The 276,226-nt window shown below is 36.6% G+C and overlaps 1 long non-coding RNA gene across 6 annotated transcripts; it reads right to left on the bottom strand.

Moving 5' to 3' along the window:
- Nucleotides 1-96,596: 96,596 nt before the first annotated feature.
- LOC138850624 (uncharacterized) lies at nucleotides 96,597-263,240 on the bottom strand. 6 transcript variants are annotated; one of them, XR_016237237.1, is made up of 6 exons: nucleotides 263,107-263,240; nucleotides 262,264-262,866; nucleotides 261,626-261,713; nucleotides 261,258-261,446; nucleotides 258,692-258,789; nucleotides 96,597-97,412 (listed from the first exon to the last, which is right to left on the bottom strand). It is a non-coding gene; the product is annotated as an uncharacterized LOC138850624 (long non-coding RNA). The 6 variants fall into 6 exon arrangements; XR_016237236.1 differs by lacking the exon at nucleotides 96,597-97,412 and adding an exon at nucleotides 256,974-257,248; XR_016237235.1 differs by lacking the exon at nucleotides 96,597-97,412 and adding an exon at nucleotides 257,257-258,453.
- Between the last annotated feature and the right edge of the window lie 12,986 nt (nucleotides 263,241-276,226).

Genomic DNA, 276,226 nt, shown 5'->3' with positions numbered 1-276,226 from the left:
TACTTATTTTTAAAATATATATATATATATGTATATATGTGTGTGTGTGTATGTATTAGGTTATTGTAAACTATAATCACACACTGTACAGAATACCAGAACTTGTTCTTTCTAATTGTATTTTAGTACCTGTTATCCATCCTCCTATTCTCCTCCCTCCCTGCCTTCCAGCACTAATAATCCCTATTCTACTGTCAGATCAAAGAGTAGTCTTTTCAGGATATCTTACTTTAAGAATTTTATGTCCACATGTAAAAAATGAATTTTGATCATTATCTTCTATTCATGTGTAAAATTTGTCAAAATATATCATAGAACTAAATGTACAGTCTAAATCCATAAAATTTCAAGAAGAAACTGTAGGAGAAAAATTTGAACTGATTTTTGCAAATATTTCTTAGATACAACCAAAGTGCATTGTAGGAAAAGATGACAAATTATAGTTCATCAATAATTAAAAATATCACTACTTCAAAAGTCACTATTAAAGAAAATGCAAACATAAGCTATGACTGAGAAAATATGTCTGAATGATGCATCTGATAAAGGATTAATTTCCAGAAAAGAGTATAAAGAACTCTTAACATTCAGCAGTAAGGAAACAACCAAATATAGATGAGCAAAAGGTTTGAGCGGACCTTTCATCAAAGATATACAGATGACAAACTCATGAGGAGGCTGTTCAACATCATTAATCATTAGGGAAATGCAAATGAAATGAACAATGAGAAAGTACTGCATACTTGTTTAAATAGGTAAAATTTAAACAGCCCAAAGAAATGTAGGTGAGGATATGGAAGAGCTATATCTCTCATAATATAATAATATATGCTCCTAAATGTAATATAATATATAATATAATAATATAGCTCCTAAATGTAAAATACTACCATTGCTTTGGAAAACAGTTTGGCAATTTCTTAAAAAAAGAAACCTTCACCTATAAATTAATCCAGTTATTCCAAACCTAGGTAATCATCCCAGGGAACTGACAGCTAAAATCCACGTGAAAATAAATATTCTAGTTTTATTTGTAATAGCAAAAAACTATCAATGACCTAAATTTCCATGAAGAGGAAGCTTTATTACTGTTAAATATTCTGGAATGGAATATGACTCAGTAAGAAAGTAATAAATGATGGGTATGAGGACATGGGTGAGTTTAAAATTAATTACACTATGTGAAAATGGCTTTTAAAAGGTTATAAACTGTAGATTTCCATTTTCAAAAATTTTAGAAAATACAAACAAATTTGTGTCTCCCAAAAGCACATCAGGGAAGTGATGAAATGAAAAGATTCCATAGGTCCACGGAGACTTCGGGAGCTCGTGGAGATTGTGTTAAAGCTTTTACAGGTATATATTTATTTCAGAACATCAAATTGTGTGCCTTTATTTGTGCTATTTATTAGTATTAAGTATGTGGAAATAAAAATGTTAAATTTAAACGATAATGTCAAATATTCTAATTGCTGCATAGCTATATTTGCTTTAGTTTAATAAATTTCACTTCTTCCATTAGTTCTCTAAACAAGATGTTAAACTAATGCTAAGTACAGCTGTACTGTGCTTAGAATAGTCACTTCTAGATTAATTTTCAAAGAAAAAAAGTCACACTAAATTTCATACATTTAAATATTCTTAAATATAGATTTAGCTTAGTTTTTTTAAATTGGTAATTTTCCAGTTTTTTTTTTTTTTTTTAAGATTTATCATACTATTTGAAAGGCAGAGTTAACACGGAGAGAGAGGGAGAGACAGAGAGAGGGGGGGATCTTCCATATGGCAGCAACGGTTGGGAGTGGGCCAAACTGAAGCTAGCAGCCAGGAGACAGAAGATTCTTCTGGGTCTCCCATGTGGGTGCAAGGTTCCAAAAACTTGGGCCATTTTCTGCTGCTTAACCACTCATTAGCATGGAGCTGGATTGGAAGAGAAGCAGGCAGTACTCAAATCAGTGCCAATATATAGGATGCAGGCCCTTCAAGCGGTGGCTTTACCCTCTATGCCACAGTGCCACCCATCCAGGTTTCTGCTTTGTAATTTTATTTCATCCTCAACAGCTTTCTGCATCTTAGCTATATGGACTCTTCCACCCATAGCTTTATTGTGAAATAGTTCAAAAGTTGGATTCATCCATTTTGTGCTTTTTTCTAAAGCTATCATTGTGTGTGCTAACAATACACAGTTTCTTCAACTATGCCCAAAGCTCCTGGATTGCAGAATTTGTGGTTTATGCATTACTTATCTTTTTTTTTTAACTTTTATTTAATGAATATAAATTTCCAAAGTACGGCTTATGGATTACAATGGCTTCCCCCCCATAACGTCCCTCCCACCCGCAACCCTCCCCTTTCCCACTCCCTCTCCCCTTCCATTCACATGAGGATTCATTTTCAATTCTCTTTATATACAGAAGATCAGTTTAGCATACATTAAGTAAAGATTTCAACAGTTTGCTCCCACACAGAAACATAAAGTGAAAAATAATTGATGATTTTTTAAATGATGATGAAATCAGATCAGACCTATTGTCATGTTTAATCCCAGTGAGAGTCAAGTTGGGAATTGATAATTTCTTCTTCTTCTTTTTTTTTTTTTTTTTTTTTTGTAACAGAAGATCAGTTTAGTATACATTAAGTAAAGATTTCAACAGTTTGCACCCCCATAGAAACACAAAGTGAAATATACTGTTTGAGTACTCATTATAGCATTAAGCCTCAATGTACAGCACATTAAGGACAGAGATCCTACATGAGGAGTAAGTGCACAGTGACTCCTGTTGTTGACTTTACAAATTGACACTCCTGTCTATGGCATCAGTAATCTCCCCATGCTCCAGTCATGAGTTTCCAAGGCTATGGAAGCCCCTTGAGTTCTCCGACTCTTATCTTGTTCAGACAAGGTCATAGTCAAAGTGGAGGTTCTCTCCTCCCTTCAGAGAAAGGTACCTCCTTCTTTGAAGACCTGTTCTTTCCACTGGGATCTCACTCACAGAGATCTTTCATTACATTACTTAGCTTTAACATTGTCCTACTAGTTAATCAGAATTTATTTGTTGTCAGTGAATAAATTTTTTTGACTTGATACCCATTGCTCTCAAATTCACAAAACTCTTTTATGACACAGTAATGCATACATTACAATAACACCCACTTAGAATATAGAATTCAAATTAAAACAAATTTTCTAAATACGATCTGAATAGAGCAACAATGATAAAAATATCCATTTTTCCAAGATTCCAAGATCTGGGTAGATGTAAAATAGTTACTTAGTGTGAAACTTTATTGGTCTCAATACATGTTGTGTTTGCTTTGTTATGTTATGACATCATCCTATTACCTTTTAATACTCTGATTAAACAAGAGTTCAGGATATAGGAAAACATCACCAACATGAGGTTTCAAATTATTGGTATATAGGAACCTTTGTTGTGATATAGTGGGTAAAGCCACTGCCTGAGATGAAGGCATCCCATGTGGGCACAGGTTCCAGTCCCAGCTGCTTCTCTTCTGATCCAGCTCCCTGCTAATGTAGCTGGAAGAGCAGTAGAACAATGTCCAGGTATTTGGCCCCCTGCACCCACATGGGAGACCTTGTTCCTGACTTCGGCCTGGAACCAGCCCTGGCTGTTGTGGCCATTTACAGGATTGGACCAGTAGATGGAAGATCTCTCTCTCTTTCTCTCTCTCTCTCTCTCTGTCTTCCACTCTCTCTGTAAATATGCTTATGTCCTATGTTGGAGTCCCTGAGTTAGGATTCCAGCTCCTAATTCCTGCTTCCTGTCAGTGTGCACCCAGGGAGGTAGTAGACAATGGCTCAAGTAGTTGGATCTTTGCCAACATATGGAAGACCTGGATTGAGCTCCTGCCTCCTGACTCTGGTCCTAGCCCATGCCAGCCTTTTAGGGGACTGAACCACAGGATATTTGGAGACATCTTGGGGGATGAACCCCAGGATAGAAGTTAGATAGATAGATATGTGTCTGTTCTTGCTTTCTTTGTATCTCTGCCTCTCAAAAAAAAATTAAGTTCTTATAGAATTTTTTAACCACATTTGATATTAACTAAGTAATATGGACAATAAAAGTATCACCAACAAGAAGACAGTTCGTTCTTAATACAAGTTGTGGCATATCATGCATCTCCGAAGTTCTCAGCTCTTGTGGATGTAGCTTTCTTGGTTATGTGCAATAACCTCTGAAGCAGTGGCATAAAAATGAGAAGCTTGGGGGTGAAAGGCAAAAAGGGTGGAGCAGTTGAACCATGCACTACTGTTATTCTCAGTTGGGGAGTAACATGGACTCCCATGTAAATTTCCCAGTGTCTTCCTTTAATGGATAGCACCTTTGAACTGCTGGCTAAAACAGCTGTAAGAAAGATGAAAGCTTCCTCTTATTTAGGTTTATAGTGACAATCTGGAGCCTTAGAGACTGAGATTCCAAGGAGTGGCTGTGACCACATTTCTCTTTGAGGATCTGTCTTCTTTTTCTTTTCTTTTCTTTTCTTTTTTTTATTTAGACATTTCAGATACAATATTTTGTTGTAAGCCACAAGCCCATGGCAGTGGATAGGAAGATGAGAAAATGTATGAAAATTGGCCAGTGCTGTGGCTCAATAGGCTAATCCTCCACCTAGCGGCGCCGGCACACCGGGTTCTAGTCCCGGTCGGGGTGCCGGATTCTGTCCCGGTTGCCCCTCTTCCAGGCCAGCTCTCTGCTGTGGCCCAGGAGTGCAGTGGAGGATGGCCCAAGCGCTTGGGCCCTGCACCCCATGGGAGACGAGGAGAAGCACCTGGCTCCTGGCTTCAGATCAGCATGGTGAGCCGGCAGCGGTGGCCACTGGAGGGTGAGCCAACTGCAAAGGGAGACCTTTCTCTCTGTCTCTCTCTCTCACTGTCCACTCTGCCTGTCAAAAAAAAAAAAAAAAAAAAAAGTATGAAAATGGAAGTGAGTGAAAAGGAAAGGATTGCTATCTTGGTGGAACTGTGCTTTAAATCCTATTTGTAAAGGCAGATTCTATTGATGAAGTAATGAATGAAGGCAGAATGATTTGAAATATTGAAATACAACAAACTAAGACTTATTAGAGAAAGATAAAGCGATTCAGCCAGAAATATAGTACTATAACCCCAACACTGAATAAAACCTGGGTCAATGGTGGGTAGAAAGATGGTCATAAAGAGGGGTGCAGTTTGTAGACATGCTCAAAGACCAGCAAGGAACCTAGTGATACTAGAAAATTCAGGGAAATGCTTCAGAAATGAAGAGATAATATATTAGGAAACATTAGAAATTGCTTGCCTCTAATATTGTCCTTTCTGTTTCCACCAAATGACAGATGCAGTAAATAGCCAAGCTAAAAACAGCAGATTTACATAACAATGTGAGAGAGAAGAGTCCATTATAAAAGCGAAGGAATACACTGTATTTCCTGAATTGAATACAAACTATATGTCCTATATTTAAAAGCAATCAGCAGTTCACTAGAAAAATGTACCATTATCACTTCTCTACTAATTCAAAATTTAATTTGTTTCACTCAAAAGACAAAACAGGGAGGTAAAACAAAATGTATTGTATTAAAGAGCTCCAATCTTGCTTAATATTGCCTTAATTCAATATTTAATTTATAAAACAATTTCTATAAGGAGTCTATTATTAGGTGTGTAATGTTTTTATATGTATTAAATCATATATTAAATAATAATATATATTTTTTTTTAGTGAAAATACAAGATGTGGGCAAGGTTGAGTTCCTTTTTGCAGGTTGTAGAAGATAGGACTCCTTGCACCTGCAGGTTGTTGGAAGAATTGAGTTCCTTGTGATAACAGGACTGAGTTCCCAATTTGCTTGCTAGATGTCAGATTAAGGCCTTTATTGTCTTCGAAAGGCCACCTGCGATCTACAGCTTGTGGACTGATTGCTTCTTAAAAGACAGCAAAAGTGAGGTGAGTGCCTCTCATGATTCAGATTGTTCCTTCTCTTGTTTCTTTGTTCGCATCTCTCAGATTCACTCTTCTACTCTTTTTTTTTTTTAAGGACCCATCTTCTTATGCTGTACTCTGATTCAAATAAAATTTAAATCTTAGAGCTAACTGGTTAATAATGTTAATTCTATCTGCCATCTTATTCCCCATATATGCATATGCATATTATCAGATATGTAAGATATATATTACTTGATAAGGATCAAATGTGATTCTATTAGCAAATATATTGAGCCTGTGTTAGTAACTCTATAAAATGGGGCTACCATCCACCCTCCTTTGTACTGGAAAGAGGGACCAAATATTCCTATTTTACTGAACACTGGAAAAAGATCAAGCCACAGCATATGCCAGTATTGGGACTTCCCATAAGGTGAGTAATTTGAATGAACTGTAAATGTAAGTGTAAATGAAGTGTAAATGCTGTCTTTTTTCTGAATAACTTTAAACAGCTGGCAAAGGGATATTGTGTCCCAGTGGAAATTTTAATTTTATACTCTCCAGAGTATGGTTTTAACATGATTCAACATGATTACAGACATCATTGTGTTTTTTTTCTCAACTCTTAAATTTTTTCACAATATTTAATTTACCAATTTTTCCCCCTAAAACAATTTTTACTCCCAAATAAAACAAGGAATAATGAATCTAACATTTAAATATTGAAATTATCGTCTTTTCATTATTAAACCTATTCTCAAAAGGAAATACAGATCACTAATGGAATTTTTGGTATTTCTATATTTATTTTATTTTACTTTTTATAATTCAAGTTTGAAAGCCTTCAAGCTTCCCTCCTCAAGGAAACCTAAAAATGTGGACAGAGTGGCTGACCTCAGCTGATTGTTAAGTTCAAATCTGAAACATCATATCTGATCCATAAATTCTCAGCAAAAATATATTTAGTTATCACTTGTTTTTGTCAGACAACTTGCAATTTAAAAAACAATTTTTAAGCTTGGGATATGTCAGTGTTTCTAGAACACCAATCAGAATCCGACCCTCCAGTGCTTCTTTTCTTGTTCACATGAATGTGAACAGTGTTTGTCTCTTTTCCTCATCCATTTTGTTATTATATATTTGGTTTTCTGAGTTTGAATGCTATTTCCTGAATAGTTTGAGGCATGATCACATTTTATGAAACTTAGCCTATAGCATAGAGAAATGTTTGATATTTGCATTCCTCTGTGAAATGAAAAATGGTGTGATGACTGTTGTAATTTAATTCAGAGTGATGCACAATGTGTATTTAAGTAAACATTTTGGAAATAACACAAATGGAGACATAATATAATGTCACAGTATGATGGATGTCTTCTAATCCAATTAAATTTGATTTTTAAGACTTGACAAAGTGAACACTTGCTCATAATTTAGGTAGAAGTATTAAACATTAAGTATGATGATCTCAGGCAATTTTGGGAAGAGATAGTTTTTCAGATCTTCACAAACCACTTATTAAGATAAATGATCATGTCATTTCTTATATTTATGAAAGCATATGACATTCCTGATATAAAATAAACCAAATCCAACGGAATTTGTTTTGGATTATTAGAAATAATGTCATATACAAGTTTTAGGAATAAAAAATAAAAGTTTAAAAAGAATCCTAATATGATTTCAGATTATTATAAAGATTTTTTCAATGACAATCTCTTAATACCATTTATTGCTCTTTTTAAGCATTGTTATTTATGAGCTGTGATTCAATTAAGCAATTGTGATGAATTAGCTGTGGCATGATCAATTTAGGATTTTAATAAAAAGAGAATTAGAGCATGTTGTAGTGACATCTATAGAATTACAAATTAGATGGGAGTGATACCATAGCCAATGGGAAAGTATTCAGAAGTCCAATTCATAGCTTTTCGAAGTAGAGTTCAGCATTTCACTTCATTTTTCCCATCCTCCAACATCAGAGATTTGTTACCTTCATTCACACAGCCTTTTGTCTTCTGCTTTGAATCATTTCAACCCTAAATTTTCCAGGAAATAATATAATTGCTAGGTCATTGGACTAGCAGAATTGACCTTGTTACAGTTGGTTAATTTATTTCTCAGGATAGATTAAATACTCTTGTAATATTATTATGTAGTTGATTCCAACGGACATTTTTTTTTCATATTTCAGTATGTCTGAAATTAGGATGTATTTACAAGCAAGTGAATGCCATGATATAGCTGTCATTATTTGCACATCATATCTCAAAACTTACAGGATTAGTAGCTTGGAAGGAAATTATAGCACTATTATGAGAGTCCTCCCTCTTTCAATAAAAAATATGATGACATATAGAAAAGCAAAACCAAGGAACTCCGTGTAGAAAGTGCTTTAAGGGAGCCAATGCTGTGGAGCAGTGGGTTAAAGCCCTGGCCTGCAGCAGGCATCCTATATGGCCTCCAGTTCCGATCCAGGATTCAGCTCTCTGCTCCTGTGCCTGAGAAAGCAGAAGAAGATGGCCCAAGTCCTTCAGCCCCTGAACCCACACTGGGGACCCAGAGGGATTTCCTAGCCCCTGGCTTCAGCTCTGCTCAGATCAAGCCATCCTGACCATTTTGGGAGTGGATGGAAGATCTCTCTCTCTCTCTCTATCTCTACCTGTCTCTCTATCTTTCAAATAAATAAAATAAATCTTTAATAAAAAAAGAAAAGTGGTTTAGGAATAAATGATTTTGAATATGAAAGAATTTTAGGATTATCTTAACCAGTTTAGTTTGCATACTTTCCTTTAACTATATTCACAGCTTTGACACATGATTAAAATCTATGATTTCATGAGTACTTTCGAAATAATAAAATAAAAATTATAACTTGCAAGAAAGTGTTATAATTCAATTGTCAATGCCTTTTTAAAAGTAGATAACATGATTTGAAATTTAATGATTATGATAGTTTGGTCAGAACATTTAAGGGGTGATCCATACTGTTTCTAATATAAAGAAAAATGTTATTTACTTATATAAAAATTTAGCATTTTTATAGAATTAACAAATACATTATCATGCTTTATTTCCTCTGTATTTGTTCTTCATAAATGAAGAAATTTGGGTATCTATTTACAAGGCAATTTATAAATGTATTTGAAATGGAAATTTTTGTTTTGTTTTATTTTTTTGACAGGCAGAGTTAGACAGTGAGAGAGAGAGACAGAGAGAAAGGTCTTCCTTCCATTGGTTCACCCCCCCCAAATGGTTGTTACGGCCAGCGCTCTGCGCCGATCTGAAGCCAGGAGCCAGGTGCTTCCTCCTGGTCTCCTATGTGGGTGCAGGGCCCAAGCACCTGGGCCATCCTCCACTGCCTCTCCGGCCCCAGAGGAGAGCTGGACTGGAAGAGGAGCAACCGGGACAAAACTGGGATCCCAACCGGGACTAGAACATGGAGTACCGGCACCGCAGGCGGAGGATTAGCCTAGTGAGCCACAGCACCAGCTTGAAATTGAAATTTAACTACAAAATAATCTTGAATTTTGGAGCCTCTTTCTATAACAAGAACTAGAGTGTAGAGAGATAAAGATTGATGAGACAAAGGTAGGACGCATTTTAACTTCAACTCTGCTTGTCTGTTCATTTATTCCATGCCATCATCAGACATGCTGTGGCACAACAATTTTAAAATTCTGGCTTTAATGGAGAAAAAGTTATAAGGGGGTAAAAACTACTTTACCTCAACAGAAACACTACTTTTCAAAAAATATATATTTATTTATTTTGAAAATTAGAGTTACACAGAGAGAGGGAGACACACACACACAGAAAGAGAGAGACATAATCTTCCCTCCACTGGCTCACTCCCTAAATGGCCATTACAGTCTATGCCGGACCAGGCTGAAGCCATGAACCAGGAGCTCCATCGAGGTCTCCCACATAGGTGGCAGAGGTTGAAGGATGTGGACCATCTTCTGCAGCTTTTCCAAGCACATTAGCAGGGATTGGAGCAAGAACAGAATAGCCAGGATTCACAGTGGTGCTTTGGTATGGGATGACAGTGTTGTAAGCAGTGGCTTAACCACACTGGGCCACAATGCCAGCCTCTAAATTGTATTTCTTAACCGCTTGCCCTAGCACAAAAATCAAATGTTTCTTTTCATTACATTTTAAAAATCTTATAACCTGGTCATTTTTGCATTATAAAATATTAACAGAAATACTTAAGAAGGAAAGAGGGGAACTCACAGTCTTAAATAAGAACCTACACTGAAATCCAAAAGGAAGATTTGTATCTCAATCATTTACATATTGTACATCTTCTTTTCTTCTCTTATTGTCCATCACCAATAGCTGTAAGGTTGGAGACTACTTTCATACTATGCTAACAGTAGCTTATTATCAATTACAATATAAGAATATGCTAAATCTGTTGGAGTTTTGTTGTTTGTTTATTTGTTTACAAGTCTGCAGAAACCAATTTTTTTTTTTTGCTTCCAGATTGTAGATGGTTGCCAAAATTAAAGACAATGAGTGAACATTAGCCATTGGAATAATAGAAAATTAATTTTTCAAGAAACATCAGCATATGTGTCACAAAAGTGCATTTGCTTCCAAGCAGAGTAGAGTGCAAGAAAAAGTCTTGATAAATTGAGTCTAAGAACAAGGCTTATTCAGCACAATAGCTTAAAGAGACACAGTCCCGCCTACAGCACTCAGAAGGAAAGCACTTAAAGTTACTTGAAGCATACACGTACAATTTATAATTTCATAGCAGAAATTATATGCAGGGAATTCGATAGCAATTTAGCTGTGTGTAGACAGCACATCGCCTTGTGCTACCATGGATGGACGTGTGGAGACAGCACAGTAAGTGGAAAGCCTGTAGCTCCTGTTAATAGCAACACAAGGTGACCTCAAAAAGTTAGTGGAAAATGGATTACAGAATAAATTTACAGTGATGAAAAAATTCTTCAATCTGTACATGATATTTTTTCATGATATACATTTCCATGAACTTTTTAAAAACAATTTTTATTCATTAATTTCAATTTTTTTCACTAATATAAACTATTTTATATAATTTTCCATTAAATTTTTGAAATGTTCTCATAGTTTTACTAATTTTCAATTTCAGTGAATTTAATTTAGGATTTATATTCTTGAAAGATACATTAATTACTTTCTATATGCAAGGTGCTAAGATTCACATTTCTTTTAAAAACATTCTGGTTTTGTAAATTATACTATTTTATGATTTTTTCTTAGATCACCATGGTCAGACAATTTTTGAGTAGGAAAAACTTCTCTAAGAGTAATGTCTTTCTCTTAACTTCTCAGAAGGTAAACTTACAGAAGAAAATTTCACTCCGAATATAATTACAAATCGATATACATAGAGTGGACTACCAGAGTTACGCTCTTCGCTTCAAATGGGAACTGATCAGATCAGGAATTCAAAGGAAACAGGGACAGCTCAGTCAGTAAATGTCCTCAAAATGTTGATGATCGTATTTCTGGTGCTCTTAATTGCTCAATTTTAAACAGCCTTCAGCATTTAACTAGGACACTTGGAACTGGGAGTAGGCCTTGAAAAACCATTTTGCTGTAGGCTCAGAAGTACCCAGGAATAGGGACAGCAGAGAGACATGTGTTGAATATTTATTGGCATGGCTAAAATTCCGTTTCTTAAATACCTACTCTCTTAAATATCTACTCTCATTCTCTGTATTATGCTTACTTTCTAGTAATAGACGTATTTAGAGTCTGTTGCATCAAAGCCTTGCGTTTCAAATTGAAAGTATAGACAAAAAAAAAAAAAAAAACAACAACAGAACTTAGATAGCTTTCGTCCAACATTTTGTATTGTACATCTGTTCTTATACTTACTTTCTCAATATCCTGAGAACTCCCTTTGTAAATGAAGATTATCAGTTACCTGACTTCAGTATCTCCCAGTGTCATGCTGTACTCTTTTCCCACTTCATTCACTCATATTTTGCTGCAACAAATATTAGAAACTACTGTCAGGCACCAAGTTCATAATTTAGAATGTAAATATGAATAAACATATCCACTAGTCTTGAAGAGGAGTTTCATAGACTGCTGATTACAATATAATGTATTTAGAATAGTGACCTCAATATACATAAAAATAAAACAAATGTACTAAAGAAGTTTAACAAGAGTGGTCTGGAAAGTCAGGTAAGGTTTTTTTGGAAAAGGCTACCACAGAATCTCTTCTGAATGATAATGGTTTTCCAAGGTAAAGGAGAGAAGACGTTACTTGAACAGGCACAGAGATTGTACAGCATCACGTGGGGGACTATATGCACTTACAAAGGTGGACGTAAGTGGTGGTGGAACTCAGATGAAGTGCCTGATCTCACTCTTCAACTCAATATCCAGCCGAGGTTTCCAATGGGCAAAACCCAATCAGTGGTCAAGGGCTATGGACCCCTGTCCAGGGTCAACAGTACATAATGGATCCTGAGGTGAAACTGGAAATAAATGGCTGAATCCACCTCTTTGTCCTATAGCTTCTACTCTTGTCATTCTTCCTCATGTCATACAAGCAAAAGTGAACAACATCCTGTCATCTATAGTAGAAGACAGGCCCATCATGGTATCGATTCAGTTGCAATTCCATGTAAAATATCAACCAAGATTTCTGGTTTTTTTTGTAGAAAGGAAAACTTTGATGAGAGAAGAAATACTTAAATAACATATACTTCATTGGTGTGGTCCTCATCTCTAGCTGGCTACAAGGCAAGCCCCACTAGGTGTCACATCTGCCTTTGGCCTTCCCCAGTTTTATATTTATTTGATTCTCCATCAGTATCTCAAGTAGACAGGGCTCTTTACTGGCGGAATGACTCAATTCTGAACTCCTGCATAATCGAACTACTAAATCCCACCATAGTGAGAAGCACTCTGTTGAGTTCTGTAAATTCATTGTGTAGAAGTGAAATCACTTTCACTATATAATTGAGCTCAGTCTTCCTAACAATAGGATGAACCTTTCCTCTATCTGCTTCTTAGCAGCCTGTAATATCCAAAATGGTAGTGGTGGTAATGGTGCAGTCTGAGCTTCCAATGTAATCAAACAGTGCTTTCTAACATAAGCATTAAGACCATATGCACAATATTATTGGATGGAAGCATAACCAGTGTATCTTAGTTTGCTGCTACTGTCATAATAGAATTTTATAAACTGTGCAGCTTCAAGAACACTAATTTATTTTCTTCCAGTTATGAATGCCAAAAGTCCAATATCAGGATGCCAGCATAGTTGAGCTCCAGTGAGGGCTTTCTTCCCAGTTGGAAAATAGCTTCTTTCTTTTAAACCATTTTTATTTTTAAAAAATTGACAGTAACAAAATTTGTACATAGTGGAGCTGGTGTTGTGGCTGCAGCAGCTGGTGCTGAGCCAGGCTAAAGCCAGAAGCCAGGAATACCATAATGTCTCCCATACAGACAACAGGAACTTAACCACTTAAGCCATCGTCATTTGTTGTTCACCAGGTACATTAGGAAGGAGCTGAATTGGAAGCAGAGCAACCAAGGTATCTAAGTAGCACGCTGATATGGGATGGCAGCATAACAAGCAGCAACATAACCTTCTGTGCGACAACATCAGCCCCACCATGTTTTTTGAACTACAATGAGATCATCTATTTTACTTACTTTATATATGAGCGAGATAATGTAATTTTTGTCATTCTTTACTTGGTTTATTTCACTTGGCATAATGACCATCCATGTTGTTACAAGGAACAGAATTTCATCCATTTTATCATGAAGTAATGTCCCATTGTGTGTATGTATCACATTTTCTTTATCTGTTCATCAGTTAATGGACATTTAAATTGTTTCCATCTCCTGGCTATTCTGAATAATGCGCAGTAAATAAGAAAGTGGAGATGTCTCTTCAACAAAGGGATTTCACTTCCATTTCTCTTGGATATATTCCCAGAAGTGGGATTGCTGGATGATAAGATAGTTGTATTTTTTGGAGGAACCCCATATTGTTTTCCACAGGATTATACCAATTAACGTTCTTAACCCCTTGGCAGATACTTGCCTTGTAAAAATTTCTCCTGTTCCGTTCGTTGTCTCTTTCCTTTGCTGTACAAAGACCCTTCAGTTTTATGAAAACTCATTTGTCTATTTCTTCTTTTAGGCCTGTGTCTTTATGTTCTGATCTAGATATATTTCCATGTACTAAGTGATTTCGCAATGTTTTCTTCTAGTATTCTCAAAGTTTCAGATGTCAAGTTTAAGTATTTAATCCATTTTGAACTGGTTCTTTTAAATGGTGAAAAATAAGAGTCTAGTTTATTATTATTCTGAATGTGCATTTCCAATTTCACTAACACCAATTGTTAAAAGCTTTTATCAATAAATGTTCTTACCAACTTTGTCAAATCAGTTGACTCTTTATGTTTATTATTAATGTCTCTATTCTATTTCATTGGTCCATGGTTCTGTTATAATGCCAATTCCATGCTGTTTTAATTACTGCAACTATGCAATATATTTTACGGTCAAGTGATACAATGCCTTCTGCTTTGATGGGTTTTTTGTTTTTGTTTTGTTGTTGTTGTTGTTGTTGTTTTTTGACTCAAGACACTTTGGTGACTTGTGGTCTTCTACAGTTCCCTGAAAACTTTAGTACTATTTATATAAGTTCTGTGAAAAAGGTTATTGATATTTTGAAAGGGATTTGTTAAATCTATAAATCACTTTGGGGAGTATGCAATTTTAACAATATTGAATTTTCTAATTTATGAACATGGGATGTCTTTTCAGTTCTTTATGTTCTCTTAAATTTTTTTCAATACTCATTTATAGATTCCATTGTTGATATCTTTTACATCATCATGCAAATTTATTCCCATTCATTTTTGTAGATATTGGATATATAGTGCTGTCCTGATTTCTTTTTTATATGATTCACTAATGCTATGTCACAACACCAGTTAAGTTCATACATTGATTTTGTATCCTACAAGCTTATTGAATTTTTTACAAGTTTTAACAGCATTTTGGTGGCATCTTGAGTTTTCAATATCAAAGCACATGTCAACTCTGATGATATTTAGATAAGGTCATAGTCAAAGTGAAAGTTCTCCCCTCCCTTCAGAGAAAGGTTCCTTCTTTTTGATGACCTGTTTTTCCACTGAGATCTCACTCACAGAGATCTTTCATTTAGGTTTTTTTGTTTGTTTGTTTGTTTGTTTGTTTTTTTGCCAGAGTGTCTTGGCTTTCCATGCCTGAAATACTCTCATGGGCTTTTCAGCCAGATCCAAATGCCTTTAGGGCTGATTCTGAGGCCAGAGTGCTGTTTAGGACATCTGCCATTCTATGAGTTTGCTGTGTATCCCGCTTCCCATGTTGGATCGTTCTCTCCCTTTTTGATTCTATCAGTTAGTGTTTGCAGACACTAGTTTTGTTTATGTGATCCCTTTGACTCTTAGTCCTATTATTACAATCAATTGTGAAAAGAAATTGATCACTTGGACTAGTGAGATGGCATTGGTACATGCCACCTTGATGGGATTGAATTGGAATCCCCTGGCACGTTTCTAACTCTACAATATGGGGCAAGTCCGATTGAGCATGTCCCAAATTGCACATCTCCTCCCTCTCTTATTCCCACTCTTATATTTAACAGGGATCATGTTTCAGTTTAGTTTCAACACTTAAGAATAATTGTGTATTAATTACAGAGTTCAACCAATAGTATTAAGTAGAACAAAAAATACTAAAAGGGATAAAGTATTAAGTTGTTCATCAACAGTCAGGGAAAGGGCTGATCAAGTAACCATTTCTTATAGTGTCCATTTTACTTCAACAGGTTTCCTTTTTGGTGCTCGGTTAGTTGTCCCTGACCAGGGAGAACATATGATATTTGTCCCTCTGGGACTGGCTTGTTTCACTCAGCATGATGTTTTCCAGATTCCTCCATTTTATTGCAAATGACAGGATTTCATTGTTTTTTACTGCTGTATAGTATTCTGTAGAGTACGTATCTCATAATTTCTTCATCCAGTCTACTGTTGATAGGCATTTAGGTTGATTCCAGGTCTTAGCTATTGTGAATTTGGCTGCAATAAACACTAGGGTGCAGACCGTGTTTTTGTTTGCCAATTTAAATTCCTCTGGGTAAATTCCAAGGAGTGAGATGGCTGGGTTGAACGGTAGTGCTATATTCAGGTTTCTGAGGGATCTCTAAACTGTTTTCCAGTTTGCATTCCCACCAAGAGTGGGTTAGTGTCCCTTTTTCCCCACATCCTCATCAGCATCTGTTGTTGGTAGATTTCTGTATGTGAGCCATTCTAACCAGGGTGAGGTGAAATCTCATTGTGGTTTTGATTTGCATTTACCTGATTGCTAGTGATCTTGAACATTTTTTCATGTACCATTTGGATTTTCTCTTTTGAAAAATGTCTACTGAAGTCCTATTGATGTAGGTGTCTTGCTTCACGCTTCTGTACATGGAAATCCAGTTTTCCCAGCACCATTTATTGAATACACTGTCCTTACTCCAGGAATTGGCTTTAGATCCTTGATCAAATATAAGTTGGCTGTAGATGTTTGGGTTGATTTCTGGTGTTTCTATTCTGTTCCATTGGTCTATCCATCTGTTTCTGTACCAGTACCATGCTGTTTTGATTATATCTGCCCTGTAGTATGTCCTGAAATCTGGTATTGTGATGCCTCCAGCTTTGTTTTTGTGGTACTAGATTGCTTTAGCTATTCGAGGTCTCCTGTGTCTCCATATGAATTTCAGCATCATTTTTTCTATATCTGAGAAGAATGTCTTTGGTATTTTGATTGGTATTGCATTGAATCTGTAAATTGCTTTTGGGAGAATGGACGTTTTGATGATGTTGATTCTTCCAATCCATGAGCATGGATGATTTTTCCATTTTTTTGGTATCCTCTTCTATTTCTTTCTTTAAGATTTTGTAATTCTCATCGTAGAGATCTTTAACATCCTTGGATAAGTTTATTCCAGGGTATTGAATTATTTTTGTGGCTATTGTGAATGGGATTGATCTTAGCAGTTCTTTCTCAGACACGGCATTGTGGCAGAGTCGGTGAACTCAAAAGGCCTCCATAGCCTAGGCAACTCACTAGCCTAGGGTGATTACTGATGCCATAAACAAGAGTGTCATTTTTTTAAGTCAACAACAGGAGTCACTGTGCACTTACTCTGTCCTTAATGTGCTCTACATTGTGATTTAATGCTATAATTAATATTCAAACAGTATTTTACACTTTGTGTTTCTGTGTGGGAGCAAACTGTTGAAAGCTTTACTTAATATATGCTTAATTGATCTTCTGTATATAAAGAGAATTGAAAATGAATCTTGATGTGAATGGAAGGGCAGAGGAGCAGGAGAGGGGAGGGTTGCAGGTGGGAGGGAAGTTATGGGGGAGAAAAAGCCATTGTAATCCGTAAGATGTACTTTGGAAATTTATATTCATTAAATAAATGTTTATATATATATATATATATATATGTAAAAAAACAAAGCACATGTCATCTGCAAACAATGGCAATTTGAATTTTGAATTTCCAAAGTGTTTGCCCTTTTTTTGTTCTCTTGCCTAACTGCTCTAGCTAGAACCACCAGTACTTTATTGATTAAAAATGATGAAAGTAGATATCCTTGCTATGTATCAGATCTTAAAGACAAGGGCCTTTAACTTTTTTACATTCAATAATCTGTTAGCTGTTGGCTTATTACATATGGCTTTTATTATGTTGAGGTGTATCTAATTTGGCTAGTGTTTTTGTCATGAAGGGAATTTGAATTTTATCAAATGTCTTTTCTGAATCTGTTGAGATCATCCTATGATTTTTGTCCTTCATCCTTTTAATGTGTACCACATTCATTAATTTCCATGCTTTGAAGCATTATTGAATTCCTGGGATGACCAATATTTTTTCATGAAGACTGATCTTTTTAACGAGCTATTTGATTGAGTTTGCTAGTATTTTGTTGTGAATTTATTCATCTATGTTCATCAAGGATATTGAATTTTAACTTTATTTACTTTGTGTCATTTCTGCTTTTATTATCAAATAATAGGGTCCTCAAAAGTGAATTAGGAAGAATTGTCTTCACCCCTATATTTGAACTAATTTAAAAAGGATTGGTATTGATTCTTTTTTAAATGCTTGGTAGAATTTAGCAATGAAGCCTTCTGATTGGCCATGAGTTTTACTTTGGTGAGATTTTTTATTAGTGATTCAAATTTGCTACTCATAATTGCTCTTTTAGGTATTCTGTTTATTCACGATGCAACCTGGTAGTGTGTATGTATCCAAGAATTTTTCCACTTTTCCTGGATTATTGAATTTATTATTTATTTGCTCATAGTAATCTCTAACAATATTTTATAACTGTACTCTCAGGGACAGTGTTTCAATTTTCCTATGTAAAAGCATATACTTGAAAATTATTTTTTTTCTTGAGAGGTTTAGATAAGGGTTTAACAATTCTATTTATCTTTTCAAAAACAGCTCTTCATTTAATTGATTTTCTTACTTTTTGTCATTTATCTATGCACTTTGTTTTTTTTTTTTTAATTTTACTTAAGTTATCCAAGTTTCATGTATCCATATATTCAGATTTAGGAATGTAGTGACACATCCCCCACTACCCTTCCTCCCACCCATGCTCCAAACCCTCCTCCCCCTCTGTCTCCCATTCTCACTCTTAAATTTTACAAAGATCTATTTTCAGTATACTTAATTATCTTATAGTTAAACATACTGTAAGTAAAATAGTTCAACAAATAATATGAAGAGAAAAAAAACACTGTTACTCAATGGAAAAAACAAGGGCTATAAGTAATCAATGATTCTCAAAATGTGCATTGCATTCCAATATATTACATTTCAGGTACTCTATTAATTACCTTGAATCACATAAATCATATAGATATCTGTCTTTTTGGACTGCCTTATTTCACTAAGTATAAGGGTTTCCAATTACATCCATCTTGTTTCAAAAGACAGGATATTTTTTCATTTTTTTTTAGAATCAAGTAGTATTCCATAGTGTATAGATAACATAATTTCTTTATCCAGTCAACAGTTGAAGGACATCTGGGTTGATTCCATATTTTAGCTATTGTGAATTTTGCTGCAATGAACATTGTGGTGCAGATAACTCTTTCACCTGATGATTTCTTTTGGGTAAATTCCCGTGAGTGGGATGGCTGGATCATATGGTAGGACTATATTCAGATTTCTGAGGTATCTCCATACTGTCTTCCACAGTGGCTGCACCAGTTAATACTCTCACCAACAGTGGACCAGGGTACCATTTTACCTATATCCTTGTCAGAATTTGTCATTGATTTCTGAAGGAGAGCCATTCTAACTGGGATGAGGTGATATCTCATTGTGGTTTTGATTTTTATTTCGCTGATGGCTAGTGATCCTAAGTCCTTTACCCACTGCTTAACTGGATTGTTTGTTTGTTATTGAATTTCTTGAGCTCTTTATAGATTCTGGATGTTAAGCTTTTATCAGTGTACAGTTTGCAGATATTTTCTCCTATTTTTTAAAAACTTTTATTTAGTAAATATAAATTTCCAAAGTACAACTTTTGGATTATGGCAGCTCTTGCCCCATAACCACCCTTCCACCCACAACCATCCCTCTCCCACTCTCTCTCCCATCTCATTCTTCATCAAGATTTATTTTCAATTATCTTTATACACAGAAGATCAATTTAATATATACTAAGTAAATATTTCAACAGTTTGCAACCACACAGAAACACAAAGTGAAAAATACTGTTTGAGTACTAGTCATAGCATTAATTTATATAGTACAACACATTAAGGACAGAGATCCTACATGGGGAGTGAGTGCACAGTGACTCCTGTTGTTGACTTAACAATTGACACTCTTGTTTATGGCATCAGTAATCACCCAAGGCTCTTGTCACGAGATGCCAAGGCTATGGAAGCCTCTTGAGTTCTCCAACTCCGATCTTATTTAGACAAGGCCATAGTCAAAGTGGAAGTTCTCTCCTCCCTACAGAGAAAGGTACCTCCTTCTTTGGTGGCCTTTTGTTTCTGCTGGGATCTCACTCACAGAGATCTTTCATTTAGGTGTTTTTTTTTTTTTTTTTTTTTTTTTTTTTTTTTTTTTTTTTTTTTTTGCCAGAGTGTCTTGGCTTTCCATCCCTAAAATACTCTCATGGGCTTTTTAGCCAGAACCAAATGCCTTAAGGGCTGATTCTGAGGCCTGAGTGCTGTTTAGGACATCTTCCATTCTTTGAGTCTGCTGTGTATCCCACTTCCCATGTTGGATCATTCTCTCCTTTTCAATTTAAGTTGCCTTTTCACTTTCCTGAGTTTTTCTTTTTAAGTGCAGAAGCTTTTCATTTTGATATAGTCCCATTTGTCAATTTAAACTTTGATTGCCTGTGCTTCTGGGGCCTTTTTCAAGGAACGTTTTCCTGTGCTAATGCCTTGCAGAGTTTTCCCAATGTTCTCTAATAATTTGATGGTCTCAGGTTGTAGATTTAGATATTTGATCCATTTTGAGTGGATTTTTCTGTAAAGTTTAAGGTGTAAGTCTACTTTCACACTTCTGCATGTGGAGATCTAGTTTCCCTAGCACCATTTGCTAAAGAGACTGTCCTTGCTCCAGGGATTGATTTTAGCTTCTTTGTCAAAGAAAAGTTGGTTGTAGATACATGGATTGATTTCTGGAATTTCTATTCTGTTCCATTGGACTACACATTTGTTTTTGTGACAATATCTGGCTGTGTTGATTATAACTTCCCTGTATGTCTTGAAATCTGGTTTGTGATGCCTCCAGCTTTGTTTTGTTGTATAATATTGCTTTAGCTATTTGAGGTCTCTTGTGTTTCCATATGAATTTTAGCATCAATTTTTAGATCTGCAAAGTATGTCATTGGTATTTTGATCAAGATTGCATTGAATCTGTAAATTTCATTTTGTAGAATGACATTTTGAATATGTTTATTCTTCCAATCCATGAACATGGAAGTTTTTTTTTTTCATTTTTTAATGTCTACTTCTATTTCTGTCTTCAGTGTTTTATAATTTTCATTATAGAGATCTTTGATATCCTTGGTTCAATTTATTCCAAGATATTTAATTATTTTTGTAGCTATTACGAATTGGACTGATTAAAATTTCTTCCTCATTGTCTGTGTATAAAAAGGTTATTAATTTTTCCATGTTGATTTTATATCCTGCCACTTTACCAAACTTTTTTATGAATTCCAATAATCTCTCAGTGGAGTCTTTTAGATCTCCTATATATAAAATCATGTCATCTGCTTATATGTATAGTTTCATTTCCTCTCCAATTTGTATCCCTTTGACTTACTTTACCTTGTCTAATGCCTTTGGCTAAAAATTCCAAAACTATTTTAAATAGCAGTGGTGAGCATCCTTGTTGGGTTCCAGATCTTAACCTGAATGCTTCTAGCGTTTTCCCTATTCAATAGGATGTTGATCATGGGTTTGTTATAAATTACTTTGATTGTGCTGAGGAATGTTTCTTCTGTACTCAATTGGCTTAAGGTTATAATCATGAAAGTATGTTGTAGTTTACCAAATGCTGTTTCTGCATCTATTAAGATAGCCATATGGTTCTTGTTCTTCAGTTTGTCAATCTGATGTATCACATTGATTAATTTGCAAATGTTGAACCATCTCTGCATACCACTTGGTTTGGGTGGATGATCTTTCTGATGTGTTGTTGGATTCAATTAGCTAATATTTGTTTGAGGATTTTTGCATCTATGTTCATCAGGGATATTGGTCTGTGCTTCTCTTTCTCAGTTGTATCTTTTCTAGCTTAGAAAGACTTTGTAAAAGGAGATTGGGAAGATTCCCTCCGATTCCATTGTTTTGAATAGTTTGAGAAGAATTAGGATTGTTCTTCTTTAAATGTCTGGTAGAATTCAGCAGTGAAGTCATCTGGTCCTGGGCTTTTCATTATTGGGAGGATCTTTATTACTGATTCAACTTCTGTCTTTGTTATCAGTTTGTTTAAGTTTTCTATGTCTTCATGACTCAATTTTGGTAGACTGTATGTGTCTAGGAATCTACCCATTTCTTCCAGGTTTCCCAATTTGTTGGCATACAACTCTTTGTAATAATTTCTGATGATTCACTTTATTTCTGCAGTATCAAAATTGTTACATTTTCTTTTTCCTCTCTGATTTTATTGATTTGGGTATTCTCCCTCTTTTTCTTTTGGTTAGTAGTGCCAATGATGTATCAATTTTGTTTTTTTCAAAAATGCAGCTCTTCATTTCACTGATTTTTTGCATTGTTTTTGAGTTTTAATTTTCTCCATTCCTTCTCTAATTTTTATTATTTCTTTCCTTCTACTAATTTGATATTTGGTTTATTGCTGCTTTTCTAGGTCCTTGAGATGTACTGATAGCTCATTTATTTGGTACTTTTCCAATTTCTTCATGTAAGTACTGATTGCTATAAACTTCCCTCTCAACACTGCATTTATTGTATCTCATAATTTTTATATAATGTATTGTCATCCAAATTTGTTTCCAGATTTTTTTTTTTTTATTTTCCCATTGATTTCTTTTATGACACAATGTTCATTCAGGATCATGTTGTTCAATCTCCATGTGTTTGCATTTGTTCTAGAGATTCCTCTGTTGTTGTTTTTCAGCTTTATTTTAGTGTGGTCAGAAAAGAAGCATGCTATAATTTTTATTTCTTTGAATTTGCTGAGACTTGCTTTATGGCCTAGTGTATGATCTATCCTAGAGGAAGTTCCAGACACTGATGAGAAAACGTGTATTCTGCAACTGTGGGGTGAAAAGTTCTGTAGGTATTCATTAGGTCCATTTGGTCTGTAAAGTGGATTAATCCTGTTGTTTCCTTGCTCATTTTCTGTCTGATTTATCTGTCCATTGGTGAAAGAGAGGTATTGAAGCTCTTGTATTGAAATCTATGTCTCCCTTTAAATCAATTAACACTTTTTAAATAGCCAGACACTCTGTGATTGGTTACATATACATTTATTATAGTCACATATTCCTGTTGAATTGACCCCTTAATCATACAGAGTGCCCTCTGTAATTTCTTTTAGAAGTTTTTTTTGTTAAAAAAATTTATTTTGTCTGATATTATGATGACAACACTAGCTCCTTTTTGGTTTCTGTTATCATGGAATATCTTTTTCCATCCCTTCATCTTCATTTTACCTGTATATTTGTGGGTAGATGTGTTTCTTATAGGCAGCAAATAGATGGATTTTGTTTTTTAATCCATTCAATGAGTCTGTATCTGTTATCCGGACAGTTGAGGCCATTTACATTCAAGGTGACTAATGGTAAGTAGCAACTTTTCCCTGCCATTTTCCACAAATATTCCTATGTTTACTTTGGATTTCTTTTCTAATTCTACTGGAGTATTTTCTGCCTTCTCATTCTTTCATAATGATGGCTATCTTTTTGTGTGGCACATCCTAACATATCTTTTGTAAGATTGGATGAGTGGTGACAAATTCTTCAATTTCTGTTTGTTATGAAAGGTCTTCATTTCACCTTCATTCATAAATGAGAGCTTTGCAGGGCATAGTATTTTGGGTTGACAGGTTTTTTGTTTGTTTGTTTTTTGGTTTTTGGTTTTTGGTTTTTTTTTGCCTTGGACTATATCTCATTATTCCCTTCTAGCCCATAGGGATTCTGGTGAGAAGTCATTTGTGAATCTAATTGGAGAACCTCTGAAAGTGATCTGGTGTTTCTCTTGTGCACACTTTAGAATCTTTCTTTATATTTTACTGTGGAAAGCTTGACTAAAATGGGTCCTGCTGAAGATCTTTTCTGGTCACCTCTGTTAGGAGTTCTATGTGATTTCTCTCATTAAATGTCCCTTTTTTCCCCCAAATTGAGGATGTTTTATGTAATTATTTCACTAAATAGGCCTTCTAGTCCATTCTCTCTTTCCACACCTTCAGGAACTTGAAGATCTGTATGTTGGGTCATGTGGTTGTATCCCATAAATCTCCAACACTATTTTTTACTTTTTAAGTTTTCTAATTTCTTCTTTTTTTTCCTCTGACTGTTAAGATTTCCAAAGAATTGTTTTCTAGTTCATATATTCTTTCTTCTGCCTCCTTAAGTCTGCTGTTATGGCTTTCTGCCACTTTTTAAATTTGATATAATGAATTTTTCATATCTAATATTTCACTTTGATTTTTCATTAAACAATTTCTTGCGAAAAACTTTCATTCATGTCATGTATAGTTTTCTGTAGTTTTTGGATTTACTTCTGATTGCTTTTGAGTAATTTTATAATTAATCTTTTAAGTTCCATTTCCAACATTTCCTCAATCTCCTCATCTTTGCTTTCTAGTATTTAAATGTTGTTGTGTTCTTTTGGAGAGGTCATGGTATCTTCCTTATTTTTGTTTCTTGAATTTCTGCATTTGTTTTTAGGCATTTGTGGAGTTGATTTTTTTTTTCTTCTGACAGCTTTTATCTTTGAGGTATGCCTATAATGCATAGTGGAACATCTGCACTTTCAATGAATACCAAGAGGTGTTTGGTGGGTGTGGCCAGGATGCTGCGTTCAGTTCTCCAGGGTGGGGGAAGTATCCGGGGTAACACCCAAGTTAGGCATGGTAGATTTCAATACCCAGCTACACCCTGCACCTTTTAATGTAACCACCAAGTCCCCATGGTCTCAGCACACACACTCCCACATTCTCTGGGTCTAAGCTATTTTTCTTATCTGGATCACAAACACTAGAACCATGGGCCAAATGTTGCTCCCTACTTGCCACAGCCACCAGTACTGACAAGAAGGTGTCCTGTCTCAGCCAGTTGCTGTGTGCATGCACCAAGTCTTTCTCAACTGTCACCAAAATTCAAAATGGCACCCACCCTTTCTTACTAGGGTAGCAGGAGCTGTGGTGGGGAAGTTGAGGGGAGAGAAACATGGACCCTCCATTTCCATTGGGTCTGAGGACAACCGCTAGCAATTTGTATCCCTTAGGGCTCCAGTCTAGACTCACACCATGCTCTCCCCCTGGCTATATCACCATAGGTTGGTGCAATCCAGTCTCAATTCCATCTCCCAACTGCTGTCTGGTCCAACTCTTGACTGCCTCAGTTGTGTTCATGTTCTTGCTGCATGTCTACACCCTCCACACAAGTCCACAGTGTTCCTTTTCCTCTTGTAGGATTTCCAGTGCTGTTTTCTCTCCAATTCTCTCCTGAGCGTATACTTTCTGAACTTTTTTTTTTTTTTTTTTACTGTTTATCTCTAGCCTAGCATAATATCCACTATCTTGGAATCTTTTGCACTTATTTTTACTGCTCCCTTCTCTCAATTTTGATTTAATTTGCTCTGGTTTCTTGAGGTACAGTGATGAGTTGATCTGATAAAGGCTTTTTGATACAGTCATTGATTAATATTAAAACCCTTATTAGTACTGTTTTTCCAGTTTTATTATGTTGTGTTTCCATTTTCATTCATTTCAAGAAAGAAAATTTTTTTTGTTTTGTTTTGTTTTTGTTTTTGTTTTTTTTTTTTTTTTCTTTCAAACTTTTATTTAATGAATATAAATTTCCAAAGTACAGCTTATGGTTTACAATGGCTTCCCCCCCATAACGTCCCTTCCACCTGCAACCCTCCCCTTTCCCACTCCCTCTCCCCTTCCATTCACATCAAGATTCATTTTCGATTCTCTTTATATACAGAAGATCAGGTTAGCATACATTAAGTAAAGATTTCAACAGTTTGCTCCCACACAGAAACATAAAGTGAAAAATACTGTTTGAGTACTAGTTATAGCATTAAATCTCAATGTACACACACTAAGGACAAAGATCCTACATGAGGAGTAAGTGCACAGTGACTCCTGTTGTTGACTTAACAAATTGACACCCTTGTTTATGGCCTCAGTAATCACCCTAGGCTCTTGTCATGAGCTGCCAAGGCTATGGAAGCCCCCTGAGTTCACGAACTCTGGTCATATTTAGACAAGGCCATGGTCAAAGTGGAAGTTCTCTTCTCCCTTCAGAGAAAGGTACCTCCTTCTTTGATGACCCATTCTTTCCACTGGGATCTCACTCGCAGAGATCTTTCATTTAGTTTTTTTTTTTTTTTTTTTTCCCCAGAGTGTCTTGGCTTTCCATGCCTGAAATACTCTCATGGGCTTTTCAGCCGGATCCGAATGCCTTTAGGGCTGATTCTGAGGCCAGAGTGCTGTTTAGGACATCTGCCATTCTATGGGTCTGCTGTTTATCTCACTTCCCATGTTGGATTGTTCTCTCCCTTTTTTATTCTATCAGCTAGTATTTGCAGACACTAGTCTTGTTTATGTGATCCCTTTGGTTCTTAGTCCTATCATTATGATCAATTTTGAACAGAAATTGATCACTGGGACTAGTGAGATGGCATTGGTACATGCCACCTTGATGGGATTGAATTGGAATCCCCTGGTATGTTTCTAACTCTACAGTTTGAGGTAAGTCAGCTTGAGCATGTCCCAAATTGCACATCTCTTCCCTCTCTTATTCCCACTCTTACATTTAACAGCGATCATTTTTCAGTTAAGTTTCAGCACTTAAGAAGAATTGTGTATTGATTACAGTATTCAACCAAAAGTATTAAGTAGAACAAACAGAAAAAATACTAAGAGGGATAACATATCAAGTTGTTCATCAACAGTCAGGGTGAGGGCTGATCAAGTCACCGTTTCTCATAGTGTTCATTTCACTTTAACAGGTTTCCTTTTTGGTGCTCAGTTAGTTGTCACCTATCAAGGAGAACAAGTGGTATTTGTCCCTTTGGGATTGGCTTATTAATTTTTAATTTCTTCCTTGACTTATTTCTTGATCCATTGGTTATTTAAGAGTAAGTTTGAGAATTTCCATGTTTGTATAATTTTCAAAATTTTTCCTGTTGATTTCTACTGTTACCATGTAGTAGCATGGAAAGATTCTCATTGTGATTTCTATTCTTTTAAATTTGTGGAGACATGCTGTGTGACCTACCTTTTCATCTATCCTGGAAAATGTTCCATGTACTGTTGAGAAGGAAGTATATTTAATACCTGTTGGATGGAAAGTTCTATATATGTCTATCAGATGTAATTGATGTAGGACACAAGTTACGTTGGTTGATTTTTTGTTGATTTTCTATGTAGAAGTTGCATATATCTCTGAAAATGGAGTATTAATTTCCTGTACCATTATTGTATTGGATTCTCTCTCTCCCTTTGGGTATACTAATATTTACTATATGTTTTGGGTGCTGCAATATTTTGTGCATTTATTTTTATGTGTTATTTCCTTTTGCTGGATTGAACCCTCTGTCATTAGATATTGATTTTATACATTTCATTTTATAGCTTTTGATTTAGGATCTACTTTGTCATATATAAATATGGCTATTCCTGCTTCTTTTGGGGGTTCCATTCATATAAAAAGTATTGTTTCATCATTCAAGTTTCTGTCTATGTGTGTTTTTAGAGGGGAAGTGATTTTCTTATAAGCACCATATAATTGGGTCCTCTTTTTTAATCCCTTCAGCCATCCTGTATCTTTTAACTAGAGAATTTAGTCCATTGACATTTAATGCAATTATTAATGCATAAATTCCTAACACTTAATATTTGGTGCTTGTTTTATATTTTTCTTTTAGTTCCTATTTTTGTCCCTCTACTTACAATCGTCATTTATGGTTAAATGATTCTCTTTTGTGGTGTTGTTTTCTAGGAGAATAGTTTTATATCATGGCTCAGCATTGATCTGTGCTACTGAATCCTAGGCGGTAGTCAATGGTCTTATTCATATCAGCCATTGTAACAACTCTTTATTGCTCAATTACTACATTGCCACTATCTTTGCCACTTTGTATATGGACCTTTTGAACATTTCTGGGACAACAGGGTAGAGGAAAGCTGATTGGCTTCCAAAGAAAGAGTCGTGATATCAAAGAGATTAGACATTCATTGAGGATATTCCCCTGGAAATATCTTCATGTTGTACCCATTCATAAAGTCCCATTCCCACACCCATCATTCAAACTTCTCTGCCACCTTTCTTCCAGTCCAGTTCCTTCTAGCAAAACTGTTTTAGTTTATTTGCACAATAAAACACCATAAACTTGGTAGCTTTTAAGTGGTTTTTATTTCTTACAATCTTAAACCTGGGAAGCCCAAGATCAATGCACCAGGAAATTTGGTGTCTAGTGAGGACTTGTTTTCTGATTCATAGATGATACCTTCTAGTTTTGTCCCCACATGGTGGGTGGAGCAAGGCAGTTCTCTAGACCAGGAAAGCAATCACTATACTTTTGGCTTAGACTAAGACATCATTTGTACTTTGACTGCTATAAGCCTCAATCTTCCATGTGTTTCAAATCTCTTGGTGTTTATATCATTGATATCAGTGTGGAGCCAATGCCTGCCGAAACAAAGGCTGACTTTTACTACTCTTCCTGTTCACAGCCATTTTTATAACTTGTTCTAGATTTCTCTAGATAAAAAATATGTTGCGTAGTTTACCTGTGGCTGCACTGAAAAATGTTTCCTAAAACAGACCTGATTTCCACCATAAATAAGGAGTTTGAATTCTGCAAAATGTATAAATTCAAAACTTGTGTAAGAGAACCTAAATTCTATTTTGCAACTTGAATCAGCTTTTCTATCCACTTGATCAAGACTGTCCATTTTTGATGTTTCAAACAGAATCTTAATAGGTTCCTGAAATGTTTTATTCCTGGAGAACTTGTGGTCAGCTAGTTATGTAGTACTGTTCAGGATGGTATTTTCAGTTGTGACCTCTCTGAATTGTATTAGGATAATTGTACCTGTCTTTGTGCTAATATGTACGTATCTGTATTACTCTAGAATCTCAGAATTCTACTTCTTCCATGGAAATTTGGAGACCAAATTCAATGCCAGTATCAGCATATTTTCAATCATGTCTAACTTACCAAATGGTGGCCACTATAGAATCTCTAAGAAGGCTTAAAGAAATGTGTAGTATCTGAGTTCAAGTGATGGAATGGTTAAGCAGGTTGAACATAATATATTCATTCCAATATTCTCTGAGCCTTAGGCACCTTTCCTGTTCAGTATGCCCTACAAATTCCAGCATCTCAATTTCATTGACTATAGGTCTGCCTTCAATTCACCATCTAAGCATACTATTAATGTTCACTTCCAGTGCTTAAATCAACACAAATCCTGAATGCTGAGTGAGTGCATTCATTTCAATAAATTCAATCCATACCAGTATTATATTTCATGCTCCTTGGCCTAACAACCTTAGACTCCCACTCATTCATGCTCTCCAGACTCCTACTGATACAAATTGGAAAGATTCTTCAACTCTTTCAGCAGACAGGCTATTTCCTTCCAGATCAAATTGTCAATTCCTTTGAACTACACTGGTATCTTGATTTTGTATAGGCCTGAAGGACATAAAGGCCTAGTGGGAGTGGGTATTAGAGTCACTGGAATTCCATTGAGTGACACCAGTTTATGTAGAAAGGAAATGTATCCATTAATGAAATTTTAGATGTGTTTTGGAATTCAGCTTCTCAGCTTTATCTATCTTTTCTCTAATGTGCCCATTCCCTGCCTCAGACTCCAATTCCTTCCCAACCTTTCCTATTCTTAACTTAAAGATCTTATACAGTTATACACTTAATTGGTTTTGAAATTCTACTGCGGTTATAATAAGGCCTGGACTTGATCCTATATCTGTAAGTAGTAATAAAAAAGTTTCCATCTAAATACTGCAATTGGTATCTGGGATAATCAGTTTTTCACTTTCTCTTTGCTATCTAGGACCCTCAGAGGAGGTTCACCATGTCATAAATGTAACATCCATTATTGTCATAGTTACCAAATGCCATAAACATTTGATCATAAAGCCTGTTTTCCATCAGCACGTCCTCATTTGTCTTTGCTGGTGATCATTTTTTTGGAACTGAAATGCCAACACTTGTCCATTAACATCCCCACCCTAGCAATACAGTTATGCATGTTCTAAAATATGTAAACAACCAAATCCTAGAATCTTAATTTTAAGGTTTCTTTCTTGGGGCTATTCCTGGTACCAATTATTCTTTTAGTCAGAAAACAGATGGCACACCCTAATGAGATAATTAAGAAAAGCTTAATGTGGGCACCGTTTTTGGTTTAAGTAAACCAACAAGGGAACCATGAAGCAGCCCAGGGCTACCAGGCAGTGGTAAATTGTTACCATCTTTAAGTTGAAAGTGGCAAGAAAAAAAGTACAATTTTTAGATTTTGGATAGAGCTGTAGTTGTAGAAAGAAGTTACCCACTATAAACATAACCTGTGCCAACTTGCAGTCTGGCACAAGTCAGCTGGGGCATGAAAGTTCTAAACTCTCTTTTCCCATTTACAGGAAACACCTGTAGCTGGTGTTTCCGTTCTGCCGAAAAAAAAAATGTATGTTACAAGAACATAGTCCACAACTTTTCTGTTACCCTTGATGAGTATTTTGCAATTCTCTCTTTTTCCTTGTGTGTGTTTTTTTTTTTTTTTTTTTTTTTTTGACAGGCAGAGTGGACAGTGAAAGAGAGAGACAGAGAGAAAGGTCTTCCTTTGCCGTTGGTTCACCCTCCAATGGCAACGGCAGGAGCCAGGAGCCAGGTGCTTTTCCTGGTTTCCCATGGGGTGCAGGGCCCAAGCACTTGGGCCATCCTCCACTGCACTCCCTGGCCACAGCAGAGGGCTGGCCTGGAAGAGGGGCAACCGGGACAGAATCCGGCGCCCCGACCGGGACTAGAACCCGGTGTGCCGGTGCCGCTAGGCGGAGGATTAGCCTAGTGAGCCGCGGTGCCGGCTTTCCTTGTGTTCTACATTCATTCTCCTCTTTTTCTTCTCAAAGCCAATGATCATTGATTTCAGTAACAAAACCAAAATTTACAAAAATGTATGTTCACGGTGCCCCAAGACCATATAGACATTTTAGCAACACCTGTGCCCACACCATATGCCTCCATTTCTGTTGCCTGCAGATCAATTTCCACGTTTTTCTAATATGTAACTCCTACACTACAGTCATTCACCTTCTCAAGTGTATCTCTTCAGCTGTTGTCCCACATTTCATCCTCATCAACAATGTTTCTTTTTTCACTGGTATTATCAACAGCTCGTTGACATTGTTGTTTTTTATCATAAAGGCTCTTTATTCAACTCCCTGCTGCTTTGTGGTACTGACACATTTCTAATTTTATAGGAGAATCCCATGTAATTTTAATGCTATCACCAGAAACTCCTACTAATATGCTTTAACCCATTCAAGTCTGATTTCACTATGAAGTTATTATTGGTAATTTATTATTGGTTCACTTTATTAAATACAATGGTTAATCTCAATCATTTTGTCCCACCAGCAAGAGTTGACATAATTGTCTTTCACTCCTTCAGCATTTAACTTGGATACCAGGATATTGTGCAGTTTGTTTCTCAACTTTCTTAGTGCTCACTACTTAATATCCTTTGCCGCTTTCTAATCTGCTCCTCAATATCTTAATATTCAGTTGCCCCAAGTTCAGTATTTGTTTATCTTCTCTGTTTATAATCATCTCATTACTCATATACTCTAATGGATTTAAGTAACATCTATATGTTAATGACTTTCAAAATAAAAACAATTCACACCTAACTCTAAATTCCAAACAAATGTACCCAAGTACAATCATAAAAACTCTACATTGATGTGTTGTACCTTAACTAAACTTTTCATCAAATCTGCTGTACTCATGATCTTAATGGCAACTTTGAAATTTTTCAGATGAAGGAAAACAAGAGTCATCATCACCATGGTTTCATACCCTTGACAAAAGTACTCTTGGTCCTCTTTTTAAAATATACATGGAATTCCATTGTTTCATCAGTTATAGCCACCTGTTCTAAGTTGCCATCATCCCTCTCCTGAGCTATTGCAAAGTACTCCTTGACTTTATCCTTGCCTCCCTCATATCTTTTCTCAACAGACCATCTAGGACATTCTACCAGAAAAAAAAATAACAAGAACTTACAAAGGGAACCCTCTTACTGGGTCCCATATTCATTGAGAGTAAAGTGAAAGTCCCTATAATTTCTTAGAAGGCCTTATATTCAAGTGTATTCCCATTACCATCTGACTCAGTCCAAGTCTACTCTCCACCTCATCCAATCCTCTATATCAAACTGCTTTTTTATTTCTCTTGTGACATACCAAACATGATTCTACCTTCAGACAATTACTTTAATTTATTTTCTCTTTCTGGAATGTTACTTCTCTGGATACTATTTTGATATCTCTCGTATCTCATTCAAGTCCTATCTTAAATCTCTTCTTTAAAGGACATTTAGCCTAACCCTCTATTTAATACCCCAGCCTTTTCTATTCCTCACTTGTATCAACCTTGACTTACATTATTCTGTTTTTTCTTTGTGTTCCATAGCACTTCTCATCTTCTATAATACTATGTATATTACTTATTATCCTTTAATGCATCCATTTACTCATGATATTTATTATTTATTATGAACCTCTCCTTCTACAATAAAGTTCCTTGAAGATAGAAATTTGTGTGGCATGTTCAGTAGTGTATCAAGGCATCTGACGCATTGTAGGTACTCCAGAAGTATTTAATGAATAGATGGATGAATAACTACTTTGTCAGAACAAAACCTATAGCAGTACTAATGTTAATAACGGTAAATAGCAACACTAGACATAGGATCTAGGGATGATTTTTCTCCCTCCTTCATGCAATAACATATATCATCTGTCTGGTAGATTGCATCTGCTTAAAACAGCACAAAACAGGGACAACAAAAGTTGGACAAATTCATTTGTCTCTTAAGATATTGTGATTAAATTTCCAGCCTCAAGTCTCATTTTATGTAGAAACACAAACACATACACATACACACACACACACATACACACACACAGGGAGAGGGAGAGGGATAGGGAGAGGGAAAGGACCTAGGAAAGAGCTGGATAGGAAGTGGAGCAGCCCAGAGTCAAAACAGCACCCATTTGGGATGCCAACACTGCAGGCGGTGGCTTCACCCCCTAAGCCACAGCTCTGGCCCCATTGCCACACTTCTGAGATACCCACAACTATCCAGAATTCTCATACTCGAATATTTTCCCTTTTCTGTTTTCATCAAACATTTTATTCTCTAGACAGAGTAAGAACTAGTTTAAGATACTATTAAAATCCCTTTGTCCAGAGGGCTGGTGATGTGGCATGCTAGTCTAAGTCTCTGCCTGCAGCACTAGCATGCCATATGGGTACCAGTTCCTGTCCTGGTTACTCCTCTTCCAGTCCACCTCCCTGTGAAGGCCTGGGAAAGCAGTGGAAGACAACTGAAGTGCTTGAGCCCCTGTACCACGTGGGAGACCTGAAAAAAGTTCCTGGCTCCTGGCTTCAAATCAGCTCAGCATTTACCATTGCAACCATTTGGGGAGTGAACCAGCAGAGATAAGTCTTCTCTCTGTCTGTGACTCTACTTATCAAATAAATAAATATATAATCTTAAAAAAAATTCTTTGTCCATTTTCTACTGACTTGCTTTGCCTTCCATCTTTCCCATTAGATATTTTGACTTAACGGATAAATTAAATATTTTAATGTATCCTGGTTAGGTAAAAGTATTAAACAAAAGAAAATGAGATTACAAAAATTATAAATTCAATCACTCCACTCAATTAATGTGAACTTCCTCCCTTTTCCTGGGAATGAGATAAGGATGCCTGCTCTCATCATGTCTTTCAAATCTTTGCTCATTCTGTATAATGCAATCAATATAAGGCAAGTGGGGCAAGGAAAAGTAACTGCATAAAAGTTAAAAAGTCGATACAGCACTTGCATGACCTGAAGATATCAGGTTTCCGTGGGAAATTCAGAAAAATCTACAGATAATTTTTCTAATTAGCATACCAAGTGGTAAAGTATAAAGCCAAAACACAATAAATTGCACTTATGTATATCAGTGACACAGGGAATACTAATTCTAAAATATGTTAATTATAGAAGCAGTAAAATATATTAAATACTTAAATAAGTATAACAAAAATGTGTAATAACTTTAGAGTAAAAACTAAAACAGATTATGAGGAAAGTTAGATATTAAAAATGCAAATATTGAGTTAGAAATCCAGTGTCAGATATCAATTCTCCTTAATAGATTAAAGCAGTTCTAATGAAAAATACCAGCAAATCTGTGTGTGTGTATGTGTGTAAATGGGCAAAGAAGTTATGAAGTTCACATGGCAATAAAAATGATAAATACAGGCAATGTAATCTTGAAGAAGACAAATATAGGTGAAAATTTTATTCTACTTATCAAAATCTAATATAAAGCTACAGGAACTTAGAGATTGAGATTTTGATGCACCGTTAGACTAGATTACCATTGGAATACATCCAAGAACTAGATCCACAAATAAATGCCCCTCTGATTTATGAAAAAGGTGACAGTACAGTTCTCTGAGGAATGGATGATCTTTTAAATAAATGGTGCAGAGTTCATTAGATGGCTGAGATTTTAAAAAATGTATCTCGATTCTTAACTTATGCTTTACAAAATATCAATTAAAGATTGATAGCAGATCTAACTGTAAAGAGAATCCATAAAGCTTTTTGGGAGACAAATAGAATAATTTATAAGGTGAATAGGTGAAGATTACTTAAATAGGACACAAAAAGTGCTAATCTGTAAAAAATGGTAACTTAGGTGATGCTGAGCTTAAGAACTTCTGTTGATTAGAAGTCACCTTCAATAGCATAGGAAGAAGTACATAGACTTCACATAAGAATATATATCCCCTATATTTAACTGGAAAGGATTATTTCCCAGATAATATCAAATTCTTCAGTAAGTCCACAAGAAAAACATAGCTTCCAATAAAGATAGGTAGAAAATTGGACAAACGTTTTACAAAAAAGTCTATTTAAATTACCAAGAAATACATATAAAGATGTTCATCATCATTATGTATCAGGAAAATGTAAATTAAAATAATAATGTGATACCATGAAACATATACTAGAATTGTTAAAGTATAATGAAGGAAGAAGTTAAGTGTTAGCAAGGACATGGAGTTACTTAAATTCTTATAAACTACTGGTGGATGTACAAATTGGTAAAATGACTTCAGAAAAGATAGCAAATCTACCAAAGATAAAAATATACGTACCTCATAACCTAGCAATTCAATCCATAGGTTTATATCTACACAATGCGCATTTCTCTGCCAAAGATATGTATCAGAATATTCATAGCAGCACTTATAATCCCCAACAAATGGCGATTACATAAATGCCAATCACTGGATAAAGTGTGTCATATTCACACAATGGAATGCCATCCTACAATAATGAGAATAGATGATTTTCAACTACACAGCAAAACATGAATAAATCTAACAAGTTAAGCAGAAGAAATCTGAAGAAAGGAATACATAGTGGAAGATTCTATTTATATAAAATACAAAACCATATAAGACAAATGTATGTGCTAGAAGTCAGGGTAGGGGGTTACTTGCACAGTCATAGTGAGTAGATGGTAAAAAAATGGGGCTTCTGTGGCATTGGACGCTCTGGGGAATTGTGTTCTTTTTTTGTTTGTTTTATCTCAGAACTGATTAAACCAGGGTACTTAGTTGCAAAAATTCATCAAGTTGTCTTCTTGTGATTTGTGATGCTTTCTAGATGTTTATTAAACTTCAGTAAAACTACTTTTAAAAGACTACAGAAGGATAGGTTGTATTTTTTATCGCAGTGTCCATAGTTTTCATTGTGTGCCATATCTTTCTTTTATGCTGCTTTATATTTTTCTTCTTGAATAATGAGGTTTTGCTTTTATTAATAAACAAAATTCCAATCCAAGCTGTGCCTCATTATACACATCGTGTATCATATAACATAACAGAGGCAGAACAGCTATTTAATTTCTGATATTTCCATTTCTAAAATAAAATCCAGAAGATTCAATTTAAATATTTTTACCATAATCACCTATGGCAAGAAAGCAGATCCAACACGGGTGCTCCAAATCAATCCTTGCACCAATTTTTCAGCACAATCAGAATGTATAATCTTTCATTTTTATGATAAATGCATTAATTTTTCTAATTTTCCAGCCTCTTAAAAATCTTCTTAAATATTTAAAGCAAAGATCCATCTTTAAAAATTCTATGCATATTTCTCTAATGGAAATTCTATGCTGAGTTTCTCATAACACTCAAGTGGGCCCTCTTCTTTGTTAAAAAAAGGGAAAATGTATTCAAAATGCAGACATCATCTAAACATATATACTGCATTACAAATATTTAGATTAGGATTTTCATATAATTTTTATTTAAAATTTTCAGCAACTCTTGCTTTCATGGGCTACAAATGTTGAATATTTGCTATATAAATCCCTATTTTTTATATTTTTAAAGAAATTATTGTCTTACTGCTTAACCTGGGAACTACATTTTGTTTGAAAGAGAATCACTGGGAGGCCGGCGCCTCGGCTCACTAGGCTAATCCTCCGCCTTGCAGCGCCGGCACATGGGTTCTAGTCCCGGTCGGGGCGCCAGATTCTGTCCCGGTTGCTCCTCTTCCAGGCCAGCTCTCTGCTGTGGCCAGGGAGTGCAGTGGAGGATGGCCCAAGTCCTTGGGCCCTGCACCCCATGGGAGACCAGGAGAAGCACCTGGCTCCTGCCATTGGATCAGCGTGGTGCGCCGGCCTCAGTGCGCCAGCCTCAGCGGCCATTAGAGGGTGAACCAATGGCAAAGGAAGACCTTTCTCTCTGTCTCTCTCTCTCACTGTCTACTTTGCCTGTTAAAAAAAAAAAAAAAGTAAAGAAAAAAAGAAAGAGAATCACTGGATCACCTCTGTTATATGAAGCACAACATTATTTTCTGAATTTGTAAGTATGTCAAGTATTTTCTACACTTTACATTATATTTCATACAACCCATCACATTTGTAAACATATAAAGCAAAATAACATCATCCTCCCAACTGGCATGTTTCCATCGCTTCATCCATATTTCAACTTTAGATATTACTTACACTTACAAAGCTCATTAAATTGCCAACATTGTCTTTGACTTGGGTGTAGAAAGATAACAAAAGCATTCTTTCCGCTTTAGCACATATTTTATAAGATGGTTAATTTTTAAGGTCATGAATTTGATTGAACCCATCAGATAGTTGAGGGTATATGACAATCAAATAATCCTGGACTTGGAAGGCAAGTACTCTCAAGGAAAAACTGGATAGGAGCATTCTTTGTCTGTAGCAAATGCCAAATGCCAGGGAAGCTAATAAGAAGGATTCAGCTGAATTTTTTAATAAAGGCCTAATGCTGCATGTGATAATTCTTGTGTGAATTAAAACTTGAGTTGCTTCAGACATAAGAGGAATTCATATTCATGCCCATTTGACTTCAGACATAAGAGGAATTCATATTCATGCCCATTTGAAGCATTTCACATACTTTACTGTGTACTCACAAGGAAGACAAGTTACTGGACAAGAGTTTGTGATAGAAGCTTAAGGAGAACAATAACAACTGTGGAAAAGACATAAATCTTCACCAGGATCTTTTTCTCTTATACCTCCCAAGGAGCAAAAGCCTAAAGCTTCCACAAGAAAGGTAGCAAAAATTGTTCCTCTCTTGACATTGGTAAAAATGCATCACAGCTCAGGGAAGATAACCAGAGAAAAGTACTCTTCTCTGTGAGTAAAGGCCAGAACACATTCTGAGCATAGGACACAAGAATGCCTGCACTGCCCGGTAAGGGGAAGGACCACTGAGAAGTCTCCATCTCTGCGAGCTGGGCACATAGCCCTTGCTGAGCACTGAAGCTGAACTGGGAGAATGGAGGTGTCCCCTCAGTCTACGACATCTACCAACCCAGCAAGTCACAAATTGAGTAACAGCTGTAATACTGGGAAGATGTCAAGGAAGAAGTCTCCTCCAGAGTTTGGGTGTAATGGGAAGACCTAAAATGCAACAATATTGGGAAATTCCTTTTAAAAATCACATATGAGGCAACCCTGACTAACCTGATTCAAATTCTGACATTAAAGATGTTTTTAAAAAGAAGGCATGTGTGCATTTTAGGTATAAATATTATTTGCCTCCACTCTCAGTCTACATTAAATGTTTGAATTCCATCTAAAAGTTATAAAACTTAGAAAGAAGCAAGAAAAGCAGAACATGCTCCAGAAACAAAGCAATCCATAGAATGAGATTCAGATGTCACAGAACTATTGGAACTATCAGATGTGGAATTTTAAATGTATATAATTAATTAATTGAGACTGTTGTGGAAACAGCAGGTGATCAGGCAGTAAAATATAGGAAAGAACACAGCGAAATGCTAGTGATGAAGCAGTGAAAGAGATGAAGAATGCTTCTAATGGTCTTGTCAGTAATAATAATAGCAATAATAAAGGCAAAAATATATCTCATTTTAGTCATCTTGTAATTGCTCTGATGCCTGACTGCTTAAAGGTAAAATTATAGCAATGTATCATGTTTTTATTCAATGTACCACGTGTATGTATATACAACAAAAAACTAACATGAAGTTTTTTTGATGTTTATTTATTTATTGAAAAGGCAGAGTGACAGTGAGTGAGGGAGAGAGAGAGATGGCGGAGACACAGAAAGAGAAAGATGGAAATTCCTTCGCTGATTCACTCCCCGAAATGGCCATAACAGCCCGGCTAGGCCAATCCATAGCCAGGAGCCAGGAATTCCTTCCTAGTATCCCATGGGGTTGTAGGAGTCCAAATATTTGGGCTATCTTCTCCTGCCTTCCTAAGTGCATTGGCAGGAAACTGGATCAGAAATAGAGCAGCTGGGGCTCAAACTAGCATTCTAACCAGGGATGCTGTTGTCACAAGTGGGGGCTGTTAACCCCCTGTGCCATGATGCCAGGCCCTATGTGTAGAAGTAACATTTGTGACAAATCAGAACAAAGGATAGAAGAAAAGAACTATGAAGGTGTCATTGCAAGATATTTTGACTATACATAGTGTAGCACAATGCATGTATTATTTGTTGTAATTCATTAATAAACATACAAATTAAGAAATCTGAGAAAAATAATAAAAAATTTTAAAAGATGATGTTTAAGAATATTTGTGGGCCGGCGCCATGGCTCACTAAGCTAATCCTCCACCTTGTGACGCTGGCACACCCGGTTCTAGTCCCGGTTGGGGCGCCGGATTCTGTCCCGGTTGCCCCTCTTCCAGGCCAGCTCTCTGCTGTGGCCAGGGAGTGCAGTGGAGGATGGCCCAAGTCTTTGGGCCCTGCACCCCATGGGAGACCAGGAGAAGCACCTGGCTCCTGGCTTCAGATCAGTGCGGTGAGCCTGCAGCAGCGCACCGGCCGCGACGGCCATTGGAGGGTGAACCAACGGCAAAGGAAGACCTTTCTCTCTGTCTCTCTCTCTCACTGTCCACTCTGCCTGTTAAAAAAAAAAAAAAGAAAATTTGTGGAAAACTATATTTAAAATGCTAATTTTATTCTATGTAAAAAAAATTTGAAATTCATGCAAAGGCTTTTCATAGTGTGCATTTCCCATTAAATTTCTGAAGATTCTTCATGGCAGCCAAGGAGGTATAAAATGGATTCACACAAAATATTTAATGCTAAAAATTAAATAAGGTGAAAACCATATGTGACCATTAGACAACATTCAAAAAATAGATCTTAATCCAGTCATATTAACAGTGGTAAACATACGAGGTCCAAACTGACATTGGTTTTAGAAGTTGTCCAAATAAATAACAATATATAGCAAGGCATTAATAAAAGATGCCTAAAAATAGGGTTAATACAAAATATGTAAGACAGACATTAATGCATTCAGGAGAGGAGAAGAAAAAGTAAACCATACAAACACAAAATTAAAACTAGATTGGTTACATTGATATCACTCTATACAGATTTCAGAGTAAGGAATACTGCAACTGATTGACAGAGAAACTGGGTAAAGATAAATTTGGTAACAGCCCTAAAGATAGCCTTAACAACAAGATCTCAAATCATATAAAGTAAAACTGATAGAACTTAAGGAGGAATAGTCAAATCTATATTTATCATTGGAAATTTTATCATACTTATCTCAGCAAATGAGAAAACAAGTAGATGCATGTAATCATGAGTGAAACAGAACTGAAAAGGTATAAATTATTTAACCTAATTAGGATTTACAGAACGCTCCAGCAATGCAGAAAATGGATACATTCCTTCAATTATATATGGAATTTTCATCAAGCTATGTTATACCTGGGATCATAGCACATGCTTTAACAAATTTGACAAAATTATATTATATAGCACATATCCTTAGATCATAACAGAATTTAACTAGAAATCAATATAAGAATTATATATGCAAAATCTACAATAATCCATGTTTGGAGAGAATCATAGAATTAAAATCAGAAAATATTTCAAATTGAATGACATTTATTAAACAATATGTGACAAAATTTGGACAGTACTATGGAAGTGTTAAGAGGAACATTTATACATGCTTATATTCAAAAATAAATTATGTAAATAAATTAAGCAATAAATTAGAAAAATGAATAGTTGAAACTAAAGCATTCAGAAAGAAACAAATAGCAACAATCATAAATGAGTGAAATTAAGAACAGAAAAACAATAAATAAAATTAACTAAATAAAAAGCTGGTTGTTTGTGAAGATTAATAAGGCTTCTAAAGCTGTAACTAGACTGAACCAAATTAAAAAGTGTGTGTGGGGTAAAGAGTAGAAGTAAAGAGAAAAGCTACAAATTCCAGAAAGGAAAGAGAGAACTTCTCTTTGTTACAGATCTTACAAAAATGAAAAGAATCATGGAATTCTACAATAATTTCATACCAATAAGTTTGATGGTGTAGCTGAAATAGACAAAGTCTTTGAAAGTCACAAACTGTTAAAGCTCACTTACAAAGGAACAGACAGCCTAAATATATATTTCTGTTAGTATGTTGATATCTATTAAAGAAATTGTATTCACAGTTTAAAACACTATGAAAATGAAAACCTCACATTCAGATAGCTTTGCAGATGGATTCCACAAAACATTTAAGGACAAAATAATTCCAATTGCTCTCAAAATATTCAAGAACATAAAAGGGGAGTAAATGCTCATTTTATGGCCCTGAGTTAACCTTGATAAGAAACCAAAGACATTGAAGAAAAAAGATTCCAAATACAATGACATAGGATGACAATCTCTCAACAAAATACGAATAAATTTAACTCAATACTACATCAAGAGAATATGACAACATGACTAAATAGGGTTACATCACTGATGCAAAGCTCATTTAATGTAGCAAAGTAATAAGTTTAATTCATCATATTAACAGACTTAAGAAGAAAAGGGAATAATCATTTCAATATATGGAATATAAAAGAAGTACTTGAGAAATTTCAGCAACTATTCATGATTTTTTAAATATTTCGGTAAACTAGGAAGAGAAGCAACTTTCCTAAGTAAATGTAAAAATCAAAATACCTACAGCTAATATTATATTTAATATTGAGTGACCTAAGATCAGAAACAAAACAAAGATGTTTACCATTCTGATTTTACATCATATCAGAGATTATATCAGATTCAAGAAAGCAATAAAATGAAAAAAATTGCATAGCAATTGGAAAGATTACTTATACAAAAAATTCAAAGGAATCTACAAAAGAAAGTAAACCAAAAATGGCAGAGCTAATGGTGAGAGAAGGAAGGTTACATCATACAAAGGCAATATAAAAATATACATTTCAATATGAAGGGAATAAACAATTAAGAATTAAAACTTACAAGTATAATTTACAATAGAAACACAATGCAGGAAATACTTATGCATAAAACTAAATAAAAACTAAAACCCAGGAGGAATTAATTGTGAATCTGGGTTAGGATAAAATTTCTGGGCATAAGACCAAAGGAACAAATCAAAAGAAAAAAATGATAAATTATCCTTCGTGAAAATTAAGAACATTTATTCTTTACAAAATATTATTAAATGAATTAAAAGAGGCAGACCAGGAGAAAATATGCTCAAAGCACTTATAAAATGAAGCACATAAAATTTCGAAAATGAATCTTGATGTGAATGGAAGGGGAGAGGGAGTGGGAAAGGGGAGGGTTGTGGGTGGGAGGGACGGTATTGGGGGGAAGCCATTGTAATCCATAAGTCGTACTTTGGAAATTTATATTCATTAAATAAAAGTTAAAAAAAAATTTCCAGAATTTACTAAGAAAATTATCGACCAAAGAATTGATAAATGTTTAAATAACGAATTGAGGGGCCGGCACTGTGGAGTAGTGGGTAAAGCCACTATCTGCAGTGTTAGCATCCCATATGGGTGACAGTAGGAGTTCTGGCTGCTCCACTTCCAATCCAGCTCTCTGCTATGGCCTGGGAAAGCAGTGGAAGATGGCCCACGTCCTTGGGTCCCTGCACCCACGTGGGAGACCAGGAAGAAGCTCCTGGCTCCTGGCTTCTAATTGGCACAGCTCCAGCCATTGCGGCCAATTGGGGAGTGAAGTGAACCAGCAGATCTCTCTCTCTCTCTCTCTCTCTCTCTCTCTCTGCTTCTCCTTCTCTCTCTGTGTAACTCTTTGAAATAAATAAATCTTTATAAAAAAATTGAATACATCCACAAAAAAGGACTAATTGGCATGTGAAAAGATTTTCAACATCAGTAGCCACCATGGAAATGAAAATTAATGTTATACTTAGATACCACAACAGATCTATTTGACAATACCAAGAGCTGGAAAAGAGGCAGAGCAATTGAAATCCTCACACACTGCTTATATGAAATGACAAATTTTACACCACTTTGGAAACTGCTTGATTTTTTTATTAAATTAAAATAGGTTTACCATTCAATTTAATAATGCTACTCTGAAGTGTCTACCCTAGAAAAATGAAAACCTATATTCTCCACAGATCCTTTACATGCATTTTAAAAAGATTTGATTTATTTATTTATTTGAAAGGTAGAGTTACAGACATAGGGAGGAAGAGACAGAGAGAAAGGTCTTCCATCCACTGGTTCACTCTTCAAATGGGTACAATGGTTGAAGTTGGGCCAATCTGAAGCCAGGATATGTGAATACTTAGAGTAGCATTATTTATAATTATCCCAAGCTGTAAGCAATCCAAATGCCCTACAACAGAGAAATGCATGAATAAATCATAGCACATGAAATAGATTCCCATTTGGCAATACAGAGGAAGAAATTATTAGTATATCCAAGTAGCACAGCTAATTGATTCTAAAGTACATTACACAACAAAAAAGAAATCAGAATAAAAATGCTACATACTAAATAATTTTATAATAACACCCAGAAAAGCCTACATTGTAGAAACAGACACTAGAAATGTATTACCAAGGCTGATGCTGTGGTATAGTGGGTAAAGCCACTGCCTGCAAGAGCCAGCATGCCATATGGGCACTGGTTCAAGTACCAGCTTGACTGGTTCAAGTCCCAGCTCCACTTCTGAAGCAGCTTTCTGCTAATGGTTTGGGAAAGCAATGGAAGATGGCCCAAGTGCTTCGAACCTTGCGCCCATGCTGGATATCCCAAGGAAGTTCCTGGCTCCTTACTTCAGCCTGGCTCAGTTCTCACCATTGCAGCCATTTGGGAAGGGGCTGGTGGGTGAAGAATATCTCTTTCGCGCGCGCGCGCACGCGCGTTCTCACTCACTCTCGCTCTTTCTCTCTCCCTCTCTTTTTCTCACTCTCTTCCTCTCTCCGTCTATCTCTCTGACTCTCTTTCTCTGTAACTCTTTCAAATAAATGAATAAATCTTTTTAAAAGATGTATTACTAGTTCTTAAGGGTAAGAACAGAGGGTTGATTACAGAAAGACCAGAGAAAATGTTTGGGTATTATGGAAATGTTCTGTGTCTTTATTTTCCTGATGGTTACACAACTATTTACAGTGTCAAAACTTGCATAACTGGGCCAGCGCCTCAGCTCACTAGGCTAATCCTCCGCCTTGCCTCGCCGGCACACCGGGTTCTAGTCCTGGTCGGGGCGCCCGATTCTGTCCCGGTTGCCCCTCTTCCAGGCCAGCTCTCTGCTGTGGCCAGGGAGTGCAGTGGAGGATGGCCCAGGTGCTTGGGCCCTGCACCCCATGGGAGACCAGGAAAAGCACCTGGCTCCTGGCTCCTGCCATCGGATCAACGCAGTGCGCCGGCCGCAGCGCGCTGGCCGCGGCGGCCATTGGAGGGTGAACCAATGGCAAAGGGAGACCTTTCTCTCTGTCTCTCTCTCTCTCACTGTCCACTCTGCCTGTCAAAAAATAAAAAAATAAAAAAATTAGCATAACTGAACACTACCTGGGTCATATTTCTGTATCAAAATCGGAAATAAAGGCTTTATTCAGCAAGGCATTCCCTGTGTTGTCTAAGTTATTTGTCTTCAAAAATTAGGTCAATTGAATTAAAATATTAGCAATTTGATGATACTAAATCAAATCTTGAATACTCTTGATTTATGTATATGCTAAGCAAGGTGATTAATTTCTAAGTAAAAAGCTTGCTGGTGTTTCAATATAATGTGTTAAATGAAGTCAGTATGCATAAAAATAAGAGAGTGTTCACTAAAGAGTAAAAGCTTCAAGAATATATTATGTAGTTGGCGTATCTTGTATGTCCAAATATGTTTCCTTATCACTTATTAATATTCATGGAGTTGCTTTGCAGGAGTGATAGCAAGACCACTATTTTCAGCTTGATTAACACATCTACCTTTTCAGTGACACTATGACAATTAAATGTGCTTTAAAATCCCATGGATGTAGCCTTTTGAAAAAATTATGATAAACATACTGAAATTTTGCACACCTATGTGCATTTATCTGACCAAAGTTTAGATATGTTGTTAATGATAACATAGAAACAAGATGAGAAGTGTCTCTTTTGTGCAAGAACAAATTTTATAAATAAAAGCTTTTAAGTTTTAATGACATAATAAATTGCAGATTATTACCATAGCTATGGAAGATAAGAAAATAAGAACATAAAAATGTGTAATAGTAAGATACAACTGAACCTTTAAGCAATGACTATTTCCAGATCTCTCAAAGAGGTATAGAAAAGATAGAAGTCGTTAAATACAAGCTTTCATTATTAAAAACCACTGGGAGCTGTTGGAAGAAGACACATACATCTTATTTAATAGCCTTTTGGGAGTTAACACATTTATAATAAGATTATATACATCTCCTTTTTGGTGTCTCTACCTGATTCATCACTACACAGCTTGCTGTGCTTTAGCTATTTTTTTCATCAGCTATAGATAACACTTTGGTTGTTACCAATTCACCAGATAATTGGTCTTTCTGCTTTAATTGATTTGTAATACATGTCATTTAAAAATTAAAGGACAAAAGACTTAATTTCCTAATGACAGAAATGTACGGTTTTTAAAGGTTGAGTGGATAGGGTTTTGATGAGACAAATGTGCTATTAACATCCTTTAAACAATCCATTAGTTGCTAATGATTTTAGGGACATCTGATGCATGTATCTGATACATTCCTTCAATTATATATGGAATTTTCATCAAGCTATGTTATACCTGGGATCATAGCACATGCTTTAACAAATTTGACAAAATTATATTATATAGCACATATCCTTAGATCATAACAGAATTTAACTAGAAATCAATATAAGAATTATATATGCAAAATCTACAATAATCCATGTTTGGAGAGAATCATAGAATTAAAATCAGAAAATATTTCAAATTGAATGACATTTATTAAACAATATGTGACAAAATTTGGACAGTACTATGGAAGTGTTAAGAGGAACATTTATACATGCTTATATTCAAAAATAAATTATGTAAATAAATTAAGCAATAAATTAGAAAAATGAATAGTTGAAACTAAAGCATTCAGAAAGAAACAAATAGCAACAATCATAAATGAGTGAAATTAAGAACAGAAAAACAATAAATAAAATTAACTAAATAAAAAGCTGGTTGTTTGTGAAGATTAATAAGGCTTCTAAAGCTGTAACTAGACTGAACCAAATTAAAAAGTGTGTGTGGGGTAAAGAGTAGAAGTAAAGAGAAAAGCTACAAATTCCAGAAAGGAAAGAGAGAACTTCTCTTTGTTACAGATCTTACAAAAATGAAAAGAATCATGGAATTCTACAATAATTTCATACCAATAAGTTTGATGGTGTAGCTGAAATAGACAAAGTCTTTGAAAGTCACAAACTGTTAAAGCTCACTTACAAAGGAACAGACAGCCTAAATATATATTTCTGTTAGTATGTTGATATCTATTAAAGAAATTGTATTCACAGTTTAAAACACTATGAAAATGAAAACCTCACATTCAGATAGCTTTGCAGATGGATTCCACAAAACATTTAAGGACAAAATAATTCCAATTGCTCTCAAAATATTCAAGAACATAAAAGGGGAGTAAATGCTCATTTTATGGCCCTGAGTTAACCTTGATAAGAAACCAAAGACATTGAAGAAAAAAGATTCCAAATACAATGACATAGGATGACAATCTCTCAACAAAATACGAATAAATTTAACTCAATACTACATCAAGAGAATATGACAACATGACTAAATAGGGTTACATCACTGATGCAAAGCTCATTTAATGTAGCAAAGTAATAAGTTTAATTCATCATATTAACAGACTTAAGAAGAAAAGGGAATAATCATTTCAATATATGGAATATAAAAGAAGTACTTGAGAAATTTCAGCAACTATTCATGATTTTTTAAATATTTCGGTAAACTAGGAAGAGAAGCAACTTTCCTAAGTAAATGTAAAAATCAAAATACCTACAGCTAATATTATATTTAATATTGAGTGACCTAAGATCAGAAACAAAACAAAGATGTTTACCATTCTGATTTTACATCATATCAGAGATTATATCAGATTCAAGAAAGCAATAAAATGAAAAAAATTGCATAGCAATTGGAAAGATTACTTATACAAAAAATTCAAAGGAATCTACAAAAGAAAGTAAACCAAAAATGGCAGAGCTAATGGTGAGAGAAGGAAGGTTACATCATACAAAGGCAATATAAAAATATACATTTCAATATGAAGGGAATAAACAATTAAGAATTAAAACTTACAAGTATAATTTACAATAGAAACACAATGCAGGAAATACTTATGCATAAAACTAAATAAAAACTAAAACCCAGGAGGAATTAATTGTGAATCTGGGTTAGGATAAAATTTCTGGGCATAAGACCAAAGGAACAAATCAAAAGAAAAAAATGATAAATTATCCTTCGTGAAAATTAAGAACATTTATTCTTTACAAAATATTATTAAATGAATTAAAAGAGGCAGACCAGGAGAAAATATGCTCAAAGCACTTATAAAATGAAGCACATAAAATTTCGAAAATGAATCTTGATGTGAATGGAAGGGGAGAGGGAGTGGGAAAGGGGAGGGTTGTGGGTGGGAGGGACGGTATTGGGGGGAAGCCATTGTAATCCATAAGTCGTACTTTGGAAATTTATATTCATTAAATAAAAGTTAAAAAAAAATTTCCAGAATTTACTAAGAAAATTATCGACCAAAGAATTGATAAATGTTTAAATAACGAATTGAGGGGCCGGCACTGTGGAGTAGTGGGTAAAGCCACTATCTGCAGTGTTAGCATCCCATATGGGTGACAGTAGGAGTTCTGGCTGCTCCACTTCCAATCCAGCTCTCTGCTATGGCCTGGGAAAGCAGTGGAAGATGGCCCACGTCCTTGGGTCCCTGCACCCACGTGGGAGACCAGGAAGAAGCTCCTGGCTCCTGGCTTCTAATTGGCACAGCTCCAGCCATTGCGGCCAATTGGGGAGTGAAGTGAACCAGCAGATCTCTCTCTCTCTCTCTCTCTCTCTCTCTCTCTGCTTCTCCTTCTCTCTCTGTGTAACTCTTTGAAATAAATAAATCTTTATAAAAAAATTGAATACATCCACAAAAAAGGACTAATTGGCATGTGAAAAGATTTTCAACATCAGTAGCCACCATGGAAATGAAAATTAATGTTATACTTAGATACCACAACAGATCTATTTGACAATACCAAGAGCTGGAAAAGAGGCAGAGCAATTGAAATCCTCACACACTGCTTATATGAAATGACAAATTTTACACCACTTTGGAAACTGCTTGATTTTTTTATTAAATTAAAATAGGTTTACCATTCAATTTAATAATGCTACTCTGAAGTGTCTACCCTAGAAAAATGAAAACCTATATTCTCCACAGATCCTTTACATGCATTTTAAAAAGATTTGATTTATTTATTTATTTGAAAGGTAGAGTTACAGACATAGGGAGGAAGAGACAGAGAGAAAGGTCTTCCATCCACTGGTTCACTCTTCAAATGGGTACAATGGTTGAAGTTGGGCCAATCTGAAGCCAGGATATGTGAATACTTAGAGTAGCATTATTTATAATTATCCCAAGCTGTAAGCAATCCAAATGCCCTACAACAGAGAAATGCATGAATAAATCATAGCACATGAAATAGATTCCCATTTGGCAATACAGAGGAAGAAATTATTAGTATATCCAAGTAGCACAGCTAATTGATTCTAAAGTACATTACACAACAAAAAAGAAATCAGAATAAAAATGCTACATACTAAATAATTTTATAATAACACCCAGAAAAGCCTACATTGTAGAAACAGACACTAGAAATGTATTACCAAGGCTGATGCTGTGGTATAGTGGGTAAAGCCACTGCCTGCAAGAGCCAGCATGCCATATGGGCACTGGTTCAAGTACCAGCTTGACTGGTTCAAGTCCCAGCTCCACTTCTGAAGCAGCTTTCTGCTAATGGTTTGGGAAAGCAATGGAAGATGGCCCAAGTGCTTCGAACCTTGCGCCCATGCTGGATATCCCAAGGAAGTTCCTGGCTCCTTACTTCAGCCTGGCTCAGTTCTCACCATTGCAGCCATTTGGGAAGGGGCTGGTGGGTGAAGAATATCTCTTTCGCGCGCGCGCGCACGCGCGTTCTCACTCACTCTCGCTCTTTCTCTCTCCCTCTCTTTTTCTCACTCTCTTCCTCTCTCCGTCTATCTCTCTGACTCTCTTTCTCTGTAACTCTTTCAAATAAATGAATAAATCTTTTTAAAAGATGTATTACTAGTTCTTAAGGGTAAGAACAGAGGGTTGATTACAGAAAGACCAGAGAAAATGTTTGGGTATTATGGAAATGTTCTGTGTCTTTATTTTCCTGATGGTTACACAACTATTTACAGTGTCAAAACTTGCATAACTGGGCCAGCGCCTCAGCTCACTAGGCTAATCCTCCGCCTTGCCTCGCCGGCACACCGGGTTCTAGTCCTGGTCGGGGCGCCCGATTCTGTCCCGGTTGCCCCTCTTCCAGGCCAGCTCTCTGCTGTGGCCAGGGAGTGCAGTGGAGGATGGCCCAGGTGCTTGGGCCCTGCACCCCATGGGAGACCAGGAAAAGCACCTGGCTCCTGGCTCCTGCCATCGGATCAACGCAGTGCGCCGGCCGCAGCGCGCTGGCCGCGGCGGCCATTGGAGGGTGAACCAATGGCAAAGGGAGACCTTTCTCTCTGTCTCTCTCTCTCTCACTGTCCACTCTGCCTGTCAAAAAATAAAAAAATAAAAAAATTAGCATAACTGAACACTACCTGGGTCATATTTCTGTATCAAAATCGGAAATAAAGGCTTTATTCAGCAAGGCATTCCCTGTGTTGTCTAAGTTATTTGTCTTCAAAAATTAGGTCAATTGAATTAAAATATTAGCAATTTGATGATACTAAATCAAATCTTGAATACTCTTGATTTATGTATATGCTAAGCAAGGTGATTAATTTCTAAGTAAAAAGCTTGCTGGTGTTTCAATATAATGTGTTAAATGAAGTCAGTATGCATAAAAATAAGAGAGTGTTCACTAAAGAGTAAAAGCTTCAAGAATATATTATGTAGTTGGCGTATCTTGTATGTCCAAATATGTTTCCTTATCACTTATTAATATTCATGGAGTTGCTTTGCAGGAGTGATAGCAAGACCACTATTTTCAGCTTGATTAACACATCTACCTTTTCAGTGACACTATGACAATTAAATGTGCTTTAAAATCCCATGGATGTAGCCTTTTGAAAAAATTATGATAAACATACTGAAATTTTGCACACCTATGTGCATTTATCTGACCAAAGTTTAGATATGTTGTTAATGATAACATAGAAACAAGATGAGAAGTGTCTCTTTTGTGCAAGAACAAATTTTATAAATAAAAGCTTTTAAGTTTTAATGACATAATAAATTGCAGATTATTACCATAGCTATGGAAGATAAGAAAATAAGAACATAAAAATGTGTAATAGTAAGATACAACTGAACCTTTAAGCAATGACTATTTCCAGATCTCTCAAAGAGGTATAGAAAAGATAGAAGTCGTTAAATACAAGCTTTCATTATTAAAAACCACTGGGAGCTGTTGGAAGAAGACACATACATCTTATTTAATAGCCTTTTGGGAGTTAACACATTTATAATAAGATTATATACATCTCCTTTTTGGTGTCTCTACCTGATTCATCACTACACAGCTTGCTGTGCTTTAGCTATTTTTTTCATCAGCTATAGATAACACTTTGGTTGTTACCAATTCACCAGATAATTGGTCTTTCTGCTTTAATTGATTTGTAATACATGTCATTTAAAAATTAAAGGACAAAAGACTTAATTTCCTAATGACAGAAATGTACGGTTTTTAAAGGTTGAGTGGATAGGGTTTTGATGAGACAAATGTGCTATTAACATCCTTTAAACAATCCATTAGTTGCTAATGATTTTAGGGACATCTGTTGATGACACTGAAGTTGATCAATTTTTGGTGCAACTTCACTGTTGGGAAATTCAGCCACCAAATCATTTAGAGATTTAAGTCAGGTTAGGGCTTGCTTTTCTACTATCATTATAAAACATGGTTCCTGATTTTTGCTCACCGGTCTCTATATAAGAACAAAAAAATATAAGGCAAGGAGAAAGTCTGTAATTTTTATTTAAAGTTAAGTCTTAGGGATGACAGGCTAGTTGTTAAGACTATTTTTGGAGAACCTGCATCCTATTTTGAAATGCCTAGATTCACATCTTAGGTCCATTGCCAATTCACATCTCAAGTTAATGTACACACTTGAAGGAGGCAAGTGATGCTTCAAGTGGTTGGCTTCCTGCCACTCAAAAGCTAGTTCGTGGTTCCCAGCTTCAGCATGGTCCAGTCCCAGCTATTGTGGGCACTTGGGGAGTGAACCAGCAGCTGGGAGGTCTTTCTCTCTGTCTCTCAAATAAATACAATGAAGCTTTGAATTTGCTAAGTTTAACACAAAGGACAAATTAATTTTGCAAAAGATACATGTAAATTTCCATCATGTATAACATTAAGCTAATATACATAAATGTTAAAATAGAAAAGTTCATTCTTCCAAACCTAAACATATGGCTGAAAATAATACAGGTATAATTTTTTGTCTTAATGATATTTTAATTTGGATTCTGAGTTCCTATTCCACAATGCTGGAGACAATCCTGTCTTGGGTGTTTTTAAGGTACTCATCCTCCAGTTCAGGCAAAGCACTTGCAAACATATTGGGGAAGCCCCTCTTCATCTAGCATTTGTTCTCCACATTGTCCACAATTCATCTTTGTCGTTATCCCAGTCAGCATATCACTTGAGGTCTGAAAGTAATATGCTTGTCATACCACACTTCCTGGGGCTTTTCCCCCTGAAATCGTGCTTTGTTCCTGACAGCTTGTCAGAAAGGGAAATTGTGGAGTGAGACCGACCTGGGCTTGAGCCTTCACGCTGCAACTGATTATCAGTGAGACTTTGGGTAAGCAGTTTAAACTTTCTGAGCCGTGATATTTTTCTTCTTAATGGCCATTAAAAAAATTTTTAGACTTACGCATTTGAAAGACAGAGTTACAGAGAGGCAGAGGCAGAAAGAGAGAGGGAGAGAGAGAGAGTCTTCCATCTGATGGTTCATTCCTCAATGGCCACAATGGCCAGAGCTACTTCCTAGTCTCCCAGATGGCTACAGGGGCCCAGACACTTGGGTCATCTTCTACTGCTTTCCCAGGCCATAGCAGAGAGCTGGATCATAAGTAGAGCAGCTGGGACTCAAACAGGCGCCCATAAGGGATGCTGGCACTTGCAGGCAGCAGCTCTACCCGCTACACCACAACACCAGCCCCCATATAGGCATTTAAAAACTACCAGAGTCAGCAGCTGTGGCACTTCTATAAGATAATGTATGCAAATGCCAAGCATGTTTTACTGAATTTTAGCCACTTGGTAGTTGCATATATATTTATTAACAAAGAAAAAATTTTACTGGACTTCAGTCATGTTCCCCAAGCCCTCTCCTCAACTGCATTTTAGTATCAAAGATTGGTGTCTGTCCTTGTCTTGCCTACTCTGCAAGTTTTAGAAGAGCCCTGCTATATTAGTGCATAGAGAATCCTCTCTTAATATCTAACTCCCTTTAATATCTGAATGAATTCCTCATCTAGCACTCTTGATATCTGATCCACCTGGCCTACCTTAAGTACTATCCCTATCTCTCTACTCAACAGTTTTCCATCTCCTACCACCATCCGAAACCTGCTCCTTGGCTATAAATTCCCACTTGTTCCTGTTGTATTTGGAATGGAGCCCAAGTTTATACTACACCTTTCTTCTAGTGCATTAATTCCTGAACAAAATCTGTTTCTACTGCATTGAGTACCATCCAGCTATTGTTTTCCTTAACATTATCAGTGTTAGCTCTTCCTGGAAGACACTGACATAAATCATTATAAAAAATTAAAATTAAAAATACAAAGCAAATGACAAAAGTTTATTTTATAATGAGTAATTTAATTCATCTTGAGTCTTTCTACAGTATCTTTACATTACATCTATAGTGTTAATGAGAAATTGTAATGGGGTAAAGGAACCAGAGATACTGTTCCTTTTACAAGGATTTTATGATTTAAACAAAACAAATATACATTGAAAATGTGTGTGTATTTTAATGGTTTTTTTTATTTTTAAAAATTTTTTTTATTTTTTTTATTTTTTTTAACTTTTATTTAATGAATACAAATTTCCAAAGTACGACTTATGGATTACAATGGCTTCCCCCCCATAACGTCCTTCCCACCCACAACCCTCCCCTTTCCCATTCCCTCTCCCCTTCCATTCACATCAAGATTCATTTTCGATTATCTTAATATACAGAAGATCAGCTTAGTATACATTAAGTATGGATTTCAACAGTTTGCTCCCACACAGAAACATAAAGTGAAAAATAATAGATGATTTTTTTTAAACTTTTATTTAATGCATATAAATTTCCAAAGTACGACTTATGGATTACAATGGCTTTCCCCCCATACCGTCCCTCCCACCCACAACCCTCCCCTTTCCCACTCCCTCTCCCCTTCCATTCACATCAAGATTCATTTTCGATTATCTTAATATACAGAAGATCAGCTTAGTATACATTAAGTAAGGATTTCAACAGTTTGCTCCCACACAGAAACATAAAGTGAAAAATAATAGATGATTTTTTAAAATGATGATGAAATCAGAGCAGACCTATTGTCATGTTTAATCCCAGTGAGAGTCAAGTTGGGAATTGATAATTTCTTTTTTTTTTTTTTTTTTTTTTTTTACAGAGGATCCGTTTAGTATGCATTAAGTAAGGATTTCAACAGTTTGCACCCCCATAGAAACACAAAGTGAAGTATATTGTTTGAGTACTCGTTATAGCATTAAATCTCAATGTACAGCACATTAAGGATAGAGATCCTACATGAGGAGTAAGTGCACAGTGACTCCTGTTGTTGACTTTACCAATTGACACTCCTGTCTATGGCATCAGTAATCTCCCTATGCTCCAGTCATGAGTTTCCAAGGCTATGGAAGCCCTCTGAGTTCTCCAATTCTTATCTTGTTTAGACAAGGTCATAGTCAAAGTGGAGGTTCTCTTCTCCCTTCAGAGAAAGGTACCTCCTTCTTTGATGGCCTGTTCTTTCCACTGGGATCTCACTCGCAGAGATCTTTTGCCAGAGTGTCTTGGCTTTCCATGCCTGAAATACTCTCATGAGCTTTTCAGCCAGCTCCGAATGCCTTTAGGGCTGATTCTGAGGCCAGAGTGCTATTTAGGACATCTGCCATTCTATGAGTCTGCTGAGTATCTCACTTCCCATGTTGGATCACTCTCCCCTTTATTTACTCCATCGGTTAGCGTTAGCAGGTACTAGACTTGTCTATGTGCTCCCTTTGACTCCCAGTCCCTCCACCATGACCAACTGTGAACTGAAACTGATCACCTGGAACAGTGAGATGGCATTGGTACATGCCACCTCGATGGGATTGAATTGGAATCCCCTGGTATGCTTCCAACTCCACCACTTGGGGCAAGTCAGCCTGAGCATGTCCCAAATTATACATCTCTTCCCTCTCCCATTCCCACCACCATGTTCAACAGGGATCACATTTCAGTTAATTTTCAACACTTAAGAATAACTGTGCATCAATTACAGATCTAAACCAGTCATATTAAGTAGAACAGATAAAAAAAACTACTAAGAGGGATAATGTATTTAGTTGTTCATTAACAGTCAGGGCTATGCTGATCAAGCCACCATTTCCCATAGTGTCCACCTCACTCCAACAGGTTTCCCTCTTGGTGTTCAGTCAGTCGTCACCGATCAGGGAGAACATATGGTATTTGTCCCTTTGGGACTGGCTTATTTCACTCAGCATGATGTGTTCCAGATTCCTCCATTTTGTTGCAAATGACTGGATTTCGTTGTTTCTTACTGCGGTATAGTATTCTAAAGAGTACATATCCCATAATTTCTTTATCCAGTCTATCGTTGATGGGCATTTGGGTTGGTTCCAGGTCTTAGCTATTGTGAATTGAGCTGCAATAAACATTAGGGTGCAGACCTCTTTTTTGTTTGCCAATTTAAATTCCTTGGGGTAAATTCCAAGGAGTGGGATGGCTGGGTCGAACGGTAGGGTTATCTTCAGGTTTCTGAGGAATCTCCAGACTGACTTCCATAGTGGCTTGACCAGTTTGCATTCCCACCAACAGTAAGTTAGTGTCCCTTTTTCCCCACATCCTCGCCAGCATCTGTTGTTGGTAGATTTCTGAATGTGAGCCATTCTAACCGGGGTGAGGTGAAACCTCATTGTGGTTTTGATTTGCATTTCCCTGATTGCTAATGACCTTGAACATTTTTTCATGTGCCTGTTGGCCATTTGGATTTCCTCTTTTGAAAAATGTCTATTGAGGTCCTTGGCCCATCTCTTAAGTGGGTTTTTGGTTTTGTTTTTGTGGAGTTTCTTGATCTCTTTGTAGATTATGGTTATTAACCCTTTGTCTGTTGCATAGTTTGCAAATATTTTTTTCCCATTCTGTCGGTTGTCTTTTCACTCTCCTGACTGTTTCTTTTGCAGTACAGAAACTTCTCAATTTGATGCAATCCCAATAGTTGATTTTGGCTTTGACTGCCTGTGCCTCCCGGGTCTTTTCCAGAAATTCTTTGCCTGTGCCAATATCTTGAAGGGTTTCTCCAATGTTCTCTAGTAACTTGATGGTGTCAGGTCGTAGATTTAGGTCTTTAATCCATGTGGAGTGGATTTTTGTGTAAGGTGTAAGGTAGGGGTCTTGCTTCATGATTCTGCACGTGGAAATCCAATTTTCCCAGCACCATTTATTGAATAGACTGTCCTTGCTCCAGGAATTAGTTTTAGATCCTTGATCAAATATAAGTTGGCTGTAGATGTTTGGGTTGATTTCTGGTGTTTCAATTCTGTTCCATTGGTCTATCCATCTGTTTCTGTACCAGTACCATGCTGTTTTAATTACAACTGCCCTGTAGTATGTCCTGAAATCTGGTATTGTGATGCCTCCGGCTTTGTTTTTGTTGTACAAGATTGCTTTAGCTATTCGAGGTCTCTTGTGCCTCCATATAAATTTCAGCACCAATTTTTCCAGATCTGAGAAGAAGGTCTTCGGTATCTTGATTGGTATTGCATTGAATCTGTAAATTGCTTTTGGGAGAATGGACATTTTGATGATATTGATTCTTCCAATCCATGAGCATGGAAGATTTTTCCATTTCTTGGTATCCTCTTCTATTTCTTTCTTTAAGGTTTTGTAATTTTCATCGTAGAGATCGTTAACGTCTTTGGTTAAGTTTATTCCAAGGTATTTGATTGTTTTTGTAGCTATTGTGAATGGGATTGATCTTAGAAGTTCTTCCTCAGCCATGGCATTGTCTGTGTATACAAAGGCTGTTGATTTTTGTGCATTGATTTTATACCCTGCTACTTTGCCAAACTCTTCTATGAGTTCCAATAGTCTCTTAGTAGAGTTCTTTGGGTCCCCTAAATACAGAATCATGTCATCTGCAAAGAGGGATAGTTTGAGCTCTTCCTTCCCAATTTGTATCCCTTTAATTTCTTTTTCTTGCCTAATAGCTCTGGCTAGAACCTCCAGAACTATATTGAATAGCAGTGGTGAGAGTGGGCATCCCTGTCTGGTTCCAGATCTCAGTGGAAATGCTTCCAACTTTTCCCCATTCAATAGGATGTTGGCTGTGGGTTTTTCATAGATTGCTTTGATTGTATTGAGGAATGTTCCTTCCAAACCCAGTTTGCTTAGAGTTTTCATCATGAACGGGTGTTGTATTTTATCAAATGCTTTCTCGGCATCTATTGAGATAATCATATGGTTTTTCTTCTGCAGTCTGTTAATGTGGTGTATCACATTGATTGTCTTGCGCACATTAAACCATCCCTGCATACCAGGGATAAATCCCACTTGGTCTGGGTGGATGATCTTTCTGATGTGTTGTTGCATTCTATTGGCAAGAATTTTATTGAGGATTTTTGCATCTATGTTCATCAGGGATATTGGTCTGTAATTCTCTTTCAGTGCTGCATCTTTTTCCGGCTTAGGAATTAAGGTGATGCTGGCTTCATAGAAAGAATTTGGGAGGACTCCCTCTTCTTCGATTGTTCTGAATAGTTTGAGAAGAATTGGAGTTAGTTCTTCTTTAAATGTCTGGTAGAATTCAGCAGTGAATCCATCTGGTCCTGGGCTTTTCTTTGTTGGGAGGGCCTTTATTACTGTTTCAATTTCTGTCTCAGTTATGGGTCTGTTTAGGTTTTCGATGTCTTCCTGGTTCAATTTAGGCAGGTTGCATGTGTCCAGGAATCTATCCATTTCTGATAGGTTTCCCTGTTTGCTGGCATACAAGTCCTTGTAGTAATTTCTGATGATTCTTTTTATTTCTGTGGTGTCTGTTGTTACATTTCCTTTTTCATCTCTGATTTTATTGATTTGGGTCTTTTCTCTTCTTTTTTTAGTTAGTTGGGCCAATGGGGTGTCAATTTTGTTTATTTTTTCAAAAAACCAGCTCTTCGTTTGGCTGATTTTTTGTAATGTTTTTCTTGATTCAATCCTGTTGATTTCTTCTCTGATTTTAATTATTTCTCTTCTCCTACTAGATTTGGGTCTGATTTGCTGTAGGTTTTCTAGATCCTTGAGGTGAATTGAAAGTTCATCTATTTGGTGTCTTTCCAATTTCTTGATGTAGGCACCTATTGATATAAACTTTCCTCTTAACACTGCTTTTGCTGTGTCCCATAAGTTTTGGTATGTTGTGCTGTTATCCTCATTTACTTCCAGAAAGTTTTTGATTTCTCTTTTGATTTCTTCTATGACCCATTGTTCATTCAGGAGCATGTTGTTCAATCTCCATGTGTTTGCGTATGCTCTAGGGATTCCTGAGTTGGTAATTTCCAACTTCATTCCTTTATGGTCTGAGAAGCTGCATGGTATGATTCTAATTCTTTTGAATTTGCTGAGACTCGCTTTATGGCCTAGTATGTGGTCAATCCTAGAGAAGCTTCCATGTACTGCTGAGAAGAATGTAAAATCTTTAGCTGTAGGATTGAAAGTTCTGTATATATCTGTTAGATCCATTTGGGCTATAGTGTCGTTTAAATCTACTGTATCCTTGTTGATCTTCTGACCGGATGATCTGTCTATTTCTGAGAGTGGAGTATTGAAGTCCCCCAGTACTACTGTATTGGGGTCTAAGTCTCCCTTTAAGTCCGTTAATAAATCTTTTAGATAAACTGGTGCCCTGTAGTTAGGTGCATATACATTGATAATTGTTATATCTTCCTGTTGAATTGATCCCTTAATCATGATATAGTGTCCCTCTTTGTCTCTCTTAACAGTTTTTGTGGTAAAGTTTATGTTGTCCGATATTAAGATTGCTACGCCCGCTCTTTTTTCATTTCTGTTGGCATGGTATATCTTTTTCCAGCCTTTCACTTTCAGTCTGTATGGATCTTTGTTGGAAAGATGTGTTTCTTGTAAGCAGCAAATAGATGGGTTTTGTTCCTTAACCCAATCAGCCAATCGGTGTCTTTTAACTGGACAGTTCAAGCCATTCACGTTCAAAGTGACTAATGATAAGTGGTAACTTTGCCCTGCCATTTGCCAAAGATAAGTTCTAATATATGCTTTGAATTCCCTGTGATCTTTTGCTGTGAGGTTTCCTTCCTTGGTTTCCTTCCTTTACCTTCTTTCATATTGATGACCGTGTTTCTGTGTTTCTGTGTGTAACACATCTTTAATCATCTTTTGCAGGGCTGGACGAGTGGCAACAAATTCTTTCAATTTCTGTTTGCAATGAAAAGTCTTTATTTCACCTTCATTCACAAATGATAGCTTTGCAGGATATAATATTCTGGGCTGGCAGTTGTTCTCTCTTAGTACCTGGGCTATATCTCGCCATTCCCTCCTAGCTTTTAGAGTTTCTGATGAGAAGTCAGCTGTGAGTCTGATTGGAGATCCTCTGAGAGTAATCTGACGTTTCTCTCTTGCACATTTTAGGATCTTTTCTTTATGTTTCACTGTGGAGAGTTTAATTACAACGTGTCGTGGTGAGGATCTCTTTTGGTCGTGTTTATTAGGGGTTCTGTGGGCTTCCTGTACTAGGTTGTCTCTGTCCTTCTCCAAACCTGGGAAATTTTCTGCTAATATCTCACTAAAAAGGCCTTCTAATCCTTTCTCCCTCTCCATGCCTTCAGGAACTCCTAGAACCCGAATGTTGGGTTTTTTAATAGTATCCTGAAGATTTCCGACAATATGTTTCAGATTTCTAATTTCCTCTTCTTTTCTTTGGTCTGACTGTATCCTTTCCTGTTCTCTGTCTTCTAAGTCCGATATTCTCTCTTCTGCTTCACCCATTCTGTTTGTAAGGCTCTCTATTGTGTTTTTCATTTGATCTATTGAATTCTTCACTTCAGTCACTATCCCAGTTTCCTGTTGTACTAGTTATTTCGTTTCATTTTGATTCCTCCTTAATATTTCATTTTCACGAGAGAGATTTTCTATCTTGTCCATTAAGGATTTGTGTAGTTCAAGAATTTGTTTTTGAGAACTTCTTAATGTTCTTATCAATTTTTTGAGATCTGCTTCTTGCATTTCTTCTATGTCATCATCTTCATAATCTTGAATTGGGGTGTCTTTTTCATTTGAGGGCGTCATGGTGACTTCCTTGTTTTTATTACCTCGGTTTTTGCGTTTGTTATTTGGCATATTGGAGATATTTGGTTTCTTCACTGTGGTGCTTTTTCTTGTTATACTATGACTCTAGATTAAGTGGACTATCTGTTTTTGATGGAGCCTTAGGGCTTGAGATGGGTGTGGCCTGAGAGCTCTGTTTGGTGTGCCAAAGGTGACACTCCCAGGTTAGGCGTGGTAAATCTCTCTCTCTCTCTCTTTTTTTTTTTTTTGTTTCAAAAGGGAAGTTATTCTGCACAGCTGAACGAAGTTGGAGGTAGTTAGCAGGCAAATGATATACCCACAGGAGCCAGAGATCGGAAGCTCTTTCCCAAGATCCCCACAGGGAATCTGTTCGGCCCTCAGAGTGGGCTCAAATTCTCCTTCAGCCTCCCACTGGGTTGCCAAAGTTACGGAATTGTAGCGTCTCTGGAGAGTGCTCACGTGAATTCCGTGAGTTCTCTCCCCCACCGTCTCTTTTTTCACAGTCTCAGTTCAGTAGCACCACAAATTTACTAGCTCCTAATCTCCTGTTAATTTGCCCCGCCCAGAGTCAGGTTTTTCTGCTAGGCTCAGGGCCGGTGCAGACCTGAGGTCGCTCTGCTTATGACGTATGTCCAAGATGGCGCCTGCTCTTTGTCTTGCTCGCCCTTGAGAGGTGAGTGGAGAGAGAGAAACCCGTGTCCGTACTAGTCACCCTTTTTTCTCTCTCTCTCTCTCTTCCAGTTAGCCTTGTGAACTTCCCCCCCCGGGGGTCGTTCCCTCTAGTCTCCTCTCTCCGCTTGCCTGCCGGTGTCTCGGGCTATTGAGGTTCGGCTCACCTCGCGTTCCAGCGCTGGTGTGTTGAGTCTGCCGCTGATGTCCCGAACTGTGGGCTCCCACGCTCTCCACGCAGGTCCGCTGTGAGTCACGCGTTCCGGAAGAGTTTCTTCTGCTGTTTCCTCCCCTACTCTTCCTTGAACCTGCAGTATCTCCACTTTTATTAAACTATCTCTCCCCAGACTATCAGTGTGCTCCCTTCCTATTCCGACATCTTGCCCTGAAAAAAATCAGATGATTTTTTTTTTAAATGATGATGAAATCAGAGCAGACCTATTGTCATGTTTAATCCCAGTGAGAGTCAAGTTGGGAATTGATAATTTCTTTTTTTTTTTTACAGAGGATCAGTTTAGTATGCATTAAGTAAGGATTTCAACAGTTTGCACCCCCATAGAAACACAAAGTGAAATATATTGTTTGAGTACTCGTTATAGCATTAAATCTCAATGTACAGCACATTAAGGATAGAGATCCTACATGAGGAGTAAGTGCACAGTGACTCCTGTTGTTGACTTTACCAATTGACACTCCTGTCTATGGCATCAGTAATCTCCCTATGCTCCAGTCATGAGTTTCCAAGGCTATGGAAGCCCTCTGAGTTCTCCGACTCTTATCTTGTTTAGACAAGGTCATAGTCAAAGTGGAGGTTCTCTCCTCCCTTCAGAGAAAGGTACCTCCTTCTTTGATGACCTGTTCTTTCCACTGGGATCTCACTCGCAGAGATCTTTTGCCAGAGTGTCTTGGCTTTCCATGCCTGAAATACTCACATGAGCTTTTCAGCCAGCTCCGAATGCCTTTAGGTTTAATGGTTTTTTGAGATGATTATGGGACATTCTTGTTAGAATGCCAAGCATAAAGCTCAAAATGGTAACAATGTGACAGATTAAAGCTCATACATAAAAACAATAATTGAAATACCTAGAGAAAGCAAAGTCACCCTTTTCTGTATGGCTTAGTGAACATCCACAAAACAGATTTCAGAAGGACAAAATGAATTACCAAAGTAGATAATAAGTGATTACACGTGTAGCAGGACATAGAAAGTAAAAGGGATAAGAACGGAGTTCAGAGGCAGGCATCTAGTCTAGAGTTAAGACATCCATGTTCCTTATTCAAGTGCCTGGGTTTGATTTCTGGCACCTGCTCCTAATTCTAGCTTCCTGCTAATGCAGACCCAGAAAAGGAGTGGTGATGACTCAACTAATTGTTCCTGGCACCAATATGGGAGACCTGCATTGAATTCTGGGCTCATAGCTTTGACCCTGGTTCAGCCTACACTACTGTAGGCATTTGGGGAGTGAACTGGATGATGGGCTGGCTACCCCATCCCCCTCTCTCTTTCTCAACTTCTCAGATATTCATTTACTGTTTAATTTAGTACCCTATTCATCATAGAAGCTGATTGAGTTGCTTGGAGAGCAGAGGTTCCCGTTCCCTCAGCATTATTAGAAAGCCTCAGGCAGAGAAACAGGTTTTATTTTTACTGAAAAGTGGATCACATCCCTGTTTCTGTCAGACTAACGGTAACACTGTGACAGTAATGGGATACTAGCAGTAGTGTGACTGCTCCACCGGGGAAAACGCTTTGTAGGAAAAGTGGGATGAGCATAGAAGTTTAAGCGGGACCATTCTCTTTCAGATGCTCAAATCCTTGACTCCTCGATTCAGAGAAAAGATTCTCAGAAGCTGTCCTATCAGAAAGAAGAGCAGATATGATATCCACAGAAAGAAGTGACAAACTGAGTTTGACAGGCCTTTCTGTGTCTCAATGCCCATCACAGGAGAAGGAAGCTTCTCCCTCAACCAGCTGATACAGCCTTGTGCTGAAGCTTTGTGGGAGACTGTACCAGGATATCTGATCACTTCCTGAAAGAAGCCCTAGACAAAAAGTCAGACAATGCTTCTAAATTTGTCCTAAATGTGGTAGATTAAATGGACACTCAACAGGCTCCTTAGAGAAGTTATTATGGAAATTAAAATGCTCTTTTAAAATCAGATAAGTCCGTACTAGGGCTGTGTTCCATCCCCTATGCCATCTTGCTTCTCTATGTTAAAAAAATGCTTATGGATAATGTTCATTGCAGTGGGAATATCCAAAGCAATGAATGGCTTTTAGAGTTGATTAAATGCTAAAGTGAAGCTTTTTGATAACCATGAGAGCTGACTATTGTAAGTGTACTCCAGTGTCATGAATATTACTGCTAATACATGATAAGATTTTTAAAAGGACATAATAAAGTGTAATAAAGAATAGATCACTTCCTTCCCTTTTGAGGTTTAGAAAGCTATCTGCTTTTCCTTTGGTCTTTACAATGATGGCAAAAGGGAAGCCCTTTTAAAGTGAGTGAGTTGGCCAGGGAGGTTATATAATGAGATTAATAGCTTAAAGGACCAGACCATGAAACAGGCTATGATGAGGTTAAAGATATTTTAATATCAAAAAGTGCTTTGAAGAGAATACAATTTAACATTTTTTTGAGATTGTCAGAAAGTTTTGTTGCTTACTGCGAATGGGTGCCTCCTCCTGTACATTGCTTAGCTGGGAAGATTATGAGAGAAGCACTGTATTGTACTGACAGTATATTAAAATAAAAATGCAATAATTAGGAAGTGGCATTAACTATGATGAAAGGAACTGTTGTAATGTTAATCAGTGTATCCAACTATATTTTAGATATTTGGCTCTTAAAAACTGAAATTTATTTATTGAAATGTTAATATTATATGCTTAAATAAATGTGATTGAAGGATAGTTGCTTCATAATGGTTATGAGTTCTTTTATTAAAATTTGGCATGTTATTATATAATCTAAAATAAGCTGTATCTTTTTCATCTAATGTGAATGATATAGATAATTCTGTCATATGTATATTAGTAATATTGATAATCATAATCTATGATTACTGAATATTGTCCAACCATTGTGTATCATTCTACTGACATCATTCTATTCAAATCTTGCAACAATGCAATAAGATTCAATGGTAGTGAATGACTCAAACCTATTTCTCTCAAACTTAAAAGTTCAAGGTACATATAAACAACATTTAGTTGGAACTCATTCATCTCCAAAAGGTTGCAGTACTAACTCTTAAGCTTTTGGTGGTCTAACGTCTACTGTCCTTCTTTACTGAGATGCTTCTCTAGTGGTAATGACTGGGCATCTGGCTCTTTGCTTTTATTGTTGAAGGTGACAGACACAGGCAGAGATCCCTGATACCTCCCCTCCAGGAGCTCAGCAGAAAGTTCTCCAGCCCACAGTTTTGGAAGCTGACTTGTCCAAACCAGGACAAGAAAACACCCTTTGAAGTACTCAACAGCATCTGTGGGAGACACCCAACAGTTAGCAGGGCATTTGCTGAGCTTCCTGCTCTCTGAGTCTTCTCCCTCTCACATTCTCCTTGATTCCTGCTCACCCTCCAAGCCTTGTCTCTGAGAGTCCTTATTGTTCTCTCATTAAATTCTCTCCTGCTAAGGTAATCTAACAGCAATCCCAAATAAAAGCAAACATAAACACTTCCTTATTTCACCCAAGGTAAAACTCTTGATAATATTATGTTTTATTATTCTTATATGGACAAAAAATGACAGCAAGAACTGTTTCTGACAATAACAATGATATTAAAAATAATACGCTAAATCTATTGAAGATTCACTTAAATATCACAATTTTGTAAAACTCTGGAGTCTAATAATCCATTTTTTTAGAAGTGGAGAAATTGTCATGGGAAATGTATATCTTGATTTAGGTTTCAGAGAAATTAAAATAATACTTTAGGTTCCTCTTTTCCTACATCATAACTAAGAACTGAAACTTTCAGAGAACTGGAAACCTTCACAGACAAGGGAAGAGAAAAATGATGTAGCAGAAAAGGCAAAGTGTGGCATATTTATAAAGTAACAAAAGAAACAGTTTTTCTGGAATATAAGTCATGCATAGGATCTTGGAGTGTCAGAAGGATGAGCAAACTTGATATAGACTGAAGAAAATAGAGCATTACAATGTAGACATGAAAGTTACCCAACATTTTCTTTAAATATTTATTTATTTATTTGAAATGCAGAGTTACAGGGCAAAGTGGGAGAGGGTGGGAGAGACAGAGAGAGAACATTTCCATCCACTGATTCACTCCCCAAGTGACCACAATGGCTAGAGCTGGGCACTTACAAAGCCAGGAGCTAGGAGCTTCTTCCAGGTCTCCCAAGTGGGTTCCGGGGGCCCAAGCACTTGGGCCATCTTTTGTTGCTTTCCCAGACACATCACCAAGGAGCTGGATGGGAAGTGGAACAGCCAGGTCTTGAACCAGCACCCATATGAAATGCTAGCATCACAAGCAGTGGCTTTACTCACCATACCCCAGTGTCAGCTCCTATCCAACTCAAAAAAGATTGCTACAAAGAACATATTCTTACTGGAAGAGATCTAGAAAACCATGACATCAACAAAGTAGCTTCTAATCACCCAACAAATTACCAGTCCCTAAATTTTTTATTTGAACTTTAATTTCTCCTTTCTTAGAATCCTTTATTGTGAGGATATTTCTACATGATCACTTTAGATAAAACCTATGCAAGAAAGATCTCCTGCATACACCACTTAGCTCCTCATCAAGCATTCTAGCAAAATCTTCCCTAGATTCAGTATGTATAATAATCACACGTCTGGCTGCTTAAAACAACAATACTTTAAAACTTCTTTTGTCTACATCAGCAATCAGCAAGTGTCACTGACTTTGTCATCTGAGACACAGGCAGATATTTCCACTGCTTGTCTCAACTCCTTCCAACCCACAAGGCCTCTTTGCAGAATCTGCTGCAACAGCCTTTGTACTGAATTAATCTCATAGTTTTATCTTAACAGATAAAACTTGCCCACAAAACTGCAAAATAGATAGTCCTATGATCATGTGAATTCAGTCCCCTGTTTATAACCCCTCAACAGCAGTGGGCATTTGGCACAGTGGTTAAAACCCTTCTTGGGAAGCCTATCCATAGCAGAGTGCCTGAGTTGGAGCCCTGGCTCCACTGCAGATTTCAGCTTCCTGCTAGTGTACCCGCTGAGAGGCACCAGATAATGGTAATTGAGTCCTTGCTATCCATGTGGGAGATCTGGACTGAGTTTCTGCCTCCTAGTTTCAGCCTGGTGCAATCCTGGGTGTCACGGGTCTTTGGGGAGTGAAACCAGAAATGGGAGATATATATCTCTCTCTGACACCTCTCAAATAAATGAAATAAAGAAATAATTCGAAAACCCCTCCAACTTCTTAATCTATGTAGAATAAAATGCAACCTTCTCAGGAGATTCAAGAACACTTTGATGTGGCTTCCATAATCCTTGCCTATGTCATCCCAGACCATGGCTTCTGGTCTATTCTGCTCTTGCCACATTGGCTGTCAGTCATTTCCTGGAAGTTGCCAAACTCAGTCTCCTTTTAGGATTTTTCTCCTTGAACGATGAATGGATGGCATAATAATTCACAGCTGTGTTTCAAAATCATCTCCTCCGAGGCATCTACCCTCACCTTCTAGCAGAGCCGCAGTTCACAAGTATATCAACACAACTAAATCCTTTCACAGTACATATCCCTATCTGATATTTTGGTTGTATTGTTTGCTTCTCTGTATCATCTTTCAGGATATAAGTTTCAATTAGAACAGTCCCTTGGTTTATACTGTTTACCTTTGTACCCCTGTACCTTGTACATTTCCTGACACATGACTGGTGCTCAGCGGATATCTGTCAAGTTAATGAATAAATGCAGGGAAGGAAAATAACTAATATTTATTAAGTGCCAGCAATAGTCAAGCAAGTAGCTAAATAACACTGAGTAGTAAAGTGCAAGACATTTTCTATTCCCATGTTGTCAGAGACTATCTATTTAATGGCTCTTGATTGATATTTTATCACTTAATATTTAGAATTTTTGCCCAAAGCCTGAAATTCAAATATTTCCCGAAAATCAGAAAGTTCTTTCTTTTCAGATATAAATCAATTCTATATAGTAAGTAGGGCATAAGTTATCCATTTAGCAGAGGAAAATATCATTCTCCCCTGTCACCAACAAACTGGGTATTTTGCAGACAAAGCAAAACACCTTTGTCAAAGGAGCACGTGGCTTCCTAGTGGAAGACAATGTGTTGTGTTCCTACATGGGATCTGGAAGGATTTGGTTTGGACCCTTCCTTTACTGATAATTTAGTAGGCTGGCTTGAGGAAGTGTTAGATAAAGGTCAAAAGCCAAGGGTTTTGATTTCTGACTCCTGGCCTTAGGACACATTTCTGAATCAACACTGACCCAAACATGACAGCTGGTAGGCAACACCCTAACGTTACTTTGCGGAGGTGATGTCTTGATTTACGCTCCGTACCTTCTTTAGTCTCTTTTTCTGGCCTTCAGCTTTTTTCTGTTTGCACTCAAATTGTTTATATTCTTATTTTATTAGTTGTGCCCATTAAAACGTTTAGTTGCTTCATCTGATTCACTGTATATTAAAACTTCTTAGCCTGCTTGGTCTTTTCCAAGTAACTTTTTCTTCCATCCATCATTGCTTTCTTTCTTTTTAATTTTTCACATGTCGTTTACCTGGCTTTCTCCCTAAAATTTTACCAATTAATATTTGTTTTACTTTTAATTTTAACTCTTTTACAATCTCTTGTTCTTAGTATGTAACTTTTTTAACAAAATTTATATTACTTTTATTCTTTTAAATATGTCCTATGTAAGTGATATTTTGACATATTTTCCTAGCTTGTATCTATGTATTTAAATTGGATATCTCTTAATTACTCTTAAATATATTTAACTGTGAACAGAAGTCACACATATGCCACTCAACTAAAGAGATTGCCTGCTCTGAATAAGGTCAGTCAGTCATTTATTACTTTTTCTTTAACCTTTTATGGGCCTTGCTGGCCCCTGTGAAACTGAATCTCCATTTATAAAACTGAATATGTGACTCTAAATTGTCAGGTTGGATAGTAATAAGCCAGAATTTTACCAAGTAGTCCATTGCCAGTATTAATACTAATGTCGGGGCTGGCGCTGTGTTTCACTTGGTTAATCCTCCACCTGTGGTGCCAGCATCCCATACGGGCGCCAGGTTCTAGTCCTGGTTGCTCCTCTTCCAGTCTAGCTCTCTGCTGTGGCCCAGGAGGGCAGTGGAGGATGGCTTGGGCCTCTGTACCCGCATGGTAGACCAGGAAGAAGCACCTGGCTCCTGGCTTTGGATCGGTGCAGCGTGCCGGCCGTAGTGGCCATTTTGGGGGTGAACCAATGGAGGGAAGACCTTTCTCTCTGTCTCTCTCCCTCACTGTCTATAACTCTACCTCTCAAATTAAAAAAAAAATCTTAAAAAAATACTAATGTCTTGGAATAAAGTACTGCATTCATATTGTTTTTTCAACTTTTAATTATTTGTATTTATCTTATTATTTGTTTGAAAGGCAGAAACACACTCAGAGAGAGAGAGAGAGAAAGAGAGTGAAAAGGTGAGAGACAGATAGACTGACTGATAGAGATCTTCTATCCACTGGTTCACTCTCTATATGGCCACAATAGCCTAGGCTATCAAGGCCAAATCCAAGAGCACAAAACCCAATACAGGTATGCCACAACAGAGGTATTTGAAATGTAACTCTCCACACTGAGTTGAATAAGGAGACTTCAGAATGGTTGTGGAAAAACGGTATTAACAGATAAGTTTATTTAGGTAAAAAATAAAAAAAAACCAATTAGAACACCAAGTCCAGTTTTTTCATAATACTCATTTTCCTTTTTTATGATTTATTTTAATTAATTTTATTTGTTTGAAAGTAAACACAATGACCTCCCATCCAGTGGTTCACTCCCCAAATGCCAAGCAGAGTACCTTAGAAATCAGAAGCCAGAAACTCAATCCAGACCTCCCACCTGGATGGTTGGGACTCAACTATTTGAGCCATGACCTCCTGCCTCCCAGTATTACATTAGTAGGAATCTGAAATAGAGAGATGAATAGAACCATAGATACTGCAATAGGACATACGAATGTCTCAAGCAGCTTCGTAATCTCTGCAACAGATGCCCATTCCTACTTCATGATTTATTTCTTTTTAAAAGGAAAGCATGTGATTTTTCGGAGGATTTCCTATTCTCAACATTAATGCTTTGGAATATATGATTGCTGTCAAATGTCAAACATTTCTGTTGGGATTATAGTATATTAAGCAATGAACATGACTTTCTTCCTTGACTTAGGGTATTAGCCTGACTCTTCACTTAGGTAGTGTGGTAGAGTAACTTTCTCAGATTTGGAGAACAATGATATCACTCAAGTGGCAACTACAGCACCTGCATTACTTTGAGATATTTTGAAATTTGACTGAAGTTGTCTTCTCCACTGAAAAAGGGATATATCATTATATAACATCTATTTTAGAGTATCAAACAGTACTTTGAATAGTTTATTAAAAATGAAACTAAAAATAAATATATTTTGGTGCTAAAAATTAAAACCCATGCATGGTTTATTTATATTATGCATTTTTATCTTTTAAAAATCAATTGTTTATTTCTTTTTTATTAATTGCATCTATTTTTAAGGTTTAACAATCTTTACCATTTTGCCATAATCACTATATGTAGATATTAGATACGGCCATTTTCTTGAAAATATGGATATCCATCTCTCTGCTTTGGCCTGGGAAAGCAGTATAACACAGCCCAAGTGCTTGGGCCCCTGAACCCATGTGGGAGACCAGGAAGAAACTCCTGGCTCCTGACTTTGGATCAGTGCAGCTCCAGCCATTGTGGCCAATTGGGGAGGAACCATAGGATGGAAGACCCCTCTCTCTCTCTATCTCTCTGCCTCTCCTCTCTCTGTGTAACTCTGCCTTTCAAATAAATAAATAAATCTTTAAAAAATTATGGATATCAGTGTCTGATAATATGAGATGCATGACAATGGTCATAAAGTGAGGAAAGAAGGGTATATTATATATTTCAGTGAAAACAATATTTATAATGTTTACTGTGAACTACTTGAAGACTCTAGTGATATTGTTAAATGCATAGTCCATATTTTAAGGATCAAGCTCTCAGGCTGAAAAGAAGGCAGGAAAGGGAGTCTTTAGCTATGTTGTCCAGGCTGCTTTGTAACAACTACACCCCAAGTCACTTTCATTTAATTCCTTCACTTTAGTTTCTTTTTTTAACTTTTATTTAATAAATATAAATTTCCAAAGTACAACTTTTGGATTATAGTGGCTTTTTCTCCCCATAACCACCCTTCCACCCGCAAACATCCCATCTCCCACTCTCTCTCCCATCTCATTTTTCATCAAGATTCATTTTCAATTATCTTTAAACACGGAAGATCAATTTAGTATATACTAAGTAAAGATTTCAACAGACTGCACCCACACAGAAACACAAAGTATAAAGTACTGCTTGAGTATTAGTTATACCATTAATTCACATAGTATAACACATTAAGGACAGAGATCCTACATGGGGAGTAAGTGCACAGTGACACCTGTTGTTGATTTAACAATTGACACTCTTATTTATGACGTCAGTAATCACCCAAGGCTCTTGTCATGAGCTGCCAAGCATATGGAGGCCTCTTGAGTTCCCCAGCTCTGATCATATTTAGACAAGGCCATAGTCAAAGTGGAAGTTCTCTCCTCCCTTCAGAGAAAGGTACCTCCTTTTCTGATGGCCCGTTCTTTCCACTGGGATCTCATTCACAGAGATCTTTCTTTAGGTCATTTATTTTATTTTATTATTATTTTTTTGCCAGAGTGTCTTGGTTTTCCATGCCAGAAATACTCTCATGGGCTTTTTAGCCAGATCCGAAAGGTATTATATCCCTGGCAATCCTGCTGCAGATTTTTAGTTATACCTAACATTATCAGTATCAGCACTGCTACCTTGAATTTCTATCACAAAGGTGCAATTTCCTCTTGACATAGGCTAGGTTTGATATAGATCAGCACAATGTTTATTTCTTTATTCTTAGAACCTGGGCCTCCTAACAGTGCCTCATACAGGAAATATGTTCAACTAAAAACTTTTGATGGATAAACAAATAATATCTTGGAGCAGGTGTCAAGACTAGGGATTAAAACCCCATGTCCCATATTGTAGAACCTTCATTAACTATCTGGCCCTGACACCTGACACCTGACACCAGACACCAGAACCTGGCTTTCTGCTAATGCAATCTCTGGGAGGCAGCAGTGATGCCTCAAGCAATTGGGCTCTTGCAACTCAGGTGGGAGACCAGGTTTGCATTCTTGCCTCATGACTTTAGCCACGCCCAGCCCCAGTGAGTGAGTGCTTGAGGAGTAAACCAGAGAATATGAGCTCTCTCTGTCTCTTTTTCTCTCCATCCTCTGCCCCATAAATAAAACAAAGAAATAAATAAGAACTGCTTATTTAAGTAGAATGTGTTTCTTCATTTCTTCACTTGGCTCTGTAATATGATGGAGACAGTATACAGTAATTGTTATTCTTTCTTTGAATATGGAAACTGAATATATAGCCCAAACTTATAACTCTCTGGTCTTTACCTAATCATGAAGTATCTGGAATAATTAATTCAGGAAAATCAACAACAGAATCAGAAATGGCCTAATGGAAACCCCATTGAATGGCCATCTGCCCAAAAAGAGTCACTAAGTATATAACTACTGTATGACAGTTTAAATTACTCCTCTGTAGGTGGAACATAGTTCTCCACTCATGAGGTTGGGACTGGCTATACAAATGAACTTAGCCAATGAAATTCTCTGGATGTGGCATAAGAATATGAATTACATTTAAATAGTTTTGTTTAGTACTTATGTTTAGTGCCTATCTTAGCTGCTATGCCGTTTATATGGGTCTCCGCAAAAGCAAATGTGGACCAGTGTTGTGGTGCAGTAGGTTAAAGCCCCAACCTGTAGCACCAGCATCCCATATGGCCACAGGATCAAGTTCTGGCTGTTCGTTTTCTGATCCAGCTCTCTGTTAATGAACCTGGGAAAGCTGTGGAAGATGGCCCATGTGCTTGTAACCCTGCACATATGGATGACCCAGGAGAAACTCTGTGTCTCTACCTCTCTGTGTAACTCTGTCTTTAAAATAAATAAAATAAATCTTAAAAATGAAAAAGGAATAAACAGATATGAAAGGGACCTATACAACCTGAGTTCAAGTCCAGCCAATACAGAGCCTGAACTGGAATCCTGTCCATATCAGCTCAAACATTGTCACCCTGCAAACTTAAGGCAATGAAAATACATTTTTGTTACAAAGCACTGTGATTTGGGGTAACTAATTATGTATTAGATTGAGATGATAGGTTTTTGATACAGAATTTGGAGATTAATTCACTAAATATCAAAAGAATTAGTAAATAAATTTATTTAGAATCATGACATAATGTTGGAAGATATTTGTCTGTCAATATGAAAGTACTGTCTATCAAGGCAACAAAATGTAATTTGTAGACATAAGCTAACAAGTATTATTGTACATGCATCATATTATCACGAACTCTTATTTTTAGCATAATAACTAAAGCAAATGGTGACCAAACTCTCCATTTGCGTTCTGCCTTCTAAAGGATTGTGTCTGATCTGATATTCATGTCTGGTTTTTCTCATAATGCAATATCTTGATGTTCTAAATCTTCATATAGCAAAAACTCATGAAATATTTCGGTTCTATTTATGCTTTATTTATATCTCAAAGACATCAGCCCAAAGTAGGGTGAACTCAGCACAGTATTCAAAATAAAATGCATGTGGTTAAGTATTTATCAATGCCTTTGCGATCAAATAAGTCAATGAGAAGAGCTTTAAGCAAACATGTATTAAAACCAGAAGGAACCCGTTGCAACTACAGTTAAAGCTCTGATTTTCATTTCCCAGAATTTATTTTACTTATGCGTTGATGAACTTAAGCTCCCATCACCTGACTTGGGCCTGGCCCACCCCAGATGTTGTGGCCATCTGGAAATGAACCAGTGAATGGAAGATCTCTCTCTCTCTTTCAAATAAATAATAAATAAATAAATAAATAAATAAATAAAGACTTTATGATTTAATGGGCTACAGAGGGGCCAGCGCTGTGGCACAGCAGGTTAAGGCTCCTGCCTGCAGTGCCAGCATCCCATATGGGCCCTGAGTCGAGTCCTGGTTGCTCCACTTCTGATCCAGCTTCCTGCTAAGGTGCCTGGGAATGCCATGGAGGATGGTCCAGGTCCGTGGGCCCCTGTACCCGTGTGGAAGACTCCTGGATCCTGGCTCTTGGCTTCAGATCAGCTCAGCTCTGGCCATTGCAGCCATTTGGGAAGTGAACCAGCAGATGGAAGATCTTTCTGTTTCTACCTCTCTCTGTAACTCTTTCAGATAAATAAAATAAATCTTTTTTAAATTTTTTTTTTTAATTTAACAAGTAGCCTTATAGACAGTGAGAGAGGAAGACAAAGAGAAAGGTCTTCTTTCCATTGGTTCACTTCCGAAATGGCCACCACTGCTGGCATTTCGATGATCTGAAGCCAGGAGCCAGGTGCTTCTTCCTGGTCTCCCATGCGGGTGCAGGGCCCAAGCACTTGGGCCATCCTCCACTGCCCTCCCTGACCACAGCAGAGAGCTGGACTGGAAGAGGAGCAACCGGGACTAGAACCCGGGCGCCCTTATGGGATGCCAGCACCGCAGGTGCAGGATTAACCAAGTGAGCCACAGTGCCAGCCCCAATAAAATTAATCTTTTTTTTTTTTTTTAAATAGACTATAGAATATAGCTAGCATGATATTTGGTGTCATGGGAGTCTTTTTTTTTTTTTTTTTTTTTTAAGATTTCTTAAAGAAGGCAACAGCTAGGAGCTTCGTCTAGGTCTCCCACGTGGGTGCAGGGTCACAAGAACTTGGGCCATTTTCCACTGCTTTCCCAGGCATCAGCAGGGAGCTGGATCAAAAGTGGAGCTACCTGGACCCGCTATACCACAATACAGGCCACTTGGGAGACTGAGTTTAAAGACCCAATCTCATGGGCCCAGCACTGGTAAGCCACCATTTGCAGCTCCAGCATCCCATATGGGCACTGCTTTGAGTCTTGGGTGCTCTTCTTCCAATCCAGCCCTCTGCTTATATGCTTGGAAAAGCAGCAGCAGAGGATGGCCCAAGTGCTTCCGCCCCTGTACACGTGTCGGAGACCTGGAAGAAGCTCTTGGCCCCTGGCTTTCATCTGGCCCAGCCCAGGCCGTTCTGGCCATTTAGTGGAGTGAAACAATGGATGATAGACTCTCTCTCTCTCGCCCTCTTTCTCTTGCTCTCTGCCCCTCTGTAACTCTGTTTTTCAAATAAATAAATAAATATTAAGAAAAAAGCAGTGCTTTAGCTATATACTAACTAGATAAACCTGAATATTTCTGGTAATGCCATTTTTTTAATTTGTACAATGGTGAATATTATGTCCACTTAGAGTATTGTGAATGCCAAATTTAAAAAATCATATTAATACCAAATGGTAACACAAGTCATGATTCAAAAATTGTACTATGATGTCGATATTTTTCTCAATGACTAAACTTGTTCCTAATTTCTAAAAACTACTGGCCATTTGTGGGTTTATTTTAGCAGCTTCTTTGGTGCTGCTTCTTTCCTCCTATTGGTATCTTCATTAGGAAAAATGTCCTTGGTGTGCGATTTTTTTGTGGTTTAGAAGGCTGTGTGGATAAAAGGGAAATGCCATGGGGGAGGAGCTGAAGGTCCTCTGTTAAAGATTAGTTCTCACCATATTTTGCTTTCGTGTGCTGCTCTTTCTATTGCCTTCCCAGCAGCAGTCTATGACAACTTCATGAGGGGAGCTGAGCTCTGAGCTCATAGTTACATAACCCAGTGCACTTAATGAAACCTTGGAAAAATTACAGCAGCACTGTAGCATAGATGGCAGACAGAAGCCCACCTGTTGAGCTATCTCCTAGTCCAAGAGCAGGACCTTTTAGTGTGTTTTGACAGATCAATTTGAGGCCACTTGTAAATCAGTTCTTCCAATTCAAGGCAAAAAAAAAAAAAAAAAATGACCATGATGCTTAAGGATTTGAAAGAAGACAGAACATGACTTCATTTCTTTTTCCTTTCCAATAGGAAATATGATATATAAGCAATCATGCTATCATAAGGTAGAAGCAGTAGTTTGTACTTTCCAGTATCTTTGAAGACTCTTGTTTAAAACCATTGGAGGAGTTTTCTTACACATAGCAGAAAAAGTAAAAAGAAATCAATGAACTGTAATAGCCCATAGATAAACTTTTGTCTTTGTAAAAATTCCTTTAAAGTAAAATAATTGCAATCTAAATGTGTGGATGCAGTGTTGATGAAAACATCTACTTAGTTTAACATGTAGTGTAGTCTTTCCCGACCTTGAATTGTTTGTTGTAGAGTTGTAGACTTTGGAAATTCGACATTAGTTGAACTGTGCTAACAATATTTAGTGTTTTTTTTTTAATCCAGAAATATATCAGAACTACAAGAGTTGTATGACAAAAAGATGAAGAAAACATCTTCCACTACAAAATATTAAAAAAAAATTAAGTTTTCAGTTTAAAGTCAGATGTTCTTGTAGGTCAAATGAAACCCATGTTGGGTACACTTTCTCTTAGAGAAAACTGAACTTTGTGAGCAGATCTAATATATCTTTACGAAGCATAGCTTACCCATATACAGTTATTAAATATGTAAATTTCTTCATAAATCTTAAGGACATCACTTGTCAGGATGTTTGCAGTAGACTGTGGATTTTCAGTTTTTGTTCCCTTTAATAGCTTAGAAAAGAAGATATGAACTATGAGAATTGTTAAAGCAACAAAAAATATCCCTGTGTTTTCTTTTGAGGGGTAAGGTAATTTGTTAAGAAACCTCCTTGACAGGATGATGGAACATACCTCTTTTGTTTTTTTCCCACTGCGTACAGCCATGAGAATCAGACGAAAACTAGACTTACTGTAACACATTGACTGACAATTAGATTTTAAAACCCCAGGAAATAGGATCTCATAACGGTACCTAATGGGATTCTGAAACGAAGTCTACTGCTCTCAGGTATCATCAGGTAGTGAAATTAAAAGAAAAGCACAGAAACTCAATTATTGCTAGAATTGGCTCATTAAGTTGGTTGCTGTCACAACTAGAAGATTATTTAACTCCACAGTAATGTTGCATATTTTTAGTTTCTTGTACTCTTAGAGAATAGTATGCCTATAAAATTAATAAATATGCATCAAATTTTGACATGCTTTGCATGTGAAAATCTTTTGAATTTTATTTTCTATATGTTCTTCTCACAAAGAAGGGTGCTTTTATGAAAATATCAAGCCAATGGAATTTGATACAGTAGTAAATATCTGAAATTGATGACTTAATAAGTGCAATGCTATTAGTAGTACTTAATATTTTTAAGTATTTCTATAATGCTCCATTTTTCTGAATCATAACAAATCGCCTCGAATAAGACAACACTCAGATAAGGATGAAACAGTATTGAAAATAATTGTTAAGTGAAACTTACATATTCAATAATAACAACAATGCAAAGGCAAATAATGAATATCATGGCTTATTTTGCAATTAAATATAATGCTATGACAGCAAAATATATTGTTTGACTTTGGTAGTTTGATTAAAATTTTCCTTACAGCATTCAGTCCTGAATCTTCTCACAGACCATTATTAACAATGTTCAAAAAATTAATTAGAGGAATAAAAATTGTATTATTGGTGATATGACTCTGCCACTAGAGATAAAAACTTAGCAACTCATTATTCTAAAATCATTTCAAATGCTTTTTAAATAAAAGTATCCTCATTAATCATAATATCTTCATAATTTGCATATGTTTTCTTTTGGATCTTGCAAAATAGAATGCAAAAGAAAACACTAGAGGCATGAAAGACCACAGGTAAACATAAATGGCTATGAGCTTACACACTGTCAGTGTAGAATTTCAACCCTCATATCTGTCTATGCTTGGTTTGTTTCTCAGAAATAGATGAAATAGTTAAATTTCTCTTAATTGTAAAGGAAGCTACTTTGAGGAAACTCCCTCAAAAGTTGCCCTCATTCTCTTTCACAGAAGCACACAGATGTAAATAGAGAGGGTTAAAAAAAAAACTCAGTGGATTTAGGAGAATCAAGTTGCACCCATGACACATGCCCTAACTTTAAAATATAGATCATTTGAGCCTATTTAATTTCAAGTTATTATTAATTCTTTATTCAAGAGACCAAAAAATTAATGAGCTTTTGTTGAATTCTGGGAAGCAGAGAATTCAAAAGGAAATGTTTTTCCAGATGTGATGATAGGAAATCATAAGATTGAGACAATTTGATTTTATTATAAAATATCAGAGATACTAAGCATAAAAAGGATTTATAAAATATACAAATATACCAAAATATTACAATTTATATGAACAAGAATTCTGTAATTTTCAAGTATGAGTTGGTTATAGTACATTAAATTAAAAAAATGTTAAGCAAGTTAGCATTCAGAAACATTGGTTTTTTTTCAAGCAGAATAAAAGCATAACAAAGTACATAGCACAAAACAAAGGGATTAACACTAAAATGTAATGTGAGGTTTTGCTTGTTCTATGATCATAATGATGACAAGAAACAAAAGTACTTTATGAGAATTAATTTAAGAGCAACTTAAGAGTATGAGAAAAAGAGAGAAATAAATTTCATGAAAAAGCTGCAAACTGGATATCAAAACTCTTGACTTCAACTTGGAATATGAATATACTAAATAAAAGCAGTAAAATGTGATGATTATGTGCAAGGTCTTGGAAGTCAGACACGTCTGAATTTGAGCCTTGCCTATGATACTTACAGTCTAAGTGTTCACTTGAAACCACATTTTCCTCACTTGTAAATTGAAGTTAACAATAGCACTTGCTTCACATGGCTGTTTTAACGTCAAAATTAGTGCATTTTAAGTGCTTAGCACAATGCCTGATTCATATTACATGTTTATGATAGCAGCTGTTATTTATAAACCACAGGCACACATTACGTGAAAGAATACTATGGCTGCCAGTCCACAATGGGAAGCTGCCCTAACATCTACCCTAAGGTGCCCAGCTGATACTGGGTAAAGGCTGAAATTACAGAGACCTACTCACACAGGCATCAGACCTTGAACCCTGGAGGAGAAGTGTGTTCTGACATAAAGGAACTTTTACCCTTCCAAATTGATGCATTGTATGTGCCTGAGTAGCATTCTTCTAATTTACACAAAAGTTTCATATTTTATTAATCTTAATTATCAGTTATTCTTCGCATTTGTAGTACTGATTACAAGAGTTTCTAATTTTTTAGATAGCCCTACAACATAAGTCAAAGGAATTACCTCATTTTCTGATTTGCGACTTTGTTTAGATTTCCATGTACTGCTTTTTTTAAACTCATTCCCATAGTTTAGACTTTAGTTTTCCATTATGTTAGTTTTTGTGGTTCTCAAACACTTAACTGACCATTTCAATCTTTTATAGAACTGACTGAAATTAATTTTTATTAGCTCTTTTTTTTCTCACCCTTTATGATTACTATCATATCTGGATTAATCATGGTTTAATGCACAGAGTAGGAAGTAATCAGTTTTAGGAAATTTGGAACTTTTTATTCAACAAACATTTTTTTCAAAGTCAAGAATGTTTATTATTTGCACCAAGAGTGGCAGAGCATCTGATATTTTACTCTACTTGAAGGTTATAAACTTAGTCTGCCAGAGTTTTACCAATGCTGGCCAAGGACAGAAGATTGACAGCAATGGCAGCAAAAAGGGTAAGGGCATTTTGTTTCCTAAGCCCCAATTCTAAGGCAGAGTTGCAAAGAGACACTGGTGGTTAAGTACAAATGTAGTAGAATTTATTAGGAGAAGAATACTATGCATAGGGATTGATATGATTTCTGCAAATAAATTCAAGGTATTCATATATCAGTACAGGAAAAGGAATATTCAACACAATTTTCCTTAAGTTCCAAAGTGAATACCCAGAAATTCTAAGCCAACTCAGCTCTTCTCATCTTACATTTATGATCTGTGTCCTCTGTATAGTCAAAAAAATGGATTTTGCATGATTTGTCTGTGTTTGCCACAGACATCTCCTTGGTTATTCTGATGTACAAGAATCACCTTCAGACAACTTTAATGCTGCTAAAAAGCCACTTTTTATAAAACTAAAAGTAAGATGGTATATTTGAAATGAACAAAAATAAAAGTAATAAATTTTCAGTTACTCTCCAAAGTGAAAAGATAAGCAAAAATATGAAAAATGAGATAATTAAAGATTAAAGATATCTAAAATACATAGAATAAAAGTCAAACAACAAAGAGAAAAATAGATTCCCTAATAATAAATTTAGAAATAAAATATTGATGCTATGGCACAATTGACATTGAATTTTTTCTTCAAAAAATGAAGAAATTTAAACAATTAAGAGATAATGAAAATGAAAAAAAAGGAATTGTCCCTTTCCTCAGCAAGTAGGAGAAAATGAAAATTATCCATAAGCAGACTTTCAATCATTGAATTCATGAGACTGGAATTTTGAGAATGCTTAAAGAATCACTACATTTTTTTTTTTTTTGACGGATAGAGTTAGACAGTGAGAGAGAGAGAAAGAAAGGTCTTCCTTCCGTTGTTTCAACCCCCAAATGGCTTCTATGAATCACTACCTTTTCAATAATAATGAAGAAATTAATAGACATTTAAGATTGGCAAGGCTGGCCGGCGCCACGGCTCAATAGGCTAATCCTCCGCCTTGCGGCGCCGGCACACCAGGTTCTAGTCCCAGTCGGGGCCCCGGATTCTGTCCCAGTTGCCCCTCTTCCAGGCCAGCTCTCTGCTGTGGCCAGGGAGTGCAGTGGAGGATGGCCCAAGTGACTGGGCCCTGTACCCCATGGGAGACCAGGATAAGTACCTGGCTCCTGCCATCGGATCAGCATGGTGCGCCGGCCGCAGCATGCTGGCAGCGGCAGCCATTAGAGGGTGAACCAACGGCAAAAGGAAGACCTTTCTCTCTGTCTCTCTCTCTCTCACTGTCCACTCTGCCTGTCAAAAAAATTTAAAAAAATTAAAAAAAAAAGATTGGCAAGGCTAAATGTATGAAAACACTCAAAAGGAAGATTATGTTGTTTTTTTTTTTTTCTAGATTTTATGTATTTATTTGAGAAGTAGAGGTTTTTTTTTTAAGTTTTATTTAATAAATATAAATTTCCAAAGTACAGCTTTTGGATTACCGTGGCTTTCCCCCTCCAATAACTTCCCTCCCACCTGCAACCCTCCCATCTCCCGCTCCCTCTCCTATTCCATTCACATCAAGATTCATTTTCAATTTTCTGTTTATACAGAATATCAACTTAGTATATATTAAGTAAAGATTTCAACAGTTTGCTCCCACACAGAAACACAAACTGTAAAGTACTGTTTGAGTTCTAGTTATAGCATTAACTCACATTGTACAACACATTAAGAACAGAGAGCCTACATGAGGAGTAAGTAAGTGCACAGTGACTCCTGTTGTTGACTTAACAAATCGACACTCTTGTTTATGGTGTCAGTAATCATCCTAGGCTCTTGTCATGAGTTGCCAAGGCTATGGAAGCCTTTTGAGTTCACCGATTCCAATCTTATTTAGACAAGGCCATAGTCAAAGTGGAAGTTCTCTCTTCCTTTCAGAGAAAGGTACCTCCTTCTTTGATGGCCCATTCTTTCCACTGGGATCTCACTTGCAGAGATCTTTCATTTAGTTTTTTTTTTTTTTTTTTCCAGAGTGTCTTGGTTTTCCATGGCTTAAATACTCTCATGGGCTTTTTAGCCAGATCCGAATGCCTTAAGGGCTGATTCTGAGGCCAGAGTGCTATTTGGGACAGCTGCCATTCTATGAATCTGCTGTATATCCCGCTTCCCATGTTGGATGGTTCTCTCCCTTTTTGATTCTATCAGTTAGTATTTGCAGACACTAGTCTTGTTTATGTGATCCCTTTGACACTTAATCCTATCATTATGATCAATTATGAACTGAAACTGATCTCTTTGACTAGTGAGATGTCATTGATACATGCCATGTTGATGGGATTGAATTGGAATCCCCTGGCACGTTTCTAACTCTATGGTTTGGGGCAAGTCAGATTGAGCATGTCCCAAACTGTACATCTCCTCCCTCTCTTATTCCCACTCATATATTTAACAGGGATCACTTTCAGTTAAATTTAAATACCTAAGAATAATTGTGTGTTAATTCATGAGTTCAACCAATAGTATTAAGTAGAACAACAACAAAAAAATACTAAAAGAGATAAAACATTAAGTTGTTCATCGACAGTCAGGACAGGGAAAGCAGTAGTAGATGGCCCAAGTTCTTGGGCCCCTGCATCCGTGGGGGAGACCTGGAAGAAACTCCTGGCTCCTGACACATCTCCAGAAGTTGCAGCCAACTGGGGAGTGAACCAGCGAATGGAAGACTGTTTCTGCCTCTCCTTCTCTCTCTGTATAAATCTTTCAAATAAATTAATTAATCTGAAAAAAAGGATAACACTACCTGGCAAAGATTAAAAAAAAGGAACATATTTTGGAGAAAGTGGCCACACAGCCTGGATTCTGAAATAGACAAAAGTAAAAGTAGAGGCCACCATTATGGCATGGTGTAAAGCTGCTGCTGGAGATGCCAGCATCCCATATGGGCTCTAGGTCTTGTCCCAGTGGTTCCATTTCTGATCCAGCTCCCTGCTAACACACCTGGGAAAAGTAGAGGAAGATGACCCAAGTTCTTGTGCCCCTGCACCTACGTGGGAGGCCTGAAGTAAGCTCCTGGCTCCTGGCTTTGGCCTGACCCACCTCCAGGCATTGCGGCCATTTAAGAGTATATCACTGGGTGGAAGATCTGTCTCTCTGTCTCTCCCTCTCTCTCTATAATTCTGCCTTTCAAATAAATAAAGTCAAAACACATAAAACTAAGTCATTTTTAATAAAAATAACTAAAAACTGGGAAACAATACAAAGCACCTTAAATTATAGATAAATTGATTCTTAAATATTTATATACTGATTAAACATGATATTACAAAAATGATTTTTAAAGGAGAAAGGAAAAGGAGGCTATTAAAAGTCGATTTTGATTTATATCCATGGAAAAGTAGTAGGTATTAGGTCTCCTTAAAGAATCAAATTCTCATGAAGGATGTGTAAACATTTCAAAGATTGGATAAAGTGCACAATCAAAGACAAATATTTTAAATGATAGAAGTTACTAATGTTTGCATGAAGAAAGTGATGTCCACAAGGATGAACATTTGACAGAAAGCATGTGACTAAAACATGACTGAGCCTGTGTACCTGCGGTGTTGGAGCTGACTTGCACTACCAGGATAAGGTCAACTGCTAAGTATGAGATAAGCTGAGGTCCAGAGTTTAAATAGTGGTATTTGCATATTCACCATCATGGGAGCCCTTACAACATGGAAATCAGCAAATCATACAAAACCATGACACTTGTTTCTCTTGATTTGCAGCGATATACTGCAATATTAAGAAACAAGAAAATTCAGGCTAAACGAATTGAATCCTTTTTCTTCTATCCTCTCTATTTGAAAATAAGTCGTAAAATTGGAAATGACAAACTGTATTTTGTTAAATAATAGATAATATTTTAAGATAAAACTTTATCTAGCTGGAATTTTAAAATTTTTAAATATGCTATTTTCTTGGTTACATAAGCAATGCATTTCATTGTAGTGAATATGAAGAATTAAGCTCAACATATAAAAACATCTACAAACCTGTATTCAAGGAATAAACAACATTAATATTTTAAGGTATTATATTCTAGTCATCCTACTTGCATCTTGCTTATTGTAAACATTTCATTTTAGCTGCATAGCACTATATTATAATTTTAATAATTCCTCTATCTTTTGCTATTTAAAATATTTCTTGTACTTAACCGCAGTTATTTACATATGCAACTCCAATGAGCTTATTTGAATATTGATCACAGCATCCTTGCTTATTTCTATAAGATAGATTTGCACAAGATGGATTGATGAGAGCAGGGGAATACATCATTATTCAGGTTCTTCATACATTACACCAATGTGGCACAGAAAGTTGGTTGGACTGTTTTCTTCCCTCATCAGTATACAGTGCATGAATGTTCAACTCTCTGCACCTGCCTCACATGAGCTTATTATTATTTTTGGATACAGGGTAAAGAGCATTTGTAAATGTTTCTTAGTTCTGGGGCCAGCAACACTCTACCATTGAAATTTGTCTGTGCCTGGGAGTAATACATCATGCACCCAGGTCCTGAATTTTCTGAAGTCCTTTAGAATATAAGAAATTGTAAATTTCCTCCAGGCATCCCAAGAAGCTAAATTTTTTTTCTCTTCAATTACATTCAGATTTTCAGTTCAATTCATTTCTAGATGAGGCAGCTGTCCAGCCTGAGCATCACCGTTAGCCGGAATATCACCATGAACTTAACCAATCATTGACAGCAGGTACAGCAGTGTTGATAACTTTTATAAGCATTTGAGGGGGTGGTCATGTTTACTGATCAGCACAGACATTTCCTACTTCCTACCTTTTGCTCTCATGTGCAAGGTGAGGTTTCACCAGAATCCAGTACTTGCTGAACACTTGGTGCCTGGTATGTTGTTTTAATTTGTACTTCTTATTGTTAAAAGTAAGGTTCAACATAATAATTTAATTACTGGCCATTTGTGTTTACTCTTTGGGGAGTTGCTCATTAACGTCTTTTTTTCTGTTTTGCTTCCTGGGGAAATAGAAAAAATTAAGTATCTTCCTTCCGTGATATATAATTAGTTGCCAAGTGGTGTAAACTTTCCTTTTTTAATTGTCTCTACTCTTTCCCTACTGTTACTTGCCCCGTGTGTCTCAGACTGCAAACTACTCACACTGCTTCAGGCTTGCTTTTCATTGCTACAAGAGATTTTCTGAAATACTTTAGAAAATAAAAATCACATTATTCTTCTGTTTTAAACTCTGTGTTAGCTTCTTCTGACTTTCAAACTGCATTCTGGCTTCTATTTTTTCCTAGACCCATCCATGTATTCTATTACAAAATTCTTTAACTCTATTTAGTTCTGAAATGAGCCAGAATTTCTCTTCAACATTGACCCTTTATTTATTTTATCATTTTATTTTTACAAGCAAAAGTAGAGATAGATAGGTAGGTAGGTAGGTAGGTAGATAGAAGATAGATAGATAGATAGATAGATAACAGATTGATAGTTCTGGCTCTTGATTTGCTTGTTCACTGCCAAATACCTGCAATAGGCAGGGCTGGACCAGGCCAAAGACAGGAGTCAGGAGCTCCATTCATGTCTCCCACATGGGTGATAGGAACCCAAGTACTTGAATTGTCATTTGCTGCCTCCTAGGGTGTACATTATCAGGAATCTGGATAGGAAGCAGGGATGTAACATGTAACTTGAATATATATAGTTCAATATGGGATTGGGCTTCCCAAGCGGTGTCTTAACTGCTGTGTCACAATGTCTGCCCCTGTTTCTTTTTATAAGCCATGGAACCAAAGACAATAATATAGTGAAAATTGACAGACGAAAGCAAATAAAATAATTTCCAAGTTCAATTTATGATCGATCCTTATTTGTTCATATTGGCTTATACTGATTCTTTCATAAACTAAGCCTTTATGTATTTTTCTGTCATTCTGTACTTATATAATTGACTTTAGGATCCCTTTGCATAGTATTTCAGTTCACATTATAAAATACAGTCTGAAAAAAGCAAAAAGAACTTGGTACAAGTAATCAAGAACTAATAACCTAGTAAAACGCAAAGGGTGGCCGGCGCTGTGGCTCACTAGGCTAATCCTCCACCTTGAGGCGCTGGCATACCGGGTTCTAGTCCCGGTCGGGGCGCCGGATTCTGTCCCGGTTGCCCCTCTTCCAGGCCAGCTCTCTGCTGTGGCCCGGGAGTGCAGTGGAGGATGGCCCAAGTCCTTGGGCCCTGCACCCGCATGGGAGACCAGGAAAAGCACCTGGCTCCTGGCTTCAGATCAGCGCGATGCGCGAGCCGCGGCGGCCATTGGAGGGTGAACCAACAGCAAAAGGAAGACCTTTCTCTCTGTCTCTCTCTCTCACTGTCCACTCTGCCTGTCAAAAAAAAAAAAAAAAAAAAAAAAAAAAAAAAAAAACAAAAACACTCAAAGGGTAAGGTGCTAAATTACTCTTTATAAATAAGAAGGTAATCTCCTAAAACAGTTCTCACCCATGGTACTTGACCAAACAGAGGTTGAGAGCAAGTGTTTAGAAAGTATTATAATAATTTGACATTTATATAATATCTAATTCAATATGTAGTTTTGTTAGGTGAACATATAAAAAAAAAGATAGGCCATGTTAAAAGTAAAATATAGCCTACCATGATTTGGTTTTGGATCCTGAATATGACATCACTTTAATGTGTATTACCAACTTTCTGAAAATATCTTCCAAATATTCATCAACCTCATTAATGAAAAGTGGTCACCCAGACAAGTCAAATAATAACCATGGTAAATCACTAAATATCTTTTCCTTTGAAATTATTTCATTATCAGCATCTTACGGATATTTTGTTTAACTACTTACTCTGTGTAATTAAGTCTCCTTCCTTCCCCAGGTTTCCCACTAAACATATTATAAAAGAAAGTAAAATACTGAGCTGAAATTATATTTCCAGCTATACTAGGCACTCCAAATGGCTCAGTGTTCTCATCCTCTATCTCTTACATAATAAAATGTACCAGTATTTTGCTTGACTTGATGTTTTCTTTTTTATATATTATTATTTGAGCATTTCCATACCATTCTTTAAATAATTTATTTCAGATTATTTGCAATCTCTATTTTCTTCAAACTCAGTGTATTTATAAAAGGTCCATTCACATTAAGATTCACACTAAGTTTTAACAAAATTTTTCTGTATTTTGTTTTTTTATTGTCATCTATTTTATAAACTTTATGGGAATAGAGTTAATGCTTTTGTATCATCCAAACCAAAGGATCCAATCAATCTAAAACTTTTACACTTGGAGTAGGTAGTAAACACAAATTTGCTATCTAATTCAGTTGATATCAGGATGAAAAAAAAATAGTTTTCTTTCCATTGGACCCCAAGAAAAGGATATTTTGACTTTCTGGCATATTCCTTGGCATTCTCATATAGGCAAAAAGCATACTTTAGAACATGAGCATTAACAGTCCTATAACTGATCTGTGGCTACCTTGTTCACTTATCCAAGATCTGAGGAAATATTTATTTTTAGTATTATAAGAAAAAAGGGGAGAAAATAGGCAAACTATTTCCATATTGATGGGATTGAGAATGTGGTGAGTAAGGAAGGAAGAAGGAGAGAGGGCTGGTTCGAGGGAGGGAGAGAAAGTAGGGTGGGAAATATCATTATTCTCTTAAAACTGAATCTATGAAATATAGCAAATTTGTTCCCTTTATATAAATTAATTTTTTTAAAAGATTTTATTTATTTACTTGAGAGGTACAGCCACAGAGACAGGGAAAGACAGGGACAGAGAAATGTCTTCCATTTGTTGGTTCACTCCCCAAATGACCACAATGGCTTGAGCTGGGCAGATCTGAAGCCAGGAGCCAGGAGCTTCTTCTAGGTCTCCCATGCGGGTGCGGAGGCCTAAGCACTTGGGCCATCCTGCTTTCCCAGGCCATAGCAGAGAGCTGGATCAGAAAAGGAGTAGCCAGGACACAAACCAGCACCCATATGGGATGCTGAAGCCACAGGCAGAGGCTTAACCTCTTGCTCCACAGCTCTGGCTCCTAAATTTTTTTTAAAAAACATGTTCACCTACTTTTTAAATACAATGTACATAATCAAGGGTTGAAAGAGGGAGGAAAATAAAATGAGTTTAAATTTGCCAAAATGATTAAAAGTTAAACTGTTGTACTGACTTCAAGACATCAAACTAATAATTCAGTATTCTACTTTGAGTAAATAAGGAAGGTTTTATTTTAAAATTTTGATGATACTATATTCTTGGCATCAATTGTAGTTACAACGTTGTACTTGGTAGACATTAAACAAAATTGGAATATAAATTTCAGGTTTGTAGCACACCAAATGCCTTCAGATGGCAATTTTGATAAAATGGGCAGTATAACAATCATAATAGCAATTTCTGAGATATAATATCAGTTGTGGAGATACACTGCAACATATTAATTCTAGGAGTTTAAATTCGCTAAAGTTCTTTATTATCTTCAACATATGTTTATCAAAAATTTGACCTTGGATAATCTATTGAGCTGGAAAACTGACTAGCCTGGGTCTCATTGTAATATTTGTTATATTTAGAATTATTACTCCAACATACAAGAAAAATTGGTTTAATTTCTAAAGAGAAATTAATTGTTATTGTCCTATGAATATACTCAGAGCTAGTACTAATGAAGTATAACATGAGCCAAGAATATATAGGAATATTAAAAAATGGAGTATTAAAAAATGTATTAATAAAGGATATAAGTCATTACAAAAGTCTACAAGTTCACACATAAATATTTTAAAAGAATGATTGGCAACCTTAGCTTATATGTTTATGTTATGTTTATATGCTAGTATTTTTCATACTAAACTATTTGAAATTACTTTCCAAGAAAACCCTACTCTGAGCACCTTCCCATTATCCATTCTTCTCGTTTGTTTGCTTTATTGATGCCAGAGTGATCTTTCTGAGTTGCAAATTTTACTTTCTTACTCCTTTTCTCAAAAGCTTCCAGGAGAACTCCTTGCCTATATGGTTAAATCCAACTCCTCTGCACGCCTAGCTTTCACAGGCTGTCACTGTATTTCTATCTTGAGCTAGCACTACTTCTTCCTCATGCAGGATATTCAATGCATTACACTTAATGTCCTCAGCATGGTTGGAACCTATGTGCCCACATGGTTTTTTACATGGTCCTATTATCGCTGCTCTAAATGTCCTTTCCTGATCTCACCTTACAGGAAAGTCCAATTTTTTCTTCAAAGCACAGATGACAAACTCCAAAGGAAGATTCCCTCAACTCTTTTCACACTTAAAAGTAGAATTAATAATTTACTTCTAAACTATCACAATAATATGAATCTTTCTATCTGTTGATTCATCAATGGTTGTACAATCATTCAATGATCAGGCAATATAAAAATCATAAATATTGTAGAGTCCTTTGAAAGCTGAATTCCAAAGCAATCATTTGTTTCATCCTCCACTTAGAGCTTGTGTGTTCTATTAGTTTTTCAGTGACAGGATAATATTTTCCTAAATTTTCATAAGAATGTGAAAGGGGAGTCTGTCCCTTGTGATGTAGCTCATAAGATCTCCGATAGGTTAGGAGATCATTGTGCGTACAGCTTGTATCTTCTTCCCCTTGAATACCTGGATCTTACCTAATGTAGAGTATGCAGTCAAGAACTCCATTTCTACTTTTTATTCTCCTAGAGTTCCCTGGTCAGCAGCACTGAAATATGGACTTCTTAGCTCCTATAATTTTTCTGAGTCCCTCATGTTTTTTCAAACTTTTTTTTTTTTTTTAGTGTAGGTAGAGTCCACTTTTATTGTCTGCTTCCAAGACACTAACTTGTTATGCAAGCTTAAGAAAAATGATGAGGCTTATGTTAGGATCAACAGTGCTCCAAAAATTATTGAGATCTGAGAAAATGGATAATCGTTTCATTGTAATGACTGTATTCTCAAAGAGGCGCTGGCTAAGGGCTGGAAGTACAACTTCTTTTCCACTCCCAATGTAAAAAGAAAACTAAATGAATACTACAAATAATTAAAATTGTTCTTAAAGTTTTGGAGAACATTGACATTTTCAACTAAGTATTATTTTAATATAGACGATGGGGAGAAGAAAGTATGGAGTAAAGTATTATGAGTTTAATTTAGATCTGGTGGTTTGGAAGCTCAAGTGCCACTTTCTGTAGGAAGTTAGAAGCAAGTAGCCTGGAGATGTGAGTCTGGGGCTCCAGAGAGGAACTGGAGCTCTAGGTATCTGCGGAGAAAATATCCACTTCTGGGTAGAACTCAAAGAGATTAACTTAGAGGAAAGTGGCTCATAGTGAGCCATGCAAAGGAAATAAAGATATCAATATTTAAAGAAATATTTCAAAGATTTATGTCCTTTCTTTGACAAAGTCTGTATCTGGCAATTTATTTAAAGGAAACAATCCTAAGACAAGTAAAACTCTATGTCCCCCATTGTTTAATACTCTGAGTCCATTACAGAGATGTCTGCAAGGCCTTTTCTAAGGACTATTTATTTTAACACAGCACTGCCTATTTGTAATGGGCATCTCTCTCTAGCTGCCGTGTTTGTCCATTTCATATTAATCAGGTCATTCAGATCTCTTTCCTGAAATTTGAATTGATGGCATAAAGACTACGTGCTGGGAACAGAATTATGTCAATAACTGAGTGATTTTATATGGAGAATCCGAGATCTGTCCATCTTAGATATAACGGAAAACTTGAACAAAGTTTTCAGTACGCAGAGTCACTTAAAATTGTCATTTTTATTTTGCTTATGATAAGTCAATTCAATTTCTGTTACTTGCAAATAATTTATCTAATAATACACTATGGAAAAAGCAGAAAAAACTTTAATAGTCAAGTAGTAGTAAAATATTAATATGTAATAATGCATTTGTTATTTGAAGTATTTTTAAGTCATTAAACACGTTGTCCATTAAAAACCACATAACAACCTGCAAAACGTTATACATTTACATAAAAATTTAATAGGACACAAAATCGCTCAGATTATATAACAATAATAATTTTACCTCCTGGGTACAGGAATTAAAAAATCAAACTGGTGCCCCAATAGGATGCCTAAGTTGCAGAGGCAGCTTAACTTGCTATGCCATAATGCTGGCCCCAATATTTATCATTTTCAATGACTCCTAAATTCGGAAGTAATACATGCTGGGTCATATGGCGAGTCTACTTGTAGTTTTTAAAGAAATCTCCATACTGTTTTCCACAGTGGCTGCATTAATTTACATTCCCCCCAACACTGTGTGAGAGTTCCCCTTTCTCCATAGCCTTGCCAGTAGTTGTCTCTCTCTGTCTTCTGGATACTAGCTATTCTCGCAGGGGGGAGGTGATATCTCATTGTGATTTTGATTTGTTTTCCCTTTATGGCTAGTGATGTTGAACATTTTTTCATATATTTCTTGCACATTTGTATTATTTTGAGCAATCCCACTGCTAGGTATATACCCAAAAAGCATGAACACATATCAAAAAGATACAGGCACCACCTTGTTTACAGCAGCACTGTTCACAATAGCCAAAATAATATATATATATATATATATATATATGTAGTATAATATTATCTATATATAAAAAGAATGAAATTCTACCATTTGAAGCAAAATGATGCAACTGGAGGACCTAATGTTGAGTGAATTAAGCTGGATACAGAAAGATCAGTACTGCATGTTCTACCTTATATGCAGGAGCTAAAATTAAAAAAGAAAAAAAAAGCAAACAAGAAAGAAGGGCCTGTGTCTATCAGTATTGCTGCAAATATAGTTTTTTGTTTTGTTTCGTTTTTTAAGATTTTATTTATTTATTTGAGAGGTAGAGTTATAGACAGTGAGAGGGAGAGACAGAGAGAAAGGTCTTCCTTCCCTTGATTCACTCTCCAGATGGCCGCAAAGACTGGAAATGCGCTGATCCAAAGCCAGGAGCCAGGAGCTTCTTCCAGGTCTCTTATGTGGATGCAGGGACCCAAGCACCTGCGCCATCCTCCACTGCTATCCCAGGCCATAGCAGAGAGCTGGATCGGAGGAGGAGAATACGGGACTAGAAGCAGCACCCATATGGGATGCCTGCGCTGCAGGCGGAGGATTAACCTACTGCACCATGGAGCTGGCTCTGCAAATATAGTTTTCTTAAACTTTGTTGCATACCTTTGTCAAGCCAGTGCTTAAGAGTTGTATACTACTATGGTTTTAATGCCTCATGATTGTTTTAACATTTTGCTGTATGTTAGTGAAATGGTTATCTTTTCATTTAATTAATGTTTCTAGACCTTGTCTATCTTCCTGCTGAACTAGGTCTTTTTTAATTTTTGAGCTCTTTATTTAGTGGAGTATTAAGCCTTTGAATATAATTTAAGTTAAAAATATAGTAAAAATTTAGAGAGGAAGGAAAGGTGGAAGGAAGGAAGAAAGAGAGATGGGGGTAGAATCTAGGGACTATCATTATATTCTTAGAATAGAATCTAAAAATTACATTGAATCTGTTTGTGTTAGCATCACACTAATATAAAAAATAAAGTAACAAAGGCTTATTGTAATGATAAATGCAATAGAAAAGCATAAGTGAAAGTTTCATGCTCACTCAAGAAAACCAGCTGAGGAAGAGTGTGATGGGAACTATGATCACACTTCATACATTGTATTCCTTTCATGAAAAAACAGCATGTCGTAGAAAGTCATTTTTTAAAGAAGTGCTCTATAAAAGTACTCTGGATAAAAAGCTATCATGTTTAAGTCCATCCTAAACGTAAAAGGAATTCTCCTCAACTTCAACATCACAGGAGATGGAGGTGTGGAGGCCCACGCCATTGCTGTCTCTCCTCCTCTGTCTTCCCTGAGCTTTCTGGATCACCACCAGGAGCACTGGCGTGCAGAGAGGAAAGGTTCCATGATAAATCTGCTTTCTTCACATGGATGGAAAAATATATGAGTTTGTGGAATTGTGTAAAAATTCTTTCAATGTGTAGTAAAATAACAGTACAAATAATATATTGTTTATGGATGAATACTTGTCTTTTTCTAGGTATATTCATATAACTCAGATATTATTTGGGGATCTCACTGCTGTAAATAATCATAAAAACTTTTGTCTTGGTCTCCCATTCCAAGCTCTATGGATTGTACAAAGAATACTTCTTGGTCCCTCTGCATTTTTTTTTCAACTGCATCTCTTTCAACTATTAAATTCAGTCTCTCTTCATGTCATTCCAAACATTACACAAAGTCTGTTGTCCAGAACCAACTTTATTGGAATGCTATCATGAAGAAGGGGCATCATATTGTTAGACTATGAGATTACATTACTGTTACATAATCAACACTCATTCTTTAAGGTTGTATACTACCATGTTCTGGATAACCCTTTATCTCTCTTGCCTTCTAGGCATTAACATAAATAAGTGTTTTAAATGAAGAAAAATTTATGTATCTCTTTTGGTAATCTTGCATCCAGTAGAGATCAAAATCTCACCCCCTTTCAATTACATTACTGGAAGATTTTCTGAAATAATACATTTGTGTGCATAAGATGAATTTGATCTTCTTTGCTCTATCTGCTGATTCAAATGTTAACTGCTTTAGTCCATTTAACCCTATGTAGACTTGGGATTTGTAAATAATGGAAATATATTTCTGACTGTTCTGAAGGTTGAGGTGTCCAAGTTAAGGTAGCAGCAGGTCTGTTCTCTGCTTCTAAGATGGTGCCTTGATGCTGCATCCTACAGGGGGAAGATATGTGGTGTCCTTACAGGGCAGAGGATGCAAAGGTGGAAGGGATAAACATCCCTCCTCAAGCCCTTTCACAAGGGCATCTAACCCCATTCGCCGGGCAAGATCCCCAATGTCCTAATCACCTTGCACAGGTACCACTTTAATCCAATCATATTGGCAACACTTAAATGTTTGAGCTCTTAGAACTAAAACTAGCTTTGCTACACTTCTTTCTTTTTTATTTTTTTAATTTATCTCCTCCCCACAGAAACCTTTTTATTTAAGGAATACAGACTTCATGCATTTCATAAGTACAACTTTAGGAACATAGTGATTCTTCCCACCACACCCGACCTTCCACCCACTCTCCCACTCCTCCTCCTCCTTCTCCCTTTCCTAGTCCCATTCTCCACTAGGATCCATTTTTGATTAACTGTATACACAAAAGACCAACTGTATACTTAAGTAAAAAGTTCAACAGTTTGCACAGAAAAAAATTAAAAAAAAAAACAAAACTGTTCAACAGTCGAGACAAGAGCTGTTAAAAGTCATTGCATCTTGAAGTTAATTTCACTTCTTTTTTTTTAGAAACTTAATTAACTTTAAAAAGCAACCAGGAATGATACATCTTTTGCAAGCACTTAGACATAATTATAATATAACTCTTTGAGGACAGAGGTCCTGCATGGGAAGTTAGTACACAGTATGCCCTGTTGTTAATTTAGCAACTAACACTCTTATGTATGATGTCAGTGATCCCCTGAGGCTCTTGATATGAGCTGCCTAGAATATGGAAGCCTTTTGAATCCACAGCTCTGTCAGTATTTAGACAAGGCCACAAGCAGAGTGGAAGTTCTCTCCTCTTTTCAGAGAAAAGTACATCCTTCTTTGATGACGACTTCTTTCCCGCTAGGGTCTCACCCACCAAGATGCTTCATGTTGGACATTTTTGCCACAGGCTACACTACTTTCAATGACTGCATAAGTCCATAAATCGTATATGTAAACTAAGACTTACATACTAGCATATTAACCTAATTAAAACAGATAAACTATCATTTAATTTAAAAATTGTTACAGTATAGTTAACTTGAATGAAACAGGTAAAATTTAGGTTGGCCTTTTTTAAAGTGACTTCAGTTAACAAAGGAAAAAAGAATGACGTGAATGTATGGAACAAAAAGTATTTCAATGTAAAGAAAGAAAAAAAAAGAAAAAGAAAGTATTATAATTTAATTAGGAAGAGTTAGTAATGGGATTTACTCATGTTTCTGTCACTTGTTACAGTAGAATTGCTAAATATGGAACATTAAAAATACAACATTTTTTATGTGTTTTCTTTTTTTTAACTTTTATTTAATGAATATAAATTTCCAAAGTACAGCTTATGGATTACAATGGCTTCCCCCCCATAACGTCCCGCCCACCCGCAACCCTCCCCTTTCCCACTCCCTCTCCCCTTCCATTCACATGAGGATTCATTTTCGATTCTCTTTTATATACAGAAGATCAGTTTAGCATGCATTAAGTAAAGATTTCAACAGTTTGCTCCCACACAGAAACACAAAGTGAAAAATACTGTTTCAGTACTAGTTATAGCATTAAATCTCAATGTACAGTACATTAAGGACAGAGATCCTACATAGGGAGTAAGTGCACAGTGACTCCTGTTGTTGACTTAACAAATTGACACTCTTGTTTATGGCGTCAGTAATCACCCCAGGCTCTTGTCATGAGCTGCCAAGGCTATGGAAGCCTTTTGAGTTCACCAACTCTGATCATATTTAGAGAAGGTCGTAGTCAAAGTGGAAGTTCTCTCCTCCCTTCAGAGAAAGGTACCTCCTTCTTTGATGATCTGTTCTTTTCACTGGGATCTCACTTGCAGAGATCTTTCATTTAGATTTTTGTTTTTGTTTTTGTTTTTGCCAGACAATATCAACTTTAATGATTATATCTTTTATGATAAGTTTTTGGCTAAGACTTAGGAGCAGAAATATTTTTTGAATACTTCATTATTTCTGCAACTATAACTTATGTAGGATGATACACAATGGGGACTAAAATGAGCAAGGACTTTAGAAGAGTGAAATTTATATTTAGCTCTAAAGATGAATAGGCATTTGCCATGTAGAGAAGGAAAAAATAAACGCTGAAAGAACAATCTGTAAAGAGCATGCAAATGTAGTAAAATTTTCCCATATTGAAGAGTGTGTGTCTTGCAGCAATAACATGTACATATTTGTCATTTTGTATGCAATTTGCCATTAATATAAAATCTAGAAGCTCACCACGCTTTGATTCTAGCAGATAAACAACCAAGCTAAGAATCTCAAAATCAATTTCAACATAAAATTACCAATATATATCAAAGCAGTGATATGCATATATTTTGCTTTGCTTACCTAATTTTAACATTTGTTATTAAATAATATTAATTTAAAAAAAACTAGGGGCGGGCATTGTGGTATAGCAATTTAAGCAACCACTTGGGACATGTATGTCTTATACCAGAGTGCTTTCTCTGCCTCCAATCCAGCTTCCTGCTAATATGTCTGGGAAAGCAACTGAAAATGGCTCAGATGTTTGGGTTCCTGTGACCCTGTTGGGAGACCAAGATGGTGTTTCCGGCTCGTAGCTTCAGATTGCCGAAGCCCTGGAAGTTGTGGCTAGATGGGGAAGTGAAGCAGCTGATGAAAAATCTCTCCTTTTGTGTCTTTCCCTATCTGTCAATCAGCCTTTAAAATAAATATTTTTAAAAGAAAGGAAAATAGCACTTGATTTGTATTACATTAAAACAGATGCTAGGCTATGCTATATAACACAAAGACCTACAATAACTCAATGATTACAATGGTAGAACTCAAACATGGAGAATGCGCATTTGGACTACAATATCACTTCTGTACGCCTGATGTTGTGAGAACCAGTTTCTGGGAAATAAGACAGTTTGGAGAATACAGTACTTTCTCTTCTATATTCACCAATTCTAAAGGAGCCTTTATAGAGCAGTTACATGCTTCGAGCATACAGAAGAGTAAAACTTAAATAACAGGATCTTCCATGATCTCACTTTGAGAGAAATTGCTGTTAATATTTCAGTATTTCCTTCTAGTACTTTGTCTGAGCATAAAGATGACAGGTGTAGGTAGTGTTTTTCAACTTGACAGTAATATACATATCATGTTATATGATATGTAACTGAATACATCACATGCATATAGTTTGATACTTCTGATTATCACATATTTTATACCACACTTTACCAAGCTATTCTTATCATTGAGTATTTTTCTCCAGTGTTTAATTATGACAAAATGAATTACTATACACATATATATCATATGTGTGTGTATATATATATATGCAATTTTGTCCTTTGGATCAATTCATAAAAATGAAAATACTCTTAAAGTATATTGGCTTTCAGGGAGTGCAGTGGAGGATGGCCCAAGTGCTTGGGCCCTGCACCCCGTGGGAGACCAGGATAAGTACCTGGCTCCTGCCTTCGGATCAGCACGGTGCACCGGCCGCTGCACGCCGGCCGCGGCGGCCATTGGAGGGTGAACCAACGGCAAAAGGAAGACCTTTCTCTCTGTCTCTCTCTCTCTCACTGTCCACTCTGCCTGTCAAAAAAATAGTATATTGGCTTTTTTAAGGCTGTGTAAAATTATTCCATTTTTGCCGTCTAAAATTTCCCTATTTATGATCCCACCAAGTGTCCAGGAGAGAGTTTATCTTGCAAAGCTCTAGTTAGTTCTGACACGCAACTTGATATTTAAAACTGAAAACAGCCCAACCCATATTCCAGAGCAAGTAAAAACTCAAGCAAGAGGAAAATGAAAATATGAACCCCTATGCCTGTGTAATGAGCATGAAGCTGATTTTCCTAATATAGATGTTCTATGACTTGATGGCTCTTCACCAGTACTCCTGAGGGATTGCATTGGTGAGTCATCACCTCCCATAACATAATCCAAGTATCAGAAAAAAAAAAAAACACACACACACAAAAAAAAACACTAAAATCTTCAGTTAAGACCAAAGGTAAAGGTCCTTGTTGCCACCTCTCACTCCAGTCACTACATATACACGTTTTTTGTCGGGGTTGGAGATGGAGAATGACAGTCTTGGCAACTCCATCCAGTACACATTTTTACCAGTGCATCTGATTGGCATCACGTGGTTACAGTAAATGTTTTATTTTGTAAAGCATAAACTACTATTTCATCCAATGCAAACATCCTAAAGATCTATGTTTTCAATTATTTATCGTGTTTCTATTTTTTCCTTACAGGGGTTGTAGCTTTTCTGTCCTTGATGATGACTGCAAGTTAGTCAACAATCCTGAATAGGTGTGCATCCGTTTTAGTGAGTACAGAGTAAAAGCAATGAATTCAGCTATGGTACAGGACTCTTTTCCTGAGTTTTAAGGAAAACACCTAGAAATATAGCATTTGTTAAGACAACTGTTAAAGATTCTTGAGATAAAATTTCATTAGAAGAAATACACTCTTGTTCAAATTACTTCTGTGACTTCCTGTTATTAAAAAAAAATTTTTTTTTTTTTTTTAATTTTTGACAGGCAGAGTGGACAGTGAGAGAGAGAGAGACAGAGAGAAAGGTCTTCCTTTTTGCCGTTGGTTCACCCTCCAATGTCCGCCGAGGCCGGCGCACTGCGGCTGGCGTACCGCATTGATCCGATGGCAGGAGCCAGGAGCCAGGTGCTTCTCCTGGTCTCCCATGGGGTGCAGGGCCCAAGCACCTGGGCCATCCTCCACTGCACTCCCTGGCCACAGCAGAGAGCTGGCCTGGAAGAGGGGCAACCAGGACAGAATCCGGCGCCCTGACCGGGACTAGAACCCGGTGTGCCGGCGCCACAAGGCGGAGGATTAGCCTAGTGAGCCATGGCGCCGGCAGAAAACAAGTTTAATACCCTGAAGTCCTTACTTTACTCTTCTGTAGGACATTGGCAATTAACATCTGGAACTGGAAAATTTACTAGAAGACCTACATAGACAATACTCAATCCTCAAATCTTCATTTACCCTTTTTTTTTTTTTTTTTTTGGAGAGGCCAGGTATTAACGAGCAGTTCTTTGGGAAAGTGTTCTTCCAGCCTAATTCCATAACAAGCTCTTGAGTTCTTTGTCAAACACATGTTTCCAAACCGGCAGTAGCAAACACAGCTACGTTGCTCTGTGTTTAGAGGGCAAAGTGGAGGAAAATCCCAGTGTGACGCTGCTGGGGCATGCTCACAAATGGTCCAAGTCGGCCGAAACGAAAGGTTGTAAATCACGATCCGAAGGAGATTGATGATGTTTGTGGAATATTCTCTCTGGGTGCCAAAGAGGTGTTTGTTCCTGAGGCTTAAGAATTATTTTTGTGGAAGGCTTTTATCATTAATGTTGATGATATGCCTGCAACCAAAGAAAAGACAGAGAGAGAAGGAGAGAGAGAGAGAGTGAGAGAGACTTAGAGCAGCACACTGATTTGTATTTTTTGCATGACAAAAACTTTTATCATCGATCATACTGACAGTTATGATTTGTTAAAGTTTTCTTCAGGGTGTTTGTTACAAACCTGGAATTTATTGTTTTGTGATTTGCATCTTGATTTCCAAGGTATAGAGAATCTGTAGCACAGAGACACTCACAATATTCTACAAGCATTAGACCTACTTTACATACAGTAGGAGACCATTTTAAGCACAGATCCTTGGTGTACAATAAATTAGTTCTTTTGTAAGAGGCTGGCTTTCCTTTTTATGAGGTGTTAAATAAGGATGGCCTCAATGCAAAAACATTGACTAAATTGGCACACAGCAGACACAGTCCTATAATTGAGTGTTTCATTTAGCAAAATGTATCACACATGCACATGGACTACATGTGTGATTAGAAAAAGAGATTTAGGAAGAATAAGCAAAATTTCTGACTCCTTTTACAAGCCTAAAAGCTCTTATAAAATCACTTATTGTAAGAGATAATAAAACTTTTAAAATTGTTGAAATCCATCTGAATTTTATTTATTTTTGTTTTCTTTCTCATTTGCTGGAAGAATTCCCGTTAAGAAGTAATTTGTAGCATAAAACTGAACTTTAAAGTTAATATATTCTACTCTAAATCCATTTTGAATTATTCCCCCAAGTCCTCCCTAATACAACAATGAAACATGCATGGAATTGTATTTCATGGAAGTTTGGTGTTCTATTAGGTTTTTAGCATGTTCAAATTCTACATACATGAGTAATGTAAGTATAGTGAACTATTCATAGAGAGTGTTTAACCTAGAATGGCAACATTTTTATCAAAAGCTGCTGAAACTTCAAAATTCTTCTTTTAGGTGCCATGTAACAATTAGCTAATTGACCAAAAAAAAAAAAAGTTAAGGACTGCTTGGGGGGATATCAACAGAAGTGTTCATCATTTTCGAAGCTCTCAGTCCATGTTACATAATGAGAAGTCAGCCATGTCTAACCTTTATTGGAGCATTTTATGATCAAGGAAGCTTTTTTCTGACTAGCAAAATGTGGTGAAATAAAAGGAATTTGACAGTTTTATTCACTATTCTTCATGAGTTCCCCAAATAATAAATGTTGAATTTGTATGAATTGACATATAAGAAAGATAAATCCACAGGGGATTTTCAAGTTAACCCAGAGAGATAAGACGAGTGTCATCGTGGAAAAGGATTGCCTCTGAAGTAGAAAACTTCAGTTTTGCATTTTCAGCCCTGTTTGCCTTGGAGTGTAATTTAATATCTATCTTGTGTCTCATTTGCCTTATAGTAAAAGAATGGTTTCAACTAGATGAATATTCAGAGCTAAAAATCTACGAGGGTTATTTGTAATCTTTTTATCTACCTCTATATCTGTAACATCGAAATATCTATATTTGTATCTGTATATAAAATGAGAGCAATTTGTCCTGATAATGATATAGTCCAAGAAGATATAACTGCACAGTGCTGAAAGATTTTAGGAAGATGGTCCAAGGGTTTGGGCCCCTGCACGCACTTGGGGGACCAGGAAGAAGGTGCTGGCTCCCGGCTTCAGAGCAACCCAGCTCCAGCTGTTGTGGCCATTTGAAGGAGTGAGCCAGCAGATGGAAGATCTTTCTCTCTGTCTCTCCCTGTCTCTTTCTGTAACTCTACCTCTCAAATACATAGTCTTAAAAAAATAAAGAGTGCTCAATCCAAATAGTGCCTTCGTGAATGCTCCCCTGGAATTTCTAAATGCAGCTTAAATCAAATAATAAGCCCCTCTGAACATCTTTTCTGAGGTTACACAGCTTCTCACGGAGTACCATCTGTATTTCACTGCAATGTTCAACTTTATTGGATCACAGATTTGTTCTTGGTACACTTTGGACTGGAGACATTGATACAGTACACAAGTGTTGTCTATGATGCAATTTATGGTTGAAAAGTAAAATGAGTATAAAGAGTATAGGAATAAATCCATAAATGTTCTATACCTTGCCAAATTTCCAGGACAAATATAATCTATAACATTTCTTTTTCCTAAATACAAACATCTAAACCAAATACATGGTGCCTTTATTTGTATAACATATCTCTTCATTCAATTTCAGATTCTATGAACATTAATTCATCATGTTTTATATGCTAAGCTTAGACTAGGCACTTTCATGTAAATCTTCTCTTTAACCCTCAAAGCATCCTGTAAGTAGATACTTTTTATCTCAATGAGTCCCTGCAACAACTTAAAGCAGTAGGAGTTTTAGCCTCATGTTGTCTGTAAGGTGACAAGAGTCACTTGTCTGCCAGTGAGTTCCAGAGGCAGCAGCTGGAACTTAAATTCCTATTCACAATAATAATAGATATTCAAAATAAATATAATTATTTTGTGCTACATAAACAGTAGAAATGAAAATCCTTCTTTCATGGATCTTACCTTCTAGTGAAACATAGTGAACAAACACTACAAATAACTTACACATAGATGGCAATTAGTCTTGCAGAAAATAATTAATAAGGAAAGAGAGATAGAAGCTTTCGATTTTAAGGAGGCCATGTTGGGAAGCTTTCCTGAATGAAGCCCTAAAGGAAAGGAACGAGTCAATAGGTAACTTGGAAGAGAAATGCTCCAGGCAGAGAGAATAGCATGTACAAAGGCTGGAGCATGCTTGGTGGTCATAGCAGAGCAAAGAGGCCAGCAGGTGTTGAGAAACAAGAACATGAGTGAAAGTACAAAAGATGAAGTGAGAGGTGGGCATTGTGTCGCACTGGGTTGACACCACTGTATTGGAGTGCTGGGATCTAATCTCACATCTGCTTCCATTCAGCTTCCTGCTAATATGCACACTGGGAGGTGTCAGATGATGGCTGAAGTATATGGGTCCATGCCACCCATGTGGGGGAGCTGGATGGTGTTTCTGGCTCCTGGATTTGGACTGGCCCGGACCCAGAGGTTGCATGTATTCAGACATGAACCAGAAGATGTAAGATCTCTCTCTCTGTCTCTCTGTCTCTCTCTTTTTGTAACTCTGTAAAAAAAGAAAAGGTGGGCAGGCGGGCGGGTAGGACAGAAGGAAGGAAAGAAGGAAGAAAAGGTGAGAAGTATAAGGATAGGGATAGGGACAACAGCACAAATGAGTCCAGTAGACCAGGAAAATCCAGCCACGGTTTGAACAGAAGAACCTCAAGCAATGACGGATTAAACTAGACTTAAAAGATTGCCATTTTGAGAGCTGTCTGAAGAGAGCAAGGTTCAAAGAAGAGAAACTGGGTTATTGCAATAATCCAAATGAGTGCTGGGGGAAACATGGGCCAGGTTACAGTAGTGGAATTGGTACGAGGTGGAAGAATACTGGGAGTATGGTTGTGAAGGTAAAGATCATAGAAGTAAGAAAGAACCTAAGTATTTGCAAAGATTAAGTAGCCAAGGATTTGAACAGAGATTTCTGACTGGAATACAGCCCTTTTAAGAATAACAGTGTCTTGGGGGCCGATGCTGTGGTATAGCGGGGAAAACTGTCGCCTGCAGGGCTGACATCCCATATGGGCGCTGGTTCGAGACCTAGCTGCTCCATTTCTGATCCAGCTCTCTGCTATGGCCTGGGAAAGCAGCAGAAGATGGCCCAAGTCCTTGGGCCTCTGCACCTGCATGGGAGACTCAGAGGAAGCTCCTGGCTCCTGGCCCCTGGCTCTGGATTGGTGCAGCTCTGGCCACTGCGGCCAACTGGGGAGTGAACCAGCAGATGAAAGACCTCTCTTTCTCTCTGCCTCTCCTTCTCTCTCTTTGTGTAATTCTGATTTTCAAAGTAAATAAATAAACCTTTAAGAAAAAGAAAAAAAAAAAAGAATCACAGTGTCTTAAACCACCAAGCACCGTTATGACTTCTCCTTAAAGAAAATTTGCTTATTTTCAGTTTACTTCCCCTGAAATATGGCAATTTCCAAGTTACAATGATTTTCCGTATGATTACTCATGAGTTAAAAAAAATGGTTGAAAAATGATCTCATTTGTTAGAAATGCTGGAATTCTTCCTCTAAGAAAAATAAGCTACTATCAATTATATGCTTTTCTTCAATTAACTGTCAATTTAATTAATTATTTTTTCTTAGCAAACAGACATTTTAATGGAACAATTCTGCTTTTGCAAAAGTCAGAACAGACTATTCAGTGTGTATACTATACATTGGAGTATTTTTTTGTACAATTCTTTGCTTTCCATCAGTTTCCAAATCACTATACATTGAAGGTTTTTTGCCATATGATAAGCTTTCAAATTTTTATATACATACATCAAAAAGTCAGTGGGTAATTCTTACCCTATTTTTGGCCTCCTTTAAGGATAATTATTATTACCAATCAGTTTCCTAGGAAGAAACAGTCTCTCTGTCAATTCATCTTCTCCATCTGCTTTCACATACTGCAAAATTATAATCATCCATAATTTGTGATAGACTCTTGCCAAACGTTGCTAAAACAATTTGGAAAGTGCCAGACGAGGATACTTGCCAACTTACACACATTGCAGATGCTTTTGTTCTTTATACTTTTCTCCAGAAAAGTTGAATGTGGAAGTTATTTTTGATGGGCTTGTTAATTCCAAAGTAACTGTGACAGTGAATTCATTTTATCTATCTAGAACAAATGACATTTTCCCCCTAAAGGTGGTGATACAACTCTTAGGGCACTAAATTTTGCAATCCCTTAAAGGAGACAGCCTCCGAACTTAAAGAAAAATCATTAGGCTGTTAAGATTTTTGATCATGATAATAGACAGCTATGTTTGTGCATTTATCACACTATAGTTTTTTTGGTCATTGTTTTAGATTACACTCCTATTTATTAAAAAAAAAAAACTTACTGTCAAAGAGTATTCTGTGTTATACCAGCAGTAGCCTCATACATTTGCGTAAGTGTATTCAATGATGTTCACACATAGTGAAATAGCCTAATGATGCATTTCTCAGAACCATTCCCCCCTATTAATGCATAATTCTGTGTGTACACATATGTGTATTCTCCTATTGTGTCTCTCTGGAGAGCCTTACTCAATACAACCAGAATTCAAGACATAATTTTTTAAATTTGGTTAAGCCAAGAGTTGGGTATCAAGCGCCTGAGTTTAGCTAACCAAAAGTCCTGAAGTGACTAAAACCTAGGAGAAATAATGAAATTCTGCTCAAAGTTGTTTTTATTTTTGTAACAAATCTGAACTAGCAGTAAAGCGACTGAAAGACCATCCTGAAGATGAAGTGTAGAAGGGTGGGAATAGTCCCCGGTACCTCCTTTTATCCCACGTTGAATTGATGGTCTGAGCAGTTGGCAAGGAATGAGCAGTGTGGATGATGCCAGAACTTAGGGATTCATCACAGGACACTTAGGGGAATTCTATGGCATGGCCATACTTATTATATGCTCTGTTTTTGTTGCTATTCCACCGAACCTACCCAGTTCTCAAAGAAGGCAGAGCGGCTAACTATAGGGTTCCCTATTTCTTCTAACATTCTTTTCTGTCTTTCTGTTTTTGTTTTTTTATGAGCTGGTTTTCAAATTTATCTGCAGTGCATATCCATTATTTGTGTGATTACAAAATGAATTCACAGCTATGTATTAAATTTAAAGGCCACTGAAACAGAAAACTCACATCATCATCTCCTGCATGTAATACTTGTTGACTGTATTAGCTTTCTAAATAAAGTCCAAATTCTCAGTATTGAATTTTAAGACTGTCAGTAAGGTAGCAATAAACATTTTTCTTCTTAAGTCAATTAAATTCATTTTTTCTGGCAAACAAATGATCCTTGAGATGTTATTATACTAAATCAAAGACAGTACGAGAACACTTATTTACTGTTTGTTTGTAGTTTGTCTATTTAATTTCTTCAATGAATGAGACATCATCATTATTTGTTTTGTGATCATATTTTATTTCAATCAGTGGAAGGGTAAAAAAAGATTGACCAAGGGCAGCTAACACAATTTGATAAATAGGACTCTAGGGAAATAGATGAATAAAAGAAGACATTTCAATTTGTGTTGAGATCTAAGGAGACTTTACAAACATCTGTGCATTTTTGTCTAATTTCCATGAACAATGTTTAACAGCCTCAATTTTGTATCTTTAATGTTCAGCTAAGAACTGTCCTTTCAGCTTCCATAACTGTTGCTATATTATGTGTAATTATTTTCTTCAGTATATAGCAGATTATTTACATAAGAACATAGATTAAAATTTAAGTTTTTTATTATTTAATAATAATACATACTTATATTTTAAAACATAGGGACAAGGACTACATAGTAATATCCAATCTTCAATTTTGAAATGGAATAGGTATTTGTAGAGTTTATTTAACACATAATGTTCTCCTTGTAGCTTAAAAAGATTATTTAACCTAAATTAGTAATATTATTCAATAGGATGTTACCTTTTTTTAAAGATGAATCATCTTCATCCATTTCTATGCCATATTTAAATATGCTACCACAAAAAAAATTTCCCATGCACTACAAAATATTGCCAAAAGTTTTAACCTCATGCTAACTATAAATAATGCTTAAATGATGCTGTAATTTTTGCAATCTGGGGCTATTCACAGATGAATTATTCAAGTAAAAACGATATCTCTACTACAGTAGTCTTGCCTCATTATCTCATTCCAAGATGAATGAAGAGGAGGAGAAGTGTTGAGCTGATTCATATGGTTGCCAAAGTTAAACTGTTGTGTAATCAATCCTAATACTATTTGGTAATGTAAAAGTTGAGATATTTTTAACAATATCAAATTCTTATGAAACTGAAGAATTTCTGTAAAATGGAATCACATTTTATTTGAAACATGTTACATTACAATGTTAAGTAAATTTTGTAGAAGAAAATGTATTGCCACATAAAATATTGAAAGTATTTACCTATATTTTATGTAGACTTTGCAATGTTAGATAAAAGATGTGGGTATATCAAAACACACTCATTCTTTGTGTAAAGTCAAAGCTTTATTCCTAACATTAGAAAAGGCAAAGGAATATATTATTTGATTTGGAAAGTTTTGAAAGATTGGTCTTACTGCAAATATTCAGGGATCTTACTGATAGATTAATACGACCTTCCTCTTTAGGGCACAACACCATCATCTGTATCCTTTAGAGTCAATTCATAAAGCCTGTAAGCATGTTTTGGACAATGCACAAATACACAGGGACAGATACGGACACAGTGATGGGAAACCCTGCTTAGAATGCCTGCATCCCGTATGGGAGTGACTGGGTTCTAGTCCTGCTTCCATTTCCAATTGCAGTTTCCTGCTAATGCATACCCTGAGAGGCAGAAGATTATGGATCAAGTATCTAGGTCCCTGCCACTCATGTGGGAAACCCAGTCAGAGTTCCAGGCTCCCAGCTTTAGCCAGGCCCATCCAAAGCTGTTGCAAGCATTTGGGGAGTAAACCAACAGATGGAGGATCTCTGTCTTTCTATCTCTCTGCCTTCCTTTCAAATAAAATAAAATAATTTTTAAAATCAAGTAATAAAAATTTCAGTATTTAGAAAGAAAAGAGCACACACACACAAGCCATCAACTTACAGTCCATACATTTTGAATACACAGTTGGCTAATACTCAGGCTTCCTGTTTAGATCTCATCAGGAAGCAGAATTTGGTATTAAACAAGCATACTTTCCTTTTTTTTCCAGAAACTGATGCTAAAAATGTGTGTGTGTGTGTGTGTGTGTGTGTGAGAGAGAGAGAGAGAGAGAGAGATAGAGAGAGAAAGAGAGAGAGAGAGAGAGAGAGAGAGAGAGAATATTTTCAGCGATAGTATCACAGGGAACCTATCATCTTTCCTCGTGACCACTGAAACAGTCTCTCAAATATCCCTTCACATTCATTCTTTGCCACTCCTAAAACATTCTCAAACAGCACCCAGCCATCTTTTCTAAAAACTGGAATTTAAATGTCTCATTCTCCTGCTTAAAAATCTTTACCTGTTTCCTGTTTTCCTGTGCAAGAAGACCCGAGTGCATTGGCAAGTCTACGCAGGCATTGTGTGGTCTCACTCTTCATCCACTTTATCAGCTACCTGGCCACCTTGGGCCTCATGCCTAACTGCACCCCTAACATTTTGGCCTGCTTTAAACTTCTACAAATCATGATGCTCCTATACATGTACCTTCAAATCCCTATTCATATTTCTTGTCTCAGCTTAAACGTAGCTTTCTCAATGAGGTTTTCCACAGTTCTGCACACTGACTTAGATGTACTTATTGATAATGCCATGGTTCCTTCAATTCACTGATTGCTGCTATAATTAAAAAGAAATTTTCCATCTCTCCACTTTCTCCAAACTACATGCTCCCCAAGGATGAGAACATTCACTCAAATAACCTCTATCATATCTGACACATTATAAACGCAGACAAAATATTTTTGGATTACAGAAGCTTTTTATGCAGTTTTAAATAGTAAAGTTTACCAGCACACCTTTGCTTATTTAAATGCCTTATTTATGCCTTTGCATTTGTCAATGTAGACCATATCCCCATGCAAATCTTCTCCATGACATTTACATTGAGATTTTATCTTTGAGTCTCCCTTTTATTTAGTACTGATGGTCTATCCTTAGCATGCAGTTCACTACCTGGTGTCCTAAGTGATCTTGGTGACCACATTTGGGATTCTTTGACAGCAGAAATTGTGCACCCTACAACAGCCACGCCATAGCTCCTATAATATGCAGAGGAGAAACACCGTAGACAATGCTGTAGAAGAGTGTGGAATGTAGTCTAAGTTAATAGCCTCAAGAAACGTATACAAAGTCCAGATATTTCTACCAGATTACGTGTTATTTAGACATAACTGGAAGTGGTTGGAAAAGTGATTTGGTTACCGTCAAGTGTAACTTGCTTAGGAGGAAGACTCTTCTCAGGCCTGTATTGGGAGCATGTGTAGTCTGTTAAATAGGAGGAAGATATTCCCCCTAAAAGGTGCACTTACATTTACCTCGGGCAGTCCGGATATTTGTTTTTGGATGTCTCTGCACAAAAGTATCAATATTTAGAAGGGTCACCCAGTCCTTTGAGTTTTCAACATTTATAACAACAAGGTTATCTTCCGAATGGATGCTGAGTACAACATGAGATATTGCTTAGACCTGGCAGCCAGCTTGCTCCCAGAGAATGAAAGCGGTTTGCATCATTTCAAACTAAGTTTTCTAGACCAAGTAAAATACATCATTCTCGATAATGCATTAATCTCACATGTAAGCAAGAATATGCAGCTTTCATATTTGCATTTACTATAATACTCCAGGAAGCCATTTCCATGAAAGGCAGTGAAGGAAAATGTTTTCATGTAGTAAATGTTATGGCGTGTGTGTGTGCGTGTAATATTCAAATGGGATATCCACACATAAGAATATTTACATGAAACCTGAAAAAATCCAAAGTCACCACTTCCTTCTAAGGGAGGTATTCACTGGTGAATCCCTAATTCTCTTAACTGGATCAGAGATTAAAAAAAAAAATTCTGCCCTTTTCTTTTTCCCATTTTTAACAGCAGAGAGAGATCTTCATTACTTGCTCGTCTATTTTTAAAGATATTTTAGTTTCTAGGCGAAATTTTAAGAATTCCATGCTCAGGAAGGCTTCCACTCAGCAATATCCCAGAAAGGGAGTGTGTGTGTGTGTGTGTGTGTGTGTGTGTGTGTGTGAAGGAGGGATACTGGGAAACAAACGGCCCATAACCCCAAATCCATAAGTACACCAGTCTGAATGCAGACAGAGCTCTCAGTTTGTGGCTGAGATGCCCTCCTGGTCTCTCCAGTGTACTCTCTTGGTTTTTTTCTCTTCATTAAACTTAGCTGCCATGCTTACTGTTAAAATAACATAATAAAAGAGAGCTATTTTAAAAATCTATTTCTAAATTTTATTTATTTACTTGAAAGGCAGACAGATGAAGAGAAACAGAGTGGGCTCCAATTTCCTGGCCCAAATGCCTACAACAGCCCTCGCAGGAGCTAGAACAGGAAGCAAAGAGCTCCATCCAGGTTTCCAAGGAAGTGGCAGGAATCCAGGCCTGTGGCTGCCTCCCAGGGTGCTCATTGACAGGTAGAGTGGATCTGGGCATCAAACCCAGTGACTCTGATCGGAGAAGCAGGCACAATTTTGCTTATGTCTTAACTAGTGGGCCAAATCAAATGTCACCCCAAAATTAAAAATTTCAATTGGAAAAAAAAGTCTGCTCTTTTGATCAAAGACAAGCAAAATGCTTTTGTAACAGAGCAAATTATAGGTAAACAAATTAAATAAGAAGAGATGATTGACACACAAGGGATATTATTTTTGCCAAGTATTATATACTTGAAAAAATTAGTCAAACTCATTACAAATGTAGCATTTCAACCTTACACTCTCCTGGCAGTTCTGTTTTATTATTCATTACTGGACTGGGATAGTTAGAGCTGTGAGAAATGCATGCTTCTGGTTAGCTCTTAAAGACAAATATGTCTATCTAATAAATATGAGGTTCAGCTTTGGATCAATGAACTAGGAGCCAGGATTCCTGCAATTAATTCATGAATCTTTGACTGATTTTCCCATAGATCTGGGAAGAGCCACTTAAGTTCTTATATCTTCACTTTGCAATGTGAATAGCAACACAGGATATGCATTATAAATTCTTTGCAAAAAGCACTTTAAGACACTTTGATGAGAAGTACCATATTAAAGCAAAGTATTACTGTTATTCATTTGGCTGCTTGCAAAACATTGTGAACAAAGAAAAGTGTGAGCTCATGGCATGCTAGATAAGGGATGCTGAAAATCATTACTGTAGTGATTTTTCGCAGAGTAAACAAGTACAGTTCCATAAGCAGTTGTCACTGATGGAGACATGGCAGCCTCTTAGCTCATGCTGCACACCCAATGCCATGAGAAATCTAACAGCTGATTTGGCTTTCTGGGTGGGATCTTTTTTTTCTTAGTGCTTTGTATCTTATAAGCAATTCATATTCAACTATACTGCATACTATTGCTTCTAAACTCAGGAGAGGTTATATGTTTATAAGTGGTATAATTGAATACAGTTTGGACAACACTCCCCCCACTGGTACAATAAAGTGATCGACAATGATGCCTTGCCAATTTTTAAAAATGCTTCACTGTTAGCTGAAGTCATATTTCATCTAATAACACAATGTTTATTAGTACTTCTTTTCTAATGAATTTTTTCAAATATAACTTTGAGTTTAACTTCCTCTTTCCTTGTCATTAGTTAACTGAGGATATTTTTATACTCTGCAAATGAAGTCCTTATGCAAAAATAAAGCTTAACTTTCTGGTGCCTTATTGAGAACATGTATCCCACTTTCAAAGACTACAAGCCATCAACGATGTGTTGGCATTTTTTTCCCTTAAAAGAAACCAGAAACCTCTTGCCTTAGCCAAGCATGCTCATTGATCAGAGGGTTTTCTTAAATTGACTTGTCATCAGAGAAAACCTCATTTTCTTTCTTCCTTCCTCCCTCTATCCTCAATGAAGAGGTCACTGATGGGAACAAGAATATATCACAGAAAGAAGTTTAGAATTTCGCCTTGGCCTTTTCAAAAAGCTCCATCCAGCGCAAGTTCACAAAACCTTACATTTCACGGAGGCCTACTACCTTAAAATAGAAAAACTAAGAAACTGCAGAGAATAGTTCTTGTATTTTTCTCAAAGAAACATTGTCTTCCAATGTGAGATTGTAAGAATTTATGGTTTATGAATAATTGCAAGTTGTAAAACCACTACTCAGTGGTTTTATTTTCCTTCTAGAATGGCTATTTGTTCTGATCTACAGGGTTCAGGTCAGGTGTTATGGATGTGGTCTGATTATATTAGATAGTATAAATAGACCCAGGATAGACATGTAGTGGCTGGAGAAAACTCAAAAAATTACCTTAAGAAAAGTGGCCCATTCAGCAGTTGACATTAGTCCTTTTCACAAAGAATTATCCTTCAACTTTATCTTCTGAGTTTTATTTTATTTTAGATTCAATCATTTTTTATATTAACTTTTTTAAGTATATAATGCAATAAAGAGGAAAACAACTGATTTTGAAAGAATAGATTTAAGAATTAAGGACACATTTTACGAAATGGATCCAGACGTTGCCAAGAACTGATCCGACAAGTCTGTTTCACTAGCCCCTCCACACTCAGTGTGCCTCAGACCATATGTAGATCCTCCTCCCTATGGGCCAGGATTGTCATCTAACTCACTGTTTGTTGCTATATTCCCTGCACTGGCTGGCACAAAGGCACACTCAAACATTGATGAATAAATGAATAAAAATAATATATCTAATCCCCAAATTATGAAGCAATAAGACATCTTCTTAACCAAATTAATCTTTCTTAGGACTCCACCCTGCATGTGAATAATGGCATAGGAATCTCTCTGTATCTCATTGGCTATTGGTTTAAGTAGACCATTCCTATTGAGGTTTGCCTATTAACATTAAAATTACTACTTCAAAGTCATTCACCAAACATGTCTTTACAATCTAAATTTTTGTTCTTAATTTTTTTTGCTGTTGCCTGAAAAATTGTTAATATACAGATTGTTTTTATTTGCAAATCTGTACGGAATATCTTCTTGCCTCTTTTACACATATAAATCACTATTGAAAGTACTAGGTAGCCCCTGAAATCTCCATTATAACCCGAAGAATACATCTGATGATTTTTAAGTATTTTCCCCTATATTCCCTCTGTGAGTAAGGGACTGGTATTGTGGCACTGCTCATGTGTATTCCATATGAACACTGGTTCAAGTCCCAGCTGCTCTACTTCTGATCCAGCTCCTTGCTAATTCTCCTCCAACAGAAGATGACCCAACCCTGCCACTGACATGGGAGACCCGGATGGAATTTCAGGCACCTGTCTTCACCCTTGCCCAGTCCTGGATATTGTGGATATTATGAGATTGTACAGCAAATAGAAGACCTCTCCCTCTCACACACATGCACTTTCTCCTCTCTTTCTCTCCCTCCCTCTCTCTCTGTAACTCTGCCTTTCAAATAAATAAATAAATCTATAAAAAAGGAAAACACTGGGCACCAGTTCCTGTCCAGGTTGCTCCACTTCCAATCAAGTTCCCTTCTAATGACATGGGAAAAAAGCAGCAGAAGATGGCCTAAGTGTTTGGGCCCTTGCCACTCACAATTGGGCAGTCAAATCACTAGAGCTGACATCTAAGATCTGATACTCTCTAGCTGATTAACCTCAGGGCTATTGATTTCATAACCTTTATCCTGTTAAGGAGAAGTAGAGTGTGTTCCATTTCATGAAATTGTTGAAAGATAAAACACAAGGTATGAATAAAGTATGTATCAAAGTAATGAAACATGCTTTGTGCACAATACATGGGAAATTACTGTTTTAAACAAATAATCATTTCCTGGCCTTTTCCCAACAGTATGAGAGAAAACAGAGTTGTTTAAATGAGAATATTTTATGTGAGGATTTAGTCAGTCCAGATTCTTATATTTCATCACTCCTCATTGTAAAACCTACACTTGGGGGCTGGTGTTGTGCTGCAGGGGTTTAAGTTTTGATTCTTCCAGCTCCCTGTTGATGCACCTGGGAAAGCCGTGGAAGATGGCCCAGGTGCTTGGTCCCAAGCACTCATGTGAAAGACCTGTAGGAAGCTCCTGGTTCCTGACTTTGCCCTGGCACGTTACTGGACAGTTTTGTCATTTGAGGAGTGACCAACAGATGGAAAAACTCTCTTTCTGTTTCTCCCTCTGTTTCTGTAACTTTGCCTTGTCAAATACATGGATAAATGTTAAAAAAAAATAAATCTACACCTGATTAAAACTTACCTAGTTGAGTACCATTGAAGATCAGTTTTTGTCTTTGATTCCACCTTCAAAGTAGAATTAGATGAATATATATGTATTCCCAGAATCTGTTAGAAAAGGCACATTTTGGCCGTTTTAGCTTTTGTCCTAAGAACTATTTCATTCTCAATGATGTCTTGTCTTAATCTCATTGATGTATTTTGTTCATCTATTAGGTACCCCTGTTTCCTTCCATCTTTTCTAATAAATCCACGACAAAACAAAACAAGCAAAACAAAAGTGAATGAGCTAATATAAAGTTTGCTGTTTCCCTAAATTAGCTAAATCTCTATATAGTTCTGGCCCATTTTTTTCTGTATTTGTTGAACTGATGGAAAGTCACTCATAGTTTTCAACAGATTAATCAGGGAACATATGGAAGTAAGTTCTTTGTGCTTTAAAATTCTACAGAGCCCCTAACATTCACAATTTCTTCAGCTACTATCAAAGTAATAACTTCCAGGATAATCTTAGCATCTGTGGTCACTTCTGTGAAAAACCAACAAAATATTTTATCTTGGTGGGAAGTAGAATGTAAGCATAGCATCTTAGACTTGGAACCACAAAAACCTGGATTTTAATTCTATGTCTGTGTTCTATTTACTGTGTAATCTTAATCAAGTTATTCAAACTCTCGGAGACTTAATTTATGCTTTTGTGAAATGGTAGTAGCACTTTTATATGGTTACTATGATTTCATAAGGAAACATCCATAAAACTTATGGCTTGACACATGGTTAGTACTTAATGATAATCTTTTTGTTTTTCTTCTCATTTCATCTTAAGCTGTGATCATTACTAATTATGGAATTATCTGTGTGAATGCCTTCAAAGACAAGGTACCAAATTTGACAGTTTAATGACCTGAGGGGGGAAAAACTTGCAACTTTTCATTAGCCAAAGTGGTATGCATTAGTTGGAATAAAATTAACCTATAAGAATTTGGACAAGGGTCTCCATTTTCCTGAAGATGCATTTATTAACATTCATAAAAAACCTTTAGCAGTGCTAAAAGGAGAAGCAAAAAATACAATTTATATTTTCTTTTTTGTCCTGCTCTACTCTTGTTAATTTTGGCTAGAAAACCAATTTCCACTTAAAAAAAATGATGGTCTAGTACATAAATTGAGTCTCTGCATAAGGCTAATTAATGTTGGATTCTTCCAGGACTTGGTAATCATTGTTTTCATCAATATTCTTAGTCTTCTGTGGCCCATTAAATGTCATGTTTGAAGTTCCAAGGCTAGACATTGACTCCATGGATATTTCAGCCAACTATAATTTCTTATTTCAGCATTTTATACTCCCCAAACTGTTCAATAAATATTTGTTGCATGTCTAATAGGTACAACAAAGTCTGACTCCTGTAATCAAATATTAAGTTCAATGGATAGTAAATGAGACTTATCTTTGCAATCAGTATTTAATGGAAACAAAGCAATGTTTTGTTTTGAAATAAATATCTGTTAAACATTATGAGTTTCTTTTGAGAATCTATGGGATTGTTATTAGAAATATGAATAGTTTTTGCACAGTTCTTTTGCATACTCACAAAAATATTTATTTGTAGAATCAAAGATTGGCAAACATACATATTAGGTTTATGAAGTATTTCAGACTATGTTTAAAGTATTTCCAATTCATGAAACTTGAAGCAGGGTTGGCCCAGAACTTCACTGCTTCATTCCATTCTTTTATTTACATAAATTTAATGCATATGTGTTTGATTCATTTAAAGTTAAATTATTCAAAGGCTGCTTTTAAAATTATTTATTTTGGTCTTAGGTAATGTCTTTCTTTTGAAGAGCTCAGAGCACTCCATAAATGTTAACGGGCATTTTCACAATGCCCCTATGGGTAGATGGTAAGGGGTTCTGAAAATTTCACTGAGGTCATTTTTCAAGGGACCAGGAAAATGTTACACATTAAAGCTTAGTCTTATTAGTGCTGGCTCATAGGAGGAGTGTGTAATTTAATGAAGTCAGTGGATTTAAGAATGATTATCTTTTGTTTACAATCAAGATATTTTCTAGAAATAATATAGAACTGACTGCAGAATGTCATATGTTTACATGGGGTTAACAGAATCCCATTGTCTTTTTCCTTCACTGGTGTTAGCCACAACACCAGTTGTTCTTCGCTCCCAAAGTTCCACAGCTGAAAATAGTTCTCTTCTCAAGCCCCTTTCAGCAGGATGCTCTTTATATAGTTTGGGAAGAAAAAAAATTAAGGTGGATAAACATCTAGGGACAGGCAACTGAAGACCCACCTTAGTAAAAATGACAAAAATAGAAACACTTTGTGTTCCCAGCCCAGTATCTACCATGTACTAGGAATTTTAAGAATATTTATGTAATCTAAATTTATTAGACTGCACAACACTCCAGATGCTCTAATATGCCTTTAGTATATAAGATGGTACTTAATACTTCCTTTACTTACAGAATTCAAATTGTTACTTCACACTGATTGTTAGAAGAGTAAGTTTTATGTTAGTATGATACATAGTTTCTACTGTAAAAAAAAATTAAAGATTAGTCTCTCCATGATGCTTGCACTGCTGTGAAAGAACAGAATTTCAAAAATTTTCCATTTATTAATTTTACTAAAGGAAACATACTTGAGCATGAAAGAAATCTGAGTCACATGAGTTATAGTTGTGATTGTCAATTAAAAGAAAGGATGGGCAATCACTGATCTAGTGCCTAAAAGTATTTCACACTTCATAGTAGAGACGCATGACACAAAGAGCAATTCATGAAATCCAAAATTGTTGCTCCATTGCAATAAAGTAATCATCACACACAAAACATAATGCTTTGGAATTAATGGTAATATTTGACATAAAAATAAATTCTCTGGTCCTCCCCAATTAGATTTTGAATGAATTGGCTAAGGGATATTGGAGGAAATCCAACCATCATTTCTACACTCTGCTGCGATTTCTTTGACTCCATCTCAAATTATCCCTTTTCTTGTTAAAATGTTGAAATTTATCCTATTTAGATGAGTTAATTTCTATCTCCCTATGTGTTAGCCCATGATCCTTAATTGCTACAAAAATAACTGGCCAGATTTCTTCTATGCTTTACTTTATTTAAACTCTCTCTTTTGTGAGCTCTGCAATGCATACATTTTTTAATAAAATAGGAAATGACTGATAAAATACAATGCAAAAATTCTAATTGAATATTTTTATCATTTAATTTTCATTAAATTTGCTACAGGATAAATCTACTTTTGTTATAATATGATTTTTAATAAATAAGGAAACTGAAGCTTAGTACACAAGGAACTTAAACTTAGTTGCAAAACTCTAGGACCTACTTTAAAATTGTCTAGTGTTAGAATGAATGATAAACACTTATCACTGAAACCAAATTGATCATTGCTGATTTTTAAGAAAAAAAAAGAGAGAAAAGTTAAATCTTAATTTTTATGTAACTATTCATAATAAAGAAATAACTGGCTTTTTACTGAGGTTAAATAAATTATCTTAGGAAAAGGAATGTCAAATACAACATTAAACCAAGAAAGATTGGACATATGTTTCCAACAGAAATTTAACTTTAAAAAAGCTATTGTTTTCTGTTCTTGAAAACATAATTGGGCACGCATCAAAATATCATCAAGATTATTAGAAGCCACTGTTGATGAAACAGGATAAAAACTAATTTTCTAAATGGAATCAACAAAGTCTTTAAATACAATTCTACTTAAGCCGTAATAGGAGCACCGAGCTGTTTCACGAGGCAATAGCCTGGTTCCCGCGTGGATAAACTCTGAGGCTGAGGCTGGTTAGAGTTCACAGTAAGAGAACCAGATTGTTGCCTTGGAAAACCATCTGGCACGTCTCTCACTGTGATCATTGCACAAGTCTTGGAGAATTTACTTTTAAATAAGTGTCACTATCCAACTCAGTACTGGTATGGCTAAAAACTGTGACAAAGGAAATGATGGAACTTGGTTATATCTTTGGAGTAAGAATAAAGCCAAATCTTCTTTAGCTCCAAAAACAGTAGTTTTCACACTGCAATAAGGTAACTAATCTCAAGCTTTATGGTTTATAGATTTTTAAAAAATATTTTTACTTTCTAATTTTTTTGGTCAACATTCTCTACCAGCAGATAACAAAGTGGTTTTTTACCATGAAGTCAACTTTAACAAAGATGTGAGTTAACATTCATAAATCCCCATTAGAAGAGTATCCATTTCTTTTTTTTTTTTTTTTTTTTTTTTTTTTTTTTTGACGGCAGAGTTAGACAGTGAGAGAGCGAGGAAGAAAGGTCTTCCTTCTATTGGTTTTTCCCCCAAATGGCCGCTGTGGCCGGCTTGCTGTGCCAATCCGAAGCCAAGAGCCAGGCGCCTCCTCCTGGTCTCCCATGCGGGTACAGGGCCCAAGCACTTGGGCCATGCTCCACTGCCTTCCTGGGCCACAGCAGAGAGCTGGCCTGGAAGGGGGGCAACCGGGACAGAATCCGGCGCCCCCACAGGGACTAGAACCCAGGGTGCCGGCACCGCAGGCAGAGGATTAGCCTAGTGAGCTGCGGCGCCAGCCTGGAGTATCCATTTCTATTTATATTTTCAACTTAGAATAGCACGCTTACAGGAACCATGTTATTTAAATCCCCTCCTATTTTAATTTATTAAAGTAAATATCTTCAGTTAGTCATCTTCAATTAGTAAGTCTTCAGTACATCTCAGTGAATTGAAATATGGCTTAGGCTTAAGCTATTTGAGATAGCTCAATGACTTCTAATATATTTCATTGTGAAATAGAATGTTTTTCATCTGTAAATAGAAACGCACTATAAAACTATGACTCTTTGATAACTAGGGCATTTAAACCAAAGTGTTATTTATTTATTTATTTATTTCAAAGGATTACAGAGAGAGAGATCTTCCATCTGCTGGTTCACTCCCCAGGAGGCCACAGCAACCCACACAAGACCAGGCCAAAGGCAGGAGCTTTATCTGGGTCTTGCATGTTGGTGGCAGGAGCTTAGGCACTTAGGTCATCTGCTGCTCCTTTCCCAAGCCATTGTCAGGGAGCTGGATGGAAAGTATAGCACTTGGGACATGAACTTGTGTCCATATGGGATGCCAGCATCACATGGTGGTTTTGCTGGCTAACTCACAGCGCTGACACCACAAAAGCTAATATTTAAATATCCTCTTATGTTTTAGTCTTTTAAGTTATAATCTCCTTTTGACTATTTCATTTTCTTCTGTATAAATGAATACAAAAACTAAAAAGATATAACTAAATAGTTAATATTTATTGAAATCTATTTATATGTCAGGAAATCTGTGTGTCTGTGTGTGTGTATGTGTATTGTGTGTGTGTTTATTTAATTCTCACAGCGACCCTCTAAACAAGTAACTACAATCTCCAAGTTAGATGATGAAAACGTGGCCAAAAAATGAAGTAACTTTACTACATCAGACCTAGTGGTATTGAACCCAAACAAGTTCACTGAAGATCATGTACCTTTAAGTTAACAACCACAAACTAATGTTGACATAGTATTGAATCAGGAAATTTAGTCTTAGAGATTGTGTTTCTAGTTACATCAACTTCTTTCACAGGAAATAATTAATGAAAACAAAACGTATGTGATGTGGAAAAGCACAAATAAAAAGATTTAGAATAACCAAGAAAATCAAACGCAACAGGAACACAATATGAAATGATGGTATAAATCGAAAGTGCATATAAAAACACGATGTCCATGCTTCCACTACCAGCTGATAGAAAGATGAACTGACTTACATGAAATGATGCATACAGTGAACCTCCTCCTTTCAAATTTCTGCTACTGCAGATCATGCATTTATATGTGTCATGTTAAGTAACAAAATGCGCTTGTGATCTAGAATATGAATTAAACACAATTTCTCAAGAGTCTAGAGGAAACTATGAAACGTGATAGAAACAATGAGAGAAATTTTAAGGCAAATGGAGCTAATTCTAAAAATTCTAGGTTCTATTTAATAGGGATGAGAGAAGGAAAAAAACAGTGTTTAATAAATTGAATGAAATTTTCAATCCAGAAAATATATGGATAGTAGATTTTAGAACTGAAGCAAAACATGAAATTTAACATGGGAATTGTCAACTATCACTGAGAAAAAAAGTAAAGACACTTTTTCAGATAGGTAGTGATAAAATTCCTAAACTCCAAGCATATGAGAATTATCCTCAAAAATTACACAAGAACATTTACCTAGAAAGAAACAGGTAGCAGATTTTTATCACATATGCTACTATCAAGAATAAATTTGAACAAACAATAATTGTATCTCCAAAGTTTTGTGGAAAAATAATTTTAAACCTAGATGTTTCCACTGAGCCTATTTTATTTCAAATGTGAGGTCAAAATATTTTCATATTCCAAATGAGAGAAATTTGAGCATTCACAAGAACAAACTCAAAAAAAAAAAAAAAAACTCAAACCTAGATAGATCAATAGAGATAGCAATAAATAGGTCAAGCAAACTAATCTGTTATAATCAAATGCAATGACTTTTGAAGTACTAGAGGGAGCACATTATAATTTCTAATTTATGTTTACTGTTTTTATGAAAATTATAGCAAGAGTGATTGGCTTAGTGGCGAAGATGCTTGCATTCCACCCCTGGCCTTAATTCCTCTCTCCGGCTCCTGACTCCAGCTTCCATCTTATGCAGACCCAGGGAGGCATTGGTCATGGCTCAGGTAATTGAGCACTTGCCACCCATTGGATGAACTGGATTGATCTGGTCATCCTGGCTTTGGTACATCCTAACCCCAGCCTTTGTGGACATTTGGAGAATGAACCAGCATAAGGCAAAACTCTCTCCCTCCATCTCTCAAAAATAATGCATTTAAAAAAAATTTTAAACTAGTCAGTAGGTTTGTTCAACATTTCTAGGCACTCTTAGAAAAGTATTGTAGGATTATAGTCTAAAATATAACAATCAACAACAAAAATCAATCAGTCACAGCAAAAAACATTACTGCATTAAATAAAATTCCATATATAAGTCAAAAACAAAAAGTAATAAAATGCATTAAATTGTCTTATAAAGAAGTATAATCACAAAATGGGTTTGAAAAAAGAAATCTATTCACATGCCAATTAATTTTAGAGCAGGTCCTGAAACAATTGACAAAGAAAGACTTTCAAAGGAATATGAATATATATCGTCAGATGTGAGCATAAAGAAAGCAGATGTAACAATATTATAGAGACAAAATATAATGTAATGCAAAAAAAAACTTTATAATGCTAAAGAAACCAAAAAGAGTATGAATGCTTGTTTGCTAGTAAAGTAAATCCCAATGCCTTCTAAAAATAAACATTTTATTTTTCCTCCCATTTCTTCAAGTTGACTGGTATAGTTCTGGTTCAACTTAATTCTATGTGTGTCTCTCATTCTGGAATGAGCAGTTATCCTGTATTGATGCAATTGTCAAAGATAAAACTTGAAAGCACATTGAAAGTCTCTACTCCTATCACAGGTCCTAATATTCTATTTCTCCAAACATTACATGGTTAATATCAAGTCAACATTGCATGACAAAGACTAATGAGTAAGTCAGATCCAAATTTGACTTCTCTTGATCCAGAATACTTTAAACTAAAAGAAAAGTAACCTGTTTTTTCTATATTCAGCATGCAATGGTGGAACAGGGACAGGTAAAGTATATAAATATATAATATATGTATTACTAATATATAAGGTTAAGTATATATTATAGGGGTCGGCACTGTGATGTAGCTGGTAAAGCCGCACCCTGCAGTGCCAGCATCCCATATGCACATCGGTTTGAGTCCTCACTGCTCCGCTTCTGATCCAGCTCTCTGCTATGGCCTGGAAAAGCAGTGGAACATGGCCCAAGTCCTTGGGCCTCTGCACCCGCGTGGCAAACCCAGAAAAGGCTCCTGGCTCCTGCCTTCAGATCAGTACAACTCTGGCCACTGCAGCCAGTTTGGGAGTGAACCTGCAAATAGAAGATATTTCTCTCTCTCTTTCTCTCTCTGCCTCTCCTTCTCTCTGTGTGCACTGTGACTGTCAACTAAATAAATAAATCTTTAAAACAAAGAATATATATATATATATACACATATATACATATATATATATATATATAGGGAATCATGGGAGACACGTCAAAATTAGTGGCCCATAACAATTCAGATATCTTTATCTGGATATTGCCAGTTATCCCAGTTTCTAGCATAGGCTTAATTCTGTTTCCTGGGCATAAGTACCCACTCAAATGATCTCATTGCAACATTTTTTTTGACAGGCAGAGTGGACAGTGAGAAAGAGAGACAGAGAGAAAGGTCTTCCTTTACAGTTGGTTCACCCTCCAATGGCTGCAGTGGCCGGTGCGCTGCAGCCAGCGCACCACACTGATCCGATGGCAGGAGCCAGGTACTTATCCTGGTCTCCCATGGGGTGCAGGGCCCAAGGACTTGGGCCATCCTCCACTGCACTCCCGGGCCATAGCAGAGAGCTGGCCTGGAAGAGGGGCAACCGGGACAGAATCCGGTGCCCTAACCGGTGTGCCGGCGCCGCAAGGCAGAGGATTAGCCTAGTGAGCCATGGCGCCGGCCGCAACATTTTTTATCATCCTCATTCCTTAGCTGCTTTTGCAAAGGACTAAGAACAATGTATCCTCCCTGGCAACACAGGATTTTTTTTTAAGTCTGCTTTCTGCCTGGCCAAAGTTGGGGACCAGTTGTCTTTCCATCTTCACTGTCAGAATCTCTTTCTGATCCAGAATGGTAATAAAGTTCTGTCGAAAGTTTATTTTAGTTTTGAAAAAAAAAAAGAGTTGATTTCAATCATCTTCATATGGCAACATCACATCCCCAGTTCTTTTTGAGACACTTTTCAAATGCAACTCATTGTAACCTGCTCATACTCTCATTTTTCTGCCATGAAACCTGCTTGTCTAACACTACAATTCATCAGGAGATAGATTCTCTAGCTCTTGCACCATATCATAACAAAGCTCACCATTTCTCCATCCTCCTATAATAGTTTCACTGTCTGTCACTCTCAACCAAAGCCAGCTCCATGTATTTCTAGTTTCATTGCATTAGCAACCCAAATAGGGTCTGTTTTAGTCATCTTTTGGCTACAATAGTGCCACATAAAATAAAATCATCAAACATTAGAGACTTTTGATTGCTGTTTAATTTTTTGATAATGGATCTGATAGTTATCTAGACATGACATTCTCAACCAGAAAGAGGGTACACAAGCTCTCAGGCCAACAAGACAAGTGCTTTCACCTCCTGTGTGTGCCCACATTTAACAGTCCATGGCAAAAGTAAGACACATGGTTGGATATGTATAGGATGCCTACCTGCTTGGGAGTACACACAAGTCCACATGGTAAACAGTGTTAATGTGTAAACCTTCTGCAGGAAGGAAATGAAGGATTAGAATAAAAATATAAATTTCAGAGAGAATTGACAAAACTTCATCCATTGTGAAAGAGTCTGAAAAACATCCAGGCAGATAAAACTCAGGGTGAAAGATATATGCATATGGAGAGTTTTTAAAACTCCGTTGATACTACAAAACTGAAGCTTTTTCCAGACACAAATTTTAAAAAATAAATCTAACCGTATTACAAAGAAAAAAAATCCTCCATAAATTCTGGATATCACAGAGGTCACATTCCTGGAAGAATATGAATATATTAGATGTTGGCAAAAAGAGGAAAGCAAATACATAGACAATTGAATACATTTGGAAATCAAAAACTAGCTACCTAAATAACTTTTAACTCAAAGGGAAAGTAGAAATAGAAATCATACTCTATGTAAAAATGACCAATGGTGAAAGGACTTCTATCAAACAAATTACGGAAGCCAGAACATTTCTCAGAGGCAACTGTGCAATCATAAATGCATTGTTTAGAAAATAAGACTGAAAAAAAAAACAAAATAAGCTCTTAACTCAAGAAGATAAAGCAAGAATACCTAAATTAACCTGAATAACACACAATGAAGATGTAAGAAAGAACTTAATGAAACAGGGAATAAAAGTGGACTTATTCATAAATGTAAAGCTATATTATGTACTAATTAATACACACACATTTGAAAAATCCAAATTAAATAAAACTATAACTAGGACTGTAAATCACTAAAGTGAGCTCAAATATGTAAAATAGTCATTAAGTGTACAGAAATAAATCAAGGATTTCCATCACATGCTTCAGAGATCATGTAAAACAAACATCTACAGTGTATTTAAAACTTATGATAAATGAAACTACAATAAAGAAAGTACAGATCAGCCTGACCAATAATCATAGATATAAAATTTTAAATGTTGGGAAACTATGACACTAATATATTTGCAGAATAATAGACTGTAATCAAATATATTTATCTCTGAACACAGGAAGACTCAATAGTAAAAAACCATTATTCAAAATTTAGATAGGATCATTTACAAAAATGTTAAAAAATCACTAACAAAATTCAGACATAATGTTTAAGAACTAGCATACCTGTCTTTTCCATATACACAGAAGAAGGTGCAGACATGAACACATACAAACTAAGGAATGATGGAAGAAAGCATAATTAAAGATCATTTAGTAGAATATGAAATAAGATTAACAATTATAAAGCATAAAATTTGTTCTCATACATACTATCATGAACAAAGAGGCATGTTTTGTGTTAAGGGACATTAATAGGGAGCTGGATTGGAAGTGGAGCAGCTGAGACTTGAACCAGAGTTCAAGTGGGAGACCAGTGGCACAGATGACAGCTTAACCCATTATTCCAAAGCACAGGCCCTGATGAAAATAATTTTTCATAAAAATATGAGGAAATTCTCATTTTTAAAATGTCATTAAATCATTTCAGTACTTGCAAAGCATAGATTCAGAGTAAGATATTTAGATAAAAAAGAATAGAGAAGAAAAAGTCTCATTGAATTTATAGAATGATAAAACTGGCATTTTAAAAACCATTTTTGGGGGGGATCAGCTTCCTCTGTGGCAGTGACTATAATTTTTGAAATACACTCACAATATACAGAAGATTTTCCTCAGGTATTGTATTAGACCATTTGTCATTACTCTAAGAAAATCACTGAGGCCAATTATAAAGAAAGGAGTTTTATTTTGGTTCATAGTCTAGAGGTGCAAGATCTAATAGTCTCATCTTGTGGCAGAGTCCTAAAGCGGTGCAGAGCTCCACAACACCAGACGCAGCAGAGTAGACTTTCCCGTGTGTCTCTCTTCCTCACTCTATAAAGCCACCAACACCCAGTCAGGAGGCCTCCAACCTAAATCCCTTACCCAGGAACTACCTCTAAACACCACAGTCAGATTAAATTTCCACTCACTTAAAACCTGACAATGGGAGTTGAATTGCAACACATGAAGGTGTGGGGGACCTCAAACTACATCAAACTATAGCATGCTCATCCAGGCACCCAAAGTTTCCTGTCCATCTCTTAAGTCAAAGCACAATCATTCATCCCCAGTAGACCCCAAGTCTTAAGTCAGTGCAGCACCATTTAAAAACTCCAGAGTCCAAAGTCCCCACTACAGCTTCAAGCCTGAGGCTTCACTAGGTATTGTCCCAATAGGTCCTCTCTGCACAGGATGTCATCCAGTAGCAACTTCTTGGTCTCCCAGAATTTCCTTAGAAAGTTGGGTGGAAGTCAGTAGGACTCCATAACGTCTCATTCTGCACACCTGCAGAAACAGCTCCAGTTGGATGCTGAGGTCTATTGCTGACACGAAGTTTGCCTAGACCCACTTGCATCATGGCTGCCATGACTGTGGAGTGTTTTATCAGAAAGTCAGAAACCCCAGGCAGTGTTGGGCTAAGGCAGTGAGCCTGTTCAGAGCACCCCAGGTTCAGTGAAAGAATTATGCCCTGGAAGTCCTATTGGCTTTGGGAAGCCGTCTTCAGAAATTTCTGAGAAACCATTAAGGCCCTTGTTTAATTGTTCCAATACAAAACAAGGAATTCCCCTTAATCCACACTAAACTTCGTAGCAAGCAGTTTCCATGTCACATCCTTGTTCATCTTTTCTGCCTTCCTTCTCCAGTTGGTCTACAAATTTTCCAAATCTTTTTGTGTTTCCCTTTTGCTTACACATTTAAGTCATGTTCTCATTCCTGAATCCTACTGTATGCTGTTGAAAGCAGCAGCCTAAATGTCTTATAGTTTGGATAGCTCTTCTGCAAGATATCCCAGAACATTTTTTTGAATTTGGCTTGGATACAATTCAACCTAATTGTGTGCAATTTTGTGACAAAGATTGCTTCTGCTCTAAATTTAATTCAATATCTTTAATTTGCGTTAGAGATCTTGTCACCGTGGTATTACCTGTCCACATTTCTATTTGATCACAACCACTTAGCCAGTCTCTCCGAGTTTCTAGTTCATTCCTGGTTTTCTCATATTCTCAGCTCTTACAGGATCACTAGCTTGCTACTCCAAACTCTTTCAACTTCTGCCAGTTACCTAATTTCAAAGCTGGCTCCACCAGCTATATTTTTAATAGCAATCACACTTTTGTTACCAGTTTTCTCTGTTAGTCTATTTTTCATTATTATAGCAAAATGCCTGAGGCAGGATACTTTGTTTTAAAAAGAGTTATATTTTTGTTCATACTTCTGGATAGGTGAAGTCTAGAGAACTTATCCGGTTATGGTATTGTTGGGAGAGTTCTGAGCTGGCACAGAGCATCACGTGGTAATAGACAGAGAACACATATATCGACATTTGTCTATCTCCCTTTGCCTAGAAATTCACTATATGAGTACATTTTTCAAATGAACAAAATGTTTTTGAAAAGAAGTGAAAAGAAATAATAGAACAAATCTTTTAAAAATAGTCATAGATAGGCTATCAAATATTTTAACACTGCTGTGTGACCAAGATATGTTGTTAAAAAATTAACAAGTGAGTAAAAAAGTAGATAAATATTTTCAATATATATTAAACTTTTAAATATTCAGAGAAAGATAAAAAATTTATTAGTATTGAAATATTTTAAATTGTGTGTTATCAAAAGTGTGGGGAAATGAGTACTGTCATGTAATTTTGATTAAAATCTTTTCCATTGAAGACAAATTTGCTGCAGTTGCTAAGTCCAGAGTTCCTTTTCTGTAACAGAAAAACAGTTCTATTTTATACAAAAAGACACACAGAAAATGTTCACTATAATATGGATTACATTGACAAAGAATGCAAAACAAGGCAAATGTGTATCATTTGGGGAATAGTTAGGTAAACGAAGATACATCAACAAAAATTATGTGGTATCTAATTTAAAGACGGGTTCATAAATACTAACCTTTAAACATGCTTTTGATGTATTTATAATTTATAAAGCAAATTTCAGACAAATATATATCACATGACCCATTTCTTAATGATTAAGTATGTAGAGATGTATTGTATATGTGTATGCATGAAGAATATATATGTGTATTCATGTATATATATATATACACACTACAGTGACCTTGAGTACTAATTCATGTTTTTTCATATGCTTTATTAAATTTAACTTTTATTTTCAGTATTTTTTAATGTCAAAAATGAAGATAATTTTAAAAATATAAATCTATACTGGGTCCTGTTCATTAGAGAAACTGGAAGGTTTTTTAAACAAGGATTAAATATGGTATAAATTTAATGTTAAAATTACTTTTTAATCTAGTAATCTAAACCAGATTTCAATTTTTTTTACTTGTAAATTTTACTCCTGTTCATAAACTGAAGCAAAGCCTGTAGTTTTTAATGTGGCACAGAGAGAAGGCAGGAATTTCTTTGCTATGTTCCTTAGAATATTTGGACTTCATTATAACAAAAACAGTGATCTAATTTGATATCTGATAAATAGTATTATCAACACTAATGATAATCTATGAGACTGTAATACCAATTAGATGAATATGTTCATTTTGAATTCTTCTAAGAAATGCTCATTAAAATGCATTTACCAGATCATTCAATTAATAGAAAAATACATAAAATTATTTTAAGGAAGTTTTCCTACAATATAATTATGCCTATTTCAAACACAGGGCCTCAGCAGTTAGGCATTAGAAGGTTGACCATTTTATATAATCACTTTCTGTCAAATTATAAAGTACATTGTTCTATGCATGGGTTTCCTTCTGCTCATTTAAGATGCTGGTCTTTGAAGTGGACACTTACTTCTACAAAGGAAAAACCTGTGGAACATCCTGTGTACTTTCAGTGTTCTCTGTCACATTAAAAATCTGCCTTTGGATTGAGAGTTCTGAGAACAAAATTTGAGATTGCCAATTTTAAAAGAACAGGAAACCAAAAATATACTTTGACTCAATCCTTGTATCAGTATTCTACTACTATCCTATGTAGAACTGAAGAGAAGTGAGGAAGCCAATTTCAAACTATTCCAGAGTTCCCCTGTGTGGTTTTGCCTGTTGATGGAGCCTAACAGTGGGCCTCACATGGGACTATTCAAACATGTGCCTCACCCCATCAGCCCTCCTTCACCCTAGAACCCAACTCCTGGGCAACAGCAAGGATCTGCAGGAAATCACAATTCTCTTTCCTTATGAGTCTGAATCCACCCTCAGAACCCTTCTTACAGCACTTTAAGGAGTATCTGGAGTTGATGTACAAGGGTGAATATTTTCAGTTTCTGTCTGATAGAAACATTTACTTTTAAATTATTTTTCAGCTCCCTTTTCCTACATAAAATCTTGCATATTTTGCTTATGTGCCTGTTTCATTTTTTTAAGCTGTGAGGCATTTATTTTTCTATATTGTTCCTGCTCAAATTCCTGCCATTTTTCGAGGCCAAGTTCTATGTCTCAGTTCCTCCATGAAGCCTCTCAAACAAGGAAGCAGCAGCACAGTAGGCCTCTGAGCCCGCTGACCCTCCTGATGGCTTCCTTCACTATTCCTCCCGCCTAGAACACACCATCGAGAACTCGCCTGCCTCATTTATGCACACGGCGCTCGTGGGGAATATGTTCTATTCAGTAGAGGGAAGAGACTGCTAATAGTTAGTGACACGTTAGGTTTGTAGTGACTCCTTTGTACTAATCAAAGATGATGCTAAAGCTGATTATTTTTTGTAGCTAAGAATAAGTTCTTTTCAATTCTATTTTTTTTAAGGAAAAATACACCGGAAAAGAATTTCCAAAACTATTCATCAGAATTACAAAGTGCAGATGACATTTCAGAACTTCATTTTTTAAAAATACCATAGGAAAATATATGCTGTAAATTCCAATGGGATTAAATATTCAAGTCAAATTAGAAATGTTATTTTATAAATTTTATAACAAAATTATTTCAGCTGCTTGCCAGTGAATAACATTCTCTTTAATTCTTGACTAAAGCATGAAAGCAAAAAATTTGCCTTCCTTGGAAATGATTTGTTTGGCCTAAACAGGTTCCCTCTGAAAAATACATTATCATGCATATTATAAAGACATGGTACTACCACCTAGTCCAGTGTAGAACAGAAATAAACTTTACTTCAAGAGAGCTGTCAATTCTGGGGGAGGAGGATTTAAATGTTAAGAATTTGCCACGTTTACCTAGTTTATCTCTCATTAATAAATCCTAGTGCTATTTGACAACATGCTCATAATTTACAATTTTTAAATTAAGCATTAATACTGTTACATACTAAATTTCTTATTAATACATTTACTTTTTTTCACAAAGGACATTCTTAATATGCAAGTACAATTTTCAAAATGTTTAAAACATGACTTTCATACAAATAGAGAATGAAAACCTGCCAAAGATGTATTCAACTCATTAATGAGGGAACAGCAAGATGGTAAGGCCAATTCAAAGAGAATTTGAGAGACAGATGCACATACTTAATGAGGAAAGACATACTGAAGTAAGTTCACTAAGTTATAGACAAAAACTGGTTAACGTCCTGCCAGGCAATGCAACAGTCAAAATTAGTATCGATTTCTGTAGGAAACAGGAATCATTTGCATTTCTACTGGACAAAATCCACAAGTTAGAGTAAAATTTCAGAAAAGCTATCTTGTAATCAGCAGAAGATCAAACCACGACACAGTCTCATAAGGAGTAAATTATCCTTGGCAAAGACATTAGCCAATGTTCTAGTGTGACATTGAAGCATAGGCAATGATGCTTCTGCTTTATTTCCAAGTTGTGGGTAGGTTCCCTTAGCACAAGCATCATTTTTTGTGGATTACTTTGTGCCTCCGTACATCACTAGCATTTTCAATGTGATTTATATTTGAGGCTCTCTCTCTCACACACACACAGACACACACACATACATGCATTGAAAACTCTTTCTTTTTGTTTTCATCATCTTATTAGAAATATGGAAAAGTAACACCAAAGGACCACGTGGAGGCGAGAATTTTTGACTGGTTTTAGCTACTGTAACAAGTTGTGAAGCATCTCAGCCAATTTGCAAGTTACCGCATGTTTCGAATCTTTGGAATTACTTAATAGTAAAAAGAAATCCTGATAAATTATAGGATAGGCCATTGTCTTGTAGAACATCTGATTGTTTTCTGTATCATCTCTGTATTATTTTATAATGCAATAAAGATGTTCTTTATTAAGTGTGTTATTTTTGAACTTGCAGGCAACAGCTCTATTAGGATATATGCCTAAAAAGACTATTGTCTGCCTTCACAGGTAACATGTCTCTGTAAAGAAGTAAGTCAAACAACAATTTTCTTTTTTTTTTTTTTTTAATTTTTTTGCCTCCTGATCCCCATACCCTTCATGAGGGATAAGTAAATTCTGCTGTGAGAAATCAACTAGTGGCTATTGGTTTTTGTTTTCCATTATTATTTTTATTTCAGGGAGGCTGTTTATTTCAATGATAAGTAACATCAAGAAAGGTAATGCAGACTAGGTTTTCTATAAAGCTGCCTCCCAAGGTCATGAGGGAATGCTGAAATCCAGCCAGAACTCCTTTCTTTAAGCCTGAGTCCCATGGGGCTTCATCCCTATAGCAGAAGGTACCCTGTTACAAATCCACAAACAATGCAAATTAAGGGTGCACCATTGCTACATTTATTCTGTGGTCTATCTTATCAAAGCAATGGCAGCCTCATTCTTCCTCTGAACCGGAAGGTAAAATCTGGCTGGAGAGGTTGCATGATTTCATATGTGCATACATATCCATAGATATTTGTATGACATATAGCTGTCTCTAAAAAATGCTAAATTAAATTACTAGGGATGGCATAGGGTAGGACAAGGGACTCAGAAATTATAAATTCACAGCATTCTAGAGTATGAAATTAACAGCTAACATTTATTAAGAGTTCACTGTGTCCCAGGAACTCAAATGCATTTTCTGCTTTGATCATCTCAATATTTTGTTGAATAGATTTTGCAAATGCCATAAATGCCTTTGGCTTTGCATGACTGAATGAATTGATCTGAAATTCAAAAATTATACTGCACAATAATATGGGAGCAAACAGCAGAACCCAGACTTTAAATCTTCATTCCTTATTTCATATTGCAAAAGTTTTTATTTTTAATTTCAACTAAAGAATCTCTGCATGGAACTTGTTAACAGCATATCCCAGCTGCTGCTCTTTCTTTTCAGTGTGACCCCAAATAAGGAATGTTTCACATGGTTTTGGGTTTCTGAGTGGAAGTTTAGCACAGCTGTGATATCAAATGAAGTACCACCTGGCCTAATCACCGTAACAATATGTCCTCTGTCCTGCACAGCTAACAGATGGATTGGGTATCAGCCTGATGTCATAATCTGTTAAGTGTGTAATATGGAGCATTACCCACCCATTTAGGATTCATCTCATCTTCTCTGATGGCATGTTGTACCTTAAATGGAGAAAGGACACTATCATTATATGCCACTATCACTAGTCATATGGGATCTTAGTTTGCATTACTTAAGGATAATTATATGGTGCTCTAACTCATTTGGTGAACTGTCAATCCGCTACTGAAATACTTATAGGGAATTTTAACAAATACTATGACACTCGTAAAACAGATTACTAGTATTCAATATTTATTTCATTCTTTCATTTTTAAGAGCAAGTTCTAAATACCGACATTCTTAAATGTATGTTGCTGCACTTCCTCTTTGTAGCATTTAAATTATATCTTAATAATCATACCGTCGAAATGATTTTATACTTGCATTGAGGCTCTCATAAAAACCATGATAATATAAAAGTTAAAAGTAACATCTGTATTTGTAACATATAGATTTAAAAGGATATGGTTACTGTTAATTAATTCATCAAGTATTTATTAAGTATCTCTTAAATGCAAGGACATATTGATAATCACTGGGAATGCACGCATAAAAATAAAATTATCCCCATTCAGTTTCCTGTAATGTACTCCCTCCCTCTGCTGCCCTCAGAAAAACTCAACATTTTTGTTCATGCAAGCAGCATTGCTTCAAGTGTGAGATTTCCATTTGTTGACCAGATCAATGCCCATTCCTGTCCCCTCTCTCACTGTTACTTACTTGCCCTCATAGAGACTAGGAAAAACTATTTGTCTTTTCCAACTCCCTTGCAGTTAGGGCCAGCTACTGAAATGTAACAGAAATCTGATAGCCGTTATGTTGGAGAGGTGTGTGAAAGACACGCTTTTCTGATAAACAAGAGAGAGAAAAATTCCATCCCAGTTGCTTTCCTCCATCCTTAAATGAGGCCATGATGCTGGGAACTGTAGCATCATGAAGCAATAAGCTAATTGCTAAGATTGGCAAAGTGTAGGCCATAAAGAATGTGGAAGTGTCGTGATAAGGCTGAGCATCTCCACAGCCCTATTATGCCTCCACATGACTTCTTACTGAATAAAATGAACATTTATTTGCTTAATCCATTGTTAGGTAATTTATCATTTGCAGACAAAATCAATAGATATGTAAATTAAGTGAAAATAAATCAACCTCATAAATGCATAAAGGATTTTATGATTAGTGTCTTATTTATTTTTAAAATAGTATATATTTTCCAAAGATAGAAGGAAAATTGTAAAGCATTAATACAAGTAATTTAATTTTGTTTAGGATAGATACCACCATAGGAAGGTAATGCAATAGCTTTCTTAAAAATATAAATTATTACTGTATGATAAAGTATTAATACGTCTCTTTTAACTCTACTGATGAAACATTCATGAAAGTATAGCACCATTGTTTTTAATTAAAATTGGATTTTTCACATTATAAAAACAACATTGAGAAAATTTCAGTCATTCATTACTCTTTTTTTTTTTATTCGTCTTTAAAAATGAAAAAAAATTCTTCTACAAAAGAATTTGTACTTTATATCAGATTCTTTTTACATTCTACCGGTGCACTGCCACCAGTGGGTATTTTAGTACTCCACAAAGACGTCCTCGATTCTGTCACTGAATTCCTAGGTGCTAGGAAATGTGGCAGCTGAAGACCTGTGCACAGCTGCCTCCCTCACAGGGAATTGCTCTTATATGTATGAAACTATTTTTCCAGGGTTCTACAGGAATCCAAAGTCTGGCCTCCTGGCCTGTATGTGTGACAGCTCTGTAAAGCCATGACAGATTCAGAACTCCGCATGGGTCTGATGGAGGGCTCAGTTTTAATTGTTTCTCTTCCCACTCCATTCTTTTCATGTGTGAGAATATACCACATAAGGTTTCTGTGTATAACTAATTCCTAAAGATTAAAATATCTGACCAATATCTTGAAGATGCATTAGTAGTAACATCTGAGAAAACCAGAAAAAAGAAAATACTGTCAAAGGAGTTAATATTTTTAAAGGCACAGGTGTGTTCAAGAACCTGGAGCAATGAAAGCATCTTAGCATGGATAATGGAAGCTGGGTAGAGCATTTCAGCCATGGAGAGCCAAGACACTGTGGCAAAAATAAATGTTCCACATGAAGGATCTCTGTGAGAGAGACTCCAGTGGAAAGAAGTAGTCATCAAAGAAGGAGGTACTTTTCTCTGAAGAGAGAACTTTCACTTTGCTTATTGCCTTGTCTAAACACTGATGGAGACTGTGAATTCAAAAGGCTTCCAGAGCCTTGGCAGCTCATGACAAGAGCCTCAGGGATCACTGATGTCATAGATAAGCGTGTTAATTGTTAAATTAACAACAGGAGTCACTGTGCACCTACTCCCCATGTAGGACCTCTGTCCTCAATGAGTTGTATTATGAGAATTAACTGTAAAACTTGTTCTCACAGATGTGTATGTATGTGTGTGAGAGTGTGTGTGCAAATTGTGGAAATCTTTACTTAGAATAGAGTTGGTCTTCTGTGTATAAAGTTAATTGAAAACGAATCTTAATGGAGAATGGGACTGGGAATGGGAGAGGGAGGAGGAGGTGTGGTGGGAATGGGGGTGGGAAGGCAGGTATGTTGGGAAAAATCACTATATTCCTAAAGTTGTACTTATGAAATTTGTACTCATTAAATAAAAGGTTTCTTTGGGGAAAAAAAGAAGCTGGGTAACTATGCAAGAAATATCCATAAAAGATATTATACAACCAATAAAAAGGGTTGAATTTTATCATGTAGGCAATAGATAAAAAGGGTCAATTAAAACTGGAAGCCACATACCCAACTTCAGTGGCTTAAACAAATATTATTTTTGTCTCACCAAAATCCTAGAAGAAACGCACTGATGCCACAACTTGTCCATATCATACATCACATCTCTGCCTTTCTTGGTTTTCTTACAGGCATAAGGAGTTGGTAGAGGCTCCAAGTGTTTTTGTTCTATGTAATGGACAAAGAAACAACAAGAGAAGGTTATGGTGTGTTGTAGGGATGTGCTGCTTACAGGGAGTTAAGCTTACTTTGGGGATGCCTGCATCCTGTATTGGACTGGAAGTACAAATCCTAGCTGTTCCACTTATGACCCAACTTCCCACTAATGCATACTGAGTAGCAGCAGACTGGCTCAAGTGCTCGGCTCTTGCCACCCATGTGGGAGACCCTGATGGAATTCCTGGCCCCTGGCTTCTATCTGGCCCACATCTGACTGTTGCAGAAATGTGGAGAGTGAATCTGTAGGTGGAAGATATCCCTTTCCTTTTCTCTTTCTCTCTCTCCCCTTTCTCTATCTCATTCTGTTGCTCTCTGTTGGTCTGCTTTCAAGCAGCTGAAAAAAATAATCATTAAGAAAGAAGCAAGAAGAGAAAAAATATTAGCAGTGCCCTCTTCCCTTTTATGCATGTTATTTCCATCTTGTGAGGAAATCAAAAATTTCTCAACATCAATAAAATTCACTGTATTGAACTTTTAAGTCTGTATGCAAGAGGTGATTAAGAGAAATACAATTAGGAATGGAGATTGAGTAAGCCAACCTATGCTGCCCACAAAACTATTAAAGGATTAAGTGGAATAAGTGACAGGGTAGCATTGGAATGTGGGGAAACAGTCTGCAGAGTAAGATATTTTCTCTATTGTGATGCAAGGAAGATGCATCCTAGTGCTAGGAGTGGAAGACATGCTATAAAACAGTAGATATGGGGGCCAGCACTGTGGAACAATGGGTTAACACCCTGGCCTGAAGCGCCTGAATTCCATATGTGCGCCGATTTGAGACCCGGATGCTCCACTTCTGATCCAGCTCTCTGCTGTGGCCTGGGAAAGCAGTAGACGATGACCCAAGTCCATGAGCCCCTGCACCCACGTGGAGGACTCGGAAGAAGCTCCTGGCTCCTGGCTTTAGATCGGTATAGCTCTGGTCATTGTGGCCAATGGGGGAGTGAACCATCGAACCATCGGATGGAAGACCTCTCTCTTGCTCTCTCTGTTTCTCTCTCTGCCTTTCCTCTCTCTGTGTAACTCTGACTTTCAAATGAATAAATAAATAAATAAAACAGTAGATATTCTCAGAATTTGGAAATACATAATATTCATTTGCTGTAGGAGGCACCAATGTTTTGGAAGGTTTGAGCAACTTGGCATGTGTTTCACTTTCTTGCACGGCCATCCTCATTTGGGTATCATTGAAATGGAACACGCATTATTATTGCTATTTTAGAGATTTAGAAACCAGTATTCAAGGAAATCAAATAACTTACCCCCAAATCTCATAAATGGTAATTTTCAGAACTGTGGCTCAAATTCAAGTTCTTTCTTTTTTTTTTTTTTTTGGTGATTAAATTAATCAGGTTTGCTGTATGGATTATGGGATTTAGTATATCCCAATGAGTAATTTTCTTGTTATCTAAATCATATGCAGCAAAATTAAGAAAGGTGTATGCACTTCTATAAATAATATGTCTTTGTAAATCCCACAATACACCATGAATATAAAATTGATCCCCAGAGATGGCAGCTCAGAGCAAGAAGGTAAAAAGAGGAAAAAGTAAAAGCTGTAGAGCAGAATATTGTATTGTAAGTAAAAGTTGATGCTCAGGACAAAGGTTTCACAACTTAATAGCCGCTATACTTCATAAGTTTGATTTCATGACCATGGCCAGTATTCAATATTTGTGCTTCTTGTATTCATTTATTGACACATATGAACCTCTTAGCAGATGTCAGGAATTATCTTAGAACCTACATTCAGAAAAATAAATAATACAATTCTAGAAACAGATAATTTATTTGAACACAATTTCTATTTGGGATTATATTTTAATTCCACACTACCTTTGAAATAACTAGAAATTTTTTTAAAGAATTTTGGTTTCTGTTTTTAATTTTTTTTAAGATTTATTTATTTATCTGAAAAATGGAGTCACAGAGAGAGAGAGAGAGACACAGAGAGAGAGAGAGAGAGAGAGATCTTCTAACCACTGGTTCACTCCCTAAATGGCCACAACAGCCAGAGATGGGCTGATTGGAAGCTTCCTTCAGGTTTCCCACATCAGTAGGACCATCCTCTATTGCTTTCCCAGGCACATTAGCAGGGAGCTGGATAAGAAGTGGAGCAGCCAGGACTCAAACTGGCACCCACACGGGATGCTAGCACCACAGGAAGCAGCTTTACCTGCCACACCTCAGTGCCCACTCCAATAACTGAAATTCTTGCAATGAAGAGGAAGACTTCAGGGAAGAATCAGAAACAACACATTTTAAGCATAAAAGTATAATGGAGGGGAAAAAAGGAATTCTGTGTCTAGGATGGAATTCCAGACAATTCAATGAATCCCCTCTCCAAAGAGATAGGTTAGAACTTGTAGTATTTTATATTCAGATGGTATGGTAAAGAGAAGAGTGAGGCACATGGTAGCAAAGAGCAGAAATGACTCAGAACAGTCGATACCTGGGAAAAATACGGCCAGATTTTTTTGAAAGTTTGTATTGGTTGAGTTTGGGAGACAAGTGAAAAAAGGTAATGAAAGAAAGAAAAGGAAAAGCTAGAATTTGCCATTTGTTCTGATATAGCTTACAAGAGCTAAAATATACTTCAATTCTTTGTGAAAGGAAACCCAGAAGCATATAAAGTTGGTGAGAAGAAAGGAGAAAGAGACAATGACATGCACGAAGTGTAGCAAGTGGGACATAAGCACATCAAGGGTTCCAGTGGAGTTATTGGGTTTTGGTTTTAAAAAGGAATACATTATATCTTTGTAAATATCTGTTCATATCATATTTGATTATAAATCTTTACCTGTGTTTACTTTCTCTGATTTGACATTTGCTTTTTCTGACTCAACAGGGAGAAATACAAATATATTATTTATCAATTCAATAAAATTCTAAAAATATTTTAATATTTTCCTCAACAAATGTGAAGACACAGATTCATAAGTGTCTTCCTTTCTGTGGTCAGAAAAAAATACAATGAGACTTGTTAATATTTTCAGGAATTTCAAGTTCAGCTAATTATACTACATGTTTTTCTTCTAGAAGGAATTTCTCCAGAATTTATTTTATAGAATGATTAAATATCAATGACTCCAGAATTATTTATTTGCTAAAGCTTTATTTAATAGTTAAATTTTAACACTCATTATGTTACTAACTATAGAGGAGGTAGATCTTTTAAAATGAACTTTGCTTCATATGCAGAGCAAATATGTTTAAATTAACTTTTTCAGATGCTTAACATTTGATACTATTTTAATAAGCTAAGGACTGGAGCTTTGGTGCAGTGGGTTAAGCCACCACCTGCAAACACTGGCATCCCACATGAACACTGGTTCGAGTCTGGCTGTTCCATTTGAATCCAGCTCCCCGTTAACACACCTGGGAAAGCAATGGAAGATGGCCCAAGTACTTGGGCCCCTGCACCAATATGGGACCCCCACTGGAGTTCCAGGCTCCTGGCTTCAGCCGACTCTTGCCCGGCCATTGCAGCCAACTGGGGAATGAACCACTTGATGGAAGATTCTCTTTCTCTACCTCTCTTTAATTACGACTTTCAAATAAATATTTTTTTTAAAAAAATTTCTCTTGCTGCAAACATTTTTGAAATCCATGTATACAAAGATTCAAAAAGTTCAAGGAAAATACAAGACATCGGATTGGTAAGCACTTATGCACTTCTAACAATTGCAAAACTTATTTGTGTCTTTGTATGCATACACACTTATACCAAAATATATAAATTATAGAGATTTTAACTATCCTTTAAAGTGTTTTACCTCCATTTAAACCTTTCTTCCATCTTACACATTTTCTTTGGGTAACGTGAATTTTATGTGGAATGTTACTACTATCATTTTTTATATCATCCAATACATACTTTTGATACTTGTATTTGATTTCATAATCATAATGACTCCACATATTTAGGTATCAAATCAAAGAATCGTAGGTACATTTCTCATGGGCTTTTATTTGAAGGTAAATTTTCCTATATGTGAGTTCAGAAAACTGAATTTTTTCTCCAAATTTTATCAAAGGATAACAATTGGGGAATATAAACCTCCCGAGTCCTTTTATCTTCTAAACAGCTTTCTTTTGGCTTTTACCTAAAGCATAGTTTGGTTCAGTGAAGATTTTTTTGATAGCTATGTTTTGCCCCTGAAGTGGAGGCTTTTTTATTGTCTTGAACATTTTGAATGAAAAAAAAAAAATGTATCTGATGCATTTTACCTTTGTAAATTGTCAGGATTTAAAATTACACTATTCTTGTGTGTGTCTCCTTTTTAAAAAGCATTATTTCATTCTATTTACTTGAGAGGCAGGAACTCAATCCAGACCTCCCACATGTGCAGCAGGGACCCAGGTACTTGAGGCTTCATCAGCTGTCTCCCCATCAGCAGGAGCCAGTGGTGCCAGGACTCACACCCAGGGACACTACGACTGGAGAGAGCATCTCAAGTGGTTTTTTAATGGCTATAGTAAAGACCCATCTGTTTGTATATATTTTTCCATGTTGGATGCCTCCTGAATTATTTTTTTATTTAAAATTTAACAATTTCATCAGGATATGTTCAAGTTGAGGTTTCTTTCTACTATTTTTTCATAGTTTGCTTAAAGGATGCACACATTAGGAAAGACAGAGTGACTTCAAAAAGTCCAAAGAAAAAGTAAAATTAAAAAGTGAGTTTATTTTGGTGCAAAATTTTTTTGAAATCTTTGCAGTTTTTCCTTTATCTGAAGTTTCCATGTTTTTTTTAAATCTTCATATTTTAGTAATAATTTTGATATTTTTGTTATTACATTGATTAATATTTCTCTTCTATGTGTATTTTGATTCCTAAAAACCTCATTAAATGTTCTTGAAATTCCTGAATTCATCTTTTATGCTTTTGACAATTTTGTAATCATGTCCATTTTTTATTAGTCATTTTTCCTTGAGTTACAGCAGAATTATTCAGCTTATTTAATTCATTGATTAAGTAATCTGAAGTGTCCACTTCTATTTCACTGCTTCACTAAGTTCTGTTTTTAAATTATGAATACATTTTATGCTAAAAGACATATATTTGTATCATACATCATTTTCCTTTTTGTAAAAACAATACCCTTGAAAAACTTGCCGAGATTATATATTATAAGTTTTCTTTGTTCTTGAAGAGAAAAACAGAGACAGGGACATAAAGGAAGAGAGAGTAGAATTTTTCCAGAACAGTTTCCTTCTTACATTCCAAGCTTCTCTTTCTTCCTGAATTCCTTAGAGATTCCTCATTGATTGGTTGCGACAATTCTACAAATTATAGGTAACCCCATTTTATGCTGAAACAAGGGGTTAGAGATAATTCAAGCCAATTCCATCAGCTATCCTACAGAAAATTCTAATAACATCTGGTCAATTGACTATGTACTTTGCTATGGTTTGAATGTATCTTCCAAAGTTCATGTGCTAGAAATTTAATCCCCAATGCAAATATGTTGATAGATAGGATGTTTAATAAGAGATTGAGTCATAAGTGCTCTACTTATTTAGGATTGAATTCCTGATGAAAGAATGAGATTAGCTAACTTCCCTTTCTCTATATATATAAATATATTTCATTTATATTTAAATATAAATAGATTTCATATAGATATTTCTATTTATTCAAAGTCGGAGTTAAACACAGAAAGAGAGAAAGACAGAGACAGAGAGTGAAAGAGATCTTCCATTTGCTGCTTCACTCCTCAAATGACCACAATAGCAGGGACTTGCACAGGCTGAAGCCAGAAACCAGGAGATTCATCCTAGCCTCCCGCATGGGTGGCAGGGGCCCACATACTTGGGAGCTTTTCTAACCACTGGTTCATTCTCCAAATGGCTATAATGGCCAGAGATTTGCCTATCCAAAGCCAGGAGCCAGGAGCTTTATCTGGATTTCCCACTTGGGTACAGGGGCCCAAGCACTTGGATCATCTTCTGCTGTTTCCCAGGTTCATTAGCACCGAGCTGGATTGGAAGAGGGTATTTGGACTTGAACAGATGCCAGCACTTCAGGCAGTGGCTTTACCTGTTGTGCCATGGCGCCAACCTCAAAATATATTCTTTAAAAGTGCTTTTTGGTAGAGTCTTCTGAAAGTCAGATGGGTCAATAAAGACATTGTGTGCACAGAAAAGCATCAAAATGAGAAGAGAAAACAAACTGAATCCAAATTCAGTTTCCTTTAGGTAGAAATAAAATAATTTGCCATTATATTATTTTTTGAAGGCTGCTAACTTCAGCAATTAAACCTATGAATCCCAAGCCAATGAAGTGACAAAGACTTCCTCCTTAACCATCCTACAGTCAGGATCCTTCTCAGCTGGGACTCATCCTTGACTTTCAAGTACAACTCCCAGAACAAATGATATTATTCACTGTCGCACTAAGAAACTTGAGCACAAGCACAGGTGTCATCAATTCAAGGCTATGTCCATAAGATGACCCCAGTACTGTTTAAAATGTTTTCTGAGACAGTTGAACATTACCAAAGGAATTTACTGTTTGTTCCGACTAAAATCTGGCAATAGGTCCCTCAACTCCCTCTTAGAGCACTTCCTTCACACACCTTGTAATTCTAAATCCTTTTTCTGCCTCTTTGACATATGAATCTTCTAGCAGTGAAATTGTTTCTCAAGGACGTAGGAGCCATGCCCTAGAAATGCAAACCTAGCCCTGGTGGTGGGGAAGGGAGGCGGGGAGTAAGGGCCTCGCTTTGTTGAGTGTCTTGTTCCAATATGCAGAATGACCTGTCATGAAGATATGTTCTTCCAGCTAAGGACCAACTAATAAACCCAGATGGCCCAACTACATTGAACAACCCTTTCCTTGCTTACAATTTCCCTCACTCTGGCTTTAAAACACCCAGTTACCACTCTATGGATTGGAGTTGAATGCAGGTAACTTGAAGCGTCTTTCTTCTACATTAGTAGTACTAAATAAAATCTGACTTGGCACCTTAAACATTTATCTTTACCACAGTCAACTTATTCTCAAACTTTAGTGTACACAAGAATCATCTGAGAGCTGATTAAACAAAGATTCTTAATTCCCGCCCAAGAGATTCTGGCTTAGTAAATCTGCATGGGACCCAAAGTTCTCCGTGATTACTTCCCCAGGTAGGGCTAATGCTGTCCAGCAACCATACTCTAAGTGGTGCTGGTCCCACTCAGTCATTTTCACCTTAGTCTTTGAGAACAAGGAAACTAGAGGACAAAAGAAAAGTAAGAGAAGATTAAAAACTGAAACTTTATGTGGACATGTACATTCAGCTGTTAGGTATGTGAAGTTTGTTATTTTCAAATTTATGACATGTGTCTTCTGTGATTGACAAGCGTCTGATCTAGTTCTAATTTCCTAGGGAGGGAGGAAGGAAGGCGAGGTAGGGTGAGCTGGGAAATAAGACATAATGCTCTTTTATAGTTAAATGATTTTTCTCATAAATATGTTATATAGTCAGGAGAAACTCTTCCATAAATAACGAAATTATCTGGCAACATGAATTTTATTAACTCACAGTGTAAAAGAGATGGGAATCAAGTGTGTTTCATACAGCAGAAAACAACCACTTCAAGGACTCTAGGGATTAGAGAGTTACAGAAGATGCAAAGTAGAAAGCAGATTAGCAATGCAGAGGAGTAGAGAACAAGTAGTAAGAATCTGAGACAAGAGATGAGTCAGAGGCCTGGTAATCATTTGAATGAGGAAAGAGGAGTGGAAGGGGAGTCAGGAGGTAACAGATTTTTCTTCTATTTTAATCACTTCATAGACACATGCCCTCAGAAAAGTCACTTTAGAATTCTTGAGTGCTTCGTTCCATCACCTAGTAAATGAAGATGTTCATATAGTCTATATTTCTTAGCCAAAATTCCGTATTGGAGTTGCATGTGGAAAAATTTGAAAATACACATGGCCAGGCTTTTCTTGGATAATTTGACTCAGTGGGACTAGATAATGATGCAGAATCTGGAAATCTCTCAGTCAGTTCTCATGCACTTTGTGTTTCCAGAAATGCTGTGCTAAATGATCATTGAATATCTTGATAATATCATTTGATTTATTCAGACATAGAAAATTGATAGCTATCATTCAAAGATGGACCAGGGATTCTTAAATATTAGTTAAAATCATCATATTAGATAAGAATTTGATAAATCTATATGTTTATAGGAAATTTAATATTTTTAATCTTTACTTCCACATACTGATGACCATAACATTATACTAGGTTATTCTGATATAAATATGCAAAATAAAACACTCAAAACCAAAAATTCCTATCATTGACTGTTTAAAAACTAGTGTACCCTTGTAGAGGAAATCTATTCCTGTTGCCTTCCAAGAAAGCATATTATCAAGGCATGAAATGAACCCCACTTTTCTACAACTACCTGTGTAAATTTGGCTACTCTGAAAAGCAGCTGTCAAAAAAAAAAGTTAAATAAGCAGGAGTTCATAAGGAAAATTCGTATGTAAAGGAAGCATGGAAGGATTCAGGAGTGACTGAGCAAATCATCAGACTGCTGTAAAATCTGAACACAGCGTGAAGAAAAGTGGGAGGGAATTCTGGTTGAACTATCATCTGAGCCATGTAGGGACAGACTGAACAAATCCATTGGGGAATCCTTGAGCCCCCATGGGCCAACATGGGAACTGTGTCCCTCCTCGGAATGGGTTTGTCTTGGTATTCCCAGCACACTCAGTCACTGGCTAAAGACAGCCTTTGAGAAACGTAGCCTTGGTGCAAATTCACCCACGGGTTTAAAGCATAGTGCCTGAGTTTCCTCATCAATTACATTCCCTAAAGGAAGTCTGCAGAGTACATTCTCATTACTGGTAGACCACCCCCACTCATTCTTAGAAAATAGATTTATTTATTTAGCCAATCACAGGAGTCCCTGCCTGACGTCTGGTGCCAGCCTGGATAAGCAACTTAGCTCTAGGAACAGGCTGAAATTATTGGAATAAGACAGCATTTTATTTTCATTAGCATTGTTGGCTTTAAAAATGCTTTTAGCACTGTTAACCATAAAAATCTTTTTAAGGCTATCTTCTTTAGCCACCTCATGGAGGGAGACAAACAGGGGATGAAGTTAAAACAGGAAAAAAATAGAAATAAGAATCAGATTAAAGACAGATTGTTAATCATATCAACTGAATTCATGAATCCATGTGAATCATTTTGCCCTCATCTACTTCCCAGTGACTTGAAACTATACATTTCGTTTTTAAGCCAATTTGAATAGGTTTTCTATTAATTGCAATGAGAATCTTGTATAATGTAAGTTGTCTAATTAAATTTTTAACAAACTTCATTGAAATCCTCACTTTCCAGATAGGAATAAGACCCAGAAAGATAGCCATTTCTCTGAAGTTATCTCAACTGAGTGAACTAGGACACAAAACCATGCTTTCTTAATTGAAACTCTGTTGTCATTCAATCACTTATACAAAATTGACTTTTTAAAGTTTTTCCTGATGAATATAAATTTCTTTCATGTTTTATTGTGAATTATAGGAAATAATCTCTTTATTTTCTACACATAGTACTATGTCTGTGACTGATTTAATCCTCTCACTATGGATAGCTTCATAGAACTAAGAAATCAGTATTAAAAACTAATAAAATCGCCTAAATATAGTACTCTACATTTTATTATATTATTGAGTTTCCTCTCATAGAATTATGCAAGAGGTCTCATGTAATATTATTATTTATACCATTTAATGAGTACATTTTGATCTACATTTACTTGTCATTTGACATATGTTTCTAATTTATATAAGCCTCATGTGCTTATGTCTGCTATTGCTTAATGTCAAGAATGCAAGAACTTTTATACTTAAAACTGAGTGCTTCAAATTACCTTCTCAAATAAGTCTAATGAATGGTAAATGTGAACAGATCAATGTGTAATAAAAGACTGTTATATAGTGCATGTTCAACTATGAAATTTTTTAAAACCTACATTGTTTACTTTGTATATAATTATATGATATTTTTATAAATGACATGTAATGTTGATTTTTGTACATATTAATAATAGAAATAATTTCTGGTTTTTTAATATTAAGATGATGGTGGCATCATGAAATTCATTTATTCTAGAACCCTGAAGAGAAATTTTGAAGAAGGAATTAATCTTAAAAGCTATCAAGAATAATCTCACTAATTTACAGACGAAGAAACTAGGTTCTGTAAATTATTTTTTTAATTTTGTTTTGACAGGCAGACTGGACAGTGAGAGAGACAGACAGAGAGAAAGGTCTTCCTTTTCCGTTGGTTCACCCCCCAACGTTCTGCAGCCGGCGCACCGCGCTGATCCGAAGCCAGGAACCAGATCCTTATCCTGGTCTCCCATGGGGTGCAGGGCCCAAGCACTTGGGCCATCCTCCACTGCACTCCCTGGCCACAGCAGAGAGCTGGCCTGGAAGAGGAGGAACAAGGACAGAATCCTGCGCCCTGACCAGGACTAAAACCTGGGGTGCCAGCGCCGCAGGCATATGATTAGCCTATTGAGCAGCGGCGCTGGCCATTTTTTAAATACCAACACATTTTTTTTTATAAATTTATTTATTTGAAAGGAAGAATTACAGAGAGGCAGAGGCAGAGTGAGAGAGAGAGATCTTGCATCCGATGGTTCACTCTCCAAATGGCCGCAATGGTCACAGCTGAGCCAATTCAAAGCAAGGAGCCAGGAGCTTCTCCCTGGTCTCCCATGTAGGTGTAGTGGCCCAAGCACTTGGGCCATCTTCCCCTGCTTTTCTAGGCAGATTTGCAGGGAGCTGGATCAGAGGTGGAGCAGCTGGGACTGGAACCAGTGCCCATAAGGGATGCCAGCACTGCAAACAGGTTTTATCCTGTATGCCATAGTGCCAGCCCCAGATTCTGTACATTATTGTTACCTGCTTAACATTGTCCACAGTGGCTTCCTCAATCTGGGACTAGATCCACCTCACCCTATTTCCATGACTTTAATCATGCCATTGAGTTTGCTCTCCTCAGGATTAGCAAAATGATATTGGCTAATTTTTCCTTTGGTGTATTTTTTTGAGTTCCAGTAATTCAACTTTTGCAGGTGCTTTGTATTGTTTGAAATCATTTGCAGTTATAATTGACGATAAAATTGGAGCCAAATTCTAGATTGTAATTCTCACCCCAAAATCTCCCCCTTCAAGTAGATCATATTATTTATATAATTGCAAGATCTGTCTAATTAGATATTAAAGACAGAAATAAGTTCTCTGCTGTTGTCAGAATGTGGTGGCTATAGATGAACAAAACTGAGGAGACCCAATTCTTCCTGTGAAATACAATTTAATTTATAGTGTAGGTTGGCCAATATAGTTATTTTAGATGATACTGGGGCCCACATTGCAGCATAGCAGGTTAAGCTGCTGCCTGCAATGCAGATGCTGCCATTCCATATGGGCCCTGGTTCATGTCCTGGCTGCTCCACTTCCAATCCAGCTCCTTACTAATGCGTATGGGAAAGCAGAAAATGGCTCATGGCCTTGGACCCCTGTGCCCACTTGGGAGACCCAGAAGAACATCCTGGCTCCTGACTTCTACCTGGCCCAGCCTTGGCAGTTACAGTCATTTGGGAAATAAATCAGTGTATGAAAGATTCTCTCTCTCTCCCTCCCCCACTCCCTCTCCCTCTCTCCCTCTGTCTCTACCTCTTTCTCCTTAACTCTGCCTTTCAAGTAAATAACTAAATTTAAAATTTTTTTTAAATGAGACCAAAGTCATTTTTACAGATTTCGTGTCTTCTCCACAATCATCAACATGTGCATGCAATGTAACCAATATATTATCTCTTCTTCAATCCCAGAATCATTTCTTTAGATCCAGGTCCTGTGATTTCTCGCCTGAGTTAGTGAAAACATCTCCATGTCAGAGTCCTTCTCTGAAATGTTCCTTCCTCCAGTCTCACCCCTACTCAGCAAGCAGAGTGATCTCTATAAAAGTCAATTCTGATCAAGTCACTTTGATAAAGTCCAAGAATCTTGAAGAAAAGTTCAAACTCCTTAGCATGGCGTCAAAAGGCCCTCTGAGGTCTCTACTGTCTTATCTCCTATCACCATCCCTCCCCCTTCCGTCATTCAACATCCAGATTTTTTTTTTCAGTTTCCAAACATGCTACTTTGTTTTATACCACTCAGCCTTCCAACAGAAGCCCTCCAGTCAAAAATGCTCCTTTTCCAGTTTATCTCTGATGGTATGTCACACTTCAAGATAAAGCCCAGATATCACCTCCACTCCTTTATTAACCTCACAGTCTAGGTTAAATCTCCATCCTCTGGGCTCAAATAGCAGCTGGTAGCACTACATGATAGCATTTATTGCATAATAGAATAATCATCTATGTATGTGTTTGCCTTTTCTAACAAAACTAAACTATTGGAGATGGTATCTAGTTCATTATTTATTCTCAGCCTCTGGCATAGTCTGGAAACATTATGTAGTATTTGTACAAGTGTTGGCTGCTGAATTGACTATTTTGTTGATTCTCTCTCTAGTGGCAGCCCCAGAGTCTCACCATCTTCAGCTTCTATTCAGGTCCCAGGAGCACTTACCCCAGATTTTAGGAGTGCACAATTACCACACTTTCTTTCACAACAGACTTTGTGAATGTTTTAACCAAAAATAGATTTAATTTCTGCCCAAATGGAACTACAGCACGTTGTGCAGGCTTGGCCACTTATTTTAGAGAGTGGAGGCACTGAGGGACTTCAGAGAGTTGCACTTGAGTTCCATGACAGCAGTGCTCCAAGGAGATCACCTGTTCTTTCCCAGACTTGTATTCTGAAGTCAAGGTTTTCAGCACAAGGTCATGTTCTTTGAGCTACCCAGGATGGTAACTTTAAAATCACTTACTGTAATATTTCTGAGTCTTAGTTTTCTTATGAGTCAAATGACAATAAAATCAGTACTGAGAACTTGCATGAAATAATGCAGTTTATGTCCAAGAGAAACTTTTTTTAAAGATTTATTTATTTATTTGAAAGTCAGAGTTACACAGAGAGAGAGGAGAAGAGGCAGAGAGAGACACACACAGAGAGAGGTCGGTCGGTCTTCCATTCACTTGTCCACTCCCCAAATGACTTCAATGGCCACAGCTACACCGATCCTAAGCCAGGAGCCAGGAGCTTCTTCTGGGTCTCCCACTTGGATGCAGGGGCCCAAGAACTTGGGCCATCTTCCACTGCTTTTCCAAGCCATAGCAGAGAGCTGGATGGGAAGTGAGCAACCGGGACTTGAACAAACACCTATATGGGATGCCAACACTTCTGGAAGCAGCTTTACCCACTATACCACAGCACCAGCTCCAGTCCAAGGTCAACTTTAAACTTAATTTGGCACAAGGGCAAAACATTGTAGGTTTGGTGAACCAGATCATTACATAATAGAAGTTGGGACAGCAGAGTTATGAGAAATCTAGGCAGGATCGGGACTACACATGAGTAAATCCCAATAATTATTTTTAAAATTTACACTAACTTTTGAAAGACAAATAACTGTTTATACACGACAAAGGATTCAGGGGCACAGAAAAAAAGAAAAGCAGCAATTGAAAGGCATAATACATAGGCATAGAGTAGACTACTGCAGAAGCAGGGCAGAAAGTTAACCACATGTCACTATTCAGAGAAAACAGAATCAAAAACTTCTACAATGATTTATTCATGATGTCCAGAACACAATTAAAACTCATCAGTTATGCAATTACAGAAAAAAAAAAAACCAAGAAGCTATTACCCATGCCTTCTCTGAAAAGGAATCAATTTAAAAATCTGATTTTACAAGAGCTACAATAAGTATGGTCACAAACTCAAAGTAAAATTAGACATAATGACTGAGGGCAAACTGAAGCAGAAAAACAGAAATAGAAACAAACAAACAAAAAACATTCTAAAGCTAAGCATGCAATACCTGGGGATGTTAAAAATTACTCTATGGACTGCTATATTCCTAAAGCTGTACCTATGAAATTTGTATTTATTAAATAAAAACTTTACAGTAAGAATAAATAAAATAATAAATAAAAAGTAAATAAATAAACAAAATGATATGAAAATTACTCTATGTGCTTAACAGAAAATTCAAGTGGAAGGCACAGTGAATTTGAAAATACATTAGTAGCAATTATACAGTTTGAAATATTAAAAAAAAAAAACAGAATTTGAAAGACATGTGGGATGATATCTAGTTATCTAATCTCAATGTAAATAGATTCCTAGAAAGAGAGAAGAAAATAGAAACAAATTTTGAACATAATCTTCCCAACTTTTAAAAGCATCAACTCAAATTTTCAAAGAAACTAAAACAACATAAATAAAAACATACCACACCTAAGTGTATTATAGTTCAACTGCCAAAATCCACAGAAAAACTAATGATTTTAAAGGCAGTAAGGGGGCCCAGCATTGTGACATAGTGGGTAAAGCTGCCACCTGCAGTGCTAGCATCCCATATGGGTACCAGTTCAAGGCCTGGCTGCTCCATCCTGGCTCATGGCTATGGATTGGCACAGCTCCAACTTTTGCAGCCATTTGGGGAGTGAACCATTGGATGGAAGACATATCTCTCTCTCTCTCTCTCTCTCTCTGCTTCTATCTCTCTGTAATTCTGCCTTCAAATAAAGAGACATATATTTTTAAAAAAGCAGTAAAACTACATGTGAAATATAAGGGAACAATGATATACATAACAATTGCTTCTCAAAAGAAAACAATGAGGTCACAAACTTCAGTAGAGGAAAAAGAACTTTTTTGAATGTAAAGGAATGACAATGATCTAAAAATAATATAAGTGTAAGTAGGTTTTGATAAACCAAATTTGCATACTTTAATCCTAGAGACATCATTAAAAATAATGCAAAGTCATATAACAGTAAAGGCAATTAATAATCAAAACTACATAGAAAAAATTTTTGAACCAAAATGGTAGAGAAGGAAGAACAGAAAAATAAAAACTCATGGCATCAAAAGAATCTCAGACCTAAATACAACCATACTGATTATTTTGCTAAATACTTATAGATATCATTTATTATAAAACACTCTAATTAGGCCGATGCCGTGGCTCACTAGGCTAATCCTCCGCAGCGCTAGCACTCCAGATTCTAGTCCCTGTCGGGGCACCGGTTCTGTCCCGGTTGCCCCTCTTCCAGTCCAGCTCTCTGCTGTGGCCCAGGAAGGCAGTGGAGGATGGCCCAAGTTCTTGGGCCCTGCACCCACATGGGAGACCAGGAGGAAGCACTTGACTGCTGGCTTCGGATAGGCTCAGCGTGCCGGCCGTGGTGGCCATTTTGGGGGTGAACCAACGGAAAAGGAAGACCTTTCTCTCTGTCTCTCTCTCTCTTACTAACTCTACCTATAAAAAAAAAAAAAAACCCTCTAATTAAAAAGTTCAAGTTTCAGTCTTGGCGAAAAAGCAAGATTGCCAGATTGAAATGAATTTAAGACCTATCTACTTGTCATTTAAAAGGAAAATATTATAAATATGAATACACAACTATGTTAAGAGTAAAATGAAAGAAAAAGTTAAACTGTACAAGGAGTTAGCATAAAAGGGGATATTATCATAATAAAAACATGCTTTTAAGATAAAGAATATTATCAGTAAAAAGGGACAGTTTTTAATGATAACTCTCAGTATAGAAAAATACAATAATTATGCATATGTACAAATAATACGACTTCAAAATAAATTATAAAAAAGTTAATGGAAATAACATTCCTCGTTGAAGATTTTACTACTCCCCATAGAAATGCATTTTAAAAAATAATAAAAGTGATGAAACTCTAGAAAAACTGATGAAGTAACAAAAAAAGAAAGTGTGAATAACCAATACCATCAATGAAAAGAGGTATGTCACCACAGATCCCATAGACAGGAGAAGGGTTGTAAGAAAACATGAACAATATGTATAAACCCACTTCTCCAAAAACTAAAAAGATTGATTGAGCTTATTGATTATTTCTATTAATGACTTGTGCTACAAGTGGTAAGTTATAGAGTATCATCCCTCATAGACATAGATGTAAAAATTCTTAGCAAAATATTAGGGAATTGAATCCAAAAATACATAAAAATCATGGTGCATTAAGGCAACATATAATTTATCCCCAGAATGTAAGACAAGCTTAATATTTGAAAATATCCGGCATAAAATATATTATGTTGACAGAAAATAACATGATAATCTGCTGAAAAATTGACATAATGCCTACTTGTCACTCTCTAAATGTCTCATCAAACTGAACACAAAATAGAATTCCCACAATCTGATAAATGGGAACTATAGATGATCGACATCCACTGGACGTTTTCTCATTAAGATCTGGATTTAATCAGATATGTTTATTTTCATCTCTTCTATTCTGTGTGCCTGGATGTCCTAGCCAATACAAGGAAGTATATAATAAATAAATAAAAGACATTAAAATTTGAAAAAATGTGCAGTTGTCTCTATGCACAGGTAACATCATTGTTTACATATAAATCCTAAGAAACTTAATGTTCCTATTAGAGGTTATAAATGATGTTTCAAGCTTTCCCAAAAAAATCCAATATGCAGAAAATTGTTATTTTTCCATAAAAACAGCAAACAATTGAAGAGTAAAATTTTAGTAACACCAAAAGCCAAATACTTAATAAAAGTCATTTGAAGTCTTTCAATGAAAATTTAGAAATATTAAGAGATTGATGTGCCAGGCTTATATACTGAAAGACTCAATATCCCTACAATATAAGTTTTTCCTAAGTTGATTCACAGACTCAATCAAAAAAATCAGCTTATCAGGATTTTTTACTATCTGTCTGTGATAGGCAGAATTCTAGAATGTCCCACAAGATGCCCCCCCCCAGCATTTATATCCTTAAACTCTGAAAAAAAAATGCAAGAGAATCTCAACAGAATTTTGCAAGAAAATAATGTATGATAAAAGGGAATCTTTATTTAAGGGAGCAGTTTGTGAACTGGAGAAGTGCAGTCGCTGGCATAAGATAATAGTGTGCTAGGAAGGAAAAAGAGGGAGGTTGTGCAAAACAGATTCTGGCTCAAGTTCCCCTTTCTGGCCCACTATACAAATGCGGAGTGCATGCTTGTGGGAAAGTGCTGAGTCCCAATTGGTTGATTTTTAAAACTGACCACAGGTGAGAGTTCATTAGTTAGGTCCAGGTGGCCAACTGAACTGTTTATGTCAGCAGTTGAAATAGGAACCTGCACAGATAAGGGCCACATAGTGATTTTCTAGGATCATAGATCATAGCTTGATATATGTTTAACTTCTAGTTGGTAAATGGCTGCTCCAGTCTATTTCAAATTTCAGGCCCATTTTCCCACTCAGGATCCATAATATCTTAGGGTTTACATGATTAATGCATGAGATACGGTATGGTTTACTTTAGGACAGAGAGATGATATAGGTGACCTTGACCTAAACTTATGAGTCGTCTAATTCTGATGCTAGAAGTCAGAGATGTTAAGAGAAAATCTACACAAGATAAATTAGTATTGCTGGTTTTGAAGAGGGAGGCACTATGTGACAAATAATCTGAGTAATCTCTAAGAACTCAGGGAATACACTGTCACCCAGCAAGAAGACAAGGACGTTAGTCCCACAGCTGCAAATAATTGAATTTTGATACTCACAATGAGCTTGGAAAATCATTCTAAACTTAAGATGAGAATTTCATCACTGACGTCTTTATTTTGGCCTGTGGGAATGGAGCAGAGTGAGCTGTGCCCTGGATTCCCTTTGATCCTATAGATCTGTGAGACAATCAGAGCTGTATTTTACATTGCTCAACATGTGGCTCATTTGCTACCATGTAACAGAAAACTAACACCTCCACTTAGTGACTTAGTAGAGTTAAAATAATTAAAGACAGTGTGGTGTTAGTTAGAATGTATATAAGCACATCAGTGGAATATTAGACAATCAAAACATGCCTGACACAAAAATGATTACTTGATTTTTAAAATGCCAAATTCATTAGAGGGATGCATGATTTTCAAAAGAGAAACATTACAGTTGGATATCCACGGGAACAAAAAATTAACATTTGTACATACCTCAAATCATACATAAAAATTATTGTGGGATTTATCATATCTTAAAAACAAAATCTAAAACCACAAAACATTTAGAGAAAAACAGGAAAATTTCTTTACAACCTGAGGGTAAACAACATTTTCTTTCAGAGGGCACAAAAACTAGTGATCATAAAGAAAAAAGTTGATGAATCGTATTGTATCATAATTAAAATATTCATTCTATAATGAGATAGGTTAAAGGGAGAAAAAAGTTGTTCACAATACACCTATCTAACAAAAGATCTAGATTGAGACTATATAATAAACTCCTAACTCAATAAGACAAAAGCCAGTAACATTTTTTTTTAAATAGACAAAAGAAAAGAAGGCTCTGGGAAGATGGAAGAGTAGGAAACACTAGTAATTTGTCTGCTCATCTAGACACCAATTACCCTGCCAGAATCTATCTATGTAACTATTTTAGAATTCTGGAGTCTATTGAAGGCTTTCAACTTCTGGAAGAAGAGTTGGAAGCTAATTGTGGTTTATTTTGGTCAATTTCAGCCCTTAGCACAGTAGCACCCACCTATTACCCCATGCCCAGTCCCATGAAAAGCAAATATGCACATGTTCCAAAAGCTGCTTAAGGAGCTAGTGTGGGTAAAAAGCACTCTGTCCTCCAAATGTTAGGGAACTGGGCACTAACAGTCATTTACTCCTTCTTATCACACAGGGGAAGACAGAGTTGGGGAGCCAATATTTTTTTTTTTTTTTACCTCCTCCATCATTGCACATTTTCCCTCCATCTTCAGTGACTTCTAGGTGATTTAAAATGTCTCCACCCTAATGCTACTTCTCTTCATGTTTCTACTTTTACCTAGCTGGCAGTCAGACATTAAAGACTAGGATATGCAGAAAATGAGATACTGACAGAGCAGCTCAAGAAGAGGTACAAGCTCAGAAATAACTAAGACTTTAGGACCAGCACTGCAACATAGCAGGTAAAGCTGCTGCCTGCAGTGCCAGCATCCCGTATGGGCACCAGTTTGAGTCTCAGCTGCTCCAAATCTGATCCAGCTATTTCTATTAAGGCTTGGGAAAGCAGAAGATGGCACAAGTCCTTGGGCCTCTGCACCTGTGTGGGAAACCCAGAAGAAGTTCCTGGCTCCTGGCTCCTGGCTCCTGGCTCCTGGCTCCTGGCTTTGGTTCAGCCCAGCTCTGGCTGTTGCTGCCATTTGGGGAGTGAACCAGTGGATGGAAGACCTCTCCCTCTACATCTACGTCCTTGTAACTCTGCCTTTCAAATATATAAATAAATCTTTAAATATAAAAAAAAGAAGTTCTTAGTTTTATGCCAGAGGATGACCACTGGCACAGAAGCAGCCTAGAGCAGCCAAAACGAAAACAAACAACAAAAACTAGAAATCTTAGGGGAAAGCAATCTAATTTCCATCATTTCCACATTTATAGATTCAAATGTTCAGTTTTCAATTGAAAACAAATCACAAGGCAAACAAAGAGGTGAGAAACTTTGGTCCATTCAAAGAAAGAGAAACCAACAGAAGCTCTCTTTCAAAAGATCTGATGACAGATCTACTAGTGAAAATCTCTAAAACAACTATCTTGATGATGCTTAAAGAACTAATGGAAGATGTGGATAAAGTCAAGAAAATGATGTATGATCAAAATGGAAATACCCATAAAAAGGTGAAAAACTTTTAAAGATTAAAAAGACATCCATCCCCCCAATAAAGTTGAATCTGGAAAGTACAATATCTGAAATAAAAATTTTACTAGAGCAAAGCAAAAGCAGATTTGAACAGGAAGGGGTAAAAAAGCCTGTTCCTGCACAGGTTCTCATCATTGCTGCCTGCAATGAGGTAACACAGTCAAGAGTCAGCCTCTGGCAACCAAGCCTATGCCAACCCATCAAAAACTATGAGATAAATAAATCTGTTTTCTTGAATAGGAGCTTGTGTCAGGTATTTCATTATAGTACCAAAATGTTGATGAGATTGTTGGGGCTGGCATATTCAAAATTGATGAAGCTAGAAATGCAGGCAGGATTTCTGTGTGATATTTTTGTATAGTAATCTTTTTGACTTAAAGACTACTAATTCTGGGGCTGGCCCTGTGGCGCAACGGGTTAACACCATGGCCTGAGGTGCCAGCATCCCATTTGGGCGTTCGAGACCAGGCTGCTCCACTTTCGATCCATCTCTCTGCTTTAATCTGGGAAAGCAGTAGAAGATGGCCTAAGTCCTCGGGTTCCTGCACCTGCATGGGAGACCTGGAGGAAGCTCCTGGCTCCTGGCTTCGGATCTGCGCAGCTCCGGCCATTGCCGCCAATTGGGGAGTGAACCAGTGGATAGAAGACCTCTCTCTCTTTCTCTACCACTCCTCTCTCTGTGTAACTCTGACTTTCAATAAATAAATAAATAAATCTTTTAAAAAATAAAAAAAACACTAATTCTAATTTCATTGACAAAATACATCCACAGTAGCATCTAGTCAAGCAAACAATTATGCACCATAGTCTAGCCAAGATGACACACAAAATTAAATGTCACAGAGAGATGTTTAATTGGTAGCAGGACTAAAGTATCGTTAGGGAACAGAATATAGAATATTCAAAATTTAATTTGTGCTATATGGTATAATTGCTATAAACCCTATTACCTCAAGCTTTCATGTACAAGATTCACAAATTTCTTGTGTGAATACACTTTTGGGTAGAAATTAAGGAACTATAACCATTTTTTTGGACCTAAGAATGAGAAAATGTCATAGAATGTATTTAACGGCTGTTTAAAACGTAACTGCAATATACCAGCACATAGAGAAAGTAAGAATCACAGGGTACCTGGGAAAAATTAAAAATGTCCTCTCCACCAGAACCCCAGAGATATTAAGAATGAAACAAAATTCCATGCACACAGAGTGAAGTTTAAGCTTTTTTTTTTTTTTTAATCTCAGCATTTCGTGTAAATCAATTTGTGTTACATCTAAGAAAGGTCAAGTTGCAGACAATAGACCAGAAACCTAAGGTTGTTTAAGGAGATTTTGTGAGCATGGTAGAGAGACATTGGGATTTGGCAAAATATCCAAAATATCCAGCAAATTTGAATATTGAAACAAGACATCAGATTCACCTTGGTTAAGAATGACTTTGTTACCTAGAAACTTGTCATTTTCTATTGAAGTTTGAATACAGTACTACAGAAAGTTTTATATGGGCTTCTGTTTTGCATACATCCCAGAAATGGATGAAATTTGTCCCATTAGCAAAGTTATTAATAGATCCCTTGCTGAAGGTGAAGACTAAAAAAAACTCTGGTGAGAGATTAAACCCAGTTACACAAACTCTTAACTATAATTCATAGTCCCCTTTGGGAATAAAACTCACCAAGGAGTGTCAAGGAAAATTTCCTTGCTCTGGATATAAGCAAATAGTAATTTGACATTTATCTACAAAGTTCTGCAGGATCAATGCCAAAGTAAATCTTATTGTTTTCCACAAAATGCAGTAAGGTGTGTCTTCTGTGGCTTTTTAAATCTATAATCCAAAGGAGTGTTTTAGGATAGTGTTTTCAAATAGAAATGAGTGTGTAAATACTTGAAGACATGTTACTTGATTATTTCTGTTTCCATGTAGAACAGAAACCTCAAAGTTTTTTTTTAATGCCTTGTACTTTTATTTCTATAATGCTATGAAAACCTCATTGTGCTGACTGATCACTGTAATGATGCTGAGCTGTTTTCCACGCTGTTGGAAGGGCATCTGGGCAGAATATAGAGAAGAAAGGATGACAGCAATGGAGAATATGTTAGATGTTGGCATCTGTATCCTACAGATAAACTTTCACATACATCTGATATTCTGTAGCTTTCTTACTTTTTCTATTCACACCTTCAGTCTCTTTACAATTCAACACATTGATCAATTTCTCTCACCCTCAGTTTCCTCTCCTATAACATTGGGATTACTTATTTTACAAGCATTTACTGATAATCCATAAATGCATAGTGGTGAATCAAATATGATAACTTTCTAGCAGAATTTAGAATAATTGTGCAAATGTTATAAGGTAATAAAAACACTATATCAGCCCATCATTTTTTAGTTAAAAAGAGAGAGGAGAGGGCAAAGTGCTGAGTTTCTGCAGGATAGTAATCTGATTTGAAGAAGCCTTAAGGTAATTAGAAAATGGAATTTTCACATAAAGATGTCCAGATACAGTTGAAAATATATGTGTGCAGCCCAACAGGGATTTAAGCAGCTAAAAGATGGTGGGGGCACAAGTGAAATGACAAATGTGACAGCATTTTGGAGACTGTAAAGCATGATGAGTTCTATATATGTGCTACTGGGCAAGCAACACCAATGTGAATTATTATTACATTATATGCTGTTGGCACTAAATTAATTTTTAATTGTTTTAAGTTGATCTTAAAGTGTTCAATTTTTATGCAACTAGAATACCCTGACTTCTCAAGTTACATAAAAACTTTGTTAAGGCAAAGCATTAAGCGCTTTCTGTGAATATACATTATATATAATATAGATTATAAACATTGTTCACTCATTAACAAATGAGAAATGGTTTTACATAGTGATGGAAGAAAAAATAAATCAAATGTTATTGCCAAATACTTCCAAATATTTACTCATGAGGTTTTTAGTTTTATTTCATAAGTTATACTATACGAAAATGCAGCTCATAATGGATCACAAACTCATCATCACGTCATCATCATAATCTTGACTTAATATTTACTGAGCATTTATTATATAAGTATTTTCCCTGTAGACTTAATACAGATAGATTAACTTTCATCTATGAACTTAAAACTTTGTTGCAGGTAACAAATTAAGATAGCCAAAGTAGAATCTCTGAATTTGGTGGGGCTGAATTAGAATCTTGGCTATAAAGGGTGACGTGAGCCACATAAATCTTTTTTCACCTTTTCTTAACCACTGTAAAATATTATCCTTATCTTAGAGTTTCCTGAGGTTGAAATGAGTTCATCTAAGGAGCTTAAAACTGTCCCTGTAATATTGTTTTTATAAATATTAGCTATTTGCCTACATAATTTTATGTTAAATATTGCTGCATATGATATTCTTTTTAATATATCTCAATCTAAAGTGTAGAAATCAAGAGATCTGCCTGATATTAAATTTCCAGAGTGGAGGGGGTTTTTGTTTGCTTGGTTGGGTGTTTGCTTTGGTTGATATTTTTTCCTTTGGGTGATATTTATTTCTCCTGTCTTTGAAACACTACTATAAAGCCACACATTATTTTAAGTATACACAAAGATAATTGAAATATTTTATAGAAAATGAATTAAAAGATAAGATTGTGCTGGTGAAAAAGCTGAAATACATGCATAACTTTTTCATAATTCACATTTCCATGAACTTTTTAAATTACCTTCATATATTCACTTTTAAAACTGAACAATAAATTTATAAGGAGCATAATTTGAAAATCATAAGTCCTCTGTAGCTGTAAGAATGATAAAGCAATGAATAGAATGATTTCTTGAGTCTCTATTACAAGAGAAATAGAATTGGCAGCTATTTGTCCCTTAAGACAGTCAGGATACTAGGTTAGCCTATCCCTTGTGGCAATTTCTATCTCCAAGAATTAAATAGCTCAGAATGAACACAACTGCTCAATGCCTATATTTGTGGGTTTGTAGAAATGCAGCATATATTTATATGAAAAAGTCAACATTATGTCTTATACTTGCATCCAGTTATAAATATAATCAGCATTTATTGTGTTTTTGTTTAGCATTTCTTACATAGGTTTAATATTACTGCTACTGTCACATATTTTCTCATCTGGCAATGACTCAAAGTCACTGGAGACATTATTCTCCTATTTGATTAGTTATCTTAATTGGAAGATTTTTAAAGTCAAAACACTGGGCAAATATCCCATTTGTAGTGGTACTGCTGTTTGCCAATTTGTAGTGCTGCACACAAAAATGTAGTACATGCTTCTCTCAGAAATGACCTACAGCAAACCACATAAAGTATTCAGAACCTCTGTTCTCTATTTTTATAGCCTCTCAATGACGTTTGCACTCCACTAATGACTTTAAATGTTAAATTAAGCCATATTTAAATTTCTCCAAATCTGCTTTAGGTCTTATCACCTTTGGCAACCACTCTCCAATCCTCACCTCTGCACTGAAAGAATCCTCTTGTGTGTCATCTATTTGACAGATGAGATGAGTTTATGGTGATCCCTTTCTCTAGGGCTCAAAATATTAAGTTGAAATCTAAACACGGTTTGCAAATAACCAGGGGGCCTTTTCCAAACATTATTTAATAGAAGAACCATGGTTTGAACAGTTGCACATCCATTCAGGAAGCAGATTGGTTTGCTCATATAAACCACAGTTATGAGGTTTTTTTTAATAGTACTTGAATTACTAACCTGAAAGTGAGCTTAAAGACATTTTTTATTTTATTTAAAATACATATCATCTTACTTTTCTCTTTGGGATTAAAAAGGCATTTAACAATAAATGTGAGAGAAAATAGAATTTATGAGCTAAAAATGTGTGTGGTTTTGTAAAGGAGAGTGAAGGCTAATGATCTGAGGCATGGGTAAGGATGAATTTTAAAATACTCTGTAACTCCTTGTTAAATTTAAAATAAAATAACTCTCACCACCAACTAATTAAAATAAAAATCTGGTCTCCGTTTTCAGCCATTCAACTTTCATGCCATCTTAGTGTCACCCCTTACTCTCTGCCCCATATAAGGCATGTAAAACTATGCTAAGAAACTAGATTTATTTTCACTGTACAGCACGGATCCATGATTGATGATATCTCCATAATTCAATACTGAAAGAAATGTGATTGATTAGATTTGCCATATCTTCGGTATTATTTTTCAAAGAATATAGTTACACAAAATATACATATAATTCAAAACTATTGTGATTCAGTTGAAATTGCAGGCATTTTTTACACTTACGTCATAAAGCTCTTTCTAAAGGGCCCTGTTTTCTCACTGCATTATCAGCTAGGGAATGGATGCACATATATCTGCCAAAAATAGTTTATTACCTAATTCAATCACTGATAAAATTTATTTAATTATTCTATTTTTCTCCTTCTCATACAGGCAGTGGAAAGGAGATACAAAATGTGTTTGGTCATCAGAAAGATCATTTACCCAGACCAAGTGCAATTTATCCCTGGTGTGCAGGGATGGTTCAACATTCACAAATCAATAAATGTGATACACAGTGAGGTTTCTCTTCACTCTAGTTAGAATGGCTCACATACAGAAATCAGCAAATGACAAGTGCTGACGAGGATGTGGGGAAAAAGGTACCCTGGTCTACTGTCGGTGGGAATGTAAACTGGCTCAGCCACTGTGGAAGACAGTATGGAGATACCACAGAAATCTGAATATAGACCTACCAGATGATGCAGCCACCCAATCCTGGGAATTTACCCAAAACAAAAGAAATCAGCAGGTGAAAGAGTTATCTTTACTCCCATGTTTATTGCAGCACAATTCATAATAGCTAAGATATGGAGTTAACCCGGTTGTCCATCAACTGTTGACTGGATAAAGAAATTATGGTATATATACACTATGCAATACTACTCAGCTATAAAAAAGAAAAGAAATCCTATCTTTTGCAAAAAGATGGATGGAACTGGAAACCATTATAATTAGTGAAATAAAGCAGTCCCAAAAAGACAGATATCATATGTTTTCCCTGATCTGAGGTAACTAATAGACAACCTGAAATGTAATGGAATGGAATGAAATAGACATTTTGAGAGTCAATGATTGTTTTCAGCCCTTGCCTCTTCCATTGAGAACAGTGATTTTTTTTTCCAACTATATTTTGAACCATTTTCAAAGTGTAGGGTTAACTATAGGGTAGTTAAGTAAATTGAAATTAGAACTTTGTAAAAATTAAAAGTGGGAATGTGAGAGGGAGGAGGAGGAAGAGATGGGGTGTGGTCAGAAGGGGGGGTGGGTTGGGAAATATCACTATGCTCTAAATCTGTATATATGAAATACATGAAACCTGTATGACAAATAAAATTTAAAAAGTGTATAGTTTTGTAAGCACATGCAAAACACATAGAGCACAAAACTGGTTACATTGTTTTTCTAAGCATTTAGAATTCTGGAAACAACAAAGAAAAATTAGTAATCCTTGACATAAAACCTCACTTTTCATCATGTTAATGTTGACTCCCTAGTTCTTCATTAGCATGTTGCTATTTACCTGTGCAGCCGCAACACTGTATGTAATTTGCTAACTCATGTAAATATTGAAGCATTAGTCAATACTTGAAAAGCTCTTTATAAGACCATACTAATAGATAGTGAAATGAATTCTTCAAAGCTTTTTATTGATTCACTTGAGCAAAGAATAATTTATTATGATACAGGGTAGAATGCAAATTTATTGTTTATGGGAATTATTTTAAAATCAAGGGATGCTGGTTCCTCTCACTGTATCTATTTGAGCACTGAAACGTATCATCAAACTTTGTAGCATGCTCTCCCACACCTTATGAAAATTTGTCTTTAGAAAATGGTCTTTAGCTGAAGTTGGATTTCTCAGTCACTCAGCATTTATATGTTATAGGGAATATATGCCAGACACTGAAGAGCTGAGAATGAATAAGTCGAAGTTCCTAACCTTTGACTCATCATTCTGGACAAGAGTCAGGAATCTGAAGCTACTATAAATGATTTAGTCTGCTCTGTCTTGCCTTTATAAATGAGACGAGTTCCAGTTGCTGCGTCCTGGCCTGTTGCGTGCTGCTCCAGATATCAATCCATCTGTACTTCCCTTCCAGAATGCGTGCGTATCCGTTTCTTTGAAGTTTCTTAGACTTTGCCCTTTCCTTAAGTGCAGCTTTCAAATTTGCACTGGTGACTGATTCTCAACTAATTAAAATTTCACAACTTCTGTAAACTCCTCTGTGACTCCTCAAAGGCATCGAATATTTTTGTGGTTCTAAAACAATTTTGTATGCTCCTAGCGCTAACTTTTATCACATTGTGTTCTAAATTTCTATATCTGTCCCCTCCGTTTGACTACAAGTCTCTCTTTTAAAGATTGATTGATTTAAAGAGAGGGTAATGAGAGAGAAAAATAGGGAGAGACTGAGATCTTCCATCTGCTGGTTTACTCCCCAAAATGCCTGCAACAGCAGTAGGTAGGCCAGGATGAAACCAGGAGAGCAGAACTCAATCCAGGTCTCCCATGTGGATAAAGGAACACAAGTATCTGGACCATCATCTGCTCCTTTTCCGACCCATTAATAGGAATCTGGATCAGAAGCAGAAGTGGGATACAACCCTACGCACTCAGATATTGGATGCATGTGTCCCAAGGAGTGGCTCAACTTGCTGTCCCATGACACTTCCCAGACCACAAGCTTCTTAGAACAAAGATTCCATTTTCTCCAATTTAATGTTCCCAATAAATACTGCAAATGCTGATATATAGAAAACACTCAAAAGTGTTTGATGACTGTATGAATTATTTGATTAGCTAGGCTAAATTTATGCTTAACTAAGGTCCCATTGGATATCTAGATTAGAAAATGTTACCAAATTCTTGGCAAAATGTGCATTAACAGAATGACAACCTAATATTTATCCCTCCTAAGGTTATCAGTTATGGAATAAAAGTTTCTCTGCTGCCCTGAAGAGCAAGGTAAATGAGTTGAGACACACAGACACAGCCATATTGTCTCTTCCTTTACGTAGATCTTGAGAATAATTTTTACCGTATCCAGCTCTGTGATAATGCTATTGGTCAAGCACAGTAGTCACATTTACCCTAGGTTACTAACAACAGACAACAGTTCTCACTGGTCACTGTGTCAGTCAGCAACCGCTCTTCACATTTTGTCCACTCCAACCAGATATCAGACAAGCTACACAATCACCAAAGAAATTAAAGAGTTGTAAGGATTTTTTAAATTGTGATATAATCATCATCAATTTTCCAAATGTACTGAAGAAAGTTAGTGTCAAAGATCTCAAAATTGTAATAAAAGGGGTCAGGGGCCGGTGCTGTGGCATAGTGGGCTAATAAGCCTCCACCTGCCGCCTGCCGCTCCAGCATCTCAGATGGGTGCAGGTTCTAGTCCCAGCTTCTCCTCTTCTGATCCAGCTCTCTGCCATGGCCTGGGAAAGGAAAAGAAGATGGCACAAGTGCTTGGGCCCCTGGACACAAATGGGACACTCAGAAGAAGCTCCTGGCTCTTGGCTTCGGATCAGCATAGCTCTGGCCGTTGCAGCCCTTTGGGATATGAACCAGTGGATGGGAGATTTCCCCCTCGTCTCTCCCTCTCTCTATCTGTAACTCTACCTCTCAAGTAAATAAATAAATAAATAAATATTTTAAAAAAAGAGAATATGAGCTAGAAAAAGCTAAAGTAAACCTCTTGTCTTAGGTGTTTAAAAAAAAGCAAAGGGGTCAAACATACAGATTTTTTTTTAAAAAGTGCAGTATTTTACTAAATAACTGAGCTAATACATCAAAAACTTGAGTTAAAATGGCTATTTCTCTGCAAAAATATTTTAAATTGACTCAAAAATATGATCAAATAGTCCAAAATAATTCATAAGTTGAAGACAATTCTTCTCATGAAAAGAATTGGAGTCAAATAATTAGGCAAACTTGTGTTTCAGTATTTCAAAGAACAAATAATAATCTTGGGCAACTTGATGTATTTTAACATATGGTATGGGGAGTTTAATTTTTAAATGTATATAAATATGCATGAATCCAGATACAAATATATAAGTTATGTTCTTATTCCTTACCAGAAAAAATTAAATCACAAATAACAAGATTAAAGAAATTGTGGCATTCAAAAGAAAGCCACTCAAACACTAAAAGTTATACTGCAAAATTAATTACTAACCTAAAAAGATATTTACAATTTATTCAAGTTTTAAAAACTTGCAAAACAACATAAAAGGGTGATTCCAATTGTGTTAAAATAAAATTTGACTGAGCTTATGAAATATGTATAAATTGATGTGCACTGAGAAAAACTGAAAATTTATTCTGAAATGTTAGCAATTTTTTATCCCAGGAATAAAAACATTACACAAATACTGCTTTTAAAGTGCTTAGCACAATGTATCATGTAAAATGAACAAAACCTAAATATATTTTATTATAATAATAAAATGTTGAAATTAAACTATCATTGATTTTTAAATCTATATTTTTCTCACTGCCAAATTTTCTAGGACTAAGTTATATTCCACTTGGTGCCAGAATAAAGCATTAAATGTCATTTTACTCATGATTAAAAATTATTATTACAAAAGCAATTAATTAACAACAAATTAGTTAGGAATGTTACAAAAGGGGCCAATGCCATGGTGTAGCTGGTGAAGCCACTGCCTGCAGTGCCGGCATCCCATATTGACACCAGTTCCAATCCCAGCTGCCTAACTGCTCTATTTCTGATCCCGCTCCCTGTTAATGCACCTGAGAAAGCAGTGGAAGACAGTTCAAGTGCTTGGGTCCCTGCACCTACATGGGAGAACCAGAAGAAGCTCCTGGCTCCTGGCTCCTGGCTCCTGTCTTCAGACCAGTCCAGCTCTGGCCATTGGCAGCTACTTGGGAAGTAAACCAGTGGATGGAATCTCTCTCTCTTTCTCTCTCTCTCTCTCTCATTTTTCTTTTTTCTTCCTTTTCAGGCATCATCCAAGAAAAAACCATCCCTGTGAGAAGTATAGCCCTATTAATAAAATCAAAAATTATATTACTGCAAATAAATTAGCATCCCATTGATCCTTTAAAATGTTGGAGTGAGTACTGTCCAGCTGGGCATCAGACTACATGAGAGAAGTGTAAATAGTAATCCCTGTGCTGAGTGTCCCATGTTCCTAAATCTCTAGGAACTCCTTGATAATGGATTTTTTGACAGTTTATATCCCTTGCCTACTATTGCAGTATACTTTGTGAATATTTGTCATTCTACTGTAACAATAATCTCACACAAAGCACTAATTATGTGAAAAAATAATTAAATTCCAAGAAGATGTGTTCACATGTTAAGCCCACACCCACGAGTTAATTTGAATGCTTGCCACTTTTCAGTGGCCCATAAAACTCAAAGTAGCTGTCCCAACCTGGAAGGTAAAAGAATCTGTCTCTCCCCCTGGAAAACACTTTTGAAATTACACTGTCCCAGAGTAGTGCTTTTTGGGAGGGGGGCTGTTGTTTTTCAATTTTATTTTGCTTTTCCATTTTGTTTCCAAATTGAGTTCCAGTGCTAAGATATTTTTTTCTGGTGTAATGAGAAGATGGAAAGAGTAGATATTTTCTTATAAATCAATTTTGAAGGCTGTGGATATTTTTCAATCTAATTATTTTATGGAATTGTAACAATTCATGTTTTTTTTTTTTTCATCATGAAACACAACATTAAGCATCAGTATGGAGCACTGTAGAAAAGTAGTTTTAGGAGTACCATTATAATTTGTCATCACAGTTGTTTTTGTGGAAAAAGTAAAGGCTAATTGCCTTGGACTTAGTAGAATTTGGATAATTTCTCTGTAAAAGAAACTGTGAAAAGCAAAGTGTTTCTTGTTGAAAAGGAAATTAGAGTACATGTGTGACACAGTTGGAAAATTAGAAATCATTTTCAATATGTAGCTACCAGCCTGTACATTTTCATTGACAGGATGTGAGTGAGATAAGATACTTAAATAGAAAGACTGGGCAAACTAAGGAAACAGGCTCAAGTAAATCTTAGACCAATGAAGTTACAACGCAGGAACCTAGATTTTATTTTTTAACTCACCATACTACAGAATAATATCTTAAAGGTTTTTTGAAAAACGCTCATTAAACCTGAGGCCTGGAGGTTTTCATTTCCTACCTATTTCCTTCTCCTAGGATCTTGAAAAAACAAAAAGTAGAAGACAGCTCTTTAGGTTTACTCAAGAGAAATGTAAAAGATTTTTAAATTGTGCTACTGCTAAAATTTACACATACCCAAGCGATGTCGGCCTTTAGCCATGTTTAGGTGCCAGTCCTGACGCTTCGACAGCAGGAAAAAATCTATTAAAGGCCATTATGCAGGGGACTCCTTGTCAATCTTCTTTGGTCTCTTTTTTATTTTGGTTTGTTTCTTTTCATTTTATGTCAATAGCAGAAAGACAGAAAGAGATCTACCATCCTCTGCTTCACTTCCTAATTGTGGCAACAGCCAGGGCAGAGACAGGAAGTGAGGCGCAGGGACCTAGCTGTCAGAGCTATCACTGGCTGCCTCCCAGCGTGTGCATTAAAGATGGCGGAAATTGGGAGCTGAGCCAGGACTCAAAGTCCCTCTGAAATGCTGGGTGGGAGTCCCAAGTGGGTGCTTGATTGCTGCAGCAAACGCGACCCTCTGCTTCCTTCTTTCCTGGGGTTTTGGCCGAGTAGTACTGAGTAGCACCATGAGCACATGTGATACCACTCAGTGTATAGAAAGGCCATTAGAGGCAATGCAGCTTCAGTGAGCGAGAAATAGAGCAAAAACATGATGGATGTATAAAGCAGGCCAAACTCAGAATCGAACTCAGTTTATCTGCACTTCATTGGATATCAGGCAAGTCTTATTTTGCTTGGCCAATGGACACATAGCTAATTTATTAAATTGCCATACAGTCTGTTTTGTTCAAATGCAATTAATAAATAAAACTTCAATATATTTATAGTGTATAAAGTGAAATTTTCATATTTCTATACATTGTGAAATGATTGCCACAATGAAGCCGATTAACCTACCACCTCATATGTTTACTAGTTGTGTGCATATGCATTTGGTGAAATACATGAGATCTACACTCTTAGCTAACTTCAAGTATATAATATTAACTCTAGTTACTGTACTGAACATTAGGTTTCCAGAACACATTCATCTTATAAGTGAAAGTTGGCTCTTTGACCAGCATCTCACCATTTCCCACGCCCCCTACCCCTGGCAACCATCATTCTATTCTTTGCTTCTGAGAGCTCAGCATTTTAGGTTGTGCATTTAAGTGAGATCATGCACTATTTGTCTATGTCTGACTTTATCCAACTTAGCATAATGTCCTCCAGGTTTATTTATGCTATTGATATGGAAGACTTTCCTTCTTCTTAAAGAGTGACTATTATCCCATTTTATATATATGTAGAAAATGTTCACATATAAAATAATATATATACATAAATATATATATATATAGAGAGAGAGAGAGAGAGAGAATGTCACCAACTTAGTTGACTTCCTCTGCTTCAATATTAAATGGCTCATGCTTCACCCAAGCTTTACTGAGGTATGAAATATCTTCAAGCAGTTCATGGAAAATGCATGTTATGAAAAACAGGACAAGAATTTCAGAAATGTTCGCACCAAAAAAATAGTCTTTTAATTTCATTACTCTACAAACTTTTTGAAGTCCTCCTATATAATTGGTAAGTAAATTGCACCAGTTTAAAGTAAGTGAAGTGATGATTTGCTACACATATATTTTGTGAAATGTTCATAATCAAGTTAGTTAACACATCTATCATGTGACCTAATTACTCTTTGTTGTTTTGCAGTAGAACAAATGTCTCATTTTAAGCATATTTTTTTCTGTAAGTAACTGATTCTTCACTTAAAAAATATTACAAGCACTGGGATTCAAATGGGTCTTTCTGTCACCATGATTGTCTTTGCCTCCCAATTTTAGTTTCAGAGCAATTCATTATCTTTATCACACATGCAAAAACAATCTGTTCCCTTACATTCAGATCTTTGAGAAAAGTATGGGAAGAACTGGTGAGAGAAAATTGAATTGGCTGGAAATTTTGTTCTCTGTGTAAGGTTAAGAATCATTCAAAATATGTCATCTGAAAAGCTGGAATTGATAGTGACCACCCTGAAATAGTCGTTACATTCAATGCTTGAACTCCCCAAGTGAATCATTAGTAACGCATATTTCTGGGTGTTTAAACAGAAAATGTGGAACCCATACATTTCTTTCTAGACAAATTCTCCCTGTTTAAATCTTACACCTGTCTCTACCATATTTTAATGACTTATTTTTAATGCTGTATTTTTCTGATATTTTAAGAGAATTGTACAATTCTCTTAAAATATCTAGCATTATTTGTTACCTCATCAATACAATAAAATTATGAGGTGAAACTTTGCTGTTCTCTCTTTATTCATCTTAAATGTTCAGGGGTTATTGCTGAAAATAAAACTCACAAGCAGAAGAAATATTTCCCTCTTGCAAAGATGAACAGTTTGTTTCATTGGGGTTAGAAGAGAGAGAGATTATAAAATGACCTTAAAGCCGGCGCTGCGGCTCAATAGGCTAATCCTCTGCCTGCGGCGCCAGCACACCAGATTCTAGTCCCAGTTGCTCCTCTTCCAGGCCAGCTCTCTGTTGTGGCCCAGGAGTGCAGTGGAGGATGGCCCAAGTCCTTGGGCCCTGCACCCGCATGGGAGACCAGGAGAAGCACCTGGCTCCTGGCTTTGGATCAGCGCAGTGCGCTGGCCACTGTGGCCATTGGGGGGTGAACCAGCAGAAAAGGAAGACCTTTCTCTCTGTCTCTCACTGTCCACTCTGCCTGTCAAAAAAAAAAAAAAAAATGAACTTAAGAGAGCTAGAAAATTTCTAATTGTCAAGATTTTTAGTCTTTAACAGACTAAGATACTCAGCCAAAACTTTGTTCATCTGCATTATACAAAGAGAAGAAAAATTGGGCTAAGAAGAACCCTTAGTATCTTTTTAATGTGCAGAACTGTTTAGTAGGAGCACCACACATATGGTTCAACGCTTATATTATCATTATTTCTTCATTTATGTCCCCCTTTTCCAACTGGGCATACAACATGCACCCAACATACCTATAAAAGGTTGACTGAAAAAATCACATTTTACAGTCTGCCAAGGGAATGTTTGTACTAAATTGCTTCAGACGAGAAAGTTTCATTGTGATCAGAACCCAGGAGATATAAAAGGGCTATAAACTTTGGGTCATAATGTGAGTTTATAAGCCTGGCTTCTACTTAATTTAAATTATAGTGGCAGTGCAAAAATTGTGGTTTACCAATAGCACTAGGCCTCAGGCCAAATTCTTTCTTCCCACTTGGTGCCTTGACAATCTCCCTTGATTGGAAAGAGTTAACTGCCTTGCATAAATATTTCTTGTAACTTGTCTTTTGAAAAAATAAGACATGGTAATCACGCACAATACTGTGGTTTACAATTACGAAGCAGCAAGTCTAGTCAATGTAGACTCCATTTTTGCTTGTTGGTTTTTTGTTTGTTTGTCATGCTTTACTCTTTTGTTCCTGGATTAGGGCCAACACTCAAAAATCTGCCTAGAGCTGTGCCTGAGCTCCAGAGAGAGGCTGAATTGCACATCCCTACTGGAAGTTAAAGTTTACCTTAGAATTTGGCCTGATTTGGCCAAATGTGTCTGTGATTTCAAGTTTCTTATATTGGATATTGCAAATCAAATTTATATCTACACTAAGATAAATCATATTCTTATTTGTCACTGTATCTATTTGACTTTTAAAGCATAAAACTTTCTTACAAAAGAGACTGGGATATAAAAGATAAACTCAGCTGCCTAATCTTTGACCACGTCTGTTTGGCAAGTTTTTTAAGAGATTGAAATGACAAAAAAGGCTTTGATCAAATCCAGTCAGCTTTAGCACTTATCCCACAGTCTAATATCACAGTACACTGGCAAACCATCAAGAGAAAAAAAGGAGGGAAAAATTATTATTTTATTATTATTTTTACAGTTAACCATGACTAACTATGTTGAATACCTTTTGAATATTAATCTGAAGATGTATTTTTATAGTGTAAGGCAATGACAGGACTACAAATATTGAAAATATTAGACATTGATGGCTAAGAAGTAATCACAGTTTAAATATCACAGCATCTCAACATATGCTTCAATTATTCCATAAACAGAAGAATTTTATTGTGAGTTTAGTTCACTAAAATGTTTTTCAAATAGGTATTCCATAGTTAAAATACATGCCAGTTGGGGCGGGTGCTATAGCATGGTGGGTAAGGCCACCTCCTGCAGCGCTGGCATGGGGTGCCAGTTCGAGTCTCGGCTGCTCCACTTCCAATCCAGCTCTCTGCTGTGGCCTGGGAAAGCAGTAGAAGATGGCTTAAGTCGTTTGGCCCCTGCACCCGCATGGGAGACCGGGAAGATCTCCTGGCTCCTGGCTCTGGATCAGCGCAGCTCGGGTCATTGCAGCCAATTGGGGAGTGAACCATCGGATGGACGACCTCTTTCTCTGCCTCTCCTTCTCTCTCTGTGTGTAACTCTGACTTTCAAATTTATAAAATAAAAATCTTAAATAAAATACATGGCAGACAATGAATACGAGTCTATATATGAGACAGTTTGCTAAAGCATTGGTCTATATTTAAGTAATCAATATTTAGTTCATAGTTAGGTATTATGGCTAAGATACTGCCTTATTCATGGCATAGTTGTCATTCACGTGGCGCCTAATTTCCCAGTCTTAATTTGATTGTTGAAATGTGCTGCAACTGAGAGGTTATCTAATTCAATCTGTCACTCAGTAAAGGATTCTTTTACAATGATAACTTGAATTTCCAGTATCTTATATGCTTTCAGTGTAAGTGAATTCACTGTGTGGAAAAGTGTCCATTCTGCTTTTTAAGAGCCCCAATTAGCTTTTTCCTTCTACTGGATCAAAAGTGGACTCGGTTCTCTATGATTTCCTTTCAAAAGTCACATATCTACTTGAGTAACAAAGAATGCATTTTATACCACTTCCATATATGATTCCTTAAAAAAGATAAAGCAACTAACCCCCAATATCTTTCTTTCTACAGATAAAGGATTCCAATTGTCTGCAAATGCTTATCTGATATGCTTTTAATATGATGTTCCTGATGTGATCTAACGAGCATACTCAGTGCCACCTGTGTCTGATCCCCTGGAATAATTTCCTCTTTGTGTTAGCTTCTCGACCTCTACAAAGACACATCAAAACTTCATGGAAAAATGAAAATGAAAGATACATTTATTTTGGTACAGAACTATTTTGAAAACCATGCATAGTTGTTTCAGAATATGTATTTTCCATGAACCTCTTGAACACCTCTTAAATTATGCAGCCTATGAGGGGATCATCTTTTCTGATGTACTCACTAGTGGACAAATATCAGACTCACTCCGTGAAAGCCACTAAGTACAAAGATAATGTGGAAAGTATCTTTTCTCTCCTACACATGCATAATAAATATTTTGAACCAAGTCCTAAGACTTCACAATTATCCCTGTAGGACTTTATCTTATTACTTTCAGTCCTTTCTTTCATCCTGTTGGATCTCTTTTAGTCTTATGTACTAAGTCCTTGTTGTCTAATCTCCAGTCTGCATACACTGGCCTTGCATTGAACAACACTAATGGCTTAACAGCAGACATCACTTGTTATCAACCCCTGGGAGCACAAGTTAAGCAGTTATAAATTCAGCTACCAACAATTCATACTTGTCTGTCATATTTTGGAGACAATATGAGAAACTGTTAAATCTCTGGCTTCCCTCTAATCTACCTAACTGCTATGCCTATGAAAACAAAAGTCTTTACAGTCAAAGTTTCAGACTGCAGTATTTTAGTTTTATAATCCAGTGGACAGACATTCTTAGATGTTTCAACCATCATAGAGATAGAATCATAGTATAAAATATTCTATTTTCACTCCTAATTATATAATTTTTCTTCTTATTTTTTATAGAGGGATATTATCCAGGCCTCTCTTGGAGCTGTTCTTTTTAATCTGGGGATACTAAAGAAAAATATCATGGTTATTTAAAGCACAACCACATACATATGAACTAAAACTTTAAAAGCCATAGGCCACTAACTATTATTCCTTGAAGCCACATTTGGAATTACATTCTTTTTTTCTGGCCTTGCATATTAATTCCAGATTCCAAACTTGATGTTCAGCTAAATGTTTTTTATCTTTCTGTCTTATATATTATCACAACATGACTGTAATATGTGATTTATCTTTACTGCTATAGATAAAAGAGCAGTGGTGACTGGAAATCAAGTTTATATCAATCCACTCTCATGGACAATGAAGAGAACAAAATCATTACAGTATCCTAAAGTTTCCTTTGTAAGCATTTAGGTATATATGTATGTATGTATTCATTATCTATCTATCTATCTATCTATCTATATGAGGGGCTTTTAAAAGTTCAAGGAAATGAGATTGAAAGATATTTACTTTGGTACCAAATTTGAAATCCTTACATATAAGAGTTCAATAAAAAGTTTGCAGAAAATGCTTATTATGAAAAAAACTATGCATGAATTTTGAAAATGTTTGTACAAAACAAACATCTTTTAATCCCATTTCTCCCTGAACTTTTGAAGTATCTTCCATATAATATTTATAGCACAATAATATACACTGTTATAACATGATTGTCAATAGGTGATTATTACAGAGCATAAACCTCAATCATCTTTCAAAGTCTGATTTATTTGCAAACAAATGATGGCCTAATTCTGGCTTTTGAAATTATAACTGGCTTTATATCTCCAAATCTTTCTTTTGCCACAATAAACTGCAACACCAACATGAAAAGTGAACAAAGTCAATGCCAAGAGTTAAAATTTCTGCTGCCATTTTTCTAATGTTAGCTTTGTACTGGGTTATCCAAAGTAGGGAAATAGATATCATTCATAATCTATGACCCACTTTCTTCTCTCAGTCCTCATTCTGGTCTGTTCCCATCATCATCATGAAAGCATAGCTAAGATTTTTATGCGATATATTATAGCCATTAAAAGCATTGAAATTAGCCAGATCTGGACTTAAATACAAACTCTACCCCTTCTGGCTGTGTTATCAGGAAAATCCGAGCTCTGTACTAGTTCTGTTCATGCCCAGTTACATAATTCGTGTGGCTGAGCAAAAAATCAAAGTGTGGAGTCACTTACTCAGATAAGAAAAAACTGTCACTGAAATTATTAAAATATGAGTCTTTTTCATTTCTTCCATGTCCTCTGTCTCTAGATTTACAATATTTTTTATTTGCTATTTAATGTCATTCTAATTTAAGAGATGCATAAATATTTAAATTATGAGCAGGCATTTTACCATTCTTCACTAGGTTTTACAATGCTAGCTTTAAGTGAAACATGAAAATATTTAACTCAAATGCAGAATTACTGACATTACATATTTCACAGTGTGTACAATCATGTGTCTTTTGTTCTTACTGCAGTAATAGAACACAAAAGAAAACTATCTCAAGAGTTTTTATAACACCTTTTGATAATACTATTTATACTTAGGTTCCATGGCTTCCTGTTATAGAGGAGTCAGGGAGGAATGACAGGACAAGAAAATATGGGTTGTTATGATTACTGACACCTCCGTGTCCTTATATTCAAGTGTAATGTGAATGGGAAAGTGACATGAGAAAAGATACCACAGGGCACCTTGACCTTTCATCTTTCTTAGAAACGTTGTTTTCTTTCTGTTTGGAGCAAATTCTGCTTTGAACAGAAAAACGTGGCCTTGCTGGATTTTTAGATGCCCTCACTTAGTCAGAGACATAGCACAGCTTTTATTTTGAGTCTTGCTGAACTTTTATGCTTAATGTACCAACTGGAATTCATTGGGTGCTCATTGGGTGTTGCAAACACTCGTTGCCAATGGAAGGCAAGGAATGACAGCAGACATGCGTAGTGTGCATATCTTCTATAGCCACACATATCCTCAGTTGTTCTAATGCACTTCACGTACAAAACATAAGCTCAAAGAAAGACTATCAAGAAGTTTCAGTGACAGCAGAGATTAAGCCAAGCATAAACCCTTCTGAGCTCAGGGCCCTGCATACCTGCATAGTATGTGTACCCAAGAAGCCAACACTATCCCAGTTATAGCATTCAATGTCCAGTTCATTTTCTATTTTTCCTCAATGCCTAGTAGAATGCCTGACCTAAAAAGCACTCACATTTTGACTGGCTTAATGAACGAATGAGCAAATGATACTTAAAACACTGTCCAACAAGATTTCTTTATTATGGTTGTTGTTATTATTTTAATTGACATGTAATAGCTGTACAAATAAACTGTGTACACTGTGGTATTCAATACACATATATAATGTGTAATGATCAAATCAGGGCAATTGGCATATCCATAACCTCAAACATTTACCATCACTTTGTGTTGTAAACATTCAAAATCCTTTCTCATGGCTATTTTGAAACATGGAATAAAATACTGTTAAATCTATTCACTCTATCATGCCATACAGAATACCAAAGACTTATTCCTCTGACCTAACTGTACTTTGTACCCAGTAACCAGCCACATTTTATCCCTCCCCCTCCCAGCCTCCAGTAATTCCTAATCTAATCTCTACTTCTCTGACATCAGCTTTTTAAGCTTTCACATAGGAGATGGAAAATGTAGTATTTATCTTTCTGTGCCTGGGTTGTTTACTTAACATAAAGTCCCCCAAGCCCATCTGTATAATCACAAATGACAAGAATTCTTCCTTTCTTTTTTATGGCTGAATATTCCATTTTGTATATATACTATGTTTTTTCTACGCATTCATTGTTGATGGATACTTTGGTTGATTCCATATCTTGGCTATTGTGGACACTGCTGCAATAAACATGGAAACGCAGGCATCTCTTTGTTCTCCTGATTTCATTTCTTTCAGATATATACCAGTTGTGGGGTAGATGGACCATATAGCAATTTGATTTTGAAGTCTTGAGAAATCTCCCAGCTGTTTTACATAATGGCTTTGTACTAATTTTCAGTCTCACCACCAGTGTATTTAAGTTTCCCTTTCTTAAGTCTCTGTTATTTTTCTTTCTCTCTGCTTTTTGAGAGAGAGAGAGAAAGAAAGAGTGGGGTGGAGGAGACCTCCCACTTGTTTATTCTCTAATGCCTACAACCACATAGAGGCTGAAGAAGGAAGCTGGGAGAAAGGAAACTAATCCAAGTCTCCCATGTGGATGGCAGTGACCCAACAGCTTGAGCCATCACCTCTGCTTCCCAGGGTTCAAATTAGCAGGAATTCTATCGGGGCAAGATCTAGAAATCAAACCCAGTCACTCTTACATTGGGTACAGGCATCTTAAAGAGTTTTAACTGCTAGGTTCAATGCCCATCCCTTTTTTATCATTTTGATGAATAACCATTCTCTCTGTGCTGAGATGCCATCGCAGTAGCTTTAATTTGCATTTCCCTGATGATTAGTCATGTTGAACATCTTTTTAATATACAAGGAGTCTTGAAAGAGTTGTAGAAAATGTACATCAACCTTTAATTCTATTTTCCTTGAACATTTTGAAGTATCCTTGGACTTGTGTTTTCACATGTGATTTTTTTTTTTTTAGTAAATAGGCAGTTAAAATTAATTGAGGTATTATGAAATGTGATAAACTTCCAGGTTACAAAGTAGGCTCCAAATTATATAAAATCTAAAATATTAGCTAGATGTCCTATCAGCCAGCCTTATTAATAATTTTAATATTAATTATTTCAGTGGATTCTTGCTATCTAATCTAAGAATTATGAATATCAGCTCAAATACACCAGTTGACATGGTAAGTTTTTAAGCATTTTATTCAGTTAGAGAAATACACAGGAAAGTGAAGGCATTATTTAGGGAAGAAAGAAGCCTAGAAGCTAAGTGGGTCCATACCAGGCAGAGAGCATTCTGGCTGTCACCTGGAGCAAGCATGCAGGCAGGAAAGAAGAGGCAGGGTAGAGGCCAAAGGCTGCATGCCCAAAGGCATGGGGCAGCAAGGGAGGGCTTACCTTGTCCCAGACCTTTTATTTACTCCCAAAGGGGAGTGATTATATAGTTTGATGGGCAGGTGAGCATCCAGGTGAAGTTAGGTAGGGGCATGAGATCATGAAAGGGAGCAGGATAAAGGAGTGGTCTCCAGCTCTCAAATTTAATCAATTTGATCCTATCTGCCTGCCTATATCAGATGGGAACCTTAGGATCAATTAGTAGAGGACAAAACATCTCAGCACTTTCTTGGGCTTGAGTGCAGATACAAATGAAATATAGAGAAAGATAAGTACAGTTATCCACGCTTGTAAAAAGCAAGTCCCCTGAGGACAAGGATTTTCAGTGTTTTGTTCTTCATTAGAATACCTTTCCCAAAAATGGTGATTGTTAAATACACGTTGAATAAAAATGTGAGTGAAAAGGCATCACAAGATGGTCAAGCAAAATTAATGTTATTGAATTCACATCATATGCATTATGTGGGAAAAATTTCTGATTTAGATGTTAAGTCAATGATAAAACTTCAGGAGGCATTGAGAATTGCCTGGAACACAGTTCTCTCTCTCTTGCTCTGGTGCAAAGCACAGCTCCTCATTTTGAAATTTCTAAGTTTCTTGATTTCCCAGAAAACCTTTAAATATCTACCGCCAGGAAAGGGTTTGTGAAAGGAGAAAAAAGGGGGAGGGCAAAATCAACCCCTTAAAATCCTGAATAAGAAATGTATAATTATTCCGTTTTTTTTTTTTGACTAGTCATCAATTATTCTGAAGAGAGCAGTCCTGTTAATATTTACTTATGTCATTACAAATAAAGTAATCGACCACCAGTGACCTATTGCCCTGCTTATGTTTTTAGAGAAAAGCTTTGTCCAGATAGTGATAGATTCCTTCCCTGTGACTCATGCATTACCCAGAGGTTTCTGGCTTCCTGGAATTTCTGTTAAAAATTTCAAATCTCTTGGCAATATTCCAGTATTTTGTAAGAAAAGCTTTAATTTTAAAGAAAATAACTATTGCAAGAAATTGATGATCAGTAATGTATTTCTAATCATTGGCTTCATCAAACGTCGTCCATGCCAAAACAAATATAAAAAGCTTCCAGGTTTTGATATACAAGTTTGAGCCTGAATTTTGTAAATGAAAGTCATGTGTGCTAGGTTGTCTGTACTGAGCTGTGTTATCAGTAGCTTCCACCTTCCTCACCAAAACTCATCCTCTATACTATTTAATGTTACACTGCACTACATTTTGTATTTAATATAGAAATATGCAATGTCATAAAATTACAAAAACTACACATACATGCTCTCAATTTCACCACTCTGAGGTAACCAAAGGTATGAAATTTTGGCAGGTATTTTCCCAAGCCTTTTTTTATCAAAAAGATTACTGAACTGTGCATCTTGCTTTCCCCATTTAATAATATATTATGGCCATTCCTTCCAGTCAATACATATAGATCCAACTCATTTTTAATAGCCCACTAATATTTCTTCTTGGACTCTTACAGTAAATTTTAAAGACATCATCTTCCAATGGATACTCAAAACGCCTCCAGTTTGAGGACCACTAAGAACAAGAATGCATTATCTTTATACATGTCATCTTCCCTATTGGTGATTTTATATTGTATTAGCTGTCCTTAAATGTAGGCGTGCCATTTCCCAGATACACCCATGTTTAAATTTTAATGGATACTAACAGATTACTTTCCAAAATGGTTTTAACAGCCAATGTTCCCTTTAGCTTTATTTACACAAGCAGTTTTTCACAGAGCTTCTTTTTCCCTAACTAGGAAAGTCGATATTCTTTTCATATGTTTAGTAGCTGGCCATTGTAGTCTAGGGTGGTGACTATGCTGGAACCAGATACAGAGGACTAGCAGAATCTCATTTTTGCCTTGACGAGCATCTCTAAACCTCATTTTGCTATTTCCATTCTGTGCTTACCATTCTGTGTATAGAGAGTCGATTCACCTAGATAGGCTACAGAAAAGAATTCTAGAAATTCATTAGACCTAGGTACAAATTAGTAATGAGTCATAATGTCTCACTGTGTGGAAGTGTATTTGTATTTTAGCAGAAATGAACCCCCAAAATGAAATGATAGTGGGAGCATTCCTATGTGGAGAGACATGAGTGTGGTGAATGCAAGCCTTCTTACAAGAGGGAGAGAATGAGTGGTAGCAAAGAAGAAACGTAAGTGAGGAGTAGGAGAGAAATGTTAATGCTGGGGAATTTGACTCTTATTACTCTCAAAATACTTCCATGCATCAGAAAAGAATAACTCATTCAAAATGATTTTCGTTCTTCTTTAGGTAAAAGAATGAATACTACCACTAATAATATACAATTTAATTCTACCCTTCCTTAATTAATGTACATGACTTCTGCAGCTTCAACTAGTTTTCTTTTTCTTATTGAATCAAATGAGGTAAATGTTAATTTAGAAGACCACAAGTGGTTGGATGGATGGATGGACTTGACAGAGAGATAAATGAATAGAATCAGAGTCCCACCAGTTTGAAAACGGTATCTTCACAGGAAAAATGCATTTCCTCAAGCATAAATACTTTGCCATTGTCTTTATCTAGCATATCAGCAAGTTTTATTATCTTCCCCAAATCTTCTATAATATGAAGATTTTTTTGTTTTGTGAAGTCTAATTTTTCTCATTGGAAAACTGCTAATGAAGTCCAGTTCGATTCTTTTACTTGAAAGTTTGTTCTCTATACTTCAGATTTCATTAGGACCTTTTATTTAAAAGGGTGATCAAGGGCCAGCACTGTGGTGCAGCAGGTTAATGCCCTGGCCTCAAGCACCGGCATCCCATGTGGGCACCACTTGGAGACCCGGCTGCTCCACTTCCGATCCAGCTCTCTGCCATGGCCTGGGAAAGCAGTAGAAGATGGCCCAGGTCTTTGGGCCGCTGCACCTGCATGGGAGACCCAGAAGAAACTCTTAAAAAAAAAAAAAAAAAGATGTATTTGTTTATTTGAAAGTCAGAGTTACACAGAGAGAGGAGAGGCAGAGAGAGAGAGGTCTTCCATCCGATGGTTTCTTCCCAATTGGCCACAACAGCAAGAGCTGCGCCAATTGGAAGCCATGAGCCAGGAGCTTCTTCCGGGTCTCCCACGTGGGTGCAGTGGCCCAAGGACCTGGGCCATCTTCTATTGCTTTCCCAGGCCATAGTAGAGGGCTGGAAAGGAAGTGGAGCAGCCGGGTCTCCAACCAGCGCCCATATGGATGCCGGCGCTTTAGGTCAGGGCATTAACCCACTGCGCTACAGCGCTGGCCCCAATAAATAAATCATTAAAAATAAATAAATAAATAAAAGGGTGATCAGAAGACCACCTACCTCAAAACCAGTTGGGTGTTTATTTAAAAAAGAAATGCAGAGGCAGAGGCTTGGCTTAGCAGTTAGGATGCATATGTCTCACATCGAAGTACCTGGGTTCCATTCCTAGTTCTGGCTCCTGATTCCAGGTTCCTGCAAATGCAGAGCCTGGGGAGCAGTGGTGATAACACAAGTATTTGAGTGACTGCCTCCCATTTAGGAAACCTGAACGGAACTCCTGGATCCTAGCCTCCTCCTGGGCAAGCTCCAGCCATTGTGGACATTTGGGTAGTGGACCTGCAGATGGAAGAGCTCTCTTGCTCTCTCTCAAATAAATAAATGAAAAGAAAATTATGTGTACATTGGGGCTATTCCACACAAATAACAAATTGCAATTTCTTGAAGAGATGTCCAGAATACTGCATTCTTAAGAATTTTTCCAAGTAGTCTTTACATATGCTCAATGTGGAGAGAGAAAATTCCTGAGTGTGCTGAGTCCTATTAAATTGCTTGCTGTTCCCTGCACTTACTATTTCTTACCTTACTGCTTTGAAAAATGCAGCTCATTGCCAACAATATTCTTCCTGCCTTCAGCTCAGTGGATGGCCTTTCTTTTACACCCAATTCATCAGTTCATAACTCTGCCCTCTATAAATCTACAACATTCTGTACATCGATGCATAGGTTTATTCTAACACATGGACAATTACACATTCATTACTTCTTTATTGGAATAATATCTTGGATTACTTGGAGGGAACTACTGTGCTTTATTTATCTTTACCTTAATGTTATACTTCCATACTATCATCACCATTATTTTGATGACATTTGCTATATATTGAAAGCCTACATTTTTCAAAGTTGTATGTTATGAACTTACATGAAATATATTCTTAATTCCCAGCTGGTATTTTATTTCCATATTATCAAGAAAAATGTGACTTAAAGACTGAAGTAATATATTTGTGCTTAAACAAACAAAAAATAGCAGTGCTAGGATTCAGACCCTATCCTGCTAGAATCTAAAGCCCATGCTCTTTCCATAGAATTTCACTGCATTCAGTAAATGTTGGTTAAATGATTGATTGCATTATATGCTAGCTAATTCTCTACAATTTGGCAATTAAACAATCATCAGTCATTTCTATAAATCTTAAAGATCTATAAAAAATGTGTTCTCTTTCCTCTGCACAAACTCTTAGTCAAGTTTCCCACAGAGATTAGTAAAAGAAAAAAATAGCTACTTTATATCTTAAAGAGCTATAATCCCATCCCAGCTTTAAGAGGGTCCAAAGGTTCACTTGAAAATTGCTTCATCCCGGTAATCAGGGCAGAAGGATTAGGTGGTTGCCAGGTTTACTCAGTGCAGGAAAAACCCTCAAAATTCAGCAAAATATTTTAAAACAAAATAATAAAATCACCAAAAGATATATTCTTATTACTATTTTGAGCATCCACTGGGTGCCAAATTTTACAGATGTATCTTTCCTTATTCTTACAGAACAACTAGAAATTCTGTGTGGCCTGTTTTAGACACCGTGGAATAGATTCTCACAAGAGTAAGTTGCCCTGAGACACACAGCTGGGGACTTTCAGAGCCCACTTTGGAACCCAATTCTCTCTGACCTCACAGTTCTCACCTCTCCCCCCTTGATCGAGTGATTTTTTTTTTAAACTCTGATGCACTGCCTGTAAGCAATCGCCCACACCAGCTGGCTCAACTAAAGGTCAAGCACGCTGCTCACACGTTAAAACCAGGCTCAGATGAAACAGACAACAGAGACAATTTGGCGCGTCTTGAGCAGTGTCGGAAATCATTATTCTGCCACGTGGTGCTTATAGATATGTGGAACAGAAAAAGTAAATGACTCTAATCACATTTTTTACCCAGCCAATTAAAGTATTCCTAGGCATCTCAGAAAGAAAAAGAAGAAAATTTAGACACAGTAGACAGTTTTTCAAATTTTGAGGATGAGACAGTGCCTCTTCTTCCTTGAAGAACCGCAGCTAGGCCCACGTTTTCTGATTCCTCTCCTTCCCAGGGGCCACTCTCACACATGAAGGAGCTGAGCTGAGTTCCCAACTCTGTGTAAATAGAATTCTCCAAGCCCCAAGGCTCCTATTCCCAAAGTGCGAATTGGTTAAAATATTCTTTCTTCAGACTTGGCATTTAGCAATAAGCAAAGACCATAAATACTGGCGAGAAGGGGATTTTAGTTCCAATTCTAATCAATTTTGAATTGCTAGAATTCCACCACTATCAGGGAGATGAACACAGATTTGAGGCCGATAATTGACTTGGTTTCTGAAAGAAGAAAGCATAGAATGGAGGGCAAATGGCTTCCCTACTGTAAGTCTCATTCTGCCAAAGACTGATTTCTACGTGCATACATCTGGTCTTGCCTCCAAAATTTAATTGCCCAGGTGCAACAATCTGGATACATAAACCAAGACTTTGGCTTCCAGTCCCCCTTTTGCTTTCTCTGAAATGTGCTATTTCCAACAAGGCTTTATTTCCAACTCCTTAACAAATTGAAAACTCCTCTATACGTTCTGTGGATTAGCTGGGTACCAGTGAAAATACATAGTCCTAAGAAAGAGAAATACTCCAGATAATGTTCTATGATTTTTTACAAAAAGAAAAAAGATTAGATAAGACAAATTTGAACAAAAGTGTCAGTCTTCCTGAGAAGTTAAGATACACCTTAAAAAGTACAAGTCGTGGTCCCTATTTAAAAACTGAAGATAAGCCAAACCAGGATAACAAATATGTAAAACATAAGCCACACTATAACCCAAAACACTGATAAAACTTGAAAATTAATAAGAAAAAGATAAATACCAGAAATTGGCAAAAGTATGGTCAGTCATCTCAGAGAGAACTCAAGTGGCAAATAACTGTGTGAGAAGATGCTTAACCTCATTAGCAATCAGAAAAAAAAACCCAAGTAAGAATGGAACAGAACAGAATGAGATGAGACTACACTCACTAGATTGGCAACATCTGTGAAATACCAAGAGTAGGAGATGATGCTTATCAATATAGACTCTTGGATATTCTCAGTGGGCATACACATTGGAAGAAGTCCTTGTGGGAAGCAGGTTGACAGCCCCTTGTAGAGAGTAAAGATGTATGTTATTCCCTGTAGCTCAGCTATACTCCTTCTGAGTTTATGCCTTGGACACTAAAAGGGGCATCGAGGCACAGATTTCTCAAAGCAAGAAACGTGCTCACAAATGTTCTTAAGAGCATTATGTATAATATATAAAAAAGTGCAGAAGTCTCAGTTTTCCAATGAGGGAGAAAATGGTTAAGCAAATATGGTATATTCACAATTTAATACATTTCAGAACCATATAAATGAATGACCTTGAGCTACATACCAAAATACAGATGACTCCTAAGAACATTGAATTTGTTCATTTTTTTAAAATCTTTTTAAAGTGATACATTTCCTGTCGTTTTTCTGATACTCTCTTAGGTATGTCAGTCTTCTATGGGCTGAGGACATTTCACTTAAAGGGAGTCAGTGATGCAGTGTATTCCACCTCTGTGTTTGAAATGCTTCTGTACCAGATTTCTAGCTTTTTCTGACTATATGTTGACAGGTACTTATATAAGTGTGTGGTGTGTGTGGTGGGTGTGTGTCTGTGTGTGTGCTTCAATGTTATAAATGCAAGGTATGATAAGCACTAAAAGTCAAGATAATGATTATATCTAAAAGGAAGTAGAGATCTGGGAAATGGGAGAATGACAGAAGTAGCTACAGTTATCTTGGCAATGCCTTGGTTACTGAGTAGTGGTTTGGGAAGATTGATTTAATTAACATATACATTTATATGTTTTATTTCTTCAGTATTGCTTAAAATAGGGAGGAAGAAAAGAAAGTGGAAGAGGAGATTTGGAGAAAGAGGGAAAAGAGGAAATGGGGAAAGGAGAGGAAGAAGGTAAGAGAAAATGTGGGAGCTACGCCATCAGAACTAAATCATATCCTGATTCCAACAATTCATGAATGTTTGAAGTTCGATAAATTCTTTAGAATTTTTGAACTTCATGTTTTCAGGAATAAAATGAGAATTTAATTTCTAGGGTTGAAATGAGTAGTAAATGAGATTAATTCATATGACTATACATTCTTATTTGTTCCTGTCTCACTCTCATCTCTACCTGGAAGGAATACAACGCTGGATGTGGTTCAGGGGAAGGAAAGGTAGATGGTGGATCTGACCACTCTTATTTTTCTGTCAGTCATGACTTCAGGCAGAACACTACCCATTACTGTGAAGCAGGTGATATCAAACTTATTGGCTTTCCAGGTCCCAGCCCCCTTAGACTCCTGTTGACACTATATTGTAGAATACAACATTCCAAATTTTTTTAAAATTTTTTTCAAAAGATGGTGCTTTCAAAGGTGCAAATTTTTTTTAGCAAGCTTTAATTCAGAAAATCACATTATATCCAAGGATGGCTTAATCTCTCCTTGGGGAGAGCTTTTTTGTTGTTGTTGTTGTTGTTGTTGTTGTTTATCTAAAATGGACCTCAACATGGTGAAAAGTGAGATGGAAATATTTGTGAGCACAGTCGCACCCCCTTATCATTACCCAGACTGCCACTGGGGTGAAAAAATCTAGCTAATCAAAGTGACAGTGGCCAAGGACTCGCACATCATTCTGTGAAGCCAAGCTGTAGAGGCTCACTAAACACAAACGTTCATAAATCCAGAGACCACAAACATCAGTGCTGGGAAACTCAAGCTCAAGCATACCCCCTACATACACCCTGAGTTCAGCTCACTGGCTTTCAAATGGGGGAGATTTAATCCTCAGAAGACATTAAGCAGTTCTAAAGACAATTGCAGTCTCAAGACTGCAGAATCTGGAGGCAGTTCCTGACAGCTAGTTTGTGGAAAGGATGAGCAGGTTTGCTGGTAACATCCTACATGGCACAGAACATACCCACTAGCAAAGAATTAAAAAGTCTCAAAAGGCCAACAGCGCAATGATGAAAAATCTTGGGTTTTCTCTCCAAGAACCACCTTGAACTGGCTTTCATATAAATTAGCACTCCCAAGCTAGCTGTGTACTGTAGATGGGGCTTATATTACCTTAATGCAGGGGTTATTAAGTCAAAGATCTTAAAATATTTCATAAATTGTATGAAATTATATGCAAATTTTGTTCATGTGTGAATTTTTTTAAATAGGGGTACACAGTTTAAAAATGTTTGGAAGCCTAGAAACTCCTATCTCTAAATTTCTCCTGTAAATTTGTTAGTGTATCTAAAATCTTTAACAATGCAATGAACCCTTTCTAAAAAGTGGAATGTTATTTCTGGATAGAACATACCAAGATGGTGTTTTTATATCAGAACTGAATTTAAAATGCAGCTACATAACCTTTGAATATCAGTTTCCAAATATATGAAAGAAAATAATTATTCGGATTTAGTTACTGCTATTTAGATTACCTAGCCACAGCAGGTGCTTAGTAAACATTTGTTTTTTTTGTTGTTGTTGTTGTTGCTTCATAAATTACTTGATTTTAAGTATTTGCCAGTAGAATTGGTATGGTATATAGAGTACTTTGAGGCATATTTACTCATCTAGAAAGTTTGTATATGAAGCAGGGTGAGGAACAGGAGACATTATAGAGATTTTTGAAGTGTTTTTGTGTTTTATTATGTTTTGGCTTGGATTGGTTTTATTTATTCAAAAAGTAGAGAGACAGAGATTTCCCATCTGCTGGTTCATTCCTCAAATGCTCACAACAGCTGGTGGTGGGCCAAGCTGAAGCCCAAAAAGGGAATTCAGTTCATGCCTCCCATGTGGGTGGCAGGGACCTAAGTACTTGAGCCTGCTGCCTAATGTTGCCCATTAGGCCAAGTCACAATCCTAGGCATTCTGATGTGGGACTATGACACATGGGCGTCATCTCTATGCAGTGTTTTAATAGCTTATCCTTACATGAAATATGAAATAAATGGAATGGATATTCCGATGAGAAAAAGGAGACATAGACAATAAAGTAATTTATCCTCTAAGGAGTGACTGCAATCCAGAGAGATTCTAGAGCCTAAGTTCCTTCCATTCTGCCCTCTGGAGAGAACAGATCCTTCAGTATTCAGACACATGGCAGAGACATTGCGAAGGAAGAAAAAATAACCCAGAGGACAGAGAGCTTTCTCAAGAGAAAATCACTGGAGCAGCGCTGTGGTATAGTGGGCTAAGCCTCCTCCTGCATCGCTAGAATCCCATACGGGAGCCTGTTGAAGTCCTAGCTGCTCCACTCCTATCCAGCTCTGCTGCTATGGCCTCGGAAAGCACTTGAAGATGGCCCAAGTGCTTGGTCCCCTGCACCCTCGTGGGAGACTTGGAAGAAGCTCCTGGATCCCTGCTTCAGATCAGCTCAACTCCAGCCATGGTGGCCATTTGGGGAGTGAATCAGCGTATGGAAGACCTCTTTCTGTCTCTGTCTCTGACTCTCCCTCTCTGTAACTACACCCACCTTTCAAGTAAAATAAAGAAATCTTAATTTAAAAAAAAATAGGGGGGGGGGCAATCACTGGCACAAGAAGTTTAACAGAGACCTTTGAAAACAGAAAACAGGTATTTGTTGTCCTTGTTATGTGCTGTTTCAAGCAGATGCAATCTGCCAGACAGATGATGTATGTCATTGCATGAAGGAGGGAGAAAAATCAGCCCTAGATCACATGTCTAGTGTTACTATCTACTGTTATTTTTTGTATTGATTTGACAGGTAGAGTTATAGACAGTGAGAGAGAGATACAGAGAGAAAGGCCTTCCTTCCGTTGGTTCATTCCCCAAATGGAGCTGCACCGATCCGAAGCCAGGAGCCAGGTGCTTCCTCCTGGTCTCCCAAGTGGGTGCAGGGGCCCAAGCGCTTGAGCCATCCTCCACTGCCTTCCCAGGCCACAGCAGAGAGCTGGACTGGAAGAGGAGCAACCGGGACTAGAATCCAGTGCCCATATGGGATGCCGGCGCTGCAGGTGGAGGATAAACCTAGTGCACCACGGCACTGGCCCCTGGCTGTACACCTTTAAAAGCCAAATCAGCTCAACTTCCATGCTCATTTCTTAACTGTCTTTGCTATTTCCTGGGTTTTCCCTTCTTTCTGTTCACTCAGAGCTGGGTCTTGGAGAGTATAACACTTGGCAATAGGACAGCCCAGAGGAACACCACCTGCTGGCCTTGAACCCCTGTTTTGGGTTGTTTCCTCTTTTAGGTTGCCCAAACTACTTCTTTGTGTAAAAAAAGTTATTGAATTAGCCAAGAAGTTTTTTTAAAAGAATGCTTTGTTAAAATCTATAAAGTGAAGGAAATGGTTACTGAGATTTCCATTACTTCATTCATCCACATATTCTATTTTTTTATTCAACAAATATTTATTGAGTGTCTCCAACTGGGGCAGGAATTCTGCTAACCACTGATATGTTTGAAAAAAATTGACACCACCTCAGCTCTCTTACAAAATGGACTAGTGAGAGAGAGATGGCCGTTATACAGGTAACCTCTGCTTAATTATAACACACTTAATAATTGCTAACAATTGTATACTGGTACATGTGTGTTAAAGGTACGTGGGCTTACGTGAACACATAAAAGGGACACATTCCACGACAGGGCATCTGTTTTGATAGGTTTTCCTAAGGAACTTAGCTGAAAAAGAAGTAAAGGAGTGCTCCTGGCAGAAAGAACTGTATCTTCAAAGACAAAGTGAGAGGAGAAAAAAAGAGGGATAAAGAAAGATAACTTGTTACGCAGTTACACTATGTGGAAGCATTTATACTGCCCCAGATGTTTCAAGGACTTCAAAGAGTTTCTTAGCTTTTCCCTCTGATAGAATGCAAAATAAAAATTGAGCCTTCAACTCTCCATTATCAATAATTTTTGATGATATGAACCAATGTCAGGGTTAAAAGGAAAACCACAAGCTAAAATTGTTTTTAAAAGTTCAAGGAGAAAATAAAAACCTTAGCAGTACATTGCACATGTGAACCTATTTAAAAATATGTTTCTGTTTCTACTAATGGGTCATTTCCACCTGCTCCCGTGGACCCACCTGGCCTCAGCTGGGCTGCCGCAGCTCCTGAACAATTCAATGAGCTATCATTGCAGCTTGATCACCAGGGTGCAGAGGTGACCAAAGGGTCAACGGAACAGAAGCTGAGCCATTACAGAGATGGGTAATCCTCATACAGGAAAATCCACTCCCAGATCATTTGGAGCCAAATGGAGACCTGCTAGGCTCCGGGGATCACCAGCTGGGTTTCTATTTGAAGTGTGTAATCATGAGATACTCTCAAAGTCAAAGCCCACACGGAAGCCTTGTGGTTAGCCATATGTTTGGGACACCTTTGGTGTTTACTAATGCCCCAGGACTGTGAAGCAGAAGATCCACAGGAGAAAATGAGAGCACTCTGTCTGAACAGAGAACGCAAGGAGATTGGAAGAGAGCCCCTTTTGTTTGTGTGGCGGGGATCAAAGCTGGAAGCTTCTCCACACTGAGCTACTGTGCTGAACACAGGCAAACAGCCCTTTCAAGTCAGCCCGTTCAGATTTCACAGCAGATCTTTCGGAATCAGTCCATTCTTAAGAAATTCTGTGGCATTGTTTCATATTTTACTCTTCCTAGTCTGCCACATTTAAAAAAAATGTAAAGACCTTTATGTAATTACGACAAAAACTGACACAATCACTTTGGATTTGAAAGGATGGATTACAAGCACGTCTGAAAACAGATAGCAGATAGTCCCCCTTTTTGCTCCCTAAAAAAGACATTTAGGGAAACAGAAGACTAACTCTGCTTCCTGGACACAAGGAAAGTCTGATGAAAGCCATTTTTCATTCTATTTCCACGCTGTGAATGCATACTCAGGCTATTCAAACTACCACAGCAGTTCTGTTCTCAACTTAAACCACCAACCACCAGTCCTTAGGGGTGAAAAAAACTATTTTTATGCACTGTGACATTTTTAACTTGTAAAACATTGCAAATGTAGGTGGTACTTCTCACAGTCTGGTGTATTTTTGGAGTTTCATAATCCTCCTAGTCAGAGTTCAGGGGCTGCCTTTTTTCAACGTTTTGGCATGTCATGGCCTTTTCTCCATAATTGTACATGTTTAAAAAATAAATCTTTTTTCTCACTGCTCTTCCAGTCCTCCTGTTGAAAGGCCCTGGAATGGGAAATAGAACACACACAAATTCACCCTTGATCCCACCCATTCTGTTCCCTTCTCTTTTTTCCTCTTCTCCCTTTTCTCTTTCTTTCTCCCTCCTCTCCTCTTTTTTCTTTCTGTTCTTTCATTATCCTACTTTTCCTGTTATGCTCTTCTCCCTCATAGAAGTTTCTAAGAATAAAGTTGATTTAAAAAATGTAAAATCTTATTTCCCTAGGTTTATGCTCTTTGATCTTCATTTAAATCTCCTTTATATTTAATTGTGAATAATTACTGATTTCTTCTTTTATAGTATGACCAACATTTTTAAATGAGGTTTGAAGAAACTTATTTTCAGTTAATATAATTATGCATTTTTTAAAATAATTTTTTCCTCACTTATTTGAAAGGCAGAGAGACAGACAGAATGACATAAATCTCCCATCCACTGGTTTACCCTTCAAATACTTGTGACAGTAAGGGCTAGGCCAATGCAAAGTCAAGAGCTAGGAACTCAATGTGGGTCTCCTACATGGATGGCAGGGAAAAAAGTACCCCAGTCATCAAATGTTGCCTCCCAGGATGTACATTAGCAGGAAGCCAGATTAGAAAGTAAATCTGGGCTTTGAACCTGGTATTCTGAGATGTGGGTACCCCACATGGTAGCTTCAATGAAGCACCGAATGCCCACCCCTATATATCCTTTTCTTGACATTTGGAAGTAATGTATGTCAGTTTTCCCTTGTCTTCTTCTTTGGGCTCTCCACAAAATAACTTCCTTTCACCAAAGAACAATGTAGAATTTTCCAAAGGTGTATTAATTAGAATAAAAGAGAGTGTATACATTGAGGGTTTTTCTTACCAAAATCCCAATTGAACGAGTCTCTCAGCCTTGGCTAACCCCAGTTCTTGATTTGTTCTCTTCCATGTATTCGGCTTTCTTAGTCATTGCCTCATCCTTTCTCTGCCTCTGATTTTTCATTTCCACTCCTTACTTTCCAAATCCCTCTCCCTATTTCAGTCAAGACAATTGAGCTCTGTCTTGCTTCACTCTCCAGCACCCTTACCCCTACCCACTACTGTTTTTAAAAATGCCAGAGGTCATTAGGATAAAGATGACAATTTTGTGTGTGAATGCTTGGAAAACAAAAGACCTATAGTTAGTACAACTCACCAGTCTTAGAAAGCAATGAAAGGCTATAAATAACTTTTTTTTGGGGGGGGGGGGGAGTCACATGTTCAGATCCAAAATAAGAGATTTCATACATGCTCTGGAACTGGATCATTTTCCTTTTTGACAATTAGTGGTTGCTGGTGCAAACGAGAGTTAACCAGAGCTATATTTCTGATTATCTCCAAAGAATGGGTTTTTAATATCTCTCGTAGACTCACTGTCTGGGAAGTTTCCAGTCTGGTGTATCTTGGTGTCAACAATGACAATGTCAAACAATCAAGGTGATGCAATTTGACCAGTGAAGAAAACAATGGGATTTTGTCCTCTACAACTGCCCATGATATGCCGGGAACCAAATAGTTGTCAGATTAGCTTTATTCCTTTGTAACTCACGAAGATTTTTATGTCTACTGCTAACACTCTTATGCACACTGAAGCTTCTTAAACTCAATTACTTGATTATTTACACTCATACTTATCCTGTTTCCTCTTGGTTTGGGATTTAAAGTCTAACCAATAGAGATTACATTTAATCTCAGTTCAGAAACATTAAATGTAGTTTACTACCTGTCTCAGCTTTGGGTCATAAAGCTTTAACAAGCAGATTTCAGTGTCCTTCTATAATCAACTGACTTTAATGTTCACTAAGACAGGGCAAAGCCTCACCTAACACAATTAAGACCACTGTCTAGAGATAGCCCTTCAACCAAAACAGAACCCAGATATTCAAAAACATTGATAATGATACTTATGGATATTGGTGGATACAAATTTTCCTTTGATTTATAAAATCTGAAAATTGAATCATGAAGTTTTGACACATTCTTGGAGTTTTATACCCAGCATTAAATTTTGTATTGAGTACAGGTGCTATGCTATGGCTCAAAATCTTCAAGATGAGGAAGAAAACGACAATAAACAAAGCTTATGTGCCAAGTATATTTCTTTCTCTGTTTCAAAGACTTTCTCAACAAGTGGAATAGGAACATGACAATCTTGAAAATGACACAGGTAACTCTGCCTCAAAATGTTCACACATGCATCATGACACTAGTGGAATCTGCAACAAACTTAGAAATGGTTTCTTTGAAACTAAACTTATATTCACTATTCATCCTTGCCAAAAAGTTTTTCTGAAAAAGATTCTTCCTGTTTTCAAGTAAGAGATCGGGTTATTTGAAGATGAAGAAGTCAGAAGAAACTCTTCCCAGTTAGCTCAGAAATATCTCTTCACATTTCCAAGGCTACTACACACTCAGAAAGAGTTTATCAACATTATGAAAAAATCTCCACAAAACTACACTCAGGACTCAGTGATAATACCACAGATGCATTTTATGTACTAAGAGAGTTCTTTTAATATAAGTTTCAATGATATGCTTTTTCAACTTTGATGGTTCACCAAATTTGATACATTTTTATGAAGTGCTTGATTTTAATATTATTTACTTTCTATTAATTTTATCTACCAAATTTGCTTTAAAGGAGAACACATCATATAATATCTTTTACTTTGTATATTAAAGCAAAAATTTTATATTGAAAATCTATTAAACAATTTTTGATATTTTAAAGTAAATATTTAACACTTTTTGTAAAATAAATACCAAATTTCCCATATTGCTTTTTTTACATTATAATCATTGGAATATGAGTATTTTTACTCTTTCTAGGAGCTGCCTATCCATTGAAACAGATTATTATTCAAATCAGACATTATAATCATTAAGTTTAAATGTTTGGAAATATTCTTTTATTCTTGATTGTGCAAGTTAGTGTTTTGTCAGCACAAGACACAGGGAAATCTCCTTTGCCATGTGCAGGTTCACTGGAGTGAACTGACAGTAACAAATCAATAGGAATTGAAGGTATGAAAATTTATTTATTTAATGTACACAGGGGAAATCATAGAACTATGTCACCAACCCTGTGACATTCGTATGTTTATCAACACTTCTTTATCATAAAGAAAGGGGGTGGAAGAATGCATGTAATTCTAAAGGGTGGTAAATTATTATTAGTGCAATGAATGAACTCAGAGCCACAGATTAACTTGTTAAATCATTTTATTTGAAATTTGAATGTGTCCCAGGGACATACATTAGCTTGTGACATGGTCCATCCAATGTGGCTATACAATTTTATATTTTAATGATTTTTTTAAATTTATTTGAAAGGTAGAGTTACAGAGAGTGAGTGAGAGACATAGAGACAGAGAATTTATCAATCTACTGGCTCACTCCAAAATGGTTTCAATGACCAGGGCTAGGCCAGTCTGAATCCAAAAGCCAGGAGCTTTCTTCTAGTCTCCCTCATTGGTGAAAAGGGCCCAAACATATGGGCCATCTGCTGCTGCTTTCCCAGGAGCAATAGCAGGTATCTGGATTGGAAGTGGAGGAGCTGGGACAGGAACTGGTAACCATCCAGGATGTCAGCATTGTAGATGGTGGCTTTGCTCATTGTGCAATAAGAACAAATTAAACATTTTTTTTCCCTTTAACAGTTTGGAGTGAAATAAGGGAAGGAAATATCAGAGTAAAGTGTTTTCCAGCATCCACTGGCCTTCAAGGGCCATTGAATTTGAACTAAAGTGCATATCAGGGTTCCATATTTTGGGCTAAAATTCTCTTGCCTCCTTCAACACAAAAGTTGAATTAAGATTATTGATTCCTAGAGTGAATTTTCTGAATTTTTATAAATTGTTCAAACAATTAGTTTTACATGACAAATGATGCTCAACTTCACTGGAGACCAAAAAAAAAAAAAAATGGAGGTGGGGACACTACTTTTATGCATTAGATTGGGAAATATTTTATATATGGATATCTATTGTTGGTCACAAAGCAGAAATTCATTATCCCTTTTGATGGTATTTTGTATTATCCATTTAAAGTTAAGTATGTATAATACTATTTCTGGATATTTATCAGAAACACATAAATACTTTCTAGTACATACATATATGTAAACTGGTCTCTAGCAACATCATTGGGAACCACTGATTAAACAACTTAAATAAATGCTATGGACACACCTTTAGTCACTCATAGGAATGAGAAGGATGCAAAAAGGCATATTGCAGAGTAGTATGAAAAGTACAGCCCAGTAGTCTGTTTGAGAGCAATTCCATGTTACAGAATTTGTTTCTCTCCAGATACATTCTAGAAAGTGGGAAATCTAAGAGAAGTGCAGCATCTTCAGTAGTATGATGCTAGTACAGCGTGGAGCTAGGGGTCTACAGAGGAACTGCTTCTATTGTCCACTGATGATCAAAAACAGAGGCTATACCCATGTTACCCATTCTGTGTCCTGCTTCATTTCCCTTTCTCTGAGGTAAAAGCCCACCAGATCCCCCAATAAAAGTTAATTAATTCCTTAGTGAAGAGGCTTAAGTGATCTTGTAAAAATGGAACATGTTTAGGAAAGAGGGGGAAAGTAGGCTTAGATCTTATTCCAACTGCCGTATTTGTACTACCTAGGAAGCAAAGTTTTACTATCCAGTCCTTCTAGAAGTTTTCCATGTTGTTAGGCCTTTGGAGAATATCGCATGTGTTCCTCCTTTATTTATGAATTTCTTCTTGTTTAGTTCCACAGCTCACCCTCTATAAACCTGGAGTGCCAAAACAATGACCTTCAGTGATTACCTGGATTACAGAGATGTTTACATAACCTGTCAGTGTGGACCAAGGTAGTGTCATAAACAAATCTACAAAGAAACAAATACATAAAGTGATTTTGAAGATTAACCTCCAACAAATATTAGATTTAAAAATAAAACGAAAAAAAATTGACAAGTAAATATTATAAGATTCTTCTTTAAACCTGGATTTCCAGTTTCTCTGGCAAAGTTGGAAGTTTTGGCGACCATGGGCCACACTCCTAAGTGGTGAGAATTATCTAGATTGCCTCTGTTAGAGAAAGCCTGTATTCTCTAGTTTACCATAATACTCATAAATACCTGCTGGTGTTTTGATATTTGGATTACAAGTTCATTATTATTTATTGTCTATTGTCTTATACACTATACAGTTAGGTACCAATATCCCCATCAAAAGAAGAGAGGGGTAGAAGATCATGGTTCTAGCCTCCAAGAGAAAAATACCCAAGACAGGAGTTTCCCAAATCCTGGACAGCTCCGTGTGCTCTGCATGCCAGTCAACCTTTCCCCCTTCTCCATGGGCATTTGATTTTGTAAACCTTGTTTCACTTATGACGTTCCTTGCTACTTTCCTTTTCTTATTCTTATCCAGAAAAATAATCAAATTATGTTGTCAATCATGCCTTTCTAGTATCCTGTAAGTTTTGCAGCCTCAGGAAATATGTCTGTTCTGAATAAATTATGCTCTACAATGCCCAATTTGAGGGCTACTCTTCTTCTAGGAAAGATGAAAGTAAAATGGAAACTCTACCCCTGGCTAATGATAGCATCGCTTCTGCCCTAAAGAAGTCAGCCTCTTCTTTCCATGTGGTCCTGTATGTAGTTTTTCAAAGGTATCCTTTTATTCCTTGGAGTTTTCTGTGAGCATCCAATAATGCAGAAATGTATCATTTTCATCATATTTAATACAAGATATCTTGCAGACATCATCACCTTTCTATCAGTTCACCCTCCCTACTTGAATTCTTTAGTCATTTTAAAAATAATTAAATAAGCTTGTCCTTTAAAAAAAAAAGTCATCCTAGCTAGAATATCTTACCTGGAATAAATAGACAGAAAATTATTTCTGTGCCTTTTTATATCCTAATAATTCTCCAAGTTTGAGATGAAAAGAATTTACATTTATTTTTACAAGCTTGCACTTTTAAAATTATTTAATGGGCCACTGAAATTATGGCCATGGGGTCCAGGGGATTTGTCTTTGGGCTGATATGTTCATTGACAATGTGGAGAGTTCTGGAATGCCTCAGGGAAATAAGTACTTTCAAAACAGCCTCTCTTTAATATCTGTTTCAAGGGAAAGAGGGACATCGGTGATGCTGAGAGGAGGCGATTTTTATTTCCATAATTTAGTTTGAGTGTCTCAAAGCACAGTTAGTTTGATTTGTCTTCTTACGTTCCGGACCACAGGTGTTTCCCATTAAGACAAGCAAGCTGACTTTAACGGAATCCAGCAGAGCGGTGGGCACAGAATGCCTTCTGAGAACTGCCAATAATTATTTGTCCTGGCTTTGTTTCTAGAGATTCTACTTAAATTGGTTCAAAAGCTGATAATCTGTTTCATCCCTGAAGATTAACCCCTTAAAAAAATGAGTGTGGCTTCACGTAATTGGACTGAATAAAAGAGCTCTCTTAATATCGTTGTTAAATTAGAGAATGATTTTTAAAGTGTGATAAAAGGAGGCTTCGGAAGAGCACTCAATATGTAGCACAGCTAATAAAATAGCTTCATCAATTCTCTCCGTCTTTTCAGCAGACAATGGGATGAGTAATAAATCTAACCTGGCTAGTACCTAAATGCTGATATTATAAAACATGCTGACTGCTGAGTCTGCTCTGGAATATGAATTTAAATTGAAGATATCATTTACAAACTTAGTCTAATTTGCAGCCTCTGAACCAGTGTACACTTTTTAAAATCTGCTTCTCAGCAGTCCAGTGGTGCTAATGTGGCTCTAGCCTCATCTCAAAGAATAAATTGATGGACACACAGCCCCTGTTGCAGGCATGGTTGACCAGTGCCATTGAAATTACAATGCAAAGTGTTTTGTTTTAACTCACTTCCCTCTATCTTCATTTAAATTACACTGCTGGGATTCTTTGAGAATGAACTTGGGTGAATCTACTCGCTTAAAATATGCCTGATCTTGAAGGAAAAATCTATGCTATTCTCTATTTCAGGTAAGAGAGCAGATCCCACATGGACATCTGGGCCACTTGAGCTTGTTAAAATAGCTGTTGCAACATAATCATTGCGAAGCTTAGTTTTGGAGGAGACTTTTCAGAACTGGATCATTTTGGTGATAATATCAAAACTATTGACTTTATTACATTATTTCTTGTTTATATGTTTTGCAAACATGACTGACATGAATTAACTGCAGTAACACTCATGAGTGCAAGTTTAGTTTGAAAACGTGTTTTCATGTAAGAAAATTAACATAGTTTTTATAAGAACTAAAAAGCCTAAATCTAATTTAGAATACAAAATAAAAAGAGGACAACTTCTTTAATTCAGCTGCTATAATTTTTTGTTGGGTACTTATGTAGTCCATAAGCGAGCCACTGAACCCCAGGATATGTAGAAAGCTAGAAAGAAAATATCTAATGATTTTAAATGAATTTATTTTTCAGATCTAGTACAATGTGTAGGAAACTTGGAATGAGCAAAATATATCTCAGTACTCCTGCAGATAGTCTTTGAATAATAATAGAAGATAAGAGCAGCACAAAATAAAAAAAGCAATTTAGGGATCAGACATTTGGCCTAGGAGTGAAGATGCAAGTTAGGATGCCCTTGTACCACATAACAGTGCCTGAGTTCAGTACTGAGCTCCAGCTTCTGACTTCAGCTTCCTGATGACGCAGCCTTTGGGATGCAGTGGTGATGGTTTAAGGATATGGGTTCCTGCCACCCTGGTGGAAGATCTCGATTGAATTCCCATCTCTTGGCTTTAGCCCCAGTTCAGTTGCGACAGTTGCGGGCATTTAGGGAGTGATCTAGTAGCTGGGACCACTCTCTTTCTCTCTTGCTCTAACTTTCCCCATGTTCTCTCTGCCTCTCACATAAATAAAAGTAATAGTAATAGTAATAAAAATTATGATATAAAGTCCTCCCATAGGGTGTACCTCATAATTAGCTCAAGTCTTCACCCTTAACCCAGTCACCATTAATATTAATCTTTCACCACTAGCATAATCCTAATACATGGGACTTTGGGGAACAGCCAGAGTATTATCCAAACTGTAACAGAATCGCCAAACTCATAACACATCCTTATATTGACCTGCTCTCCTCTGATTCATGGCCATTCCTCAAAACCTCACTTTTCCCTTTTTTCTTTGGTATCCTGGTTTGATCAGTTGAAATTTATTCCTCATTTGAATCTTTTCTTTTAGTTTGTATCTCCTGATGCCATATGAGGGTGCTTCAAAAAGAAATGCACTGTGTAGAAAATTGAATTAAAAGTTTATTTTGACGTAAAATAGTTGAAATCCATGGATAGTTTTTTCAAGGCACACATTTTCTTTGAATCTTTTGAAATCCCTTTGTTTATGCTTATGTCATTATTGTCTTCTTCCTTTCCCATAAAGAGCTTTAACAAAATAGATCACATTTAAATTCTCATTCCTTCACCTTCCTGCTACTCATTTACCAGGAATGATCTTATTCCGACCCCCACGCATCTCTAAAACTCTTCCTGGAAACACCATCAAGGACATCTAATTGCTAAGCAAGCAGACAATTTTAAGTTATCTTGCCTTATTTTTTGATTTTTTGGAAACATGAAACAATGTTCTTAAAATTCTATGTTTTAGATTTCTCTGACATGTTCTCCTTATTGATTTTTATGTTTTTAATAATCTGTTTTCTTTTGCAAGTCTTATGTTCCTTTTCTGTCTGACTTTGTGATGTTGTTGCCCTTACGATTTTACAGCCTGTCTTCTCCAAAAGGAACATCATTCGCATTCATAATTTGAAGAACTAACTGCTATGTACATACAGATAGGACTGATTTAATGGAAAAAAATTAGGTTCATTCATCTTTCTGGGTGAACCACAGACAACTCAAGGGTAATGGGTTGAAAACTATACCACAGATTTTCACTCTGTTTATGCATAAAATTGTTCTGTCTCCATCTTTTCCAATCTCAATTGTTTGCTTGACACCAAATACACCTACAACTTCAGATCATTGAAATCTTTTTTGAGTCTTCTTTTCCTCTCATCACCAAGCTTCATAAATGTAAAGACCAACCTACAAATTTATCTAAATAGTTCATGACTACATCTTCATTGCCACTTCTTTGATACTGTCCTTACTCTCTATTACCATGTAAGCATTATCACATTTGCCAGGATGTAGGTTGATTATATTTATTGTTTATATTATATGATATTGTATTATATTTCTAAGGAAAACTGTTCTGAAAGGAAAGCTGTATGTAATGAAGACCATGACCCTATTTCCTCTGGCTATAATGGATTAGAGTTAGTGGGAGCATATAACCTTAGATGGAAAAAAAAAAAAAAACACTAGAGGTGGTCTTGTGTGACAATCTGTGTTCCAAAACGTGTCCACCAAAATATCAATATACAGGAAATGGAGACTATAAAGAGAATTGGCATAGAAGCAGGAACTAAGAGATTGCCAATGCAGGAAAAAAAAAACCTAAGAAGATATGATGTGCTATTAATAAGCAAAAACCATTTGAAAGCAATGTTACAAGAATGGTGAAAACATGAAGAGATTGATAAAAGAGAATAAGCAGTGATTAAAAACTCTGGACAGGGCTGGCGCTGTGGCACAGCAGGTTAAAGCCCTGGCTTGCAGCACCAGATTCCCATGTGGGCCCTGGTTCAAGTCCAAGCTGCACTTCTTCCAAATCAGCTCCCTACTAATGCACCTGGGAAAGCAGTGGAGGATGGCCCACGTCCTTGAGCCCCTGCACTTATGTGGGAGACCCAAAAGAAGCTCCTGGCTCCTGGCTTGATTGGCTCAGCTCTAGCCATGCGGCCATTTGGGGAGTGAACCAGCACATGGAATACCTCTCTCTGTGTCTCTATGTCTCTCTGTAACTCTCTTTTAAATAAATAAGATAAATCTTAAAAAAAAAAAAAACAGACAAACAAAAACTCTGGAGGGAGGAATGGCTATCCTGAGATATATCTTTAATAAGACAATGCAGAAAAATGGAGTTATATGTTTGCTGAAGCATTTCTGTGAACTAGAAATTCTTGCTATTGAAATTGATCATAATATCTATTACAGTTCCTGTTCTCACATATGTATGAATGTAATAAGTCCCATTACTTAAGCTAGACTTTGTTTCATACAGGAAGTAAATCTCACCAGAGTAAGTTCATTCTTCATGGTCAGGTATTCTCTAGTTCTCCTTCTCAAAATCCAGCATTAATTCTATTATATTGATAAAACTAAATGGTCTAAGTTGCTGTCATTCTCTTTCCTAGCTACAAGTAACCATAAGACAAAATCTGCATCCTGAAGTATGGTATCCAAGGACTTCTGAGTTCTAGTCTCTGCTTGGCTTTTCAGATTCCTTCCTTCCTTTCCTACACTCCATTTTACAATTTAAACATAAGCAATTTCATATAAGGAATGCCTCCCTAAATCCAACATGCTCTTTTGACATCATGTGCTTTTGCTCCTACTATTCATTATTTCTAGATTGTTCAACTCCTTTTTCTTCCAGACTATTTTACTAATATTTCAAAATACAGTTCATTTGTAACTGAAATACAGCCTCTCCTTAGCATCCTGTGAACAAGTGTTTTTATTAACAAGACTCACCTATATCTATCTACCATCATTGGACTGTAATATAGTGATTTATTTTTTTATCCTCTGATAAAAGTACAAGCTGTAATGCATATGAAAAAATTTAGTGAATCTTTTTTCTCACAGTCCATGTACAATAAAGTATGTACAGAAGGGGCTGAAATAGATTCTTTGATGCCAACTTGAAGAAAATTGCCTGCATATTGTCATCAGGACTGAGTGTTCAACCTTGAGTCTGGTTAATATTTTAGCCGTCTAATATCAGCAGTTTCTAATACAGCTCTTCTGGGCCCCAGCTTCTACGAATTTCCTCGGAAGCACTTCAATATGTACAAGGCAGAGACTTATTTTAGATGAAAACAACATCTTTCAAATTTCACCATCTTACGCCTTTTTTAATATTCAAACATCTTAGCATTTCTGAAAAATACACTATGCCCATTTTGGTTTGTATTGAAGGTCTTTTTTCTTACTCTTATTTATCAAAATCTTATTGATTGTTGAAACATTCCTTTTAGGCCTTGGTACAGTAGATAGTGTGTAAATTTTGTAGCTGGAACCAATTGCTTTAATTCCAGAGAAACCACTTAATAGCCATGCATTTGTTGTTAAATAATTTAATTCTCTGTCTTATTTTTTCTCATTTGTAAAATGAGAATAATAACACTTCTTTCAAAAGTTTTTGTAAGGATTAAATGAGATAATACAGTTCAAGAGCATTTAAAAATTTGTCCTTTTCTTTCCTCTTGTGAATTTTAACCACACATATGGAATGCATATGCTGCATTTCCCCATGTGTTTTATAAAGCTTATATTTGTCATATATTGAATTTCCATCTGTGTTTTTTTAAATTCTTTGTATGTACATGATTTAAGTCCTCTATTAGTGAGTAATTTGGGAGATGAGATGGAGAGGAAAGATGTAATAAACTGGTTTTTATTTTCTTGTCGTATTTCATATAACACAGTCCCACAAACTAAATGTGAAAGTACATTATTTTATGAATTTTATAAATAATATGAAATTGGAAGAAAAGATTCAAAATATTGTAATGAGTTAAAATTAGAATTCAAATTTCCACATATAACTTAATACTCCATTTTTACCAATATTGTCTATGAATTAGAGAGGAAATATCTTGAAATATTTTATTTACCTTTTAGCTTAGAATTAGCCAATCCTTCATTAGGTCAATAAAATAATTAATATGATATTGTTTAAATTAATTGAATTACATAGGTATTGAATAAACAATAGTCTATATTATATTATTCATGTTGTACTTAGAGCAGGTTATTCTGTTTTGGAAGTCTCTAAACTAGAAAATTTCCAAGAATTATGATGGCTGTAGGAACAAACATCCTCTATAGCTTGGCTATAGAAGCTGGGGTTGTTGTTTGGAAGAACTAAAAGTAGAGAGAATGGAACATCAGACTACAAGTATTTGAATGGCCATCATTTGAAAGATATTGGACTTAGTTTCAGAGATTCTTAGTGACAAAACGAGAAAGATGGAGAGAGGAGATATTTACTTAACATGAGAAAGAAATGTAAAACTTTTACAAATGATAATATAGTGTACTTCCCAGAAATGCAGCAAGTTCCTGTGAACTACAAGAATAAGATTAATTCAGTATCTAATAAGGGTTAATTTTCCTTTGAGTAAGAAATTCAACAAATGATTACCCAATGTTTCTTTGAACACTGCTTCAATTAATCAACAAAAGCAAGGTTTAAGAACTTAAAATGCATTAAATATTCTTTTCAATCAAAATCCAGTAATAATCATATTGGTACAGTATTTATATAATGTCGCTTAATCAAAACGAGGTTAACAAGTTAATATGAAGACAAAAGAAGAGGAAGAATAAGGAAAAACTTGGTTTATGCAAGCAAGGTTTTTTTAAAAGTACTGTAACCTTGGAAAACAACCCAAAAAGCAGCCCTATTTATGAAACCGTAAAATAACTGGTTTCATATCACTTACGGTGCTTATATATCCATTAACCTAATTAACTCTGAAATCTAGTAATTAACTGACCCATGAAGTCATAGGCCAATGAATAAATGAAATTTTCAAGATTAAAAAAAAGTCATTGATTTATGCTCAGTGATTCGATCCTTAGGAAGTGCATTCATACCTTGAATTTTGCATGAAGTTATGTGAATTATACAATTAGGCAATATGCATTTAGCTACAGTCAACAGAGTTCTGATTTGACTGCCAATTAGGGCTGCATGTTGACTACCACTTAACTGAAATATGGTGTGGAGGGTAAAAGATTACCTCATCAAGCCTGCATCTGTCTTTTTTCTAACAGATTCAAGTCTACATTCAGTGCGCAATTAAATCACAAAATACCAGACACAGAGTGACCTTCATGGCAAGAATCAGGGGATACATTCACTTCCTCGTTGACAAGCAGTACAGTTATTGTACAGAACTTCAGCAGTGTGCAGTTCCAAGACTCCTACGGCATTATGCAGGATAAAAACTCCAAGTAGCTCTCAGTTTGATAAAAAGGAAGAGAACGAATGAAAGAAAGCACGGAAGAAGGAAGGAGTGGGGCTAGAAATACTTGATTGAGGAACAGGTGAGGTTAAAAAAGACTGAAGAGTTACTGAACTCGTTTTGACATGTTTTAAATAATAGCCGGAAAATACAAGGGCACGTGCAGTGCAGTTAAATCTTTCCCACTCGTTAACAGAGGGGAGACAAAGGTCACTGCTGTGCCAAGAGAATTGACTAATCCTTCCAACGCATGGTGGATCCAGTACCTCTTTTATTTAATTTTGTAGAGGAAAGCTGGTCTGAATTAGGCCTGCAGTAATTATTGCAGGGAACGGACACAAACTTTAACAAGTTCCATAATGGCTTAGCTATATATTCAGGCCCATTATTGCATGCGGACTCAAGCAGTTGAGTAGCAGACGTGGTGCTGTTCATTCAGAACGACTTGTGGGTTATTTTACATTTCACACAACACAAAAGAAAACAGCTGTGTAAATTAGAGAAATAAGCAGAATACCACCCATGGGAAAGAAAGCTGATTCTTAACGCCATGTCTCAGTGAAATGTGATTGATTTCATCTTGGAAGCTTGAAATTGTGCTTGAAGTTGCAATGAGATTCTTCCTGGCCAGATAAGCTATTACAGAAAGAGATGCAAAGTGTGTCTTTAAAAAGCACAAGGACAGGAGACAGACTTACAAGATTCAGACCAGCCTTCTCTTCCAAGAATGATTGCAAAGTTGTAGAGGAGATGCCATGTCTCTGGGAAAATATGCAAAGTAAGAAGAGCAGAAGTAGGTGGTTTTGGGACAATTTCAGTTCTGGCTGCACTATGTGCCCAAAGCTCCAAGGACAGGACAACCTACCACTTAACCCTTTCTCTCCAGTTATGCTCAGTGTTTAAGAAATATATGTTTATTGCTACATAAGTGACTACCTTTAGTGTAACATCGAACGCAGGTTATTGGGTAGATAAGATCACTTCTATCAAATGTTTCTTTCACATTGGTCGCTAGGACACAAATATTTCTGCCTTTGGATTCAAAGCATTGTTTTTTTCTTTCTGTTTGCTTATTCATCACTAGAAGGTTAATGTTAAAATGACACTTAGCTTTGTCCCTTTAGATCACATTCTTTCCATAGCTGTTACTTAAATTTCCTATACAGATTTTATTAAAATCTATGAAAGTGGAATCTGTGTTAAACATGACCTGTATATGACCTTTAGCATAATGTAAATCAAAACCATTTCCTTTCTTTTTGTTACCAGTTTTTCATCCCTTGCTTAACTAGTTATTTCAAAATGTGCTTTCCTCTCCCTGCAAAACACATCTTTATGTCAAAAATGATGAAAATAGTGTAATGCTGAAAGAATACAGAAGCTCACTAGCAGTGTTTATTTACTGCTCAACACATGTTTCACTTACTTTTGTTTTGTAAATCTTATAGATTTAGAATAAACCACTAGCCGAGGATGAGAGTTGAGTTCTCTATCTATAAATAATGCAGCTTACTAAAGGCAAATGTTCCTTGTAGTCCAGTGTATCACGGAATAATTTTTTGTAGCTCTTTTGGGAAAAAGTGAGTTTATGCACTTTCTTTCGATTTTTTTAATCATCATGATTTAAGTTTTAAAGAAAAAATTTAATAAATTGAGCCCCATGTGTCTGAATTACAAACAAAATACACTAAATACTGTTTTTAGAGAAGAGTATTGGAATTGGGGTTAGGATGTACTTGCAATTTACCTTTAGCTTGCATGTATTTATATATATATATATATAGCCTCAAGGGGTAACGCAATCTCTTTCATGATATTTCTACCCTAAAAAATAGTTTCTAGATTTAATCTATGCTTCTCAATCAAAACCATACACCCATACAGAACCTTTAAAAATACGTTCTTTGGATACAATAGAACTTTGGACACTCTATAGAAAAATTTACTAAAAGCTTGACTATATTACAAAAAAAGTAACATTAGATCTTAGTAGAAAACAACCTTGAATAACTTTCTGTTAATTCTGCAAAACATTAACATGTTCTCTGTAACACAGAAAAAGATTCAGTCTGTATGATCTATCTGTTAATTTCTATCTATGTACTTTTCCTTTTGTTTAGTTTTGGACCAAAAACATATTTACTGCTGCTGCTGAAAGGAATTTTGCAACGTATTCAGTTAGTAGGAGCCCCAAGGTCACTTGAAGCAGGACCATGGCAAATTTTAATAGCAAATGAGGAAAAGTAAAGCACAAATACAACTTTACTGAAAGCCAAATAGCACAAATAAACATTGGGTCTTTTGATACTTGGTTCTGTAAGAAAATAAGCAAAATGTACAGGACTGGAAACTACTCAAAATAGAATTACAATAGATGGGGGAGAAAGGGAAGGGAGGAAGGGAGGAAAAATGGGAGATGGTAGGGAGGAAAGGAGGGAAGGAATAAAAACCAAAGGGAAAGAACAAGGAACAGGGGGAAAAAAACGGAAACAAATCAAGCAAAATAAAATATTCTTCCTTTTGGGGGTGGTTGGTTGTTTTTTTCAATCACTGAAAATGCCTATCATATAACAATAGTTTGAATGTGCCCTTCAGGTCTAGGTATCGGAAACATTCCTCAGTGCATCCGGGACCTCTAGAAGGTGATCAGGTCGGGAAGAGCTCAGCACTTAGAATGGATTAATGTCCTTATGGTAAGAGTGAGCTTTTATGAAAGCAGTGTGTCCCTCCCTTGCCCCATACCTTCACAGGTGATGCCTTCTGTTGTGATCCAGTAAAAGGGCCCTCACCAGGTGGGGTCTTTCGTTCGTGCCCTTCTAGGATCAAGTCATAAACCCAATTAATTTCTACCCATTATAAATTACCCAATCTGTGGTATTCTGTCATAACCGCACATAATAGACTGAGACACTATATGTGCCATCCCAGGCCATGATTGACACAGAAACACACATTTCTAGTTTGGATACTTGTTATTGATTATTTTTGGAAAGGAAGAGGAAAGGAAAAGATTTTTAGAGACATACGTCTCTGTAGCTAGAACAAAAAGTTTGAAGAAATTAAAGGGAAATTATTAGACTTCTGTCTTAATACATTGAAGGAAATTTGAAATTCATCATTTCAATTCAGTGCATTGTGCTACTGCAGTGTTCCATTGATTCACAACATGTGGAGCTAGGGTGTTAGCCATTGAGAGCTGCAACCATGGACTGCACGTTACCTCCCAACTTGAAGCAACTTCAAGGTATGCTACAGAAAGCTACCTGTCCACAGTCTTGTTCTGCTTTCTGAAGTCATCTACACCTGATGGTTAAGTGAGGTCCAGAATATTCTACCTTCAGGTAAAGAGACTGCCATGCCGTATTCATTCCAAGCTCCACTTCAGGATGGTAGGGACTTTATTGACTAGCACCAAGGCTTACCTTCCTCCTCGACCCAAAACTGTGAACCCTTCCTTCCATTCACATATGAGTACCTAAGAAGTTTCTTTCCCCACAATCTCCATATTAGCCTCTGCTTCCTGTTGAATCCAATCTGTAACAGTTATTATAGAAACGCTAAACAGTGAAACAGGAATCATGACTTTTAACACTCACTGAGAACATGCTCAAGGACTAAGGAAAGCACTTTTAAGTATTTTCCACTGTACTCAGTTAGGTACCACTGTTATAACCATTGTAGAGCTGAGAAAACCACAGCAAGGAAGTCTATGAAGTCCATAAAGCACAAAGCTTAGCATTAGTTCCTGGTCATTTATCTCAAGAAATCATGCTACTCATTTTCAGTATGTGTAACACTTCAAAATACATGCTCCCAAAAAGTCACATAAAAATGTGGAAAATTCCCTAACTCCAATATCCTCATGTCTGATTCCATTTTGTGAGACATCTGGACAAGTAATATAAGATTGCAGTTTTCATGGGGATGTTTTACATTTAAAAAAAATCAACAATCCTTTTTATATAAATTCCACAAAAATACATATTTTCTAGGTATTGGATACAGAGATTGAAAAAAAATTATTGTGACCTGCAAGAGGGAAGATTCTGATAGTAAAAGAGGAATGTAAACCAAAAAATGTAGCTCATTGTAGTAAGTGCTAAAATCAAGGTAGAAGATGGAGCAGGTTCATAAAAGAAAGACGTGATTGCACTTTCTGGGGAATTCAAAGATTGATGTTATCCACAAGACACACTTGAGTTAAGACTTGAAAGTAGGCAATCTTAACTGACAAAAACAACAGGCCGGCAAAGATACAAAGTATTAAAGAAAGGTGGGTAGGTCTTGTGGTGTAGCTCCATCTTTGGCAACTGCATCATATCTATCATTAACAGTTTCCTTGATGTCCCAGCTACCCAAACTGTAACTATTTCTGTAACCATCTGCTTTTCTTTTCTTGTTCTTGATGGATCTTGGGTGATACTGGTTCTATTTTGAGTAAACTTTGTATCTTCTTTTGCTTCTCCATTTAGACATAGAAAAATGATAATGCTACCTCGTCGTATGCCACATTTAAACCTCTAACAAAACTTATGAATGGAAAACACTGAAAGCACTCCCCCCAACCACAAGGATGCACATTACGCTAGAGAATCCGGATATGTGCTCCCATGGGACTCCAACAATGCAGTGCTTTCATTCACCGATGTTGCTTAAATCTAAATCCTCCCCACTAGATGGCAAAATCCATTTGGCAGGAATCTTCCCTTGCTTGCCTACCACTGATGGAATCAACAATTTTTGGAACAAGTAGACATTTAGCAAAAAAGTGTTAGATGAATGAATGAATGGAAGTGTTGTTTGCAATCATTTATTTATAAAATCAATAAAATATTCATGTAGTACTTTCTAGTTTATAGGTGCTGTGCTAGACCCTATGAACAGAAAGTAAATGAGACAGTATTTCGTTTTGTAAATAATTTACTAGATTATACTAAACATAGATATACAGCAATTTTTGTTCAAATACCTGGTAGTATAATCTTAAAGGATTTGGGGTCTCTAGAAAGGATAAGACTAGAGGTAAGAAGACTAAATAAAAATGTTGTAAAGCAAGCGCTTTGATAAAATGAAAGAATTTGTATAATAAGGAAATCTTTCCAACATATTCAAATAAAATTTTGCTAAATAAAGAAATTTGCAAAGTTTCCATAGCATATAATGGAAAAGGAACAGAGTTTGGAGAGATTAAACTTTAAAAAAAAATTATTTATCTATTTGAAAGTCAGAGTTACACAGAGAGAAGGAAAGACGGTGGAGGGGGGGGGTCTTCCATCCGCTGGTTCACTCCCCAATTGACCGCAATGGCCAGAGGTGCGCCGATCTAAAGCCAGGAGCCAGGAGCTTCTTCCAGTTCTCCATGCAGGTGCAGGGGACCAAGCACTTGGGCCATTTTTACTGCTTTCCCAGGCCATAGCAGAGAGCTGGATTGGAAGTGGAGCAGCTGGGATGCAGGCACTGTAGGTGGCAGCTTTGTCCGCTAAGCCACAGTGCTGGCCCCTGAGATTAAACTTGATTTAAAATTCTGGTCCTGTATTTTGAAACTTTAGACCCTAGGAATGTCAATTTAAATATATTAACATCAGTTTCCTCATTTGTCATTAATCAGGGTAATAACTGCCATTACCAGTTCCCTATGAAGTTTTACATGCTAAGCACTTAACATATTCCCTGGAACATAGCAGTTGTTCAGCTAGGTTAGTTTCTTTTGCCAATTTGTAGTAAAATTCTGAAACCTATTGGGATAAATATAACTTTCTTTTTTTAAGATTATTTATTTATTTGAAAGGTAGAGAGTGAGAGTAAGAGAGAGAGAGAGAGAGAGAGAGAGAGAAAGGAGAGGCAGAGAGTTAGATGATAGCCGGAGCAGGGGCAGGCTGAAGCCAGGAGCCCGGAGCATCTTCTAGGTCTCCTGTGTGGATGCAGAGGCTCAAGGACTGCTTTCCTTGGCTTTCCACTGCTTTCCCAGTGCCCATATGGGATACTGGTACTGCAGGCTGTTGCTTAACCCACTGCGTCACAGTGCCAGCCCCTAAATACAACTTTCTTAACCTATCTTCTTTCCCACTAAGAAAAAATGAAATTCTATCTCTGATGACAACTACTGTTTTAGTGAACCCTGAAAACTATAGCCCAAAGTGAGTTTTTTATGAAGTATCCTCTAATACTTCAGCTAAAATATAAACATCTATTCATATGTTAATATAAATATCAACTAACATGTTCTATATATGCTTCTCAATATAAAGTATGTGTACATTAAATGCTACCATCTCGTAGTCCAGTATTCAGAAATTGAACTGAAATTTACAAATGCATGTACTGCAAGTTCTGACCTATCTGTGTTTGGTACAGAGACCACAGATCTCATCTACTCTAATGACTCCTTGGTTCACTAATATCCCAATGTGAGACTCTGCAGCAAAAAAGAACATTTAAAAATATATAAAAAACAATCAACGAAGGAGGTGCCCTGAGCCCAAAAGTTATCTGAAATGCACAACTTGTAAGACGTCTTCATCCCTTTAATCCTTGTCAATTCATTTTTTGGGACTTGCTCTTCTGCCGAAGGACAAAGGGTCTGATGGGTCCTATGGTTTTTGCTTACTTTCGGTTCATGAAGACAGTCTTTGCTCTATAATTAATTTTCCCTATGGATATAATAATAAAAGCTTTGCATTTACTCAAGAGGAAGTCCTCTTGCCCCTCACCAGCTCACTCCTGACTCAGACTAAGTGTCTGCATGGAGGGGGTAGAAACTGATTTGCATTTTCTCCCCGACCAGTCCCTGGCCCTTTCACCCGTCTTCCTCCATGTGGCTCACAAGATGCTCTACCTCCATGGGGAAAGGGAGGAGAAGAAGAGTCTTCTTAAAGCTGCCATGTGCCTTGACTGAGTCGTGCTGCTTGGTCAGTCACATGTTTAAGTTGACATCTTCGTCTATGGGAAATAGTCACAGATTAGCTAAGACATTCACCTAACAATTCTTGGGTGACGTTCCTGTGAAGAGCGCAAAGAAGGCAATTCCTGCTCTTTACTTGCTCCCTCCCCACCCCCCTGTCTCACAGACTCCATAGCTTGTAAGCAGCCCCATGGATAGGACTTCCGCTATGGCCTCTTGTTGGCTGTCTCTAGCAGTCTGCAGCCCCTCCAGGGGAGGTCTTACACTTCATTCACCTCCTAGGCAGTTCCTGGGGTACGGAGGGTGCCTTTCAGATGTTTTGACATTCTTTGGATGTTGGCAGTATGTTTTGTTTCCCAAGCTCCAAGGTACACGTTTCAAATGCAGAGTTGTTTAGTGGATCACACTTCTCCCACACCCTCCAAAACCTCCCATTGGAGAAGGTAGAGTAGGACATAACAGCATACGTTTTCCCAAAAATCCACTTATTACCTCTACTTTTAATGATTTCCCCCTTGCAAAGTGGCTGAGAATATTTAGATCCATAAAACTGGTTTCCATAATTTCTCCAGCAGTTCCTTCATGGTGGTCTCATAACTCTGCTTCTTTTTTTTTTTAAAGATATTATTTAATTATTTGAAGAGCAGAGTTACAAAGGGGGAGAGAGAGAGAGAGAGAGAAGAGAGAGAGGGAAAGACAGAGTCAGCGATCTTCCATCCACTGGTTCACTCCAAAAATGTCTGCTATGGCCAGAGCTGGGCCAATCCGAAGCCAAGAGCTTCACCTGGTTGCAGGAATCCAAGCATTTAGGCCATCTTCTGCTGTTTTCCCAGGCCAGTAGCAGGGAGCTGGATCAGAAGTGGAGCAGCCAGCTGTCAAACCGATGCCCATGTAAGATGTAGGGCACGCCTTTACCCATTATGCCATCAGTGCCAGCCTTCATAAACCAGCTTCTAATATGATTTTGTGTTGGGTCCTCAGCCAAAACTTATACAAAAATATTCCATTTTTATTATTCTGTCATATGAGTTTTTATGAAGCTAAATTTATTGAATAAAAAGAACTTCTTTATGTGCTGAGACTGTCATTTTCTTTTTGTGGTGTAAAAAAAAAAGTCTTTTGTGAAATCTAGTGATAGAGTTTTATGATATGCTTCCTTGATAAAATAAAGATTTGACCACTATGTTCATCTTTTATTTGGTTTTGAACTTACAGGTTGATTTCAAAATACCTTGAAAGCATGACTCTGATCTTTAGTTCCTTCATATTTTTGAAATAAGAACATTAAAAACCTGAAGTGGTGATGTGAAATTCCTCAGCAACATTAACAATGATATATTCAGGACTAACATAAGGAACACTATTATCTGGTTCTCTTTCCACCACTAACATTCACTGAAATATAAAATATATAAATATGTATAATATATAAATAAACATATAAAAACATATAAAATAAATAAAAGGAAAGTGGATAATGACAAAAGAAAAAACCTTAAAACTGTTGATAGATCATGATATAGATGAAAGCTAACACTTTATGAAAATTATGATATGTCAAACACAAAGCACTTGCCTCAGATTAAGTCATTAAGTCTTCACAAAAGCTCTATGGTGTGGTTTTGTATCTTACCCATGACCACAAACTAAAGGTGCTCCTAATTACTATAATTTGCAACCAAACTTCTGATTAAGAGCTTGCTGTACCTACCTAATTTGGAAGGCATTTCTGTTTACGAAAATAAAATTACAGGGGCCAGCATTGTAGCCAACCAAGTTGAGCTGCACCTGTGTCCCTGGCATCCCATATGAGTCCCAGCCCTGGCTGCTGTACTTCTAATCCAGCTCCCTACTAATGTGCCTAGGAAAGCAATGAAAGATGAGCCAAGCGCTTGGGACCCTGTCACCCATGTGGGAGATGTGGATGAAGCTCCTGGCCCTAGTTTCTGCTCCTTCTCCCTGTCCCTCTCCCTCTCCCTCTCCTTCTCCCTCTCCCTCTCCCTCTCCCTCTCCCTCTCCCTCTCCCTCTCCCCCTCCCCCTCCCCCCTTCCTCTCCCTCTCCCTCTCCCTCTCCCTCTCCCTCTCCCTCTCCCTCTTCCTCTCCCTCTCCTTCTCTCTCTGTTACTATGACTTTCAGGTAAATAAATATAAAAAAAGAAGAAGAAGAAAAAGAAAAAAGTGGCTGGCACTTTGGCATAGCATGTTAAGCTTCTGCCTGCACAATCAGTATCCTAAATGGGTGCCAGTGGTTTAAGTCCCAGCTGCTCCACTTTCGATCCAACGCCCTACTAATGTGCCTGAGAAAGCAGCAGAAGATGACAAGTGCTTGGGCCCCTGCACTCACATGGGAGACCCAGAGGAAGCTACTGGCTCCTTGCTTCTGCCTGACCCAGCCCTGGCCTTTTCAGCCATTTGGGGAGTAAACCAGCAGATGGAAGACATCTCTTTCTCTCTGCCTCTCACTTTCTGTAACTCCATTTTTCAAATAAATGAAATAAATCTTAAAAAAGAAAAAGAATGGCTCAGGGCTGTAGTTCATTGGATAAAGCCGCTGCCTACAGTGCAGCATCCCATATGGGCACTGGTTTGAGTCCCAGCTGCTCCACTTCCAATCCAGCTCTCTGCTGTGGCCTGGGAAAGCAGTGGAAGATGGCCCAAGTTCCTATGCCCCTGCACCTGTGTGGGAGACCCAGAGGAAGCTCCTGGCTCCTGGCTTTGGGTCGGCTCAGCTCTGGCCATTGTGGCCTATTGGAGAATGAAGACCTCTCTCTCTCTCTCTTCCTCTCCTTCCCTCTCTGTATAACTCTGACTTTCAGATAAATAAATAAATCATAAAAAGGAAAGAAAATTACACAAATGTATTATCATTAGGTAATAGAAAGATGTGATAAAAAAGAAAAACGTATGCCTAATTGTTACTTTAAGAGACTTATGAAATACAATTAGTTGTATGAATAAAAGATTCAGAAAAATAGTGACACTATTAATTAAAATAATCTAATAACATTTTATCATCATATTTTCTATTTCCATATTATTTTCCTATAATCTCTAAATATTTTTAAGCTTACCATGTGTTATGTTTAATATACTTATGAATTGGGATTTTAGTATCAGATGATATTTCCATTAAAGAGTTCATTTTTCAAAGTTCATTACAATCTACTTATAATTTGTATTGAGCTTCCAAGTTCTAATAATTTTTAAAAATATTTAAAATCAACTGGTAAAATAAGAGGCAGTCACATAATAAGATCCGTGGTTTCTGCTATGCATGGCTTATTTTTCCTTCACTTTTTTTTTCTTGTAAATACCATAACAACTCAATCTTCAACACTGACATTACACAGGCTTTGTTGGACTGTTCTTTTCCAATTTAAACAAAACGTAAAGCAGAGGAGATATTTATCTTTGAAGAGTGGATCTCACCATTGGAATAGTGCCGTACTCTGTTCCTCTCTAGGAATTCTAGATGTAGGCAAAAATGTATAGCAGGGCTTGAATAGCATATTTCAGCAAAAAGAATTAATTACCCAAGGAGTCAAATATTGCTAGGGGCAGAGTGAGAGATGTCGGGAAGCTTCCTATAGAGTTACAACGCTGAGCACCAGACTCCATATTGAGAAGCTGTACCCTGTATGTTTTATCTAACCTTTGGCTGAAGCCATTCCCCAGCAATGTTGCCTTATTACCCCTAAAGCATTCTGGAATCATATTATTGTTTTTATTTTAATTTGTCCCCAGCTAAACATCAATTATTTTTCATACCAGGAGAAAATGAAAAATACCCATCCAGTCTGCCTGTCTGGAGCATTTCCATTAGCAATGAAGTTCAGTTTTTGTCATCATTTATTCTAAATGTCATCAGGATAAGAAATGCTTTCTGAAACAAACTAACAGTGAAGCATCTTTAAAATTCCTGTTTTGGCTTACTACTATCATTTTGTAGGTTAAAGGCTGCAGCCTGAGGGCTGAAAAGTTAAGTAAGTATCACAGTGGCTCAATGTAAAATTCCAGTCCTGTTTGCTCTTCATTAGAATATTCAAACTGCTTAGATTTTGTTCCCTTTCATTTACATTCTTAGGACCAAAGTCAAAAAGTGTTAGAATAACACAGTTAGTGAAAACAGAAAGAATTAATTCTACTGACAGTGGGATCTTGTTCTTCTCATTGCTATGGCTTAACATCATTTGTGTGTTCCCCATTCACCAGAAAATGCCATTTGTAAACTGGCTGAAAACAATGAATTATGATGTTATTCTGACAGTTCAATCATATAGAGACGACTTTGTATAAAACAAAGACGCAATGCACTCCCTGTGGACTCAGGGCCTCTTTTGTACAGGGCTTAACCTTGTGTTACTTAATAAAATTCAGGCCTGACATGGGTCAGTATACCATGCAATGGAGCCTGAAGGGACTGTTTCTGAAGGCAGTGTCGTTTTGAGGAGAAAATGCAGGAGTGAGGAATAAAAAGATCTAAGTCAGCAATGGACATAGTGTGCGACCTTGGGCAACTTCCTCAACCTCCTTGGGCTTCAATTGCTACATCCCAGAGCAGGAATCACATGTTAGGCATAGAAAGGAGCCCACTTCTTTCTGTTTCACAAAACTGGTGTAGGTATTAATGAAATAATGTGTTTAAAGCAACTTGATCTCCTGAGGAAAAAACATTAAAATACATAATATCAAGCATTATTATTAATAATTATTCCAGCTGACTTATATGTAAAGGGTACAGAATCACTTGACACTTTTGGTAGTATAATTACATAGGGAACATAATTATTTATTTATTTATTTATTTTTCTGTCTCCCAAAAAGCCAGAAATTAATTGTATTTTGAACCTGGAAGACAAGATTTTGACTTAGACATGGTAAATGGCTCACTTGAACAGTTACTAAACACATCGTAATATTGTAGCATAGCCTGTTCTTTGGAGTAGAATGTCAGGGGTTTGAAAAAGTAAATAGATTACTATTTTCTAAATACAAATGTATGGAAGTTAAAAGACATTTATTCCACTAGAAAGAAGAATATTTAGCAAGCACTTTCCCAGCCCTCATTATAAAGCTGTTTAGTGGTGTTGGTTATATGGTGTGAAACATGGGATTTTTAAAATAAAAATTTGTTTTTAATATACACCAATTTTCCTGGTCTGCCATTAAGCCAAAATCTCTTACACTAGGAACAAGAAGTAAAAGCAGTTAAGTCCCAAACTGTTTTCCTTTGCAACAGGCATTAAATAGCGTTTTGATTCCAGTCAAATAAAGTAATTTGGTCATTGAACATTTTCAGATATATCTACTGAATTTCAAGCATTGTGCAACATTTTCGGGATATAAGAGAAGGAGACGGTAATTTTCAGAGGGCAACGGGAGAAAGTTAGGGACAACCACACAAAGGTAATCACAATTGAGTAATTCATGGAATAAGGTGAACGGAGTTCTTTATGCTGCAACTTTAGGAAAGAACAAGCATCCAGGTTTGGTAAAGCATAAAGGCCGGTGGTAATGGTCAGACCAGCGATTCTCAACAGAGGATGCACTGAAGTGTCACACGTGCACCACCCTCTTCCCCAAAACACAAATCTCGCTGTACTCAGCCCCACACATTGATCAGAAGAGATGTTGTAATGCTTTAAATATATTGGGGAAATGACAGAAGGCAATAGGAACCATCTAAAGGCAAATCACTTGTTATATCTGTGTTTTAGCCAACACAGATCTATTATTAGATATGAGAATACTTTTAGCATAATTATCTCCCTGCAGTAGCAGAGGGTGTGCCTTTACAAATGTGCTTTTTGAATCAGTTTCCAGTGCTTCTCTACATATCTACATGCTCTTCTTCTTTATCTGCCATACACATGAAGCAGAGAATAATTTATAATATGTGTACCATTTGAAGAAATAATTATAGTAAATACACATTATCAAAAGCTCCAAACCGCATGTCCAAAAATTTTAATCTTTTAAAGAAATTTTCTAACCCACAACTTCTGGTTGGTATATCACAACTAAAATCACTTATAGCTATTAATCCCTTTGTACTTTTCCCCCTCTTTTTTATGTAGTTTCTGAAATATAGAGGGGAAAAACATAAGGAATGAAAATCTCAAGATCATATTTCTATTCCCAGCAAAGCAAGTTACTTTTCTGGTGACCTTGGTATTGCTAATTCAGATAATAGCATCTACCTAGTTTTGTGTATTTGCAAGTGTCATGAAATAATATAGCAGTTATTTGAGAACATGTAAGAATGGAAAGATGGAAGGATTCCCCAGACAATGACTCTCAAAGGTCCTATTTTGATTGTGAAGAAGTCATAATTGTTCTAATGTACAGAAAGCTGAGGCAGATGAGGCCCACTGAGTGGCAACTGAACTTTGAGTGTGTAAAGTAGATTTCCTAATTTATAGCATCCTGCAGAAACTCTATTGAAATTTACTCTCTAGGAGAACAGTATTTAGATTTTCATGAAATATTTCACAAAATATGTTTTTTCACATGTAAGTTTATATTAAACAAAGACAATACCATTGGGCCTTTTAAAAATATTTTTATAAGTAGAAATATTAGATATGATAACAGAATAAGTCACAAAAATCAACTATTTTCAAGGCTATTTACACTGCCTGTGAATTCTTTGTGGGCCTTCTTTTATTTTTCTTTATACTCTTAAAATAGAAAACTTCATGGTAGTTCCATTCTTAGCTTTATATAAGTTAGTAATTCAAAGAGTTCACGGAAAACAAAATTTGTCTATTAAGTTGTGACTAGCACATTTTTTAGTGAAAGAACACAGTGCAGAACGTTCTACAACACATCCCACTTGGTAAGAATAAATACCGTTTTTGCTACATGTGTGTGTAACTGTGTGTGTTTTGGTCACCAAATAAACTGTGTTTTTTCCTAAGCGGAAAGGATAAGTTTATTTTATTGCAAAAAATAAATGAAATCCATGCAGCTGTTTTTCTTAATATGCATTTTCCATAAAGCTTTTGAAGGTCTCTATTGGCATAGATTTCAAAGATTTTTGCACCAAAATAAACATCTATTGGTTCTATTTTCCATGATATTTTGAAAATATCTTTGTATTGTAGGCAAAATATTGTAATACAAAATAAACTAAATAAAATAATAGGATTTTCATATTATATCTGCTTATACTAATATATCCAGCGAAAGATATGGCAAGATGTTTTCCATGGGGATTTTAAGAAATGATGCTAACTTGAAAGTGTTTTATCTAAAGTGAAGAGAAAGGTTGTCAAATTATGTACTCAGCGGTTTTTGAAGATATTGTACACTTTGAAAAACAGTTCAATATCAGGCAAATTTCTGGAAGCGGCAAAAGGCCATTACTGGTATGTGAGGGAAAACATTAAAAAGTAGAGTTGCAGATTTCCCAATTAAGCATTCCAAAGAGAGCATTCTAGAAAAAATGTATAGTAACAATCTATCCTATGAATTTGGAAATGCCTGAGGGAGCAAGAAAACAATTATTTTTCCATTAAGTGCCAACAGATCAAGAGAAAACCCCAATAACATAAACAGCAATTGTTTCAAAAATAGTTTGCTCCTAAATAAATATTCAATACATTTGAGAGAGGGGTCAAGTGAAAGAGTGAAAAATTAATTTCCATCAGAAAATCCCTTGCTGAGTACCAGCTTCACAGAGAGTCCCATGCCTACTGCTGGAGAAGACATGAGGGCTAAAAACTAAACAGCCATTTCCACCAAGAAACTGACAAATCTTTTTCATTGATAAACCAATCATAATGTAGAGGCAGATGTATTAAGTACTATAGTCCTAAAATTCTATGATGACAGTAATATGAAAAATATGCTGCTTTTCAACTCCTCTATGTTAATCGTGTTGAATTTGTTCCATTTCCAATTCTGTGTCCTCCCTGCACACTCTTCCTAACAACTATATCCAGTCCTTTAGTTTTAAATCACATTTATAACCTCATATTTCCAAACTTTCACTTTCTAGTCAAGACTTCTTTTGAGTTTCAGGCTCATAGAGCTAACTCTCTATCTAACGACTTTGTTTGAATAGCCTACAGGCATATCAAATTAAATGTCTTCATCAGTTAGAGCTCTTAGTTGCAAGCAACAAAAACTGGCTAATTAGAAAAATCAAAAAGAAGTAGTGAAAGAAATATGGAGAAACTAGAAATATTGTTGGAGCTGGAAACATAGATTTAAGGCTAAATCACTAAGAAAAATAAGAACAAACAGAACCTCCTTGTTGAGAAAACCACTGCCCTTGCTACTGTAAACAAGCCCTGTAGCTGCTGTTTACATGGCTACCACTCATGCAAATTTTCCATAGGTGACTCTGATGTCCATACCCAGGAAGATGATCTTGTGAACACGGCTGCCTACCCGCTGATAGCTGTAGTCTATCATCACTACGTATATTAGCAGAATTCCTCAAGAGCTAGCAATGATCGGCATGGATTTATGTGATTCATGGTTTCCTGAGAGCTGTCTGAACAGCATCCACTTCTCTACATTTCCACTTCCACTATTGATCTTGACCAGGGCTCAGCAAACTTGTTTAGTGGAAGTCTGTATAGCAAATATCCATATGCTTTGTGGGATACATGTGGTTTCTGTCACATATTCTTGTTTATTATTTACAACCTTCAAAATATAAAAACCATCCTTAACCTACAGGCAATATGAAGCAGGTTATAGTGGACTTTGGACTCAGAAGCCATAGATTGCTAACTCCTGAACTGTGACCACGATTCCACCATCAACTTTACTAGATAAACACTGAAAAGTTAATGTTAGTTGATTTCTCTGCTTCCTTATCCATCTTTGAACTTTTAAAAGAACAACATGATTGGTGTCTTTTTTTAAAAAAAAAAAAAGTATTTTATCTATTTATTTGACAGGTAGAGTTACAGACAATGAGAGGGAGAGACAGAGAGAAAAGTCTTCCCTCCACTGGTCCACTCCCCAGATGGCCTCAATGGCCGGAGCTGCACCAATCAGAAGCCAAGAGCCAGGAGCCTCCTCCCAGTCTCCTATGCGGGTGCACAGTCCCAAGGACTTGGGCCATCCTCTACTCCCTTCCCAGGCCATAGCAGAGAGCTGGATCAGAAGAGGAGCCGCTGGGACTAGAACCGGCACCCACATGGGATGCTGGCACTGCAGGAGGAGGATTAACCAACTGCACCACAGAGCCAGCTCCATGATTGGTGTTTTGATAAATCTGAGAGTGTTGCTTTCCCACCTAAAGTCCTTTACTCATTGTACATTTTGATTAGTATCAAAACAGAGCTGGCTGGGGCCAGTGCTGTGGCATAAGGGGTAAAGCTGCTGCCTACAGTCCCATATAGGCGCTGGTTCAAGTCCCAGCTGCTCCACTTCCAATCCAGCTCTCTGCTATGGCCTGGGAAAGCAGTGGTAGGTGGCCCAAGTCCTTGATTCCCTGCACCCACGTGGGAGACCTGGAAGAGGCTCTTGGCTCCTGGCTTCCAACTGGCACAGCTCTGGCCATTGAGGTCAACTGGGGAGTGAACCAGCAGATGGAAGATCTCTCTCTCTCTGCGCCTCTCCTTCTCGCTCTGTGTAACTCTGAATTTCAAATAAATAAATAAATCTTAAAAAAAAAAGCAGAACTGATAAGTGGTCCCAAAGCCTGCAATCATCTGGACTGTGCTGCCCTCTTCACATTTTCTATATACTCATTACATTCCAGTTACATCTGTCTTACTTCAATTCCGTGAATGCCAACCTGTGTCCCAACTCAGCGACTTTGCAAAGTCTATTGTCCACCTGGAATCATTGCCTCAATTTTCTTTCATATTTGAAGGGTCAGAGTCACTTTTTTGGGGGGAGGGCCTTTTCTGACCATTCCAAACAAAATTAGGCTTCTACTTTGTTTCTCTCTAAGAGCATCGTGCTATATTTCCCTTCATGGCACCTATCTGTATTTGCAGCTATACAATCATTTGATTCTTTACTTTTTATTTACACCTATCTCTTTCTTCAGAATATAAATTTCAGGAGAACAGGGATCATATCTGATTTCTTCATTGCTCTACATTCCATACCTAGCATTTTTTCATAGTCTCAAATAATTACTTGTAGAATGAAGAATTGAATATATATATATATTACATAATATATATAGTATATAGTGTATATATATATATATATATATATAATGTTGGAAAAAATGTTCATGGACATAGTGAATTCTGAACTAACCCTGAATACTGTGAAGAATGTAGAAAGATAAATTAGCAAAGTTTCAGACAGAAGCCTTGGCATATCTAGAGAAGAGTGAGCTCTACAATGTAGTGAGTTAAATTGTACATAAGTGATGTATATTGACATCATCTGAGGAAATATATTGGAAGAAAATTGTGGAAAGTCCATATATGCTGAGATAAAGAATACTTTATCCTAATGTCCTAGTTGGATATTTCCATATGGCATGCCCAGAGAATCTAATCTATTTAAACCATTGTAACACACTAAAGGGACATTATGGCGGAAAGAATGTGTGGCAACACTCATGATCACCACCTTCCAGAATACAAATTTTTGTGCAGCTCCCTCCTCATGAGTATAGGCATGACACATGACATTCTAGTCAACAAAATATGGCAAAAATGATGGGATGTCACTTCCATGGTTATATCATATATATGAATGTACCATCAGTCTTGCTAGATGACTTTGCCTTTGATGTTTTTGATAAAGTAAGTTGACCATGTTGAGGAGACACACAGAACAAAATATTGAAAGTTACATCTAGCACATATCAAAAACCTGAGGCATTCAGTGTAACAGCACACCTACACACACACACACACACACCTGAATTCATGTAACTACTAAGTGACTTAGAGGTAGATTTTTCCCTGAAGTAGAACTCTACCCCTGAGTGATACCATGGTTGAAGTATTGCAGAAGATGCAGGTGAGCCATATGAGGTAATAGATATATGCTTTTCTAACCTGCTAAAATTTGTAGTGACATAGTTATGTAGTAAAAGGTATTCAATACATATTATTATGAGCTAAGTTTTATTCCACCAAAGATTCATATGTTGAGGTCCTATCCCCTGGTATCTCAAAATGTGACTATATTGAAGACAGCATATTAACAGAGGTAGTTCTGTTATAATGGGGTCTTTAGGATGATCCCTGGTCCAATGTGACCTTTATGCTTAAAGAAAGAGGGGATTTAGACACAGATGCACAGACAAGGAAGATTAAGCGGAGATACAAAGAGAACCATCTATAAGTCAGAAAGACCTATAACAATCCCTTCCCTTAAGGCTCTTGCAAGGAACCAGCTTTACTAACAACTTGACCTCAGATTTCTAGCATTCAGACCTGTGAGCAAATCAATTTATTTTGCTAAAGGCATCCAGTCTGTGATACAGTACAAATAGTTTCTTATCAATAATAAAGTTCAATGTAAAAAGCCTAAATTATCCGATTAAATGATACAGAATGGCTGATGGGATTAAAAAACAAGACCCATCTATTTGCTGCCTACAAGAAAGACACCTCATCACCAAAGAAACTGAAAGTGAAAAGATTGAAAAAGATATTCTATGTTAACAGAAAGCAGAAATGAACAGGTGTAATCATCCTAATATCAGACAAAACAGACTTTAACATTAAAATTGCTCAGAGACAAAGAATACTACTATGTAATGTTTGAGTGATCAATTCAAAAGGAAGATATAAATATAATAAATGTATAAGCACCCAATGTCAGGGTGCCCAGCTATTTAAAACAAATGTTAATTTATCTAAATGGAGACAGAGACTTCAATACAATAGAAATTGTGATTTCAACACCCAAATTTCATCAATGGACAGATCGACCAGACAGAAAATGCACAAAGAATAAAAGGAGGTAATAGACACTATGAAACAAATGGACTTAACTTATATATATGAATTTTCATCCCACACTTGCAGAATAACATCTTTTTCATCAGTGCATGGAGACTTCTCTAGGATAGACCATATGCTAGGCCATAAAGAAAGTCTCATCAAATTCAAAAAAATGAAATCAGACCATGTATATCTTCTGACCACAATGAAATGAAGCTGGAGATTAACAACTTAAGAATCTCTAGAAAATATGCAAACACATGGAGACTGAAAAACACACTTCTGAATAAACAGTGGGTCACAGAAGAAATCAATAAGGAAATCAAAACATTCCTGGAAATGTTTGAAGATGACAGTGCGACATATAAAAAATTATGAATTGTAGCAAAACTGTTTTAAGAGAGACCAAGTGAGATTTATCCCTGTTATACAGGATGGTTCAACATATGCAAAACAATAAATGTGATACATCCCATTAACAAATTGAAGAATGAAAACCACATGATTATCTCAATAAATGTTGAGAAAGCATTTGATAAAATACAACATCTTTTCATGATAAAGCAAACTGGGTATTGAAGGAACATTCCTCAACACAATCAAGGCAACGTATGACAAGCCCATAGCCAGCATCATATTGAATGGGGAAAAGGTGGAAGCATTTCCACTAAGATCTAGAACCAGACAAGGATGCCCACTCTCTCCATTGCTATTTAATATAGTCCTAGAAGTTTTAGCCAGAGCCATTATGCAAGAAAAAGAAATGAAAGGGATACAAATTGGAAAGGAAGAAGTTAAATTTTCCCTGTTTGCAGATGACATCATTCTATATATAGGAGAACCAAAAGGCTACACTAAGAGTCTATTAGAACTCATAAGAGACTTTGGTAAAGTTGCAGAATATAAAATCAACACACAAAAATCAATAGATTTTATATACACAGAAAATGGCTAAGAAGTGGCTAAGAAAGAACTTATAACATCAGACCTATTCACAATAATTACAAAAACATTTAAATACCTTGGAATAAATTTAACCAAAGATATGAAAGATATCTACAATGTAAATTATAAAGCATTAATAAAAGTAAAAGACACAAAAAATGGAAAAAATTTCCATGTTAGTGGATTAGAAGAATTAATATCATCAAAAAGTCAATACTACCAAAAGCAACATACAAATTCACTGTGATACCAATCAAAATACCAATGACATTCTTCTCAGAAATAGAGAAAATGATGCTGACATTTGTATGAAACCACAAAATAGCTAAAGCAATCTTAAACAGTAAAAACAAAACTAGAGGTATCACAATACCAGATTTCAAGGCATAGTACAGAACAGTTAAAATCAAAACAGCCTGGTACTGGCACAAAAATAGACATTTAGAGCAATAGAACAGAATAGAATACCTAGAAAGTAATCCATCTGTCTACAACCAACTGATCTTGACAAGGGAGCTAAAATCAACCCCTGGAGAAGAGTCAGTCTCTTCAACAAATGGTACTGGGAAAATTGGATCTCCACTTGCAGAAGTATGAAACAAGACCCCTAACTTACATGTTATTAAAAACCAATTCAAAATGGATCAATGATCTAAATCTACCACCTGATACTATCAAATTGGTAGAGGAAATCAATGGGAAAACTCTGCAAGACATTGTCAGAGGCAAAGACTTCCTAGAAATGACCCTATAAGCACAGGCAATCAAAGCCAGAATAGACAAATGATATTACATCCAGCTGAGAAACTACTGTTATGCATGGGAAACACTCAACAAAGTGAAGAGGCAACTGACAGAATGGGAAAACATATTTGCAACCTATGCACTTGATAAAAAATTAATATCCAGAATCTATAAAGAGTTCAAGAAACTCAGCAACAACAAAACAAACAATCCTGGACTTGGGCAAATGACTTGAACAGGCATTTTTCAAGAGAGGAAATTCAAATGGCCAACAGATGAAAAAAAAAATGCTGAGGATCACTAACCATCAAGGAAATGCAAATAAAAACAACAATGAAGTTTCACCTCAACCCAGTTAGAATAACTCATACAGAAATCAACAACAACACATGCTGGTGAGAATGTGGGGGAAAAGGTACCCTAATCAACTGGTGCAGCCATTTTGGAAGATAGTATGGAGATTCCTCAGAAGTCTGAAAGCAGATCTACCATATGACCCAGCCATTCCACTCCTGTGAATTTACCCAAACAACATGAAATCATAATTTGAAAGAGTTACCTGTATCCACTTATTTATTGCAGCTCAATTCACAATAGGCAAGATATGGAACTAACCCAGGTGCCCATCAACCAATGACTGGATGAAGAAAATGTGGTATATATACACTACGAAATAATATTCAGCTGTAAAAAAAAAGAATGAAATCCTATTTTTCATAATAAAATGGAAATGGATGCAACTCAAAACCATTGTTCTTAGAAATAAGCCCATCACAAAAAGACAAATATCATGTTTTCCCTGATCTGTGGTAACTAATAGAGTACAAACAAATGTAGTGTATATGAGCAAAATTGACATTTTGAGATTCGATTATTGTTTATAGCGCTTGTCTCTACTCTTGAGAAGCAAGTGGTTTTTTCTTATTATTATTTGTTGAATTATTTACTTGGGGGAGGATTAAGCTTATGATTATAAAATAAAGTATGCCATTATAAAATTTAAAAGAAAAATGAAAAAGAAAAGGGAAAGGGAGAATTAGAGGGTGGTTGGGAGGGAATGTAGGGTGAGAAGTATCACTGTGCTTCTAAGCCTGTACACATGAATATATAAATTGGTTCACCTTATATAAATAAAAATATTAAAAAACTAATATATAGGTATAATATTACGCCACAACTCCTTTCTTAAGCAATATATATTAATACTTGAAAGATTACTAGTAATGTGAGAAGTCCAGTTTTAAAAACTACTACAAAGCCATGAAGGAAATAAATAATTGAACCAGGGTATGTAATCATTAAAGCTAGTTGGGTAACCGTTTTTCCCTCAATAAATGATCTAATAATTTCTTCACCTCTCTCTTTTTTTCCCATTCAGTTTTAAATCTATTTCTCTTGAAGGATTCATCATTACCTACTTTCAGACCTGCATTCAGTATGTCAAGTCACATTCCTAAAAAAATTTTCTTTCAATGTATTTCAAAAAATATAGTAAAAAAATCATCTTAAGTATTCCTAATTTGGGAAACATAGTGAATAAAAGCCATTTTCAGCTGAAATCACTGGTTTCTACAAATGAAACATGCATGTGTATATAAATCAGGGACAGAGTTTTGTTTTGTTTTGTTTTTTCCTTTAAACACAATGAACTATTACTCAAGAGATTATTTATTGGACTTGGCAATATCACTTGGTAGTCTGATGTTTGGAGAAACTTGATTGGAACTATTGCAAATAGCTTTTTGTTTCCCCTTCATTTCAGTTCAAATCAAGGTTGTGTATTCTCTTAGGTACAATAAATGTCAAAGTAATCGTGGGTGGTTTTTAGACAATGAATGTGGTTTTCAACTACTAATTGCCAAGTTTGGGTTGCAAAATCAGGCTTCTGAGCTAGGGTTCTCAGAAGCTTTGATCAGGTGCTGTTTGTTGATGTGTTTGGAAGCACTTGAAAAATAGCCATCACTCACTGGGGGTTCCCCTCCTGCTCCCTGATAGTCATCTCCTCCTCCTTTATAACTGAGTTCTTCCTGTTAGTCTCCTGCAGTAGGCTCATGCATGGTGTCCTTTTGTTGACCTCTGATTAATCCCCATCTTGGTTATCTACTGGTGCCAACTTGTGGATTGTGCTGATTTAAGGAAAACAAGGAAAGACACACTCTGCCTTCTTGGCCTCCTAATCAGACTCTCTTAGAGAGAAGTGTGTGTGCTATCTCAAATTCCTCAGTCCTTATTAAATCTTCTAGCTACTCCAATAAGGTTACCATGTTTATCACCTCACTGAATGACATTTCTTCAGGGTCACCAATGATCTCCTGATTGTCAAATACAGAAGATTATTTTCTATAACAATTGCATTTGGTGTCTTTGAGTCATGTGGTGACAACCTAGAGCTTTTCTTCCTTTGCCTTGTGATACTGTTTTCTTTTATCTCAACCTTCTCAGTATCCATGATGAGATCTACTTACTCAGGCTATTCTTTTTTTTTTTTTTTTTTTTGCAGGCAATATGCTATCTTTTTTTAATTTTAATTTTTATTTATATTTAGTAAATATAAATTTCCAAAGTACAGTTTATGGATTACAGTGGCTTCTCCCCCCCATAATTTCCCTCCCACTCGCACCCCTCCCATCTCCTGCTCCCTCTTCCATTCCATTCACATCAAGATTCATTTTCAATTATCTTTATATACAGAAGACCGATTTAGTATGTATTAAGATTTCATCAGTTTGCACCCACACAGAAACACAAAGTGTAAAATACTGTTTCAGTACTAGTTATAGCATTACTTCACATTGGACAACACACTAAGGACAGATCCCACATGAGAAGTAAGTACACAGTGACTCCTGTTGTTGACTTAACAATTTGACACTCTTGTTTATGGCATCAGTAATCTCCCTAGGCTCTAGTCATGAGTTGCCAAGGCTATGGAAGCCTTTTGAGTTTGCCGACTTCAATCTTATTCTGACAGGGTCATAGTCAAAGTGGAAAATATGCTTTAGATTTTTCTGTCCTTAGAATCCGTCTTATTTTCCACCTTCTCCTAAGTGTTTCCATTTGATCTCATTGTCCCCAAAACAATATTACAATTATTATATGATAACCCCAAAATTTGTACGTTCAGCTCAGGCTCTTTCGCTGAGCTCCAGGACTGTATAGGTAACTGCCTATAACATATCTGCAACTGAGTAGAGCCCCAAAACTCAAGCTCCACATCTCCAAAATACGTTATCAACTGATCTTCATCTCCCCTCTTGCCATCAAACCTGTTGTTTCACCTGTAATCATTACCCTGCCATCTGCAGTAATCATGTCAATAGTATTTAAATACTGGGAGACATTCCATATGAAAATCCCTGCATCAAATCAATCACCGTAAGATCCTCCTGTTGGGGCTGGCGCTGTGGTGCAGTGAGTTAATGCCCTGGCCTGAAACGCCAGCATCCCATACAGGCACAGGTTCTAGTCCCAGCTGCTCCTCTTCCAATCCAGCTCTCTGCTATGGCCTGGGTTAGCAAGAGAGGAAGGTCCAAGTCCTTGGGCCCCTGCACCCACGTGGGAGACCCGGAAGAAGCTCCTGGTGCCTGGCTTCAGATTGGCTCAGCTCCGGCCATTGTGGCCATTTGGGGAATGAACCAGCAGATGGAGGACCTCTTTCTCTGTCTCTACCACTCTCTGTAACTCTGTATTTCAAATAAATAAAATAAGTCTTGAAAAAAAAAGATTCTCCTAACTAGTGTATCAGTCTATCTCCACTAGAACTTACTACTCTAGTCAGATCTTATATTATTAGTCACCTATCCTAGTTTAACTGCTTTGTTCACACTGTTCCTTCTGCATTCAGTCTTGCACCATCTTGCTCTAATTTCTAAACTATTGCCAAAGAATCTTTCTAAAAGATACATGATTATCTCATTGCCTATATATCACCTAAAGACATATTTAAAATATAACAATATTATTCATTATTTGTCCCCTGCCTTCTTCTCTGGCTGTAATCCTCCACAGCACCTTTATTACCATATATTCTACCTGCCAACCATGCAGATTTCTTTTTCTTTTCTTATTGAACTGTTTTCCGACAAAATTTACCCTCCTTAACCAACTGAAATGCAATCCTCCCTGATATATCCCCCTCTTACATCCTATATGTGAAGAAGAGAGAATGATTGTTCATAATTCAATGCAAATAATTTCGCTGCTTTGATTGCTCTTCAGAAAGTAGTGGGTTAAATTGGTCATCTCTTCGGCCTTGCTGAATATTTATATTAAAATTTCTTAATCATTCTATTGCAGTGCTACTAAAGGTGTAGCATGCGGAAAAGCACGCCCTGGAAGATTAGCAATCCAATTCCATCCCCTGCCCCCACCCCATTTACTAAATCAGAATCTCTTTGGTGGGATTCGGGACTCAGTGTTTTAACAATCTCTCTGGATCATTCTCATGATCATTACAGTTGCAAATTTATTTATTTCCGGATTTCTAAAAATTCACAATTTCAATATGGTTGGTGGAAGTATAATAGAAAGACTATCTGAAAGACAAGAAATACCTTTGGAGTACCTGGTAAGAAAGCTATTCTCTAGCCAAGGGACGAAAAGTTATAGAAGGAAGGAAATAATATGGTTGATGCACATAATGTGCTAAGTTCCTCTCTCCCCTGACAAAATGACAGTGCATTACTGCTATGTGTGCACTTCAGATGGGGAGTATGCCAAGCAGATTGCTGTGAGATCTCCATTCTTCTGGAAAAGAGGAAATAAAACAACTTTAGACTTAGCTGCTGGAGGTGGGATCATTGCCAATTGAGAAGCAAGAGAGCAATTAGACCAAGGTAGTATTGGAAGTGACTGCCTGGCCTTCTTCAAAGTTCTGCCTGTGTACATCCATGGGAAAAATAAGGTATCTACACTCAAGATACTTTTTTCATGGAAATAATACTTTTTTCATAAATGTTTACTAAAATATGGTGTAGAGATATTTGTCTTTTCAGTAGTGTGAGAGAAGACTGATAGGCTGGAAGGGTTGATGAAGGCATAGAGGGTTAAGCAATAGAAAAAACGTCCATGAACAGCTCAGGGGAATTTGTGAAATATGACATTAGTGATGTAGTATTTTTATATTGACTTTAATTAACACAAGTAAAAAATATATTGGAAAATGATATCTTACTCCTTTTTCATCTTTAATGAAGAGCATGTTTCTTGGCTCACAGTAAGCACTCAATAAAAAGCTTGCTGAATGATAACAAAGATTTTTACATCAGAAGAAAAAGAAATTTTTACAATCAGAAAAAAATTTTTACATCAAACTCAACTGCAAAAATTTTTCTGTAGAGATGATAATTTGTTAGATAAACTGAATATTGTATATGAAAATCCACATACCATGTCTTGATTGATGGAATTATTTCATTACTACTTGTTGAACACCTCTAGTGTGAAAGTCGCAACATTTGGCTGTGATAGCATGCCACAAGTGGAAAATTCCACATCTGATGTGATATAACAGGTCATGGTCAAAATGCAAGTACACAGCACACAAGAATATTCAGTGTCCCCAAAGGAAGAGACCCTCAAAACTCCTTTCAGCTCAGATATATCTTTCTCACTCATAACTGGATTCACATGAAAGAATTCTCACAAAAAGCAATAAAACTGCACATGTGCAGGCCGGATGCACCACCAATACTTTTCCCACAATGCCTCAGATGGTGCCCAGACCTGCATGCATTTCTCACTATCCCTAGTTTGTGTTCGTGTATTCTCTACTCTGAGACAATAATGATATTGTTAAATATGTCAAAGAAGCCTTTAGAATACTATATGAGGAAGAGTGATAAGAAAAATTGGAAACATTTATGTTACTCTGTAACACTGAAAGGTAAACTGCTGGAGAAACTGGACAGCAGTGCAAGTGTCAAACATCATGCTGAAGAGTGCAGTGTTCCAATGCCCACTGTACATGACCTGAACAAAAGAAGGATACATTGTAGAAGTTCTATGCTGACACTGATGTACAGACATTAATGAAATGGGCCCTGTGGCATAGTAGGCTAAGCCTCCACTTATGGCACCAGCATTGCATATTGGTGCCTCTTCGTGTCCCTGTGCTCCTCTTCCAATCCAGCTCTCTGCTTATGGCCTGGAAAGCGGTAGAAGATGGTTCAAGTGCTTGGGCCCCTGCACCTGTATGGAGGACCCAGAGAAAGCTTCTGGCTCCTGGCTCTGGATTGGCCTGGCTCCAGCCATTGCAGCCACTTGGGGGAGCAAACCAGCAGATGGAAGAACTTTCTCTCTGTCTCGTCTGCTCTCTGTCTGTAACTCTTCCTCTCAAATAGATAAATAAAAAAAATTAAAAATTAAAAAATAAAACCTGAAGATCTTGATCATGCTTTGAAAAAGTGGGTCAATCAGTATCACCATGAACACATACCACTTAATCAAATGCTGATCATGAAACAAAAAAGTCTGTCACGATGAACTGAAAATTGAAAGGAACTGTGAATACTGGCTTGGTGCAGAAATTTAAGAAAAGACACGGTATTGCATTTTTAAGGATTGGTGGTGATAAAGCATCTGCTGATCATGAAGCAGTACAGAAATTCATTGAGTTTGCCAAGGTTATTGCTGATGAAAATATGATGCCAGCATAAGTCTACAATGCTGATGAAACATCACTGTTTTGGCATTATTGCTCCAGAAAGACTCTGACTACATCTGATGAGACAGCCTCTACAGGAATTAAGGATGCCAAGGACAGAATAACTGTGTGGAGATGTGTTAATGCAAGAGGCACACTTGAGCGTAAACTTGCTGTGATAGGCAAAAACTTGTGTTCTCCCTGCTTTAAGGGAGTGAATTTCTTACCAGTATATTATTATGCTAACAAAAAAGGCATGGATCGTGAGCTACATGGTTTCACAAACATTTTGTACTGCAGCTCATGCTCACTGCAGGGAAGCTGGATTGAATGAGAACAGCAAGGTTTTATTATTTCTTGACAAATGTTCTGCTCATCCTCCAACTGAAATTCTTGTCTAAAATATTCGTGCCATCTACTTTCGCCAAACTGTGGTTTCATCATCAGTCATTTGACCAAGGCATCTACAGATCAATGAAGAATATACATACTATTTATATATAATTTGGCTATTTACATAATTTATTTTTAAAAATTTTCTATAGTAAAGTGATATAATATTTTGTGCATATAATATGTAAATACTTTCTTGAACAGCGTGATAGCAGCAGTGAACAGAGGTATGGGTGAGGAAGGATTTCAAAAGGAGTTTGGTGCAAAAGATGTCACACACATTGTTGATAATGTCTGGAACTCAGAGTAACTAAGGTCATAGTTGTTCACAACTAGTCTGTGACTGTTCAGTGGTGATGATGAACAAGTAGTGACTTTTAAAGATCCCATATGACAAGTGAGAAAAAAATAACATCTGATGACCTGGTATCTGAAAATAAAAAAGTACCTTCAGAATCCATCAGGAATAAGAGGATACAGAAGATTTTTAAACATTGACAATGACACCCTTGCTCATTCAGTGATCAATGGTGAAATAACTGAAAGTTATGAATCAAGATGACCATGATACTAGGGATAATGAAGATGATATTCTTGTCAGCACTGCAGAAAATGTGCTTATCGCTGACATAGTAAAAATTTGTTGTGGGGGACCAGCATTGTAGCTCAGAAGGCTAACCTGCTGCCTGTGACACTGTCATCTCATGTTGGAGTACTGGTTCAAGCCCTGGTTGCTCTGCTTCCAAAGCAGGTTTCTGCTAATGTGCCTGGGAAGGCAGCAGAGACTACTCAAGTAATTGGGTCCCTGCACCCACATGGAGACCTAGATGAAGCTCCTGTCTCCTGGCTTCAGCCTGGCTCAACCCTGGCAGTTGTGGCCATTTGGGGAGTGAACTAGCAAATAGAAGATCCTCTCCCCACCCTGTATCTCTATTACTCTGTTATAAATAAATAAATACATAAATAAATATTTTTAAATGTGCAATGAAATTATTGAAGGACTAGAACAGTATGTATTAATAAACAAACAAGAAATCATGTCAGTTTATAAAATCAAAGCATTATAGGTGGAGACTGAAAGCCTGCCATTGTTTGCTATTGCAGTTGTTTAATAGCTGATACAGGTAGTCTGGTGATGTCTGAGAAAGGAATTGTGGTATTGCTACTATGCTAGTTAGTTGCACTAAACACATTGTTTTTCATTGTACTAATGGTGGGTCTCTTTCTTATTATTAAGTCTGTATGTATGTAAGAAAAAGAATGCTTATCAGTAGCAAATAAATTCAGAGGTATGAGTGATTGTGATTCCAAACAATCACACAATGTCCATGTGAGTGGCTGACATACTGACACATTTGCCTTCTGACTATTCAGTGTAAATAACCTTTATTTCTTGTACAATATTATATAAAACAATATTATATAAAATTACATTCAGACCATGTGTATAAAGTCAATATGAAATATTTGTATTTATGATTGGGTCCCATCCCCAAGTATCTTATTATATACATGTATATATTCTAAAATCTGAAATCGGAAACACTTTTGGTCTGAAGAATTTCAGATAAGGATACTCAACTTACTTTAAAGACTCCCATTCAACATCACCCTAGTAATGCTGTGTATGCTTTTATACATCATTTAGATGAGTTGCAAATATAATTGCCTTCAAGTGCCTACATTGAGAGGCTTGTCCACATGCTGAGCTGTGACTTCTACCTAAGCTTTCTGCTTACATTCCATTATGTTCAGATATCTGAACTATGTCTTTACATCCACAAGACTACCTGTGTCAAATAATTCGGTGAGCAGAAGGTAATGTTGAAATTTTTAATTTTTTAAATGCATAAGATTCAAAAATTAGCTAATGTCAGTGTTGAATTTCTCTTCATTCAAAGTGGTATACATTAAAGAATAATGCAATAATAATTTACATTACCAATTCTATAGGCATCTGTGTTTCAATGTAATTAACAAAAACTCAGAGAGGACACTGTGGTAATCCATGGAAATAAAATTCTCTCAACATTTTCTATTTAAAATTAACCCTTTTAAAGATAAAAGTATACAAATGCTCAAGTTTCAAATTTTCTCTGCTCTACTTACATCATACCTTTTTATTAATATAATGTCTCAAGTGTTTCTTCCCTTTAGTTTTCTTCCTGTCTCTTATCCTAACTCATTAAGGCTCTAATATGTTCAGTTTGTTTCAATGCTTTCAATAATTTTCTGGGCCAATGACCAAAGAAAGGTGGTGGAACAGATTGTCTCCAGGCCTCACCCACCATAGAAATGATGATTTAGCTACAATTCATTAAAAAATACATTTGTGGCAACTTCAGGAACCAGATAGAAGATTGTAACTCCTCTGTTGAACACTAGATGAAGGAAAGCTATTTTGAGAAGGCATAGCTACACCTCAGTAGTAGATCCATAAATGAGAACTTTGGCTACAGTCCCAGAAGCATCCTCATCCTCCTATGGACTTGTCTCTCAGCCTGCTTGTCAGCAGTCCCTTCTGTCTGGGAAGAAGTCCCATCTGTCCAGGTATCTGGTAGAAGATGTTTACTTACTGATACGAGTCTGTAAAACTGAAAGAAGCAACTGTTCCTTCAAATGCTTTGACATTAATAAAAGACTACAAGGATAAAGCAAATGTGACACCAACCAAAGGTAACTAGTAGAGTTCCCTAAATATATGACCTCCATGAACTGTTTGACAAAGATTTCAAAACATTTATATCGAAGGTCCATGATCCACTAAAGAACACTGATAAAAAAAATAAACCAAATCTGCACTGTTGCTGTGGCATAGTGGGTAAACCATGCCTGCAGTGCCAGCATCCCATATGGGTACTAGTTCAAATCCCAGTTGCTCCACTTTAGATCCAGCTCCCTGCTAATGCACCTGGGAAAGCAACAGAAGATGAAGTGTGTTGGCCCCTGCACCCATATGGGAGACCAGGAAGAAGCGTCTGGCTCTTGGTTTCATATGGGCTTATCTCCAGCTATTGTGGCCATCTGGGGAGTGAACAAGCAGATGGAAGATCTCTCTGCCTCTGCCTCTACCTCTGCTTTTGTGTAACTGTCTTTCAAATAAATAAATAAATCTTTAAAAAAAATTGCATGGTGCCAGGTGGTCTCACATACCATTTAAAAACAAACAAACAAGCCTAATCAGGAAAATAATGTGTGAAGAAAATTCAAAATTAAATAAATGAAAATATTTAAAAATCTTAAGACTAGTGTCTGCAAATATAACTGATAGAATAAAAAAAGGGAGAGAACGATCCAACATGGGAAGCGAGATACACAGCAGACTCATAGAATGGCAGATGTCCTAAACAGCACTCTGGCCTCAGAATCAGCCCTTAAGGCATGTGGATCCAGCTGAAAAGCCCATGAGAGTATTTCAGGCATGGAAAGCCAAGACACTCTGGGGAAAAACAACAACAACAAAAAACCTAAATGAAAGATCTCTGCGAGTGAGATCCCAGTGGAAAGAATGGGTCATCAAAGAAGGAGGTACCTTTCTCTGAAGGGAGGAGAGAACTTCCACTTTGACCATGGCCTTGTCTAAATATGATCAGAGTCGGTGAACTCAGGAGGCTTCCATAGCCTTGGCAGCTCATGACAAGAGCCTAGGGTGATTACTGAGGCCATAAACAAGAGTGTCAATTTGTTAAGTCAACAACAGGAGTCACTGTAGGACCTCTGTCCTTAGTGTGCTGTACATTGAGATTTAATGCTATAACTAGTACTCAAACAGTATTTTTCACTTTATGTTTCTGTGTGGGAGCAAACTGTTGAAATCTTTACTTAATGTATGCTAAACTGATCTTCTGTATATAAAGAGAATCGAAAATGAATCTTGATGTGAATGGAAGGGGAGAGGGAGTGGGAAAGGGGAGGGTTGTGGGTGGGAGGGACGTTATGGGGGGGAAGCCATTGTAATCCATAAACTATACTTTGGAAATCTATATTCATTAAATAAAAGTTAAAAAAATCTTAAACTAAAATCCTACAGCTAATGCAATGACTAAATTGAAAAATTCAAAATGGAGCTGCAAAAACTAGATTTGAACAAGCCAAAGAATCAGCAAACTTGAAAGCAGGTCATATACAATTACCTAGTGAGAAGAAATAAAAATATTAAAAGACTTTTAAAAGTGAAGAAAGTCTGCGGGGGACAATCAAATGAAACATTATGGAAGTTCACGAAAAAGAAGAGAAAAAAGGGCTGAAAACAGAGTTAACGGCTTAAAATTTCTCATATCTAGGGAAAGCCATGGATATTCAGTTTCATTAAATTTAAAGGTTAAAAAAATTCCAAAGGTAGCCAATACAGTAACAAAGCACATTATAATTAATTTATCAGAAGTCAAAGACAGAACTTTGAGGGGCCAGCGCCATGGCGTAGTAGGTTAATCCTCTGTCTGCAGTGCCGGCATCCCATATGCGTGCCGGTTCTAGTCCCAGCTGCCCATCTTCCAATCCAGCTCTCTGCTGTGGCCTGGAAAAGTAGTAAAACATGGCCCAAGTCCTTGGGCCTCTGCACCCAAGTGGAAGACCGGGAAGAAGCACCTGGCTCCTGGCTTCCAATAGATGCAGCTCTGGCCATTGCGGCTATCTAGGGAGTGAACCAACGGAAGGAAGACCTTTCTCTCATCTCTCCCTCTCACTGTCTGTAACTCTAACTCAGAAAGAAAGAAAGAAAGGAAGGAAGGAAGGAAGGAAAGAAAGAAAGAAAGAAAGAAAGAAAGAAAGAAAGAAAGAAAGAAAGAAAGAAAGAAAGAAAGAAAGAAAGAAAGAAAAAAAGAAAGAAAGTTAGTTTAAAAGCAACTAGAGGAAAACAACTTGTCACACACAGCAAAACCCCCATTAGACAATCAGTGAATTTCTCAGGAGAATTTTTTTTTTTTTTTTTGACAGACAGAGTGGACAGTGAGAGAGACAGAGAGAAAGGTCTTCCTTTTGCCGTTGGTTCACCCCACAATGGCCGCCGCGGCCGGTGTGCTGCGGCCGGTGCACCGCGCTGACCCAAAGCCAGGAGCTAGCGGCTTCTCCTGGTCTCCCATGGGGTGCAGGGCCCAAGCACTTGAGCCATCCTCCACTGCACTCCCGGGCCACAGCAGAGAGCTGGCCTGGAAGAGGGGCAACCGGGACAGAATCCGGTGTGCTGGCGCCACAAGCGGAGGATTAGCCTATTGAGCCGCTGGCCGGCCTCAGGAGAATTTTTACAGGCTAAGGGTGAGTGAGATGATATATTCAAGTACTGAAAGGAAAAAAAAATCATTTTTAACTTCCAGACAAGATGAATACTATGCTCAGAAATAAACTATCGTTTATGAATAAATAGTAGATAAATGACTTTTCTAGACCTCTTCCTTTATATATATATGCATAGAATTATATATGTATATATATAAACTATACAGTTCATCATCAATAGACCCATTTCCAAGAAGTACTAAAAGAGATCTTCAAATTAAAACAGAAAGATAGCAAGCTATAACACAAAAGCATGTGAAAGTATAAATCTCACAGAAGACACTGTGAAAAATATATAGATTCAGTTATCTGCCTGAATTTATGTAAAAGCAAAACACATAATGAATTCATCAAAAAACAGTTATTTATTATTTAGAACACAGATCTACATCTAATATCATCCAATTTCATTGGAAGAGCAAATTCTAGAACAATTTAATAGCGAATGTTCTGTTCATTCTCAACTTCTCAACTTGTATAATTGCTGTTTCAATAAAACAGTAAGAAACAAATCATGCCTGATAAAAAGAATAATGGCCTTATGATGAGGGATGTCATTGATACCCAAATGCCCAGGATGATCTCAAGGATTTTATGACATTCAGATTAATCACATCAGACTTTGGAGTCAAAACTGATTGTTTTATCTGTCCAATAAGGGAATTAGCAATTCTGTCTTAAAAGGAACTATGCCTTGATCACAACTGTGGGATATGATTTAGTGCTGCTGCAAAATTGCAGAACCTACAACTACCACGTGGTACATCTACATGTAGGCACTTGATCCAAATTGGATCTATAATAATATTGCAAATTCCTGACAAGAGTAAATTTGTTTACTGAATAAAATAGAGACCTATGCTAAAATTATTATTTTTGGATTAGAGACAACACAGTACACCCTAAAGCAACTCTGCTGCATACCCATATATGTCCTTTATGAATGATGAGGACACAGGAGAAGAAACAGTCAAAATTACTTACTCAAAATTCGCATCTATAGTAAATGCTAGAACTTGATTTCAAACATAATTTGGCTCCACAGTCGCCATTGAACTATTAAACTCTGTTGGTTCCTGGTGTATTGATATACTGCACAGGTATATCAATATACAGAACATATCAGATAATCTTTAATCCATCCTTTATCTCAGGTTCAAATCATAAAATAATATATATCTTTACAGAATCCATGGGGTAGCATAAATTTGCAAATGAATTTTCCAATCCCTGAGTGTGTCCACCTGCAAAGATCTTAATACCAGACTTAATTTCATAGCATAATTATAAGCAGCTTTAGAGCAAGGCACTTACTGTCCAACAAATATTACACTTGATGTGTAATACTTTTTGATATTTTGAAATTTTTTCTCTGCCTTCCTCATTATTTTCATTTTTACTCTCGCTATCTGTAACTACAGCCTAAGTTGTTATCTCCTTTTTCTTCATAGCCACTGTGTATCTCTTTTAATTTTTAAAAGGTGACATATATTCACAGGACTTTCCTCAATACCCCACTCAACTTGGCTAAGAGAGAATTACACCTTAGCTCTTCTTACACAATGGAGTCCCAGCAACATGACACAAATGATATGTGTCTTACTAAAGACTTTTTCCTTGTAATGAATTTTGCTGAAAGGTCTGTACTTTTTTACCTTTCATGGGTTTTGACTAGCCTCTCTGAAATCAACATATGGTACACAATGTGGGTACTGAGTTGGAGGATTTATTAGGTACCAATCCTGATCTCAGTTTCAGGTAATCAGAAAACAGAGCAGTTACAGCTCAGCTATTATGAGGTAGGAAGAAGCAATGTTAAGGTGGTCTGCAATTTTCAGGAAGGAATTCGGGGAAATGAGAGCAGTACAGGGCACTAACAGTGACCTAAATTTCAGAGGAGACCAGTTAGAAAAACACTCACTGTCATCTCAGTAGAGAGATAGTCACTGTGCACACAATGCATCTGCCCCCGTTCCAACCCTCCCCCTAAAAAGCGCAAATGTATTCACACTGTCTGTACCATCAACAATGACATATTCAGGCATTGCTTCTCTGGAGAAATAATGAGATAACAAGCAGTGGGTGGAAAATTTGGCAAGAACTGTGGTAATTGCACTAATCATAGCAGAAGATGGTTCCCATTGCTTCATGTTTAAATAAAGCTGTACTGGAGGTAGCTTTACTTCCATTCCTTATTCGTCACAAAGTCCTGATCTTTATAATAAATTTCTCAACTATATTGTGACTATATATATTTTTATTTCCAAAACATGATTTATACTTTTGCTCCAGTTTATTAAGAAAACATTTTATAATTACTTGTAGGTATCACTAATGAGCACTAATTCATTATAAACACAAAGCAACTTCATTTTAATTATAACCAAATTATCAATGACTTCTGGCTGACTGAAAATGAAATCTGTTTATGGTATACACATGTATGTACACACACATGTATTTACACACATACATATATAGATGCTGATTTATTTTTCTGACTCTTAGTCACTTTCATTATATTAAACAATTTCATGTATTTTTTATTTCATTTTCATAATCATTTTATAATATATAAATCAATTTTGTATATGATCACAGTGAGAAATGTATACCATGTATTATGATGTATACAGAAACATATAACTAATGCTTAAAATGTTTGTTAAATGCATTTTTTTGTTTTTAAAATGCATTTCTGTTCTTCTTCTCATCTCAGATCCTAAGCAGTACATCAGCCACAAGGATATTGTTGTCTTTTACACAATGGTGTCTCTTGTCATTGCTTTCTAAGTCATAGTTGTTGGTTTCATGACTCAATTCCAGAGAGATTTAGCTAAAACATCAGTGAGTACCTTTCCTAATTTCAGTTTCATACATAAAATTTAGACATTTCTCTACATGGAATAACATACAAATGTGTCTCATAATCCATGGTTGATGTAGAATTAAAACATTCTTATGTCCACTTTTGTCATCACTGAAAAATATTATGTGAGGAGAAAGGAAGGGTTCCTATTAAAGTGGATTGTGTTTTCCACAAAGCGCCCTCTGCGTACAGGAAGCTAATATGTGTCAAATGGTAGATGTGAGCCAGACTCTAGGCAGGGACTTGATAGGCACTAAATCCTTACAGCAATCTCTAAAAATATAGAATTATTACCCATACTTGACATCTGGAAAAACTGAAACAGAGGTTAAGTAACTTGCCCAAGGTTATGGTGCTACTACATGGTTAAGCTAGTGTCAAACACGTGTAGTTCAACTTCAGAATGCATGCCTCAGGATTCACTACATAACTTTCTATTCTCTAAGGCTTTCACCTTGGGACCTAATGAAATTAATGTGTAATTGCTTTTGGAATAGTGTTATAAAAGTATTTTTAAAAGAATATTTGTTTCATACTTATTGTGATAGCGTTTGAGGGTGCAATATTAGTGTCTATTTCATCTCAAACCCATGTTCGAATATGCATGATATCACTTGCCAGCTTTCCCTATATGGGTTACCAAGATCATTATTTGCTTTGCCCAGTATCCCTTGCACCAAGAATAATCCAGATGACTCAGCTTTATTCAATGATGTGTAATCAGGAATAACTGCAAGCATTGAGGAAAATTTTTATTTTTCTAATAAAAAATATATAATTCAGAATGGTGGAGACAGAAGCTCTGCAAATGCTTTCTGCAAAATGAAATGACAAATCTGGATTAAATTGTAAGAAACAATTTTAGTGTTCTGGAAATCAACCAAATGCATGCAAGAAATTGGAAGTTTTCATTCAAGAACTAATATTGCAACTTGGATAAAACCCCACACTTACCTCAGCTCTATCAGCTCAATAGATCTGTCAGAGTGAGGTGAGCTATAAAATTATCGCACTTGCTAGAGCAAGATGACTTGATTTAGATCAAGATGTTTCCTGAAAAGGTATTGTTGAAACAATAATAATCCTGGTGGCAGTGGCTCAAGGAGCTCAACATTACAATTAGACTGAAGCAGCGACACTGGAAGTATCAAGCCACAGTCTAACATGAGACCAGAAATGTAACAGAGGGTAAGATAACCATGTGGGGTCTTGGTGTGCTTCCAATACCTTCGTGATCTTGTAGGCTATACACACACATGAGCATACACATACTCTGGAGACATCAGAGAGGTCTATTGCTATCTGTTTATTGCTGACTAACTTTGAGGTCTGGTGTGGAAAGATAAAAATGGGATGACTCAGCAAAATATAAAATATAGAGCACTTTTGTAAGCTGCCCAAATTGTGAGTACATTCCAGAATCCACAACCAATTCCATAGGCAAAGAACCAAAGATTTATTGATTCAAGGTGTTTAACTATGACTTTGAGCAATCATTGTCTAACCACTGAGTTATACTGATTCATCTCCAGGATGTCAGGCTTAGAAATACAATGAAAAAAAGAAAAAAGTAAAACCTGAGCAGAATTAAAAGTGACCACACACTGAGGAAGACATAGACTCTGCAGAATTTGTACAGTCAAGAGAATAAACAAATAAAATAAGTAAAAATATTAAGCATTACAATAATCCATGGGAAGAGGGGAAGACATAATCTAGATTTTTGTGTTTTATTTGCAGGTGGAAACAGGAGACACGCAAAGAAACATCAAAATGATACATGCAAATAGGAGACAACAGAAATTATCTCTGAGGTGTACTGGATATTGGAGTCAGAAGCTAAAGATTCCAAAATGGCTGATATAAATATATGTAAATAACTAAAGGAAAACTGTGCTGACAATGACTTGTAAAACACATAATGTCAATAAAATACTGAAATGAGGAGAATCAATTGGAAAGCTTTCTGTTAAAACTATAATCCAAAAAGGTATTCAAGAACACCTTTGTAAGGAAGCATAAGAATCAATAAACTTGAAGAAATATCAATAAAAATTATATAATCTGAAAAAACAATTTCTAGAAAGAAAAGAAAGAGCCTCAGAAAAGCTATGTAGCACCACCAAACAAGCCAATATATATCTATAATTGGAGTAAGGGAAAGAAAAGGAAGTCAGAAAGGCCAGAATAAATATTTGGAGAAATAATATGTGAATTTTTCCCAACCATGATGAAAATCATTAACTCATACATTCAGGAAGCTCAACAAAATTCCAAGTAGGATTAGCAACAATAATCAATCTGCAAGAGACATGCTTCACATTTAATGACACTAATAAGTCTAGTGAAAAGAAAAAGAAAGCATATACCAATCAAACCATAAGAAATATGGAGTGGTTATACTGACACTAGAAAAAGGGATTTTTTAGACAGAATTTTTCCCAGAGCAAAGGAGGACTTCTGGGATCTTTGGCTGTTGCGCTCTGAGACTTTCAGCAGTGGTTCTGAGTCATCTCAGTTCTTTGGACTCATATTAGGGCCACATGGTTGGCCACCCTGGTTCTCAGGCTTCTCCAGTTGTCCAGCGTACAGACAGCCTGCCCTAGGGCCTCTCAGCCTCTGGGATTATGTGAACCCTTCTCCGTGATAAATCCTCTCTCATATATGCTGTTGATTCTATTTCTCTGGAGAATCCTAATGCATCATCCCACTCTGTCAGTCTATAGCAAAAAGGCAAAGGGAAGATGAGAACGACAGAGCAAGAGGGGACCAAAGTTGTCCTTTAATAAAGGAATCCACATCTACAGTGATAGAGGCACTCCTGTGATAAGCTCAGCTTCCTGGAGGCCTAATGACCATTTAAAGATCCCAACTCTTAATACTGTTACATTAAGATTAAGTTTCTAACACTTGCATTTTAGGGCACATACAAATCACAGAACAACACACCAGTTATGAGACACCAATGAAACAGTGCTTAGCAGGAGTTGACAGCTTAAATGCCTATATTAGAAAAGGACCAAAAAAATTCAATAACATGCCTCTGTGAAAATAATTTGTCAAAAACTTATACGTAGAAATAGCACATAATCCCACAATTTCATTCCTGGATTTATACCCAAGAGAATTTAAAATATCTACTCATACAAAAACCTGAATGTGAACATTCATAGGAACATTATTCAAAATAGTCCAGAGGTAGAAATGAGCCAAATGTCCATCAAATGAAGTATGAATAATCAAAATATATATGTAAACAATGATCAATTACAGAGCTATAAAAAGGAGAAGACTCATACATACTACAATATACATGAAACAAGGATACATTATATTAAGTAAAAATAAGTAGAGAAAAGACCACATATATACATATATATATATATATATGAATTGATGTATATGAAATGTGCAGATAGTTTACAGAGAAAGAAAGTAGACTAGTGATTTCTCAGGGACTTGTGAAGTGGGGGGAATTAGAACTGGATGTTAGTAGATTTATATTTCATTGGAAATTAGAGTGGTAATGGGATCACAGTGTGCTAAAAATCACTAAAGTATGCACTTTTAAATAGTAAATTTTATGCTACATGAAATACAACTCAAGGAAAAAATAACAACCTAAGCATTCACTATAAAAATCAATAAAAGAAAGAAAAAAAATCAAAGAGAACTAAGGAAGCAATAAAATTTGACTTAACAATCAATGAAGTAAAAAATAAATAAATTATAGAGGAAATCCATGAAATTGAGAATTTTTTAATGAACAAAATATTTGGCATTCTTCTGCTAAATAGGCTAAAGAGAAAACAAAAATGGTGAACATAAGCATATTTTTGAAGCAAAAACTGAGATATTACTATGCAACTTAGAAAAATTAAAAGCATTAGATGGTTAAGAATTTTATTTTAAAAATAAACAACTTCAATTCAATAAATATACTCTTTTATAGAGAGATATTATAGAAACTAACTCAATATGAACAATCTTGGATAACCTGGAATAAAAAAGGAGATTGAATTATTAATTAGAAATTTTTTGTAAGGAATAGCCCAAAGCCCAGAGGCTCAACCAGAAAACTATTCTATAAAATATTCAAAAAAGAAATAATGCTGGTACTACAAAAACTCTTCTAAAAAGGTAGAAAAAAAAATGGAACAGGAGTTGAGATACAACAAATTAAGCTGCCTTTGGCCCTTGCTACTCACTTGGGAGATGCAGATGGAGTTACTGGCTCCTGGATTTTTTTTTTTTTTTTTTGAAAGGCAGAGTGGAGAGAGAGAGAGACACAGAGAGAAAGGTCTTCCTTTTCCATTGGTTCACCCCACAATGGCTGCTGTGGCCGGCACACTGTGCTGATCCAAAGCCAGGAGCTAGTGGTTTCTCCTGGTCTCCCATACAGGTGCAGGGCCCAAGCACTTGGGCCATCCTCCGCTGCACTCCCGGGCCACAGCAGAGAGCTGGACTGGAAGAGGAGCAACCGGGACAGAATCTGGTGCCCCAACTGGGACTAGAACCCGGGGTGCCGGCACCGCAGGAGGAGGATCAGCCTATTGTGGCTCCTGGCTTTTGCCTGATCTAGCCTCAACCCATGTAGCCATTTGAGAAGTGAATCAGCTGGTGCAAGAATGCTCTTTCTATGTGTCTTCTTCTCTATATATAATTTTGCCTTTCAAATAAATTATCTTTTTTGCAAAAAGTTTGTAGAAGTCAATACTTCCCAACTCATTCTGTTAATTCAATAATACCCTGATACCTAAACTACAATGGAATTTATAAAACTAGAGAGATCAATAATCACTGTGAATACAGACATCAAAATACATCTCCAACAAAATATGAGCAACAAATAAACTTGGCCATGTGTGAAAAGATTTCATATTAATCAAATAGATTTATCTCTAGGATAGAAGGCCTTTTAAACATCTATAAACCAATTAATTTATACACTATATTAGTAAAGGACAAAAAGTTCAATCATCATAATAGATGTAGGAGATGTAACAACAGATACCACAGAAATAGAAAGAATCATCAAGGATTACAAAAAGCTATATGCAAACAGATTGTGAAATCTAGAAGAAATGGATAGATTCCTGGACATATACCAAAGTTCCAATAACAAAAAAGGAGATTGAATCAGTAATAAAGACCCTCCCAACAAAGAAAAGCCAGGCATGGTTTCACTGCTGAATTACACCAGACATTTAGATAAGAATGAATTCCAATTCTTCTCAAGCTATTAAAAACAATTTAAAATGAGGGAATCCTCCTAAAGTCCTTCAATGAGGCCAGTATCATCTTAATTCCAAAACTAGAAGATACAACCAAGAAAGAGAACTATACACCAATGTCTATAATGAACATAGATAGAAAAATCTTCAACAAAGTAATAGCTAATTGAATTCAACAACACATCTGAAAGATTATTCACCCAGACAAAGTGGGATTTAATCCTAGTATGCAGGGATGGTCCAACATTTGTGAATCAATAAATGTGATACATTTCATTAACAAATTGAAGAATAAAAATGATATAATTATATCAATAGATGCTGAGAAAGCATTTGACAAAATGCAACATCCTTTCATGATAAGGCAAATTGGGTACAGAAGGAACATTCCTCAACACAATCAAGGCAATTTGTGACAAACCCACAGACAACATCTTTTTGAATGGGGAAAAGTTGGAAGCATTTCCACTAAGATCCAGAACCAGACAAGGATGCCCACTCTCACCATTGCTATTGATATAGTTCTGGCAGTTTTAACCAGAGCCATTATCCAAGAAAATAAATCAAAGGGAAACAAATTGAAAAGGAGGAAGTTGAATTGCCTTTGCTTGCAGATGACATGATTCTATCCATAGGGGAACCAAAAGGCTCCACTAAGAGACTATTAGAACTCATAAAAGAGACATTGGTAAAGTTGCAGAATATAAAACCAACACACAAAATCAATAGCCTTGTATACACAGACAATGCCATGAGGAGGAAGAACTTCCAACATCAATGCCACACAAAATATCTACAAAAAAAATGTGAATACCTTGGAATAAATTTAACCAAGGAGGTGAAACATCACTACAAGTAGGATCTCTGTCCTTAATGTGCTGTACCTTGAGACTTAATGCTATAATTAGTACTCAAACAGTATATTTCACTTTGTGTTTCTATGGGGTGCAAACTGTTGAAATCTTTACTTAATGTATACTAAACTGATCTTCTGTAAAAAAAAAAAAAGAAGGAATTATCAATTCCCAACTTGACTCTCACTGGGATTAAACATGACAATAGGTCTGATCTGATTTCATCATCATTTAAAAAATCATCTATTATTTTTCACTTTATGTTTCTGTGTGGGAGCAAACTGTTGAAATCTTTACTTAATGTATGCTAAACTGATCTTCTGTATATAAAGAGAATCGAAAATGAATCTTGATGTGAATGGAAGGGGAGAGGGAGTGGGAAAGGGGAGGGTTGCAGGTGGGAGGGACGTTATGGGGGGGAAGCCATTGTAATCCATAACCGTACTTTAGAAATTTATATTCATTAAATAAAAGTTAAAAAAAATAAATAGAAGAAAACAATAAAATGGAAAAATTTTCCATGTTCATGGATTGGAAGATTTAATATTATCAAAATTTCTATACCAACCAAAATACTTTACAGATTCAAGGCAACCCCAAGCAAAACATCAATGACACTCTTTCCAGATCAAGAAAAAATATGCTAACATTCATCTAGAAACATAAGGCACCCAAAATAGATAAAGCAATGCTAAACAACAAAAACAAAGCTAGAGGTATCACAATACCAGATTTCAAGACATACTACAAGACAGTTATAATCAAAACAAATATAAACATGTAGACCAATGAAACAGAATAAAAACCCTAGAAATCAATTCATGCATCCACAACCTTCGAATCTTTGACAAGAGAGATAAAATTAATCTCAAGAAAGGACAGTCTGTTCAACAAATGGTGCTTGGAAAATTGGATCACCACATTCAGCAGTATTAAACAAGACCTCTACCTCACACTTATAAAAATCAACTCAAAATGGAGCAAGGATTTGAATGTATGACCTGATACTATCAAATTAATATAGAAAGGAATATTGGGGGAACTCAGCAAGATATTGCCATAAGCAAAGACTTCTTGGAAAAGACCCCAGAAGCAGAAGCAATCAAAGCTAAAATTGACAAATGGGCTTATATCAACCTGAGAAACTTACACACTGCAAATGAAACACTCAGGCTAAGACCTGGAACCAACCCAAATGCCCATCAACAGTAGACTGGATAAAGAAATTATGGGACATATACTGTATAGACTACTATACAGCAGTCAAAAAAAACGAAACCCGGACATTTGCAACAAGATGGAAGAATTTGGAAAACATCATGCTGAGTAAATTAAGCCCATTCCAAAGGGACAAATATCATATGTTCTCCCTGATCGGTGACAACTAACTGAGCACCAAAGGGGAAACTTGTTGAAGTGAAATGGACACTATGAGAAATAGTGACTTGATCAGCTCTTGTCCTGATGGTTGATGTACGATGTAATACTTTATCCATTTTAGTATTTTTTTTTGTTCTAGTACCATTGGTTGAACTCTGTAATTAACACACAATTATTCTTAGGTGTTTAAATTTTAACTGAAAAGTGATCCCTGTTAGGAATTTGGAAAACATTATGTTGAGTGAAATAAGCCAATCCCAAAGGGACAAATACCACTTGTTCTCCCTGATAGGTGACAACTAACTGAGCACCAAAAAGGAAACCTGTTAAAATGAAATGAACACTATGAGAAACGGTGACTTGATCAGCCCTCACCCTGACTGTTGATGAGCAACTTAATATGTTACCCCTCTTAGTATTTTTTTTTGTTTGTTCTACTTAATACTTTTGGTTGAATACTGTAATCAATACACAATACTTCTTAAGTGCTGAAACTTAACTGAAAAGTGATTGCTGTTAAATATAAGAGTGGGAATAAGAGAGGGAAGAGATGTGCAATTCGGGACATGCTCAGGCTGACTTACCTCAAATGGTAGAGTTAGAAACATACCAGGGGATTCCAATTCAATCCCATCAAGGTGGCATGTACCAATGCCATCTCACTAGACCCAGTGATCAATTTCTGTTCACAATTGATCATAATGATAGGACTAAGAACCAAAGGGATCACATAAACAAGAATAGTGTCTGCAAATACTAGCTGATAGAATCAAAAAGGGAGAGAACAATTCAACATGGGAAGTGAGATACACAGCAGACCCATAGAATGGCAGATGTCCTAAACAGCACTCTGGCCTCAGAATCAGCCCTAAAGGCATTCGGATCCGGCTGAAAAGCCCATGAGAGTATTTCAGGCATGGAAAGCCAAGACACTCTGGGGAAAAAAAAAAACCTAAATGAAAGATCTCCACGAGTGAGATCCCAGTGGAAAGAATGGGTCATCAAAGAAGGAGGTACCTTTCTCTGAAGGGAGGAGAGAACTTCCACTTTGACCATGGCCTTGTCTAAATATGATCAGAGTCAGTGAACTCAGGGGGCTTCCATAGCCTTGGCAGCTCATGACAAGAGCCTAAGGTGATTACTGAGGCCGTAAACAAGAGTGTCAATTTGTTAAGTCAACAACAGGAGTCACTGTGCACTTACTCCTCATGTAGGACCTCTGTCCTTAGTGTGCTGTACATTGAGATTTAATGCTATAACTAGTACTCAAACAGTATTTTTCACTTTATGTTTCTGTGTGGGAGCAAACTGTTGAAATCTTTACTTAATGTATGCTAAACTGATCTTCTGTATATAAAGAGAATCGAAAATGAATCTTGATGTGAATGGAAGGGGAGAGGGAGTGGGAAAGGGGAGGGTTGTGGGTGGGAGAGACGTTATGGGGGGGAAGCCATTGTAATCCATAAGCTGTACTTTACAAATTTATATTCATTAAATAAAAGTTAAAAAAATTCTAAATCTTTTTAAAAAAGCAATAGATCAATGAAACAGAATTAAGAGGTGAGATATAATTCCTTATATTTAAGTTCAACTGATCTTGTGCAAATGTGCCAAAGTCACTCAATGGGGGAAACAGCAGTCTTTTCAACAAATGCTGCTTGATATAGAAAACAAAAAATTAAACCATGAAACAGTAAGCTAAGAACCATACTTTATGAAACATACAGAAAATCAACTCAAATTAGATAAAAGATCTAAATATAAGGATAAAAATTATGCATTTTATATGAAACAATACAAAAGAACATCTTTGTGATCTCATATTACACAATAAATTTTTAAATATTCTGCCCAAAGTACAAACCAGAATAGGAAAAATTCAGAAATCATCAAAATTTAAAACTTCCTGTTCTCAGGAAATCAAGAAAATGGTAAGATAAGCCACAGCATAAGTGAAAATTGTTGCAAATCATATATGTGGTCATGTATTTATATCCAAAATATATAAAGAACGCTCACAACTAAATATGAATGGGAACAACCAAATTTTAAAATGGTTAAAGATTTGAATGTGCATTTCACTTTGAAGGAAATGGCTAGTAAATACATGAATAGACACTTACCAGAGTTCTTTATCAAGGTAATGAAAACTAAAACAATAATGAAATTAATATCATTTTATATCCTCTGGGAAGACTACAGTTAGAAAGATCATTCATAACAATAGTAGATGAGGATTTGGAGGAGTTGTAATACTTATTGATGACAGGGATGTTAAATTGTAAAATATTGGAAATTAAAAAAAAAAAAACTAAAGCTCAATGTATTATGTAATTCAGCAATGCCGTGCCTAAGAGTCTAGGGAAAAGCAATGAAACACTTCCACTGAAAGGATACACACTAATATTCACAACAGCATTATTCATAATAGCCTAACAGTGGAAAATACCCAGATGTCCATTTACTTGGAGATGTTTAAACAAAGTAATATCTATCCCTATACTGGAACATATTCATCTATAATTACAAATGAGCTACTGACATATGCTGCCACCTGGATGAACCACAAAAACATTACACTAAGCGTAGGAAGCAAAATGCAAAGTTTAGTTGTATAATTCCACTTATACACTATTTCCAGAAAACTCAATTCTATTGAGACAGAGAACAGAACAATGGTTGTTTTGGACAGGAATGTGAATAGAGATTGCCTATAAATGGACTTGAGTAAATAAGGGGCATTTTGGGGTGTGGGTATGTGTGTGGAGGTGGGTTTTGAGAAAATTCTAATACTGAATTTTGTTGATCATTGCACAATCTTGAAATAATACTTTAGAGATGTCAAGTTATGTCATATATATTATAAATTATGTTTTATATATAATAGTATAATTTGATGCCAAAAAAAAACTGTTTAAAAAGTTGACAGTAAACTAAAGATATCCTGAACTTTTCCAAGCCATTTTGCTTAACTTGATATTTGGGAACCAGACTACCATTGGCTTTAAACATTTTTCTTTTTCCAAAAATCTAGGGGCAGATGTTTGGTGCAGAGGTTGAGATGCTGATTGGAATGCCTGCATCCCACAGTGAAGCACACAGGTTTGGGTCCCATATCCACTGCCAATCCCAGTTTCATGCTAATGTGTACTCTGGGAGGTAGTTGGGAGGCAGCATGTGATGACTCCAGTACTTGGGTCTCTGCCATCCAAATGGAGGACTTTTGTTGAGTTCCTGGCTTCAGCATGTCCCGGACCTCCTGGCTGCTGCAGACATTTGGGGAGTAAACCAACATATAGGTCTCTCTCTCTCTCTCTCTCACTTTCAAATACATAAACATAAGTACAAAAAACTAAAATATCTATGTTAATACCAAGATACTTGCATAAAATGCAATGTTATAAGGAAAAAGAATAACATAATTAATATCAATTTCTGTTTTTACTTTCTTCTTCCCTTCAACGTGAGTGTTCCACATCTGAATTTTATATATGATGATTATAAATCAGGTTCCATGATCATTTTGCACAATGGTATACCATATTACAATTATTGCTTTAATATGTATACAAATAGTTGCAGTTACTAAAGGAGACATAACTTGGAACTTTTGACTTAGACAAGAAACATTTCCCTAATGTTCTAATAACGTATTTTGCTATTTATTTCCATAGCAAAAAGTGAAAATAAAATATAAAAACATCTGCAGAATTCTTAAACTCATATTTCACTCATAATACATTTTCTCATGAATGTGTGATTTAAAATTCAGTGAACAAAATTTTAAATGCCTAATTATGCATCCTTTTATGAATTTGTACTCATTATAATAAATGCACTTGTTATACTTTTCCCTTTCCCAGAATTTTTCATCTGAAATAAAAATGAGTTTTACAATTTAAAGAGCCAGACTTTATGGTTTAAAATTCTTGAAAGAAGCCATAGGAGATAGAAGGAAATAGTAATGAGGCATCATTAATTTGCCAGCTCTGGAATACCCCTCCAAACACTTTAATTTTGCATCAGGGCCCCTCATCAAATCCTTGTTCCTCCATTATGTCTCCTTTGATTACAATAGCAAAAAGAAATATTTCCTTCTTACTTTTCTAGAACTGCATCTGTAACTTCTTCAGTCATTTATCACATTGGATTTTATATTAGGTGCCTTTTAGAGCTTAGATTTCAATGCTGATCCTGTAATACCTAGCAAAATGAATTGAGTACATGCTCAATAATATTGAAACCAAATAAGTGTTTTATTATATTCAGGCATCAAATCTTGGGTTCTTAAGGACTATAACAAACTCTTAACATTCCCCTCAATCATTGAGCTCCAAGAAGAATGGGACTCCATTTTCACTGTAAATCTCAGTACTTAGGACGATGTTCAGATAATTTTCAAATATATACTTCATATATGTTTTGTATGTGATAACTTTAAGAAAGTAGACATTATTTTCCTGAGACATAAGAAACAATGAATTACTTGATTTATAAAACCATAGTCAATGGCCGGCACCGCGGCTCACTAGGCTAATCCTCCGCCTTGCGGCGCTGACACACCCGGTTCTAGTCCCGGTCAGGGCGCTGGATTCTGTCCCGGTTGCCCCTCTTCCAGGCCAGCTCTCTGCTGTGGCCTGGGAGTGCAGTGGAGGATGGCCCAAGTGCTTGGGCCCTGCACCCCATGGGAGACCAGGAGAAGCACCTGACGGTGCGCCGGCCGCAGCGGCCATTGAAGGGTGAACCAATGGCAAAGGAAGACCTTTCTCTCTGTCTCTCTCTCTCTCACTGTCCACTCTGCCTGTCAAAATAAATAAATAAATAAATAAACATAGTCAATAAATATCAATAAAACCCAAAGCACTCTTTTTGTTCTCATTAAAATTAAAAATGTATAAAAAATGCCAAAGATCCAAAACAGGTAAGACATTCTTTAAAAAGATGGTAGGAAGACTCCTGTATTTATTACTAAGTCTTAATATGTTCTGGTAATTAGGACAGTGGGACATTGGTACAGGGTTAAATAGAAATGAATAGAAAGACAAAAAGTTGATTGATCTATATATTTAGACTTGTTTTATATCAAAGATGTATGATGCAATGCACTAATGTATGCCAAAATTTGCTGGTCCTCTCTGCACAAGGATATTATATGCACAAAATTGTTGAAAGGTTCACAAGTGATAGCTTTGGCCAATGAAATATGTGGAGTTCACATCATGAAATTTAAAAGGATTAAGAGCCCATGCATGTTCTCCATCCTTACCCCTCTTCCACAAAGACCAGGAATGCTCCAGAGGGAGGCTACGGCCTATAACTAAGGCCTATACATGATGGATAAAGGGTGTAAATTAAATAAGCCTTGTGATTTTTCAGCTGTTGAGATTTATGAGTCATTTTTATTGTAGCAAAATCTAGCCTTTTCTGAATGATCCAAGTTTCTACTTTAAAGAAGTAAGAAGATTTTCTGTAGTTTTCTCTGTTAATCATGCCAGGATGTAAGTAGCTTAAAATAGAGAAGAATTTTCTAAAACCCTCCTCTACCTCATATTACATACAAAAATTAATATCTAGTGAGCTGCAAGTCACATCAAAACAAAAAATTAATTCAACAGCTATCATAGGGGCACATGTTTAGGAAGTTAGCATAATGTTCCTAAACAAAACACACACACAAAAACACTATCTATACAAGTGGACTACAAAAATTCATGGAAAATGGAATTAAAAAATTAAAATATAAACTTCATTTCTTATTTTAATATCTCCACCAAATTCAGGAAATGTGTATCAGTGACAATATTAGCCAATTATGTTCCTAAAGATATGAAGGTCCTAGGAATTTAATCATTGTCAGTGCAGTCTTTTTACATTATTAACTGAAGAAAATTGTATTCGCTTTATAGATTTTGAGATTAAGAAAGAAAAGGAAGTCATAAAGATCCCAAAAAGGACTGTAAGACAGAGGCCTAATGATTTCATATGGATACTGCCAATCGTTGGAGGACTCTCGTGAAATTTCTCGGGTGTTTTTTTTGCTAAAGCTCTGGCTAACTTTCCCAAACACTATCATGGTAAGCAGATGTTATTATTCTTTGGTCCCCCAGAGTTCAACAAGCAAAATGCCTTTTTCCTCACGGAAAGTTTTGCCATGACCTTTGCTGTTGACCAGTCTACCTTAGCTTCCACCTCTTGGTAGCCATTTTTAGGGTCATCCTGGAGAAGCTATGTCTGATCTCCTGCCCTAATTCTTCAAAGAACTGTTTCAGGATCTTGAACCCACTTGTTTCCAATTTCCATTGAAAACTTCTCTGGTTGGCTGCTGATCTGGATGCAACAGTTTCGGCCCTCATTGAGCAGAAAGTTTTATTCATTTCAATGTCTCATTCAGAATTGTATAAATTGAGCTAATTGAGTTGTCTATGATGTTGGCTCCTTTTTCTTCTGCTGATGTTCAGTACCCCTCCTTTAGGGAACAAACACAATTAATTTTCTCCTAGCAAATGGTGGTAGGAGGGCTGACGTTTCAGGTTTTACCTCCAACATACTCTCATTATTGCATTAAATGTTATCCATTTGCCAATTACTGATTCTAGGGATGCATTATCCCCAAAACTTTTGTAGTCAATCAATGATTTCCCTGTTCTTCCATCAAAGCTTCATCATAAGTTTGATCTTTGTTCTTGCTTAAATTTTAGCAGAATTCATGTTTCTTTCCTAGGAGCTTTTTCAAACTGATGTCTATACTTAACACAGCAGACTAGATTCTATTCAGACAAGTTATAGCTAGGGTGTATAAGTTTATTTTGGTGCAAAAATTTTTTGAAATCATGTGTAGTTTTTCCATAATATATATTTTCCATGATCTTTTTGAAGGTCCTTCTTATAAAAAGGAAAAAATATGGAATTCATAAGAGTTAAAACTTTTCTTCTTCAAAATTATCATGAACATAGTTAGACTGAAAAAAAGAAATTTGCAATATAGACAATTGAAAAATAAGTCATACATATGATACAAGAAAAAAATCTTTTAATGGACATAATCCTTGAATGGTCACCCTCCAAGAGCTTTTCCAAGTTTACTGATAAACACATGAAAAAGAAAATAATCTGTTAGTAAAGTGTGAATGCAAACTAACATCAAAAATAACATAATTGTAGACCCCTTGGAGCTGTTATGGTGAAAAATGCAGTACTAACTATTGACATTCAACTGAAACAACTAAAACTCTCATACATACTAATAAAAGTAATAACTGGCACAGCCACTTTGGGAAAGAGTTTGACATTATGGACTAAAATGAAATGTACACATAGTCTACCACTCAGAAATACTACTCATCAAGTATACTCTCAGGAGACTTAATTTTAGTACCTGAGTTAGACTTAGTGATCTGCTTTCAAGACCTACTTCCAGGAAAGGATCTGCCGCCCAGCTGCAGAGCAGTTAGCCAACAGTCTCCAACACTCTCCAGCAACATTCTCCTTCCCTGTCAGTCTCAGCTGCAGAGAACTACACTGCCCGACGTCATGCCCTCTCCAGGTCAGAGTAGCAGGGTTCCAAGGGCATGCCATTTGGACATTATATATTTGCTTCAGACTTGGCCGCCAAGTTTGCTGAGACTTAGTCAGACTTTTATTTCAGTTCATCTTACTTCTCTGCCCAATCCCGCTATAGATTCCTCTCCTTTACAGGTGTTAGTCCCGACAACGTATCACATACACCAAATCCCATCTCAGTACTTGCTTCTAGAGAAATCCACATAGGACATCTGGTGTTAGGAGTGGTCTGAGAGAGTAGCTGACAAGTTGTAATTTGAGGCTAGATCAGACTCTGCCCGGCTGGCAACATCAACAGTGGTAGGTGAAACATGAACTGCCCCTATACACAGGTGTTGATCATATTGCAAAACTTTTATTGGCAGTGAGTGGGGAGGGTGTGCTGCTGAGAGGAAATGCCTCTGTATCAGAATTTGGAGAGCTTTGAAAAAAGCAGTGGCCGTATGTGCCGAATAACTACTGCTCTACAAAAAGATATTGAGTAGCTATAGGCAATGAACTGGCAACTCAAAGTCAATGGTGAAATTCTCTTGTCTTCTAGGTTTCCTACAAAAAATTCTCATCAACTTTATTGAAAAGGTAGAAGAAATCTGAGGATCAATTCTAAGACTTAATAGAGTAGCTTAACTTCAAAAACAGTTAAATGTCCAACTAATACCATTAAGGCATTAGTTGAGAAAACTCTTAGCACGGCCACATGGAAAATAAAAAACTGAACTTGGTTCATGTCTACTGTTATGGACAGAATTGAGTTCCTCCCAGAACTCATATCCTGAAGTTCTAGAAAATAGCTTCAGTGAACTAACACAGATTTGGATAACAAGAAGTGGGATGCTACTGTGACAAATACCAAAAAATGTATATGTAGCTTTGGAACTGCGTAACAATTGGAGGCTGGAAAACTTTTTTAGGTGCATGTTAAAAAAAAAAAAAAAGGCTTAGGTTGCTTTGAAAACATTGTTGCTAGGATATGGGCATTAAAGGTGATTCTGGTGAGGACTCAGAATATAGGAGAACTACAGAAAAAACATTTGTATTTTCTTAGAGATACACGTATACTGTCATGAACAGAATGCTGGTAGAAATATTTATGTTAAAGGTGGTTCTGGCCGGCGCCGCGGCTCACTAGGCTAATCCTCCGCCTAGCAGCGCCGGCACACCGGGTTCTAGTCCCGGTTGGGGTGCCGGATTCTGTCCCGGTTGCCCCTCTTCCAGGCCAGCTCTCTGCTGTGGCCAGGGAGTGCAGTGGAGGATGGCCCAGGTGCTTGGGCCCTGCACCCCATGGGAGACCAGGAAAAGCACCTGGATCCTGGCTCCTGCCATCGGATCAGCGCAGCGCGCTGGCCGCGGTGGCCATTGGAGGGTGAACCAACGGCAAAGGAAGACCTTTCTTTCTGTCTCTCTCTCTCACTGTCCACTCTGCCTGTCAAAAAAAAAAAAAAAAAGGTGGTTCTGGTGTTATCTCAGATGGCAATAATGAACACGTTATTAAAACCTGGAGAATCCAGACTAATACAGATTTATAGAGTCAGAGTCTACATTTGAGGTGAACCAAAATGGCTGCTACAACACAGCCTCACTCAGGGATGGGCTTGAATAATAATTAAGAGGGGACACAGGACCACTGTTGCGGCACAGTGGGTTAAGTTGCCACCAGCCATGCCAGCCTCCCATTTTACCATCAGTTTCAGTCCCAGCTGCTCTACTTGTAGTCCAGCTCCCTGTTAAGGCACCTGGAAAAGCAATGGAAGATGGTCCAAGTGCTTGGGCCCAAAGCATCTAAGCATCGCCTACTAGCATCTAAGTGAGAGACCTGGACAGAGTTCCAGGCTCCTGGTTTTGGCCTGAACCAGCACCAGCTCTGTCAATGCTTTGGAGAGTACAGCAGTGGATGGAAGATCTCTTCCTCCATCACTCCCCTGGCAACATTTCTCTCTGTGACTCTGACTTTCAAATAAATAAATAAATCATTAAAAACAAGAACAATGATGAGAGAAAATCCTTCCAATGGGCAGATCTCGGATGAAAACATTCATCTACTTTTTGTGGAAAAGGAAGTGGCTCAAAATTATATGAACCAATGAAACATGGTGTGGTTGGTTGTTCAAAGGCATGGGAAAGAAATATTCACCTAGGGCAAAATGAATAAAGTGTATAAATAAATTTTTTGACAGGCAGAGTGGACAGTGAGAGAGAAAGAGAGACAGAGAGAAAGGTCTTCCTTTGCCGTTGGTTCACCCTCCAATGGCCACCGCGGCCGGTGTGCTGTGGCCGGCGCACCGCTGATCCAAAGGCAGGAGCCAGGTGTTTCTCCTGGTCTCCCATGGGGTGCAGGGCCAAGCACTTGGGCCATCCTCCACTGCCTTCCCAGGCCACAGCAGAGAGCTGGCCTGGAAGAGGGGCAACCGGGACAGAATCTGGCGCCCCGACTGGGACTAGAACCCGGTGTGCTGGCGCCGCAAGGCGGAGGATTAGCCTAGTGAGCCGCGGCGCCAGCCAAGTATATAAATAATTTTTATAACACTCACAGAATGAAATATAAAATGAAAATAAACACAAGCTACATAAAAATATGTGACCACACAAAATTATTGAGAATCAGAAGTCAGTCTGTAAAGCACACAACTGCATAAACCTGCACTAGATTGCCAGGGCTGCTGTAAAAAGGATAAAATTGAGATCCAGAAAAGGCACAGAGAGTCTCTAGGCACTGATAATGTATTTCTTGATAAAGTGACAGTTGAGTGTTAACTTTATCATTCAATTTATTCCTTATCCATTTATGTACTATTTTGAATGTGTGCTTTATGTCAGAGGTTTCCCAGGTAAGATTGATTTGTCTACCCATGTAGAGAGAACACTGAACTACCTCTCAGACGGATATGTACATTCTTCAGGCAGCTCATTCAGAAGAGAAAAGAGAGAGGACACCTCTCCCTAGTTAGATGTCACTCGACCTTTACTGAAAGGAGTAGGAAAAAGGGAAGAGAGAAACCATGGGCTTATTATTAAGTTCATAAAGCCTAGTCAACATAAAAAGAAACACCAAGAATGCAGAATAAGCATTGCCAATGTACACCAACATTAGACTTTTGTAAGGTTTTTGTGGTTTTAATTCATTGATCTTAAGAATTAAGATCGAAGTTGGCGAACTCAAAAGGCTTCCATAGCCTTGGCAACTCATGACTAGAGCCTAGGGAGATTACTGATGCCATAAACAAGAGTGTCAAATTGTTAAGTCAACAACAGGAGTCACTGTGTACTTACTCCTCATGTGGGATCTCTGTCCTTAATGTGTTGTCCAAGGTGAATTAATGCTATAACTAGTACTGAAACAGTATTTTACACTTTATGTTCTGTGTGGGTGCAAACTGATGAAATCTTTACTTAATATGTACTAAATCGATCTTCTGTATATAAAGATATTGAAAATGAATCTTGATGTGAATGGAATGGGAGAAGGAGCAGGAGATGGGAGCGTTGTGGGTGGGAGGGAAGTTATGGGGGAGAAAAAGCCATTGTAATCCATAAACTGTACTTTGGAAATTTATATTTACTAAATAAAAGTTAAAAAAAAGAATTAAAGCAAAGGACTCCTGGGGTCTGTGATCATTCCCTTCCACATAGCTACAAAGGAGGCTGGATAGCAGCAATTTTTGCCCTGAAAGGGACTTCATTGCAATAAAAGTGAGAGATATTTTAGTAAGAAAGGAGACAATTATATGAGGAAGCAACTAGAAGCATTTACAGTTCATCAGAATAGAGCTGCTCCTATCTTCCTAAAACCATTTTCTTGATAGTGTTTCCTTTGAGTATCTTCTTCAAGCCACTGGTGGGCAGTAAAGATTTGAATCCCAATTGATTGCAGTGCTGAACTGATTTTGATCTGAAATTGATTATACAGTACATTAAACACATCAACTCCAAAGGCCAATTTATACCCAAGGCTGAAAATGTACACCTTCTATTTCTCATACCCAACTATGTTGTCAAAAATAAGCAGTCTAGAGATTCTGTATTAAGATCAAATGAAAGCATTAGGATAATTCAACTATAAGACATCAACTTAGAGATATTCTAATAACAGAATGCCAAATTTGAATATAAGTTTCTCTGTAATTATCAAATTTCTAGGGCACAGTTTAACCCTTACATTAAATCCCCATAAAAGGTGGTCACTAGTACCCTAGCCATGATTTCTGTGCTCCATTAAAAAGGAAGAAAAGGGAAACTGAGTCTCCTGCCAATATTTTTTGAAGAATTCTTAGTTTCACATATCATTTTCATTTCCATTCCATTAGCCAGAACATAGTCATGTATCTTAGCATAGCTACAAATGAGATTGAAAAACAGGATGTCTGTTTTGGGTAGCACTTTAAAAGACCAAAAATCAGAATTATTTTAGTAAGGAAGGAGAAAATGAATATTGGGTAGAATCTAGACATTTTGTTAAAGCAGGTCTCATTTGAGATTTCTTTCATCTTTCTATATATAAAAAACTCATTAAATTTTAAATTTACCTCTGAACTTCCCGTTTTTAACATAGATGCTGTACTGTTTTTGAGTGTTTAATTATTTTCAGATTTGCTCTATGGTGGTTGTGTCTCCACTGCCTCCTACATAAGAAACCTGCCAGAATAACTTAAGAAACCATGGTGAGAGAAGGTAACATTTCAGAATATGGATAAACATGACACCAGGGTTAAATCCTTCTCAGGTGCTGGACATTGTGGCATAATCAATTATGCTAATGCTTGGGAGCCCATATCATAGTGACATTTGAGTATTGACTCCTCCACTTCAAATCCAGCTTCCTGTTAATGCATGTGGAAAGGCTGTGGATGGTGGCTCTAATATGTGTGTCCCTGCCACTCATGTGGGAGACCCAGATTGATGGAGCTCTTGACTCTTGCCTTAAGCCTAATACAGTTATGGCTGGTGTGAGCATTTGGGGAGTGGACCAAGGGACAGAAGATTCTCTCTCTCTCTCTCTTTCTTTCATCTTTTCTTCTTTGTCACTCTGCCTCTCAGAAAAGTAAATCTTTAAAAATAAATCCTCCTCAAGACACAAGGTCTATCCTCACTTCCCCTTGCGACAATTAGACAAATAACCAGTGTCAAATTGCAGCATAGCTTTAACTAGGGATTTGGAGGCCTGATGTGAAAGAAAATTGAATAAACACCAAAGATGTTATACAGCTTATCTGAAAGGTATTAACATAAGTCAGGAGAGTTTGCAGGGGAGTGGATTCCCTAGGATGATAAATCAAGGGTAAGAATGGAGGAAGAAATCTCAAATTGGCTAAAGTGGAGTTCACTAAATTGGGAATGAATTCTCTCATGGCAGAACAGCTCTGACAAGGACCCTGGGAGATGCAGCTAACATGTTTCCATGATATGCTTGGAAGCCTGAAAAAAGTGATGACTTTAGTTGAAGTGTAGATGCAGACTGGCCTTAAAGACAGAGAAGCAAGATGTGGCAAACTTATCATAAAACCAAATGCATATGATGTAGATCTTCAAGGAGTGAACTGCAACACATCTCCAGACACTTTGCCCAAATTTCCTATTCAGGATCATGCCCCCACTGCTACACCTATCAACCAACTGCAGATGACCGAGAACTTGCTCCTCCATGAGAACTACCCTGGGCTTGGGGTAGGAAAAATACATCCCACAACTCAGCAGCAAATGAGTACATCATCTGCTTTTGTACTCCATCAACAAAGTGAAGTGACAGAAAGTATGGTATACAAGATCCCTGATCTAGGACATAGATGTAGATATCTTATCCAAAGACAGTTCCAGCTAAGACTGCTGACGTGGGCACATCAAGATCTGACCCTCCCTATCCCAGTGAGCAACACCTCTGAAGGTTATTCTTGGTGGATTAGGATCTCAACTCCAACTGATTTGGGGGTCAGTTTCTTTCCACCAAATCCTGCCTTTCTCAGTTTCTTAAAAGTGTCTCTTCTGAAAGCATTCCCCAGTGGACCTCTGCATGGAACTCTGTCTCAGAGTCTACTTTCAGAGAACTCAAACTAAGACACAAACATACCTTCAGTGACCTCCATTCTGTAACATTGGTAACTCATATCTCTATGACATAAACATAGCCCATTTTCTTTCATCCTGAAATGCCATTTTTCAACTGGATAAATTCCTTCTTTTACTTTCAGATCAAGGTTCAAGTGTGTTTCATTATTCATTCCAGAAAATAAAATTAGTCACTCCATCAGTTGCAACCTTACAGCACTAATGTGGGAATTCCCTACATTCTTTCTTGTTTTTGGTAAAATAAAAAAAGAAAAGACATATTTTCATAGCCATATACATGGACTGGGGAGAAAATTGTTATGTGTATGCCTGTGTGTGATATGCGAGAATCAGGGGTAAGAAAGATTCAAAACCTTTGCATATTAAATATTTTGTTAATCATTTAATTGATCAATAAGTAGGTATGACGGGGTCTTCAAAAAGTGCATGGAAAATGTATTTTATAAAAAAGCACTGTCGATGGATTTCAAACAATTTTTCTACCAAAATAAACTTATTTTTAAATTACGTTTTCCATGAACTTTTAGTTCCCTTATAGGGGAGAGGTTGAGTTTCTCCCTCTCCTCACACTTTTCTTTCCCTTTCAACCTAACAAGAGTAAGTTTTGGTAGGATATTAAGCCATTAAAATCAGGGTATTAATAACTCTAGTAAGTTGTATCAGGTAATATTCTAATGGTCCTATAGGCATCAAATCATAATCTTCCTAGCAACCAGAAGAGAAAGATCTTACCATTATTCCCATTTTACAAATAAAGAACTGAGGCTCAAAAGGATTAAGTTACTTGCTGTGGTCACACAATTCAGAGTAACAGAAATGATCAATCCTCTTAAATATTAATACTTTAATGCCTGAAAGACTTGGTTTTCTTTTAAAAATAATATACTCATGGTTTAAGAAGCAATCATTATAAGAAAAAGGTTTGTTTGTTAGATATTTCCCCTTTTAAACTCTTGAAGTTATACACCATCCACTACCATCACCATCCAAGGAAGACATACTCTATACTTCCAGATCTGAGGCAGGACCCTCAGCAGGTAGCAGAGTGAGGGAAAAGATCAAGGCAATTTACAAGGCTGAGAGGACAAAGAAGAAAACCATTGTGATGAGTCCCTTAGACACTTAATATAATTACTGTGTACCCCAGAACTGAAGTATAAAATGTTTTTGTAAGGCCTTCAAGACTCCATTTGTGCATATAATCAACTAATAGTGACATAAATTTCCTCCTGGTTATGAATGAAATCTACTTCCTTTCTCATTACAATAGTACATCCTAGGAGTTATTCATGGATGCAAGTTTACCAACACTTCGCCTAGCACAGTTTCTTTGCACAGATAAAGCATGTAATAAATCTTTGTCTCCTTTAATTAAATTATGTTTTGCATACTTAGTTTTCCCTGTATGAAATTTAGCTTCTTATTTGACAGAATCAATAGGAAGAGAAGTCAGACTAATCAAAAGTCATTATAAACAATTAACATGTTTATTACAGTGACCTCAAATAAAAATAGATAAGATGAGAGAAATTTTAGTCAGTGAAGAGAACTTTCCATCTCACTCAGAGGCAGAGAATTTTCACTTTCATTGGGAGGCAATGGAGTGTGGAGAAACAACTCCTGGATCAGTAGTCAGGGACTGCATTCTTGTCTCCAATCTGCCAGGAAGAGCTTGCAGCATCTCAGGCAAGTTTTTGTGACTTTTCTTAGCTTTCCAATTTTAGAGATATTGCAAGACTCCAATGAGATAATCTGTGCCACAACTCTACAAAAATGCTGCCAAGTTGGAAAAATAGCAATTATTTTGTTGCTGCTCACAATTCTGTATGTACACTAGACCTTCCATAAATTTCCATTCATCAAAATTAAGCTCCTTCAATAGCACATATATGAAGGTTTTAATAACACATTAAACTATAATAAAAGTAAATGAATTATATTAATTATATATAATACTTAAATAATATTTATAACAGCACAGTGAGGACTCTAGACTTATCTTCACTTCACACATAAGTATTACAGAGGTTACATAACTATTACAGGTTTCTTAATTGGTAGATGCAAGAGAATAGGTTCAACACAGGTGTACTGGTTAATATTATATATATTATTTTCATCATGCTATTCCTATTCTATTTGTTGTCTATTTTTTTCCTGAATCCCTAAAGGAAATATTATCAGCATGAAAAACAGACCCACTAAGGGCTCCCAATTACAAAACAAGCTCCAAACAATTCGAATCTGTTCCAAAGTCAAGTAAATGCATGCACACACCCGCACACACACACACAGAGGAAGTATATGTCTTCATGGTATTAATGATTACAATGAGAATAATACATGCTGTGGTGAAAACTCTATGTTCATGGAAATATTTCTTATTTTCTAATTTCTTTTCTTTACATAACTATCTTCTCTTGCAAAAGCAAGTGCAATTTGGAAAGTTTCACTTCGAAAACATTTTTATTCATTTAAAGAATGGTCTGCCTGCGATACCACTAAGTATATCAAAACCAGTAATTCAAAGGAATCATATTGTAACACGTCACCATTCCCATCATGATACCACCATTCCTCAAGCAGTTCCTCAAAAAATATGAAAAGCTTTATTCAGACAGCAATATTTATTTTGAACAGAAATAGAAATATGTGCTGAACTGTTGATAAAAGTTCTGATTGCCTGTGAACCCCAGAGGCATCCATCTATACATTAGCATAGATAATAATTGCCTGCTTTCTGATGATGTGTATGAAGTTGACATTCTAGCTACCTGTTTCCATGAGCAACTATAAAATATTTACCACTTCTGGCATTTGACCAACTAATTACCTTGAAAAATTCAACCAGAGTCTGCATAAAACGAGAAATTAAACTTTTAAAATAGTTTCTTTACAACATTTAACTGTGTATTCTCCTTAGTTCTAAGTAGTCCTTGAGGCTAACAGTCTCAGGGTGCTGAAAAAGTTATCCAATGATCCTAGAAATAATAACAAAGGTCATGTTGGTGGTTTTCAAACACACTTTATGTATTTAATTGAAAAATCATTTCTCCTTTGCCTTCTATCTACATCTATTGTACTTAATGCTCTGAACATTAGCCCTCAGAATAAAGAAATGAATAATATATGAGTTGCTCTTTATTATGATTTTGAAGACTGATTTAAAATTAATTTTCAAGACTATTATGGAATACCAAATGTCGTGTTCACTAGTACCTGTGCACTGCTCCCCAATTGCAATGTGCTGTTTGCCATAGCCATCTGTTCATAGCCTTCTCTTTTCCAACTTGAATGAGTATTGCTGCAACCTCTTTCTAAAGGGAAAGAATTAGGGATTTGAGTCTCTTCACCTTTTTGCAGAAAGTTCACATCAAATTTGCACTCTGTAGATAGGAATTATACAAAATATACAATTATAGAAACTGGCAAAATTCTTTGTGATATAGTTGGGTGTGCCAGAAAAGTCTGATATTGCATTTAAGCCACAGATCTTATAGCATAAATGCTCATAAAGTGTATAATACCATGTCTGGAGGGACCATGGATATGAATGCAGTGAATAACTGTGGAATTAACATACTCCATAAAACAATACTGGGAAAGAGTATTTTCATACAAAAGCTAAAGCCTTCAACACATCATAATTATACTCATCAAGCAAGCAGAGCTCCTTAAAGTTTAAATAGCATTTCTTGGCTGAAAGTAGGGTCCTTTGTAAGTATTACATAATATTAAACTTGTGAAGTTATCCTATCCAGACAGAATATAGTCATACAGTGAACAACTTTTTTGATCTACTCAACGTGGAACACTACTAATTCGAAGGAATGGAGTAGGAAGGAAACAGGGCTCAATGAAAACAACTGATGAAGAGATTTTCCTCAAACTGTAGAAAGAATATATAGACTAATACACTATCAGGTAAAAAGAATAGAAAATCAAAAAATCAAGTAGCAAAGCAAGCAGCATTCTTCCTCTTCAATCTCAAAAGAAATATGCTTTATGCAGATGCCTCTTCTTTAGCAAAGAAATTAGATAATCTGAAGATAATATCTTGTGAATATGTCACTGAGGTGTTTCCATTTACCCAGAGCAGAGATTGTGGCAAAATTCACTCTGTGAAAATGGCAAGCATAGAATGCTTTCTCTCTCCTTGCCAATACATGCAAATGGTGTCTAGTTTCCTTCCCAGGTCAATTGATCAATGCTTGAAATAAATTCCAGGAGCGAATGTGACATTTCAGGCCTATTGATCCCCACAGTTGATATAGATGATCAGGCCTGCTCCCTAGGCATCATTTTCTTCTTCATCACTTTGTGTGGGTCATACTAAAGCTGCAATTCTAATCAATTTCCAGATAAAGCCAAGCCATTTGTAAAGTACAACTATATGAGGGGAGCAGTTCTCTTACTAGTAGTTTTAGCCAAATAAACTTCATTTCTAGAACCATTTCTTGATTCAACTAGTTTGAGACTTTAGTTTGTATCAGCCATGTAACTTATGAATTTTTGTCATATCCATTAAATCATTGGGTGAGTCTGATCGTATCTCTGACTGCCATGTCCATAACTTCCAACTGGCATGAGATGCCAAAAATCAAATCAATGTCATGATCCTGAACAATCAGGGGCATGCTCAAATATATTCTGCCTGGCTGAGTGCCAATTTACTTGATCCTTCTCTACATATTCCACAACATTAAACCTTTATTTTAGGCTAAGGCAAGGACAACTTGAACTGCTAAGTCTCTAGAACAGCAAGTTATGACTAGGATTGGGGGTGGGTGGGGGCCAAAATCAGCAGGAGGCAGAGTCTGTGCAGGTGGAAGTGGAAAGCAAAGTGCAAAAAGACTTGGGAATTATGGCAATCAGAAACTGTTATAGATGAGGACAAATGCCTTATTCATTATGAGAGAGTGCAGAAGTATAGCACACTGTCTCATTAACTGAATATTCCCTGGGATAGTTACCAAAGACCGAAAAATAGAATGCTAGAGAAAGCGAGAGAGGCAGGGAGAGGGAGAAACCACATACATATGTATTTAAAGTTGTTTGTCCATCACTGAAAGGAGATTATACTAAAAGGTACCCAAGAGAGCAAAAAAGGAGACACTAATGTTGCTGTTCCTTTCTCAGGCCATCAAGTAAGGCAAAATAAAGAGCTTGATATATCAGACAGGGTTTTAGCTGAATGTGTCAGCATGGAATACAAGCACTATAGCAAAAGCAATGGATTATATGTTTTCAAAACCCATGTACGTTATGTAATCTACCCAGCAGTGACTGCAGGGTGAGACACATCAGGTGGGGATAATCAAACAAGCTTTACCAGTAAACACTTCCATGAAGATTTTTTTTTTTTCAATTGAAACCACATTTCCAAGGACAGCTTTTATTCAATTCAACAAACTCCTGTTTTTAATAGCTTATTTAAACCTGTTTTTCTTTTTTTTTCAACAATTCATTACAGGCTGCAAAAGGCTCTGTGAAGCATTTTGAAATGGGCTTTGCACTAATGTGATAAGAGATAAATTTTCAAAAATAAATAAAATAAAAGCCAGTACAGCATATGGTGCTTACCACTCAGAAATTTCTGGTTTTCATATGAAAATTCACCAGAGAACACTGGCATTTTTAAGGAACAAACAAAAATGCTTTTATATCCATAGGAATGATCTTGTTTCTCCCATATCTTAATTAACTTTAAGGGTGGAATCATTACAAAATTTTAAGAAGCAATATTGAGAATTGCATAGCAGAGACACTAATGTTTATTACAAACCTGCTATTGTGTATTATGCTGGGCATTTTGCATGTCATCTCCCACTGGACTCTTGCAATAATCCATCAAGGTAGGTACTATTATCCCACTTTAGAAATGAACATGTTGAAAACTTTCTCAACATTCTACAGCATTGAAAGTAACAGGATATGTACCCAGATCCCTAATTCATGAATTCAAAATTACAACCTAAGGGAAAAAAAAAAAAAAAAAAAAAACAACAAGAAAAACCATTGTCAACAGAACCAATATCCCCTTGCTTTCAGACTCTTGTCAGATTAATCACCACTATAATGAACAGCACGATCCAAAGGGGTTTTCCTTCTTTGTATATTAGGGTTTCCAAGGAAGCAACAAAGCTATCTTACCATGTGAATCCTGTGGGAGTTCAGAGCCTATATCCAGGGAAAGTTGTAGAAGAGTTTCAAAGACAGCATTTTCTTTACTCTGGGCTCCCTTGAGGTTGGCATTGTACATAGTTGGATAGAAGAATTAGGAAAGGAGTAGAAAAAGTAGATCAGATTGGGGGAAAAAAATCTTACTTGTTACAACTTTAAGGTTAGTTTCTTTTTTAACATAATTCCATTTGGAGAGAAATAATAAAGCAAAGAGGTTAGGTGAGAGTGAAAGTGAAAACGAATGTGGGGGACACGCTTTCTTCTATGTAAGTGAGCACATGCACGACAGAACAGCTTTAAAAAATACCGAAAGCTTGTGAAGAATGTGTAAGAGCTCAAAAGAGAGCTCTCAGGTTTATGGGATTCCTCACTTCAACCAGTTCGTATAATTATCACAATAACTCTGGAAATAAAATAGCACAGTCAAGTTTCTCTAGCCAGTAACCTAAGGCTCAGAGTATAAACAAGCAGCACAAAGTAACACAGTTCTGGACAGGATTTAATGATGCAGCGATCTGACAAAACTACGCTTTAGGCATTCCCACTGCAGGCATATGTGTGTCTATGTGTACTTGTGGTTATATAATCCGAAATATAGCAATACTTACAAATAACTGAGGTCATAGATTAGCAACTCATGTCCACAGTGCTCTTCCCAAATCAATCCACCTAAACTCTCCCACATCGCTCCGAAGAGCAGGCAACTTTGATTGCCAGTCGCGCCATGTGAGCTGCTCTGCTTGGGCTGTGGAGGTCAGATGCACTTGAGACTTAATGACCTCCTCTTCCTCGCTTCCCAGAGCTCTCAATCAGTAGCATAAGAAAAAGAATCCATAGACAAATGACTTCACTTCCTCATTCTCAGGTGGAATGTCTCTGAGGAACCTTCTCTGTGACTTCTCACAGGTTCCCAGAGAGACTGAGCCTCAGGTAGCTACAGAGGTTCCTTCTCATTTATATGCTGATTCTTCAAAAAGTTCATGGGAAATGTCCATTTATCTGTTGACGACATTTTTCACAAGCGTGTTGAGGTGCTCTCTTGTACCTACTTGAGCTCCCTTCCATGTCCTCTGTCCTGTCCCCACTTGCAATGTGCTCCTTGAGATTTCTTCCCAAATAAACCACTTGCATTCAGTACCTATCAGGTTCAGCTTCAAAGGCGAGTCAAGCCAACACAAACTTCAGAGGAGAGGCAGAATTCAAACTAAACCCTGAAAAAAAAAGTGATACTACAAAAGGGAGGAGGAAATGTTGTTAATGTCTTGACAGGTGGGACGGGGTCCTAGAGCTTTAGCAGGAACAAAGCACAAAATATCCTCCTGTTTCGTTATTGATTTTTAAGATAAAGACATACTATTTTCTAGCTTAGGATACAAACATATATTAAACCTCCATGTTAAAAGGAATATATGACAAAATGGTACAGGGAAAAAGATAACAAAGGAGGTGACCTGAGTTTTTGTTTCATGTAGAAGAATTTCCAAATTTCCTCACAGACAAGGTAGTGAGCAAAGCAACATTTATTTAAGTCAGAAAACTCCTGCCACAGCAACCAGGATGGGGCCTCCAAGACAGGAAGACCTGAGAAACTACTTATCCTGGAGTCTTTTAAGCATAGTTCAGGGAACAATCAAAGAGTAGGAACAAAACCAACCAATCAGAAGGCTGGAATTGTAATCCAGTCTAGTCTGCTCATAACACAAAACAAACAAAACAAATCAGAAGGGTGAGATAGGAAACTTCTTTTCTCATGCTAAAATTAGAAACTAGCAAGGGTGGATTTAGCACTTTCGTCTTGCTAAAAGTAGATTTTGTGGTGAAGTATCATTTTGTACATTCTACTGGGCCTTCTGCTTCTCTCATTCCCACAGGGACCTGACCTAACTGCCTATTAGTTTATCTATCTCCTCACACGTGGATTTTAGACCAGTGAGATCCATTTTGGAATTCTGACCTCTAGAAATGTAAAACGGTATATTAGTTACTTATAATCAGTAAATTTGTGCTAACTTATTGGAGCATCAATAGGAAACCAATGCAAGTAGTAATCTTAATTTTAATATAAAATGAATCTACTTATTGTGATACAAATTCTTAGATATTATTGCAAGGTATAGAGAAAAATTATACTGATGGAAAATAGCACTGTCTATAACACATCCAAATGGGTTTACTGGTTATGATTTTATTGGAACTATTTTGCAACCTAAATTTTAAATAACAGAAATACAAAATAATTCCAGTCTGCACTCATGCAAATTTTGTTCTGTCCAGTACAACTTCAATTAGCTTCCCTCCCTCACTGAAGAAAAGGCTAGTTTTGCTTCAATTTATACATTCATTTCAATATTCCAAGTCTATAAATGTGTTTGTTCTTTGGATTCTCCTTTGAATTGGTTGTAATGCCTCAGCAGCTTTCTCATTAATGAGTTAAATAAAAACTTTTATCATGGTTCATTTTATATCTCTAAGCTAGTCATGATTTTACTCTTTAAATTACCTTTTAACAAAATTGACAGAACCTACATGCTGTTTAAAGAAGTGAAAAGAGGAACAGTAAAGGAAATAGAAGGTATATTATCAGACATTCACTTATATCAATATACCCTGAAGATTCCTAGCTTTGGGAATAGCTGTGTTGCTGCGCTCTGATAATTCCCTTGGAAGTAAATCACCTATTTTAACTTTCTCCCATAGTGGCTTTATTCTCAAGAAAACTTTCAATATGAGGCAGAAAAATAAAATACTTTGTCATTTCTAGATTCCCTGGGTCTCAGCATATGTGATTCTAACTGGATATGCTGTTCCAGGGTCTTCGTCAGTCACATCATTCATCCAGATAACTATATATTAAATATCAATAATGTGACTTGATCTAGAAACATGGACTGCCCCAGTGAATACGAGACCTTCATCCTCATAGAGCTTACGTTCTATTGAGATAGAACCCCCATAACAAAAACCAGTGAAGCAATTACGTAGCATACTAGAGGATGATATGTTAGGGGATGTTTTGTTAAAAGAAAAGGTTATAAAAAAAAAGGAAAGGTAAAGCAGGGGGATCTGGAACAATATCAGCGGAGTCCATCTTATAACATTAATTAGAGATCAGATGGGCCCCATTCAAAGAGCAGAATTTGAGCAAAATTTCAAGAGCTGAGCAAGGGAGCTGTGCAGGTAACAGTGAGAAGAAAGAATCAAACAGAAGAAACAAGGGAGCTGTGCAGGTAACAGTGGGAAGAAAGAACCAAACGGAAGAAAAGAGCCAATGTAAAGACTCTACTGCAGATAAACCATGGGAATTTTTAACAATAAGCAATAATAACAATAAATAATAACAATACACAATAACAGAAGCTTCATCCAGGCCTCCCATCTGGGTGAAGGGGCTCAAGCACTTGGGCTGTCCTTCACGGCTTTCCCACGCACGTTAGCAGGGACCTGGATCTGAAATGAAGTAGACAGGACTCCAGCTGGCACCCGTACGGGTTGCCTGAACTACAGGTGGCAGCTTAACTTTCTATGCCACAGCACCATCCCCATCTTGTACACTCTTAAAGCGACTACCCCTTTTCTTATTCCTCAGGGTCCTAATCTAACTGCCCATTAGCGGATCTAACTGTCACAGAGGAAAAATCACGTAGAATCTCCTTGGCCACTTTATGGACTTTGGCCTTAATATGGATCAAATGAGAAGTCTTAGGGAATTTTGAGCAGAGAAATGCTATCACCTAAATTACATTTTTCAAAGATTTATCTGCTATGTTGTGAACTGATCTAAATAAACAAACATGGAAGCAAGTTAAGAGGCTAATTACAGAAAATCAGGTAAGAAATAATAGCTTGACCCAGAGATCACAGTAGAAATACAGTTGTGGTGAAATGTAGCAGATTATGAATACAGTATGAAGACAGAAACAAAAGCTTTTTCTGACATTTTATATATGGTGTTTGCAAAACAAAACAATCAAGTATGAGTCCATAATTTCTTGACCTCGGCAAGTACAAGGAAATGGAAAAGGCTATTAGAATATTGAGTACTGCATCAGGAGCAACCTAGAGACCGTGGCAGCATACAAGAGGATGTGGGTAAGTTACATGGAAATACTACACTATTTTATATAAAGGACCTGGAAATTGACAGATTTTAGTATCTACAGGGAGCCCTGGAATCAATCCCCTGGAGATATGATGGACAATTTTTATACATGAATCTTGTATTCACAAGGAGACATTACCTTAAGCAGTTGCAATGTTACTCATTTAAAGAACCACATAGGAAAACAGAGTGTGTAAGTGCAGAAATAGTGTAGGAGGTTGGCTGTGGTAGGTGAAATGCATTGTCTAAATGGTTTAATTTTCTCAATAAAAATGGTAGTAAGATCCTTAGCTAACAGTGAAAAACAGAGGAGGTATTGACATTGAAGCAAAAGTGAGAAATATTCGTCAAACTGGGAAAATGAAGAGACTCCGAATGTATACTGCAATGACTAGCTGTGGTGAGTCCTCTCTTGAAATTCATAGTCATGAATCTAAAATGAGACAAGTTGTCTACTGGTATGTTTTCCTCCAACTACATTCAGCTATGGAGGCACAGGTACAGAGTAGGTAGACAGCTGGGTTTACTTTGGGGTTCAGCTTGCCAGATGAGTTTAAAATTTCCAGGACACAGAGGATATGTTTAACTTACTAAAACATGTTATATATGGGAGATTTTATTTTTTAAATATTTATTTATTATTTGAAAGGCAGAGTTACAGAGAGGCAGAGAGATGGTGAGAGAGAGAGAGAGAGAGAGAGAGGTAGAGAGAGAGATCTTCTGTCCACTGGTTTACTCCCCAAATAGCTGCAACAGCTGGAGCAGGGCCCATCTGGAAGCCAGGAGCGATGATCTTCCTCCTGGTCTCCCATGCGGGTGCAGGGGTCCAAGGACTTGGGCCATCTTTCGCTTTCCCAGGCCATAGCAGAGAGCTGAATCGAAAGTGGAGCAGCCATGACTCAAACTGGTACCCACATGGAATGCTGGCACTGCAGGCGGCACCTTTACCAGCTACATCACAGCGCCAGCCTCTGGAGGAATTTTAAATTTCTTGGTTATCATATCAGGAACTGAAAGCGTGTTATTCCCAAGGACTTATTTACTCAAAAATTTTTAAGACTCTCGTATATCTGATAAGAATTAAGGAGCAAGTATTAATAATAAGGTTGGATTTTAAAAGTTCTTATATTGACAAACTAATTTGGAAGTTATTTACAAGGAGATAAAAGTGTATTGTGATGGCACATTTTACCATGACAAATAATTCAACATTTCCTTGCTGTATCAGCACAAAATGTAGTTTCAAGTACAGCTGACATTTTCATTTATTGTTAGAAGTCTGTGTTTTATTTCCCAACTTATCCGTGTTTTATTTCCCAACTTGGATGACTGTCTCCTTTAAGCAGATACCCAGTTTCATTTCTTCTATGCCCTATTGAAGTTAGCAAGTGAGAAAGTGAATGGAAAATTCACTAATTGGAAAATGGAAAATTATCTAAAATAAACACCAAAAAATTAACAAGCAATAAAATCTCTGATTAAAGTGATCAAGCTTACTGTGTTTGGTACAATGTTTCTGTTTTGAGATGAAGCCCTCAGCACTGTACACAAAATATAACACAAATACTCAAAGCCATATTGTGGGTTTTTAAGTGATCTCTAAGGCACGTTCTTTGATTGTAGTTGTTGATGAAGATTAGCTCAAAGAAGAATTTAAATTTAAGTGTCATTACTATATTGTGCTTCAGTAATTTAAATATAACTTAAAAGATTTTTTGTACACAAAAATAAGACACATTGCCATGTAAGGGCCGTGTCTATCATGGTTTTAAGAAAATAATAAAATCTGAGGCAGATTTTATGACTAAAATATAAATCCCCGAAAAACTGTTTATGATGGAAATGCTGACAGACTGTAACAATAGCAGTGCTAGCAGGCGCCGCTGCAATACAAACATCATCAGCCAATTCACCTCTTCATTCATGTCTGTTGCTAAGTGTTTAGTTACTGTAAATGCTTCAGATTTTGCATAATTTATGTAAATTATTAAACACCTGTTCTCTTCCCAGAAAACAAAGATATGAAACAGTCTCCTTAGTTTAATTGATTCCTGGCTTGAGTTCTGTCATTGTTTCCCCAGCAACTACAAGGGAGTTGTAGCTCCCTGATGGTCAGATATTGTTGGAAAGAGACAGATGTTAGGAATTGATCTCTGAGACACATATATCTATGCAGTTTCTTATGTGGATGACCAAACATGTAAATGAATAAACTTAAATATCATTGTTCCTACTCAATGCATTTAGGACAAAATGTGCACACTTTCAATAACACTTATTTGGTAAGCAATTTTTGCTACTTTTTCCATACTGTTTTTTAATATATTTTCAGCATTAGCCTTAAATTGAAAAAAACATAAAGGGGTCATATTTTCCTTATTCTCTTCTACATATCTAGATCAAATCACATGCTTCAAAAATTTCCGAACAGCTAATTCAAGAGTAAAATGAAAACTACAGGTGCTGACTTGAAGCCTGTTAGATAAACAACACATTATGTGAGAAACCATTAATTGCTATTATTACTTTCCTCTCTAAATGACCCAAAAATTTCCAGACCAAAATAATATTGGAACCATCTACCACCCTAGACAGGGATTTTAATTGGCTCTATATTACACAAAATCATATATAAACTACAATTTGTAGTTACACTGAACCAGTTGAAATGTAATGTATTATATCTATAAATAAAATCTTTCTATGAAATTACTTTCCTTGTATAGTGTATTTTGTAAGTTATTATACTCATAAAGGCATTTAAACTTATTTATAAAACATAGCACTGATGAATCAATTGTTCTACAATTTAAGAGCAGACAACTCCAGCTACCACAGAAATCTAAGTTAATCACTGAAGTCATAAACTAAGAAGCAAGAATAGAGAGAAAGGAGAACAAGAAAAGTGTTTAAGTTTCCTCAGTCTATCATACCTATGTTCTTTAGCAGTATTTATAAACCTTGTCCATAACTGTATAAAATATTCAGCATTTGAAATCAATGTGGAAAAATATATCTTAAGAATTCTGACTTAGAACTCAATTCATATTCATCTATCAAAATGGCAAACTTTAACAGTTGGACTTAATGAGAATTTGAAATCAAAATGTTTTATTTATGTATTCATTCACTGGTTTATTCAAAAGACAGAGTGATGGATAAAGAGGGAGAGACACACAAAGAGAGAGAGACAGAGAGACAGAGAGAGAGAGATTTTTCCATGCACTGATTCCTTTCCCAAATATCCACAACAGCTGGGACTGGGTCAGATAAAAACCAGGAGCCCAGAACTCCATTCAGGTCTCCCATGTGGGTGATGGGGACTTGAGTACTTGAGCTATCATCGACTGCCTTCCCAGGCCCATTAGCACGGAGCTAGAGCAGGAGCAGAGTAACCAGAACTTGAACTAACACTTCAATAAAGGATGTTGGTGTGGCAAGTGTGAGCTTAACCTGTTGTGCCGTAATACCCACCCCCTCAGAATCTTTTAAATTAACCTAAAAGAAAGGAAAAAAAAAAAAAAAAACAAAAGCTATGTTAATTATGTAAACAGTAATTCATTTAATACAACTTGAATGAGGTCAAATTTTATAAAAGATAAATATCCAACATAATAGATGTTATATAAATAAAAAAAAAACTTGGACATTTAACTTGAGTTATGCTTCATAGTATGATGTCAGTAATACACGAAATGAAACAATATATCTAGTACATGGGAAGCAGATTTTGTAACTGCCATGTTTTTCAGAATAACAACAAAATTTCAGCAATGTTCAATTCCAGGCATTTTTTCTTATTCACATGTCTATGGCTCAGCTAGGATTTGACCAATCTTAGGTGGGCTCTTCTGGACTGATTTCTAAGACTGTGATGAGTCCAAATGTTTTCTGCCTATCTCTCATCACCTTGAACCATTGGGAACCTAAAGCGTATGCTCTTCACAGTTGAAGGCAGGAGCTCAAGCGAGCTAGCCCACCTGTATGACATATCTCAACCCCTTGCTTACATGTTACCTGCTAACGTGGCAGCAAAGTAACTCACCTGGTGCAGCCCAACATTAGTGGGATAGGGAAATATGGTCTTCTCATGGAGATAAAGAGAGACAGAGGGAATACTTTCTAAATGAATTTTTAATCTCCACAGGCAGCTGTTATTACCACTTTCATTGCCATTATAAACTGAAGCTTATAACTAATAGATAACTAATGCCAACTTCAAAGGGAGGATCTCTGGTGAGGTAGTGAAAGAAAGAAATCAGCCATTGCAGTGGAATTGGCCACATCCCTGCCCCCATTGGCACATATGTGCATGAGTGTGTGCGTGTCTGTGTGTGTGTAACAAGAGTTTTATTTTAGAAATGATCTTCAGATTGCATTGCTTGCTCAGAAGACTTTCTTGGCCCACGTCCTGTCCCATGATCTTCTGAGCACTGCCACTCTTCCACAGGAACGGTCTGCGTACATCAAGCTTCTTCAATATAATTTTATATACTGCCCAGCTCCCCACTTGCCATCCGTCACATCTTATTGAGTAGGGGTTAATACCTGTGCCAGCTTGGTTCAATCAAATGATCTGTCCAGTGGAATTTAAATGAAATCTAAAATGTATTGTCCTGCATATTTCCATCCGATGCAAAGACCTGATACACCCTGAACCTAACCGTGTATGGCAAAGCTTGGTTCAAAAAGAGGGGCAAAGAGGCTAGCAGATAAACTTGGAAGACATAAAAGATCTGACTTTGTTTCCGGTTCTTTGGTTCCTGGTTTACCTCTCATGAAGCCTAACCCTTCTTGGGCTCTGTGAGGTAACCTAATACCGATCAAATAATTTGATAGTGGGTAAATAAAGTGGTATTCTATCTCTTACACCCAAAATAACCTCGGCTCAAAGTAGAGAATTCTTGTGTTTAGATCTGGAGTGAGCATATCAATGGAAAGCAATAAAATTGTCTCTCAAATATTTCTAGTTCACTGCCACTTATATAACCTGTCACCTGTAGTTTTTCATTTTATTTTCAACAATTCAGAACTAAATGAAATGCAACAAAACTAAATTCAACTCAGTGAAGTACGTAGAGTGTATAAGATTATCTACATTTAATGTAAAGAACAGATGAATTCAATAACATAGTATAGAGATAGTTAACACACTTAGGTAATTAATTTCAGAAAATATTTCTAGATCATGCTTTTCTCTTTCTTTACTAGGACTCAGAAAAACACCTAAAATGTAGGATGATGTCACTTCTAACACCTCACATTGTGTGTTTTACTTCACACACACACAAAAATACTGTACAGCCATTCACCTGTGTATCCCAGATGTCCATTGACTTTCCTTTGTTTCCCTAGTCTTTTGAAAAGAAGAAAGGTTTAGAGAGCTGTTTTCTCGCTAATGTGATGAAACTATTGCTTATTTTACACTTGTTCACTGATGTCATGCCCGTACCCTGTATCTGCCAGCTTTATACAGAGTGTCCTTTGCTTCTGTCCACGATGAGCAAATCACATGCTATGTGCCCTGCTGCCTGCTTAACTCAATTTTCAGAAGATACAAAACAGAAGTCAACTGCTCCTTTTGTTTTTCCAAGACCAGCATACAAGGTTTTGATACGTGTGTTCATTTCTTTTCTAAATTGCCGTATGGTTCTACATCAGTTAGAAAATCTTAAAGTTTTAGCGACTATGAATTTTCTGTGAGTGCAAGAAGGAAAGAATCTGAATACAGAAGACTGCCATATCAAAGAAAATCTCTATGAATGTCTTCTCTATTTTGCCCTTTCTTCTCTTCTCATAGGTGCCTACACCTTTTCAAAGAACCTCTGGATTAAGATCATCCCATACAACTCCAACCCCACTTCTTCAGGAGAACTCCAATCCCCTTCATAGGTGAAATCTCATTCTCTGGATTCATTAAATGCTTGCCTCATATTCCTTCCACTTTACCTATCTACAGAATTATTGAAAGGACTAAATAAATTAACACATGGGAAAGGCTTAGATCAGTACCTGAACGCAGTATGTCATGAATATCAGCAGCAGCAGCAAAATTAGCTTCATCACCGATGTTTTTCATATGGCAGTGTTTAAGAAAATAGACACAAGAAGAATAACCTGGCTTTGCCATGCTGTGACCACTTGGTATTTATTTAACCCCTTTATAACACATTTCTTTATCTGTGAAATAAATATGGTAATAGAGCCTATATCATTAGATGATTATGAGGATTGAATGAACCATTATATACAAATTCTTAAAGAATTGTTGTCATTTAATAAGTCCGATGTGTGTTTTTTATTTTTTTAAGATTTATTTATTTTATTTGAAAGGCAGAGTTACAGAGAGGCAGAGGCAGAGAGAGAGAGAGGGAGACAGGGAGAGAGAGAGAGGTCTTCCATCCACTGGTTCACTCCCCAAATGGCCATAATGGCCAGAGCTGAACCGATATGAAGCCAGGAGCCAAGAGTTTCTTCCAGGTCTCCCACGCAGATGCAGGGTTCCCAACCACTTGGGCCATCTTCTACTGCTTTCCCAGGCCAAAGCAGAGAGCTGGATTGGAAGTGAAGCAGCCAGGACCAGAACTTGTGCCCTTATGTGATGCCAGCACTGCAGACAGCAGCTGTACCCGCTATGCCACAAATGTCAACCCCAAAAGCACTGAGTTATTATTTTTATTAAGATTACTATCCACATAGATTGTTCTGTGTCAAGATCTTGTAAAAGTTGTCTTCCTCAGGTTTGCCCCCAATGACAATGATATACATTGCTAATCAACTCCAAAGATGCTTGTGAACAGCTGCCCTATCGATAAAGGAAGTAATGCACACAATTAGCTTTTCCTGTTCAAAATTCTCACCAGTATCACTCTGGTCTGCTCCTTCCTTTATCAAATGTAACTATTAAAATAAGCACATCTATCAAGGACAGATGTTAACTTATCTTTCAGCTTCATTCTAAATACATACTGAGAAAGGGAAAACATATTTCTCCAATTAGCAAGGAGACTGTCTGCTCTTTGAGTCAATGGATCCCAATTAGTGTGTGGAAACACATTGGATTTCTTTCCTGCCCCACCCCAATGGGCTTACCTGAATCATAAAAGAGATATATTCGCTTTTAATGTGTGTTCTCTTGGTTGATATGGAAGGGCTGGGAGTTCAATTCTTGTTCTAACTGTTGGCAGAGAATGAAGATAGAGAGATTGCCAACACCCGAGGCAAAACACTATATCTAGAAAATACATAAACAATGAGAAATCCCAGATAATTATAAACCTCTATAGACTAGCTTAGGCCTCTTCCTATAAACCAGGTATGTCCTGTCTATTAACTTTATACTTGGGTGAAATCTACCTAAAAAGGTCTATCCTGGCTTAAACTACAATCTAGGTTTCCTAAACATGGCTTTTTACTCTTACCGATATTATCTTTTTATCTATAATATTAAAAGTTTTATTTCATTTCTAAGTACACATAAGATTATTATACTCTATCTAATATCTAATAATCTTCTGCTTAAAGTATACTTACAACATGGAATATAGTGAAACAGAAACTAAAATATCTTTTTGCACTGGCAAATTTAGGTAATTTGAGAACTTTCATTGTTTAATTCCCTGTAATGTTTTTCAATGGAATATTATTATAAAGCGCTAAATCTGTATGAACGTATGTTACTCAAAAATTAGGTAAAAATCTTGCATAAGGAAATATTAAATGTTAATTATAATCTTTTCTTAAGCCTCTCTTTTGCAGCTCTACAATCATTAAAATTTTGAAGTTTAATTTAATTTTTGTTTAAGCAAAGTGCAATAGAAAAGATTCAGTCACCCAAATAAAGCATTGCAGGGAAGTGAAGCTTGCAGTTATTTGTTCTGATATGTAAGTATGCCTGGAGGGCTGCTTCAGACTCCACTCAGGTTTGCCAGGTGCTCTAACTCCTGACTAGCAAGTCACACAAGCACACTGCCAAATGAAGACTCTTCTATTAGCGGCTGTGCATGGCACACTACAACATGAAACAAGTAGTTAAATGTAAAAAGGACATAAGCCATAATCACATGATTTTCATCTATACCAACAGTAGACAATTTTTCTATTTGCTGACATATTTGTACCATTATTATTCTCAATAAAACCAGGAGATAGCATGCAAAGCATATGCTACATTTAGGAGATATTTCTTCCCAACTACTTGCCAAATATACTAAAGTTCATTCAGTGTTTATCCCATTTGGTTGTTTTCTTTGCAGACGATAAATCCTTTATATTCTGAAACTTATAGTGAATTTAAATATCAAAGCCAAAAAGTTTATATAATTTAATATAGCCAAACATTTACATAATTTGAAAAGTAATTTATTTGTTATTAAGATTATTTAATATCACACTCTAGGTGGTATTTTTTTTTTTAGCTGTGAGAACCAAATCCTATGTCTGTCGTTTCTAATATTAATTCCTCCGTATATGAGTATGTATTTCCCAACATGTGAGTAACTTTTGCAAACTGTATCTCTTTGTCACAATTGTCTCATTTCTCAAATGGCAATACAATAGTGCATTATTTGTATTGTGTGTCAAAGAACAATGTCTGTACGTGGACACACTTTAAGTCTATAAAATACCGATATGATCTGTGTGTGATAGAGCTTGTACCTGTGAGACGTTGTGAGTCTGGGCTTTAGATTTGTCCAAACCTTTTAAAACAAAAGAGATGTCAGGTGTCATTACATATATTTCACATGGTGACACTGATGACTATCTCTAAATATTCCCTTTTGTCTATATTAGAGTATAAAATGATGGGTACATTTCAAATTATCAGTCTACTTTAGCGATAGAAATTTATTTGCTTGAAATAAAGTATCCTAAGTTTTTTTTCCCATGATTCTTATTTCTTTTTGATTTTCCAAGTGTTAATTAGGAAAACAGAAATTAGTTTATGTGTGTGAAAGGGACAGAAAAAAGAAACATCTGCAAAAAGAAATGAAAGGGTCTTAGGAGCATGCTGTGGAAGCAGCCCAATATTTTACACAACAGTCTCGCCCATGCCCCAATAACTTTTGTAGGTAGTCCCAGCCTACCCTCTCCACCACAAAAAAAAGCATCCTAGGAGAATCCTGGCACCAAGTGGGCTACCCAGTCTGATAACATAAAGCCTTGAGAGGAATTTCTCCTATTTCACGCACAGGAAAACGTTTGTCTAGGAGACAAGGTTGGGGTGGGGGGGGAGAAGCAGACTCCACACCCTCATAATCCCATCTGAATGTGGACTGAGCAGTCTTGGCTTCATCTTAAGAGGCACCCATTCATGCTGATGGATGACCCACCTCATTAAACCTTGCTACCTTGTTTACTCCCTGTCTCTCACCTGAAATTCTTTTCTTACAGGAAGATGTTAGCCATCTCACTAGCACAAGCAGTAAAAGTAGTGGTAAAATTTTGTTGCCACTTAAGTTTAGCTCTACATTTTCCATGTCTTTTACACTGATTTATTTATGAGTAAAATTGGTTACTTTTGATTTGTTCTCCTCAGAACAAAAATTAATCAATATGTCTTGCTTTATGTGTTTTCATTAATTTAGATTTTTTTTTCTGGTAGTGTATTTGCCCTCTTAAATTTTTTATAAGAAAATTAATGCTAAAGCAGGATAAGTGAAACAATAAACAAAGTCTTATGACCTCATTGATATTCTGCATTTCTTATATACATAAGTTGCATTTTGATAGTTTCAACATGCATGATTTGATCACTCTAAACACACACAAATTTCAAACTGTCTTGTAAATTGACAGTGGTAACCTAACCATACAAGATAAGATGGCCTCAAGGCTTGGATAAAGAAGCACAAGGATCAAACAGATGAAAAAAAATGAGAAAAACGCCCCCAGATTCCTCCTGGCCTGATAACCTGTCTAAAGCAAATAATTTAAGTGCTTCAAAGAGAGGTGAAAGACCTAACATTTAATGTGCATGGGAGAACATCTGAAAAACTTAATTCCTAGGTTGAAGCAAATTGAGTTTTTGAGGGTGAACAGAAGAGAGTGGTACACATCTTTGTGGTTTGGCTCAGTTAATAATTTTTCATCTCTAGCTGTTCAGAACATTGTGGTTACAATAGCTGGAGATTATTCTAGTTTTTCCTGCCTCTTACTCGCTATTGTTGGTACAATTCCACATTGATAACTGCCAGCATATATCTTTTGAGAGCAGTTTTTTGGAAGGCTTGTGGTTTGTTGGTCATGCTGGTCATGGCTGGTCATGCTCCAGGATAGAAAAGGTAGCAAAGGATAATAGGAAAGAAAAGAGATGAGTCTGGGAAAAGATAGCTCCAAAAGAGTAGAAAGAGTGCAGTCTCAGGGAAGAGTTAGGGAGAAAACAGCAGAGGAAACTGTATGCAAATTGGAGGGACACGGTGGACCTACATGGAGGGTGACAATACCACAACCCAGGACCCCAGCAGCCGAGA

This window comes from Oryctolagus cuniculus, chromosome 7 (assembly GCF_051225735.1).
Source record: "Oryctolagus cuniculus isolate XC-2025 breed Fujian yellow rabbit chromosome 7, ASM5122573v1, whole genome shotgun sequence".
NCBI classification, from domain to species: domain Eukaryota; kingdom Metazoa; phylum Chordata; class Mammalia; order Lagomorpha; family Leporidae; genus Oryctolagus; species Oryctolagus cuniculus.
This window is presented reverse-complemented; position numbering and strand designations above follow the sequence as displayed.